This window comes from Corythoichthys intestinalis, chromosome 2 (assembly GCF_030265065.1).
Source record: "Corythoichthys intestinalis isolate RoL2023-P3 chromosome 2, ASM3026506v1, whole genome shotgun sequence".
NCBI lineage: Eukaryota > Metazoa > Chordata > Actinopteri > Syngnathiformes > Syngnathidae > Corythoichthys > Corythoichthys intestinalis.
The window spans coordinates 24,337,069-24,625,426 of NC_080396.1; the positions used below are offsets into that span (position 1 = coordinate 24,337,069).

General features: G+C 39.5%; 4 protein-coding genes across 17 annotated transcripts in view; 3 read left to right on the forward strand and 1 right to left on the reverse strand.

Annotated features, from left to right (window-relative positions):
* Nucleotides 1–19,968: 19,968 nt before the first annotated feature.
* On the forward strand, nt 19,969–21,467 carry LOC130906449 (rhodopsin). The gene has a single exon (XM_057820812.1). It carries the CDS (start codon nt 20,075–20,077, stop codon nt 21,137–21,139), a length of 1,065 nt encoding a protein of 354 aa, XP_057676795.1. The 5' UTR covers nt 19,969–20,074; the 3' UTR covers nt 21,140–21,467.
* Nucleotides 21,468–30,646: 9,179 nt separating this feature from the next.
* Nucleotides 30,647–214,324, reverse strand: LOC130906756 (membrane-associated guanylate kinase, WW and PDZ domain-containing protein 1-like). 12 transcript variants are annotated; one of them, XM_057821444.1, is made up of 24 exons: nt 213,568–214,324; nt 164,219–164,335; nt 103,807–103,926; nt 98,598–98,786; nt 96,175–96,442; nt 94,437–94,519; nt 94,060–94,095; nt 92,808–92,865; nt 92,572–92,681; nt 90,325–90,447; nt 90,042–90,227; nt 88,153–88,764; nt 69,787–69,821; nt 65,173–65,428; nt 59,111–59,202; nt 56,402–56,597; nt 51,935–52,237; nt 47,460–47,663; nt 43,726–43,813; nt 43,593–43,647; nt 43,240–43,383; nt 43,008–43,146; nt 40,079–40,170; nt 34,742–34,943 (listed from the first exon to the last, which is right to left on the reverse strand). In XM_057821444.1, the coding sequence occupies exons 1-24, from the start codon at nt 213,863–213,865 to the stop codon at nt 34,887–34,889; spliced, it is 3,861 nt and encodes a 1,286-aa protein (XP_057677427.1). In that variant the 5' UTR covers nt 213,866–214,324; the 3' UTR covers nt 34,742–34,886. The 12 variants fall into 12 exon arrangements, with proteins under 12 accessions (XP_057677397.1, XP_057677387.1, XP_057677379.1 ...); XM_057821437.1 differs by having other exon boundaries at nt 94,060–94,098; XM_057821414.1 differs by lacking the exon at nt 40,079–40,170 and having other exon boundaries at nt 30,647–34,943; nt 92,590–92,681; nt 96,175–96,397; nt 213,568–214,323.
* Nucleotides 214,325–234,565: 20,241 nt separating this feature from the next.
* Nucleotides 234,566–247,819, forward strand: ren (renin). The gene is made up of 9 exons (XM_057821477.1): nt 234,566–234,642; nt 237,794–237,941; nt 238,136–238,259; nt 238,361–238,479; nt 243,663–243,859; nt 247,034–247,156; nt 247,237–247,378; nt 247,483–247,581; nt 247,658–247,819. The coding sequence occupies exons 1-9, from the start codon at nt 234,566–234,568 to the stop codon at nt 247,817–247,819; spliced, it is 1,191 nt and encodes a 396-aa protein (XP_057677460.1).
* A 34,189-nt stretch (nt 247,820–282,008) lies between these two features.
* The window catches only part of csf1b (colony stimulating factor 1b (macrophage)), a 54,171-nt gene continuing 47,821 nt past the window's right edge, over nt 282,009–288,358 (forward strand). For 2 of the 3 annotated variants that reach the window (XM_057821489.1, XM_057821505.1), the window contains exon 1: nt 282,009–282,218. In XM_057821489.1, the coding sequence (XP_057677472.1) occupies nt 282,177–282,218 (42 nt within the window). In that variant the 5' untranslated portion in view covers nt 282,009–282,176. Of the gene's footprint in view, nt 282,223–288,358 lie in introns of all 3 variants that reach the window. The other variant, XM_057821497.1, reaches the window with a different exon arrangement.

The window sequence follows — 288,358 nt, forward strand, 5'->3', positions numbered from 1 at the left end:
AATTGCAATTCAAACCATCTTTAAAATATGCCATATTTTTCTGTAAATTATTGTTGGAATGGAAAGATAAGACACAAGACAGATATATACATTCAACATACTGTACATAAGTACTGTATTTGTTTATTATAACAATAAATCCACAAGATGGCATTAACATTATTAACATTTTTTTTTAAAAAGGATCCACTGATAGAAAGACTTGCAGTTCTTAAAAGATAAATGTTGGCACAAGTTATAGTAATTTTACATTAAAACCCCTCTTCATGTTTTCGTTTTAATAAAATTTGTAAAATTTTCAAACAAAAAATAAACTAGTAGCTCGCTATTGTTGATGTCGCCGAGCGAGGACGTCACATCGGGCTCCCTGCCGTTCTTTCACAGTGTCTTTAACTACGTAAGGTAGAGATTGAAATACAACACAAGGTGTCATTGGCGACTTTTAAATTACTTAGAAATCAAGCCAATTAGTGTGTTTTGTCCCTTGACTGACGCTGTAGTTTCCTGTTTACTGGTCCATCCACGTCATTTGAGTGCTAGCTTTACAACGTACGAGACCTCTGATAGTTTGTATATTATGACTAAATATTGCCATCCAGTGTATTTGTTGAGCTAAACGAAATGTTTGAATAGAGTTTGACCAAAGTCTGAGGATGTTTTATGTGTATTATGCATAGCTATTTTGATTGGGAATGCCAGTTCTCTTTGACTTGTTGTTTAACTGTGTGAGAATAGGGCCTCATTAATACAGATTGAAGCGCTTTTCTTTTTGTGAAAAATTTTTTTTTTTGAGAGATAGGAATATTATTTTTGTTGTGCTTTCACTAAATGATACTTATGTTTGTTGTGAAGGAGTTACCGAAGCTTATGCCAATAAACGGCGCGGTCCAATGAACGCCTCTATCACTTGCCTTTCTCAGGCTCTTAGCTCTTAATGTGCAAAAAACTGTGTCATTGTAATCTGTTTGAGGCAATGTATGAGCGGGTCATTCCGCGCATGCATTAAATGAGTCAAATATTTTAACGTGATTAATTAAAAAAATTAATTACCGCCCATTAATGTGATAAATTTGACAGCACTAATTTATACTGAATTAAAGGTTAGTAAACACTGTCATGAACGTCTCCTACCAGCTACGAGAGTTAACTCCAGCGTGTTTAGTGTGTCTTGCGGTGGTAAAATGTGGTGTTTTTTTCTCTCTGGCAACTGTCCGTCTTAAGAGAGTGTATATATAACGTAAACATGATACGAGCCATACACACGTGCTTTTTATGGAAAATAATAACGTTATTTTTGTTCTGATTGTAATAATGTTGAGCTGTGGCTGTGTGTTTAGGCTCACCTAAAGGACTGTATTTATTTTAATTTTCTGTAGAATATTATGTTATTTTTTAAAAATTCATTTTAACTTGATATTATACTTATGTTCTAATTTGCTAATATGTTTTGAAAAATAAAAATCCTGTTCAATGGAAGAAAGTTGTTTTTTAAACACATTTTAGAGCTGTAATTGCAATGCCGAGATATTTTAAGGTTATCATACCGTCAGAATATCATACCTGCACATGCCTATTTGTTTGATATCCTTACAGGGCACTCATTTAACTCATTGGCTAACATTGACGGCGCTGGATGTCCAATCCATTTCAACTTGGGGGGGGGGGCGAAGGAATGTTCACATTTTAAAAACCTTTGTCAGTACGTGACTTTCAGTTTGCCTTTCAGCCTTGGTTGTTGTGTTTTGCATTTTGGAGATCATTAAGGATCTGTATCAGCTCCAATTGGAGACATTGGGTCATTTTCAGACCTACCCAGCGGAGTCTGGCTCATCTTCCAAGGTCAGTTTAGTGATAGTGCTGTAATCGGACACATTGGATTCTACCAGCTTATGTGTTCAGTCTTGAGGTTGTAATTCTTATTTAAGGCTTTTTGGTGACGACGTTCCAAAAAGAAGGGTATTGCTAGAACAAAACACAGCACAATGTGGTTACTACCTAAGGTGTTTGTTGTGCATCATGCTCTTGTTTGAAGCCACAAGAGCTGTGTGGCTGTTTACCATATGAATGATGAGATTTGATAAAAGCAGTTCTGAAAAGTGGCTGATGAATATGTGTGAATCTGAAGCGGTTGTTGTGTGATCGTGTGCAGATGAGCGCGTGGGAGGTGTATGTGTGTGTGTGTATGCTGTTGCCGCTTACATTTGTTCGCTGCGCACAAGCAGGTCTCTTTTCTCTGTACCTTAATATTAGAATCCACTGAGTTAAAACAAAAAGCTCAACTCTACGTTTTAGGGGTGTGAGTGTGTGTCAAACTGAGGACATTTTTCTCCATACACTTGACAGGAGTTCAGCCATCTACACATGCACGGTGGCTTTATCACCGTAGCAACCAGTCGACAGAAAGATGTTGAATCATGTCGAAGACTGCTAATTTCTTTGCAGTTGTAGTGAACACAAGGCTGGAGGAGTCAGAAAATAGAGCATAAATTGTAGATAAAGTGTAGGTTCAGAACTTGAAAGACTGAGAACAGGAGAGGCCACCTTATGGCTAATCAATGGCTTGATGAACTGAGAGAAACCAGTGAGGGCCAAGCGTAGACTATTTGTAGGACAGCTCACGATTTTTTTTTTCTTGAAGGTTGACAGTTCAGGTGGAGATGAGAGGTACACCCAATAGAAGTAAAACAGCTCCATGAGTCCTTCACGATAGGTTCTAGCAGTTTCATTATTTTTTTTTTGTGAAGAGAAATTTAATTTTTATAGGTGGAAATCACCAATTTTCCAATAGTACGATGATCTTTGGACAACGACACAATATTTGCTTTTATTACAAAGTGGGCCGTGATTTAATTCAAGGACCTTCGATGGATTTAATACGATGTTATGAACACGTTTAATAGTTACAGTTTACCTAAAGCAATGAAAAATACAAAGTAATTTAGATGTTTTTGAAAATTAAAAGGACAATGTATATTTCAGATCACATGGGAGAGACAGCAAGAACCAAAAGTGGTATTCCATGTCGCATTTTTTTTTTGCCATGTGGCAATTTTTTTTTTGCTATGTGCCATTTTTTTTGCCATATGGCATTTTTTTGCCACATGGCAAAAATAATTTGCCACATGGCAAAAAAATGCCACATGGCAAAAGAATTTTGCCACATGGAAAAAAAATGCCACATAGCAAAAAAACTTTTGCCACATAGCAAAAAAAAATTGCCACATGGAAAAAAAAATGCCTCATAGCAAAAAACTTTTGCCACATGGCAAAAAAAAAAAATGGCACATGTCAAAAAACTTTTGCCACATGGCAAAACAAATGCCACATGGCAAAAAAACATTGCCACATGGGAAAAAAATGCCACATGGCAAAAAAAAATTGCCACATGGCAAAAAAATGTTGCCACATGACAAAAAAATATGCCACATGGCAAAAAAATGTTGCCACATGACAAAAAAATATGCCACATGGCAAAAAAAAAAGCCACATGTCAAATAAATTTTGCCACATGGCAAAACAAAATGCCACATGGCAAAAAAAATTTGCCACATGGGAAAAAAAATGCCACATAGCAAAAAAATGTTGCCGCATGGGGGAAAAAAATGCCACATGGCAAAAAATTTTTGCCACCTTGGAAAAAAAATGCCACATGGCAAAAACATGTTGCCACATGGCAAAAAAAAATGCCAAATGCCAAAAATATTTTGCCACATGGGAAAAAAAAATTGCCACATAGGAAAAAATGCCACATGGCAAAATAATTTTGCCACACGGCAAAACAAAGTGCCACATGGCAAAAAAAAAAGCCACATGGCAAAAAATGTTTGCCTCATGGCAAAAAAAAGCCACATGGCAAAAAACTTTTGCCACATGGCAAAATAAATGCCCCATGTCAAAAAATTTTTTGCCACCTGGCAGAACAAAATGCCACATGGGAAAAAATGCCACATGTCAAAAAAAATTTGCCACACGGCAAAAAAATGTTGCCACATAGCAAAAAAAAAATTTCCACACGGCAAAACAAAGTGCCAAATGGGAAAAAAATGCCACATAGTTAAAAAAATACTACATGGGAAAAAAATGCCACATGGCAAAAAATTTTTTGCCCCACGGCAAAAAAAAAAAAAAAATGGCACATGGCAAAAACGTTTTGCCACATGGCAAAAAAAAAAAAACACTTTTGGTTGTCGGCCCTGCTGGAGGTGCACTTCAGTGAACAAGTTTATTTTCAAATATAAAGCACGCCAGTTTTTAAGGTGGATTACTGGATCAACGTACTCATTTGGTTTTCAACATTAGAATTGTTGTTTTAGTCTTTTTTTTTTTTTTTAATTGGATTGTTCTCGGGTTTGATAAATGTGTTGCGTTGAGCACTTTAATGCAGCATTATAAGATATTTATTCTCCAGCAAAATAGGTTCAAGGTCATTAAGCACAATCAGAATTCATACAAAAATGCCCTGGATTCTTAAGTACAAATTGGCGGGATTGAAGGATTTTAGGTGTGCCTTCTGTAGTCCTAAAATACATTAATATTGCCATTCATGTTAAACCATGCTGTTTTCACAATATCAAACTTTATATATAAATTGTATATTTACAAAATAATATACACGTCCCATCTCACTACGGTTGGCCTCCAAATGGGGGTACCCACTCTTATGTACTTCGGGGTTAAGCTGTGTGCCCTCCGTTTACTACGGTCAATTGTTTCTCATTGGCACGTTGACTGCTGTGGGACACATTTTGACAGTTCACACTAGGCAATATTGGCCTGTCAAATTGTCCACGGCGTCCCCATGTGTTTTCACACGGCCATCCCTGTTTCGTTTACAGGTGCCTGGAACATGATTGCTGTGGCCGCAGGGAATGTAGTGTTAAAAAAGCTGTAGAAAAATACATTTACCTGTTTTTCAGCGTCTGTTTTTGTTTTGTGATTGTAACGAGAAGGATCTAATTTAAGAAATTATCCTCAAATGATCAAAGCAGTCTTGAATGTGTTCATGAAATTTAACATTGGGATATACGTGAATCATATTTTTGTTGACCAGTTTTTACAAACAAGGAAATTAAGATAAAGCTAAAAACTACAACAACAACAAAAAAAAAATGGCAAGACGTGTTAAGCTTGAATCATCCGATTTATTTGTCAAATTCAGCCTATGATGCTTTAACTTTACATGAATTCACCATGTCTGCACTAAGGCAGTTATATGTGAATTCATGACATAAGATGCATTTCATACTGTCCTTATTACCTGATAAGCCGAGAACAAAAAAAGTGACACAGAGCAAATTCTTTGTCGTGCTGCAACATGCCCTCATAGAAGCTGTCTGAAAAACCACTGGCCTTGAAAATAGCTATTTAATCATGCAGATGAACATTAGGATGGTGTAGAATCGATACTAATGCAGCATGAGCATGATTTTATGTCTGGAAACAGCTCCTACTGCTGGTATAGTTGCTACATGCACATGATGCAGTCTTCGACAATTGGAACATTTATACTAGAGAAGGCCTCCAACAGTAGAATGTGTTTTTGCTGGTCTATTTACTGGACTGCCAATGCGTAATGAGGAACGTACAAATAATGATCAATATCTAAATGGAATATGCTGACAACCTCGACATCAGCTGCTGTTATTTTTGCTCTGATGATTTATAACACTGTGGGTGCTGATGGTGTGGAATGTGCCATGTCCTGGTCGCAATGTTCCCTCCTCTCTACCGGTCACTCACTGAGAGAGCATCACACTCTTCCCACTCATTTGTCCTCTACAAACTTCAACCATCTTCATATGCAAATGCAGTATTTAAAAAAAACTCTGAAGATCATGTACTTTTAGTGCGTGCACCTCTCATAAACACAAGAGCAAAAACATTAGGGGTGTGACAAAATATCGAATTGGTGATAGATTGTGATATTTTGTATCACAAAAGGTTATCGATATGCTCCTGCCATGAATTGAGATATAGTTTTAAAAAGGTGTCAATGTCTAAAAAAATAAATAAATAAAAAGGGAAACAACAAGTTGCTACCAAAATCTTCCACCATAATAGTGTCTCAGTTAACTCTAAGGCTGCATTGACGGTGCAAGACGCCCAATCATTTTAGACTGGGGGTTTTCAGGGCATTTACAGGTCACTTGCGGTTCATTTTAGTGCATTTATAGGTGAATTCCTGTTGAGTTTGAGTCACTGCGTATTCATTTGGGTGATTCCCAGGTCACTTCCTGTTCTGTAACTCAAAATCAACGGGAAGTGACTAACTTCCACTAACTTCAACTACAGAACATCCTGTTCTGTAACTCAAAATCAACAGGAAGTGACCCATAAAATACCCCAAAAACAACAGGAAGTAACAGAAGATCAACAGGTAAATGACCTTAAATCAAAGGCGGAGTTTGACTTTTGGGGCAGGGGGGGGCACAACATGTTGATGACCCCGAAACGCAGTGTCAGCAATAAAATTAACTTACAAGAATATTTATGACAATAAGTTGAAAATTAGCGTTTTTGTTTGTTTGTTTGTTTGTTTTGTTTCCCATCATTCTTGAGGGGAATTCTAAATCAGGCTGCTGGCAGGACAGCTATACTTTTCACCAAGATCATCATCCATTGAATATGGTACACCCGCAGGTGTCGTGCCAATGTAGTTACCTCAGTCAAAAATTGTATCCCCAGGGCGGAGCCATATGGAGGTAGATTTGTGTCTTTATGATTCAATCCCATAAAAAGTTGCTTCAATCAAAAATATATATTTTCAATTAAAAAAAGTCACTTCAATCCCAAAAAATGTGTGTGAATGCAAAAACAAATTTGAAAAAAAAAAAATGCATTTGAAAGCTATTTTTATTTATTTATTTATTTATTTTATTGAAGTCAATTTTTTTGATTGAAGCAACTTTTTTGATTGAAGTAGTGTTGTTTTGCGTTTGGGCCACATTTTGGCTAGGACATTTGTGTCATTATTAATCAATCAAAAAATAAGTTGCTTCATACAAAAAAAAAAAAAAAAGCATTTTCAAAAGAAAAATCACTTGAATCAAAAAAAGAACATTTTAATCATAGAGAAAACGTTTTTGAATGCGAAAAAATATTTGAGACTCAAAAATTTTGCATTTGAACACTTAATATTTCATTAAAAAAATTTTCTTTGATTTTTTTCCTTTTTGTGTTTGCGCCATATTATGGCCATATTATGGCGCAAACACAAGGCAGGACAGCTATACTTTTCACCAAGATCATCATCCATTGAATATGGTACACCCGCAGGTGTCGTGCCAATGTAGTTACCTCAGTCAAAAATTGTATCCCCAGGGCGGAGCCATATGGAGGTAGATTTGTGTCTTTATGATTCAATCCCCCCAAAAGTTGCTTCAATCATAAAAAAATATTTTCAATCAAAGAAAAAAATCATTTATAAAAAATAAAATTGCCCTCCCCATTAAAAAAAAAAAACAAAAAAGATATGTAAAGCAAATGATCTTCTAAAGTGCGAGTAACATGATCTGTTCGAAATGAAAATTAGGCCCATTATAAAAATATCTTTTTGTGTTCATTTCATTCATTTTTGTTGTTTGTTTTCTTGCTTTACAATGTTTATATACCGTATTGGTCCGAATATATGTGTTTTTTGCATTGAAATAAGATTGAAAAAGAGGGGGTCGTCTGATATTCGCGGTCTCGACATTATACCCATTCACGACGCTAGAAGATGCCAGATATCATTGAAGCGATGTTCTGTTATGACAGATCTCAGCTACTCTCCCCATTCACCACGCTAGATGGCGCCAGATATGATTGAAGCGATGTTCTGTCATGACAGATCTCAGCTACCAGTTTCACCAGTTTGCATTATTTTATTGCAATATTTTCCTTTTTCAGATTTGTTTCAAGACTACAGTTACACTTAGACTTCACTTTGTTGGTTAATGCATTTATTGCAATTTTGTTGTTTTATCACAATAGATTGGTTTATTTACATTTCAAAAACCAGAAGCCATTCATTTACGAATGTGATTGCACTTTAGTTTACATATTTAAATGTTCAGATATTAAGATTTGAATGAGGCAAAATAACATGCTTTTTCTCTCAGATATATTGTTATAATCATTTGTTCCAGATGTACTGTAATTACTTTCTGTATAAAAATTAATTTGGTGTTCAAAAAGTCTTTTCAAACTTGAGTCTTGAAAAAGAGGGGGTCGTCTTATAATCAGGGCCGTCTTATATTCGGGCCGATACTGTATATATAGGAAAGTCAATCACATGCAATGTCACTTTTCGGCCACCAGGAGGGCCTGCCCCCCCCGCCCCCCCCCAAACTCCGCTTATGCCTTTAAATGGCCCAAAATTACCTCATTGCCTGGCATTGGCTGCCAATGATGGCCATAGACGTTCACTCCATTTGAAATGGAAGGGTGGCCTGGGACTTCAGACGGATTGGACGTCTACTAGTGATAAACTCATTCCAATTCACAGCAGAAGCTTGTTTTTCTGTTTATTAGTTGTTGGTCTGAAAATCATTCTAAGATATTCTACAAAAGTATCGATAATCGTTGTATCGCCATATCGTCAGATCATCGTTATCGCGAGCTTTGTATCGCAAATCGTATCGTATTGTGAGGTACCAAGAGGTTCCCACTCCTAAAAAAACATGACTGCGAACATCTGCTTGAATACACAAAACAACTACCCTTCACACAAAATAGTGAACATTTTCAATGTAAAATTCAGAGAAATGGTTGGACTGAGTTTTAAATAAACGTCTTGATGACATCACAGATATTATAAATTGTAGTAATGGTGCTCTGAGGTTGTTCCTCTGATCTAATGAGCAACGTTTTTCTAATACCTTTTAAGCCATCAAAAGAGAAAAGAAAAGTACAGTACATGACTCAACAGTCGTAACACCATCAGGCTAATTACTCTGGGAAAACCTAAGGTAAGACCTCGCTTCTATTTTTCTCTTGTTCTCAGCCGTAATGGAGTCTTTGACACTGTCACTGAAACCAACACAACACTTGATCAGCAAAGACATATTTTCTGATATTTTTATAATATTGGCTAGCTAAGCTTATTGTTGAGCAGTTAGCATAGCAGCCACCACAGTTCACCAACAAGTTCACCCACTTAGAAAATAGGTAAAGGTCTGAAATTTCAATCATAGATGCATTTCCACTTAAAGAGACATAATCTATATTAAACAAAATGGAACTTACATTGTATGATTTTTCAAAAAAAAAAAAAAAAAAAAAAGTTTAAGCTACATCCAAAGATTTTCTACTGGATTGAGGTCTGGAGACTGGCTAGGCCACTCCAGAACCTTGATATGCTTTTTACGGTCAGCTTGGCTGTGTGCTTCGGATCATTGTTATGTTGGAAGATCCAACCACGACTCATCTTCAAGTCTCTGACTGAGGGAGGGAGGTTGTGGCTCAAAATCTGACGATACATTTCACCATTCATCCTCTGCTTTATACAGTAAAGTCACCCTGTCCCCTTTGCCAGAAAGCAAAAGGTTTCCAACCCCCTACATCACAGAGGGGATGGTGTTCTTGGGATTGTACTCATCCTCCTTTTCCCCCCACACACGACGAGTAAAGTTTGCACCAAAAAGTTCTACTTTGGTCTCATCTGACCACATGACTTTCTCCCATGACCCCTCTGCATCATTCAGATGGTCCCTGGCAAACTTCAGACGGGCCGTCACATGTACTGGCTTCAACAGGGGAACCTTCTAAGTGTCAGGCCGAGATGACGAGGCGGGCTCAGCTGTGGAGTTTCAGGCAAAAACTTTTATTGAGAAAACAGAGGTTCTTAGGCATGGCATGCGGGGATGAGGAAAAATACCAAAAAAAAAGCACTCCAAACGGAGGAATAAGTCAGGACAATCACGATCAAAAGCTCAAACAAAAAGCACTCCAAAAGGAGGAAAATTACAAACATAAAACGCTCCAAATGGAGGGGGAAAAGCCAAGATAACTATGATCAAAAGTTCGAACCAAAAGCACTCCAAATGGAGGATAAAATCTAGACAACTATGATTGCTGTGAAACCAGGCCGACGTGACTAACATGAGTAGTAAGACAATTTGGCACAAGACAAGGGAGATGCAGAATATTTATACACAAGAGGTAATTGGGAACAGGTAAAAAACAATAAGTGATTAGGTGACAAGAGGAAGGGCAAGTGTACAGACACAAGGTGGGTGAAGCTTTCAAAATAAAACAGGAAATGACGTGACACAACTCCCTCATGACGTGACACTAATCGTGCATGATTTTAAACCATTGCACCATAGTGTTCAACTGACAGTCGCCTTTGAAACTGTGCATCTAGCTCTGTTCAGGTAATTGACCAGCTCTTGCAGTGTAGTTCTAGGCTGAGCCCTCACTTTTCTCATCATGAGTGATTCCCCACGAGGAGAATTTTACATGGAGCCCCAGTCTGAGGTACATTATCAGTCATGTTTAGCCTTTTCTATTTTCTTACCATTGGTCCAACTGTTGATTCTCACCAAACTGCTTTCCAATTGTCCCATAGCCTTTTCCAGCTTTGTGGAGCTCAACAATTTTTCTCTCTGGTGTCTTTCGAAAGCTCTATGGTCTTGCCAATGGCAGCAGTTGAATTATGACTGACTATGGGAGCAAAGGGCATATTGAGCTCAAATGGGTGGTGGGTTGGTCGTTGCTCATGGGGTAAAGGTGCACTTTCTTTAAGGTAGACTGACAACTCTTTGAGTGTCATAATTATTGCTGATTCTCTGGGGTACAAACACTTACGAACCACAGTAAAAAAAAAAAAAAAAAAAATCACACAATGTGATTTCTGTATTTTTTTTTTTTTTTAAAGATTATATCTCTATGAGTGGAAATGTATGTACCGTATTTTTCGGACTATAAGTGGCAGTTTTTTTCATCGTTTGGCTGGGGGTGCGACTCTGGAGCGACTTATGTGTGAAATTATTAACACATTATTATATCATTTCACATGTTATTTTGGTGTTTTGGAGTGTTGAAATTCGCCTCCCCAGTCAAGCCGCACGGAAACAGCGACAGCCAAACAAAGTGCCGCTCTGCCGATGCTGCCTCGCGCGCGCCAACCAGGAAGGCGGAATTTCGCTAGTTCATCTCTGATGTTAACCCTTTGTACTGACTCCATATTCCTAAAGTTTGAAAAAGACTCGCCGAAAGCAGGTTGACAATTAATTAGTCGACAATGGTCAAAAACAAGGCAAAAACAGACGACGGAAGGACAATTCTGGATCCAAAACAAGGCTACATGTTTCCGAGCAGCAAAAATCTGTGTTATCTCAGTGTCCAGTGTTTTTAAGTCCGTGATGTAGTGGGCCGGCTGAAGGTGTGTCTGGGCGTTGCTTTGGGATCATCCCTTTCTGGCCGGTTTCAGGCTCTTTAGGTTGGTGCGTGGATGGGATGTGGTTGCCACAGCGACCGACGCTGGTCTTGACGTCCCAAGCGCTTGCTATCAACTTTGTTATCCGGGCTGGCTCTACTTGTTGTCGGACAAAGAGCGCTTTGTCCTTTGCAGAACTGATTTGCAAGTTCTGGTGCGTCAATCTTGCTCGTGACGCACATGTTGGGCTTCTATGATAAGATGGCGTTGTGTATTTATCTACTTATTTTCATTAAACTATGGTGTGCTATCTATTCTACACTAGGTGTGTCAGAGCAGTACAGTCCCACAGTAAATATGAGAAATGATACTATTCCCAGATTAATTGTATTCCGTGTGTTCGAGTAATGCAAACAGTTAGACGGTGCCTACGAGAAACGGTACCATTTTTCCATTTCCCCCTCAGGAGCCCCGATAAGGTGATTAACTTTACTGTGTCAAGGCCACTGAGTGAAGTCTGTCTAAACTATAGTTAAATGAATGTGTTAGACTAATGCAAACAATTATATGGTGTGTGAGAGAAGGGTACCTTTTCCCTTCAGGAGTCACACTGATGGTTTGGTAAACTTGTTAGCATTTTCTTTATGCTATAGTTTTCTGAATAACTCTAATAGCTATGTTACGTTAACCTACCGGCCACGTTCGCATTTCGTTGTTCATGCATCATGTAACGTGATCATACTGTACACTTATTTAGCATGTTTTTCTCTTTTTTTTTTTTTTTTTTTTTTTTTTTTTTTTTTTTTTTAAACCTGTCCTGTTCAGCTGTTTGACACAGAGAATGGAAGTCTAAGTGCCCGGATTCTGAACAGTTTTAATGTTTCACATTGAGAGTCTGACATACTCCCATTGTGATCATTCAAAATACCTTTTCATTATGACAAAGCAGCGAACAGGAAGGGATTATGGGGGGACAGAAGAAAAGAAATACAAGAGAAGAAAGAAAAGAAACACATACACAAACAACAACAAGAAATACATTGAACATCTAAACTAGTTACTAATATGCTGGTGCTATCGTCAGCGAGATGTATTTCCGGTTTACACCATGTGGGGGCCTATTGGCCAGTGAAAGAGGAGAATGGGGGTGGGGGTGTCTATAAGACTATAAGCTAAGTGATTGAAAGGGGTAGAGTGTACACAAATCAGTTCTGTGATCTAGAACCCAGTAATCGTGTGAATCTCTTATGAGTGAAAGCCCGTTGGCGACCAACCCTACGCCGCCGCATCGCCAATCCCGGCACCGGAACCCCCAACCCGAGCATGCCCTACCACATCCAGCAGCACGCAAGCCCCACCGGGCGCGCGACAGCCACGCAGACGGGCGGAGAGACCGCGCGGGCACCAACCCAGGGCCACGGTCCACACCCAGCCAGCCCGGGGAGGGAGGGCGGGCGGGGGGGTGGGGGGTCCTTGCGCAGCCCATCCCTCCTCCAACCGCCCAGCAAAGGAGCCACCGTCCCCCCCCCCCCCGGGACCCAGGGTGGTCCCCCGGGCCACCCGCGCGCCCATCAACCGGCCTTCAGGGATGGCAGGAGGGGACGCATCACCAACCCCACGCCTACACCCACCCCCGCCCGCCCACCCGGGCCACGAGCCACAGCCACAGCCCCCCAACCGGCACGGCACGCCACGGGACCCCCAGCGGCCCACCAAGCCCCAGGCAAGGCAGGGTCCCCCGCCGGTGCAGGCGACACCCCGCTGATACCCCGGCGCCCAGCCAGCGACCCGGGACGGAGCGCAGGGCGGACGCCCAGCCAGAGAAGAGAGGGGAAGGCGGAGGCAGGAGAACGCCCAGGGACTGCCATGGGGCGATGCAAGATCGGAGACCCGACCCCCCAACCCACTCCCGCGGCCGGCAGCCGAGGCAGAGGGGAGGCCACACCCCGGGAGCCTGTTTAGCATGTTTTTCTCTATTGTATTTTTATTTTAAATTGCCTTTCAAGATGACATATCTGTTCTATGTGTTGAATTTTATCAAGTAAATTTCCCCCCAAAATGTGACTTATACTCTGGTGCGACTTATATGTTTTTTCCTCTTCATTGGGCATTTTATGGCTGGTGCGACATATACTCAGGTGCGACTTATAGTCCGAAAAATACGGTATGATTGAAATTTCAAACCTCTACCTATTTTCTAAGTGGGTGAACATGCAAAATTACAAGGGGTGCAAATATATTTGCTCCTAACTGTCTGTAGGTCATTCTAAAAAAAGGAACCTCATAAAAATAATATATCAACTACAACTTGACATAACACACGTTTAGAAGAAAGAAAAAAAGGTCTGTTTTACAACTGAAAAACAGGTTGGTGCCGAAATTGTCCTCCAATTTTGTAATAAGAGACTGTACGTCATCAGAAAACTTAGGAGAACCACTAGAGGTCAGCACAGGCAGGATTTTATTTCAGGCTGTAATGCACTAATTTAAGAATCATGTCTGCGTCATATACAGTCGCCTATAGTAACCCCCCGCCCTTCTATGTGTGATCCGGGCTATGAAGGATGGATTCACTGAAGGCTATATTATTAAGAGCTGTTAGTGTGAATAGTTGACTCTTTGGGTCTCAGTCCAGTGTGTGGGATGCTGAATCAAAAACAGAAAGGCACTCACTGCAGCATAACAGTTTTATACAGCATTTTAAGCTTAAATGTGTACATTGAAATTGAACAGAACTTCAACCCTTTGGTCAGGTCATATTCACGAGAATCATATTCATGAGAAAAACGTTCAGAAAGAAACGCCTCAGGAGGGCAATCATTGGGGGGAAAAAAAAAATGTCCGTGTGTGTGTGTGCATGTGGGGGGTGGGCTGATGGCTCACCTAATCAATGAAACTGCAGTACCAACCAGTTCTTGTTCCTCAGCTGACTGTCAGACTGGACTGTTTGACAGAAATTGAGACACAAATTGTAGCGGTAGATAAAAAATAGAAAGAAAACTTATAATGCACTGATGGAGAGTGACCCTGTACCATATTAAATCCATGACAGGCCGGTGAGAGTAACACATCCATAAGCTCCAAATCTCTTTAATACAACACCCATTAGGAAAGTGCTGAGCTCTTCATCAGCTAAGACGCTTCACCACTCAGCATTCACAGCCTGTGCTCTACATATGATCAACACTTTAGCCTTTATGACTATAAAAGGATATATCTATAGACCACATTGTACTGCATTGGGTTTCTATGCGTCTACACTTTAATAGCCACTCACGCATAAATGTGATATACAGTAACTGTTACTATGGCGTCTTACTTCATAAAAGGCCTAGTTTTTGACAGGGTGTTGCACCAATATTACGTGAGTTTTAATTGCCGAGAAGCCCTGTACGGTTTATTGGCTTGAGTTGTTAATTAAAGCTTCAATTGAGAGATACCTCCTGTCATCTGTTGAATCATTTTTAATAATAATAATAATAATAATAATAATAATAATAATAATACATAGAGCGCTTTTACTGATGCTCAAAGACGCTTTACAGTTGAAACAAAGAAAAGGCTCACACAATGTGTGCAGTACAAAACAATAGAAAAAAGAATTACAGTGGGGCAAATAAATATTTAGTCAACCACTAATTGTGCAAGTTCTCCCACTTGAAATTATTAGAGAGGCCTGTAATTGTCAACATGGGTAAACCTCAACCATGAGAGACAGAATGTGGAGAAAAAAACCCAGAAAATCACATTGTTTGATTTTTAAATAATTTATTTGCAAATCATGGTGGAAAATAAGTATTTGGTCAATGGTAAATGGTGTTATACTTATATAGCGCTTTTCCACCTTTCAAGGCGCTCAAAGCGCTTTACACTATCTCGCCATCCACCTACTGGTGACGCAGCCCCAGGAGCAACGTGGGGTTCAGTATCTTGCCCAAGGACACTTAGGTGAGTTCATCAGGGCAGAGAATCGAACCCACAATACCAAAAAATCATCTCAATTTTTTGTTATGTACCCTTTGTTGGCAATAACGGAGGCCAAACGTTTTCTGTAAATCTTCACAAGCTTTTCACACACTGTTGCTGGTATTTTGGCCCATTCCTCCATGCAGATCTCCTCTAGAGCAGTGATGTTTTGGGGCTGTCGTTTGGCAACAAGGACTTTCCACTCCCTCCACAGATTTTCTATGGGGTTGAGATCTGGAGACTGGCTAGGCCACTCCAGGACCTTGAAATGCTTCTAAGGAAGCCTCTCCTTTGTTGCCCTATCTGTGTGTTTGGGATCATTGTGATGCTTAAAGACCCAGTCACGTCTGATCTTCAATGTGCTTGCTGATGGAAGGAGATTTTCACTCCAAATCTCTCGATACATGGCCCCATTCATTCTTTTCTTTACACAGATCAGTCGTCCTGGTCCCTTTGCAGAAAAACAGCCCCAAAGCATGATGCTTCCAACCCCATGCTTCACAGTGGGTATGGTGTTCTTCAGATGCAATTCAGTATTCTTTCTCCTCCAAACATGAGAACCTGTGTTTCGACCAAAAAGTTCTATTTTAGTTTCATCTGATCATCTGAACACATTCTCCCAGTCCTCTTCTGGATCATCCAAATGCTCTCTAGCGAACCGCAGACGGGCCTGGACGTGAACTTTCTTCAGCAGAGGGACACGTCTGGCAGTGCAGGATTTGAGTCCCTGGCGGTGCATTGTGTTATTGATAGTGACCTTTGTTACTGTGGTCCCAGCTCTCTGTAGGTCATTCACTAGGTCCCCCCGTGTGGTTCTGGGATTTTTGCTCACTGTTCTTGTCATCATTTTGACGCCACGGGGTGAGATCTTGCATGAAGCCCCAGACTGAGGGAGATTATCAGTGGTCTTGTATGTTTTCCATTTCCTAATAATTGCTCCCACCGTTGATTTCTTTACACCAAGCGTTTTACCTATTGCAGATTCAGTCTTCCCAGCCTGGTGCAGGTCTACAATTGTGTCTCTGGTGTCCTTCAACAGCTCTTTGGTTTGGCCATAGTGGAGTTTGGAGTGTGACTGACTGAGCTTGTGGACAGGTGTCTTTTATACCGATAATGAGTTAAAACCGATGCCATTAATACAGGTAACGTGTGGAGCCTCGATAGACCTCATTAGAAGAAGTTAGACCTCTTTGACAGCCAGAAATCTTGTTTGTAGGTGACCAAATACTTATTTTCCACTCTAATTTGGAAACAAATTCTTTAAAAATTAAACAATGTGATTTTCTGTTTTTTTCCCCACATTCTGTCTCTCATGGTTGAGGTTTACCCATGTTGACAATTACAGGCCTCTCTAATCTTTTCAAGTAAGAGAACTTGCACAATTGGTGGTTGACTAAGTACTTATTTGCCCCACTGTGTAAATTAAAAGCTAGTTTAAATAGGTGAGTTTTTAACATTCTTTATCAATGTGTGAAGATCAGAACAGGTGCAGATTAGTTTAGGGAGTGAGTTCCAAAGTGAAGGGGCAGGAACGGAGAAGGCTCTGTACCCCCAAGTACGGGGGTATTTATTAAATAAGACGCAAAGTTCAGAGAGCAAACAATACTAAAAGGTGAGAAACGCAATACCATTCTCAAAAGAACGTGTTGTCATCCGAGTCTCCATCAAGAGTCATGAACAAAGGTAAAATTGTGTATTTAATGATATACAGTGGGGAGAACAAGTATTTGATACACAGTCAATGGGAAAAACCATTGGCAGTGTATCAAATACTTGTTCTCCCCACTGTACATGTAAACTCTAAGAAGTGTTGTGGTTGTAAGTTTAGTTTGGCAAGTTCTAGTATCATTTTTTCATGATTTATATGCAGTCATGGACGAAATTATTGGCATCCCCAGATTTTTTTCCCAGAAAATACAGCATTTCTCAAAGAAATTAATGCGATGTTTTCAGTATGAATGTGTTTATACCGTGGATGTGGATTAGAAAAACACAAAAAGTTGAGGAAAAAAAGCAAAGATTGACAGAATTTTAGACAAAACTCATAAAATAGGCTGGACAAAATTGTTGGCACCCTCAGCTCAATATTTGGTTGCACATCCTTTGGAAGAAATAACAGAAAGCAATCGCTTCCTATAACAATCAACAAGTTTCGTGCACCTTTCAGATGGAATTTTGGACCACTTTTCTTTTGCGAAATGTTCCAGGTCTCTCAGATTTGAAGGTGCCATCTTGCAACACCAATTTTGAAATATATCCATAGGTGTTCAATGAGATTTAAAGCTGGAAGCTTCGATGGCCACCTCAGAATTCTCCAGATCTTTGTCTCCAACCATTTCTTGGTGCTATTTGAAGTATGTTTGGGGTCATTGTCCTGTTGGAACACCCATGACCTCTGACGCCGACCCTGTTTTCTGACACTACAGCCTAATTGCGGCCCAAAACATATTACCGTATTGGCCTGAATATAAGACGGCCCTGATTATAAGACAACCCCTTCTTTTTCAAGACTCAAGTTTGAAAAAAATACTTTTTGAACATCAAATTAATTTTTATACAGAAAATAATTACAGTACATCTGAAACAAATTATTATAACAATATATTTGAGAAAAAAAGCATGTTTTTTTGCCTCATTCAAATCTCAATATCTGAACATTTAAACTAAAGTGCAATCACATTCGTAAATGAATGGCTTCTGGTTTTTGAAATGTAAATAAACCAGTCTATTGTGATAAAACAACAAAATTGCAATAACTGCATTAACCATCAAAGTGAGGTCTAACTGTAACTGTAGTCTTGAAACAAATCTGAATAAGGAAAAACATCGCAATAAAATAATGCAAACTGGTTAAACTTGAGAGTAGCTACTAGCTGAGATCTGTCATGACAGAACATCACTTCAATGATATCTGGCGCCATCAAGCGTCGTGAATGGGTATAATGTCTAGACCGGAATATAAGACGACTCCCACTTTTTCAGTCTTATTTCAATGCAAAAAACACTGTTTTATATTCGGGCCAATACGCTAATAGTCTCCAGATTTTATGACTCCTTGCATACTCTCAAGGCTCCCAGTGCCAGAAAAAAGAATGAGCCCGACAAAGAAAAGTGCACAATGCCTACAGTCAAACATGGTGGAGGTTCAATGTTGTTTTGGGGTTGTTTTGCGGCCTCTGGCACTGGGTGCCTTGACAGCATGCAAGGTGTCTTAAAATCTTGAGACTATTAATATGTTTTGGGGCACAATGTAGGCTGTATTGTCAGAAAACTGGGTCTGCATCAGAGGTCATGGGTGTTCCAACAGAATAATGACCCAAAACATACCTCAGATAGCACCAAGAAATGGTTAGAGACAAGAGCACCTTATTTGGAGAATTCTGATGAGGCCATCGATGAGTCCGGATCTAAATCCCGTTGAAAAGCTATGGAGAGATCTCAAAATTGCGGTTGCCAGGAGGCACCCTTCAAATCTGAGAGAACCAGAACAGTTCGCAAAAGAAGAGTGGTCCAAAATTCCATCTGAGCATTGCACGAAACTTGTTTATGGTTATAGGAAGCGATTGCTTTCTGTTATTTCTTCCATTTTTTGTATTCTGTGTAAAATTGTGTACATTTAGGCTTTTCTTTTCATCTTTTTTTGTGTTTTTCCAATGCAAATAAAAAAAACAAACACATTCATACTGAAAACATTTGTAATTGCATTAATGTCAGGAAGAAATTGTGGATTTTCCGGAAAAATTCCAGGGAATAGTTTCATCCGTGACTGTACATGCTGAAAAGTGGTCACAGAAATGTACTCTGCACCTACTGTGAATCATGGGAAAGGCCTGGTTATGCTGCTGTTTTGTTGCATCTGGCTCTCGGTGTCTTGAATATGAACGGGATACAATAACATCTAAAGACAATCATGGTATTCTGGAGAGAAATGTACTGTCCAGTGTCAGAAATCTTAGTCTCAGGCACAGGTCATGGGTTTTGCAATAGGATAAGGACCCAAAACACACGGCTAAAAACACCCTAGCATGGGGAAAAGCTGAACTTTGGACTATTCTCTTGTGACCTTCAATGAGTCCCGATCTAAATCTACTGAACATCTGAGGATGGAGCTGAAACCCGCTGTCTGGATCTGAAACAACTGAAGCAGTTCGCATATGACAAGCAGGCCAAAATTCCTACTGAGAAGTGTATTGAAAGTTAGAAAAATCCTTTAACTTGAGAGATTGCCTCAAAATGTTGTGCAGTAATTAAATTAAGAATGCCATCAATATTTCAGAGGCCTGTTTTTGAAGATAATTCTGTTGAGCTGAAATTCAAAACCCTCATCTGGTACTGATAGCACCGGTTATATTTCAGTTTAGAATTTGGTCATCTTATCAGCACTTATTTGCAAATGGAAGAGAAAACAAAACGGTGATCGTTTCAAGGTTGTGCATTTCAGGACGAACGTTTGCTGCTGCTGTTGTTTAAAAAAGGTGTTCAATAGCTCTGAGAAGAACGAGCAAGTGTAATACCTTAATATGTTGATGAGTGGTCAGTTCTGTTTGCAGTGATGGCTGGATTAGAAATTAAATGTGGCCTAAATCACTTTGTGCTGACGGCTTTGGGATGTGATAATCCAAGGTGCGTCTTTTAAAAGGCTGAGCGTCGCCACCGGGTTCTAATTGAAGCAAGGTCCCCCACAATCGCGTTTCTGAACAGCCAGAAGAAACACCACAGAAGGGCTGATCGCGACCGCCAACTGCAACCATGAACGGCACAGAGGGACCTTATTTCTACATCCCTATGGTTAACACCACCGGGATTGTCCGGAGTCCTTATGAATACCCTCAGTACTACCTTGTCAACCCAGCAGCCTACGCTGCTCTGGGTGCCTACATGTTTTTCCTCATCCTGTTCGGCTTCCCCATCAACTTCCTCACTCTGTACGTCACCATCGAACACAAGAAGCTGCGGACCCCTCTAAACTACATCCTGTTGAATCTGGCGGTGGCTAACCTCTTCATGGTGTTCGGCGGTTTCACCACTACGATGTACACCTCCATGCACGGCTACTTTGTGCTCGGCCGTCTGGGCTGCAATCTGGAAGGATTCTTTGCGACCCTCGGCGGTGAAATCGCTCTCTGGTCCCTGGTGGTTCTGGCTATTGAAAGATGGGTGGTCGTCTGCAAGCCCATCAGCAACTTCCGTTTCGGAGAGAACCACGCTATTATGGGTTTGGCCTTCACCTGGATAATGGCTTGCGCTTGCGCCGTGCCCCCCCTTGTCGGCTGGTCCCGTTACATCCCCGAGGGCATGCAGTGCTCGTGCGGGGTCGACTACTACACACGGGCCGAGGGTTTCAACAATGAGTCCTTTGTCGTCTACATGTTTGTCTGCCACTTCCTCACTCCGCTGATGATTGTGTTCTTCTGCTACGGCCGTCTGCTCTGCGCCGTCAAGGAAGCCGCCGCCGCCCAGCAGGAGTCCGAGACCACCCAGAGGGCTGAGAGGGAAGTCACCCGCATGGTTATCCTCATGGTCATCGCCTTCCTGATTTGTTGGTTGCCCTATGCCAGTGTAGCCTGGTGGATCTTCACACATCAGGGCGCCGAGTTTGGACCAGTCTTCATGACCATCCCGGCGTTCTTCGCCAAGAGCTCTTCCATCTACAACCCGATGATCTACATCTGCATGAACAAGCAGTTCCGCCACTGCATGATCACCACCTTGTGCTGCGGGAAGAACCCCTTCGAAGAGGAGGAGGGCGCCTCCACCACTGCCTCCAAAACCGAAGCCTCCTCCGTTTCCTCCAGCTCCGTCTCCCCTGCATAAAAGGGCCGCAAACCCACGTAACACGACCTACTACCCAAGAAGAAGAGTTCTCCTCCCCCCAGGACACGACTAAAGGCTCATGTCTACTTATACAACTTCCTTTTTGTATTTTTACAAACATAAAGACAGTTGCGGGAAAGATCAGCCCATTACAGAGTTGTTCCTGTATGTACAGAATATCCAACACATCTATGAGTTTGTTTCCCCTAGATTGAGGGAAAACTATATGTTTATCTGTAACAGTTGGATCCTATATGATACTGGCTTATCTTTGAATGTAGAGGCATGTAATCAAGGCAACGTAAAATAAAACGCACTTTGCAAATGACGTTATGTTTTTTTGTTTTACTTACACTTGGAATGGATATGCACAAATGACAATAGAGTATATTGATCAAAGAAATAAATGTGAACGCTATGATCAGAATGCATTCATGTCTTGAGTCAAGACCTACTTCATGAGAGTGACAATTGCGATTGAATTCATTACATTTGGAGTTGCATATTAACATACTCATTCAGTAGGTCACCTTGGAATTAGAACTTGTTCTAGGTGAAGGATTATGGTATTATTTATTGTTAATCTTAATACAGTGCATGACTCAATACCACTCTTTACATGACGAGTATGGATATTATTAAGGGGGCACAAGAAGATTAAGGATGACTAAATCAATTAGGCTTGTTAGCTCATTCTCGGCCATTGACAGTGACAGACATCAAATCCATTCCAACTGGGATGGCTGGTATTGAGTAATCATGTTTCACTGCCATTGTCGGTGATAGATTTCCAACCCAAATTGTCTGGGGCGATTGAATGATTGCTGCCAGAGCCCCAGTCAAAATGGATTGGACAACTTTCACTATCAATGACAGCCAATGAGTTAATAGAAAGTCCTCCTAAGATAAAATACAAATAAATGTAAAAATTTAACCAGATTAATGAAAAGGCTATAACTAGGTAACAATATGATTTAGATTCAATTTCTTGGTTCAGCAGTGTGCCATACTGAAGCATTATGACCTTCACGTGTTGCTATGGTAACCACTGTAGAAACGAATCTGTCCTGGAATACTGATGTGGCCTGGGAGCTTTATTTTTCTTATTTTAATTGGATACAGAATATCAGAAAATTCCAATTCCAAATACATACAATACTATATATAAAATATGTATACTGTATTTCAAGAATTACAGTATGTCACAGCAGTTTATTGGTTGAAAGTATCAAACGCGTGTGATTTGAACAAAGTGGGTGGCTGACAGGTCTCAAATTTCACACAAATGAACTTTGTGAGTGAATGTGAAACACTTTTAGCAAATGCTAACCTTTCGGGAAAAAGTAATGTAATTTTTGGACTATAAACTGCACCAAACATGAGAAAGGTGTTTGTTCGCATTTAAGCAGAAGTGGATAGAGTAGCCAAAACTTAGTCATGTTACCTCAAAATAATCTTGCTCAAGTAAAAGCTTTCATCCAAAAAATACTCAAATACAGTTGGGAAAATAAGTATTTAGTCAACCACTAATTGTGCAAGTTTTCCCACTTGAAAATATTACATAGGCCTGTAATTGTCAACATGGGTAAACCTCAACCATGAGAGACGGATTGTGGAAAAAAAAAGACAGAAAATCACATTGTTTGATTTTTAAAGAATTTGTTTGCAAATCGTGGTGGAAAATAAGTATTTGGTCACCTACAAAAAAAGTAAGATTTCTGGCTGTCAACTTCTTCTAACGAGGTCTAACGAGGCTCCACTCGTTACCTGTATTAATGGCACCTGTTTTAACTCATTATCGGTATAAAAGACACCTGTCCACAAGCTCAGTCAGTTACACTTCATACTCCACTATGGCCACGACCAAAGAGCTGTCGAAGGACACCAGAGACAAAATTGTAGACCTGCACCAGGCTGGGAAGACTGAATCTGCAATAGGTAAAACGCCTGGTGTAAAGAAATCAACTGTGGGAGCAATTATTAGAAAATGGAAGACATACAAGACCACTGATAAGCTCCCTCGATCTGGGGCTCCATGCAAGATCTCACCCCGTGGCGTCAAAATGATAAGAACAGTGAGCAAAAATCCGAGAACCACACGGGAGGACCTAGTGAATGACCTACAGAGAGTTGGGACCACAGTAACAAAGGCTACTATAAGTAACACAATGCGCGGCCAGGGACTCCAATCCTTCACTGCCAGACGTGTCCCCTTGCTGAAGCCAGTTCACGTCCAGGCCCGTCCGCGGTTCGCTAGAGAGCATTTGGATGATCCAGAAGAGGACTGGGAGAATGTGTTATGGTCAGATGAAACCAAAATATAACTTTTTGGTAGAAACACCGATTCTCGTGTTAGGAGGAGAAAGAATACTGAATTGCATCGGAAGAACACCATACCCACTGTGAAGCATGGGGGTGGAAACATCATGCTTTGGGGCTGTTTTTCTGCAAAGGAACCAGCACGACTGATCTGTGTAAAGGAAAGAATGAATGTGGCCATGTATCAAGAGATTTTGAGACAAATTTCCTTCCATCAGCAAGGGCACTGAAGATGAGACGTGGCTGGGTCTTTCAGCATGACAGTGATCCCAAACACACAGCCAGGGCAACAAAGGAGTGGCTTCTTAAGAAGCATTTCAAGGCCTAGCCAGTCTCCAGATCTCAACCCCATAGAAAATCTGTGGAGGGAGTTGAAAGTCCGTGTTGCCCAATGACAGCCCCAAAACATCACTGCTCTAGAGGAGATCTGCATTGAGGAATTGGCCAAAATACCAGCAACAGTATGTGAAAAGCTTGTGAAGACTTACAGAAAACGTTTGGCCTCCGTTATTGCCAACAAAGGGTACATAACAAATTATTCAGATGAACTTTTGGTATTGACCAAATACTTATTTTCCACCATGATTTGCAAATAAATTCTTTAAAAATCAAACAAAGTGGTTTTCTGTTTTTTCCCCACATTCTGTCTCTCATGGTTGAGGTTTACCCATGTTGACAATTACAGGCCTCGCTAATATTTTCAAGTGGGAGAACTTGCACAATTAGAGGTTGACTAAATACTTGTTTGCCCCACTCTACAAGAATTCAGTGAAAGTTAAGAGTAACGTGAGTAATTGCTTCCAATGTCTGATTAAAAATTTTTTTAAAAAAAACAAAAAGCATGAGTGTTCTCTAGTGCAGAAAACATTTCTTACCACAAAATTAAAACGATTATATCTCCAATTTTCCATGGTCTATTAGTGCCAAATAAAAACTGGGAGAGTGGTTGAAATCCACACTTTTGAGAAATGTTGATTCTATGTCAAATAGTTTAAAGCTACACAAAAGAAGTTACTCTCAGAAAGTGGACTGACATTAAAGAAAGCCTTTGATATACAGTTGTGGTCAAAAGTTTACATACACTTGTGAAGAACATAATGTCATGGCTCTCTTTAGTTTCCAGTTATTTCTACAACTCTGATTTTTCTCTGATAGAGTGATTGGAACAGATACTTCTTTGTCACAAAAACATTCATGAAGTTTGGTTCTTTTATGACTTTATTATGGGTGAACAGAAAAAATATACATACAGTAGCGCTAATATTTGGTAACATGTCCCTTGGCCATTTTCACTTCAATTAGGCGCTTTTGGTAGCGATCCACAAGCTTCTGGCAAGCTTCTGGTTGAATCTTTGACCACTCCTCTTGACAGAATTGGTGCAGTTCAGTTAAATTTGATGGCTTTCTGACATGGACTTGTTTCTTCAGCATTGTCCACAAGTTCTCAATAGGGTTTAAGTCAGGACTTTGGGAAGGCCATTCGAAAACCTTAATTCTAGCTTGATTTAGCCATTCCATTACCACTTTTGATGTGTGTTTGTGGTCATTGTCCTGTTGGAACACCCAACTGCGCCCAAGACCCAATCTTCGGGCTGATGACGTTAGGTTATCTTGAAGAATTTGAAGGTGATCCTCCTTCTTCATCATCCCATTTACTCTCTGTAAAGCACCAGTTCCATTGGCAGCAAAACAGCCCCACAGCATAGTACTACCACCACCACCGTGCTTGACGGTAGGCATGGTGTACTTGGGGTTAAAGGCCTCACCTTTTCTCCTCCAAACATATTGCCGGGCAATGTGGCCAAACAGCTCGATTTTTGTTTCGTCTGACCACAGAACTTTCCTCCAGAAGGTATTATCTTTGTCCATGTGATCAGCAGCAAACTTCAGTCGAGCCTTAAGGTGCCGCTTTTGGAGCAAGGGCTTCCTTCTTGCACGGCAGCCTCTCAGTCCATGGAGATGCAAAACACGCTTGGCTGTGGACACTGACACCTGTGTTCCAGCAGCTTCTAATTCTTGGCAGATCTGCTTTTTGGCGATTCTCGGTTGAATCTTCACCCTCCTGACCAATTTTCTCTCAGCATCAGGTGATAGCTTGCGTTTTCTTCCTGATCGTGGCAGTGACAAAGCAGTGCCATGCACTTTATATTTACAAACAATTGTTTGCACTGTTGCTCTTGGAACCTGCAGCTGCTTTGTAATGGCTCCAAGTGACTTTCCTGACTTGTTCAAGTCAATGATTGTTCAAGTCAATAATCACTCACAAGAAATTGAAAATTCTTGTTGCTGTATGTATATTTTTGAACCAGCAGATTTGATCACTTTTTCTGTTAACCCATAATAAAGTCATAAAAGAACCAAACTTCATGAATGTTTTTTGTGACAAAGAAGTATTTGTTCCAATCACTCTATCGGCGAAAAATCAGAGTTGTAGAAATAACTGGAAACTCAAGAGAGCCATGACATTATGTTGTTCACAAGTGTATGTAAACTTTTGACCACAACTGTAAGTGCGGCTATGGAAAGGGCTTCAAATGAGGCTCAACAACTGAACATGATGAGCAGAATACACGAAGTGGCAAGTACCCAAAGCAATGGTACTGGTCCCCGTTTTAGGTGCGGTAAAAGGGGGACCTTGCCTCCACCTGCTGGTGCAAAGAAATGAACTGTCATAATTGTGGAAAGAAGGGTCATGTTGAGCGTGCCTGTCGGAATAAAACAAGCACAGAAAAAGGAAAGAAAATGGATGACAAGAAGAAAACAAAGAAATATGTCCAAGCAGTAGAGAGTGCCTCTACTTCCGAAGATGACAGAGACGTGTATACTGTGCATGTAATGAGTGTGGACGGAAACTCTGAGTGTTACTGGGTCACACCAAAGTTAGAGGGTCACCCAGTAAAAATGCAAAGAAACACTGGATCAAAAGCATCGCTTGTGTCTTACCAAGTCTATAAACAGTGTGAGACACCTTCCATTAAGACTGTCAGACACTGTGTTCAAAGCGTACACTGGACTCAAAGTGCACATGAAAGGAATGACTGACATTACCGTGCAATGCAATGAGCAAACTGCCAACTTCCAGTGCATGTCAAAAAAGGAAATTTTGCTTCCATCACGCACTCAAAAAAATGGGGTGTTGAACTGACATAAAAAAATTATGGAAAGAATTTGCACCTGATAATATTGCTTTCCTTCAGAATTTAGCAATTGTGTCCTTTTAACATAAAGCACACATGTCTAGCCAACATTGGGCACTCATGTTGCGTGAACATAACGCACTCTTGTTGAGCCAACATAAGGCACTCATGTTCACCCCAAAATACATGTTGAACCGACATTAAAGAAATACATAATTTGCACCTGATTAAATTGCTTTTCTTCAGTATTTAGCAATTGTGTTCTTTTAACATAAAGCACACATGTTGAGCGAACATAAGGCACAACTCGGGCTGTCAAATTTATCGCGTTTACGGGCGATAATTAATTTTTTAAATTGATCACGTTAAAATATTTGACGCATGCACGGAACGACCCACTCACGCATTGCCACAAACAGACTACAATGGCGTCGTTCTACGTTTATACAGAGCTAAGAGGCAGTGACAAGTGAGTGGAGTGGATACAGGCATTCATTTGGACCGTGCTTTTAATTGCCTAAAGCTTTGACATCTCTTCCTAAACAATTATAACTATTGAGGCGAGCAACCTGGGGAAGAATGACAGGAGGTGATCTTTTTCTTAACACCCTGCATTGTACACAACACAGAGAAGATATAGTATTTGCAGCCACCACACACAGTCATGGTTACCCACTTCCCATCATGCATTTGGGCAGAACTGTTTTGTCACTACATTATTATTTACTGAAAGCTCAACAAATACACTAGATGGCAATATTTAGTCACAATATAAACTCACATTTATCCTTTAAGAATCTATCCGTTGATCCCTTTCACAGAAAGAATGTTAATAATGTTAATGCCATCTTGTGGATTTATTATTATAATAAACAAATACAGTACTTATGTACAGTATGTTGAATGTATATATCCGTCTTGTCTTATCTTTCCATTCCAACAATAATTTACAGAAAAAGATGGTATATTTTAGAGATGGTTTGAATTGCGATTAATTACGATGGATTAATTTCTAAGCTGTGATTAACTCGATTAAAAATTTTAATCGTTTGACAGCCCTAATTTTAACGTAAATGGCCGTCAATAGCATCAATTTATATATGCCTCAATGGAATCCAGTACATTGGCATGAATAGTAGCAACATTCATGACAGTCAATGGCATGGACGTACATAGTGGTATCAGTGGTATTGACTTACTTAGGCGCCACGTCAATGTCAATGGGCTGTAATGGTAAGTGGTCAAAAATCACAACCACCCATGTTTTCCTGTCATTGAAAATGAAGGGAAAATGTTTGCCATTAAAAATGAATTCCGGTCATTTTGATATTTAAACGGTGCCGGTCGGTCAAACGGTTTGGAGTCTCCAGTGCGCTGAAAAAATGTGGATAGTAAGATTATGAATGAAAGAAATAAAAATAAAGTTAAGGAATTTTACTGTGCCTTGCAAAGCCCCATCTAATAAAAAAAAAAAAAAAATCACTTTTCACAAACAAAATAATAATTAAATGGTGACGGTTATTGGGCCGGCCGGCTCTACCAATGAGGTGTCACTTATTTTTTCAGGGAGTTGGCAACCCTACTTTTAAATCTCGCGAGAAATGACGAGACTATTGCAATTGGTGGGAAAGGCACGTTAACATTATGTTGCATCAACATGATCTAATATAGCTACTCATTCATTGTTCATGTTTATGTATGCACTGCATGATTTAATCATGCTCACCTTGGAAACATGATGTGTTCTTGCTGAAAATGCACATTGTCTTTTAGCAAACTTTACAACCTACCGAAGTCATTTTTTTGAGTGTGGGACGACTGTGGATTAATGCATTTCGTGTAAATTGGCTAGAAGTTCGGCGGCTGTCAGACGGTTCTTCACAAGTACAAATCATTCTGGACAAGAATGAAGAGGTTTTCCGTGAGGAATTGGGCAGCATGAAGGACATTACAGTGAAATTACACATTAAACCAGAAAGCAAACTTGAGTTTATGAAGGCCAGGACAGCGCCGTATGCAATTCGTGACATAGTCGAGGCTGACCTGGATGTGTTGGTCAAAAGTGGTGTTTTGGAACCAGTCACCACCAACCAATTGTGCCTGTTCCGAAAAAGAATGGCGGAATTTGCACTAATTTTTATGGCACTTTAAAGACGCCACATGATTGAACAGGGTACCGTCATTACAGGACTTCCAACTGCAAGCGTGTGGTCATGTGACTGTATTGTCACGTCTGATTGGTATAATAGTCATGTGGTTATTACTGCGACGTCTCATTGGCAAAACTGGTAGAGCCACTTTGGGCATGTCTGGCAAAAATAAAGTCAAATCTAATATGTAGATTCAAGAGGAAAAATGTAACGACCCAAAGTAATGGAGTACGCTGGGGGCAAATACGTATTTAGTCAACCACTAATTGTGCAAATTCTCCCACTTGAAAATATTAGAGAGGCCTGTAATTGTCAACATGGGTAAACCTCAACCATGAGAGACAGAATGTGGAGAACCCCCCCCCCCCCCCCCCCGAAAATCGCATTGTTTGGTTTTTAAAGAATTCATTTGCAAATCATGGTGGAAAATAAGTATTTGGTCAATACCAAAAAAACATCTCAATACTTTGTTATGTACCCTTTGTTGGCAAGAACGGAGGCCAAACGTTTTCTGTAACTGTTCACAAGCTTTTCACACACTGTTGCTGGTATTTTGGCCCATTCCTCCATGCAAATCTCCTCTAGAGCAGTGATGTTTTGGGGCTGTCGTTGGCCAACACAGACTTTCAACTCCCTCCACAGATTTTCTATGGGGTTGAGATCTGGAGACTGGCTAGGCCACTTAAGGACCTTGAAATGCTTCTTAAGAAGCCACTCCTTTGTTGCCCTGGCTGTGTGTTTGGGATCATTGTCATGCTGAAAGACCCAGCCACGTCTCATCTTCAGTGCCCTTGCTGATGGAAGGAAATTTGTCTCAAAATCTCTCGATACATGGCCACATTCATTCTTTCCTTTACACAGATCAGTCGTCCTGGTCCCTTTGCAGAAAAACAGCCCCAAAGCATGATGTTTCCACCTCCATGCTTCACAGTGTGTATGGTGTTCTTCGGATGCAATTCAGTATTCTTTCTCCTCCAAACACGAGAACCTGTGTTTCTACCAAAAAGTTCTATTTTGGTTTCATCTGACCATAACACATTCTCCCAGTCCTCTTCTGGATCATCCAAATGCTCTCGAGCGAACCACAGACGGGACTGGACGTGTACTGGCTTCAGCAGGGGGACACGTCTGGCAGTACAGGATTTGAGTCCCTGGCGGCGCATTGTGTTACTGATAGTAGCCTTTGTTACTGCGGTCCCAGCTCTCTGTAGGTCATTCACTAGGTCCTCCCATGTGGTTCTGGGATTTTTGCTCACCGTTCTTGTTATCATTTTGACGCCGCGGGGTGAGAGCTTGCATGGAGCCCCAGATCCAGGAAAATTATCTGTGGTCTTGTGTGTCTTCCATTTTCTAATAATTGCTCCCAAAGTTGATTTCTTTACACCAAGCATTTTACCTATTGCAGGTTCAGTCTTCCCAGCCTGGTGCAGGTCTACAATTTTGTCTCTAATGTCCTTCGACAGCTCTTTGGTCTTGGCCATAGTGGAGTTTGGAGTGTGACTGACTGAGTTGTGGACATGTGTCTTTTATACCGATAATGAGTTAAAACAGGTGCCATTAATACAGGTAACAAGTGGAGCCTTAGACCTCGTTAGAAGAAGCTAGACCTCTTTGACAGCCAGAAATCTTGCTTGTTTGTCGGTGACCAAATACATATTTTCCACTCTTATTTGCAAATAAATTCTTTAAAAATCAAGCAATGTGATTTTCTGTTCTTTTTTCCCCACATTCTATCTCTCATGGTTGAGGTTTACCCATTTTGCCAATTACAGGCCTCTCTAATCTTTTCAAGTAGGAGAACTTGCACAATTGGTGGTTGATTAAATACTTATTTGCCCCACTGTATGTAGATTGTACTATAGAGAAATTGTGAAAATTGGCAGAATAAGAGTATAAAAAGATTCCTCTACAAATTTGTATGGAAAACTTTATTTTGATAATAAAAATAGCATTCACAGACTTCTTTTGATAGCTACATATACAGTGTAATCCATTTCAAGGAAAGAAGCTGGATAAGTCCACATCTACTTGTACTTAGACTAATGTTATGTATAGCTTCATGGATCAAATAAAGCTATGAACAATGTAATATTTATATATGCATAGTTTTATAAAAAAAAAAAAAAAAAATCCCATATACATGTACTGCTCTTATCAACACATACACAGTCTGGATCACATTGCAAGAAATAATGCTTGAAGAACACAGACTGCATACAAGTGCTTTATAATACAAAGGCAGGCTAAGATTCAAACAGACAAACAGCTTCTGACCAATTAGTCTTTCATTTGAAAAGGTCTTTACACACCTGATCCAGAGTAAATCAACATAGTTCCCATAAATCGTCAGGTCCATCCAGAGATAAAAACACTATCACATTCCTCACAGCTGAGGTTTATCATAAATTTCTCTTTTGTACATGAAAAAGGCAACATTTTCATTCCTCCACACGTTCCCAATAATCACATAGGAAAAATCTTTACAGGTGAGGGCCAAGAGGTGAACATTATAAACGAATTGTTTTTCTCTGTCTGTAGTACTATGGCGGTCAACGGTGGTCATGAATAAATCATGCTTTATCCAAAAAATAGAATCACATATAAACCAGTTTTGCTAAGATGTAACCAAGGACAACGCAAGACGACATCAGGGGGAGGTGTCGAGTCAATTTCCCTACATGTATTAGCGAAATTGTTGTTGCCAAGGTGGTAAAACAGCGTCACGAGATGACAAGATTTTGTGATGGGCCGATGGGACACGGCTGACTACAGGAAAATCACGCACACGCACCAAGAATAGTAGATATATAATGTCTGATGTAGGACATACATTTTCAGAGTGTTCTTGAGCGGTCCAAGCTAACCAGCGAAACGGACATAGCAAGAGATTGACATATTCACTTTTGCTTACTTGCCATTCATCGACTTTAGCTCTGAGGAGAGCCAACTTGAACTCTTTAAAACCTGTCCTTCTCACGAAGAAAAATATAATACAAATGTGCCTTTCAGTAGCCTATGCATTTGTTGTGAGACAAAAACACACAAAAAACACGCTATGAAGCAGCAGTCCTACTCCAGTGGGGTGACAGTGTGGCTCAGCATGGCAGATTGTTCTTCTGTACTGGGAAAGTCTGTTATCACAAGAATTGTTTTGGATCTCGGTCAGCGTGTCTGGTTTTAGTCGAAAGAAGCTGTCATTTAAAAAAGTGCTTGTGGTTTGCTTTAGGAACGAGTAAAAATGGTATAGCAAATGGTAGTTGTAATTTTAGGTAACTGCATTGCAGCTAGTGCTTACCAAATAACGTAATGAGAATATTATCAATCAGAAACAAAAATAGGTTCTGTCGGGAGCATTACGGGGGGGGGGGGTCAGATGGGGACAGTGCCCACCCACGGACACACTTTGCTCACCCAAAGAAAACTGGATGTAGTACTAACGGCAGTCTGGGTACCACGTATGGTATCCCATTCATATTGTACTGATGTGTTTTAAGTTTTAACCTTTGCGTTGTTACCTAAGGGGCGCTTCACACATTTACGCATATTTTGATATATTAAAAAAAAATTTTTTTTTTTTTTTACATTTTATCAAAGTTTTCACCAGTATTCACCTGGCTGTTGAGTTTGGTGAGTTTTGAAGCATTCTGAGAGGGGTCAAAGTAGGGCTCAAAGCGTCGGCGGAACAAAGAATGACTGCTAGGGGGCGCTTGGTGCTACATACATAGTGTATTTGAAATTTGCCTTTACACAGTATCAAAGATTGCACCTGTCTTGACCTGCCTGCCGATTTTGGTGCATTTTGAAGCATTCTAAGGGGGTCAAATTGAGCTCAAAGGGGCTGCGGAACAAAGAATAACTATAATAATAATAATAATAATAAAAATAATAAAACCGAGGAACCACAATAGGTTACCTAAATAAACATTGTCACCTGCATGTCCATACTGTTAAGTTATGGATGTGTTCTAAGTCAAATAAACTCAAATAATCTTTTATTTGTTTAGACCAAATCACAAGTTATCTCAAGGAGAAAACAAAACATGTTTTAAGGTGCAGGAGCCCTACGCTGGATTTCGACCTACTTGAGCATTGTAGCTTTTTTTTTTTTGCCCCCCCCCAGGTAAGACTAATGCCCACCCATACCTGGCATCCTGTTAACACCACTGGGTTCTGCTCATCCTCTGATGATTTTTTTCAAAATGTTTAATAATGTTGCAGTTTCTCCATCTCTACCAATGAAGCGCAATAAAATCTGAGGAGTTATAAGATGACGGCCAGATGCTGGATGGGAATGTTTGTATTTGTTGATTTCATTCATACAAAAATTTCAGTGGCGAGCACAACTTAAATTCTCCAAGCATGAACATGGATAATAACCTTATGCATTCTTCCTCTGAATTCCATCTACTCATTTTTTATGTTGGCTGAAATCGTGGCTACTTTATTGTTTAGCTCAGTCATTGTTTACGGCATATCGCCAACCTTCCCATTTTTAGTTTGGGAACTAGAGTGATTTCAAGACGCATTTAAAAAAATAAAGGGACACAAAATTTGCCAAGCATGCTTTTTCAACATATACCCTTAGGCTTTAACCAAACGCGTTCGATATGTGCCAAATTGAGTAAAAACAGCAATCAGACGCATGAAAGAAATAAATTATTTATAAAATCAACCCTCTTCTTTAGCTCCAGTTCTGCGAATTTTAACACCTCCCAATGAGATTTCCACAGTTCTTGTAAGCCATTGGGTGAATTGTGCTCTCAATTGTTCATTAAAGTAATCGATGCTTAATAAAATTTATAAGAAAGCACAATTGGAAGCATGTCTCGTACTGTGTGGGAGGGAGCAAACCATTTAGATCCAGCAATGAGGACAAAAAAGCAAAATCACCGATTTCATATGCAGGCACATACAATACTTCTATAATAGTACAATAACCTATTATGAGCAACGTAACAATGACAAAACGACCAGTGTGAGTGGATGGGATTGTACTCCTGCTGTTATAGGACTCTCTAGATGGGATCACAAGAAGTTAAGTCAATCAATAAACCGTTAGGGTCTTCATTAGTCCAATTCCAGTGTATGGTACACACTTTGTATAGGGGAAAGAGTTCACTCCGCTCTAGATGCTGAGGTCTTTGGGGCTTTCTTTGTACAGCTTTCTTTTAGGCTCAGGGAGCTGGTTAGGGCTTTGGCAAACTGTGTTGTTGTTGTGGCCTGTGTTCTTGTATGCAGCATTTTTGTGTGCAGCATTGTTCTTCATCATGCTATAGTAGTCTTTAAGTCTGGGTGCTGCTGCATAGTTCTGCTCGTCCCGGCTGTAGTTGCTGTCAGGGGAAGAGTCCCGCTCCACTCTGTATCGCCTCTCCGGGGTTCCGTTCATCCGATAGCACTCGGGGGAAGAGTCTCGCAACAGATTGCCATTCTTGCTGACCCGATCGTACGTGCGACCCCTAGAAAGAGATGAGGAATCGCCGCCGTTGTTGTTAAAGCGCTCAGGGGTGACTCGCACGCTCAACTGCGAGTCCTTAAGGAGCCGCCTTTCATATAATTTGCGCTCAGGGGTGACGGCGAGGAAGCCTCCGTCGTCATACTCCCTCGGAGGCGTACGATCCCGTTGCGCCCGCTCGGCCCTGCGGTCCATTGACTTGGCCCGCCTACGATCGGGGGAGGAGGTGCGCTTTCGCGTTGGCGAGCGATCTAGGGAACCGTGGCGTTGTGCACGAAACCTCCTCTCCAAAGTCGAGCTACTGTTTGAGAGCCCTTGGCCCCTGAGTTTCTGTGTCGCTGCAGCCTTCTTCCCAGAGTTGTCCTTCCTCAGAGTCTTTAGGAGCTTGGAAATGCCGCTTTCAGACTCAGACTTTTTGACTTTGCGCCCACGGGTTTTCTTGCCACTGCTACCGTTGCTGTTGTCCGGGGACGGCTGTCGGGGAGTACTGTGACTGTGATTGTTATTCCAGGTGTGGTGAAGGTGAGGGTTAAACGGTCGGCCTTGATAGTCCATCTGATCTGACCCAACCCTGTCCCTGGTCCTGTCTCGGCCACGCCCAGCCTCCTCCTGGCGTGATGTTGTGTGAAGGTCTGGTGGATAACTGGACTCCAATGAAGTGTGATATCGGCTGTTGGGTGGCAGCGTTCTCACTTCCGAAGTGTTTTGTGCCCCGAGTGTGGGAGGGTACCCGTCATGGCTGCCGTCTGAAGGAAAGGACAAAAAAAGATGGTTGAAAAGAGTGACAGACCTCCTGTATGGATGTCTGGTAGGCTGCGGTGAAATGGCAGAACCACTGGGTGGGGATTTAAAGCAACTCATGCAAACGTGCTCAGTGGCTTGTAGCATATACAACGCCTGGCAAAAATTATGGAATCCCCAGTCTCGGTGGATGCTCACAAAGTTGTTTTACTGTGTATATTTCTGGCTTCAATAAACAGTAAAAGAAAATGAGAGAAACAATTGTGGTAGTAAGTAACAGTTCCTTTTTTCGGGATAAAAATGATGTGATTAAAAAAAAAACAAAAGACCCAACTAATACTTTGTTGCACCACGTCTCGCTTTCATCACAGCCGAGACATGAAATTAATGAGTGACAAACAGTGCTCTTCATCAGTCTGGTTCCAACTTTCTCTTATTGTTGTTTTCAGATCAGCTTTTCAAGTTGAGCCTTGTCATTGACCATTTTCTTCCATTTCCAACACAGATTTTTGATTGATGAGATATATGTGTGTGTATATATATATATATATATGTGTCTATATGTATATGGCGGAAAATATAGACAAGGCTGAAAAAGCAGTTTCTGCTTTTGCACCCCTCTATTAAATAAACGGCTGTATTTTAAACCAAAAGAACTGTGGTGTTTGATAGAACAATATTTCTATATGCTGCCATAGCAGTTTCATGGTGCATTATGCCCCCGGACTATTTTTAATTTATCCATTTTACCCTGGAGACTTTTGTTTCAACCCAGCCATAAAACGAAGGTAATTAATTATATTTATTATTCAAAATGTCTGTCATTTTTAGCTTAGAATCATTAATTGATGTCTAATATTTAGTTAGTTTATATATATAAAAATTAAAAAAAAAAAAAAAATCTCGCATATTTTAAACTTTCAAACAAATTACGTCACAATGAAAAAAATAGTGTCTGTAAATAGGTCACGGATATCTACCTCATAACGATCGCTTAATTGTATATATTTTTGTTGCTGTTGCATTTTCCCAGATATTTTAGATGATAGTCAATCCAAACAAACAAACAAACAAACAAACAAACAAAAACGTTTGAAAGGCTAAATATTTGAAAAAGAAAATCTTGACCACTCCTTGTTGCCTGTGAATTCTGCAACGCGACCCTTGTTATATTATCTGGTTTCACCAATAAAATCCCCACAAAGTCCGGCTGTGGCCATTCACAGCTGTTTCTTGACACTCGATGATACATGTTACACTAAGTTTTTGGATCGAAACAAGGTAAGTACGCGATAACTTCTCGTTAAAATCATGGTGTCTTTAATGATGCTCACTCATACTCTCACCTTGAGTTACCGGAAAACCACAAAAACGACTAAGCTAGTGCGAGAATTATGGACGCCGCAGGCCAACTGACTAGCATGCTGTTCATTATCTTTTCGACGCTTGTTGCCGTTTGGATTGCTTATTGATGAGATCGATGTATTAGATACATTAGATGCTTAAATCATAAAGCCTAGGTCATAGGCTTCAAGGCTAAATACAATAAATAGTGTTATGTACCGACACTCACATTTATATGTTCCCTTTATGCATATTTAGCCTTTTATTCTCAGTATCTTGCATTCACCTTGTTTAATCATAATTGAAAAAATATTTTAAAAGCTCCCTGCAAAAATTACAATTTTATGGGATTGGAATTTAACCCCCAAAATTCCACTCTAAACGTCTTTTCTTTGCACAGATTAAAATCAACCTGAATCAAAAACTGTATACAGTAAAATTACCATTAACTATACAGCTAACTCCCTGTTTAGCCGTGTTTATTTACAAAAAAACCACAGGGCTAAATTAAATCTACATTTACTCAGACACCAATTTCCTTTATTATTCTACATCCACCCACATTTTTAGTGCATGCATATTGATTATCAAAGCCTTGAGTAGACAAAGGGGGATGATGTTGAAGTGTTCGTTATTTATTATGTACCAGGATGGCTGTCCAAAACCTTTTTTTAAATGAGAAAATTGCATAAGTCTCAAAAATGTATTTTTCACTCACCAGATTAGACCTACTTTTAAGGTGTGAAAAAATGCTTGCCTGGCACGGCCAGACTGTTCTCCCTGTATTTTTCAAACACTGAGAGAAAAGTCTCAAAAATGTCAATTTTTTCCCCCACCTGATTAGAAAAATACCGTTCTGTTAAAAATTTTTATTCCCCCAGAAAATAGAGATTTTAGGCTTTCCAATGATGTATCACACATGCCTATAAGACAGTTTTGAAATTTGGCCAAATTGGGGGTCACAGAGCAGAACTTCAAGTCACCTGAGTGTTTCCCACCATATATATGTGTGTGTGTGTGTGTGTGTATGTTGAAAAATGATTGCATCATCCCTGAATACAGTATTTTCATCTTCTGTTTTCAAAAAATATTGCTTTGTTTTCTGTCCTGACGCTTTGATATATTTGATTTTTGTCTAGTAATCTTAACTTTGCAACCTTCCGATGTAGTTTGTATTTGGTCAGGATTTTAGACACTGAACAACAAACATCTTTTGCAACAATGCATGATGATTTACCTTCTTTATAAAAGTTTGATAATTCTCTACTTCATTTCAAATGATATCCCTTGAGTTGGAGCCATAATTTAGGTCAGTCTACTTAACGTAACCCTTCTCTCCAGGTTGCGAAAACTTTTTAATTGCAAACTAATCCTGATGAAAACAGATGCAATGTTAAATTTTACAGGGTGATTTTATAATGTTTTATCCATAAAATTTAGTGATTCCACATTTTTTCACTCTGCATGGTCTGAAAACGTGATAGTTATTTATATTATATTATTTTTGTATGTGTGTCTTCTAGGGTTCCCTAATGCCAGAAAGTTGCCAAGTGAAATGACTTTAGTTTTGGGTCATGTTAATTAACCCGTTCTGGCGTTTTAAAATTTTATTTTTATTTTTTTTCTGTGTTTAGTCAAAGAAAAAGCATTGGAAAAATTATATTAGGGAGCTAATATTTCCCCAGGATAGTAAAAACATGTAAAGATCAAAATGGCACCATGCTGCAATTTCTAACTTATTGCAAACAGGGTGGGGAGATTCGCACTAAATTCTAGTAATAATGCCATGTTAAGGCTCATTGACTCCCAATATAAATAATAATTTTTGATATGCTGTAAACCTGATGTGTTATAATTAGGGCTGTCAAAATTATCGCGTTAATGCTCGGTAATTAATTTTTTAAATTAATCACGTTAAAATATTTGACGCAATTAACGCACATGACCCGCTCAGAAAGTATTCTGCCTTTTGGTAAGTTTTACAGCAAGACTTTTTGTGCTGTCCAACAGCGAACTCTTGTGGTCGCTTTGCGACATGGTTTATTGTTTTCTTTCCAGTTCATTATGGCTGCACGACGTCTCGGGCTGATAATGTTGTGCTTATATGATCCTTGGACAAGATTTGTCCGTAAGTATGGTTGTTGTAAAGAATGTACATATTATGTTAGTAAGCGAAATGTTATATTTTTTGTATGAGACGCTTTTTGTTTATGTTTAGTGAACCTGTATAGCGTGCTAAGCTAACGTTGTTGCTAATGCAATGCTTGTGTACTTTTTTTTTTGTAGTTTTACAACGCTCTAAAGAGGACAATGGTTTGAGGCCATTTTATTAATAAATCAGATGAAAAAGAAAGAAGTCTAATTATTAAGGCGTCGTTCACTAGTTGTCTAGCTTTGGAAAAAGTAGACGCTTCGGAATGAGGACAGCATTGACAGATTTAAATGACAGTAGAGTGAAATGCCCACTACAGTCCTTTTGTACCATATGTTGAATGTATATATCCATCTTGTTTCTTATCTTTCCATTCCAACAATTTATTTTACAGAATATATATATAATTTACAGAAATATATGGCATATTTTATAGATGGTTTGAATTGCGATTAATTGCGATTAATTACGATTAATTTTTAAGCTGTAATTAACTGGATTAAAAATTTTAATCGTTTGACAGCCCTAGTTATAATGCATTTTCCGTGATTACTGATGCAATCGCTTCTTTGGCGAGTCAAAAACACGGAAATAGAGTAATTTGTGTGTTGAGTCTTAACACCCAAAAGTCACTAGGGGGCGCCGAAGGCCAAAACATGAATTTTTGCTTGCAAAGAAATTCTGTTGTTATGACTTATGGACTTATTTGGGCCTCTAACTATGTCATATGAAATATTCAAATTAGACTTTTATTTCATATAATTATATACAGCATAGTTAGTTTTGCTATTAGAATAATACTGCTATTAATGGCCATAGGGGGCATAAAAATAAATAAATAAATAAATAAATAAATAAAAACTACTAAATATGTGTATGTAGATAGGTCTGATGCCAATGAACATTTTTGAGTGGTTGAAAGCGAAAAAATATTCATAAATGACTTAGTTATCACACTTCAAAGGAAAAGCCATACTTTGGACAAAATCACAAGAATTTAGTCAAAATAAAATCACGCCCACGGGTTTTAATGATATGCTTTTTTTTCTATAAAATCAAACAACTGAGTGGACATCCTCAGAGACAGGTGATGCCTTAATTTTGTCAGGGGTTGTAGTTCCAGCTATGGTTCACACTGATGCATAATAATATTTTTCACAAATATACATGGAGGTTGCACTGAAGTGAGGCCTCGCTTCAATACATTTTGCCTCTGTGGCTGCAGGTGAAACATAAGGTGACTTCAGCAACAAGAGCAGGTGAACATCGGCAAGTGTGGGGCGGGGTTATCAATGACACCGCAGGCACCTGAGAAAGCATTCAAAAGAATATGGTGATGTGTATCATTGGGGCCAACAAACTAAAAGAAAAGAGGGGTTCAGAAAGATTATCCAGGTTGCTATGGCAGCAGCATATGATGAGTGGTGGCATTAAGTTAGTCCTGGTCTTTTCCACATGCGCGTAATTAGATGTGGATGGTTCGATTCAGGCACAACAGGGCAGAAAGCACTTTGTCAAAACATCAATGCAAGTACACACAAAAAGGATGCAGGCCGGGATGAGCTGAAGGAAAGGGGTGGGAAGAATTCAAGAGGTTGATGACATGGTCAGGGAGTGGATCATGACCGACTTCTGGCTACAAACCGTGGTCTGATTTTGGCCCATAAGGTAGAAACAGGGCTCTCCCATCTTGTCATTCCTCATTGTACCAACAGCGAGATGAGGAGCCATCATCGCTGGAGAGGAGGAAGAGCCCAGGTACAAGAGATAGGTCAGAGACAGAGAGGAAGAGGAGAGGAGAAAACAAATAAAACAGACGAGGCAGATTTACAGTTTAGTATAAACAGTATAACTGACTCACTGTATCAAAGGAGGCGAGAAATGCATCCAAATATTAAACCAGAGAAAAATGCCAGAAAAAGTGACAGGAACAATCCATCAAAAGAAGCTACAGGTTTTGGACAGGCTTATTACAGCTATAAATCATTAGTACTCCAGAAGATAAAGGGTATAAATCATTTAACACATTTCTGTGGCCAACATTTCTTTATTAAGGCAAATTTGCTGACAGTCAAGGGTTATTTAACCTGGATTTAAGATTTAGTATCGTTATAAATACAGTGGTACCTCTACATACGAAGTTAATCCGTTCCAGGACCTTGTTTGTAAGTCGAAATGGTCGTATGTCGAGCAGGATTTTCCCATAGGAATACATTATAATTCCATTAATTCGTTCCACAGCCCAAAAACCTGCACTAAATCCTTAAAAAATACTGCTGGTGCTATTACAAATGGCAATTACACGTAGCAAAACAAATAAATTATAAATCAAAATTGGAATAATGTAATAAAAAGAATAATAATAATTCCTGTAATAGTGTAACGAATCGGGTTCTAATAAGGCGGACGTTTTTTTGTGTACCTGAACGCACCGCGGGGCTCACGTGCCAGAGATGGACCGGTGAGCTTGAGTTTCACTTTCACTTTGAATGTTCTCTTGAGAACACCATCAATTGCGGCAGACAGCAGGCGTTTTGTGTTGAATAAGTTGTGAAAGAAATGATGAAAACGTGGCGAAGCTGGCGATTTCTTTGGAGACAATAAGAATTGTCAGCTTAATTTATAAAGACTGGTGAACGATGGTCGGAGGAGGACCGTGGAGATGTATTGTTGAGCCATTTCACGGATGCCCACCCCACGCTCATATTTTTCTGTCATTTGCATCTTCATTTCGAAGGTAAGCATCAACTTTTTCCTTGTTTCACCACCTGTACCAACCTTTTCTGAAACCTGTGTTGATTTGTCACACAAGAAAATCCTCCGTGCATTCGTCTGCGGTGCTGCCATTGTCGTCGTATTTCGAGCATGTTGTCGGATGTAGAAACAAATGGCGAGTCAAATTTTACGTCGGATGTCGAAAAGTTTGTGTGTCGAAGCGATCGTATGTAGAGGTACCACTGTATTTATATCAATTAAAAAAAAAAGACAAAGTCTGAAATAATCATGTGGCGTCAACTTAAAAGCAATACACAACGCCTAGTATAAATGACCATCACGTGAAAAAAGTTCCACAAAGTTTTTAAGAATGTAAATTGCCCTGATAAAGGAAAAAAAAAATGTTTAAACACAAAAAATTGACACCGCGTACAAGCGCAACCATTGTTTGACAAATATAACGTCAGTCACGACACACGTGTACTGCACAAAAAGCGGCTATAGTTAATGTACCTGTGTCATCTGTCTGTGTCTTTCTCCTTTCTCTGTCTAAAACTCAAGCCCACTCACTTCCTGGGTCTTCGGTAAGCTTATTTCCCCAGTAGCTGTGTGTATACTACACTGGGTAGCCAATGCGTACGCAGGACAATGAGATTCTCGCGTTTGCTTAGCTAAAATAGTACTAACATTAAAACTCTGTCAACGGCAATATGGCTACGTCCAGGAAATATTATTGTCTGTTATGCTTTTCTCCACTACATTGGACATATAAAATGCAGTGTCTTTTCACTTCATTGAACAAGATTCTTTCTGCTAGGAAGAGCATGATAAAGGTATTGCTTAGCCCTTTAAAGGGATCCACGGATAGAAAGACTTGTTCGTAAAAGATAAACGTTATTATGAGTTAAAATAATTTGGCATTGAAACCCCTCTTGATGTTTTCGTTTTTAACGCCACTGATGTTGACGAGGGCGGTGACGTCACATGGTTACGCTGCCGAGCTTTCAGAGTATGACTCTTGCGACATAAACATGTCATCTGTTCAACCCTTTCAGTTTGAACCTGAGAGGAACATTAATGAGCATGACAGCACTGTCGATATTTCACAAAATGAGCATCAAAAGCAAAATGAACAGGAAAGACGGGATGAGAGGAGACCCTAGTAGAAAGAGCGGCGAATTTGACTCCCAAAGTACGACAGTGTGCTTTCAGCTTGCTTTGTTTAGACGCATACAGACAGAACTTACTAAAGAAGCCTTAAGAAAATACTTAAATGTAGTAATATCAACTAAGGGTGGCTTGAATATGCTACGTGACTAATGTGGTCAACAGATCAACAATCTGCTTTTAAGCTACAAAAAGAAATCACAATGGTGAAAAGTATGAGAGGGAAACACATGCAAAACGTATTTTGATGCAATGAAAAGGTAATAAAAGACTCAACAAAAACACAAATAGTAGTAAGTATTCGCCGCTTTTAACCGATGAGCGCATGTGTTGGACGTCTCGCCGCGTAGAAGGAATTGCAGTGACCCGGTACTATTCGTCGAGTGACAGTGACAATCTACGTCATCACCCCGAGCGTCCATTGCGTGCTTAAAACATGGCGTCCTCCGTAGGTCAAAACATGTGCTAAATATTATAGATTTTAAAATCAATGGCAATGTTTTATGCGTTTCTAATGACATATTTTAGTAAAAGAGAACAATAGTGGCTTATGAGAGCCTATAAGTCTTTAAGTCTGAGGTTCCTTTTAAAACATGGGTTAAACAACCTGAATACAAAAAGTTCAGTTGGAAATTGTGACCTTGGAACCAAGTTCTCGCTCTGCTATTCATACTGAATCACAAAAACTTACCATACTCAGGTACAGATCCATCCCCACGTTTCAGAACAAGCCGTGCCCACCGCCCTCCATTTTTGATCAGCTCAATGGCACGCGAATGCTTCATGTTCTTTGTGCTCTCGCCATTAATTTCCAGGATTTCATCCCCCACCTAGAAAAGAGCATCATCCTCATTGTGAGCAGTGATACATACAATATATGAAGAGAAAAGTAATGGTAGGTTGACTTTTTAAATGTTTCATACCCTCATCTTGCCATTCCTGACAGCCGCTCCGTCCTCTGCGAGTCTCAACACATAAAGGTCCATATTGTACTCCCGCCCTCCTCTAAGGCTAAAACCAAAACCTTTGCTATCACGCTCGAGGTCCACAGAGTAGAACTCGGTGTCCTGCGAGTGAAAAAGAAAAAAAAACAAGAGTGGAGTGTAAAATCCGCAGTGCACTCCTGTGACCTGGCCTAATCAACCATCATCCCCCTGACTTACAATTGGATCTTAGATAAAGTATATTTTGCAAAAAGCCTGGTATATTATTTTTAATTTATCTTATCATTTTGCTTGAATGAGATTTTTGATTATTTTGATGTATGCATTCTTACCTGTGAAGTTTGTGTTGGTGGAGGAGGAGGAACTCCTTTTGACTTGGAATTATTCCTTCAAAACATGAGAACACAGTGTTCCGTATTTGGAAGAAAAAATAGTTTCTGCTATAAATATTACATGTGCACCTACCGCGACTCTTTGGACTGCTGAGGAGTGTGTGTGGTGGTGATAGTAGCTATCTTCTCAGCATTGGTCAGCAGAGAAGCATTGGAAGACTCTGTAAAAAACACATTTAAGTGATGTAATGAATAAACACGTAATAGGCACGTATATGGCGGCAGAAAACACAGACAAGGCTGAAAAAGCAGTTTCTGGTCTTGCACCCCTCTTTAAAATAAACTGCTGTATTTTAAGCCAAAAGAACTGTTGTGTTTGATAGAACAATATTTCTATATGCTGCTATAGCAGTTTCATGGCGCATTAAGCCCCCGAACTATTTTTCATTTGTCCGTTTTACCCTAGAGACCCCAGTTTACTGACACCGCGCAAGTGCTTCTGTTTCAACCCAGCCATAAAAAGAAGTAATTACCGTATTAGCCTGAATATAAGGCGTTTTTTTTTTTGCATTGAAATAAGACTGAAAAAGTGGGGGTCGTATGATATTCGCGGTCTAGACATTATACCCATTCACGACGCTAGATATCATTGAAGCGATGTTCTGTCATGACAGATCTCAGCTACTCTCAAGTTTAACCAGTTTCCATTATTTTATTGCAATGTTCTTCCTTATTCAGATTTGTTTCAAGACTACAGTTACAGTTAGACTTTACTTTGATGGTTAATGCAGTTATTGCAATTTTGTTGTTTTATCGCAATAGATTGGTTTATTTATATTTCAAAAACCAGAAGCCATTCATTTACGAATGTGATTGCACTTTAGTTTACATACGTATTTAAATGTTCAGATATTAAGATTGGAATGAGGCAAAATAACATGCTTTTTCTCGCAAATATATTGTTATAATCATTTGTTTCAGATGTACTGTAATTATTTTCTGTATAAAAATTAATTTGGTGTTCAAAAAATCTTTTTTCAAACTTGAGTCTTGAAAAAGAGAGGGTCGTGTTAAAACTCAGGGCCGATTTTCTTCGGTTCTTCGATTATCTTCGGGCCAATTCGCTATATTTATTATTCGAAATGTCTGTTATTTCAAAATGTCTGTCATTTTTAGCTCAGAATCATTAATTGATGTCTAATATTTAGTTAAAAAAACAACTTTATAAAAGTATTCACTTGCATATTTTAAACTTTAAAACAAATGAAACCAGAATGGAAAAAGTGGTGTCTTTAAATAGGTCACGGATATCTACCTCATAACTATCGCTTAATTGTATTTTTTTTTTTGTTACCGTTACATTTCAACCGATAATTTAGATGATAAATAATCGGTCCAAACAAAGGAAAATTGAAAAAAAAAAAGTATGGAGGGTAAATATTTGAAAATCCTGGCCACTCCTTGATTTAGGTGATTTTTGCATTGCGACCCTTACTGTGTTTCACCGATAAAATCCCCAAAAAGTCCGGCTGTGGCCATTTACAGCTGTGTCTTGACACTCGGTGAGACGTGATAATTTTGGATCGAAACAAGGTAAGTAGGCGATATTATCTTGTTAAAATCACGGTATCTTTAAATATGCTCTCACATGCTTTCACCTCGAGATAGGGTTTAGGGATTTAAACATTTTTTTTAATGCCCTCCAGTTCAAAAATGTTTTCTCCCAGAAAATTGAGATTTAAAGCTTTCCAATTATATATATCACACATGCATATCGGACAATTTTGAAATTTGGCCAAAATTGGGGTCTCAGAGTGGAACTTCAAGTCACCTGAGTGTTTTTCGCCATATGACGTTTTTTGGCGAATAAAAATAAAAAAAGAGCCTTTTTAAATGTGATACTAAATGTGCTCATGCTACAATTACTGATAGCGTTTCCTTGTTTTCGATACAGAGAAAAGATTAAGAAATTCTGTTTTCCTCTCGTGGTTTTCACTGTGAGAAATTGAGAGCACAGCAAGCAAAAAAATAAAGTTTGAAGTAATTGGATTGGAAAAATTGGTGGAAGAGGCAAGCAAACAAATTACTGGGGTAAGGAAAATAAATTTATCGATCCAATAATTTTGAAGAAGCCAGCAAGAATTTAAAAGCCATGCTTTGTGTATCTGAACCGAGTGCATACAGGTATGTGGCCATCATTGTTGTCATCGTCATCATTGCCGATAACGAACATATTTAATCAGTGAACAATTTTTTTCATGACGATGTCGAGCTAATAACATGGCTTGAGCGACTAGAACATAACAATACGAATGCCAGTTTTCGTCTGATGAGACTACAACGAGACGAAGTTTAGGATGCGTTTCAGATAGGCCTGCACAATATACCGTTTGAATATTGCCATTGCGATGTGCACATGTGCATTAGTCCTATCGAAGGATGTGTGATTATTATTTTTTTAAACACGTTAACTTTTGGTTTGCTTCATAATACCAGAAAGTGTGTCAAGATATGGCTTTCTGTGTCCCTTTTATATACAGCAATCTTCATCATTCACAGATAAACTCCCTTAGCCTTGATTAAACGGTATTATAGGAATACAATCATATCGTGGTTTCGAAATTTTTTGAACTCTCTGTTCTTAAATAAATTAATAAATAAATACAATTACATTGAAGAATATTAAACCCATAATGGTCACATTTTTAGAATGAATATGATAAATCGTTCAAAGAATATAAAATAAAGAAAAAAAATTAAGGATACATAAGGAAAAACAAAGGGAAAACTCAAAAACAATCTAATGAAATACTGAAAGCAATATACTAATGCAGAAACATGGTGACTCAACCAGTCTTCCCAAACAGAAAAAAACAAGATTTGTTTTCTTATCTTGGCAAGAGAGAATATGCAATGTTGCTTTAGCCTTTAAAGGTCTGTGCTAAGTGATCATCTGACACTTAATGTAACTCGTTGCGTAAGAATAGAATTTGCGTTAGTTTTAGCATCAACTTTAGCCTGGCGAGCATCCTTTTAAACGCTCGGACAACTTTTTTTTAACATGCAGTACGTGTCTTCTAGGTGGGTTTAATTGAACATAAAGTACTGCTTTTCCCGCTGAGTGTGTAATATCATTACAAAATTGGCGTTGTCCTAGTAGACGCTACAAATTGTTCTCCTCTATGTTTATTCGCAATTGTGTGAAACCTTTATTATTTTTTGGACTAAAACTTGAATTTTAAAATTTTGAGTAACTGTCGATTAAAGCCAGACTAAATTTGAATGAGACTTCGTCGACTATAACTAGACAAAGACAAACACATTTAAATGACTAAAATATGACTAAGACTAGTTGGTATTTTCGTCCCAAAGACTAAGACAAAAATTAAAAGGGCTGCCAAAAACAACGCTTTCACTGGCTATTCCAAGTTATGTTTAAAACACCCGGAAAGACTAGGACAAATTTCAGTGTGCAGCAATGACCCAGATACAATGAAAGGCAGAGTTGAAAAGGAATTTCAGAGGAGATACAGCATGACTCCTTCTTGTGACTGGCTTCAAGTTACCCCTAAGATCATTCAGAAGCTCCCAAATTGCTATGCTGAATAGATGAAATGTTGCCATAATTTTTGTTGCCATTTCAAAAATGTTTATACAAGTGGAAGTTATCCCTGCTGCCGGCATTATGCTTTAGCACGACAAAACTTTAGAAAATCACCAACTTGGGTTCACACTGGGATGAAAAGTGCTTTTACCAGTTTAGAGTTGCAGTAGTGGCCTTTCCAAACCACCAACCATGAATAAGTTATACTGTATGTGCTGGTGCATTATGACACAGCCACGTGAGGCAGCGAGCCGAAGTCTTACCATCACCGGGGATGATCCTGAGCGAGACAGTGTTTCCAGCTTCCTTGATCAGGTTGACGATGTCCGAGTGGGACTTGTTGGTAATAGAGCAGCTATTGACAGCCAGGATTCGATCGCCAACTTTCAGCTTGCCGCAGCGATCTGCCGGGCTGCCCTCGATGATGCGTCCTATTTTGTGGGGCATGGCCACACATGCATTTCCAGCTTTTATGTTGACATGTTTTTTCGTGTATGAATTGGTTGATTGGGTTTATTTGATTGAGGAGGAAAAATGGACAGAAGGAGACAGGAAAAATGTATTAATCATTCCTAATCATCTTATTCCAATTCGCCCATAGAAAGCAATAAGGTCAGCATATTGAAATCCCTTTACATGCAAATTACTGTAATATAAAGCTAAATTTGTGTCGGACATTGAAGCCTTTTGTGTGTTGTGCCAATCAATGCACCCTCAAAGTAAATGGCACTGGTCCAACCCACCAGAGACTTGACAATGATTATCTATTTCACAGGTGTCAAACACAAGGCCCGAGGATCAGATTCGGCCTGCCACGTCTTTATTTTGAGTGTTCTGTGGAAGTAGATCATGTGAATTGACTTTGTTTCTCGCTAAATTTTACAGCGTTTTCCTTGTTTTAAATAATTATTTAAAAAAAATTCTATATGTTGATTAAAAACTGAAGCGTATTTACCCGTTTTCCTTTTAATTAACAAAAATACAGAATATGGTATATTTTTAAATTTTTTTGTTTTTTTTAATTAAAAATTTAAATAATAGAAAAAGAAAAATAAATACTAAAATATTTGCTGTTGAGAGGCTCAAAAAAGAGGATTTATAAGTCAACAATGCCCTTAAACGATGACTTGACAAGCAAAATATTTGTCGATTCATTTAATAATTGTAAATTAGTCGATTAGGAGACATATTGGCCCTATGGAGTAAACTATAACTCTGATGTGGCCTGCAACAAAGACTTTGAAACCCTGATTGATGGACACAAACACTCATTTTCAATCCAAGGATCAATGATACCACAACCTTTATTGTGGTGAACCAAGGCCAAAATAATTACCGTAATTTTCGGACCATAAGCAGCTACTTTTTTCCCTCATTTTGAATTCTGCGGCTTATAGTCCAGTGTGGCTTATTTGTTGATTTATTTTGGATAAAAGATAACACTTTATTTGACAGAGGCATCAAGAGACTGCCATAAGACCATCATAATTATGACATGACACTATCATGTGCATTAATGAATGCTTATGACAGTTGTCATTTAGAGTCATCCGGAAAATTATGTCACTCAATTTATGTCCAGCTGGGCTCTTTTACATCCATTCAAATGTGAGATAATTTGCCGGATGAGACAAAATGACAATGAGCTTTCAGTAATGCTCATGACAGTGTCATGTCATAGTTATGATGGTCTTATGACAGTCTTATGGTGCCACTGTTAAATTTACCACATACCATAACTAGCAATGAATGAAACAACTAGAACAGTAACTGAAGAAATAATTCGCACAGAACATGAATTTTAAACGGAATTTACATCTGTAGCGCTGCAATGCATGCTAGGAGGCATTTTGGTCGACAACAGTGTTGACAGCAGAGGTTGACTGTCTCCCCCGAGGGAGCAATGATGGCCAAATGAAGCTTTGCAGCCAATTGGTTCAAAGCGTATTGGGGTTCATTTGGTCTTATGATGCCGCTGTCAAATAAAGTGTTACTGGTTGATATCTTTTGGTGTAAATATCCCGTTTTACAGTGACGACAGCTGCGGCTTATAGTCCAGTGCGGCTTATCTATGAACAAATGCCGTTTTCGTGTAAATTTGGTGGGTAAGCGGCCTTTAGTCAGGTGCGCCTTATAGTCCAAAAATTACGGTATTTTTGAGCTAGTGAGATTACCCCAAAATCCAAACACTCCTAGAAATAAGTTAACAGTTTCAATGTAAAGATCTGAAATGAAACCAGTCCTAAGGTCAGAGCACGCAGAAGAAAAATAATGATTTAGAGCCGAGTGACAACCATCAACATGACGCAGAAACAGCAAATCAACCCAGGAGATCGTCTGTCATCCTGACCCACTCAATGTATAAGTTACTCCTTGATTTCTTCCCCTCTTCTCACAATTCTCCATCCAGTTGTTCTTTTTTTTATTACATCTATATTTATTGCATCATTCCACTCTGCAACTCCCCCTCCTCTGCCTTAATTGAAAAATACATCTTGTTTCCTGTCACTCTGTCCAGATAACGTGATACGAGGCCTTAAGGGACGTGACAGGTACACAGGATTTAATACCCATCTGCTAAGCAAAAAACTGAACCCAGTTCACAAGGTGAGTGGGGCAGTGAGGGTGGGCTTTGATAGACCACACCAACAGTTGCATGATATACAAGCGAGTGAAGTACCTAAAACTGAAGAACTCCTGACTCCTGAATTTTTGCAGTTTTTAAAAATGCATCAGATATTTATATCTCAATGTTGATCCCTAGTTGAAATCTGTTGGGAATGTGTGAAGCAGGATTCACAGCAGATCAAAGTCCATTCATCTCATGCTCCCTACAGGTATCAAAGAATTGAGGAGAAAAAGCAAAACCAGATGCCTCAAAGGCTTTGCATACACAAACCAGTCGTTGCCTTGTTGACGAGAACATGCACTGCTGTTACAAAAAGTAATGCGTACATTGCCTTTTGCTCAGTAATATCATCATCCTACTGTATCGGCACCAATTCAAGTGTTTTGCAGATGACACATTAAACTACATCATCTTAATGGCTAACTATACAAGAGACCTTGGCATGACATCGGGGACATAGTTCCATTACTCGGGGGTCAAATCAAATCTGATTTGTTTGAGCAGGACATCTACAATAGCTCATCACCAGCTGAGCAACTTTGATAGCTATAATTTTGCTGTTTACTGCTGTAAGTGAACGCAGCTGCGAGGTCGGAATCAGTGATGATATTGTTTGCGATAATGCCTTAGCCGGCGTGATCCCATCGGAACGAGCGCTGCTCATGAAGTGATTGCTAAATCCCTAAACTCACGATAGCAGGTTTCTGACCTTGGTATGAAGCATACCTAAGCCACCTTATGCTATTCGCAAAAGAAAGCAAACTGGTAGAGAGTATGACTCAGTCGTGCAAAAGTGTTCTTTGCTGCTTTGCAGAATTAAGCAGACGTGCCTCTGGAAAAAAATAGCTTTGAGACCTAAATATTGCAGCTTTGAAGTTGCTGGGGCATGATGATGATTAATCACAGAAAAAATTAATGATTTTCGGAAAGATGCCAAATCTGATAAGGCAAATAGAAGTCAAATTAAATTTGGAAATGAACTTATTCACTGCCAAGCCAGATATGTATATAGCAGGAGAGTCAAACTCATCTTTGTCACAGGCTATATCGTAGTCACGGTTTCCCTCGGAGGGCCAAGACGCCTGCCAGGATGAATCGGCGATTAGTCTTATCAAATGAATCAACAATTATTTTAATAAATCATCAAAATGTCCGAATAATCTTTTTGAACCTCTTAAAAAAAAAAAAAAAAAAAAACTTCTAATTTTTCACTTTTTTAAAAAAAATATTGATATTTTTTATTTAAAAAAATTTAAACAGGAAAAAAAGTGGAAATTTTAATTTTCACATTTTTGTCTTTTAATTAAAAAAAAATCTTTTATTGATTTGCATTATTTAAAAGAGGGGAAAAAGGGAAACCCTCATGAATATCTCCCCTTAAAAAACAAAACAAAACAAAACAAAACAATAGAAAAAACATATATTTACATTATTTTATTCCAAAAAATGTTATTTTTTAAAATTTTTATAAAGGGGGAAAACGAACGTCTATTGAGTACAGAAAATGTATTAAATTATATTTTAGCGAAACACACCAATGCGTATGACTTCGTGGGCCACACAAAATGATACGGTTGGCCAGCTCCACCCCCTGGCCTTGAATTTGAAACCTGTGGTGTATAAATTTAACAGAGTATTTATTTGTTGGTAGTTAGTAGGACAAAATGTATTTTAGAATACCCATTAACTTCAATAGACGTTCAATCCATTTCGCAGCGATCGAATGATTGTTGCTTTCCCTCCTTGGGAAAATGGATGAGATGTCTATTGCAGTCAATGGCAGCCAAAACGTTAAATGCTGCATACACAGTTCCTACAGATTTCATTAAGTGAAATTTTGTACTTTTTAAAGACCTTTTTAAGAACACTTAGAACAGAATTTTATGCCAATTCCGGCACAAAATTTACACCAAACATTGCAAAATTCATCATCTTGTACAAAGTCAGAAAGTTTACATTTACATTTCAGACACAATTTCATGCAATGGATCACAATTTAAGAAAGTTAAGACGTACCAGACAAAATTCAATCCCGTTTATCGAGATTAGTGAATTTAAGACTTTTCAAGATGCAGCACGGACATTGTTTCTAGTCTCCTGTTCACTTACCGAAGGTGGTTCCGGCATCAGGCCTAGAAACAGATGACACAATGACAAAACCGAAGCCTTCGTTTTCTCCACGTTGGATCTCCACGTCATACGGCTGTAGAGAGGCAGGAACCACGGCACTCCCGCTGCCGCCTCCTCCGCCGCTGCCAATGCCGCTGGTAGACCCGCTTCCCGAGCTGACCGTGTTGAGAGAGTTCTGGCTTCCTTGGGGGGTCCTCTTGCCTTCCGTCAGGCTGGGTGCCTGAGTGCTGCTATGGTGGGAGGAAGCGGGTGATGGCGGAACGTCACCTTCCCCTTTAGACACTGGTGATGAGAAACACAGTACGGTCATTCGAGAATTACAGGATTTTTTTAAGTCCCACCCTTCAAATTTTAAACAACTCATATAAAAAATACCATTTAACATTTATTTTGTAAATTTACTTAACCTGATACCAAATCAGTAACTAAAGACAGGAATGCCTGAAAATATATTTAAAAAGCCACATAAGTCTTGGTATACCCCCTTAAATGCTATTTTTCTCTTGTCCTGGACCTTTTCCTTGATCAATGACCAGATGGAATCTCAAAAGAAACATTTAAACCACGATTTAAATTTAATTGGTTTGATGGGTACAATTTGTTTCATTGCAGTCTCTTATAACAGTTTTTTAAAAAAAATTATCATAATACTTTAAATATTAATTATTATTGGTGGAATGTGTGTCGCTCAACATGCACACAATCCTGTTACCATAAACGTTTTAGTGTTGTAGATGAAGCAAGCAGTGAATCACATGATACACTGGAATGTGGGACTGGACAGTACAGACCGCCGCGACAGTCTGGAAAAATGTGGCCCAGATCGGATTTAGACCACATACGAAAGTGACCCAGGTCGGATTTGAAATGGTCCCGTTCTATGCGACTTGTCACGTTCAGACCGTCAAGTTAATGCCTCACTCGAGTCGGAAAAACACGAAAAAATCGGATTCGTGCATGAAGACCTGTTGTATGAACGTAGCCTTAGTTCAGACGCTCAGTTGCCTTGACATTTTTCCGAGTAAGGCCAACGACGTCATGCATCAAGAGAGACAATAGCTAATTAATATGCTCACTCGCCACCCTGTGGTCTGGGGTGTGAATTGCAACCTGTCAAAATGACGGATGGACTTCAGTTTTTTCCGTCACCGTTTTAAACAACCGGTCAACGACGGAAAATATTCGGTTACTACTACTCCTGACTAGCATTGCTACCGATTTGCAGACCTCTTATCTGTAGCTCTTTTATTTTGATTTTGCCAAATATTGTAAATACTAAATATTTAATGTAATAATAATTTTACTATTGAACTGTAAGCTGAACTAACACAACCTTTGATAATTTAGTACCTTATTGATTAATATGTAGCGGAAAAACCAGAATAGTAAAGACGTCTATTTTTTTTATTTTGTAGTATGAGAATGAGTGGTTGATCGTGGTCAGAAAGGCCAATTGTACATATTAGCTGCCTTGCTTCTGTCAAACAGCCCAAAGGCAGTTGCGGGTAAAATAGTAGCTTAACACCATCTCGTGTAAAGTGAAAGAATAATGCAATGTAAAGCGTATTTGAGTGTCCTAAAAAAACGCTATATAAATCCAATGCATTATTATTTTTTTTGTTTTCAAGAATTAGATTGAAAAATGTTCAATTCTAAAATGAGCCTGTACTCATTTATTCCGAATTTACATTTAAAACTAGAGATGTCCCAATCCAATCCCGTGATTGGAAATTGGGTGAATCAGGCTATTTTTTAGAGGATCAGAATCGGGTGAAAAGGATCAGGTTTTAAATTTATGCTATATATGATTTTAAAAAAAAAAAAAAAAAAAAAAAAAAACTATTTGCTCTGGCTAGAGCTGCCATGGTTTGGAGCCGGTTAACATTTTACAGTACGTAACAGCCACCTTGTGGTCATAGTAATTCACTTCACCCACCATGTGACGCAGTTTGGAACACATGCTCATTCACTTTTACAGTACACAGCCTGTCAGTTGCATTGATGCTGATGAGTGCTTTCTGTTACATTTCTGCCTTGGAAACTAAATGTCTTTAAGTCTTTTACATCTATACCAACCTGTTAATATGCAGTATATGTGTGTTTATGGTGAAGAGCTATATAAACAAAATTTGTTAATAAGCCCTGCTGTATGGAAACTAACCTATACTTATTGCTTGTAGCTCAAGTGAAGTGTTGTGTCCACATGTTATTTGTATACTAGCGTGTATTGTGCAGTTGTGTTAAATGCATGCATGTTTCTGTGTTACAGTTTCGCTAACTTAAACAAATTACTTCATATAAAAAAAAGAAAAGACCAAGCCTTGTGTTTTATTGGAGGTCATACAATGTTAGTTGGCTGTCGGGCAGTGCAGATGGAAATGCATTGTTTTGGGCATTATATATATTAGGGGTGTCAAATGATTAAAAATTTTAATCGAGTTAATTACAGCTTAAAAATTAATTAAATGAATGAATAATCGTAATTATCGCAATTAATCGCAATTCAAACCATCTATAAAATATGCTATATTTTTCTGTAAATTATTGTTGGAATGGAAAGATAAGACACAAGATGGATATATCCATTCAACATACGTACATAAGTACTGTATTTCTTTATTATAACAATAAATCAACAAGATGGCATTACCATTATTAACATTCTGTTAAAGCGATCCATGGATAGAAAGACTTGTAGTTCTTAAAAGATAAATGCTAGTACAAGTTATAGAAATTTTATGTTAAAACCCCTCTTCATGTTTTCGTTTTAATAAAATTTGTAAAATTTTCAATCAAAAAATAAACTAGTAGCCCGCCATTGTTGATGTCAATAATTACTTACACAATGCTCATGGGTGCTGAAGCCTATAAAATCAGTCACACCCAAGGGCCAGCAGAGGGCGCCAAAACTCCGAAAAACAGAAGTACACATTTCACTGTGCTGTCATTTTAATCTGTTTGAGCGGGGCATTTCTGCGTTAATTGCGTCAAATATTTTTAAATATTTTAACGTGATTAATTAAAAAAAAAAAAAAAAAAAAAAAAAAATATATATATATATATATTATTTTTTTTTTTTTTAAGAGCTAAAAAGTAACAATCCAGAAATACAATGGCATTGCCAAAAAACAAAACAAAAATATATACATTTGATCCTCCACAACACTGCCGGAAAAAGAGGAGGAGGAAGGACTGTAAACAGCGCAGTGTTTGGAACTTTTGTTCTGTTAAAAAAAACCTAAAAACTTTCATTCGGTATCGGGTCGGGACTCTGTATCGGCAGATTCTCAAAATCAAGTGACTCAGATTCTGACTCGGGTGCAAAAATATGTGGTCAGGACATCCCTATTTAAAATTATAGGCAATTGAAGGGAAATTTACTAGTACTGGCCTGGCTCAGTCTCAATTGTGATTGTACAGTCACTTGCATGCTACACGTTATTGGGAGTGATACTGATTTACAACGACAACAAAAAACAAACTAGCAAAATATGCAACTCATGAAGCACATAGCATGTATTCTTAAATGAAACAAAAGTGAGCTTTGTAATGTAATTTGTGCGACCAAGGAATAGTTGCCTGAAAATTAGTTTTCAAGTTTTCACCTTCAAGGGGCCGTTTACATGGTGACTTTCCGAGAATACGAAAAATTTCAAATTTGCATTTGCGTCTCCATTTGAACAATGTCGCAATTCTGAATGAAGACGATGTAGTGTTCAAGCCAGGCCCTAGGGGGCAGTGCAGATTTACAGAGCCACGGAGAATGATGAACGTTGACCCCACCAAGCGCCCTCAGCCCGGAAAAAAATATGCCAGCCCACTCGAAGCAATGTCATTTTTCTTTTGTTCAAAACAGTAAATTAAAGCCGACATTCCGCCATATTTGGTGTTTTTAATGTTTAGTAGCACCGCTGTGCACGCCCAATGTGACGTGTACGAGTGCTGACTTTAACAGCGCGGTCTCGTGCTGCAGGAGCCTTTGATATGCATACCGAGTAAGCCCCCCTCAACCCCCCGCAATCGGATTCTTCCACTTTGGAGGCAGGATTCAGAATTTTTCGTCTTCGCTGACACCATATGTACGCGAGGCGAGTCCGCTAATCAGTCATTGCATCTTTGTGTCGCAGAGTCCCCATGTAAACTGCTCCCAAGACTTTTTCCATAATTTCTCTGGAGCTGTGAATGTGGATAGCCTGAAGGTCCCTCGTAATTCAGGTAAATACTAGCAAGCCAAGGAAAAATAAAATGTCCAACTGATGGCTTGTATTTTGTAAAACTCAAATTGAGGTACCACTGTGAATACATCCAAAGTGAAAACCAGTGTCCTTTTTAAGTGCATTGTCTTGCTAAGCCCTTTTAATGGGTGTCAACGACTCGCAGATTGTTGCTATTTAAGGCAGGTCTTGGTTGAAAAGTCAGGAACTAACTGTACTTGTAAATGCCCACCTGGGAATCCAGGGGTCTTCCGTCTGACTGTGAGGTTGACGTGGCCCTGCTTGGCTGCCTGCTGCATGAGCTGCACCACCAACTGGTGAGACTTGCCCACCACTGCCGTGCCGTCCACGCAGATTAGCTCATCGCCTGACCGCAGGCGTCCATCCTCATCTGCCGCACCATATTTCACTATGTGACCTATGTAGATCTGCAACAATCGAAAGATACATTGAGTGTAAGATACGTCAAATTAGTGTTGCACCGATACCATTTTTTGCTGCTGATGCAGATTCCGACTCTTGATGTGGTATCAGCCAATGCTAATACTGTACTGATATGTTTTTGTTTTTTTAAAATGCTAAATTATGGTGTTCTTAGTTGATCACAAGTAATAGCTATCACGGCTATGTCAGACACTGATTAACTCATTGGCTACAGCAAATGAATGTTTATTCATTTGCTGGGACATTCATTTGCTGTGAGGGTGAATCTTGGCCAGAGCAAGAATTTTTTTTATTTTTTATCTTAATGGATGCCAATAACAGTGATAGATGTCCAATCCATTTGAAAGTTGGAATGAACTTTCATACGCTGCCGCCTTCACGCTTAAAATAGGGTGACAATATTTTGATTTCCAAAAAAGAGGACACTCGGCCCGGCCTCGAGAAACTTGAATTTATTTGAAGTTCACTCAACGATGCTTATATCACTTTAATATGTTTATAGTGCGCCTCCTCTGTATGGACAGAAAAATTCAGTTTTATTAAAAAAAAATATTGCTATATACCGGTAGTATATATTCAGGGGTGCACATAAGTGGTCCGCATGCGCGCATGCGTACTGGAGGTAGACAAATGCGCTGGGCCTCAACGGTTTCCATACGCTTTTGCGTACCGATGGCTGACCACTGTATTTGCGGCGGACACGAGAAAATCACTTCTCGAAATGTCAAAGAGGCAGGCCCCATGAGTAATTACTTCCGTGTTTCCCCACCCCCGTCAAAAGACAGATGGACGACAGAGACGTCACCGGAGCTACCGGAAAAAAGGACTTTTGCTGAAAAGTGGCGGCAGGAGGTACCATGGCTAGAAGCAAATGCTGCTCGCATGGAAATGTGGTGCAACATTTGCCGTGAGAATCCCAATGTCGTTAATAAGAGCAGCGCATTTTATGTAGGGTCAAAGAATTGTAGCCATCCAAACTTTGAAAAGCACGAAAAAAACAGAGCATGTGGCAATTAAGAAAACTATCGATGTCAAGACAGGACCCCACTCGCCCTATGGACAAGTGGCGGAAAAAAGTCATTGAAGAAAAGCGCCCTGAACTGACAAATGTGTTTTTGCTCGCATTTCACAAAGCTAAACATGCACGTTCAATGAGCTCTTATGAGGAGGACATCCCACTTTTACAAAGGCTTGGAGTTAATGTGGGAGTCGCATATTAATGCCTTTTATTTTGAATTAGTGCTTTTATGTTTATTCCTTTACTTTTCACTTCAAAGTAATGGCAATTTTGTTGTGCCAGTTGTTGTTAATCAAGTGTTAATTGTTTATATAATGAATTAAAGGTAATTGGCTCTAAGTAAAGCTTATCATAATTTTTTCGCATCAGGCGGGTCGGCTCTCAAGCTCAATGAGGACCAAGTCACATCGCCTGGTCCTCCTCTGAGAACCTGGGCAAAAAAAATATGTGCACCCCGTATATATTATATACTATATGGAAATAAGTTTTTACTCAATAGGCATTATTCTTACTAAAACATAATCAAACAATAAAAACGCAAAAAAAAAAAAAAAAAAAAAAAAAAAAAAAAATCGAATGAAATAATGACCAAAAAAAAAAAAATCATGATATCAGACCCGTGGAAATATAGTACAGTCAATACAGACACACAGTAGGCTATGTGCCACATACTGTAAACATTTTTATAAATTACTATCACGACAACTGTCGTTGAGAAATTGTTATTCCCACTCAATTTTTGCTCTCATTCAGTGTTCTAGATTGCACGCAAACAATAACCAAAATAAACTGACAAATAATTCAAGAAGCATGTTTCCAAACGCAGCAGTTCAAAATTATGTTTCCCATAATGCCTAGCGCGGCTTAGCTCACTGATAGCTACCCTATTAGCAAGTACCGGGAGACGAGGCAAAATCAAAGTTTGCTATAAAAGTTTACAATCATCGGCAGCGCAACGATGCGACACCAAACTGGATTTTACAAATCACGCCAGTACAAAGCTGCGACAGAAGTCAACAGTTGCCATTATATATGTTTTTATCGTAAAAAAAACTTAGAATATAATACTAACATTCAATGAAATACACGAAAGCAGAACAATAATACAAGACTAATACAACATACTGCATCTTTTTGAACACGTATAACCCAATACAAAACAAAAGACACATGAGCAACATGTGTACGGAACACTATAAACGTCTCTTAGAACTACTCCTTATCGTAGTTTGTAACTGCCTGTTCAACAAGTGACCAGCGAGCAGTATTTGGAAGCTAGCTCTCAAAAAGTACAATTTTTTTCTTAGTACTCCGCGATACCAATGACGTCATTTTAGTGCCGTATTGGTACCGATACTAGTATCTGGATTGGTGCAACACTACTTCATATACATAGGGGATTAAATCAATTTCATCAACATCTAAAATAGATTGATTACTGCATTGTATTGACTTGACTAGAAAACTAGAGATACTTACAGGCTCCCCAGGCTCATTTCCCCCAAGGATACGGAAACCAAAACCTGTATCCTTTCGCCAAAGGAAAATATCCTGCTCCTGGCAATCTGGCACTGAAATACAAAGAGAGGAAATGTGAAACTGTGCCGAAAAGATGCCTGATACTAGGGGTGCACGATATCCATTTTTTGAAACCGATACCAAAATCGATAACTTCCTGCTCCTGAAGGCCGATACCGATACGATAACCGATAACATATATATAATTTTTCAATGTATATTCACCTGAGTTTTTGAACACCTGTAGGTAAAAAATACTAGTGGCTAGATCTGCCTTTGACCAAACCAGAATTTTCATGATGACATGAACATTATTATAATGAACAAAACAGAGACAAAAACAGTTTTGACTTCAGATAATTCAATTCAATTTCAATTCAATTCAATTTTATTTGTATAGCCCTGGATCACAACAACGTTGTCTCAAAGGGCTTTGCAGAGGCAATATGAGAGACAACAGATAAAGTGCCCATATTAATTTTTTTCAAATAAATATAATTTGAGTCGATCACAGTCAATAAGTCAATATCATTGACGATGTGTTCCCCTGAACTAGGTATGTGCCGGTATGAGATTTTGACGGTACGATAACCGTGAGCAAAAATACCGCGGTTTCACGGTATCAGAGTATTGCAATTATAGCTCCAAAAATTTTTTAGATGTATGGGTTAAAAAAAAACCTTTTTTCCATTGAACAGGATTTTTTTTTTCAGACCACAGTTGCAAATTGGAACATGAATATATTGTTAAAATAAATAAATTTTCAAAATATATATATATATTTATATTAAATAAAATAAATCAAAATAAATTAAATAAAATGAATAAATAAAACATTATAAATAAAATTAAAATAAATATAACTTATAGACTATACTCACAGCCACAGCTCAAGTTGCTCAAGATTAGAGCAAGAACAAAATAATTTCTATAAAAAAGTAAAAACACTTCTGAATAAAATTTTTAAAAATTTATACTGCATGACTTTTTTTTTGAGGGTGGAGGGTGAATTTTCGCCATTTTCAGCCACTGTGTCAACTCTAGTCTACATGATGTCATGCCTCTGTGTTAAAAAGAACATTTCATAAGTTAGTTAAAAATGTATAAGTTAGTTAAAATGTCAATATTGTTGTGGAAAGGTTTCATCTAAAAAAAAAAAAAAAAAAAAAAAAAACATTCGGAGTGAGACCTCTCCTTGATCCAGCGAACGTGGATTTGTGCTTAGGGCAAGATCATCTTCCACAATTAGCGATCTTTGACGCTATCACTTTTTCCCCTTCATTCAAGCGAGTCAAGCTTGTTTTCTCACTTTGCGACTGTAACACTCAACGAAGTTGCTCTCCCAGCTAAGCCTAGGCTAAAATTCATCTTTGTAAGCTTTTAGTTAGTTTGTATATTGAATTTGAAAGGAAAATGTGTGTTTTGTTTTTGGCTAACTTTTTCCATGGTGCTAATCTGTTGAAGCTACTCACATGGAAAAATCTAATTGTACAACATTTTAAATTTATTCATTTTATATATTACACTTACCATGATTTGAGAGCTCAATAAATTGAAGAACAGTACGCCTTATGTTTGGAGTATTTGTTTTTGGGTTAGCTGGCTGTCTAGCCGATAGCGTCACTTTCACACACAGCAACAAACGGGAGGGGGTGAGCGCTGCTGCGCCAAGCCGCTTCTGGCTGCATTTTTGACACAAGAAAAATAGCGAATACCGTACTACGGTCTAACGGAAAATTTTAGTGGTTTTGAAACCGCGCCTTTTTCACACCACAGTAAACCGTGAAACCGGTAACCGGCACATGCCTACTCTGAGCAATGAGCACTGATCTAAAACAAACAAATTCAACAGGTATTGTGCTTTGTCAGCAGATAAAACATTTGGTGCAACAGGAGAGGAGACTTTTGTCGTCTCGGTCCATGAAACAACTTTCTTAACCTGGCAATTAGAGAACAGCAAGCCTATCAATAAACAAAAGGCCTCTCAAGAACTTCTAAACATAACACTGCAAAATGCAAACATTTGCTAAGTGCCATAGTAAGGTTTTTAACTCCGTGAAGGAAAAATACGGCCTCCAGAACAGTAACAAAACTTTGCATACAGGCAAAACAGGAGTGGAAACAACGAACACATCCCAATCCGACACTGTGCCAAAAATATCACTAATACCTAGGACCGATAATGTATATTGTTATCGGATTTATTGGGATGACGTCATAATTCCTATTATGGGACCGATAATTATCGTGCACCTCTACCTGATACATACTCCACTCCCTGATCAGCCTCTACAGTAATCAATGAAAACATTTATGTAACTGCAATTGATAGCGTTTGGCGTCTATTTTGTACATTAAACAGACATTTATGGTTGTTTGTCCAATTATTGATCAACTAAATGTGCCTGCTCCGGATTGTGGGCGGGCAGGATGAACAACTGCTGTTCACCTTGCTGAGCAAGAGTGGCTTCTTGCATGAAGAAAATAAATGAGGCTACACACTTACTGGCTGCAACCTTGTCACATTGGCTGAGCACAATGAAAGACCACTAAAAACAAATTCCTTACATTAATCTGTATCGAGCTGACACTGACCGCATTTGTGTGTCGCCACAAATCAGTAAGGGAAATAAAACACTGGGACTTGGTGTTAGTACAGTATATTCAGTCTACAGGATGAAGATTTCCTGTTGTCTGTATGGCTGCTTCATCATGACTGTAGCTCATTGGCCTGTCCGTTCTCTTAATGTTAATTTAAATGATGTTGGCTGTAATTACCCTTCAGATGACCCTTGCTTCCTCAGTAGCATCAAAGCTCAGTTGATGACATAAAACTAGCTTAAAAAGGCAAAAATACCATTAAGATGAACATGCTACATAAAATTGTACCATTTTCGTTTTTAGCAACTTGTACTGTACATTTACCAAAATTAAATTTTAGAATGATACATTAAGTGTTATTGTACATTAGCACCATATCACAACACGCATGCTACAACTGTAGCAGGCGTGTTTTTTTGTGCCTGAAGCGAGACATGCTTATTCTTTGACTATATCAAAATTATACACTCTATGCCTACATCATTCAGTCGGAACAAAGTGGTATTACATTCTTTATTCTACATTATTTTTCATAAAATTTAAATGCTTCTCTGTCATTGGTAATCGATTAGTGAGTGTGTTGGTGGGCAAGTGTCTACATTAAGACCTCGCGTGACCATTTGTGCATGGATTTGTCGGAAGCACACAGTGAAAGCACTCATTTTTTTTGTATAAGGCGTAAAACACTGACAAGACTGAAAAAGCAGTTTCTGCTCTTGCATCCCTCTAAAAGAAACTGCTGTATTTTAAGTCAAAACAACTGTTGTATTTGATAGAACAATATGCCTATATGCTGCCATAGCAGATTCATGACGCATTAAGCCCCCAAACTATTTTTAATTTGTCCGTTTTACCCTGGAAACCCCCGTTTAAAGACGTCACGCAACCGCTTTTGTTTCAACCCAGCCATAAAACAAAGGTAATTAATTTTATTTATTATTCAAAATGTCAGTTATTTTTAGCTTAGAATCATTAATTGATGTCTAATATTTCGTTTAAAAAAAAAGGACTTTAAAAAATTATTCACTCGCATATTTTAAACTTTTAAACAAATGACGTCACAATGAAAAAAATGGTGTCTGTAAAAAACTCACGGATATCTACCTCATAACTATCGCTTAATTGTATTTTTTTGTTACTGTTGCATTTCCTCCGATATGTTAGATAAGTAATCGATCCAAAGGAAAAAAAAAAAAAAAAAAAAAAAAACATTTAAAAGGGTAAATATATGAAAATGAAAATCTCGACCACTCCTTGATGTCTGCGATTTCTGCATCGCAGCCCTTGTTATATTACCATGTTTCACTCCAAAAATCCCCCCAAAATCCGGCTTTGGTCATTCACAGCTGTGCCTTGACACCCGGTGATACATGCTACATGGAGTTTATGGATCGAAAAGAGGTAAGAACGCGATAATATCTCGTTAAAAATCATGGCGTCTTCAATTCTGCTCTCGCGTGCTGTCAACTCCAGTTAGGGTTTTGCTGTTTATTTATTTATTTTTTTTTAGATGCCCTTCTTTTCAAAAAATTTCTTCCCCCAGAAAATTGAGATTTTAAGCTTTCCAATGATGTATCACACATGCATATAGGACAATTTTGAAATTTGGCCAAATTAGGGGTCTCAGAGGGGAACAGAGTGTTTTCCGCCATAAGAAAGAAAAAAGAATTCCATGCGAGGTCACCTTTAACTTAACTAGATTCCATTCACTTTTACTAGAAAAATTATCACACTAAGCAGGTTATACTTCAGCATGAACCTTGAATACGCAGACAGAATTGGGCCTCTTTGAGAATCTTTGTCTCCTTCTTCTTCCAGTGTGGTTTTTTTCATCCTCCACATATGACTCTAGAGCTCCTCCAGGGGTTATCAAATACATACACTAATCAGCCCCAGCTTAAAGCAGGCCTTTCTGGGCCCAGTTAATATTTAATCAGCAGAAGTCCTAGATTCTACGGGCTGCCATTATTATTAACCACTCCTGCACTACACAACAGAGAGCTCACGTCTATTGGCAATAACATAACACAGCAGATGTGTGATATATGAGGGGCGAAGTGAATAATGCAATCATTTCAAAAGGATGTGGCTTTTATATTGCTAATCAGCGACCTAAAAATGACTGAAAACGGTAGAAGGGGACAAGACACCTTTTATCTGTGGCCCTTTAATCTTAAAATTGACTGGAAGTTTTTATGAGTTGAAGCAATTGGCGGAAGACCTCACAAAAATCTTTTTGAAATGAAATTTACCGTACGGCTGCTTTACATAATTTTTGTGCAGAATTTTGACCATATATTCAATTGGTCATGGCATTTATGTTGCTAAATCATAAGCAGTCTGATGTTGATTTTATTTCATAGGGAAGGGTGGTGCCGCACAAAAAGGCAGCCCCCCAAAATGACTGAAATGTAAAGAATTTATCTGTTTATTTTAGTTGCCACAAACGCAATAGCCATCAAAAGGCTGTTGTTAGCCCACCCGCAGGGAGGGCTCAAAACGTCACTCGATTTCTTCTTCTTGGAGAGAAAAATAACTGAAATAGCTATTTCTCTATTATATGTGGATGTATCAATAACATTTTGTAGGTATATTCAAGGAATGTATCTGCGTTAATCCTCCTAGCCTGATTTTTTGTTTCTTTGTTTTCAGGGTTGAATAGTGTGGTACCTTTTTCATATCCCATTTAGCACAAGACTGTTATTTGGCATGACCATGCCATTTATTTAGCTATTAGAGAAAAATACTTGGATGAAAAGAATATCCTGTAAAAATATTGGAGTAGAGAGACGGAAACAATGAAATTTTGTGGTTCTCTTCGTCGCATTTTCCTCGTTCTGAATAATTCCCCCTCAATGGGCTGCATACTAAATCAGATGAAATCGTTACTCTGCTGACGTCATCCAACTGTTGGGGACGCTAGAGCCCTATAATGGTAGGCGTGGCTAACGGGCAGATTAAAAGACTAATTTCTCGTCATCTGCGCTTTGCTAAATTGTTGTATATAGTCGAATTGTCTCAAAATATGATTCTAATTCACATAATAATGCTATTTAAGACTTTTCTTCCCCTGTCGTACGCACTTTAATTCAGTCACTGCCATTGACGATCTAATCTCATCCAAATCTAAGTTAAAATGGATTGGGAGTCTGTCACTGGCTGTCAACGGCAGGGAATGAGTTAATGTTCTTGTCAAATATATGTCTAATAGTGCATATTCCTCAAGAGTACACAAACGCAAAGCCTACGTCAATGCATTCATGCAGGTGGTCATGTGTTTCAAGGACTCTCCTCACCACTAATGCAACTCTGTCGTGATTCATCCTGCAATAATTTGTCAAGACCACTTAATACACAAATCACACATAGAGCTTTAATACGGCACTTAAGTACCATAAATATTAACAATCGGCGTTACTCACATCTGCTCTCGTACATGCTCCTTGACTGCGCCCAGATCTTAAACGGGTCTGGCTTCTTCTGGAGGGTAAGGGTTCCATCTGCAGGATCGTGGGGGGGCAAGCCTGGCAGCGGCTGGGTGGGGGCAGCGGGAGTGGGTACTACAGCCTCGCTGGGCATAGTAGAGGGCGCGTGGCTAGGTGAGTCCGTGTGGGCGCTGCGATGGCTGCACACGCTGTGTTGGGAGCTGCTCTGGCTGTCCTTTCTTTCTAACTGATGCTGAATGCATAAGAAAAAGAGGGTGTGTGGAGAGGTGTGGGTACAAAAGAGTAGAAGATGGGGGCAGAGGGCAAAGTGATAAGCGCGTCATTTTCAGAGTGAAGATTCAGCAGTGGAGAATGTAGCGACATTCAAGGTTTTCTATTTTGTAGTATCAGCACTAAGTATTTCTCGCTCAGAATTTTCGCAATTGAAAAGATTCAGTTGCCATGGTTGCAAGACAGTTGAAATTGTCAGAAAGTCTTTCTTATGAATCCAACTGTTTTGTTTAGTATAAAAAATCAAGGTTAATCTCAATTGTAAAAGAATGAGTGGAAGAAATCCAAAGAAAAATGCCATTTCTAATGCTTCTTGTGAGGTAAAATGATAACATGGTGATTGAAATCATAAAAATACATCTACATTTTCACTCTGAGCGGGTCTCATTTTAAATGAAGTTCGAAAATATGTTTCTCTTTGGCTGCCATTGACAACAATAGACATCCAATCCATTGTGACTTGTCATAAGAGGTGTTTTTAACTTATTGGCTCCCTTTGAGAGCAATAGACATCATTTGAACTGAGAGGGGTGCCAGCGAATGTTCATTCGTTGCCACCTCTCAAGGTTCAAATGGATTGGACGTCAACTAGTGATAAACTAATATAAATTTACAGCAGATGGATAAAAAGAGCCTCATAATTGGACATGTTTTACTGACTACCAAAGCACATAACCTGAAAAATACGCCTGCGCTGGCAGTGAATGAGGTAATGGCTTGACGGTCATTATCCCATATTGTGAAAGCATTTCTTTATCTTCTGATTCAGCAAAGGCCAACATTTCTCTCGAGGTGAATTCATAATTATCTAGTTGTGTATCCCTAAATGTCACAAACAAACTTTATTAGATTTACCTAACTTATTTTATTCACAATTAATCATATAACCAATCTGTTGTCATATTGACAGGTAACTAAGACAGAGGTCCAATAAAATGAGGCACATCTTTTCCTAAGGGCTTTTCTATATGCTTGATGGGATGAGAAAAATACAACTGGTCTTGCATATGGGAGTTTATACTCATCATCTATTAGATTCCAAACGGTAACGGTTTTGTGCCGACACAATGGCACACATGGCGCGATATTCTTCTGGCATATTACAGGGGGGAGGAGTGGCTTTGTCGCCTTTCCTCTACGGAAAACTAATACAAAGGGACAGACAGACAATGCTAGTGGTGCCCTCTCGTCATCGGTCAATGTTCCACGTGAACATGGTTGATAGCCCGTTGTAAAAATAATCCTAATCCAAATGTTCCAGGAGTAGGTGCTTTTAACTCTAATCTTTTTCTTCCATTAAACTGTGCAAATTGAACCCAGCGCTGACCTTACATGTCCAGAGGAAACACCTTTGCAGTTGCTTTCCTGAGGTTTATTAAAGTGACAATCATTTAAAGCTGCACTGGTATCCCTTCTGGGTCTGTATTGATTTTTTTTAGATTGAAGTGAGTGGTAAAAATGGGGAGTTGTTTGTTTCTCAAAGAGGTCTCATTAAGGTCCTTGTCCAATTCATCCTTCATTACACTTCTTTTCTACCATAACGGTCTCAAGACAATGAGTTTATCACCGATTTCTCTCTCACTCTCAAAGAAAAAAAATTAACTAAACACGTGTCTGTTATTTTTATGTGCTTCTAACCGATGTCAACGGTTGAAAATAGCATAAAACCAAATAGCGAGCTCTTTTTAAGACTTTTAACTATCTGAGAAATGTCTTATAAAAATTTTTCTTGACTCTCCGAGAGACTCGAGTCATAACGGTCATCTCAAAAAGTCTGTATAATTCAGTTTGATTTAAATGGCAACTGATTTTCAAACAATTGACATTTATTTTGATAATCAATTTATCATTTAGATATCTTTTTGATTTGAAATTGAAATGAAATCTTCATCTCCATAAAGCTTTTCAGCAGATGGAAGCATGAAGTGCTCCAAAATCTCCTGATAGCTAGCTGCATTGACCCTGCCCTTGATAAAACACAGTAGACCAACACCAGCAGGTGACATGGCACCCCAGACCATCACTGACTGTGGGTACTTGACACTGGACTTCAGGCATTTTGGCATTTCCTTCTCCCCAGTCTTCCTCCAAACTCTGGCACCTTAATTTCCGAATTACATGCAAAATTTGCTTTCATCTGAAAAAAGTACTTTGGACCACTGAGCAACAGTCCATTGCTGCTTCTCTGTAGCCCAGGTCAGGCGCTTCTGCCATTGCAAGCACACGCCTGTGCACGGTGGCTCTGGATGTTTCTACTCCAGACTCAGTCCGCTGTTTCTGCAGGTCCCCCAAGGTCTGGAATTGGCCCTTCTCCACAATCTTTCTCAGGGTGTGGTTCCCTCTTCTGATTGTGCAGCGTTTCCTGCCACACTTTTTCCTTCCCAAGTACTTCCCACTGAGGTGCCTTGATAAAGCACTATGGGAACAGCCTGTTCGCTCAGAAATTTCTTTCTGTGTCTTAGCCTCTTGCTTGAGGGTGTCAATGATGGCCTTCTGGACAGCAGTCAGGTTGGCAGTCTTGCCCGTGATTGCGGTTTTGAGTAATGAACAAGGCTGGGAGTTTTTAAAAGCCTCAGGAATCTTTTGCAAGGGTTTTGAGTTAATTTGTTGATTCAGATCATTAGGTTAGTAGCTTCTTTAGAGTACCTTTTCATGATATGCAAATTTTTTGAGATAGGGATTTTTGGGTTTTCTTGGCTTTTTTGCCAAAATCATTAATATTAAAACAATAAAAGCTTGAACTACTTCAGTTGTGTGTAATGAATCTAAAATATATGAAATTCTAATGTTTATCAGTACATTACAGAAAATAATAAACTTTATCACAATATGCAATTTTTTTTAGAAGGACTAGTATTTTTGTTTAATAACAATAATAACAAAGAACAAATATTTAAAAACATTTTTGACTTTGTAGAAAACAATGATCACCATGTTTCAGACCAAAACAACTCAATGAGAGCGAATTTGTCAGAATATTTCCTGCACTGCCAATTTCTATGTCCTGTTTAATTAATAAATGATGAAAATAAAAAGATTTCATCTCAGTCGATCCATTGAAAAAAATAATGACATATTAATTCTTTGTTTAAAATAATCATTCAGCGTCCTTCTGCACTGAAGAATTACAGCTTTCTGGGGCTGCAACTGTTATTCAAGAAGGTGGCAAATATGCACGCAGATATTTTTCTGCATTAAACTGTCTAGTCAGTTCTCTCTCTCTTATTATTGCACCACTTTTGGTTCTTAAAATACAGTTTGGAAAGATGACGTATTCACAGTCGTAAGCTTTTGTTAAGTATTATAGCCTTTCTCTTGTCGGTAACTCTGCAATAAAGCAGACTGAATGGACATGACTAAGGAGAAGGAAACTCAAGCAAGTTGTGGTTTTTGAGATGGAAGAATTTCGCCTGACAGCGACCATGTGGCCAAGTCGCACCCTGTCAAAGCAGCAAAGGCACAACCATGAGATGGCCATGCCAAGTGACCTATCACTGTCAATTAAATAACATTAAAGCCATTGCAACAGTAGGAAGGTTATTGATCTGTTTCCTTACATTCAGTGTTATAATTGGTACTATGCCAAAGTTACTGTGTTGTGCCCGATGGATAATGGACTTACACTTGTATAGTGCCTTTCCACCTTCAAGATAAACAAAGCACTTTGACACTATATCTTTCATTTACCTACTGATGATGCAGCATTAGGAGCAACGTGGGTCTCAGTACCTTGCCCAAGGATAGTTAGAGGAGCTCACTAGGGATTGGAATCAAACTCACAACCTCTGGGTTGGGGAATGACTACTCTACCACTGAGCCACGCTGCCCTACAATGTAAAAACAATTTTTAGCCTAATGAGTACTTATGAATTTAGCCTCTATCACTGTCAATGGCAGCAAATGTATTGATGTTGATTATCTTTGTGTGTATTTTTTCAGCAATGCGAGCACATGCTTTGGTATGAGAAATGGAGGATTGTGTAAGGTTTTGACAGAAAGCCTAACATAATCAAATAATTTGAGTGACAAAATGTGCTCTAAATGAGATGTGCCCTGACACCCCCACACTGACAGCTTGGCACTGCTGAACTACCCTCCTAGACTTTGCTTAAACAGTCACAGGACAGACGCACAATTTTAAAAGAGCACAAATGAAGAACAGTGGTGGTGACAGGACAAAGAAAAAATGGAAAGCTGTTGTTGCAGAACTGGCGGGAAGTAGTTTGATGCCATCCCATATTGTTGTCTATTGTTCTTTAAATAGAATGCCTCATTCAGACACATGCACACACACCCCCCCACACACATTGTAATACTCACCACCAGCTTTGGACTCCTCTTGGCTGGCACCACTCCTGCAAAGCAGCGGCAGAGAGATAGAGAAATCATTAATGACCTCTCCACTTGCTCACACTTGATAAGAAACTCCGAGGTCCAAGTGGACAAACCCAACTCCCCGCAGCCCGACAGAGCACGAGCACTTCTCTCCCTCCACTCTGGGCGACTCTGCCCGAGAAACAGCGAGCGCCTGGGTTTCTCGCTGATCTAAGTGATCTCCTCCCCCTGTGCCTATTCCCGCTCTGCTCAGCGCTCTCGGGCTTGCAATTCACTGAGGAGCTTCCTACGTTTGACAGGTTGACTGATGGTGAAGCGGCAGCTCGGGATGGCCATTCTCAGCTACAGGTCTCCACGTGAGCTCAAGCTAGAGACCACCCACTACAAACACCCCCAGGATTGCTCGGTCAGTGATATGGTGAGCTCTCTCACTATATCAAAAGGAAAACTGAGCCGCAGTCAGTATATAGTGAAGCACATTGCTGATGCCGCTTCATGCCTTAGTTTTGCTCGTCGTTTTCTCCCCCCTCCTCATCTACTCTGCCACCACACCCCCTTTCTCATACAGCAGTTAACATAGAAGATCAATCTCATTTGTGCTGATGAAATATTAATAGTATAGGCAGTGTGGGGAATAAGCCACATTCCCACTTCATCGCTTCCTGCTCACACACAATCCACCTCAGCAAACATGCATCATGATTCATCTGCGTGTTATCAATTCCCACTGATTGTTTATCCTCCCCATACCAAGAATATGCTTAGGTTTTTTTTCCCCAAAAACAGTCCTTCTCCCTTGCTGTTGCTGCTACGTATTACAGCAGCGCCCGTATGCGCGTGAGACAAAAATAGAAAAATGAATGCATGAACGGCATCAGGCAGGACTGGGACAAAGAGTAGCGGTTGCCAAGGAAATCAAACAGTAGCATTTTTTTCCACCCCAACACATTCATTCAAGACAGTCTTACAGCTGTATTTCACAGATGCATTATTTTACTCTTTCACTATCATACTCTTTCAGCATTATTTCAAAGATTCATTTTTTAAATTCATGAACGCCACTGAAAGCGATAGGCATCAAATCCATTTCAACTGGGATGGCTGGCATTGAAAGCTTACAGTGCCCTCCATAATTATTGGATTTATAATAATTATGTATGTGTTTTTTAGCTTCTAATATTTTTTTTTTTTTTAAATAATATGGGACCTTAATGGAATAAAAGAGAAAAATCCAACCTTCAATACAAGTTTATTTATTAGATTTGGCCATATGTTTAGGGTCATTGTCTTGCTGAAAGACCCAGTGACGACCCATCGTCAACTTTTGGGCAGAGGGCAACAGATTTTGATTTAAAATGTCCTGGTATTTCAAAGCATTCATGATGCCATGCACCCTAACAAGGTTCCCAGGGCATTTGGAAGCGAAACAGCCCCACAGCATCACTGACCCACCCTCATACTTCACAGTGGGTATGAGGTGCTTTTCAGAATGCGCATCTTTTGTGGCACGCCAGACCCACTTAGAGTTTTTGTTGCCAAAAAGCTCAATCTTGGTCTCATCTGACCAAAGCACACGGTCCCAGTTGAAGCCCCAATACCGCTTGGCGAACTCCAGACGTTTGCGTTTATGATTGTGAGTGAGGAAAGGTTTTCTCCGTGCATGCCTCCCAAACAGCTTGTTGGCATGTAGACAGCACCTCATACTCACTGTGAAGTATGGGGGGTGGGTCAGTGATGCTGTGGGGCTGTTTCGCTTCCAAAGCCCCTGGGAACCTTGTTAGGGTGCATGGCATCATGAATGCTTTGAAATACCAGGACATTTTAAATCAAAATCTGTTGCCCTCTGCCCGAAAGCTGAAGATGGGTCATCACTGGGTTTTTCAGCAAGACAATGACCCTAAACATATGGCCAAATCTACACAGAAATGGTTCACCAGACACAAAATCAAGCTCCTCCCATGGGCATCTCAGTCCCCAGACCTCAACCCCATTGAAAACCTGTGGGGTGAGCTGAAGAGGAGAGTACAGAGGAGAGGACCCAGGTCTCTGGATGATTTAGAGAGATTCTGCAAAGTGGAATGGCTGAAGATCCCTCTTTCTGTCTTTACCCATCTTGTAAAACATTATAGGAGAAGATTAGGTGCTTTTTTGTTGGCAAAAGGGAGTTGTACAAAGTATTAACACCAGGGGTGCTAATAATTGTGACACACATTATTTGATGTCAAATAATTATTTCTTTATGTGGGATTTTTTCCCCACTGAATAAATGCACTCGTATTGAAGGTTGGATTTTTCTCTTTTTTCCATTAAGGTCCCATATTATTTAGAAAAAAAATTATTAGAAGCTAAAAAACACATATTTATTATACATCCAATAATTATGGAGGGCACTGTATGTCTCAATGCTATTGACAACGCAACTTTCAAACCATTTTGACTGGAAGGCGCTGGCAGTGATAATTGTATATTTAGTTTAAAAAAATGTTTTACCCAAAAAAAAAAAAAAAAAAAAAAAAAAAAAGCGGCCCTTCAAATTAATTAACCCTTTCATGCACAAATTAAGATTTTTTCTAAAACTTTTTTTTTTTTAATTAATTACATTCATCTAGGACAGAGGTCTCAAATGTGTAGCCCACGGTACACTACACCACGCCTTCCTGTGTGGAGTTTGCATGTTCTCCCCGTACCTTTGTGGTTTTTCTCCGGGTACTCTGGTTTCCTCCCACATCCTAAAAACATGCATGGTAAGCTGCGTGAACACTCTAAATTGTCACTAGGTATGATTGTGTGCGAGAATGGTTGTTCGTTTCCTTGTGCCCTCTAGATTGAAAGGCAACCAATACAGGATGTACCCCGCCTACTACCCGTGGTTATCTGGAATTGGCTCCAACACCCCCGCGACCCTCGTGAGGATAAGCAGCTCGGAAAATAAATGAATATTATGTAATATTACTGGTGCCCGCACATATTTTGAAATGGGCAATAAAAAATGTATAATACACTGTATATGTATTTTCAATGGCCTATACAATTTAATGGGCTGTGGAAGTGAAGTGGGCCTTATCTAAATCTCAGAATAAAAAAGAAAAAGACAAACATATTACACTGGTACAGAAACCAAAAAGAGTGCATGCCTTTTTTCTTGGCTAATTTTGACCTGTTTCAACTGTATAAGTGTTTATGTGCTGTAGGCTTGTGGCGTGACTAACATCATGTTTGTGTAACAATGGCTATCCTCGCAAGTAGTGTCATTTTTCAGTGTTTAAACATGATTTTCTCCGTTATCATAACTCTATGAAATTTGTGATTTTCACATTTAGATTATTTGTGCAACCGTCTTTCACATGAAAATCATTTACAAATAATAGGTCTTCACTTTTCCTTTAAGAAGGTGACAATAACACCAATGCAAGGCAACAGACATCCAATCCATTTGGACTGGGAGGCCCAAATGGATTGGACATAAAATATATCGGTGTCATTGACAACCAATTAGTTAATTTACAAAAAAAACAAACAAACAAACAAACAAAAAAACATTAAAGCCGCTAGACCAGTATGGTTGCTGTTACATTTCCTTAGTTTGAGTGTTATAAGTGGTAGTATGCCGAAGTTACTGTGTGGTTAATGTAAAAACAATTACAGTGGGGAGAACAAGTATTTGATACACTGCCGATTTTGCTGGTTTTCCAACTTGCAAAGCATGTAGAGGTCTGTAATTTGTATCATAAGTTCTCTTCAACTGTGAGGGACGGAATCTAATACAAAAAAACAGAAAATCACGGTGTATGATTTTTAAATAATAAATTTGCATTTAATTGCATGAAATAAGTATTTGATACATCACAAAAATCGAACTTAATATTTGGTACAGAAAACTTTGTTTGCTATTATAGATACCAAACGTTTCCTGTAGTCCTTGACAAGGTTTGCACACACTGCAGCAGGGATTTTGGCCCACTCCTCCATGCAGATCTTCTCCAGAGCCTTCAGGTTTCGGGGCTGCTGCCGGGCAACACGGACTTTCAGCTCCCTCCATAGATATTCTATCGGGTTCAGATCTTGTGACTGGCTAGGCCACTCCAGGACCTTAAGATGCTTCTTACGGAGCCACTCTTTGGTTGCCTTGGCTGTGTGCTTTGGGTCGTTGTCATGCTCTCACTGAAGGAAGGAGGTTGTCAGCCAAGATCTGGCAATACATAGCCCCATCCATCCTCCCCACAATACGGTGCAGTCATCCTGTACCCTTGGCAGAGAAGCAGCCCCAAAAAATGATGTTTCCTCCTCCATGTTTCACGGTTGGGATGGTGTTCTTGGGGTTGTACTCATCCTTCTTTTTCCTCCAAACACGACGAGCCGAGTTTAGACCAAAAACTTCAATTTTGGTCTCATCCGACCACATGACCTTCTCCCATTGCTCCTCTGGTCTCATCCGACCACATGACCTTCTCCCATTGCTCCTCTGGATCATCCAGATGGTCAGTGGCAAACTTCAGACGTGTCTGGACATGCACTGGCTTCAGCAGCGGGACCTTGCGTGCGCTGTAGGATTTTAATCCATGACGGCGTAATGTGTTTCCGATGGTTTTCTTCAAGACTGTGGTTCCAGCTCTCTTCAGGTCATGTACCAGGTCCTGCCGTGTAGTTCTGGGCTGATCCCTCACCTTCCTCATGATCAGTGATGCCCCACGAGGTGAGATCTTGCATGGAGCCCCAGAACGAGGCAGATTGACCGTCAACTTGAACTTCTTCCATTTTCTAATAATCGCTCGAACAGTTGTTACCTTCTCACCACGCTGCTTGCTTATTTTCCTGTAGCCCATCCCAGCCTTGTGCAGCTCTATTATTTTATCCCTGAAGTCCTTACACAACTCTTTGGTCTTGGCCATTGTGGAGAGGTTGGAGTTTGTTTGTTTGAGCATGTGAACAGGTGTCTTTTATACAGGTAACAAGTTCAAACAGGTGCCGTTACTTCCGGTAATGAGTGGAGAACAGGAGGGGTTCTTAAAAAAGAACTAAGAGCCGAAATATTTACTAGTTGGTAATGAATATATCAAATACTTTTTTCATGCGGTTAAATACACATTTATTATTTAAAAATTATATAGTGTGATTTTCTGGATTTTTGTATTAGATTCCGTCCCTCACAGTTGAAGAGAACTTATGATACAAATTACAGACCTCTACATGGTTTGCAAGTGGGAAAACCAGCAAAATCGGCAGTGTATCAAATACTTGTTCTCCCCACTGTAACTGGTAATTTTTTATCGTAACTCTCATTAATCAATAACCAACAATGACAGCCAATGAGTTAATATGAATTATTTTCATACACACAGAGAAATAGACCAGAAGGTTACAGCAACATGAGCATGTGCAACAACATGCATTCATCCATTTTCAAGCTCTTACTGCTGCACTGGCAAAAAAAAAAAAAAAAAAAAAAATCATTAAATGTTAAAACTGTCTGTTGCTGCAAAGCCCATCGCTCTACATGATTCATAATTCATCTTTGCTTTTCCCCCTCTCAGACTCTCTCCACTTCTAGTTCTCTCTCTCCCTCTCATCGGATTATAGGATGCTCGCGACTGGAGCAGCTGGAAGCACATAGCTGCTGACAAGTGTGCACGCTTGCATCTGTGCGAGTGTGGCTTTCCCTCAAGGGTTACATATTAGACGACAGGTTTCAATAAGTAAGTGTTTCCTTATTCAACCGCAGTTTAAGATTCCCAGGGGTGCCGAATTATATCAGGGAAGGTCAACAGAAAGCTCCGGAAAAGTTCACACTGATGACAAGGTTACCAAAGTTAGCAACACATTATGTATTTAAACATGGAACAATACAGAAAAGAATGAAGACTTCGTGGCCTTACACACGCTAACCTTTTCCAGAATGCAGTTGCTTGCAGAATCACAATACCAGATGCAAATCTTTGAGTGCGCCTGACGTAAATGCGTTATTCAAAGTCAATGAAACATTTATGATAGTTGCATGCTCATGCAACACGCCAAAGTCTGATGAAGCATCTAAATGCATACGTGCAACATTCATTTGCTATAATGTCAGCATGCAGGTTGAGAACCTATAGGGGAAAGATTGGCCTTTCTACTTAATTCGTTCATTTATGTACTGTGTCTTTATGCCAGATATGCACCCTAGATGGAGCAACCATAAAATGTTGGCACCGCCTGTCAAAACTGGACTTGCATGTACAGTATTCTTGTCAACATAAAGAGATAGAAAACACCTTCTTCATATGGAGTGCTGCAACGATTAATCGATTAACTCGAGTATTCGATTAGAAAAAAATTCGAATTAAATTTTGCTGCTTCGAGTATTCGTTTAATTAAAGTGGCGTTTTAATGGTTTGTTTTGAAAGTGTTTGCATTTAGCTTCATTGATTTGGATGGATACACTGCCCTCTAGTCTGCCTCATTTCACATGGCTTAATCCAGCTGCTTCCTGTTAAAGGGGAAATGTGAACTAAGGTTGGCCAACCATGTTTTTGAACAATATCAATGGCTAAACAATTATAAGCATATTTTCATTATTTTTTTTAACGCAACCCTTCCAGATTCTTTGTTTAACCCATAGCAACGCCCTTGACAACGAAAATGCTTTTCTTCGGCAATCTTCGGAAATCTTCGGAAATTACGTCACACCAGGAAGTGCGAGGGAAGTCCGCCATAGAACAGTATTGTTTGTTGCATTGCTTCTCGGTAAGATGCCACGGCGGTGTGTGGCGATGTTTTGTTCTCACTCAAACGAAAAGTTGTATGAGTGGCCAAAGGATAGCAGGGCACGTAAGTGGACATCTTTCATTCGCACGAAGCGAATGAATTTCATGCCATCATCGAGTAGTGTTCTCTGCTGCAAACACTTCGAAGATGCCTGCTTCCTTAACCAGTCTGCTTATGATCAAGGATTTGCCAAAAAGTAAGTGTGATTTTTGGATAGATGATTGATGACTTTGTCAAAGCGGAGCTGCCAATTGTTGAGGAATGAACAGTATAAGCTAGCGACGTTAGCCGAGGCTATCCCCGATCATAGGTGTTGTTGCGTTCGCTAGGTTAAGCGTGTTTAAGTTGTGCGTCATCTACGATCTTGTCCGAAAGGGTTAATCCACTGTCAATCGGGAAAGGGGTGTGGATGTGCACATAAGCGGGTCGGCGTCGCGGTAATTCACGGTCACGTTGCAGTAAGAGACACACACCGCCGGTGAGTTTGTTTATTTATTTTTTATTTATTTGTATTTGTATCATGTATTTCCACCTTCATGCTTCAAGCATTGCATTGCATTTGTACGGTTCGCCGTTTCTTTCACGGTGATCGCTTTGAAGCCTTCTAGTTTGTGTTTCGCCGCTTCGCGAGAGCCGCTGACAGGTGACAAGTGTTGCTTTTAATGTCTGGCAGCGAATCAGCGAGCGCCCAGGCCACGCAGTGAATCATGGGAAATGTAGTCTCGGGACAACACTGAAGTGGTGCTTTGTAATCTGTTCGCTTGTGTGAAAAAACTACATTTCCTCACGCCATTAGACGCCACTTTGTTTTCTTATTGTTGCCACAATAAAGTGGAGAAACAATCGGCGACTGTGATATAGTGGATTTTATTTAGTTGCAATACGGAAGTTCACCAATAGAGTGTACGCATGTCATTTAGATGTGTTATTGTTTGTTCCTTACTCCTTCACTAAAAGAGAGAAAAGTTGTTCAGAGTCACTTGGCAAGACGTTGAGTAAAGTTGTAAAAGCCAATAAAGGTGTCGTGTGGGTCACTCGGTCAAGATATAACAACGACTCATCTCCTTCTTTCCCCCCAACGTTTTTATATTATTATTTTATATGCACGAGAGCTGCCGGATCTGCCAAAATGAACATGAAGTCTGATTATTATTTTTTTTAACAATGTCATCAGATTGACAAAAACATAAAATTATGTGCAAATATCTGCATCTTCAAATCATGAAAATAATAACAGCCTATATCTTACCAATGTTGCAATCTCGATGGGTCTTGTATCCATTCCATGTCAGGAAGTCTAGGCACATTGTTTGCATCCTGATTAGCGTCTGGTTAATAACATGAAATTCCAATCTCCTCTTCTTCCTCCAACTCTTCAAAAACTTGGATCTCCTCCCTTGCGCTTGATCAATCGCTTATATCGCTGTTTGAATCATTGTTTGAAGGGCTTTGTATGGCGGCCGTATGTATGGAGGTGCCATCGCGTTTCCGGTGTGATGTATCACTTCCGGGTTCGTCCCCTTTCAGGTTCGAACTTCGGAAACGCGATTATTTTGTCAAATATACAACATATAAATTGTTTTTTCATGCTTTATTTGTTGGACAATGTTTAATTACTTTACTTGTGACCCTATTTGGCATGTGAAGAAATTACTTCACATTACTGCTTTAAGACAAACATAAGGCAAGTTTTTGTTTGAGCGGGTTTTTTTTCATGCTTTGTAATTTAGTTTATGGGTATAATTAGCCGTTTCTTGTGAGAATATGTGTGTGAACAATTTTTTAAGAGCATTATAAAAAAAAAAAATGAAAAAAGCATTTTACAGCATTTAAGCTAGCGGACTTTTGCTATGTAAATTAGCCAATTGTTCTTTTGTTGTACATGGATCCTCATTTATTTATTTTTTTCATACTGTTTGAGACTCAGCTCAGGTATTTTAATTTTTTGTTTTCCTTATCCGATTACTCGATTATTCAAACTAACTAGTTCATCGATTAATTGACTACTAAAATAATCGATAGCTGCAGCCCTAACCATATGTATCTTAGCGGAAAGAATCCTGTTTAAGAAGGTGAACATTTGTTTTCCCCAATGTGCTGTAATAGAGTAGAACGCAATTAAAAGCCAATATTTTCCAGACATTGGCGAAATAGCCATTCTCAGATATTTTAAAATGCGGGTATCTCAGATTGTCCCACCTACTCATCACTGTGCTATTTGCGACTATTTGAGAAATAAACTTTAATAGACCCAGGAAGTGAAGTGGGTTTTATCTAGACAGATTAAATAGGTACAAAAACTATAAAGAGTGTGTGCCTGTTTTCTTAGCAAGTTTTTTTCTCACAATTGTTGTGATCCTGCCTTTTGTTCCTTGTTGATGCCTTTTGTCCCTGTTTGCAGGCTGCACGGGTGTGAGACGGACCGGTCTCCTCAGGGGTGAGGCTAACTGACAACACCTGTGGCTTATTGGTAGAGTCTTTTTAAGCGCAGGCCAAAAACACACCACTTGCTAGAAGATTCCAGCACAAACGCTAGAAGCCTCACTCCTGAGAAGACCACGCTTCACGAATACTGTTTTTGTAGCGCGTTTTTCCCCCTTTAGTGTGATTTTTGTTTGACCGTTTGCTTTTTGAATAAACACTTCACCACCTCTGCAACTGGGTCCCCAGCATTTCCTGATGGCCTTACAACAACAATGGCTGCGCTTGTAGGTGTTGTGATTTTTTTTCTCCATTTTTTTTAGGTCTAAGAACTGCGGGATTTGCAAAATTAAATACTTTGTGCAGTCGTATTTCACATGAAAGTCATTGAAATTGGGTGTTGTCTATTGCTTTAAGCACTTCATTAACTGTCGTAAGTCAAGGTACAACATAACATTACACTTTTAAGTTTGCATGCACGTACGGAAAGCGATCAAATGTGTTTTAACTGCTGTTATCATCAACTTGACCTCAGCAGTGCTTATGATTTCATTAAAGCCCCTTTAAGTGAAAATGAGACTCTTAGGTAGCACACATCTTTCTTTTGCTTAGGTTGCTGAAATACATTCCATTAACAAAGGGCTTTTAACTGACAGCAGCCCCTCAAAATATCTGCTGTACATGCTATTCTTTGTTGCCCCCTGCTTCTTCCATGACAAGATATCTCACCATTATTATTTAATAGGGACAGTGCACATTGATGAACATCTAAAAGATGTAAATATGCCAGATTGTAGCAAAAATGCTAATTTACATCCGCAGTCCCTAGGCAGGTAACTCAAAGACACAAAAAGACAAAAAAGAACAAAAGATTACAATCAAACAGCACAGTACAATCGGTTACTAAGAACTTATAAGTCAGTGATTGCAGGACTGGTTTACTTTCAACCACTGCTTGAGCCGAGTTTTAAAGGTTCTTTTGTGGGACACTCCCTAATGATGAGTGGTAAATTGTTCCAGATTTTACTGGCCTTTAGAGAGAAAGAATTGTAACCGAAGGCTGTTTATCCAATAATAATTGGGTGTGGTTTCATAAAAATATGAAACAGTGGCGATTCCACTTCAAATGAGCCTTTGGAGTTATATTTATATATTTATTTATTATAAGTAGAGATGTCCCGATCGATCGGGATGTCCGATCACGTCATTTTCAAAGTATCGGAATCGGCAAAAAAATATCGGACATGCCTTTTTTAATATATATATATATATTTTTAAATAAATCGTTTTCTAATTGTATTTAACGTTACAGACATAATATGTTACACTCATCCAGAGTCATTAGTTTAGGCTTAAGGTAGAGTTATCAAATTTATCCCGTTAACGGCGGTAATTAATTAAAAAAAAAAATTTATCACGTTAAAATATTTAACGCAATTAATGCATGCGCTGCACGGCCCACTCACACATTGTCACGTTCAATCTGTAATGGCACCGTTTTATCTATTTATAGAGCTAAAAGGCAGCGTAAAATGAGTAGAGTGAATTTTGGCAACCTTTGGAGCCTTTTTTTTAAATTGGCTAAAGCCTTACAGTCCCTCTCCCTACTATTAGAAACATCGTGAGATGCAATGTGGGGAAGAAAGGTAGTAATTGATCTTTTTCTTAACACCCTATGTTATTTCTCAACGCAGAGAAGATATATCAATTGGTACCACTATGCACAGTCATGGGTGCACTTCCCATCATGCATTTGGGCAGAACAGATGGCAACAGTATCATTTACTGAAAGCTCAACAAATACACTAGATGGCAATATTTTGTCACAATATACAAAGTCACATTTATCCTTAAAGAATTACAAGTCTTTCTATCCGTGGATCCCTCTCACAGAAAGAATGTTAATAATGTAAATGCCATCTTGAGGATTTATTGTCATAATAAACAAATACAGTACTTATGTACTGTATGCTGAATGTATATATTCGTCCGAGTTTTATTCATTTTTTTCTTAATGCATTGCCAAAATGTATATGATCGGGAAAAATTATCGGGAATGATTGGAATTGAATCGGGAGCAAAAAAAAAACGCAATCGGATCGGGAAATATCGGGATCGGCAGATACTCAAACTAATACGATCGGAATCGAATTGGGAGCAAAAAAACATGATCGGAACAACCCTAATTTTAAGTAGAAGTGGTTTGTTGAAGACAACAAGCACAGAGCACCAATTTTTTTAAAAACTACATTCATTTTCAAATTGTGTTATAGATGTCTCTTTGCCAGTCTTCAAAAATATGTCAAGAGGCTACGTTAACACAGCACGATCATGCCCAATTCGGATTGCTTTGTCAAAAACAATTTTTTTGTGTAGCCGTTCATATTGCAAAAACATTAGCGATTAGCTGCATAAATAGAACGTGGAGAGACAGGCATGTACACAGCAACGCGTGTGATGCGTCTCAGTGTTTACAGAAGCAAATCTGGTGCCTTTTGGAGGTCTCCGCCATCACGCTATTGTGGCAATTGTGAGGATTTTACTGTAAATTAAAAGTATAACGTTTTCTTAACCTGATAGCTTCACATGTGGTATCATGTTTTTGTCAAACAGTAATGATGTATTTTGCTTTGAGGACATACAGGTTCATTCATGTAATATGCGTTTGTAGTGCGGTGAGGTTAGATAGATATCTGATGCTTATCTACATACGAATGAGCCCAAGATGGATCAGGAAAAAAACAAAACATCGGAATCGGACTATTCACAGTGTATGAAAAGAAATCTAATACGTCACATATGGGCAAAGAAATCAAAATTTGCCTGCAGTGTGAATGAAGCCTAAGAGAAATCGGTGTGTGGCACAAAAAATGTTGTGGAGCAGATGTTTATCCAGAGTAGTCACCGATCCTGGTTGGCCAATGACATATATTAATTAACGTCAAATTGAGGGAGACAAACATCAAAACTCCCAGCAGTTTTTTCATTGCTTTCAACAGAGGCAACCTCTTACCAGAGAGGTTCCAAATGTGCTCAATACTATTCAAATCAGTGCGGAATACAGTCAATAACTTGAAGGTTAGCACGAGTACCTTCTGTAACTATGCAGTAAATATGAAGAAGCAAAGGAGCAAATATGATCCATATGTATTTCTCCTGCTGCAACCAAACACATATTCTACTTAACTAATGTTTCATCTATGGGCAATAGAAAATGTGGGGTCAAGCTGAAAAAACAAAACAAAACAAAAGCTGTTCAATAAAATATAAAATGTGCTATTTGTGTTCGTGTTGGTCTCCATCATGTTTGATTTAGAAAGAGACTCAAGTGATTTGGCCTCGGTGAGTCAATGTACAGCCTTCATTAGTCATGCTTCCTGGGTTTCTTTACGAATGAAATCTTCCATCATCGCTACATTTTATCATCTTGCCACTCTTCACCAACCATCACCATATCTCTCTCCTCTCCCCCATCGTTTTTCTGCTTCTCTATTTCTTCTAATTTTCTCTCGTTTTTTTCCGCGGGAGTCTCGGGGGACAGGTGCACTGTGCACCATTGTCATGGCAACTGCAGCAGAAAGACAAGATGGAGGACTCATTGGCCTGGCCTCTTTTTTAAGGGGAGGAACTTGTGTGTGAAAACACCAGATGTTGTTTTTGTTTATTACCATTGCTTGAACTTCACAGCATAGCTCAACTTGACTATTTTAATATATTAATATCCATGTTATTTAACTTAACGTTATGTCTATATGCTCTCATCTCTAGACATGATGAAAAAAAAAAAGACCAACTTTTGTTCTTGTCTTTTTCTCGTTCAGGATTTTGAGCAGATTGATAAAAAAGTGATAACCTCTTTAGCTAAAGTCCACGTTGTTCCTCTTTGCATCACATCATCCACATTCCCTTGCAGAGCTTTCAGATATGCTCAAACCAATCTCACACTCTTCTCGCTGCTTCGATGCTCTACTTCCACTTTCACAGTCGAAACATGATCCTCAAGCTTCTTATTTAATCCCCCTCTTATCGGCCTGACCCCACCCCTCTCAACTCCTTTGATTCTTCCTCAGGAACGATAATGCAGTCATGACCATCATCACATTTCTCAGAAATAGAATTACGAATAGCTGCAATATGCTCAATATTCATTTAACTTAAAATGTAATTAGTCAGTATTGCTTTTTATATCAGATGAATTTTTAAAATCTGGCATTTATTTGTGTTTTGATTTTTTTGTTAGAGTCTATGTAGAAAGAAATGCTTGTTATTGGAAAAAAAAATGAACAAACCAAACACATTTTTGTTAAGTGGTGCCTTGAGAAATGAGTTAACTTCATTCAATGACTTCACTCAAAACACTCATTAACATAGTCGACAAATATCAATGTTAGTTTGGAAACTGGTGGTGAAATAATCCATCTAAAAGAAAAAATAGCACCTTAGAATGTGCTTTTATAACAACATATAGAAAAAAACTTACAGAATGGAAATAACTTAGCATTTTATACATCATGGTGAATTACGGTATGTCTTCTTATTCGATTTGGTAGGAGTCAAACAAATACGGCAAGGAACTAAGTTATCATATTATTAGTCGCTCTATGTAGACGATAAAAAAATATGCCTACAAGTATTGTTTTTCTACGTTTTGTGTTGTAATATTTACTGTGTAAATGATATAAATCCACTACAAAGATGTTATATTTTTAGCCTGTTTATTGCAATTTGGAGATAGCATTGACCTGTAAGGCAATGTAGTTATTTTAAATGCATGAGTAATTGCGTTAAGTTTCTACAGCTTGTTGTGAAAGGAGCTGGGTTCACTGTCACCATCCAATGCTGCTTTCACAAATTTCTGCACACAAATCAAGGTTTTGGTCCAACAACTGCTCGTATTTCTCTAAAAGCAAGTTACTGCGCTGGTGTTAACAAAATACAGATATTTTAAGCTGTTCAGAGCAGGCTAGCATCAAACCATCATGCAACAGCCTAATTTATCAACATTTGGAAGATTCAACTCCTCTTTTGTGAACTGCTGTCTCTCATTAGTTAGTCACTCATCTGGAAGCGTGGTAATGACACTGCAGTGTCAGCCTGAAGAAAGATGACATACAGCCAAGACCACTGACAGATTTAGACTTATCTCCCTTATACACTAATTGCTTGAGCCCTACCCTGGATTTCAATGCACCCCCATTGGTGTGGCGGTGAAAACATCAGCAAGAATCACCTCTCACAAGCAGACCCACACACAATCGGACATCGAGGCACCTAATGATGGTGACATTTAACACAATATAGCTCTTTTATTTGGGCTGAGCCGCACAGGGTCAACTCATTTGACGGCATAATTAATGTGGGGTGCTTACACCAAGCCTGCCAGTAATTGGGATCCAGGTCGTGTCGTTTACCCATGGGCACAAATGATGGGCTGCATGTGTTCGTCAGCTACGTTACCACTGGAATGGGAAAACTATGCTGGATTTGAAATGCAATTTGGAAAGACAATTTCTGTGTGGTGGACCGAAGGAAGCGAGTCTTTACTAAAAACAACAAAAAATATAAAGATTATTAACCAAGCAGATTTGTGGGCCAGTAGATAACAGGCATATATTTTTGTATTGATTGCAATTTTTGTATATTTGGGTTGTAATCGAGTTTTCTGGAATATGTCACACTTTTTTCTCTATTGAAAATTTGCCGGCCTGCAATGTATACAGTACTCAGCTGCGACTTATGTTTTTCTTCACGTTAACAGCTGCAAGAAGGGTGCTCTAGGTGTGCCACCTACTTCCACAGTTGACAGAGTTGTTCAGAAATGGCACTGAAGAATGGATTTGATCATGATTTGCCATGAGATCGAGAGCTTGGTAAACAAGTTTTTATGTTGTGTTTAGGGCTGCAGCTATCGATTATTTTAGTCGACGATTAATCGTTGAACTAGTTAGTTCGAATAATCGAGTAATCGGATAAGGAACATGAAAAATGAAAATACCTGAGCTGAGCCTCAAACGGTATAAAAAAATAAATGACTAAGGATTGTGAGATGTGCTTTAATGCTTTTGCACAATAACAGTATTAACAGTATTCACAATAACAGTATTTACAATAATTAAAGCAATTATGTGTGTTTAAAACTAGGTGTTATGATTATGTTTTCTCATGTAACAGTTTATTTGCCTGTGCTTTAGTGTTTACACAATGAAAAGAGTAAGGTTTCTGTTTTCAGTAAACGTTACCATAATGTTTCATTCTGGTTTCTGGTCTCAGTAAAGAATACCTTAGCAGCTAAACGAAACTCACGTGTGTGCAATAAAAGGCTGCGCTCCTCAGGGGGAGGGCAGAGAAGCTTGTTGTGAGCCACCCGCTCCGTATCAACCTTCCTCCTGACGGCCGTCAGCGTAAAAACGTATCTCCGTCTCCTGTCTGATCCTTGTCTTCGTCCTCCTCTAGGTCTTTATTATTTTGCTAGATACAAGTAAGTTTAGACCTAACAGGATCTACTGTATGTACAACAAAAGAACAATGGCTAACTTATATAGAAAAAGTCCGCTAGCTTAAATGCTATAAATTACATTTTATATTTATTATATATATATATACAGTATATATATATACAGTGCCTTGCAAAAGTATTCGGCCCCTGGTTTGGGCCTGCTTTTCTTCAGCAGGGACAGGGAAGATGGTTAAAATTGACGGGAAGATGGATGCAGCCAAATACAGGAAAATTCTGGAAGAAAACCTGTTGGTATCTGCACAAGACCTGAGACTGGGACGGAGATTTATCTTCCAACAGGACAATGATCCAAAACATAAAGCCAAATCTACAACGGAATGGTTCAAAAATAAACGTATCCAGGTGTTAGAATGGCCAAGTCAAAGTCCAGACCTGAATCCAATCGAGAATCTGTGGAAAGAGCTGAAGACTGCTGTTCACAAACACTCTCCATCCAACCTCACTGAGCTCGAGCTGTTTTGCAAGGAAGAATGGTCAAGAATGTCTTTCTCTCGATGTGCAAAACTGATAGAAACATACCCCAAGCGACTTGCATCTGTAATTGGAGCAAAAGGTGGCGCTACAAAGTATTAACGCAAGGGGGCCGAATAATATTGCACGCCCCACTTTTCAGTTTTTTATTTGTTAAAAAAGTTTAAATTATCCAATAAATTTTGTTCCACTTCACGATTGTGTGCCACTTGTTGTTGATTCTTGACAAAAAAATTAAAATTTTATATCTTTATGTTTGAAGCCTGAAATGTGGCGAAAGGTTGCAAGGTTCAAGGGGGCCGAATACTTTTGCAAGGCACTGTATTTATATATATATATATATATATATATATATATATATATATATATATATATATATATATATATATATATATATATTTATAGTTTTTTTTTTTTTACAATGCTCTAAACAAATGGTTCAAACACATATTCCCACACACACACGGAAAAAAAAAAAAAAAACGGCTAAATATACCAATAAACTAAATTACGAATGCATTAAAAAAAAAACATTAGCTCGCACAAAAACTTGGCTTATGTTTGTCTTAACATTGAGTAGCTGGATGCACCCATGTGAAAAGAGGCAGACTAGAGGGCAGTGTATCCACCCAAACTAAATGCACAAACACTTTCAAAATAAACCACGTTAATTAAACGAAATTTAATTTGAACCTTTTTTTTCTAATCGATTACTCGAGTCAATCGAATAATCATTGCAGCAGTAGTTGTGTTGTTTAGGCAATAGTAATCGGAATAACTGTAAACAGGCACCTATTTACCCTGTTACGTTAACAGACACCTATTTACCCTGTTGTTCCCCATTTATTAGTTATTACTACAATGTAATACATTTGTCCTTTAATAAAATAGACCCGGCCTCTCAAGAAAAAAAATGCGACTGACAGTTCCTCTTTCCGCTTCAATGTGCATTTTTTTAAGCTGGTGTGACTTATACTCAGCTGCAATTTATAAGACTGGCAAGCCAGCCTGACTTTTGTCATGTACAAGATACAAGACTAGCAGGTCAGCTTGGTCGTCTGTGGTTTGGCCTGTATTTCAAAATCGATGCTAGTGGTAGGGCTAAAAAGCACAGACTAAATGTGAAAGAACCAATCGCAGAATGCGACTCGGTTGTATACAATTTGTAGTTCTAAAACATTCACAGCATACAATCACTATAACCGCCATTTTTGTGTGAAAAATCTCAGAATACATGCTGTATTGTCGTGTACAGTACTTGTTTTTGCAAAGAAACAAATGCTGAAAGATTTGCGGAGTTAGGTCTGCCTTTGACTTGGTCTAACAGCAAGTCAGAGCGTATGTGCAAAATTTGGTGTTCTGTCACGCTTTGAACGAGACTTTACACTGTACAAGCAATGCCAGGACGTTGTAAAAAGTGCCTTCAAGTTTGCAACAGCAGCCTCTTTGTCAGATGTAAAGGAAAAAACATCTAAAACTCCCAGGAGTGTAAATAAAAATTCGCCATCACTCCCCTTCATGATTTATCACAAAGTCCCGCCTTGTGTGCTGTGATTCGTCATTCGAAATTAGACCGGAGTGGAAATCCAACTGAAATCACACAAGCCAATAATGACTTGCCGTGTATCTTGTACATGGCGAAAGTCAGACTGGCTTGCCGGAAAATCACCGTAGTTAGTTAGCAAGTTAACGAAAAATCTACCTATTTTCAAAAGAACTTGCCTAACTATTTAGAATTGTGTCCCCAAGAAATAAAATGGCAGCAGTCCAATCCTCAGTGAGAGTTTCCTACATATTTACCTAAATACACCAACAACCTCATTTAATCCTAGTAAATAACTATATATTTTTTTTAAATCGTGGCAAAATGAAGCTCTTTTTATAGGTAAAAAACTGTGAACAATAAAGACTTTGGAAACAATGAAATTTACCGCGATTACCACATTACAGTTATAAGCAAGCAAAGCACTCTATGTGATTCTGCGTCACCAGTTACTCTCCCACTTCTTCCCACATTTATCTGTTCATCTAAGCCAATCGCCTCCTCACTACTCCTGCTTTCAACCCATGTACTCACACATTACGACTCACGCTCCTCAGTTTTTTTCCCTTCTACTTTCTCACTTTGCTCTTTCATTTGAGCCACCTTGTTCGCTCGTCATCAGATAAGACATAATGTGATATCACAAGGTCATACGTACCTCTTTGCACCAGCATTGTGACTTCACTTCCTCGGGGGCATTTGCTCAGCAGGTCCACCACCTGGTTGTGGCTCATGTTCTGGACATTTCTTTTGTTAACCTCCATCAGAATGTCTCCCTCCTTGAGGCCCCGGCAGCGTGGGTAGTCCACGATCTGCTTAACCCGCTGCCCACCGCCTGTCAGGCTATCTGCGATGGTGAAGCCAAATCCTTTGTCTCCCTTCTCCATGTGGATGGTGATGAGCTCGGGCTGGGTGGCTATAGATGAGGCCAGAGTGACCACATCGCTGGTGTAGCCGTGCAGGCTATTGGACATAACGTCGGCTGACGGGCTGTGCGCCCGCGGTTCTCTCTGTCCGTTGAGCGGTCCGCTCGGGTTGGAAGGTGAGTCGAAGGTTTCCTGCCCGTTGACGATAATGGGCTCTTTGTCTACGATGGCCACCGATGTGACCAGACTGGTGTTGGGGTCGTCGGGGTCAAATGGCAGCGGGTACCCACGGCATAAGGCCAAGTCCACCATAGAACCGATGGGGATGGATTGGAAGATCTTCACCACTTGAGCGTGTGTGTAACCCAGTACAATGGTGTCGTTCACACTGACGATGACATCACCTGCATTGTAACAAATGCATATTAAAGGAACATAAAGTAATATTCAATTTATAGCGTGATGGGACCAAGCCCTTCCAAAAGTAGCAACAATCTGTGGGTAACTGATAGTGCTAGGCGATATGGAAACAATTTATCACCATATCAGTATGCCACCATTTAGTATAATTTTCATTAGTTGACGAAAAAAAGTTATGAAAAGATGAAAACCTTGATAAATATGTTTTGTGTTTGCCAATAGTAGTGGCTACGTGTCCACTTGGCACTGAAACATGATCATTCACATTCTGCGAATCATCATAAAGACTGTGCTTGTGTTGCTTTTCATTCTATTTCACAACTCATCCCAGTTCAAATGGATTGGAATTCTATCATCATCAATGGCATCCGATGCGTAAACTGATTTATTTATGCACCATATGTTTGTGTTGTGTGTAGATTTATCACATGCCAAGTTTCCTGGTAAAGAGACATCTCGTGGCAGTTACGCATAATAGATTAAAGAAATTGCAATACTGTAGTGTTGACTACAGTGACGATAGTGAAGATAGAATTTATGACAATACATCATTTACTATCGTTTTTGGCATATCGCCCAGCACTAGTAATTGACGCCCAGGATGGCAGCAAAGCACTTAAAACGGAATGAATCTTACAAAAGGATTGTACTGTTTGGCATCTCCATTGTTTGAAATCTCCAAATAAGGGCTGAGCACAAAAGGCTTTACTCAATAGAAGCTATTCTAGCCTAATTGACATGAGCAAATAGATATGCCTACTTGCACTTTACACAAACTGCCTTTTAGCAGGAACAGATAATAATAGTTGGTTGGGAGATACTGGCAAATTGTGACAACAAAGGCCATTCAACGCTACATTAGGGGGGAGGAACAAAAACAAACTTTCACTTTACTCTTGTTCCCAGATAAATGTCATAAAAAATAATGCATGTTATGTCTGTAATATATATGTATATAGAATTATAACAAACTTATCACATCTCTGACTCGTCCTAATCAGAGAACTTGGTTTTGGGTAGCTGTCTTCTCACATGCAAATTACTCCCCCTCGCCCTCACCTTCCCCACCGTTCCATACGAAGATATACATTTTAAATTCAACCATTATGTTAAAAATTCTTCAGCAGAAACCCATCTGGCTCTTTGTTCCCTCTGCAGTCTTACTGGGGGAAAGGCACAACTAATGCTACTGAGTACTTGACAGCAGTTGGACTTGGGAAAGAAAACAGTGCCCTCTACGGATGGTAAACGTGTACTGCACCTGTCTCCATCTTGCCATCCACTGCTGCTGGTCCATCCAAAACCAGACTCTTGATCTGTAGGAACTCATCTGGCTCATCTCCTCCAACCACAGTAAAGCCAAACCCACGACGGCTCTTTTTCAGCTTGGTGTTGATAAAGGTTCCTTTAAGCTCTGCTGGGTTTCTAGTAAAGAATGGCTTCCCCCCTATGGAGTGTCGCAGAAAACAGCAGATTTAAATTGGATATAGTTAAAAACGAAATTTCAAACACTACACTACATGATAGTGAAACTAGGCATTTACGTTTGGCTCCCGTTGGGACCGCTGGTAGACTTGGTGGGACTTGAGGGTCCCTGTATGTCTCAAGGTGGTTGGGAACGTAGTTTACCAATGGTGCTGCCGCTGATGAGTGCTCCTCTATCCACTCTGTTGAGACAAACCCTCAGGTCAGTCCCCAAAGTTGTATTTCCGTAACAAACATGACAAAGACAAAAACCTTTAGTGCGTGCACTCAATTTGATACACAATGCACCTTCTTTTGAGATTCAACGCAATTCTGCTGAATGACCACTTTGGATTAATACAATTAAAAGGTCAATAAATTGAAAGACTGTTGTTTATCATATCTACTTTTCTAGCTCTTTTAGCTCAAAAAGGTGACCACAATTTAAGAAACATTGACTAAAGTACTTTGAACTTAGTGCAAGAGTGAGTGGTTGGTGGTGGTTAGAAGTGCCGATGGCGAAAATTGGCTTCCTGACTTTTGTCAATCTACCTCAGGGTAGCTGTAGCTACAACAGTGGCCAACCTAGTGTGGAGTTAATTATCAATTCGATGTAAAGCATCTTCGAGTGACAGGAAATCCAATGTCCTATATAAATCCAATGCATTCTATTCAATAACAATTCAAAAATAGTTGATAATACAACTCTTCTTCTGGATCTCAATAGTTATACACAGTGTTGGGCACGTTACTTTAAAAAAGTAATTCGTTTAGTTACTCACTACTTCTTCCAAAAAGTAATTGAGTAATTAACTGGATTATTCTATAGTAAAAGTAACTAGTTACCAGGGAAAGTAACTATTTCCGAAGTTGTTGTATATCAAAGAATTTGAAATTTCTGAGCAGTATTCGAGTCAGTTGAATAGAGAAGAACAGACAGTTGTGTTATAGAACCTTGTAATATTTATTGCATCTCACTTGCAACAGATTTATCTTACACTTGAAGTCCAAGAAAAATAAACAGATTTGAATTGCTTACCAGAGATGTCGACAAAATTACACAAATTACACTTTACATGCACGTTCTTTCCTTTAATTTCGACCAACTCGAAATAGTGTTTATATCTCCACCTCGTAAAGGACTAATTTTCCTCTGAATGCTCTGCCATCATATCCCTCTGCATCTGTTTTGTGTGTGTGTGTTTGCTGCACGCGCTGTTCCGGTTTGTGTGTGAAAACACCGGCTCTGAAGTTTGTTTAAAATAACAACAACAACAACAACAAAAAAAACAAAAACCTTTATTAACAACAAATACACGTGCGCTATTAGGCTTGAGCGTTTACGTCACAGAATGGGGGATCACGTGAGATTTGACAACAACACAGCCATATTGGAAGCAGGTCTGGCTCGCGGGACATGAACTTGCCAGTTCGATAATGAGACAAACTCGTTACTAAGGCGAAGAACAGATATGTGATCAAACTTAAGGATGTGAACAATGTTGACCCTTACGAGCAAGCTGAAGACAAATGGAGTAAAGAGCTCGACGGGCTTCCACAATTACGCGAAATGGACATTCTACTATATTTATTGTTTGGTGTATGTTACTAAACTCATCAGCGATTCCGAAATTACAAATTGCCACAAAGCTACGAACAGTTTTGCTGCGGATGGGTACAGGACCTGCACATTATGATCGTATCAAACGGGAACTCCATCGTTCTTTCAAAGGTAGGCTATGTGTGTTCACGATTTTCATTGCCATGAACCTGAACGCACCCCAAGTCTTGGATGACATATAAACAGAGCAGAGTGGACTCGCTACGGCTGGTAGTTTCTTCAATTTATCCAAAGTAAGTAACGCACCGCTTTTGACCGTCAGTAACGGTAACGGCGGAAAAAATAATTAGTTTGATTACCCCATCGTTATTCCCAACACTGGTTATACAGGTGTAAATAATGCTGTGTTATGCCAAAATCTGCATTAATCCAACATTGAGAATTAATACGAACGTGGAGCAAATGTGTGAAATATGCGAATGATTATCAAGATGGTTTAAAGCAAGAATCAACTTTTAATGTGAACGTAAATAGTAAATGTGAGACAAGTGGATTTGAATCACTCAAAACCACAACATGCAACACCAGGGCTTGGGATGGCTCTGTGTGAATAAATACATATGTTCAATAAATGACTCATTTGGCAGAGGGATGTATTGGAGATTTTAGCACCTAAACCCTGGTGAGCTGTGGACAATCAGATGGACGAGACAATCACAGGCATTAAAAAAAAGGAAAGAAAGAAAGAAATGGGCAGGAAACCAACCTCGAATGTACCGCTCACCTTCTGGAGGCTGCGGCTGCTGCTCCTGCAGGATTTTTCGACGCCGCGCCTCCACCACTGGGTTCTCATACTGGGTCTTCCTGTTTATATGACTGACACAGGAAGGAAGAAAGAAAGGTTAATTTGAGCTGACAGCTATCTAGTTCCGATGTGTAATAAACTGTATTTATAACACAAGAAAGCCATGCTGTGACGTGCCAACAAGGTGATTAACTTACTCCACGTAGTAAATTCCGTACACTGGGTCATCTATCCTCTCCCATCCTGGCGGCAGCTCTGAAATAAAGGAGACACTGCATAAAACACTGAACGACAATCAGCCACACTGAACCACTGTCACATCAAATCAGCAGATTGATGGTGAGAGGACATATGGATAATTTGTGTGAACAATTTTGCGTTATAACTCAGGCTGAGATGGCATTTAGTTAAAACCATGGCGCATAGCGTTCAAAAACCTTTGCAAAATAAATATATCATGACCTACTACTGGATACTGTCATAATCTATAAGTGTTGCACTGTAACTATTGCTTCAGGAATGGGTTTTCTTCTCTCTGTGTTTGATTAGTAAATTGTGATGGACTTTTTTCTTCTTTGCACAATGCAATATTTCATTTAGTAAATAAGGCTTTTAGGACAAAAATAACCAGAAAAAGACAGGATAGCTGTTTCAATTAATTTTATACTTGCAGATATACAATTAAAAAGAACAACTTAAGCTTAGAATTACATCTCAGGACAACATACTGCTACTTTGCCGTCCAATAAAAAGCAGGCCGTGTAAAGTATTGTCAGGTTCATCAAGTTGTTTTCTATTTTTAATCCCACCAAAAAAATAAAAATATAAACACTTAGACACCTGTTTTCCTGTCATAGTTCATGTATACAGATAATTTATAAAATGTGGATATAAAGTAGGTTTATTTTAGGATCAAGATGGGAAAAAAAATCGATCTCTGTGAGGGGCTGTGTCATATTTAATAGACTACATGAATACAGTATGTAGAGGTGAACTGACTAGTTCCTCAAAGAGTCCATTATTGTCCAATGAGTCTAAGGAACAACTAGTATGAATGTTTTGATTTAGCAGAATATTAAATGTTTTAAGGTCATCTTAACATTTGGCGATTGCTTATTTTAGGGTATCCTCGAGTAATTTAAGCAATATCCAAGAAAGAAATGAAAGACCAATATAATTGAAATTCGGACTTATGTGAACAATGTCTGCGGTAAAACACGTTTAACTCTTAGAATGTGTGTTTTATACATATTGGGGTGCATTTTGAAAATAGAGTGAAACGAGGACATTTGGCAGCGTGTATGTAAATAATCAGCATTTGAAAAATATTTTAATCCTAAAGTAAAATTTGTCAATTTTTCTCTCAAATAAGCCAAAAGTCTTTGCATAAAATCTTGGGAATGCATCCACTTCTGATTGCCATTATGATACAGAACAGCGATATCCTACCTAAATCACTCTCCAGGTCTTCCGTATGTATCCCCTCTTCTCCAAGGTGAAAGCAGGATGAAAAAGAAAACAGAATGAAGAACAGAAAAGGGATGGGAGTAGAAGAGATGTAGGTGGAAGGAATCCAGATTTTTAAAAAACATGAAAGACAAGAAAAATGGGAAAAGAGAAAACCCCTTAGAAAATCACTGCAATATCCAATCACAAGTGGTCTGCTACTTTCGTCTTTGCCACTTGATGGTGCAATGTCCCAACATAAACGTTATTCATCAGCTTCCTTGCACTTTGCAATTGACAAACTGTTTTCCAAACCAAATACATTAAAATCATTTGAAACTACTAAAAAATAAAGAACACTAGGTTCTATGTTAGCTTACCATCATCATCGCACTCATCCATAGGTCTGCAGGCTTTGTCTCGACACCGGGGATCCAACCAGGACGTGGTCTTTGTGTTGTGGCTAAAAGAACACAAAAAACAGCATCTTAACTAAAACATGTAACGTGTCATTAGCAATTTAAATTTGAACGAACGAAGTTTGTGCATTTGCTACACAAAGTATAAATAACAGAGCAACACTTCAATGTTAGTTTGCACATTTGCTACACAAAGTATAAATAACAGAGCAACACTTCAATGTTCGAAGGAAACAAAGTGATAGGAAAAATAAATGACCAGCTCTTTTAAACTCCATATAAGGCACTCATTGAATTTTTTGGCTGCCATTGACGGCTCTAGACGCCCAACCCATTTTGACTTGATTAGGCTCGCAGCTAATGACTGCCACTTCTACTCAAAATGGATTGGAAATCAAGTGCTGTCAAAGGTACTGAAAAATGAGAAATCACAGCCAGTCCTCCGAGTTTAAATGAATTGGACGTCTATCGTTGTGATTTGTTGGCATCGAGTTATTATTTTTTTTTTTTTTAGGCATCGAGTTAAATACTATGAAAAAAACAGTGTTATTGTGACATACCCAGAGTGTATTCCTGTTTTTATTTTATTTCAGTTTCCACTAACATTTTATTAATATATAATTGTATGTGTTGTGTTTGGGTCGTGTAGGTCACATTTCCATACCAAATGTTAGTATGACCTACATGAACCCAAAATGTGATGTCAATATCCCTTGATACCAGGTTCTCATAGGGTTTTATTTTAATTACAAAAAAAAAAAAAAAGATTTCCACACTTGCGGTGTGGTCTCCTTTTGGAGATCCACAAATGCAAGCATTAAAAGGAAAGTTGGGAGGGATCAGCGTTTCCCCCAGAAAACTTGCAAAGCCTGGTGGTAGGGAATTCCACCATGTTTTTGCAAAAAAGAAAATTATAAATGAAGGTGTTTTTTTTTTTTTTACTCTATTGTGTGATAATATAAGCCATTTATTAACAATACTTAAATAACTTAAAATGCGGTACAGTCTTGAAATAGTTTTAACAAACAAACAAACAAAAATACAATGCAATTCAGTGCAATGGCAGAAAGCTGGTGCAGGTTTGTCCACACCTATATCATAAGATTTGGAAATTGCAGTTGTAAACCTATCAACAGACGCAATTAAAATGCAGTTAAAAAAGGAATACATTTTACACTTTCTTTTACGGCACTGTTTCAGCCTGGCTGGGAGACAAGAAAATTCTGGTTGCCCGTCAGGTTAATAGAGCAGTGGAGCAAATCTTGAGCGACAAAAGTACAGACCCCACCTTTATCATGTGCACCCCATCAGAAAGAATCTTTATATTATTATAAGAATATTGTATGATAATAATAATAATAATGATAATAGTGATAATAATAAAAAGTGCTGGCAGATATTTTATCAATACCTGTACAATTTTAGCCAATCAAATGAGAGTATCCCACTTTGCCCACCCTCTTGACATCAGTAATCAATGCAACTGTACAGAAGATATTCACGGTTTTCATTTTTAGATACTTTGAGAAATCCTCTTTCACAAGAAAGTCATTTATCCTAAGTGTCGTCTGTCCCTTTAACTCCATCAGTGCCAATGGCAAGGAAAGACATTTAAGAAGGAGGACATGCAGACCCAGGAATGACAGGGCAGGATGATCGTACTATAAATGTGTGAGCTCTTTAACGGTGTGCCACATACTCTATGAAGTAAAGTTCTCCATTCTCAGTGTATGCCATCTCCCAGTTTTCCGGCAACGGCCCCAGTGCATCTTCCGGGGAGACCTGCGGCTCAGCCAAGGTCTGCTGTCCGCTGTCTGCTGTGGATATGGCCGCATTGTTCAGACCACAGGAAGGAGCGTTGTCACGTGCGAGGTACGGCCTGAGGATGCCACCACGGCTCTCATCCTGGTCGCTAGGGTTACCTGCGCACAACAAAGGAGAGGGGAAGAGACTACGCACTAAGGAACCTGGGTAACAAAACAAGCACAACAAGGAAAAACAACATAGAAGAAAAAAAAGACAGTTTATGTCTCACTTAAAACAGAAAACAAAAGCTGTATATCAAGCAAAATCACACCCTAATCGAGCCCCTTCTCATTTATATTATACTGAAAGGACCTCAGGAATATGCAAATTTGTTTTCACTAACAGTCTGTCTAAAACTGTTTTTGACCCCAACGCTCTCATTTCTCCACCCTTAAGCCTCATTCTCCATAAGCTAGCTTTCCCAGCCCCTGCCCCCACTCATTTTGCAGCTCTGGTCCAGCAGAGTGCCACCACTTCTTCCGAGTTCCTTTCAGACCTGATCAAATGTGAATCCAACATTTTGGCAGCCTGGAAAGTGGACACAAGGAAAGCACACACACGATATGAAGGGAGGTGGGAAAGACTCATAGAATCACACTACAGCCTAGATTTTTAAAGAAACTGATGGGGACAATAAAATGTGTTTTTCTCTTAGTAGAGTGAAAATTAATTGGTAGATTTAACTAAACATTCTCACAGAAATAGCTCAAGGTGACTCACAACTAAGCTGATTCCATTACTACGACAGTGCATAACTGCCTAATACTATCAGTTGTGCAGCAGTAAAATTGTTACAATTTCAAAAATCATAGTGAAGCTGCGTCAGATTCTCACCTACCCCTTCCCCGTTGAAAAATGTAATTGACACCATTCCTGTCAATGGCAAGGAACGAGTTACATGAGGGTTAAAAATTTTGAAAACCAAGCCTTTTTTCCACTTTCGAGCGCCATGGGTTTGTTTGCTAATGTTAAAGCGCACTGCTGAAAAATGTACCGTATTTTCGGACTAGAAGTCGCAGTTTTTTTGTTGTTGTTTTTGTTTGGATGGGGGTGCGACTTATACCCTGGAGCGACTTATGTGTGAAATTATTAACACCATATTATATCATTTCACATGTTATTTTGGTGTTTTGGAGTGACACTGATGGTTTGGTAAACTTGTTAGCATGTTCTATATGCTATAGTTATCTTAATAACTCTTAATAGCTATGTTATGTTAACATACCGGCCACGTTCGCATTTCGTTCTTCATGCATCATGTAACATTATGATACTTTATAGTTATTCAGCATGTTGTTCTTTATTGTATTTTTATTTTAAATTGCCTTTCAAGATGACATATCTGTTCTTTGTGTTGGATTTTATCAAGTAAATTTCCCCCTAAAATGCGACTTTTACTCAGGTGCGACTTATATGTTTTTTTCCCCCTCTTCATTCGCATTTTGGGGCTGGTGCGACTTATACTCTGGTGCGACTTATAGTCCGACAAATACGGTACTGTATGCTATTTTCTTGAATTTTCTTCTTGCTACATGCCCCTTCTTTTTTGGAGTTGTGAAAATATGTTCTTTGATATTACGAATACGATGGAGATTCCACTAAACAAGAATTGTCTCATTAGCAGAAGGTGTCAAATCCTCGCTTAGAAATTAAAATAATATCAGAGCTGTTCTAAGAAAGACACATTTTTAAGGTGTAGGAATAGCTAGCTAGCTAGGTAACACCACGCTGGATTAGAAATCGATGAGTTAATAATAACTGAGTATCGAAGTAATTAACCGCTAATGTGAACAAAAGCTCTCAAGTTCTTAGAGGTCATTTATGTCAGAAGCCTGAGTGCATCATTTATGCAATTTTAGCCAACACTAAAAATGTTCTTGTTTTTCCATCATAGATAACCTTGGAGTTGTACCGCAATTTCATTGTATATGCAATATATAATAACAAAATATTTCCTATAATCTCTACTCTTGTGTTCTGCACAATAAAGAAAGCTATGCTTATCTTTCCAAAAGTTATCAATATTGTGAAAAATGCGATTGAATGAGATCTCTCCCCTCCTTGCAGGCAGATGGCAGTGTTTGGAAGCTTGTGCATAAAGAAAACAGCCCAACAAAGACATGATGTAACCACCAGACATGGAAGATCACAGGCACACACATCATAGCCCTCCAAGTGTGTCCCCGATCTCAATCATATACTTTTCAAGTTTTCATACGCACACACTCTGATTAAGTACAGAGAAGATGACCCACACTCAGAAGTAGAGGAAAAAAATGTGACAGTGAGGCAGGAAACGCACTGTGATGCTCTCACCTGTGAAAGTGTTGTTCATTTCCGAGGCCTGGTCGTCATCGTCGTCGTCAGCAGGCACTACTCGGACGCTTTGCATGTCATTGTAGGACTTTGTGCGCTTCGGGGTGGACTGCTGGGAGCCAGCATCGCTGAGAATCACTGTCCCAATGATGGGCTGCCTCGGCGGCTTGGGGGTCCCATAATAGTTACCTTGGCAACAAGGAGGACATTAGCATGCTTGAGAGGGAGAAGGAGAAAGTGATCGCAAGCTGGGGCTCACAAACAGACAATAAAAAGCTTCCCGAACATTTCAAAGAGTTTTCCCAGATTTGTATTATACAAGCTACGATGGACTCAACATTTTATCTTTTGTCTTTGCTCTAACTAGGGAAAACGATAAATGATTTCTTTCAGGGTCACAATTATTGATGGTCATCTTATCAGGCATGAAGCTAAGCTAATTAGAGCCAATGAAAACATTGTGATAATGCCAGAACTAAGACGGCAATTAGTATGTTACGTTTGATTATTTTTCTATCTAGGTTATGCATTGGATAATGATTTTCATTTGCCATGCTGACCTGGTAATAGGCAGCAGAGGAAAACGAAGCAAATAAAAGTGCAGCCAACACTGTAGCCTGTATAGTTAGATAATTCATTACATTACATAGCAGTAGTGGTGAGTAAAAGTTTTAAGAGCATGGAATTCTGATCAAGGCTCATGGAAGGCCACTTCAGAAAAGTCCAGTGTTGTGCTCACAGTCACTTTAGAATTCCTTGATAATCTTGAGGTTTCAATGTACACGAACATATTTAACAAACAGAACATACTAACTGTGGCTTCTCTAAGGCTACGTTCATGCTACATGTCTTAATGCACGAATCCGATTTTTTCGTGTTTTTCCGACTCGAGTGAGGCATTAACTTGACGGTCTGAACGTGACAAGTCGCATAGAACGGGACCATTTCAAATCCGATCTGGGTCACTTTCGTATGTGGTCTAAATCCGATCTGGGCCACATTTTTCCAGACTGTCGCGGCGGTCTGTACTGTCCAGTCCCGCAAATCGGATTTCATGCAGCAATTACGTCATCAAATAGTGAGAGAGTCGTTACCGTAGCGATGCACCTGTGCGTTATTAGCGCCTAGCTTGCAGTGAACACGGCTTTTGAGGAAGAGCTGAGCTTGACAACAGTCATAAAAAATAAAAATGGGTTGAGGATAAGCCTGAGAATGCTCAGTTTTCTCTCTGTTCCAAGTGAGCAATATTTCAACATTGCCTCCACGGCCGAGAGTCGGGACAAACTGCCCGTATGTGTGTGTGACGTGCACGGACAGTGCGTCCATGCTATCGATCCATATAAACTTTGAAAATTTGCCTAAACGGGGATTATTTATGTCTGTTATTTGTGTCCACCTTTTGAAAAGCAAAATATGATATCCCTGGAATGACGGATGACGTCTGTCATTTGTTTTGATGGTTCTGCGCATGCGGGTCTTCTTGCTTAGCGGGTGTCGGACTGCGAATTAGTGCGCATGCGTAATACTTGAACGGTCTCAATGGATAAAGGCAGTCTGAACGGGCACGCCAAAAAAACGGATATGACAAAAAATCAGATTCGTGCATTAAGACCTGTAGTATGAACGTAGCCTAAGTTATACAGTGGGGACACTTGTATTGTTACACATCATTTCTGCTTCTGTGAACATAAGAGTGCCTTGCCATAAAGCTCCTGCTTTGATCACTCGTACTATATGGCCTTTCTCTCAGTAACTTCAGCTTGCCAATTTGCACTGAAGATAATTCTAGTCAAGTTTGTTTTTAATAATTTTCTTTCAACAGTGAAGTCCTCATGCTCGTCTCCAGTGATTTGATTTGAACTGATTCTGATTAAAGGCAACAGAATCATTGTCAGACTATGTTTAATTTTCAGTAAGTTTTCCCCGTTTTTCGTGAATTAGCAGTTATTCGTTGGATGAATTCAGTCAGTCAGTGAATAGACCATAAATATAAATTGTTTTGTGCTTTCTATGTGAGACATTTCCATTGAGTTTAGTAAAGTAAAACTGTGTTCACATTTTGTGCTAACTTAACAAGGATAACTGGCAGCAGCGCCAAAAAATTAACATTAGAAAGTAGAAACTAAGGCTGCAACAACTAATCGATGAAGTTGTTTAATAAAATAGTTGCTTACTAATATGCAAATTGATTTTTGGCGGCAGCTATGAGCAGTCCCGTTTGGGTCCATGTTTGTGAGGAATGGCTGCCCACGCGCCGGTGATTAGAGCAAGAGAGAGAGTTCACTGCTGCTGTGTGTTGCTGAATCAATAATATTATGAAGTGTCGAGAGTTAGATTGTCTTTTGTGTTGTTAGCTCCTCTGTGCCTCCTTCAGAGATGAGTAAATGAAGCCAATTGTATTGTTTGTATTCTTTGTTGATGAGACGTTACTACTTAGCTAGGAACGCTAAGCTAGTTAGCGAGTAGGCTAATTAGTGTTTCAAGTGTCCGTTTGTGTTGTGTTTCGGAGAAGCATATTAGCACTTGAGTTATTGTTAAAGTTATCTCACTTTTTTGTAGAGAAATCACACACATAAACCCCTTCTTCAGGTTTCTTTTTTTTTATACGAGAGTGTGCGTTGAACTTAGATTTGGATTGTATTTATGAACAACTGTTTGATTAAAAAAAAAAAAAAAAAAAAAAAAAAAAACTGCTTCATGACATTCTGGTCTGCCTCCTCCTCATTTGATTTTGTTGTTTAGTTTATTTAAAGAAAATAAATGAATCATTGACACAATATCACATTTTGCCCACAAAAAAAAAAAGTCAATCGGTAGCACTTTTTTTTATTTGAATGAACAGCACTTTTGCCTGATTTGTGTACTGAGATTTTAATCTTTTATACTCAGAACCTCAAATTAAATTTAAGACTATAAAGACCTAGTTAAGACATTTTCAACAACAACAAAAAACAATACCTATTTTACAGCCATATCGACAAAGATTAATTTATTTCTCGAAAGTGGAAATGTGGAATGGGTGCAGGATGTAAGAATGTAGTGTATTGAATAGGCTACTCATGCGGCACCACCACAGCGCAGACACAAACCACAGGCCAAGTAGAGGCATTCTCGTTAGCATTAGCATTTAGCGTGGTGTTTTAGCGTCGAGTTTTATCTCGGGCAACCACAACACCTCTGCTTACATGGTTGCTGTGGACCAAAACAATGTGCGTGGATCCACTCTCGCAAATCCACTAGCAATCGTAGCTGGGCTGGGATGCAGGGGGGCTGCAGCACTAGCAGCTCGCTGGCTAGTGTTAGATGCTGTCGCTTCACTTGCATTAGCAGCTTGTTGGCTGGCTTTAGCTTCTGTCTCTTCAGGCTTGTGAGTAACTGGCTGTCTTATACAAGCAGATTGACAAACACCGGCAATGGAGGGAATTTGTTTCTTTTTTCTCATGGAGGTTACCCTTGGACGATTTAGCATGGGACTAGTGCTTTCATGCCCATTGTACCCAACGGAATCTTTGTTTTGCATATGATGATAAAAGCCTCTAACACATTGCTATCCACTGGTTTGAGCCAAAGGCAAAAGGATTGTTTACTCAAACACGCTTTGTTGAATTTACATTTTCCATCTCTCTAATATGAAATGTATGGCGAGGTGTTTAAAAAAAAAAATCTATATTGTGTAGAGCATGACATTTTGTCGGGACTCCCGTCGTGACATGGAATTCACGCGGGAATAAAGCGGGACAAGCTGCCTTGCGTTCTCAATGATTGGCTCCACCGCCCCGTTTTATTTACAATATTTAGGCTACGTTATTTAGTTAAAATGACAAATGACACTTTTGGCACTTTTGTTGAGAAATGAGACATAGAGAAATTACACACATCATAAATTTTAAGACTCATATAAAAATTCAATACTTTTTCAAGACTTTTTAACGTAATATTTCCAAATTCATAAATTAAATGCTTCTAAAACTTTTTAAGACTGCGCGGGAACCCTGCTTTATTAAAAATAACAAGTTTTATGTAATTAAAAAAGTACAATTGTAGACTTTAGTACAGTTTAGCAGGAAACTGTAATAAAATATTATTGAAGGAAATCCATTCATCCATTTTGTCTTCATTGTTACTTATAACATGCCTAAAACAACTTTTAAAATGTGACGGTAATTGCAAAAAAAGTGACATTTATCCAATCAATCGTTTAATTAACCGTCCAATTAATCGATTATTAAAATAATTGGTAGTTGCAGCCCTAGTACAAACATTGCAACTATACCGCTGCTTTATAAACCAATTCAATGTATGCTATTGTTTAAGAATAATATAAATATCATTGTCACTGACAGTGTCAGAGTTACCAAAACAGTAAATTTATTGTGGAATTAATATATTTCTGAAGGCGTCTGTAAAAACTCAGCATCATTATTTGCATAACGAGACAGTTGTTTTCTGTCACAGACTGGGATTATTTAAATTGTTTTTTAAACATTAATGGCAGTGAGTTAACTCTCATTTTCAAGTTAGATGAATCGTATTTCACAGATCTGAGATTGACAAAAGTTCAACAAAAAAATAATGATACTTTATTGGCGACTTAATCCTGTAAACCAGCTACAAAAGGCAGTATTTCTTTTTTGACCTGTGAAAAATATTAAACTCAAGATTTAAAAATGTAAAAATGGGTAGCCCAAACACCACAGTAACGACACTTTTTATATCAGGTATGAATGAAAGCAGTCTTCCTGAGTTTGCTGGTCACAGGCTCCCGTGGACAGGTTTGTGACATTGTCTGTGTGAAAGGGAGAAACGTGCCAACACAGAATTGCGGACTGCTGCCAAGCAGATTAGTGTCGTAACATTCTCTACCAGTCCTACAAACACACTATTACAAAGCCTTCCGCAGAGACAAACACTTACTTGCATATACCCACGCACACATCTCCCCACATGCGCTGCATTTATACATGCACACAGGTTTGTGTAAGTATGAGATTTGGAGCATGCGAAAACACGGTCCTAATCAGAGTGAGATGGGCAGATGTGACATGACCCCAGTTCTGCAATCATGTCTAATCTGAATCAACTGTCCAATTTTACAGCCCACCTGCATGTAAGGAACATTCATTTGGATTATTGTTATGATCATTCTTACTGTGATGAATAAGAACACCTGCCCAAGTCACAGAATGTCAGTCATCATTACTGTGCTCACCCTCATACGTTCCAATTTCAAGCAGTGTGCCACTCTCTTCAAGTTCTAGGAAATCTTCCACTGACAGGAAGTTGTAATCTACGCCTTGCACCTCTCCGTCTCGGGGGGCGCGAGTTGTACCTGAGGACAATGAAAGAAAGTTAGTGAGGGGTTCTGATGATAAAAGTTTAAGAAAAGGGAATATGGCATTTGACTTTTTAATAGGCTCCTATTGCAGGAAATGCAAGTTTGGCTCATAGTATCAAGGGAAATGTCAGCCTGCTGAACCAGCTGATCACATAAAAATTACTTCAAGCAACGAGTACATCATAATCTTGTTTTACAGTAGAGACATTTCCAATGGCGTACCGCACGCAGGCTATTTTTAGACTGTGACGTCGCATCGTAAAGTGGAAGTAAAGCCGAAGTGGGACATTATAGACCCGCCCTCACATACACTCTACGTAATTTGTGCTACTTTTCGCCGGTAATCTTTCAAAAACGAACATGCCGATCGCGCATTGCTTTTTTGGAACTTGTAGAAACGACTCTAGACATTACGACACATAAAGGATGTTTTCTTCTTACGTTTCCGGAAACCAAAAACTCGGGAGGAAAAAATGTGAAGACCGAATCAACTTGCGCGGACTTTAACACCAGCTCGGTGAATCCATTCACATTTCATATGCAGTAAACATGTTGAGTTGGCATGGTCTTTCAGAGGACAAAGAGGTAAGCCATTTTTATGTTTTTAACCTATTCTTTTAGCGTAACGTTGTGCTGTACTGCTTCTGTCTGACAACGATTGACCTGAAAAGAATTACAATGGTATCTGACTGCCACTGTTACCGTTTCTATTATATATACTGTATATATAAACAACTTTAGTAAGGGGGAAGTGCAAATATATTATAGAATTAAGATGTGTTATCAATGAAAAAATTAAAAGTGTTCGTTGGCTGTCACTGAGTAGCATTTGCGATCGCTACACAAAGCTAACTAAATTACCCCCAAGAACGGTAAGAGACGTAGGACAACCAGAGAATATATAAGAAAGACAGGGCTGATGGTAAAGGATAGCTTGTTTAAACAGGAGAATGTCATTGTCAGTCGCGTCGATAAAAAAGCTAAAGCTATGCTTAGGTCGGCTCGTTTTTTTCGTCTTTTTCAGCCTTCGACACTCAAGCCATCTCTTTAACTGAAAATTTTTATGTTCTTCCACATCTTTGCCAGTAAATCATCATTTTCGGAGAGAATTGGTAGGTTTAGCTCTGTAAACATCTCCTTCGTACACGATTTTCATTCATTTCCTATTAGGGACAAACGGTGGCTTGTCCCTACTTAGCAACAGTAGCTAATATCATGAATATTAATGAGCGGAAGTGACGTGTTGCTTGCGGTACGCCATTGGTGAGTCTGGAATTTAAGATTACCCAGCGAGACTGGTGGTTCTGAGTGTAAGCGGATTGTTCATGATATGACTCTGGCACTGTTATGAAGTATAGCATGATAAAAGCTCTTCTGTGTGACCTAACAAAGTCTAAGACACAGGTGTGAAACTCCAGCCTGCCATGGCACTGCCATTTGGTGTGGCCCTCAAAAGTCAATCATGTTGTTTGAATTCAGGTTTCGTCCTAAAATAAAATGTAAATACAATTTATTTTTAGATTACTGTAGCCTTCGATCTTTCATTGGAAACTACAGAAATTGAGAATTTTTACCTTCCCATTAATTAAAAATAGAATTATTAATGCTCAGTAAATATTACGAGAATATTTACATTTTTCCCCTTTGTTGTTTCTTTCTAAAAGAAACTGAAATACACTAAAAGGAAAAAAAAACAAGGAAAAAATATTTCCTGTTTTTTTCCTTTTTTAAATTAAAAAATAACAAAATTGAAATATATATATATTAAATAGAGAATTACTGTTTTGAAATTAAAATATGTAAACTACAGAATTGGTTGCAGCCAATTGCACGGCACAAGAAAACGAACAACCTTTCACACACACACACTCATAGCCAGGAACAATTTGGAGTGTTAAATCAGCCTACAATGCACGTTTGAAACCCACACAGGTATGGGGAGAACATGCAAACGCCACACAGGACGGCCAGAGCCCGGGATTGAACCCTTGATCTTAGAACTATGAGGCGGATGTGCTAATCACTCTTCCACCATGCCGCTTTAAAAGATGAATTGCCGATCAAAATAGTTGTCAATTAGTGGTGACAGCAGAAGCTGGCAGACAAAAATAGTCAAACAAAGGAAACGATAACAATAATGTCGCCTTCGACAAAGATGAGTTTGACATACCCAGACTAAGATATGTGAGGAATCAATTCCGGTAAGATATGTGAGGAATCAATTTGGAAATAAAGTCAGTGTATTGGTGTCTTGAGATTTGAGTAAGTTTGCAACTCAAAACTTTCCTCATTGAAACCAATGGGAAAGCCATTAATGTGTTCTAGCGCCCTCTAAAAAAACAATAGAATCTGCTTTTAGACCACCCGGAGGGAGGGTTCCGGAGCTCACTTACTTTGTTCTTACTTAGTGAAAATACTAACAAAATTGGTATTCCTTCAGTATTCTTGGACAGACCTGAATGAAATTTAGTAGGTATATTCTAGGGATGTATAGGAATCGATCATTGTAGCTGATTTTTAATTTATTGTCTCAGGGCTGATTAATTAATCGTTAACTAAGATCCGAATTAGCCAGTAGATGTTATGCTCACTCATTGGGTGTGCTTAGCATGTCTCTGGGCTGATGGGCTTTACCCTTTCACTCAAGCTCCCAGCCATTTTAACCGGAGCAACCCCCTTCGCTCCCGGCCGTTTTGACTGGATTTTGACTGATTATGCACGGCCCACAGAAAATTGTGTTCTATTGCTATATAAACAAGGAACCCACCAAAAGAAAGATTAGACTCTCTTAGCAGGAAAAAAAAAGTTAGTTCATATCTTTTTCCATTCTTTAGACATCAGCATTAGAAAATAGCTTAGTTTGAGCAATTTTCCTATTTCTGATGAAAAAACAGAGAAATTGAGCTTTTTGTAAAAGCATACATTTCAAACATAAATTTGACTTTAACACAGCTATTTTTTGCTTTTGTGACATCCCAAACATCTGAATAATGTTTTCCTTCTACAAAATAATATAAACCAGGGGTCCCCAACCTTTTTTGCACCACGGACCGGTGTGATTTGGGTCTTGTTTTTCACAGACTGATGTTTTGACAAATTTTGCAACCCATCAAAAACTGCAACTATGTGGTTCTGCGCATGCACGTAACATTAAGAATGGCCGCGGATGCAGTGATTCCAAAGTAAACACTACAAACTTTCTTTAAAGGAAGGAATATTAACTTATGTTTGATCGTGGATGGACAAAAGTTCTCCTCAGACCTATCCTGCCATGTTAGCTGCACACCGCTAGCTCACTGTTAACGCCTTCGCCGTGTCGTTTAGCATTAATTAAGAAGCCCGCTTCACAAAGATACGATGTTGGAAATTATAGCAAGGTTTTCAGTGTTCTGTCAGGGTATTCCGGAATGACTTTGTCTCAAATGTACGTTTAAGGTCGCCGTCATTTGCGATCTCTACAAGCTGATCCTCCTGTTGCACAGACATACTCGAATCACTCAGTTTATTCACAAACGGGTCACGAATCCACTCCTTCGCAGTTCGTGGGTCTTCAAGGTTATAGGCTCATCTTCTGACTCGTCAGGTGCCCTTTTTTCGCCGTAAAAAAATCTCTCCAAAGACGTCTGTTTTCCTGTCATTTTCGCTAGTGTGGGGGAACAAATGTGCTGCGCCCGGGGCTTAGTCATACGTTATTATGAAGGACATGCGCACATAGATATATTATATATACAAAACAAGATGTACTGCTTGCAGTCCAATCAATGGATTTCTATGACGACGTTCTAATCTATACTGTAGTGTTATATCTAGAGTAGACAGGGATATTGATGCGTTAAGCAGAGGCACAGGCCAAAGTTAATTCGGCCAGAATGCGGTCGTTAATAAAATATTATTTCTGTGCGGCCCGGTAGCAAATGCGCCACGGACCTGTACCCGTCCGCAGCCCGGCGGATGGGGACCCCTGATATAAACAACAAGACAAATAGAGCTTATGAAATCTCTTTGAAATGTCTCATCAAGATATATTTTTTGGAATCTTTTGTAGTGACCACTACCTCATAACAGAATTGACCTAGGGAACTTGTGTGGGGCATGTTGTGTTCCTGGGGGGGGGGGGGGGGGGGGGGGGGTTAATTTAGCCGTGCGCGTTTCCGGCTGAGTCACGAGACACTAGACAGTCACAAGAGATACGAACGGCCGAACACGGCAACGCGAACTCTACTCAAAGAGCAACACAGACTCAACAACATCATCCGCTATAGAGCAGGGCGGTAAACCGAAAATTTACCGTTACCGAAATTCTTCACGATGACCGACCTAATTTTGACCATGTCGGTAAATTCGGTAATTTAATAAAAGAAGAAAATATAGTCTTTTCATCCCGCTTTGACTCTGTGTTGTTCGGCTATGTTCATTCCCCTTTAAGAAAGCAGACAGTGTGCTTACGTTGGGAGTCACATGGTTTTCAGGAAGCCAATCAAACAGAAGCCAGGTAGGCTAACGCTAGCTGCTAACGCTAGCGGCTAACGCTACAAGTAAATGGGATGAAGTCGGGCTTAAGTTAGCTTCGCCAAATTTTCACCCGACATTAAGTAAACTCTTGACGGGTTCCAGATAGGGATGGAAAAACCGAGGCTTTCTGAAACAATGAACCACTTTTAAGACAATTGCCCTAAATTGAATCACTGTTTGACACACTGCAAGAGCCCGATCTACTGGATAAATAGTGCACGTTTCTTTTTAAAAGTAAAGTTGACAAATTGCCTCAGCATTACATATCTTCAATAGAATTAAGTGGATGTCGTCTATTTCAACCAGGAGATCATGTCGTCATTAAGTGTGATTTACACAATTAAAGTTGACCTCTTTAAGCCTGTGTCATTGCTTTTGTCTGTGAAGATGTGTTCAAAGCAGTATTTGTAATACACGACAGTACTAGTCTTGTAAGTGGCTCGTCCTAGATGACAGGGAGTAACTATGTATTGTTTTATTTTTTGTAAAAATTACAGTACAGTAAGCACAGTGTTTGGGAACACGTCTTAAAACATTTTATTTTTCGTCAGCTTTTAATGTGCAGTGACAGTTTATGACCTCGTCTTTTATTTATTTTATTTTATGTGTTTGTTTTATCTTTCAAAGTTGACTTATTTTGCTGTGTTTTGCTATGTAAAGCACTTTGGTCTCCTTGGCGGATTTTTAAATGTGCTATACAAATAAAGTTGATTGATTGATTGATTGAGGAATATTATTTATTGCATACTGTAAGGATTTCCAAAATCATAAGATGTAAATAATTGAGCCGAATAAAAGAAAGGAAAGGTTTGTGAAACATTTTATTTTTTAATTAAGTATAATTTCTGGGGGCCGGGTGGATGTGTCGTATTTGTATCTATTCTAAATATCTAAACGTATGCCACTATCTAGTGTATAACAATGCGGAATGAATTTTATGAAATTCAAGTGATGATATTTTTCAAGTCATACAAGCTGTTATAAATGTTCACACAAGAATTCTTATTGTTTACAAGATTTTTTAAATACTTAATGTTTAGACTGCATGTGCAATTGTTAAATTGAAAGCTGGTAAATAAATTTAACGAGAAACTGTTATTAATTTGTATTCCATGCATTGATTCAAATTTTCAAATTATATAAGTTTGCTTGGGCGAATTTATCGTCATTTATCGTTATCGAGGTAAATCTGCTCAATTTATCGTGATACGTACTTAAGGCCATATCGCCCAGCCCTAATCCGCTACGCTGGTGATCCCGATCATTCTGCTCGGTCGTCCAACGCCTGGCAACCCGGACGTCCACCTGATTGTTCTGCTCGGTCGTCCCCCACCTGGCATCCTGGACATCCTCCTGGTCGTCGTACTTGGTCATTCATCACCTGGCATCCCGGACGTCCTCCTGATCGTCTCCTGATCGATTTTCCTTGCCGACATGGAGGGTCTAAGGATGGGGGATGCCCAGGACTTAAACTTTATTTATTCGTCTTTGTTGCTTCATTTGCTGTTTCTGATTGTGTATCATATTGCCTCTGCAAAGCCCTTTGAGACAACCTTGTTGTGATTTAGGGCTGTACAAATAAAACTGAATTGAATTGAATTGAATCGTCCAACTCGGACTTCCCACACCTGGCATCCTGGACATTCTCCTGATCATCCATTTGGTCGTCTTCCACCAGCGCCCTGGCCGTGCAACCCGACCGTTCGTTCCACGGGTTACGCCTCCTCTCCTCACTTCCTTTCATGGTCCAATATGAGTTCTTACCAAATGCGCTACTGCCCTCCAGTGGCCACTTTTATTGCTTTACAATGGATTTTGGGCGTTGTGCTTTGGAGCAAAGTAGCACCTAGAGATGTCTCTTGTGAAAAAAACGTAAAAGACGTATAAATACGTTTTTAGGGCACTGACACAATTAAAAATAGAACGTATTTATACGTTTTTGGGAGCAAATGAGTTAAAGGTATGTGCACACTGTCAGGCTGAGATGACGAGGCGGACTCAGCTGCAGAGTTTCGGCAAAAACTTTTATTCAGGAAACAAAGGTTCTTCCGCTGGCATGCAGGAATGAGAGAAGTTCAAACATAAAATGTTCCAATTGGTGGAAAAAGCCAAGACAATTAAGATAAAAAAATTCAAACACAAAGCACTCCAAATGGAGGATAATACCTAGACAACTGTGACTGCTATGAAAAAAGGCTACCGTGATCAACATGGGTTGTAAAACGTATTGGCACAAGACAAGGGAGACTCAAGCAATATATACACAAGAGGTAATGGGGAACAGGTGGAAACAATAGGCGATTAGGTGACATGAGGAAGGGCAAGTATACAGAAACGAGAAGGGTGAAGCCTTCAAAATAAAACAGGAAAGAGCATGACATGACACACACACACACACTAAATGTAACTCATAGCGTTAGCATGCTTTAGCATGAAGCATGGCGTTCAAGCTGGGTGTAATTAATGGAAAAATATTGTACTCTTTGCCTGCTGAGTGTGTATCATCATTGCAAAGTTGGCATTGTCCTTTTAAACCCTGCAACATGTCTGTCAATGTTAATTTGAAATGGTTGGAAACCTTTATTTTTGACTAAAACTTTTAAAACTAATTTTACAGACGAAAACATTTAGGTAATTGTTGACTAAAACTAGACGAAATTAGTAAATGAAAACTAGACAAAGACAAACACATTTTGAAATGACTAAAATATGACTACGACTAATAAGTATTTTTTTCCCAAAAACTAAGATGGAAATAAAAAGGGCTGACAAAAACACCACTGGTCAGTACCGAAGGATATGCACTAGGCCTGAACGGTATTGGAAAAAAAAAACTATCATTGCGATTTTTGGGGAGTTTGCGATGAATTGCAAACTATTATTATGTGTATATAATTATTATTATTAAAATTTGAATATTTTCACCAGATAACTTGAAAAGCTCTGTTTGGGATAGGCCTGAACGATATTGTTAAAAAAATATATATATATAACATTGTGAAATATATTGCCAAGGCTCCACACTTACTTGTTGCATTGGTTGCACTGGTGCACCAGCACAAAATGTAGGCGCACAAACATTTTTCATTGCATCACTTTTAACCCCATACTTTGAATCCATAACTCTAAAACATTCATATTATTCCTTCATTTATTCATCTTCTGAACCGCATATACTCACGAGAGTCACAGGGGTGTTGGAGCTTATCACAGGTATCTCCAGGCAGAAGGCGGGGTACACACTGAACAGGTTGTCAGCCAGTCGCAGGGCACATATTGGCACATAACCATTCACCCACACACTCACACCTATGGACAATTTGGAGTGTTCAATCAGCCTACCATGCACGTTTTTTGGGGGATGTGGCAGGAACCCGGAGAAAACACACGCAGGCATGGGAAGAACATGCAAACTCCACACTGAAAGCACCCATGATCCCAGAACTGTGAGGTGGACGTGCTAACCACTGTCTGACCGTGCCGCCTTCATAATGTGAATTATTTTTAAACAAGAATAACGTAGAAAAAGGCTCATCTTTATTCAATGCGTCATTGAGTGAGTCCACTCAAATTCACTCACGCTGCAGACAACAGCCTCTCACTTACACAATGAATGAGTTGGCACAGAAACCTTTAGACCAGGCTGCAAGTTTAACAGTGATTAACACATTTGATCCTTTGATTGGAAAGATACCGAGGCTTCTATGGCCAGGTCAAAGCTACAAACCTGTCAATCATCGTTAAGGTTAAGTACCAAACGCCAGCTGCACTGGTGACCAGGACAAACAGTTTGGTCACACTGCTTAGCAGGAGGGAGGGTGAGAGGCTGTACGAGTTTGAAGCAGAAAAACATTTTTTACTTTAAACACCCGATCCTCGTCACCTGATTCCGATCCTCTGAAAAATGGCGCGATCGACCCGATTTGTAATCACATGATCAGATCGGGGACATCCCTGATTAATATAATGCCGTTTAATCCATGCTTGCTGTATATAAAATGAATCCAGGATCTGCACACTTGCAACTTTTGTGAACTACAAACGTTTAAATGGTAAAAAACTAGGGCTGTCAAAATTATCGCGTTAACGGGCAGTAATTAATTTTTAAAATTAATCACGTTAAAATATTTGACGCAATTAACGCACATGCCCCGCTCAAACAGATTAAAATGACAGTACAGTGACATGTGCACTTGTTACTTGTGTTCTTGGCGTTTTGTCGCCCTCTGCTGGCGCTTGGGTGCGACTGATTTTATGGTTTTCAGCACCATGAGAATTGGTGGTGCTGAACAATGGCGAGCTACTAGTTTATTTTTTGTTTGATAATTTTACAAATTTTATTAAAACAAAAACATTGAGGGGTTTTAATATAAAATTTCTTTAACTTGGACTAACATTTATCTTTTAAGAACTACAAGTCTGTCTATCCATGGATCGCTTTAACAGAATGTTAATAATGTTAATGCCATCTTGTTGATTTATTGATATAATAAACAAATGCAGTACTTATGTACAGTATGTTGAATGTATATATCCGTCTTGGATCTTATCTTTCCATTCCAACAATAATTTACAGAAAAATAGGGCATATTTTATAGATGGTCTGAATTGCGATTAATTGCGATTAATTACGATTAATTAATTTTTAAGCTGTGATTAACTCGATTAAAATTTTAATCGTTTGACAGCCCTATAAAAACCACAAAAAAAATTGCACATTGTGCGATGTGACCATTTCGCATGCACACTTTGTGATGGCGATATTCAAACGATATATCGTGCAGGCTTAATATGCACACAAACCGTATGTACACACAACTAATGGCATGTTTAGTCAACAACAGGTCATCTTCACAACTGGAAGACTAGACTTGACTCTGTCCCCACTAGGTTTAACTGAAGGGAAATTTGAACAAACCCAAGTGCAAAGACCTCACCAATCATGTCTCTGACTGTGGCAACTTTAATTTGAAGACATTTAGTAGACAAGACAGCCAGCCACAAAACAAATCCCTTACATAAAATTAAAAAAAAAAACAAAAAACAAAAAAAAAACATGAAAGCTCACCTAACCCCTTTGTATTCACCTCAGTGGCACGAGATGAAAGTGAAGTTGTCTGGGAGTTTGACTAGAAGGACTGGGAGGTCCCATAGTGGGAGATGCTTCACAGGCTCGGCGAGCTCTAATGAAGCCGTCTCCTAATGCGGGAGTGGAGCTGTTATTTCAGGCTATTCCCCAATGTGGAGGGCCCGAATGAGATGAATAATTCTGCTGTGCTTATGTTGTAGAGTATTGACAACTACAAACCACTAGGCTTTCTCATTGTGTTACATCAGAAACTACCATGGAATGGTACTCCATTGGTGTTGAGTATTTTGTTTGTGGAAAACAATATTTTGAAATTATGGACAAAATGGTTCATCTGAAGGCGACTTAAGCTCTAGACATGCGCCGATTACCGGTTTCAAGGTATGACAACGTCAAGGTTTCAAAATCGCAAAAATTTTCTGTCACACCGTCCCTAGGTGTTTTTATGTCCCAAAAATGCAGGGAGAAGTCCCTCGCTTGCAGCTGCATGGCTCAACCCTCCCTCACCGGTTGTTGCACAGTGTCATTGAGTCAGCTGTGTTATACGAAGGCTGGAGGAGGTGAAACTCACCGGCACTAATTAACTTTGAGGAGGGTGGCAGGAACCCTGCCACACAAAAAACTACAAAGGTGATGACTGCGTAAAGGCATACGTCACTTCACCCTTCTCCTTTTGCTATAAAGACAGAAGTCGATGCGAACATTTTGCGCGAATGCTGCAAAGATGCAGAGCAACAAGGGATCAAAATGTTTTGTCTGAGGAGGAAAAATAGGAGAGGCTACCAGGATATACAGAATAATTATTGGCCCGGCTTTCACTTGCTGGCTAACCGAACTCGTCAGCACTGATGAGTTTGGGTGAGGATGTTAGCCACACGGTTGCTAAACATCATATTTATTTTTTAGCCACAGCTGGATTCATTACCTTATTACTATCTGTCCTTCACATAGCCGCTGGAAACAAAAATGTTGGTTAATACATCTGCAGACGACCTGGACATTGATTTTTGATTCATTGATGATTTTACAACACTGTTCAGGTGTACGCTGGTCCTCATGGGAAACACTACTGCTTTTGTCCACCGGCGTCGCTAAAATCGACTAAACTGAAAAGTTGCAAAGTCTTGCTTTAAAGCTCAGTTGATGCATGGCCACAAAACTCACAACTTTTTCTGTATTCTGCCCAAGCAATACTGGGTGACCATGTGACCACAAAGTAAACATTTTCTGAGTATATGATTGTTTAGGTTCCATTTATGTTCCCTAGAAAAAAACATGATACAGCTGAATCATAATTACCTATGCTGTACTAATGTTGATGCGTTTAAAGCGCATGTGACACGAAAAAGCATGTTTCTTTCATAATACACGCGGTATTTTATGCTCCTGAATGATATGGACCACTTGGATGTGTGTGGAAGCGATCGCTATATTTATTTTTTTTTAAATCCCGCTCCATGAAAATAAGTGACTTCCGGCTTCTGTCTTGCATTGAGGAGGAGGGTGCTGTGACGTGTACGGATGAGGGCGTACTCTTCACTATACGGCCGCACTGTTGTGTATGAGGACTAAGGATTCAGCTGATTTTTCGGATTAATACGTTTATTTTTTAGCATCACGCCAGCCAAACGACTGCAGAAAAATTCTGCTGTATGAGGGAGAGGCGTGTGCGCCTTTTTGGAGTTTCAAAAGGTTCCCATTCACCGTGGATATTGGCCAAAACAAGCCCTACAACTGTGGAACCATTGGATTTACGAGGAAGTGAGTAAACATCTTGTTTTGTATTATGGCAAATACGAATACAGTGATTACAATGTAAACACTACAAACTTTCTTTAAATAAAGGATTACTTACGTTTGATCATTGATAGGCATGTAAAAAGCTCTCCTCATGCACATTAGCTGCACTTAAGCTGCACAACAACTGCAGCCGCCCTCCTCCGTGGAGCGAGCTGTAAATGCTCTCCGCCGGGCGGTTTGCCGATCCGCAAAGACAATCGACAACCCAGTCGTCATGTCAAATAATCCGGGCTAGTTATGTGTGATTTTCCGCTTCGAAGACTTTGAAACATCACTCGGTTCGGGTTAGCATGTCGGCTAGCTGTCACGCCTCTTGGTTTGTTTACATTCTCCGAAGCCGGGGAAGGGAAATGACAAATGTCCGATTTAGGTGTCATAAAATATCGTTCGGGAGGTGCGACAGTAAAGGTGAAGTCGACAGTTTTGACCATTATGGAGTAATTTTGCCATGTCGTCCTGAATAAGTGCATTTTTATTATTTCATATTCCATTTAGCACAAGACTGTTATTTGTCATGACCATACCATTTATTTAGCAGTTGGGGAAAAATACTTGGATAAAAAGAATATCCTGTAAAAATATTAAAGTAAAGAGACAGAAACAATGACATTTTGCATATCTCTTCGTCACGTTTTCCTCGTTGTGAATAGTTCCCCCTCAACGGGCTGACTGGTCCTTCTCAAGCCATTTATTTAGCTATTGGGGAAAAATACTTCCATAAAAAGAATATCCTGTAAAAATATTGGAGTAGAGAGACTGAAACAATGACATTTTGCGGCTCTCTTCGTCGCGTTTTCCTTGTTCTGAATAATTCCCCCTCAATGGACTGTATAGTAAAACCGATGAGCCCAGTCTCCCGCTGACGTCATCCACCTGTTGGGGACGCTTGAGCCCTATAACTGTAGGCGTGGCTAACTGCAGATTAAAAGAATAATTTCTCGTCATCTGCGCTTTGCTAAATTTTTGTATATAGTCGAATCGTCTCAAAATATTATTCTAATTCACATAATAATGCTATTTAAGACTTTTTTTTCTCCTGTCATATGCTCTTTAAGCAATACAGCAATTTCTAGCTTCATTCTAACTTAGTTTATGTGCTCTCGTTATGTTGCAAGACACTGAGGCTTGTCTACAAAACACCACTTGTGATCTTTTCTTTAGCCAGATAGAACCGTGACTGAGCCACACTCGTGATTCAGTTCTGATCAACTAACAATGATCGTTATGTTCCTTGTTTTCTGTCTTGGTGTTTCCATGGGGATCAATAAGCATATGTGTGGTAAGTCTTATAGAAAATGGAGAGTGCTCACATAAATGCAAGATATTTGAAATTCCACTATAACAGCTCAGAGTTTATTTTCAAAGAAAGGTTTAGCTCTTTGTTCTGTCCATAGGAAAACTTGACATAATGCTGTTTTACTTGAGAAAGGCTAGTTCCCGAGCAAAGACTATATGAAAATAAATGGTAAGCCTAATGTGACACGACGACATAGACCCTTCCTTTTATGTAGCTGAAGAACTGGATCGCCGCCTTCCTAACTGTAATATCAGATTAAAAATGTAAGGCCAACATGCCAGAAAACACATGCAAGCTTTATGAAGCTAGCAACATGCAGTGTCTTTCCACTCCTTGAATTACAAAGAGCATCTCAAAGACTGCAGAAGTCCACTATGGACGTTGATATAAAAAATGCAACGCATCTTCCAGCTTGGGGCGCCACAAACAACAAATGTAACGCAGTAAATGAAATTTGAAATAGTGAAGCAAAGTCACAATGTAGTGAAAGATCCTATTTGTCATTATTTACTGTCAATTGTGGGCCTGCCTGTGTGAAGTGTGACGCTGCATTATTGCGATGAACTAATTTACTGCCTTTGATGACAATAGACGGCAAATTCATTTTAACTAGGAGGCTAACTATCATTTACTGCACCTCTGTCATTCATGCACATACAGTATAGTGTATTCTGCCTTTGCTCAGCCTTTGTAAATGCCCTCGACCTTCCCTCTGCTTTCACTGCAGATCATAGTTTCATCACGAGCATGGGAATTCCAGTCTAACCTTATCTGTCACACCGAACTTCCTCATGTATCACCCCACTTCTTCTCTAGATACACTATCTCTAGATCTAAGACACAATGCAGCTTTTCTGACCTTCTCGTTACTGTGCTCTTTCTTAGGCATGAAACTCAAAATACTGCCCAAAAATACTCGAGTCTCCCCTCAATATAGCCTCTTTACTAACTTGATTGTGTAGCTTTTCAATGTTATTATTCTACTATAGGGGTCAGTAGGGGTGTAACGGTACACAGAAATCTCGGTTCGGTACGTAACTCGGTTTTGAGGTCACGGTTCGGTTCATTTTCGGTACAGTAAGAAAACAAAATGCAAAATATAAATGTGCTAGTTGTTTATTACACACCTTTCAACAAAAGGGACATTAGCCTATATAAAGCTAGAATTCTGCTCAAAAAGTAGCTGGTATTTAAAGATAATCCAACAACAATTTGCTTTTCAGACCCCGCGTATTGGTCAGCTTTCTTTCTGAAAGAAAGAAGAAAAAAGAAGTCCTGTGCTAAAGAGGAAAGCAATCCCAATGACAAAGACTTTAACATGTATTTTCCAAATTAATGCCTAAATGAATTATTTTTTTCCCCTTATGAATGGTTTTCAAAAGCTCTATTGGTGGATTTTCTCAAGTTAAAGCACCACACAGAAATTAATATTTTTAATTGTGTAAGCAGGATCTTTGTATTATTCTTATTATTTTATTACAGGTGTTTTAGCTCATTTCAATTTATTTTATTTAAATGGGCTATTATTTATTTTATTAGGTGTTTGTATTTTACAAATGTGATGTAGTATTCATTTATATGGTATATTTTATGTTGTATAACTTTAGTTCCTATGTGAATATTAGTTCCTACTTATTTTGTTGTGGTAGGAGGGTTTTGTATTGAACATTGGGCCGTTTTGGTTATTATTATAGAGAATACAGCAGTAAAACAACAAAGACAAGTCAACTGTACCCTGATCTACCACTCAAGAAATCTGATGGACTCAAAAACTGGTTTATGATTGCATATTAGTTTGAAAATCGACCGGATCCACTGTATTTTTACACGAGTGACTTCCGGTCTGCCCGATCCTAGGTACCAGCAGTAGATTTGACGCAGGAGGGCCGCGTCTTGCGTCAAATAATAAACTCTGCCGTTCTTTTCGCGTGCGTCGTGTTGAGCCGCTTCTGGGACGTAACACGCGGCCACAATGCGACTGGTGTGCATTGGCTGATTGACTTTAACGCCCGCGTTTCACTGCGTTCTCGTAGCGGCCACGTTGTCGCGCCGTTGACGTTTCTGGGTTGTACTGTCCTACCGTGTTGGTCCTCATTACAGTAGAGAAGATGGTGTAAATATAATCTACACAATGAAACTGTAACCCGATCGACTCACAGCCTCAAAAAGTAAGGGTTACATTACGTCAGAAACTCGTTCGGTACACCTCCGTTCCGAACCGAGCACCACGTACCGAAACGGTTCAATACAAATACATTTACCGTTACACCCTTCGGGGTACGTGACCCTTATCCCTCAAAGAGCAATTTAAGATACGTCTAGACTAGGACGGATAATGGCCTTAAACATGTAGTTAGTTAGATACGGCATGTCGGCTTCACTAATGCACCTCTACTCTGTATAAACAGTGGTACCTCCACATACAAAGTTAATTCGTTCCAGGACTTTGTTTGTAAGTAAAAATGGTCGTATGTCGAGCAGGATTTTCCCATAAGAATGCATTATAATTCCATTCATTCGTTTCACAGCTTGAAAACCTACACTAAATCCTGAATAAATACTGCTGTTACGATTGCAAATAGCAATTACAAAGAGCAAAACAAATACATTTTGAATAAAAATCGTAATAATAATATAATAATAGTAACAATAATAATACCTGGAATAATGTAACAAATCGGGTTCCAATGTGGCAGTTGTATTTGTGTGGTGTACCTGAACGCACCGTGGGGCTGACGGCAGAATGAGAGAGTGCAGTTGAGATATTCCTTTCACTTTTAAGGTCCTATTGCTGTGGGCAGTTGGCATGTTGTTTTGCGCAAGTTATGAAATAAATGAAAACCTGACGAAGCTGGCAATCTCTTTGGCGATGGTTGTCAACTTTACCTATAAAGACGGAGGTCAGAGGAGTATTGTCAAGAGTATTGTCAAGCAGTTCACGGACGCGCACCCCACACTCATATTTTTCCATTGGTAAGCCTCACCCTTTTTTTTTTTTTTACACCACCTGCTTTAACATTCTTGTAACCCATGTTGATTACTCTCACATGAAAATCCGCTGTGTGTTTTTCTTGCAGGAAAACAATGAAATTGCGATGCTGTCATAAATCGTTGTATTTCGAGCATTTTGTCTGATGTAGTACAAATGGCGAGTCCAATTTTAAGTTGCATGTCGAAACGATCGTGTGTCAAAGCGATCGTATGTCGAGGTACCACTGTACTAGACTGGCCAGCCTGCAGACCAGACCTGTGTCCCATTGAAAATGTATGGTGTATTGTGAAGCGTAAAAGATAAAATCGAAAATTGTTGAACAGCTGAAGCTGTACATCAAACAAGAATGGCACCTACAAAGCTTCAAAATTTTGTGTCCTTGGTATCCAAATGTTTATTGAATGTGCCAAAGCGATCATATGTCGAGGTACCACTGTATTCTTGCACGGGTAGGTAGCCGTGTAATGTTATAAACCACAGACCCGCCGCTTAAAGCAACACTAGGGAACTTTTCAACCTCTATAAAATGCTTTCATAACATTTGTAATGATATGTCGACCGACAACTACTTTTATGACACCTCTGTTATGGCCTGAGGGGGTCCGTATTGCTTTCACCGGCACTAATTAACTTTGAGGAGGGTGGCAGGACTCTGCCACATAAAAAAACTACAAATGTGCCAACTGCTTTACGGCATATGTCTCTTTCCCCTTTCCCCATTAGTTATAAAGACTGAAGTCGATGCCAACACTTTTGCCCGAGGAGACAAAAAACAAAAAGAAAAAGGGAGGCTACTAGGATAAAAAACAAAACCATACAATACAGTACAAAATCAAACGTTTCTTATTTCCAACATCGTCATTTGATATTGTTTAGCCACAACTGGATTTATTACCTCATCACTATCCATCTTTCACAAACCCAATATTAGGGTTGGGCATCAAGTATCGATAGGATCCGGGACTGACACTCCATGCTCCCGGAACCGTCGAATTTTTAAATTTCGATTCCATGTTTCAATGCTCTGACCGCCGATAGGAAAAAAGTAGCTGCCGAACACCACGAAGAAGAAGCCATATGAAGCGTGTGTTTGTGCATTGCAACGGGATTTCAACCATGGACACAGTGCGGCGGCGCTCAAAAGTTTGGCTTAACTTCACAAAGACAAATGACTAGAGCTGGGAATCTTTGGGCACCTAACGATTCGATTATGATTACGATTCATAGGCTCCGATTCGATTATAAAACGATTATTGATGCACCCCCCCCTCCTTTTTTTTTTTTTTTTTAATAAATGTTTTGTACATTAGTTCCAAAATTGTTCAAAAATCCTCTCAGGCTAAACCAAACTACTATTTCAGTATCAAGTTAACATATAACAGTAAACACATATACAAAAATAACAGTAAATAAAAAACTCCAGTCCCCATTCTGTATGAGTCGCTTTAAACTACATTCAATTAATTTAATGTTGTGAATTGTTGTACAGTTGTTAAAATTGCTCCCGTTATTCCACAATTTCTCTTCTGTCTACTTTTGTCAAAGTTTTAAAACTTTTTCATCATTTAAAGATAGATTCAAGACCAGATTCTGCTGATTTAGGAGTATTTTAGATAAAAAGTTAATTAGGTTCGCTACAACAGCGCCTTCTAGAGAGGTCTACTGCTTTAAGATGGCGGCTGTTTACTTACACCTGAAAGTCTGTCATTTCGTAACTCTGTTCAATAATACATGTTCTAACATCGACGTCGTCTGTCATTTTGCATATAGTTCTACATATATATGATATCTACTGTAGCCGTACGTTTGTAGCAACTAGCAACTGGGCGTTGTTTGTAGCGGATGTCAGCCGCAATCAGGTATAATGGTTTTTTTATCTAGCGGCATGAGTTGAACATGAGATTTACTGTCGGTCCGTTCCTCATTGCGTCCCAAAAACCGCACTGACTGTGTTTGTTGAGGTAATTATCGAGGTTTGATTGATTAAATATTTGCTTGATTGATTGATTGAATATTTGCTTGTGCTCAAATGTATCATAAATAATACATATTGCCATATTGTTCTTATTAATATAACCAGTAAATGATTATTGCTTGCTATACCAGGTTGTAGTATAATGCTTAAGTGTTACAAAGAGTAAAAGAGGGTCGGAATGACAACTGCCTTGCTTCATGGCCGCATCATTGCGTAACTAGACCTTCCGAGGCATCTTCAGCACCTGGCGTCTGGATTTTCGTCTAGACCTTCGAGGACAATTTTCCATCCGAGGACATCTTCCATGGCCGCAGCGTTGCATAACTGAAGTGTCTGGGTCATTTTGACTGTTTACATGATTGTTTTGACTGTTTACATGATTGTTTACATGGGTCCTTGCTTACACACGTGTATTTACTTAGCTCCACCTACATGCACACACATATCCAATCGAAAACCACATGGGTGTCTCCAGCTTGCTCCCTCCCCCCTTAGGGCAGCATTCATTTTTTTCAGGACAAACCCCTGAATAAAATACCAAGGAGGGTTTTTTTCTTTAGATCAATTTTGGTGACTGGAACGAGTCACTCTTTTGCTCTCCTTGGCCAAGAAAACTGAGTGTCTTCTCTCCTTATTTTTGGGTAATTTTACAATGTCTACCTAAGGATCTATTTTTGAACTTGACAATGTTTTACTTCCGCTTTACCTGGTGTAATTCAATAATCGGAATTTGGATATTTATGAATCATTCTCGAATCTTCCACGGCCGAATCGCGAATAATCTAAGAATCTGAAACTTCGCACGCCTCTACAAATGACCAGTCAGCTCAGTGCAACATTTGCAACACAGCTATATCATGCAACGGTGGCTGCACGACCAATATGATTAAACACTTCCGGCTTCATGGAATACAAGTGCCGAGTGCCAAGTGCATAGCTGATTGCCGCGTATTTGACATGCTGTGCCGTTCCTCAAACAATTCAGAACCAGGTAAGTAAAACAATAAATTACTCCTGTTTTCTGCTGCCCCCGCGACCCAACCCCAGATTAGGCGGTAGATGATGGACAAATGGATGGATGGAATAGTACGAGACTAAATCACATTATTACATCTGGCTAATATAGCTATATTAGTAGCTACGAACTTTACGTAGCACATTGCCGCCGCTGTTAAAATCAACAGTATTTAAAGCATCTTTTGTTATAGCATCTGTTGTGTTGCTTGTTTAGAAAGGAGTAGCCATATGAAGCATTCGATTACTTTTTTAATGAACTCATAGCAGTGAGCACATGCAGACATCACATAGCAGATTCCCAGCCAGACTCTCTCATCTGTTCTTCTACACATTATACGTACACACTCACTCGTACAGCGTCACTCACTGTCATAACTGGTATTGTCAAAACTAAACATCGCATGTGTCTGTAAACACAACAGAATCAGTTTTACAAATAAGGTAACCTTATTATTTTGCGTCATCTACATCAAATTATAATCAACAGAGTAATTTATACTAATGCTTCGTCGTAGCTTCCAGCTAAGGTACATGTATGTAAAGTGCGTAGAGGCGCACAGCTACCTTACCCCTATGGGACTTTTTCTCGCTTTTTCATATTTATGCATTCAAGCTTCATCTACACCCAGTGAACGTAACGTTTGTTCTCCACTGCAGGAGACACTATCTGTCCAGAATGCTCACACTTACTGCCTGAGAAGGCAGATATCATTTTCCTCAACAAAAACTGTTTCTGATTTTATACTGTACCCGCTGCTAATCTGGACTGGGTTTTACAAGTTGTTTTTTGTTTTGTTTATTTGTTTCATTCATTCATTCTGCATTAGGTTAGTCCATTAGTGGGAGCTCAATAACATGTAAAAATGCCTGCAGCACTCTAAAACATAGGAAAAATAATATGTGTAAATGTTTTCTCTGTGAGCATTTGAAAAATAAACATCTTCGTGAAAGTGCACTCCTGTGGAAAGAAACTTCATCATATTCAAGTTCAACGACTTATATAGTTAAGAAATTAATATAAACTGCGATTTTTTTTTTTCTTTCACCCAGCCTATTAAAACAATTGGAATCGACAATCGTTTGGAACTGGAATCGAAACGTGCTATCGGAATCGGAACCGTTCAAATTCAAACAATGCCGAACCCTACCCAATAGAAACAGAAATCTAACTGCAGGCCGACCGTGAGATCAGGATTTTATGATACTGTGCGCTGGTCCTCATGGGAAATGCAGTCTTCCTTAAGGCAAAACACTACCGCTTTTGTGCACTTGCGCTGCAAAAATCAACCATAACTGAAAGTTCTCTAGTATTGCTTTAATGAAAACTTGTGCCGCTGTATAATAGTCTGATACAAAGGAAGTGACGTCATGGAACATGCCATCGCCATTTTTAGTGTAGCATTTTATGGAATTGTAAACGATGGAGGCGAACGATCAAGATGTGGCATTCCTGCTCCTCTTTTCTTTTCCACAGCCATTGTTCAGAGTTTGTACTCTAGTTTCTAGAAAAGGGGTCAGGAACCTATGTCTTTCAAGCCATATCTGGCTCTTTTAATGAGTGCATCTGGCTCTCCGCCAACCCGGAATTTTAATAAATGTGTGAAACCGGCCGGCTCGCTTGACATGAACTAGCTATTAGAGGTGGGAATCTTTGGGCACCTAACGATTCGATTACGATTACGATTCAGAGGCTACGATTCGATTATAAATCGATTATTGATGCCCTCCGCCCCCCCACCCCTGCTATTAGCTGCTTTTAATGTTTTGTACATTAGTTACAAAAACTGTGAAAAAAAAAAAGCCTCGCAGGCTTAAATAAACGACTATTTCAGTATCAAGTTAACATTTTAAAACAGTAAATAAAATACTCAAGTCCTCATTCTGTATCAGCAGCTTTAAACTACATTGAATTCATTTAATTTTGCGAATCAACCGTTAAAGTTGTGAAAATTGCGCCCGTTATTCCATAATTTCCCTTTTGGCTACTTTCGACATGTGAAAGTTAAAACTATTTTAAAGATAGATTCACGTCAATATTTTACCGATTTAGGAGTATTTTAGATAAAAAGTTAATTAGGTTCGCTTGGAAGGTTCGCTACAACAGCCTTGCAGGGAAGTCTACTGCTTTAAGATGGCGGCCGTTTACTAACGCCCGCATGCTGCTATTGCCACCGAGTCTATAATGCATCTAGTCCTATATAAATATGATATCTACCGTAACATTATGTGGACGTACTTTGTAGCAGCTGTCGGCAGCAGTCAGGTATGTTGTTGTTTTTTTTTATTTCGCGGCATGAGCTCAGCTAGAGCCGTGAGTTGAGCATTGGCATTACTTGAGGGGCCGGGTAATGACAAGCATGACGTTTAGCTACTCTCGCTCCGTTCCTCATTGCGTCCCGAAGACCACGCGGCGCGCTGAGTGTGTTTTACTTCCGCTTTACTTGACATATTTCAATAATCGGATTTTGGATATTTGTGAATCGTTCTCGAATCTTCCAAGGCCGAATCGCGAATAATCTAAGAATCGGAAATTTTGCACACCTCTACTAGCTATGATGAGCTGATGGCGCACTCATACATGTTCTTTGGACCTTCAAACGTACGTTGTAATAATAATAATAATAATAGAATTGCTTCAATTCTGTGTCCATTGGTGATCCTCCCATTGCGGATTGCACAGAGATGGACATTATTACAGAGGTCATCTTGCGAGCTAAGGCTCAATGCCGAGCGAACTGGAGTATATAAAAATGCATAGTGGAAAATTTAAACCACGAAAGTAAACACCAAGTAACAGAGGCGTGCAGGCAGTTTCACTTTCATGACTGTCAAAATTGTCACCACTCCCAGGAGAGCAATACTCACGAAATGGCTGCCCTGAAAGACTCCACTTGTCTTGGCCACTGTTATAGACAGACCTTCCTGGTTGTGGTTTCCGCATCCAGGAAATATACGCAGCGCCATATCAGGTTTCTATTTGTTATTTCCCAAGTAAGTGTTGGGTTTTTTTCGACAGATTTCAATCACAACTTGACGACTGCTTGTAAAAGCCGAGCGTGCCTTCAAACCTGTCACTCTTGCTCCCGCGTGATGTGTTCAAATGCATTCACGAAAAAAAAAAACAGTGCTCACAAATTAATCCCGACTCCTGGTCTAAAGGTGTAGTAATTCAAAATTTCCCGCTGGCAAGTAATGAGTTTTTAGTTCAAATAATAGCGATCTAGCAGATGATATTGTCACTCATGAGGCTGCTCCTTTTTGCGCATGCGTAGTCTGCGCGAATGCAGGCGTACCTTAACATCAGTATTAATTGCCAGCACCAGTCTGTTACCACAGAGAAAACAAGTTCTGCCAAATGTGAGAAAAAAAATCAGGAAGGGATAAAGACAGAGTTGGCAATGGTGAAGGCATGTGGCACACAACAACAAAAACAAAACAAGAATACAATCATGTAATGGGCATAAGAAATCCTAAAACAAACAGTGTATTCTTTCTCCCTCATTCTCAATTCTGACTGGCAAACAGCCTCTACATCGACACCAAAGCAAACACCAACAGCACCTCGTGCTTGTCATGCGGTACACACCCTTCTTGAACATCTTCTCTCTTATCTCCTCTGTACATCGTGTAACTGATTGAGCAGCATGTCCTGGACTCGGCCATGCAGGTCTTTGCGTACGTGGGAGAGGGACGTGTATTGATCTGAAAGCTGCTAAAAGGATCAGAGTCAAGCAGGCACTGCCATCCCTCCGGTCACGTCATCGTCACTACAAGACCTCCAGCGGCTCCGCAAAACCGCTTTGTTAACACAAGTTAGATTTGGGAAATAGCGAAGGAATCAAACAATTAGCATGCAAAACTTCTGAGATCAAGGGTTCAATCCTGAGCTCCAGCCTTCCTTTGGGGAGTTTGCATGTTCTCCCCATGCCTGCGTGTGTTTTTTTTTTCCGGGTACTCCGGTCTTCCCCCACATCCGAAAACATGCATGGTAGGCTGATCGGACACTCTATATTGTCCCTAGTTATGAGTGTGTGCGCGAATCCTTTTTCGTCTCCTTGTGCCCTGCGATTGGCTGCCAACTGATTCAGGGTGTATCCTGCCTGCTGCCCATAGTTAGCTGGGATTTGCTCCAGCACCCACGTGACCCTCGTGAGATAAGGATAATGTATGAATGAAAAAAAAAGAGCCCCCGCAAAAACATATTTTCAAACGTGATAAAACAACGTAAAATAGCCATCTATGTGAGTGGATAAACACACACCATAATGGCATTGTTAAATATTTTAAAGTTTTGCCACCATTTTTGCTATACTTGCAGTGTGTATTGTGGTATTCCTTCTACAGTAGAGTGCAGTATAAGACTGATACACGGACATTCAGAGACTCCTCACTAGGCTACAGAAATAATTTAGTTGTTCTTCCAAGAGCACAAATAATATTTTGTACTTTGTCAATGAGTATAGTTACATACTGGACTGTCTCAGGAAATTAGAATACACAATATTCTAATTTTTTGAGACAGTCCTGTGTATATATACAGGACTGTCTCAGGAAATTAGAATACACAATATTCTAATTTCCTGACTGTCTCAGGAAATTAGAATATTGTGTATTCTAATTTCAATTTCAATTTCATTCATTATTCTTTTTTAAAAAAGGGTTTAACATTACATTTCTAATGCTACTCCCAGTTGCAGTACTCTAAACCTTGTGTATTCTAATTTCCTGAGACAGTCAGGAAATTAGAATATTGTGTATTCTAATTTCCTGAGACAGTCAGGAAATTAGAATATTGTGTATTCTAATTTCCTGAGACAGTCCTGTATATATACACAGGACTGTCTCAAAAAATTTGAATATTGCGTATTCTAATTTCCTGAGACAGTCCAGTATATTATGATTCCATGTCTTCAAATAACCTTTGATGGAAAGGTCATAACATTTTGATACCAAAGCATGTGGATTTTAATGTAATGGTATTTGGGTTGGTTACATACCCATTGTGCAATTGTGTTTGTTTTGTTTAGGTTTAGAGTACTGCAACTGGGAGTAGCATTAGAAATGTAATGTTAAACCCTTTTTTAAAAAAGAATAATTCACTCTCTGACAAGCGTTTTGCTATTAAATGAGTTATCATTAGTCGAAATGAAGAATCTGCTGAAGAAAGGCTTGCATCTCAAAAAACTCAAACATTGGGTCACACGCATGTCAAAACATCCAAAGTATGTGGATTGGGCTATTCATGGTTTCACCATTTTATGCAAGTCAGTTGGTTAATAACCATACAAATTAGAGATGTCCCGATCCGATATTTGGATCGGATCGGACGCCGATATGGGCAAAAAAAATGTGCAACGGTATCGGATCGGCCAACACGGAAAAATTCCGATCCAGACTTCCGATCCAGTTTTTTTTGAAAATCCGATCCGTGTTTTCCAGCGCACCGATATACATAATCCATTCCAGTTTCTGCATCGGTTTCCCCAAAATCCGGTCCGCATTTTATGGCACTCCTTCAACACACTACATTACCGTAACCCAATTTACCGAGACTTTATTGGTAAAAATGTCAGCTGTGTGGGATCATTTCACCTTAAAGAACGACAAAAACGAAGAGGCAGAGTTCAAGATATGCCACAATAAAGTCAAGCGTGGTGGTAAAGCTGTAAGAAGTTTTAATACAAACAACCTAATCAAGCATTTAGCGACAAAAAATATAAGAAGTATGTTAAGAAAACCGAAGACAAAAAGAAAGGTCCCACGCAACTAACACTGGCAGAAACTTTTGCTATGCGTAACAAACTGGCACTAGACAGTTCCAAAGCCCAGGGAATAACAAGAGTCACTGCCGAAGAATTCATTCTGGATGAGGAGCCATTATCTCTCGTGAGTAAAGACGTACCATCCAACACTTTTATGCTGTGTTCCAGAGAAGCGGGAATTTGGATTTATCCCAATCGGATGGTACCAGTTCCGACCTCAAAGCGTTCCAAGCAAATGTAAACAACAAAGATGGCTGATCGCGACGAGGTGTTTTTTATTTTGGCCATCCAGCCAGACATTTTGACCTCCAGCGAACTTACCTTCCAATAAGCGATCAAATAGTAGAGGAAAAACGACGGCTGCATTATTACCCACACTGTAAACTGCCTTTTTTTTAGTTACATCCTTTGCTGATCGTCAATATAAAAACATAGCACAACAAAGATAATTCACTGTATGAGAAAAAAATACATGGTGTCTCAAATAAACTTGATTCACTTCATTATTGTGTTATCATTCAATACGTTTTCTTGAGCGCCATTTTGTCCAGTGACGTCAGATTGAAACAACTTGGAAGTCCGGGTAGTTATTTTTTCTCCGACTTCGCGACTTGGACCTACCAGTTCGAGTGGCGTTCTAATGATATTTTCCGAGTCGGAGGCTGGAAAAGTCCGACATCATCTTTGTTGTGCTATGTTTTTATATTGACGATCAGCAAAGGATGTAACTAAAAAAAGGCAGTTTACAGTGTGGGCTATAACGCAGCCGTCGTTTTTCCTCTAATTTTTGATCTAGGGCTGTCCCAAACGACTAATTTTCTCCCGATTAGTCAGCCGACTATTTTTACGATTAGTCGACTAATCTAATAATTAAAAAAAAAATGTTTGTTTACTAATTTAGCAATGGCATTTTTGTTGACGCTTATCAAATAGCAAACACGTAAATAACAATAATAAATCACAAATAATAAAAACAATGAGTTCAAATGCTGATAGAATTAACTAGTGTAGCATCCCGATTGAAAAGATGGTCTCTTAAACTGATGGTTTACAACTTTTATTCCATCCTTGATGTAATCACACGTAAGAGCTACAGTGCACACAAATACAACAACACAATTAGAAATTGACAAAAAATTTTCACCTTTTTCCTTTTATACCTTTTTTATATATCAATGAATTGCCTATATGAATTGTCTTTAACTTACTTTATTACCTTATCATTGACAATCTCTCCCTTGAGTGCAATCACTGTATATACTGTATATATTTATGACCTTTTAACCTTATATAAATTTTCTATACCATAAAATAAACCATAACATGAAATAAACCTTTCAGTTAGCATTAAGAACAATACTAATAGCACTTATAGGCCCATTGTTAATGAAACATTATTATTTAGTAAGGCGACAGTACCCTCTGGTGTACAAAAAATGAAAAAACAAAAAAAAATTTTTTACAAACAGGGTGACGGCGCTTTAGGTGTTTATTCACGGCCAACGTGCAGCCAAGCTTGGCAATGAAGAGACAGGACAGAAGAGTGTACCCTCCTTTGTTTCTTTGAAATAAGTCAGTGTTTTGGACACTCTGGTGCGCTTTTTTTTGGCTTTGTGCCGCTTTCCCCGCTTGCATACAGAGCATCCGAAATTCTGAACTTTCCACGCATATATTTTTTTAACCCTTCATTAACCGTCGACGGGATGTTGTGCTCGTCGATGGATTTACGTCATCGATGACGTCGACTAGGTCGACTAGTCGGGACAGCTCTAATTTGATCGCTTATAGGAAGGCAGGTTCGCTGGAGGTCAAAATGTCTTTGGATGGCCAAAATGAAAAAAAGACCTCGTCGCGATCAGCAATCATTGTTGTTTACATTTGCTTGGAACGCTCTGAGGTCGGAACTGGTACCATCCAAGTGGGATAAATCCGACTTCCCACTTCTCTGGAATGCAGCATAAACATAATGCTTGTCTAATAGATATCATATGTATATAGAACTAGATGCAATATGACAGACTCGACGCCGTTAGCAACACCTGCATTGAAAACTACGTGCGTTAGTAAACAGCCGCCATCTTAAAGCAGAAGACTTCCCTTGTAGGCTGTTGTAGTGAACCTTCCAAGCGAACCTAATTAACTTTTTATCTAAAATACTCCTAAATCGGCAAAATCTTGACTTGAATCTATCTTCAAAACGGTTTTAAAACTTTCACATGTCAAAAGTAGACAGAAGGGAAATGATGGAATAACGGGAGCAATTTTATCAACTTTAACAGTTGATTCGCAAAATTAAACGAATTGAATGTAGTTTAAAGCTGCTGATACAGAATGGGGACTTAAGTATTTTATTTACTGTTTTAAAATGTTAACTTGATACTGAAATAGTCGTTTATTTAAACCTGAGAAGCTTTTTATACAATTTTTGTAACTGATGCACGAAACATTAAAAGCATCTAATAGCTTGGGAAGTTTGTGGGATTTTCCACTGACAGTTTACAATATTATTTGCACGTTTTACTGACTGACTATGCCATTTCTGTTTGTTATTTAGAATGTTTTGTGTTTGTCAATGAATAAACAGGTCAGTTTCTTGTTACCAACCATTGTGTGTTATTCAAACTCACGTAATTCAGCTTGCTAGTTGTTATCAAGAGTACTAAAACCCTTTTCAACATGAGTCTGACAACTAAGTAAGGAGGCTAAATAACTTTAAACTTTAATACATGCTCAGATAGGCCGGTATCGGTATCGGCCAATATCGGATCGGAAGTGCAAAACAATATCGGTATTGGATCGGAAGTGCAAAAACCTGGATCGGGACATCCCTAATACATATAGATTACAGTACGTGACAAAACAATCATGCCAAGTTTTAAACTTACATGATTGATTCCGGCCAGTCGGAAATGAAGTGGCCACTATTGGCAATGTCTGATGGTCTGCTACAGACATAGCCCACGTGTGCTCAAAGGGCCAGCTGGTAAACAATGGCAGACTCTGAAGGATTAGTGAGGATGTTGCCATAGCAATGGTTTATCTGCACTCAAGTACTTGACAGTGGTGGGAACAAACCAACTAATAAAATGTCATTACTTACTTTTGTATATTTATATAGAATCTATACTTGACTGTTGTATGATTGAGTATTTTGCACGTACTAGTAACACAAATTTTCATCCAGCTTACGGTCTACCCTCTAACACTTATGATCAGGTACACAGGTAAGCATGCAGGAGCCTTATTAAATAAAATAAATTCACAACCAAATGGGTATTATCAAAACCTCATAATACTGTAGCTAATGCTTTATTTAGATCAGGGGTGTCCAAACCTTTTGCAAAGGGGGCCGGATTTGGTGTGGTTAAAATGTGGGGGGGCCGACCTTGGCTGACGTCCTTTACGTAGAACAATATTTTTAAGCAAATTTTAGCAAGGCCTTCTTTGTGTCACATTTGCTTTATTATTTTTTTAATTAATAATTTCAACAATCTCGCAACTAGCTTTTGTGGCGTTCTTTTGAAATGGTAAATGGAGAGTACTTATATAGCGCTTTATCTACATTGTTACAATGCCCAAAGCGCTTTACATTAGTACACATTTACCCATTCTCACACACACATTCACACACCAATGGTGCTGCTGCCATGCAAGACGCTGCCAACCCATTGGGGGCAAGTTAGGGTTCAGTGCCTTGCCCAAGGGCACTTCGACAGTGGGCAATCATAGCCGGGAATCGAACCGCTGACGCTTCGGTCCCAGGACAATTCAAGCTACCAACTGCGCCACGGCCGCCCTTGACTGTCGGGCTCTTGCGAAATAGTGCTGCTGTGAAATTAAACTAGCTTCAAGTTGCTTTAATTTCTCGCTGCGTATCTTCCCTGTAATGTTGTCGTACATCTCACCGTGTCTTGTTTAGTAATATTGCCTTACATTGAACTCTTTAAAAACAGCAACTGTCTCTTTCCAAATGAGGCAGACACAGTTGTTGCGTATTTTAGTGAAGAAATAGTCCAATTTCCACCTATCCTTGAAGCGTCGGCTGTCGCATCAACTTTCTTTTTTTTGTTTTTTTTTTGTTGATTGTCGCCATTTTAGAAAATTGGGACTGAAGGGTCACACGGGGGAACGTTGCTTGGAGTGCTGCTGGCTTTTAGTGGGTAAATGAGGAGCAGCATTAAGTGTGTAAGCTACTTCATATGCTAGTAACAGTACTGCTGACCAATTTATTAAGTCTGTGTACGGGCCAGACGTTACTGATTTTATGACAGAGGCTGGGGGCCGGATGAAATTTGACCATGGGCCGGACTTTGGACATGTCTGATTTAGATAGTTACACTCAAATTCTTAAATGATGCCTATCGGTTTAATTTTGCAAAATGTACAAACCATCAATAATAATGCAGTGTAATTTAAATTGTCCCCTAATAATTTTCCATGAAGGTTCAATCATTTTGAGTGCAAACAAAACATAATGGGCTCCTCCTAGGGCCACCTTGCCATAAAGTTTTGTGTTAAACAATTTAAGTACTTTCGGCATATTCTTTATAACAAACAACTCTATTAACCAGAATTTATAGCACACCCCCTGACAGTTTTTATTTATTTGTCTTTTTACACAGCCATTACTCAAAAGGACTAAGATAGGCAGGCTTTGAGAAGTCTTGGAGATCTACATTTAAAAAACACACGGAAGAAATTATGACCATTCAAAGTGAAACCCAGTTAGTGGGATGAAGGAAAGAAGCGTGCAAACATGTTTATAGTTTATTTAGTGGGCAGACTATAAATACTTGACAGTTGCTGTCCTCACTGGCAGTACGTAAAAAGTTGCGACTCATGGGACATGTGCCCCTTTGAAGAGACCTCTTAAACAGTATGCATCATAAACAGCAGGGCAGTTTTTGATGATAGTCCTTGAGATAGGAAATGATGTATGAGATGATTGTTTGAATCATTGTGATTGGGCAATCAATGGCATTTTTGATGAGTAAAATTTTAACTTGGGCCTGCAGTAAACAATGAGAAGGTAACAAAGTGTTGTCAAGTTTTTTGGTTTTCAGATTCATTCTGACATTCAGTTATGCTTTGAGATACGAGATACTATGACTGCTCGAGTAACTTAAACCTTCCTCTCACGTAATCTTTCTCTATTGCAATTAATTAAAATGCTACTAATATTTTAGACTGCTCAAAACAAACTTTTTGTGGTGTTTTTGTTATTTTTTCATGAGGAAAAAACTATTTCTATAATACAGCACTCTATAAAGTCGTGTTTTGTGGACCAACATAGAACAGATTGAGGCGGAGACTTATTGGATGAAGCCGACGTCAGTCTCAGTGCGAATGAGTAGGCCTGTGTTGTCCAATAAGTCACCGACCCCTATGACCTGTTATTCAACCTGTGGCTCTCACTAAGCCTGTCGCGATATGCAATAAGTCAAATTATCACACGGTAAATAAAAATGAGGGCGGTAATTTTCCCGGCTGCGATTTATCGCTGCGTGCGTGCATACATTTGTGCGTGCGTGTGCTGCGTGCACTCAGCACACGTGCTTGTTGATTTACATGTGAGACTCCAGTAGCTTTCACAGATGTTTATTGGCTATCAACATGGCATAGAATTAAATTTCAGACATGCGAAATAAGGAAACACTTCTATATTAAACATTGTAAAACGTTAGCATTGCTACGTTGAGGCTAATGAAAAAAAAGACAATTACTAACCACTTTAGCCTGCTATAAAACATTGGCAGTCTTCACCACAACGCAAAATTGCGGTTAAAAGCTGACACTTCAAACATAAAAACTCACAAGATTAAAGAATTTGCAAGTGATGCAAACAAAAGAACAAAATCTATTACTGACACCACATGCTTGACGAAAGCGAAGTGCACTTTTCTTTTTTACTGAGTGTAAAGCCTACAGTGATTGGCTTAGCAAACGGACTTCCGGTGAACATTTCAAAATAAAAGCTCGTCATGATCAGATTTCTGGAAGCAATCACATATACTTCAGATTCTACACTAAGAATAAATTTCAAATGATACCCATTATGAAAATTCTGGTTGGCAATGATAATATGATGGAATAAATGATAATAATTACTTTGCAGGACAAGATGACAGTCATTTTGGATCAAATTAACACTTTTAATGGGCTCTAATTGCAGACAACAAAAATGACATCGGGTTTCTCACCTATTTCATATTCTGCACTTAACTAGCTTTAAAATGACTCATTATGCATTGTGTTTTTTAATATTTAATAAACTTTTATGTATTTTGTGTTTTCTTTAAAAATAACAATTTATTGCATTTGAATAGGGGATTTATCAGAATGTATTGTCACTATTTGTGGTTGAATAGGTTAAAAAACAGGCAATAATATTGCATATCAACAATAATTTATGAGACATATATCGCCTACCAAAATGTGTTATTGCGACAGGCCTAGCTCTCACTTATGTTACATATGTTGGTACAACAATATATTAAAGTGACTGGCCTTTATATATAATTTAAGTCCTCTGATTGGTTTGTCAGAACAAGCAAAACAGCAATATGTATAAATGATTAACAATCTGTTGACAATTATATATTTATTAATCAGGATTTTTGTTGCACTTTATTGAATGACTTATTTTTCCCATGTATTTGTCATGTTATTAGACTGATTATGAACTACTAAAGACGATGTCCATAGCACAGTGGCATGCTATTATATTGTGTTGTTGTATGGTAATATTGTTTCGTATAATTGTGATGTGGTAGTTAGTGATGGTACCAAGAGATGGATTAAAATGGGACGGTCCCCATTGATGACCAAGGTTCGCCAATGATTATTCTGCACTTTGCAATCATTCACGTTACATCAAAAACAAAGCGTATCCATTTTAAAGTTCCTTTTATTGACATGTTATTAAGGTTGATCGTGAAGAAGGAACACATTTTTCAGTATATTTACACTGTTAACAGAATGAGTGACACATTTAGAGGCAAATGTATCTGGCTTCAGAGTAAAGACCATCTGGCTATTTAATCTTTTACAATGCACAGCTCAAGTTGAGTGTTTTGGCAGCTATGAATATTCTTCCTTGTGAGTCTCTATATCAAATGACATCAGAGCAATCAAAACAAACACTGCTCACATAAATCGATATTTGTAGCTGATATTAAATGGGAATGTATTGCTAAAATGCTTGTATCATTGTTTATGGTACCATAGCAAAACAAATATTGTGGTACCTAACCCATTTAATTGATAAAAAATAGTTTGACACCAAAGAAAACATTTTAGGTGAATAAAGAGTTGTATAGGCATTAGCAATTGGACATTATTGTAGTTAACATCAGGATTTAAAAAAATAAAATCAATTGTTGCAACAAATCTAGAAGTGGGATAGGGGAGACATTTAAAAGCTTAAGCACTTCCTAAAATTACTTAAGTGGAAAAGGCAATCATACTATTCATTCATTCATCTTCCATGACTGTTATCATCATGAGGGTCGTGGGGCTGCTGGAGTCTATCCCAGCTAACTATAGGCATTTAGCAGAGCATACCCTGAATTACATGAAGTAGGCCACAAGGAGACTAACAACCATTCACGCACAATCCCATACCCAGGGACAATTTGGAGTATTCAATCAGCTAACCATGCATGTTTTGGGGATTTGGGAGAAAACGAGTGTACCTGGAGAAAATCCACCCAGGCATGCCGAGATGATGGAAACTCCACACAGGAAGGCCGGAGTTCTCGATTGAACCAGTGAACCAGTCCGCTGTGCAGCGGACATGATAAGTGCTGTTCCACCGTGCCGCAATTGAAAATAATTCAATCACTTCAATGATTTTAGGAACCAAGGAAGCGCTGAAAAAGCCTTGTTTTGTTTAATTCGTCTGTGGCATTTGAGGTATGTGCCTCTGCTGTGTAAAATTGCGTTTGAGAAAAGGAAACCAGCAAAATTTCCAGCACCAATTGTCACAGCACACTGACTTGACCCAGATTACAAAAATATTAGTTGAAAGGAGTTTTGCCATAGGCGATCAGGCATGACTTCTTCTTGTGACTGTCAAATAAATTAGATTTTAGGTTAAGAAACTCAAATACATGTGTATGGTTTTAGTAAATCAGACGAATGGGACTCTTTAAATCTTTATACCATGTGATACACGTCATTGTTCACGGTGTTGCCTCTCAGCTACTCATGTTTCAATGTGTGAACAAAGCTTGAAAAATTATAATATATAATAATAATATTACGTAATATCATACTGCAATCACTTATGCAGTTCACATCTTTTTTGTACTGCACAGATCGTTCATCATCAGTGTTGTTCGTTTCTTTTGAAGTTACAGTTCTGAAAAAGTAACTAATTACTAGTTATTCAAACATGAAAGTAACTACTTTGTTACTTTAATTAAAAATATAAATATATAGAATACAATTTAAAAAATGATTTTCTTGTGCTGTCGTACAGTAAGAGAAAGGACAAGTCTGTACTAACACTATGAAAAGTATGGGAACAATAAAAGGCACCGAATTTTTGACAAGCATGTTTATTTTTATGAATTTGCCTTTAAAACAAAAGCTGCTGTGAAATATGAAATAAATAAAATAATAATATACTGATGAAATCATCAACAAGACCCGCCCTACTCTGTCAGACTGTCTCTGATTGGCTTACCATGACATTGCCCTATGTTAGCCAATCAACAACCTATTCTGGCATGTGCTGTGTTCCCGTTAGAATGAGAAGAGCCATGTGGACTCAGAGGCTAGTACAAGAGCACAAAGCTGTAAACAGAGAACATCACAGATATAGAGAGCAGCAGAGACGTCTGTAAAATGACGACATGGCACTGCAGGGGAAACTTTTCACTTGGATCATGCAACTTAATGTGGGCAACGCTCGTACAATAACTACAGAGATGCTATAGAATGAGAAAATGTAATGAAATACATTAGAAGCAAAAAAATATGTTTCGTTATCCAACGTGACGAATGTAAGAAAATTTGTTCCAACACTGTTCATCATCTTCTTCTCTCTGATTCCACATAAAGTATTCACTAGTGAATACAACTATGGTACTTAAAATGGGGTACAGTATAGAATGTACTACTGTGTATGCATGTGTTTGTTTGGAGAATATGTTTCCAAAACGTGGGAGGTAAGTTGAAACTTAAATATAAAAAAAAGAAAAACCCAACATTTTTGCGTGCTGTCTGTCCTACTGTATTTTTGAAGGGATATTGGAAAATTTAAGAGCAAGTACAAAACAAGGACTGCTCAAAGTTTTATTAATTCGTAAGTTTATACTCTGAATTGCAGATTTGAAGAAGACTTACTACTTCAAGAAGTTTCAAATATATAAACAAAATATATTGATACCATTAAAAAAATCTTCATCGATATTTTTGGGTGGGGAAATACAACAGAGTAGAATTAGTATTACATATTGCTTTAGTTGTGCAAATATGTCAGTTGCTGTATTGTGTATTTTCTACATTGCTTTTTATCATTTTCCTCCTTCAACCCAACTAGGGACGTACGATGCAGAAGTTTTCACTTCTGATCGCACTGACGTTCCGATCCAAATTTTTCATGAAATATTTTGCCGATACCGATCTGATTCCGTTCCAATACCTGTATTTTTAGACTATTAAAAATAATGCAACCAGTATTATGTATCCTCTTTGTTTCGGTTTACAAAATTACCTGTATTGGAACCAAGTCTAAGATTGGAACAAACGTTCTCAGTCAACCAGGTTAAACAATCTATTCATTAAATGAAAATACCTAAATCCCAAATCTTTCAAACTTAAAAGCTGGAACGCTACACAGTTTTACAAAAAAAGGAGTCAACAAATCTAGAAAAAAATGCTTCAAAATGCTGGTGCTAACTTTATTGGATGACTCTTCTGTAAACTGTAAATGACAAATCATATTTTAAGTGACACTTGCTGGTACCGCCTCAAAAAGTGCTCTTATTTACAAATATTACACGATGTTCTATTATACTATCATAGGTTTCTAAAGAGAAATGGTCCCATACAGCTGACATGTTTGGCGAGTGGTTTGATTTATAGACCCTACTCACCAACGTCACAGAATGACGTGTCGCTGTATCCGGCCGCCATATTGTCCGTCTCTGTTTAGCCCTATTCTCAATGGTTTCAATTAGTCGTTCAGTTTATAGAGCAATTCATGGAAGCCCCGGTGCTTTCAGACGCTGTAAACTCATTGGATGCGTTGCATAAAAGGCGTTATGTGGAAAAGCTTCAGTCTATCCATTCGCCAGATCCATATTTGATGCCTAAATCGATATTTTTCGACCCGCCCTCTCTGCCTGACATCTGCTACCCTGATATCTACAACTATCTTGTCTACACAAAATCAGCCTATTCTCACGAAAGTTTGAAAAACATTAAGAGCAGCACTAAGCAACATTACCATGTGTGACCCTTTACTTCCAATTTTCTAAAATGGTGACAATCAATAAAAAAAAAAAGCGATGGCCGACGCTTCAAGGATAGGTGGATATTGGACTATTTCTTCAATAAAACACACAACAACTGTGTCTGCCTCATTTGCAAAGAGACAGTCGCTGTTTTTAAAGAGTTCGATGTGACGCGATAATATTACCGAACAAGACATGCTGACATGTACGACAACATTACAGGGAAGATACGCAGCGAGAAATTATAGCAACTTGAAGCTAGTTTAATTTCACAGCAGCAGTATTTCGCAAGAGCCCGAGTGTCGAAAGAGAATGCCACAAAGGCGAGATTGTTGAAATTATGAATTAATGAAAAAAAAAAAAAAAGTAAATGTGACACACAGAAGGGCTTGCTGAAATTTGTTTAAATATATTGTTCTATGTGAATCAGCCAAGGTAGCTCCCCGCATTTTTACCACACCAAATCTGGCCCCCTTTGCAAAAGGTTTGGACACACCTGTTTAACTGATGATCCGTAGAGGAGGCCAGCTTCTTTCACTTGGTACCAGCTAAATATTATTCAAAATGTAACGATGATGGAAGAAATAAGCATCTTGAATTTGAAACTATCTTTTCGGCGATTAGCCTCGCAATGATCTTAATTGTGGTTGTCAGCCCAAAACCCTCTAAATATATATTAAATGCATCTTACCAGGTATAAAATGACTACTACATAATCTGTGGTAATCGTTTGGAGCCCAGTTTTCTCGTCGAATTGCAGCAGTCCATCTCGCTCTCCTCTCCGGGTCTCTCGGAATACGGTAGAACTTCAAGTCTCTCCGTCTATCTTCTTTGTTACTGCAACCAACTGCCACACACGCCTTCACCATTATGATTATTAATGTTAACGAACTGAAAAACACGCCATAATAGGAGGAATTTACGAAGCGGTAATGCGTTAACATGACGAGTAGACGGACAACATGGCGTGGAGGCGTGGTTGTGACATCATGTGAGTAGGGTCTATAGCAGCTGAAAAGCGCGACAATGCTGAAAATATGCGTGGATACTTGATCGGATTTAATGTTCAAACTTATAAACTTTACAGTTTTAATCAAATAATGTAACTTAAAATTTTATGGACGAGCTGGGACAGGGTCGTGGTAACCACTGTACAGCTTCAGCTGTTCAACAGTTTTCGATTTCGTCTTTTATGCTTCACAATACACCATACATTTTCAATGATAAACAGGTCTGGTCTGCAGGCTGGCCAGTCTAGTACAGTGGTACCTCGACATACGATTGCTTCGACACACGATCTTTTCGACATCAGACGTAAATTTTGACTCGCAATTTGTTTCTACATCCGATGACATGCTCAAAATACAACGATTTATGACAGCGCCTCAATTTCTTAGTTTTCCCACAAGATGGACGCACGGCGGATTTTCTTGTGAGAAAATTAACATAAGTTCCAAGAATGTTAGTGCAAGTGGAGAAAAAAGGAAAAAGGTGACGCTTACCATTGAAATGAAGATGGAAACGAAAAATATGAGCGTAGAGAATGCGTCCGTGAACTCACTCGACAATACGGCGGTAGAATGTCTACGATCTCGACAGTCCTCTTCCGACCTCCGTTCGCCAGTCTTCATAAGTTCAGGTGACAATCATTATTGTAGTAATATTGCCAAAAAGTAGCAAGCTTAATCAGGTTTTTAATCATTAATTTCAGAACTTGTGCAACACACATGCCTACTGTCTGTTGGAGCTGCACAAAGTGAAATTAAAAAGTCCTCCCTCACTCTGTAAAGTCAGCCACGCGGGGCGCTCAGGTACAACACATCCTCCACATCAGAACCCGATTGGTTACATAATTACAGGTATTATTATTATTATAATTACTATTAATATATTATTATTCCAATTTTTAGTCATAATTAATTTGTTTTGCTCCGTGTAATTGCTATTTGCAATAGTACCAGCAGCATTTTTTAAGAATTTAGTGTAGGTTTTAGGCTGTGGAACAAATTATTGGAATTATAATGCATTCTTATGGGAAAATCTTGCTTGACATATGACCATTTCAACATACAAATAAGGTCTTGGAACGATCCAAGAGAAGGGTGCTGAGATATTAACTTGCTGGGCGCCATTCGACACCTTGTACTGTTCATGTGCATTTGCTAGCTTGTTCGTCTGCCGCCCTTGTTTTGAAATCCCCGACGTTTTGCTGGTATTTGAGTGTGTTTGTTTTGTTGTCTCATCGGTTCGCTGCCTACCGCTCAGGTTAGTATTATCGCTCCCCGTCGACCAACTGACCCATTGTGTTATTCCCCCTTTTCCGCGATCGCGTGTATTTTTGTTTGTTTTTAAAAAACAACAAACGGAGCACTTCCCTGTTTTCTGCTTTGAGGTACAACCTTCGATTCCTGTTCTGAATGATTCTCGATTCCGATTCTTTTAAGCGGCAGGGTCCAAAAAAAGAAAAAAAAAGGCAGTGTAAAAAAATCTATACTTTAAAAATGTATTAGTTTATATTAATGTCTTAACTTCTCGATTTTAAAAAAATTATATGAATTTAAAATTGATCATTATTAATATTATTATTATTATTATTTATTATTATTGCAATCAATATGAAATTTTTCAATTATATGAACTTCTCACTGGGTTATTTTTAACCTGCATATGAATTTCAGTCTTTGAACTCGAATGTGATGAAGTTTCTTCCCACAGGCGTGCACGTTCACAAAGATTTATTATTTATTTTTCAAAAGGTAACGGAGAAAATATGTACTTCTTGTAAGTATGTATGTATTCTTTTGCCATACATGTACCTTAGCTGGGAGCTACAACAAAGCATTAGTATAAATTCTTCTATTGATTATAATTTGAGGTAGATGAGGCAAAATAATAAGGTTTCCTTATTTGTAAAACTGATTCTGTTGTGTTTACAGACACATGCAATGTAGTGACAATACCAGCTAGGCCATTGAGTGGCGCTGTAGGAGTGTGTAGGAGTGTGTATGTGTAATGCGGAGAAGAAGAGATGAGAGCGTCTGGCTAGGATGCTTTGTGATGTGATGCTATGTTTTCACTGCTACGAGTTCATTAAAAAAGTAATCGAATCTTTGATATGGCTGTTTCTTTCTAAATAAGCAACACAACAGATTCCAAAACAAAAATCCTTTTAATATTGTTGATTTTAACGGAGGCGTCTACTGCTTTAAGATATATATTAGGGCTGTCAAACGATTACAATTTTTAATCAAGTTAATTACAGCTTAAAAATTAATTAATCGTAATTAATCACAATTCAAACCATCTATAAAATATGCCATATTTTTCTGTAAATTATTGTTGGAATGGAAAGATAAGACACAAGACGGATACATGGATTCAACATACGGTACATAAGTACTGTACTTGTTTATTATAACAACAAATCAACAAGATGGCATTAACATTATTAACATTCTCTTAAAGCGATCCATGAATAGAAAGACTTGTAGATCTTAAAAAAGATAAATGTTAGTACAAGTTATAGAAATTTTATATTAAAACCCCTCTTAATGTTTTCGTTTTATTAAAATTTGTAAAATTTTCAATCAAAAAATAAACTAGTAGCTCGCCATTGTTGATGTTAATAATTACACCATGCTCACTCATTGTGCTGAACGCATAAAATCATTTGGGCCCAAGCGCCAGCAGAGGGCGCCAAACACCAAAAAAAGAGTAACAAGCGGACATTACACTGCTGTCATTTTAATCTGTTTGAGCGGGGCATGTGCGTTAATTGCGTCAAATATTTTAACGTGATTGATTAAAAATAATTAATTACAGCCCGTTAACGCGATAATTTTGACAGCCCTAATATCTATAGATATATGTTCTACCGCCGCTGAGTGATTTTGCATCTTGTTCGATATACATGATATCGACTATAGCCCGACGTAACAATACGACTTATTCTTGAATTATTTTCCATCCATCTATCATCTACTGCTTAATCGGCTTGCGGGAACAGCAGAAGACGGACGTAATGCATTGTTTTACTTACCAGGTTCTGACGGCGCAGCTTGTCAACTACGTAGCACTCGGCTAGCTTTACGGAATATAGCCTTAGGCTATATTCCATGAAGCCGGTCGTGCATAATTGCTCGTGCAGCCACCTTTGCATGATATAGTTGTGTTGCAAATGTTGCACTGAGCTGACTGGTCATTTTTTTCTTATAAAGATAAGCCAAACTTTTGAACGCCGCCGCATCGTGTCCACGATTGTAATGAAGTTGCAATGGACAAGCACGCGCTTCTTGTGGCTTCTTCTACATTATTAATACATAATATTAAATATAGGCTGCACACGACTTGCAAATCCATGCATTCTGCTTTTTATTCATGTTAAACCCAACGTAATAAAATAAATACTTCTCTGATGAAATATGCCAATTCAAACAAAGCATTACTATTTTAACTAGAGCAGAACAGCTCTTGAATTGCATCCCATCAGATTGTGCAGGTGCTGTACCGAAAGCTGTGACTGGTAAGCATATCTGTCTCTTATTTCTTTGCATATGATTTGATTCACTTTGGGTCACGATGACATGAGAACTAGAATACATCCACATTCATGTTCTATACTCCTCGTATGAGTATTGGAAATTCTGTGACTATTTCTCCAGAAACAATGGCGTGACACGCACACACCCTCCTGCCACACTCCTACAAAAACACAAATTCAGGTGGAAAATGGCACCCTTGTGATAACAATGGGTGGAGGGAGTAACAGCTCTCTAATGACATCTGATACCTTCAGTTGTCTTCCCGCTGTTTATGGTGCTGGGAGCTTCCAGTCATTGTCTAACACAGGCGTACACACTTGTAGATGCACACACCCTTGCAGCCGAACATCTGCTGTCTTTAACCCCTGCTGTCTCCAAGAGTGAGAGGGGCAGAAGGAACAATGCATAAGAACTTCCTAACTGACCAGAGAGTGAGATAAACCCGTTGGATAGATTGTAAACAACAAAGACGCCGTTAGCTTTGACATGTATAATAACCACAGAATGTGTGACACAAACAAGCATGTAAGAATTGTCAAATAGGGAATGTTCACTGAACAAAATCATCTCAAGGCACATGTTTGACTCAACGGTGTTGCATTCACCCATTGTTTCTAGGGTAAACACATGCACACTCTGCGCGGCGGCGAAGTGTGTTTTGAAAACAGCGGCTCAGCAGAGGTGACGTGAGGAGAAATGACGTCGACAGCTCAGAGTGGCCTCGGCAGAGGAGGGGCCGAAAATGCAAACAGTCGCAAAGGGAGTTTACCGGGAACTCTCCTGGGCATTTAAGCCAATTAGTGGAGCAGCATTGATTGAGGCAGCATTTTAAGGTTTCATCTACAGAAGTATGAATCATTGATACACATTTCCGATGACAGAAGAATGTTAATCACACAGTAGTTCACAGTATACATATTCAGCAGTTAAAAATACTACTACAGTTACAATTTACCAAAACACTGAGGTGTGGCACAGATCCAGATTATTGTGAAATCAAGGCTTTATCTTCTTGTTGTTATACAGTCAGCCAGTTTGGAAAGTGTTTTGCTGACAATGCCACTTCTTTCACACTGTATTGAAGCACCTGCTACACTAGGAACAACACATATTGTGCAATAACATAGTAGATAAGGAATAATTTCACATAATGTTTACAAAATGCGTTACCATTTTGAGTATGATTAAATATGGACCACTCCATTTTGTTAAGATACAAATACTGTAGATGGACAGATGCAGGAGGACATGTTTTTATCAGGATGGCTATTCAAACTGAAGGTTAGTGTTACTTATATTTAAGGTGACATTACAGTATACAAGACTCAGGCTTTGAATGACCTATGAGAAAACGGATGCTTGGGCCTTGTCATTTCTTGACCACATTTTTCATCTATGGTCAGCGGTCAACAAGCCGCTCCCGATGCCTCCCGACCTTGTCAAAAGCTCCCCATGTTTTGATGGGGATTGCAGTTATAGTGTATTTCCCAGATATGTTTAATTTATCCTTTGACATACTGTAACGACTCGGGTTGAATGTGTTCTGCGGCTTACTGGGCTGAATATATTTTTTAAACAATTTATTTTCCATGTTGTTCCTAAACATATCAGGTGGCACACAACTGCAGATAGAGATGGTGTTGTAGCTTGTTCGCTTGTTTTGGCGTATTCTATGCTGTGTTACAAAAAAACCTCAAGAAAACCACAGCAGACGTTTAGCATCGTTGTTTTGGCCGCTAAAAATGAACTGAAAATGTGGCGTTCTGCTCTCATGGTATTATTATTTATTGTCATATGTTGTGTCCCGTGAAGTCGGGATAGATTCTTGTAATGTGTGAAACCTCAAATATTCTAAATCAGGGGTGCCCATGTCCTGTCCTTGACATCTCCTATCCAGCTCGTTTTTGATGTCTCACTCCTTTAACACACCTGAATCAAGTGATCAGCTCATCAGCAAGCTCTGCAGGAGCCTGATAACGATCCTTATTATTTGATTCAGGTGCGTTGGAGGAGGGAGACATGGAAAATAGGCTGGATAGGTGATCTCGAGGACCGGACTTCGGCACCCCTGTTCTAAATCCTGTAGTACAATGGTCTCCAACCCCGTCCACAAAGGCTCGCTGAGGATGCAGGATTTCATTCCAACCAGACAAATGACAAGACAACACTCTTTCAGCAATCTGGTGTTTTACACATGCAATCAGTTGATTGCAGTCAGGTGCTGCGTGTTTCAGCAGAAACCTCATTGGTTCAACTATCTGTGCTGGATCGGCAGGACCAAAAACCACAAACCACAGCAGGCCTTTGAGGGCCGGGTTGAAGACAACTGCTGCAGTAGAAGCATGTCTAAATATCTAGCACGTGAATCAGGGATGATTCTTCTGTAGTCTGACAAGCACAATTCAGAAGTTAGAACTCAAGGCCCTGAAAATCGTGTTGTGTAAGGCCACCCTTAGTGTGACTACGTTCAACAAATCTCAAACTAAAAGGATTGCTGGCCCAGAAAAAATAACGAGGAAGAAGATAAACGGGTACACTTAACCAATGAGCTTCAGTTGATGTACTAAGGCACAGGTGTCAAACCGATTCCAGAAAGGGCCTAGTGGGTGCTGGATTTTGTTCCAACCGATAACGCGCAGAGAGTTTAACCAATGAAATTCCTGCTGAAACAAGCAGCACCTGACAAAGTTTAACCGATTACACATGTAAAAGATCTAACTGGTAAAAAGGTGTCCTCTTCACTAGTTGGAAAGCAAACCTGCACTCACTAGGCCCTTTCTGGAATCGGTTTGACACGTGTGTTCTAAGGGGCCTTCACAATATTGAACTCCAAAAGCGGCCTGGTACCTTCATAAATGTGATTTTGGAGCTAGTGTGGCTGTTAAAATCATGTCGGAAAGCTTACTACATATTTCAAATCAAAAAATCCCCAGTTTTCTTGGATCACCAAGGTACCTCACACTAGTACGCCATAGCTTTCCTTAGCTTATTTAAATTTGGTCTCTAATTGTTTCTCTTTTCTAATGTTCTATAGAGCAAAGATGAATTACAATTCATTCGCAAACAGTTGTTTGGTTTTAAAAGGTAGAGCCGGGGATTTTTAGAAGAAAGGAATGATGGAGTTGCCCATTAAAGTTAACAGGAGGATGAGGAGAGAGAAAGGCTAGACACACAATACTGCTGCTGCCCAACACAACAGGCCATTCTTTCAGCTCGCGCCATAACACTCCTCGCAGCTGAGTCCTGGCTGCTATTCTCCTGCTGTTCCCCCCGACCCAATCCCTCCCTGACTCTCCCCTTTCAGTATGGGGGAGAGGAATGAGTGAGGGGGCTGAAATTGAATAGTGGGCAAGCACAAGTAGTCGAAAGCCCCGTTTACTGGAAATCTCATGAAACTACAAAAGATCTTAAGATTTTTGTTTCCATTCACCTCAATGAATCAAAATTCGACTTTGCTCTCAGCGAAAAGTTGAGGAGGTTATAAAGATGGAGAGTGAAAATGAAAGGCATGTAAAAAAAAAAGAAGCGATGGAGCATGAGGCAGGGATGATGAATCATTCTCTCCAAGAAGCAATTGTGTCAACAGATCAGTGTTTAAAGCACATGTCAGAGTCATACACTTGCATATGTGCAGTATGATATACGTTGTTCTGCTATAAATAAACAATATCATTGATCATCTCAATCATTCAACACATGCATGTACCTGACCCTCTTTTTTATGTCTATTCCCTGCCCAGTGCCAACCTCCACACCTTCCAATCATCTTCCTAGCAGCCTGGATATCTCTCAGAAGTAAAGTAAATGTAAAACAACTACCTTGGCACTTTCGCGTCTGTTGAGTCCCTCTCTGCACAATATTCCACAGATATAATCAACGGGATAAATCCAAGTGTGACTGTGCTCTCCTTGTTCCATCCGAGCCCTCTGTCGCTCATGTGGTTAACTGTGAGCAAGTGCTAGATCTTCCAGTTTACTCGGCCAGCCGGGTGGCAGGCAGCTGCCGTGTTTTTTCCTCAAACAGAGCAAATTAGAAGTCCGGCCCAGCTTAGAGGCTAAGCCAATGTGAGCTATTCACACTCCAGCTCCTTTTTGTGGCCAATAGCTGAAGCCCCACACACCCTCTATCTTGCATACACCCGCCCACAGCCTCCCTCTTCCTTCACTTGTCGCTCCTCTTCTCTGCCTCACTCTTCTTCCCTTTCCCTTCTCCCGCTATCTTAGTCATAAATATAGACTCTTGACATTACCTAACACATGGGCTGTCCTGATAAACAGCCTGTTCGTGTGAGAAAACCTCTCCGGGGTGAAAGGCGGGCTAAAGAGGAGTGTGGAGGGCAGCAGGACAAGGATTAGGTATAGGATTGGCTATTCTGCATAGGAGGGGAGGGTACAGTGACATTATGCAGATTGGAAATTAGCCAATTATCAACATGCTAGTAGGGAGAAACAAAGCAAAGGCAAAAATCACTACGATGTCCAGTCGTTGCTATCTTGGGAGCGAATAGTCCTATGACTTGCTTCGAGGACAGGCAGTTCGAGGACAGGCAGTGAAAAAACTGAGTTTTAGACGACAAGAAATATTGGAGTAGTACATGTCTATACGTATAGAGTTGAATCGCTTCCCTGGCAACATGACCTCAAAAACCAAGTGATGCCCTTAGGGAATAAAGATGGCATCTTTCTAATTTGCATGGTCTCACCACTCTCAGACTAACCTGACCAAAAGTAAGTAAAAACCACTAGACGTTAAAACTAAAGATGCACTGAAGATTCGGTGGTGGAAAATTTTTAGCCGAAATGTGTATAAAATTTTCGGTTTCAGTCTAAAATGCTTTTTTTACTGAAATTACAGTACCAAAACTGGGAATTGTGTTGACGCAAGCAAATAGCTCGGTAGCGTGCACTTCACTTTGCTATGTCCGATTAATAAGTTGTGTTGGCTTAGCGCAGAAGCACATGTTACATACCCGCAACAGCACGTGTTACATACCCCCAATATTATTCATTCCATGGACACACTTTTGGACAAAATGCTTTCTGGAAGGTAACTTATACCATGACTTGAGTTTCATTATCATGTTCCAAATGCTTCCACTTTCAACTAAGCTATATGGTCCTAAGTCCTTTGAAATTAACCGAGCGATAGATGCCCTTTATTGCCTGAATTATGGCTGAATTGTGTTTGGAAAAACTGTATTTTGTCCTACCAATCTTGCTTTGCAGGTTATGCTCGCCACGTTTGCCTCCTGGACAAGTGCATCTGTCCCACCATTCAATCTCGCTAGGTGATTGTTAAGTTTCATCACACTTACACTGTATTAGATGGTCACTGTGCAAACTTTCAAAAGGTCAGGCTTTTGTATAGCATTCCATGCCTTTAAGAAACCCAAATGATTTCCAAACTGTCGATTTTAGGTAAGGAACGGTGTAGCTCGCTCATGCTCTCCAGCCACACAGGTGAAGTCACTACTCTTACAGATAAAAAAGGTCAACACCGAAGTCTCATGAGACTTCACATGCCAAGTGGCACAACTGTGGCAGGTATAAGCCACCGGGTCAGGAAAATAATAAGTAGGATCTCACACATGATAGTCCGATAACTGATTCAAATCGGTTTATTTTAACACCTCTATTGTCTACAGTACCAATCTTAATAATTACGGATGTGAGTGATTTCCAGTGTCTTGCAGAAATTGCGTTATTCATTTTCTGTACTGCTAATCTTCAGTCACTCTGTATTTTTAACTTGTCTAAGCTCTGGTCATTGAATCGATTTTAAGTGGATCTTTCAAATAAAAAAATTTTCTCTTGAGTTTGAGTATTTGCCAATATAGAGTCCCGATCTGATACCCAAGCAATACATTAAGAACTGCATAGCTAAAGGCTCAGTTGTCCAAAAGCAGACTAGCATCAGACAGCTTTAAGATCCTGCTTGGTCAATTGGTGCTCAATTTATATAAAGAGTAGAGCTACAGAAACATCTGAGCTAATTATAGTCCTTCTTTATCAACAGTTCCAACCCAGTTGGTCATCTACATAATTTGATACCAATACATGCCAATGCAAGTTTGGGGCATTTTTCATTACTATATATATGAATGAATAATTGTTATTGTTTTGCAAAGGCCGCTTGAAGTTTAGCTAATTTGCACACTAATAAATTAATTGAATTGTTAAACAAACAAAAAAAAAGAATGACATCACTTAACATCATGGTAAATATTACTGATGCACTGATACCGATAGCAGTATCAGTAGGGGGTGCCGATCCGGCCCGAAATGGTGGTATCGGCAAGTACCAACAAACAGGGAGCCGATACCATTTACCGCCTTTTTGCAGCCTTTTTTCTCCTGACATTTTCTCCCCACTACATTGCATGCCAACCAACTATCGCTATTGACCTGCTCCAGACCAATGAGAGCAGGCCAATATTTGCTCTTAACCAATGCCGGGGCAGCTTTTTCATATGGATAAAAAACAAACTAGGAGTAGGAGGAGAAAATGTCGGCGGTTTCGGAATATTTCAGCGCAAAGTACAATGGCTAGTGATGTCCACAGCAACAACTCTGGGCAGTGGGACAGAAAGTGAAGCAGCAAGACAGAAATGTCTGAAAAAAATCACCAAAATGACTGTTGTCTGTAACCTGCCCCTTGCCTTCTTTGAAAGCATGGGAATCCTGCTTTTTATGGCTGACGTAGTACTTAAGTATAAGATCCCAAGTCGCAAATGAATTAAGGAGACGACTATCCTACACTAGAAAATAAAGTAACAAAACATGTTTTAGAAAAGCTGGAGAAGGCAAGGGCCATAAGATTTTCAACCGACGTCTGGAACAGTCAAGTCTCCCAACTTTCCTTGCTTAGCTTGACAGCCGACTGGAAAGCGTAGTACTTCATGTGAATGAATTCAAGGGATGACACACACCGGCCAAGCTATTGCTGCTAAACTGGAGCATCCCGAAGTCAAAGGTACTTTACTTTGTCTTTTACTGAAAGAAATGACACAGTAATTTCAGACCTGTTTCAAATGTGCTGTAGAAGTAAGCAAAGTAAGCTAAGCTAAGTGGCTAAGCTGTGTGTGTGTGTGTGTACTGTTTGCATTTGTGCATTGCTATAGAGTTGAGTTATTTGCTGCTGGTGCACAAAGAGGTAGGCTAATAGACAGGATGCTGTGGTCAATTATTATTATCATTATCCCCTTCTAATTTCATGAAAGTTGCACTGTTTGGCCTTTATGGGGTTTAAAAAGGTTTCTTATGTTCATGTTCAGTTTATTATTAGCAATGCATTTTTGCTTTCTTACCGTTGGGCTAGTATTATACAGGTTTTAATTTCACAAATTTAGCACTATTTTGGCCTTTGAGAGCCAAAGGTTTATTCAACTATTGTCACCCATACCAGGTATGCAATAAAAAGTTGTACTGGATTCACTTTGTATTAGTCTTTTTCCTGTTTCGCAAAGGTAAGCAGTAGCCTGACAAAGCCATGATAGCAATGATTTCACATCCAAGTATGTAGATCTTTGACAAAAAAAATACACGTGTATATATATAAACGGAATGGTATCGGTATCGGCCGATACTGCACAGCCAGGTATCGGTATCAGGGCCAAAAAAATGGCATTGGTGCAATACTAGTAAATATACTGTAGGTCCCTATTAAAATATATTTTCATTAATTCACTAGTGCAAGTAAAAAAAGCTTCGAGTAGCACACACATGAAGGTTAAAACTAGGCTGCATATTCTAAGAAAAAAAATTCCCACATGATTTTCAACAACGAAAAAGGTCTGAAGTAACTGTGTTCACTATGTAAACATGTGACAGAAAACATTGTTGGGATCATCACACAGTTTCAACACAAACTGATTAGACACAGTAGCTAAAGCGGTCCATGTAAATACCATGGAATTCCTTGTGGGCAACTTTATACAGGATAAATAAATAAATAAAAAGGTTTTCCGAATCCTTTGACAAAAATGCATTAGTCAATCAGTGTTCTTTACACTCCCTTGTACTTGGAAAAACATTGTGAATGTGTTGTACTGAGTTTGGATCCAAACCAGTATTGGCTCATCCATCTGTAATGGATCACTGTAAACTGACTTAATTGACCTGCCACATTGACTGGTGATTGACCATATTCCTACAATCTGAGTTTGCAGTAGGGGTTGACTAATGTATTTTTCGGAAATACTAAAAAACTAAAATTGACAGTGACCCTTACAGTTGTGATCAAAAGTTTACATACACTTGTGAAGAACATAATGTCATGGCTCTCTTGAGTTTCCAGTTATTTCTACAACTCTGATTTTTCTCTGATAGAGTGATTGGAACAGATACTTCTTTGTCACAAAAAAACATTCAAGAAGTTTGGTTCTTATATGACTTTATTATGGGTGAACAGAAAAAAGTAATCAAATCTGCTGGGTCAAAAATATACAGCAGCGCTAATATTTGGTAAGATGTCCCTTGGCCATTTTCACTTCAATTAGGCGCTTTTGGTAGCCATCCACAAGCTTCTGGCAAGCTTCTGGTTGGATCTTTGACCACTCCTCTTGACAGAATTGGTGCAGTTCAGTTAAATTTGATGGCTTTCTGACATGGACTTGTTTCTTCAGCATTGTCCACAAGTTCTCAATGGGGTTTAAGTCAGGACTTTGGGAAGGCCATTCGAAAACCTTAATTCTAGCCTGATTTAGCCATTCCATTACCACTTTTGATGTGTGTTTGGGGTCATTGTCCTGTTGGAACACCGAACTGCGCCCAAAACCCAATCTTCGGGCTGATGACGTTAGGTTATCTTGAAGAATTTGAAGGTAATCCTCCTTCTTCATTATCCCATTTACTCTCTGTAAAGCACCAGCTCCATTGGCAGCAAAACAGCCCCACAGCATAATACTACCACCACCGTGCTTGACGGTAGGCATGGTGTACTTGTGGTTAAAGGCCTCGCCTTTTCTCCTCCAAACATATTGCTGGGCATTGTGGCCAAACAGCTCGATTTTTGTTTCGTCTGACCACAGAACTTTCCTCCAGAAGGTCTTATTTTTGTCCATGTGATCAGCAGCAAACTTCAGTCGAGCCTTAAGGTGCCGCTTTTGGAGCAAGGGCTTCCTTCTTGCACGGCAGCCTCTCAGTCCATGGAGATGCAAAACACGCTTGACTGTGGACACTGACACCTGTGTTCCAGCAGCTTCTAATTCTTAGTTGAATCTTCACCCTCCTGACCAATTTTCTCTCAGCAGCAGGTGATAGATTGCGTTTTCTTCATGATCGTGGCAGTGACAAAACAGTGCCATGCACTTTATACTTACAAACAATTGTTTGCACTGTTGCTTTTGGGACCTGCAGCTGATTTGAAATGGCTCCAAGTGACTTTCCTGACTTGTTCAAGTCAATGATTGTTCAAGTCAATAATCACTCACAAGAAATTGCTAATTCGTGTTGCTGTATGTATATTTTTGACCCAGCAGATTTGATCACTTTTTCTGTTAACCCATAATAAAGTCATAAAAGAACCAAACTTCATGAATGTTTTTTGTGACAAAGAAGTATCTGTTCCAATCACTCTATCAGAGAAAAATCAGAGTTGTAGAAATAACTGGAAACTCAAGAGAGCCATGACATTATGTTCTTCACAAGTGTATGTAAACGTTTGACCACAACTGTATGTATGAATTCTGGTTTCTGGTTGTGCTTAATGACCTTTAACCCATTTTGTTGGAGCCAAACTGTATCATACTGCTCCAGTACAGTACTCAGGACACTTTCATCGAACCCATAAATAAAACAAATAATGAGTAAAAAATATTTACAATGATCAAATATAAAGAACTCCAGCAACATACTAATTTGGCCAATAACCAGGTGTGCCTATGTATGAAAATAAAAATGTATTCATTCATGCTATCCTTATAATCTACTGTGCCTTATAGTCAGCAAAGTACGATACACTAAAATGAGAGCTGCTTCTAAACGTTGTTACATCAAATAAAATACACTTGCTCATCCATCCATCCATCTTTTGTACTTTCACTCCGTTCCTCCCCCTCTTGGAAACAAGACCCCATGATACGTGAACTCCATCACATGGGAAAGTGTTTTCATCTCTTGCCTGGCGAAAGCATTCCATCTTTTCTGACTGAGGACAATGGTCTCAGTTTTGGAGGTGGTGATTCTAATTCCAACTGCCTCACACTCAGCTGCGAGTTGAAGATCACGGCTTGATGAAACATATAGAACCATATCATCTGCAGGGGAGATTCTGAAGCTGCCAAATGACACTTCCTCAAAGCCTTGGCTATGCTTAGACATTTTGTCCATAAAGGTTATGAACAGAATTGGTGACAAAGGGCAGCCTTTGCAGCTTCCAGTGATGGGTTGGCGGAAATGCGTACCAAACTCTAACACCAGTCATCCAGTTACAGATACACCATATTTGGGGGTCTGGTATCCCTTACTTCTAGGGCACCACCCTCAGGGTTCCCCATGGGACACAGTTGAATGCCTTCACCAAGTCCACAAAACACATGTAGAATGGTTTGGCGAACTCACTTGCACCCTCAAGGACGCCAGCATGGGTTTAGAGCTGGTCCACAGCCGGGACGAAAACAACAGTTCTCCTCCTAAATCTGAGATTTCACTTCCCGACACTCCTTTCCAGTACCCCTGAATAAACCTTACCAGGAAGGCTGGGTCTTGTCTTTATCTTAGTTGGTACACATCCTCCTGTCCCCCCTTCCTTAAAAGGTAGATCACCACCCCGGTCTGCCAAATCAAATTCAGTTTCTGTTATTTCCAGGCAATTTTGCGGAGATGTATCAAACAATAAAATCTTGCAACAGCCAAAGCTTTTAGAAACACTGGGAAGATCTCATCAAACCCTGGGGCCCTGCCACTTAATTGACTTCACACCCAGTGATAGGGAAGCCCGCCTCAGAGTCCCCAGACCCTGCTTCCTCATGGGAAAGGAGTGAAGGAAGTCTTCGAAGTATTCAGTAAACTAACTCACAATCCTGAGTCAAGGTCAGCAATGCCCCATCTCAATTACAGTGGGGCAAATAAGTATTTAGTCAACCACTAATTGTGCAAGTTCTCCCACATGAAAATATTAGCGAGGCCTGTGATTGTCAACATGGGTAAACCTCAACCATGAGAGACAGAATGTGAAAAAAAAAAAAAAAAAGAAAATCACATTGTTTGATTTTTAAAGAATTCATTTGCAAATCATGGTGGAAAATAAGTATTTGGTCAATACCAAAAGTTCATCTCAATATTTTGTTACGTACCCTTTGTTGGCAATAACGGAGGCCAAACATTTTCTGTAACTCTTCACAAGCTTTTCGCACACTGTTGCGGGTATTTTGGCCCATTCCTCCATGCAGATCTCCTCTAGAGCAGTGATGTTTGGGGGCTGTCGTTGGGCAACACGGACTTTCAACTCCCTCCACAGATTTTCTATGGGGTTGAGATCTGGAGACTGGCTAGGCCACTCCAGGACCTTGAAATGCTTCTTACGAAGCCACTCCTCTGTTGCCCTGGCTATGTGTTTGGGATCATTGCCATGCTGAAAGACCCAGCCACTACTCATCTTCAATGCAACTGCTGATAGAAGGAGATTTTTACTCAAAATCTCTCGATACATTGCCCCATTCATGCTTTCCTTTACACAGATCAGTCGTCCTGGTCCCTTTGCAGAAAAACCGCCGCAAAGCATGATGTTTCCACCCCCATGCTTCACAGTGGGTATGGTGTTCTTCGGATGCAATTCAGTATTCTTTCTCCTCCAAACACGAGAACCGGTGTTTCTACCAAAAAGTTCTATTTTAGTTTCATCTGACCATGACACATTCTCCCAGTCCTCTTCTGGATCATCCAAATGCTCTCTAGCGAACTGCAGACGGGCCTGGACGTGTACTTTCTTCAGCAGGGGGACACGTCTGGCAGTGCAGGATTTGAGTCCCTGGTGGCGCATTGTGTTACTGATAGTAACCTTTGTTACTGTGGTCCCAGCTCTCTGTAGGTCATCCACTAGGTCCCCCCGTGTGGTTCTGGGAGTTTTGCTCACCGTTCTTGTTATCATTTTGATGCCACGAGGTGAGATCTTGCATGGAGCCCCAGCTCGAGGGAGATTATCAGTGGTCTTGTATGTCTTCCATTTTCTAATAATTGCTCCCACAGTTGATTTCTTTACACCAAGTGTTTTACCTATTGCAGATTCAGTCTTCCCAGCCTGGTGCAGGTCTACAATTTTGTCTCTGGTGTCCTTCAACAGCTCTTTGTTCTTGGCCATAGTGGAGTTTGGAGTGTGACTGACTGAGATTGTGGACAGGTGTCTTTTATACCGATAATGAGTTAAAACAGGGTCCATTAATACAGGTGATGAGTGGAGCCTTGTTAGACCTCGTTAGAAGAAGTTAGACCTCTTTGACAGCCAGAAATCTTGCTTGTTCATAGGTGACCAAATACTTATTTTCCACTCTAATTAGGAAATTGTTTTTTTTTTTTTTTTTTAAATCAAACAATGAGATTTTCTGTTTTTTTCCCCCACATTCTGTCTCTCATGGTTGAGGTTTACCCATATTGACAATTACAGGCCTCTCTAATCTTTTCAAGTAGGAGAACTTGCACAATTGGTGTTTGACCAGTGTTGGGCACGTTACTTTAAAAAAGTAATTAGTTACATTACTCACTGCTTCTTCCAAAAAGTAACTGAGTTAGTAACTGAATTACTCTATAGTAAAAGTAACTAGTTACCAGGGAAAGTAACTATTTCCGTTACTTTAAAAAGAACTTGTTGTATGTCAAAGAATTTGAAATTTTCTGAGCAGTATTCGAGTCAGTGGAATAGAGAAGAACAGACAGGTAGTTAACTTGTTAGGCGCTTCAGCAGATTTGAATTGCTTACCACAGATGTCGACAAAAGCTTTGCCCCGGGACATAAATTACACATTACATGCAGGTTCTTTCCTTTAATTTCGACAAACTTGAAATAGTGTCTATATCTCCACCTCTTAAAGGACAATTTTTCTTCCGAATGCTCTGCCATCCCGACCCTGTGCATCTGTTTTGCGTGTGTGTGTTTGCCGCACGCGCTGTTCCGGTTTACTTGTGAAATCACCGGCTCTGACTGGCTTAGCACGACACATGACTCTAACCCTCAGCCAATCACAATCACTTCCATCGCATCTCTCGAGGGGGTGCATTCAGGTAGGCTCGTTTCCTGACAATTCACGTCACCTTCAAAGCGTCTGCCGTCTTCAAGATGGAAGCAGAATTATTGCTGGCTGACTGTGGGAGATGGGAACGAGGCTACCATCAGGTGTACCAAACACAGAAACGTTACCAAACTTTGGAAAGCATTGTCTAATTGAATGAGCAGGGACAAACAGCTTGGAGTCAGAAGTACGTGCGCTATTCTCGAACCTGAACGCACCTCAAGTCTTGGATGACAAATTAACAGAGCAGAGAGTCGACTCGACACGGCTGGTAGTTTCTTCAATTTATTCAGAGTAAGTAACGCACCGCTTTTGATCGTCAGTAACGGTAACGGCGTTGTAACGGCAGAAAAATTAGTTAGATTACCCCGTTACTGAAAAAATAACGCCGTTACGTAAAGGCGTTATTTATAACGGCGTTACTCCCAACACTGTGTTTGACTAAATACTTATTTGCCCCACTGTTTGTACAGTTTTGATGAGGCACTGCTTTCTTCTCTTGAGATGCCGGATGGTAGACCAGAATTTATTCAAAGCCTACTGGAAGCAGTCTCACCAAACATTTCCTATGCTCAAATTAAGCACTGTTTTACTTGGTGAGCCGGTACCATCAGCTGCCTCTTAGGTCGCACAGGGCAAAAAGGCCTAATAGCACTCCTTATGGCTGACACTTGCTCATACCGCCAATATTAATTTCACCTTTTGATGTTACCGTGCAACTTAATACCTCTAAGTAAAAAACACAATAACCATCATGGTAAATGAATAAGATGGGATGTCGATTAAGTCATTGTTAAAAGCATAACATATTGCTTTAAAGTTTGGGGAAAAGAGCCGTTAAATGCCATAGATTTTCTCCTTGGGGAGCTCAGCGTCCGCATCATCCAGTGCACCTTTTGCATAATCTCAACCAATAATTATAACAATAACAACCAAAAGGTACATCCTCAGATTTTTGGGTATGTGTACGTTGCTAGCCATTGCGTCAACAAAATGCTATAATTTCGGCACTCAATACCCTTACACACAGTCAATGTAAATACACAGTCGGCACCTGTCCCTGTACAACATCATCACTATGCAAAAACAGATTTTTTTTTCCCATGGAGCGTTGAACTTTTATTTTATGTGACGTACGCATTTTTACTCTGATGAAGAAAATATCAAGCCTGTCTACGTAAAAAAGGAGACAAACAGAAGCTGGGGCCACTCATCCGTTGCGAGAATGAATGGCCATCATTAGCATGAGGCTCCCCGGCAGCACCCTGCAATGCAGCGACACACACAATGGCGAGTGCCACGCTTCCCCCTGCTGTTCCCCCAGAGAAGCCCTTTTGTTTGGACAGCATCTGGACCTGACCTCCCCACATATGAATTTGCTGTACCCCCCTCCACATTCACGCACACATACTCAATTCTCCCTCAGCTAGCTCTTCTTCTCTTTCCTCTCCTCTTGTATTCCTAACCTCTCAAAAACCTGCCTCGATGGCACCCCCCCACTCTCCACTACCACGTCCGTTCTTCACACACAGCTTCCTGAAAAGGCGCTCTGTGTACTTGTGGGCCTCTTACAAAGCCTGCAGGGTAAATTTGAAAACCAAAGAGGAAAATGCACCAGGGCTACTGGCCATCTGTCCCCCATGGTTGGACGTGCTTATTCCGAGTGGGGCTGCCCCCCTTCCCCTCACATGATTCCTACCCCACCTTCCCTGATTCCCTTAGCCTATATTCACAGCATCCATCACAAACGAACACAGTCTCTGCCAAGCATACATCGCAGACTTAGGCATATGGATGGCGGATGGCGAGCGTAGTGAAGAAGAGAGGTAGGAGCTGCCACTTGCCTGCATACAGAGAGGATGCAACTCAAGATGTAATCCGTTTCTTTGAAGGGACGGCAAACAGAAAAAAATTGGCTCCGGCATTCATTTCCCTGAGATCGGCGGTGGAGTGGAAAACAAGGAAGCGAGGGATTGAAGGACAGCGAGTAGGGGAGGGATATACAGATAGAGCGAGCAAGACAGGAAGAAAGAGAGGTGGAGGTGGCAGCTCGAGTGTGACAGAAGAAGGCAGTAGCCACCACCGAGCCACAGAAACGCTGGCACTCAGGATGACTTAAGTCAAAAAAGACGACTGACAGAGAGAGAAAATGAGAAAGAGAGAGAGGAGGGAGCGATCAGATGGGGGGAGGGAGGAATGGTTGGCTCCGTATAGGCTGAAGCGGTGGGATAAACGCTGAGATAACCCTAGTCCCCAAGCGGCAGCTGTAGACGTGAGCGAGAAATGAATCCCACGAGAGAGTGACTTCGCTATCAATTGTGACATTTGCAGCATGCTAACAATGGCCATCTGCTGTAGTAGAGGGATCGTTGGGAAATGGTCGGAGATGTGCCACCTCACGTGCCCCCAATATAAACACAAATTCACAGGCATGCCACAAAATATTGTAACAAAAGAAGGGGAAAAAAAGACCCCAGCTCGGCCAGTGTTGGAGGGAAGGGCACCTGTTCGAGTCAAACATTGGGAAGGCAGTCGCGTGGGGAGGGGCAGCACATGTGCTCAGTAGAAGGGGCGCAGAAAAGGGAAATGTGGAAATAAAGGAAAGTGAGGGCTTGAGAAGTGTGGCCTTTATTTCATTGCCTTTGTTATTCCGCCTTGTCATGCCCAGGACATATTTGCATGTGTGAGAAAGTCAGAGAGACAATCAACAGGAGGTGGCTGAGATAGCGGGTCATCAAGAGAGCGGGCGAGAGGGAGGGACAGGAAGAAAGAATGGGCGGTGGCATTATAAACAGCATAAATAATACAGTGGAACCTCCAAAATCAAACACACCGGAGGCCATATACTCCAGGAAACGGCCCCAATTTTGTGGATATATAAAGCCTCTAAAGTTGACTTGGAAGCTGTTTACATACACAGAGACTCAGGCAGGATTTTGAAAGAATTGATGAGCAAATTGGCCTCTTGTTTAAACGGTGGTTGTGTTTTAGAAGGAATATTGGTTACAAAAGTGGAAAGACACAGAATTTTAATTTTTTCGATGTCTAATTACTTTTTTTTTTTTTGTAGATAAAGGACAATATTTTCTGTCAATAGGGAAAATAGCTGTTGTCACACATTTTAAAATGCCAGTACTATATTAGCCAATCAAATGCGAGTATCTCAGAATCTCCCATCAACTTGTCATGCATTGGCTACCCACTGTAATATGCACAGCTATTGGAGAAACAAGTTTAAAATGGGGCCAGGATGTGAAGCGGGTTTCCTCAGAGTCTCAGACTGAGAAATAAGAAAGACATACTGAACAGGTACAGGTATTTTCCTAGCTACTTTTTATCTGTTTTCAGGGTATCAGTGCGCAGTATGCACAGGGTGTGACTGATGTCACGTTCGTCACACAATGGCTGCTTTTGTAAGGTATGTCATATTTTGTGTTTAAACATTTTCTCCATTAACAGAGGTCTAAGAAATGCGCAATTCATTCATTCATTCATTTTCCAATTTGGATACTTAAATACTTCCTGCAACCGTTTTTCACATGGCGATTTATACTTCATTTTTACTTTTTTTCCTCATTTATACTAAGTATTGTCGATTACTTTAAAGTGCCTGTGACATGAAAAGCATAATACACGCGGAATTGTATGCTCCTGAATGAAATGGACCACTTGGATGTGTGAAAAAGCGATCGATATATTTATTCAATTTTTTGAATCCCGCACAACGAAAATGACAGACTTCCGGCTTCGGTCTTGCTTTGAGGAAGAGGGCGCTGTGACGTGTACGGGAGAAGGAGTCCTCTTCACTATACAGCCGTACTGTTGTATGAGAAGGACTAAGGATTCAGCTGATTTTGCGGATTAATTCGTTTATTTTTTGCATCAAGCCAGCCAAACGACTGCAGAATTTTTTTTCTGCACCAGGGAGAGGCGTGTTAGCCTTTTTGGGGTTTCAAAAGGTTCCCATTCACCGGTGGATATTGGTCAAAACAAGCCCTACTACTGTGGGACCATGGGACTTACGAGGAAGTGAGTAAACATCGTGTTTTGTATTATGTCAAATACTGGGATCATTTTAATATGTAGGTGGCTTGCATTTTGTGGCTGACATGCTCCTTGTCCCCTCAGCCAACGACCGGCGGCTTGTCGCACATCCCGCCGCCGGGAGAGCACTATACTCGGCCTATTGCTCTCTTCATGTGCCCGGTGTTCTGTCCAATTTTCCAACCGATCAGAAATTGCAACTTGTGTTAAAAATAGCCGCGAATACAGCGATTACGAAGTAAACACTAAAAACTTTCGCTAAATAATAGACTGCTTAGGTTTGATCATGGATGGGCATGTAAAAGCTCTCCTCATACACATATTGTCATGTTAGCTGCATTACAACTGCAGCCGCCCTCCTCCACTGAGTCTCTCGCTGTTTATGACTTCGCCGTGTAGTAAAGCATTATTTTGTCATATTCGTGTTAACCATTTGGCAGCTACACGCTCCTCCAACGTCGACCGGTGGTCATTGTCCAGCTGCTTCCCCGCAAACGAGACCTCTGCCCTCAGCAGGGGAACGATGATCTCTAACTTGTTCGCCGCCGGATGGGTTGCCGATCGGCGAAGACAATCGACAACCCAGTCGTCATGTGAAATGATTTGGGCTTGTTATGTGTGATTTTCCGCTTCGAAGACTTTGGAACATCACTCGGTTCGGGTTAGCATGTCAGCTAGCTGTCACGCCTCTTGGTTTGTTTACATTCTCCGAAGCCGGGGAAGGGAAATGACATAAGCCCGACTTAGGTGGCATAAAATATCGTTCGGGAGGTGTGACAGTAAAGGTGAAGTCGACAGTTTTGACCATTATGAAATAATTTTGCCATCGTCCTGAATAAATGCATTTTTTTAATTTCATATTCCATTTAGCAAAAGACTGTTATTTGCCATGACCATGCCATTTATTTAGCTAGTGGGGAGAAATACTTGGATAAAAAGAATATCCTGTAAAAAATATTGGTGTAGAGAGACTGAAACAATGACATTTTGCGGCTCTCGTTGTCGCGTTTTCCTCGTTCTGAATAATTTCCCCTCAATGGGCTGCATACTAAATCAGATGAAATCTTTACTCTGCTGACGTCATCCACCCGTTGGTGATGCTAGAGCCCTATAATAGCAGGCGTGGCTAACCGGCAGATTAAAAGACTAATTTGTCATCATCTGCGCTTTGCTAAATTGTTGTATATAGTCGAATCGTCTCAAAATATGATTCTAATTCACATAATAATGCTATTTAAGACTTTTTTCTCCTGTTGTACGCACTTTAAGGCACATGTAATTATCACTCTAACTCTTTATAGCTTTCCATGATCGTGATTGGTTGACATCACCATCAAGGAGCTATATCACTTCCACAAGGAATGCATCAGATGTATTTGTTAACCCTCATTAGAAAAGCTTGAAAGCACCATTTGGAACCATAACCCTTCTTACGACCCTAATGTTTTCGCCTGACCCATAAAGGGAGTCTTCGCTTTTCAATTTCTTGTGAAAGTGCACAGCCAATCAGCTCACGGGATGAAGCCACTCTTATTGGCAGTCTCATCGGCAGGAGAGGCTGCAGTGGTGCTCATTGGTGCTCCAATGTGTCAATCTGAGTCCCCGTGGGTATGTATAAAGCCCCTGAGTCATGTCTGCATTACTGCGAAACAATGTCTCTTGAGCCTCAAAATGAAACAATTTTATGTATGTATATATATATATAAAATATATTTTTTCTTCTGTTTTTTTTTTCATGAATAATTTTTAAAACCCTGCAATGCAGTGAATCCATGAAATGTGAACTGCAAAGTCTTGAGGGACCACTGTATATATGAAGTTTTTACATTATTTTGACTTGAAGGTAGCGTATGAACGGAACTCGATCGTAACTGGAGGATTACTGTACAAATGACCCTCATTTGAAACTCTAAGCCTCCAATTTAACATCCAAAGCATCAAAACTCAATGTATTTCAGTGCCTGCCAAATGTTGGCTAAGAGTAGGATTGAACCATGATCACAATCTGAGTTTAATAAACCCAAAGAAAAATTATTGCTCTATCATTCATGACATTGCTATTACAGCTCTAAAATTATTTTTTTTAAATGTTTAGGTATTTTTTGTTTAATTTTTAAACAAAATACCTAGTACCTTAGTAAATAAAGAAAGAAAATGGGCATTATAAGTTTCAAAATAAAATTGCAGGATACTGTACCGTGTACCTAATGTTGTAGATTAATGTTCGAGTCGAAATGAGCTGATGCCAGCCATGTTCATTATCAATTCAGTTAAGTGAAATTAATTTACTCTCTTTTAATTAAACAAACTAATATTTTTTTAATAACCTGTTAATTTACAGGGAATAAAAAGTCAAGTACCTAATATGAACTATATCTGTCAAACGCCGTGAACGTGTCAACTTAATGCGCTGACAACGAATACGTTAATCAAGTACTTTCATATGTACGATGTGATCAAATGCCAAGTGTAGGCACATGGCACAAGCAGAATGATGTGTGTCAATTAAGGCTGCAACAACTAATCGATTAAATTGATTGAAAAAAAGAAAACGATACAATCTGCCAATAATGCTTTAACTTTTGGAGGACATGTTCATTTAACGAAATACAAAAACAGAGAAGAGCAGTTTAGACACCAGTAAGAATCACATTTATTAGGCGATCCTTATAGTGCTGTTTGCCTTTTCGGTTCAATTTGAATGTCACTGTCTATCCTTTGTGTGGCACAAAGGCCTTTTCATCATCCTTGATCTTTGTAAAGGGCCAGTATGTTCACCACATAATAATCAGGCAGAAATCTATTTTCAATAAATCAGAACATCATAATCCCCAGCAGGGCAAAAGAGGCGGATTTACCGGTCACATGGCAGTGCAAGAGAAAGAGCGAGTGAAAAAGAAAGAATTAGAGGGCCAGAAAAAATTGAGAACAAGCAAACATCAGCCTAAATTTACTTGGGAAAATTCTAACATATTAAAAAAAACATATCTAATCCCAAATCTGAACACTGAAACAAGTGGATGTTGTGTCAAGATGATACATTGCTGATTTTGTCATGCCGAAGAAAAAAACACTTACACCCAGAAGTCACACAATATTATCGATTGTTCCACTGTGCTTCGCCATTGACAGACTTTAAGCATGGAGCCTTGTGGCCGTCTCAAATTAAGAATAGATGCTGCAACATAAACAGCGTGATCGGAAAACATGTCGAGCCAAATTTCATTCCAAGCTTGATGTACAATTGAAGCCTAGGAGAGTGCAGGGTGTTTGCTAGCTTTAGGATAGTACAAAGTATATGATGAAGAATTTATGGTGAATCATTGTTTATTCATGTTAATAATTTTCCTTTCATTCATTATTAGCAGAGATGACAACATTAAACCATCCATAAAAAGAGTTTTTCTCGACAAAATGAAACCACATGAGCTTGAAAATGGATTAAAAAAAAAACAAATACGAAGAAAAAAAGAAAAAAAAAGTAGGTCAATGTGTAAAGACTGCTTTAGAGATACAAATTATTGTGCAGATGTTCAGTTTAAGAAGCCAGAATTACACCAAATTTACTCACAAGGCACAGCATGGCGGTACAGATTGGCTCTGATGGTCTTCTGCAGCTCATGGTCAGGGGAAGCCTTTTGGAACCTCAGACTCAAGTAGTGCTTCAGGTCTTTGTTGAGCTTATTACCTTGATAAAGCAGACACAGTCAAAGTGAGTAAAGCACATTTGCACACACTACATGTTAATCAAAAAGTGAGTTTGAAAATATTCCATTCAATGAAATTGCAAAAAGAGAACATTGGAAATTGGGATGCTTTTATTCCATTAAGTAATAGAAATGGCACAAGAGCTGTCGAGAAACAAACTGTACAAACAGTGATTTTCTAACAAAATAGCCAATACAGGAAATACAAAGAGGATCATGAGTAGTAATTGATCAAAAAAATCTCTGATTGGGTAGTACTATATAATAGCCTCCCATTGGCTGAAATGATCAGGCCTTCGCCTCATCTATCCAATGACAGGTGACCAATAATGCTTGCTGCCTGTGTCTGAACACGGCACGGCCACTCACAATGGAGCCAGATGGTCAGGGCTCGCTCTCACGCCAGGGTCTCATTTAGGGCCATTTAATGATCTCCAAATTTATCATCCAAGTCTGGGGGAGCTGGCAAGCCTCTCTTAGGGGAGGTGCTGTCCTCATTTTGGCCTTTCATTAAAGAGGGAGAGTTTCTTCTGACTCTGTACTTCTTGACAGCAAGTAGTACAAATAGCACATAATATACTGTAGCCAAACACTGAGCCAAAAACTTTAGATAATAATATGTTATGTAATATATAGAGAACTAACACAACCTTACAAAGTCTTTAAACCAAATAGATATGAATGGCAGTATGTCATACTTGACACTTCTTTGAGTAGAGAATAAAGATTTTACGGGTGATATAATCGATGATGCGATTGGCCCACACAAACTGGCATCTGTTATTATAATGGAAAGTTGTAGCAGATGGATTTGTCAGAATTTAATCTTGCATGACTATAAATAGAAATTAATTGATTAGACAATGCTATTATACAAATTTAAGTCAGGGAGAAAATCATATTGGATTCAGAGGTGATGAAACGATAAAAACCAACCAACAAATAAAAAACAAAGCTTAACCTAATGGGAAAACAAAGCATCATTCGGTCCTAGACTTTGCTGTATTTTTCCGTTCTTGCTGCACAAACACACACATACACACACACACGCACAACTGTGTAGCACACTGCAAGTAAAGCACAGTCAGGTAATTGTTACCTAGCAACCAGCCAGTGCTGACGAGCACCATTATGGTCCCTGCTTGGCAAGCAGCAGTCAGATTGTACAGAAACACACACACACATTACGTAGTGTTTGAAAAAAAATATGTGTATATATAAACAGTATGTTTATACAAATATATATTTACAAAAAAATTAATTTACGTATTTTCGTTGGGCATAACATCAATATTGCTGGCTCACACAAGCTCCCTGCCACAAGGACCACTGTCAGGAACAACCACTTCCTGTAGCGATGCACAGCGAGTGTCAGGCTCCATCAGTGAGAAAGTCATCAAATATTTAATATTTATGAGTATTAACACCACGTGGATCACAGATAACACAGGCACTAACGTGCTTTTCCAGTGTTGGGTGGGCTTGTGCGCTGTTTGGACCCCACTTGGGTCTCTTTGGATGAAAAAGTACACATTTTGTAAAGAAGCAGGCAGCTCAGAAGTATAAGTCATTGGGTCCTACTAAAGGTAGATAGACTAGTTATTCATATGTAGTGGGAGGGCTAGCAATGATCATTCACTGCCACTGAATTAAGACTCAATATGGTACAGTGGATATAAAAAATCTACACTTTAAAGGCTAGGTTGTGAAATACGAAAAAAGACACAGCCAGAGTGCATCTAAAACAGGTGTTAGGGGGTGTAGAATCAGTGATTTACAATTCATACATGACCTTATTTTTCAGACGATATTGTACCTAAGTATGAGTCACCAGCCAAAAAAATGAAGAATGACGAGGAAAATATACCGCATATATATGCCCTAGAGGAGGGGTTGGGAACCTATGGATCGCGAGCCAGATCTAGCTCTGTTGACCGCTGCATCTGGCTCGCAGACAAATCTATAATTATTACAAATTGCACGAAACGGCGAAGGTCACCGGTCATATGCTGGTGTTGTGCAGTAATGAGCAGACGTGACTTCTGCGGCGTATGTTAACTTTTTTAATGCTCCAACAACCCTCGCGCAATTCGGACTAGATATCATCAAATAGCAACCTAAATGTGCTACGTTAGATCCCCCAAAGTCCCATGCCATTGGCTGCGAGAGCCAAGGGTGATCAAGGGACACGTAGTCCATATACTACAACCGGCCGGTTCGCAGCAATTTTAGTGGGAAAGTGACAAAGATACATGTTGTTGTGTCTATCTATTTATCTATCTATCAATCGCTTAGGCAACGCAGATGAGGCAGAGACACTGTTCAAGTGGGGTTGCTGTATTTTGCTGTCGAAAATAGCGGCCGAGGTGGGTGTACTAAACTTCCCTCGTTTTTAGTTTTGTTTCCCGCGTTGTAAGCTAACTTTAGAAACCATTTTGAGAAGATGGCTAAAAGAAAAAAAAGACGAGGAGTATCGTACTTTTCAGCAGGAATGGACAGAGGAATTTACCTTTGTGGAGAGTTTTTGACGACTTTTCGGATCATGACAAGATAATTAAACGGATAAAAGACATGCCTCTGTCGGCAAGAACTGTTATAGATCGTACAATCATGATGTCAAATCAAATTGAAGAACGCAAGTGAAGGACATAAATGCGGCACTGTTTTTTTTCTTCGCTTTGGATAAGTCCACAGACGTAAGCAATTTATCACAGTTCAGCGTGATTGCAAGGTTTTGAGTATGAAAGGGACAACAAGTAGGGAGGATTTATTCACTCATTTGCTCCCAAAAACGTATAAATACGTTCTATTTTTAATTGTTTCAGTGCCCCAAAGACGTATTTATACGTCTTTTACATTTCTGACATCTCTAGGCTCCGGGATCCAGGGTGGTCCCCCGGGCCACCCGCGCACCCATCAACCGGCCTTCAGGGATGGCAGGAGGGGATGCACCATCAACCCCACGTCTACCCCCGCCCGCACACCCGGGCCACGTGCCGCAGCCCCCCAACCGGCACGGCACGCCACGGGACCCCCAGCGGCCCACCAAGCCCAAGGCAGGGCAGGGTCCCCGGCCGGTGCAGGCAACACCCCGCTGATACACTGGCGCCCAGCCAGCGACCCGCGACGGAGCGCAGGGCGGATGTCCAGCCAGAGAAGAGAGGCGAAGCCGAAGGCAGAAGAACGCCAAGGAACTGCCACGGGGCGATGCAAGATCGGAGCCCCAACCCACCCACCCCACTCCCGCGGCCGGCAGCCCAGGCAGAGGGGAGGCCACACCCCAGGAGCCACGCCATAAGGAAAAAGTGTGGGACCCTACCACCCTAATACTGTGGCTGCCAGGTTCCCAGCTGGCAGCCATCACTCAGCACCGTGATGGGATTGTGAGGGGAGGGTAGTGCAATGTATGCATTAAAATAGGAGAGTTTGGCTTGGGGCAGTGGGACCGCAGCATGGAGTTTCTGCCCAGCCGCCCGTCCTACCGCCCTTTGCCGGAGCTCTCCTGTGGAGTATGATGTGTGTAGTGCGTTTAAAAAAGGTGCAGGGATGGCGGGGCCTGTGGTGAGGAGGCAACCGTGAGGTACCCCCCCCCCCCCTAAATGCTGTCACAAAAGCAAAAAATAGCTGTTTTACAAAAAGCTCAATTTCTCTTCTTTTTTATCAGAAATTGGAAAACTGTTCAAGCTATTTTCTAATGCTGATTTCTAAAGAATGGAAAAAGATATGAAGTTAACTAACTTTTTTTTCCTGCTGAAAGAAGAAGGTCTTTCTTTTGGTGGGGTTCCATGTTTATATAGCAATAGAACAATAGAACAGAATTTTCTGTGGGCCTTGCAAAATCAGTCAAATTCCAGTAAAACGGCCGGGAGCGAAGGGAGTTGCACTGGTGAAAATGGCTGGGAGTGAATGAGTTAAAGTCCTTTACTGAGTTATAAACTGGTTTAGCTGTGCACTGATGGTGCTCCGTGCGTGGTGGGGAAAAATGGGATTCGTGGCGCTTCCTGAACTTGGAGACGCATCCTAAGTTTCTCAACGCCTGTATGAAGCTTAACCAAACCAAGTATCAACCAGACTACAAAGCCATCAGCAAAACCATACAGCACCAGAAGTCGCATTAATAGTAAGACTTACTCATAATTGATTAGCAACAGCATAACAATTTTATTGAAAAAAGAATTCAGACACTTATTGCACTTTAAAAGTGTTTAAATTACATAAAATGCACACATTACTTGTATTTTTAGTTTTAAACATATTGTATGGCTCACACGGAATCACATTTTAAAAAATGTGGTGTTCATGGCTTTCTCGGCCAAAAAGGTTCCCGACCCTTGCACTAGAGTATACGTCACATTATTTTTGGTGGAATTTTAGTAGAGACAAAGAACAAACATGATTAGGCCTGTCGCGATAACAAATTTTAGTGTGTTTTAAATTTATCGCATAAATTATTGCGATATGCGATATTATTGCGCCCCCCCCATCTTTTTTTAAACGAATTTACAATAACACAGTGAGAATACAGTATATATTAATAGATCCAGTACACTCATTTAATGATATTTACTCTTAAATTCAAAATACTTTTTAAGAAATCACAAATAAAAACAATAGACCATGCCTCTTAAGTAAAAGACAACAATATTAATACCGCACAGAAACACAGAATAAATAAAATGTGTTTTTCAAGGAAAAAAAATAAAATTGCACTTAATAACTTAAGCATTTAGGCAAATGAAAACTTTTCCCCTCAAAGCTTCTGCTATGGTGTTCCATAGGGATGCAACGATACAGCTAAGTCACGGTTTGGTACGATTTTCGATACGGGGGACACAATTTTCGAACCGATTCAATACATTTAATGCTTTGGAAAAAAAAAAAAACAATTGTATATTTTGTTTCCGGGGTTTTTTGTGCTAGCGAGCAAAAATTAAATTGCCATCATATAAACATGCATTTTAGTGCATAATATTTATGTGCTTACTTCTTACTGATCTGAAGAAATTTTGTATAAAAGTGCTGAGAACAATCTTTACTGTTTGTAAAGTGAGGGGGGGCACACTGTTGATTGCTACAGCTCTTAGCAGCTAGGTTTACTAATTGAGCAAGACATCCTATTTGTGGTCTGAATCCATCTGCAGCATTATCTATTGTCACTGGTATGGATTTATTTGGCCTTCTTAACTTCCATTCAGTCATGGCGGTTTATAATTCATCAATGTAGTATATGGACTACGTGTCCCATAATCACTTTGGGCTCATTTGGCCAATGGCATGGGACGTAGCACATCTAGTTTGCCATTTCACGATATCTAGTGTGTGCGTGCATTAAAAAAGTTAGCAAACGCCACAGTCTTCACGTCTGCTCATTACTGCACAACACCAGCATATGACAATCGACTTTCATAAACAGGACGAGTTTGAAGCACAGCGCTCTTAATTTGCCACTCAATGTCCATTCAGCTGTCCGTTGTCAAAGCGAGGTTGTTCGTAGCATCCAAGTCGGTACAATGTTTTGGCGGACTTCGCTGTAAATATCCGGTGCTTTGCCGAAAAATAGCGTAAAATGTCACCCCTGACGGGAGCGCCCACACGTCAACAACACCGGCACGCCGGAGATGGTCCGCAGTCAATCCGAAGCACTGACGAAGCCGGTATACATTGAACAATAGGATATAATGGGAACGATTGGCTCTGGCGCTATTTTTTGCCGAACCTGGAACGAAGATGCATTTTGCATAGTTGGTAACAAGGAATCCGAGCTTTTAATAGCACGTCTGCCGCACGCGCGCACACACGCACGTGCACGCGAGGCGATAAATCGCAGTGGAAAAATTGCCGCCTTCATTTTTATTTATTGAGCGATAAATGGAATCATTGCATATTGCGACAGGTTTAATACCTGATACATAATTGCAATAGCAATAAAATGGAGAAAAGTTAAAAAGGGGCTGTTAATAAAAACATATTGAGATAACTCAGGCCTTACAACACAACATAACTTGTTTATCAAACTCTTGATATCACTCCTAATCAATGCTAAGTGGTTAAAAACAAACTATGATAAATACATTGTTCAACAATGCAAGAATGTATAAAAATAGGTAAAAATAACAGTTTATTTATAAAAAGAACAGCCTTCCGTAAGTTGCATGTGTGAGCAACATGGCCACTGTGAAGCAGCACTTCGCAGAGAAATGGCTGCATACGCTAGTGGGAGTAGAACTTTCTTGCTATCTTAATTTTTTTTTTTACAGTCGATGGTTGTCGATGGTAACTTCTTTTTGGCTGTCTACAAAAAGCATGTCTCTGAGTGTTGTTATACTTCTTGTCAATGACAAGAATCTGGTAGTCAGTCGAGCCAGCCTTTTACCACACATGGCATGTTAGACTGGTCTTCTGTCATTTGGGCTGGATTTCAAAATTGAATGATGATGATGTTTACTAGAGGTGGAGCTAACAAGCACAGTCTGAATCTAAAAGAAGCAATCAAAGAAGCACGGATGTGACGTAAAAGCAACACAACTCACCCTGCCGGTTATAGTGCATTTGTAGTTCACAAACATTCATGGATGCGGTTGAATAATATGCGCATCAGTGAACAATAACTGCCATTTTTGTGAGTGTGTTGGCGTGTACAGTACTTGTTTTTGAAAAGAGAACAAACCCTAAAAGTCCGTTCAAAAGATTTGCGGGGTTTAGTCTGTCTTTGACTGTGTCTGATAGCCAGTCATAGCGTATGTGCAAAGTTTGTTTCAGTGTTTTCTCATGCGTCGAACAAGACAAGTACTGGCAGAATGCTGAAAAAAAGTCACGCTTCTCTTGAGTGTTTAATGTTGCTGTTTCTCTCAACTGGAGTGTAATAAAAATATAGTTTACAGGCAGTCCCCGGGTTACGAACGAGTTCCGTTCCAAAGCTGGCGACGTAACCTGAATGTCTGCGTCAATCGGAATCAACCCTTTAATTACCCCTAAATCTCAAAGTAAATATCCATAACATGTACGCCATTAATGAAATAAAGTAAAACAACATACTTTACTTACCATTAATGCTGAGAGGTGTTACTGTTACGCGACTAAAAAAAAAACCAAAACTGGAGACAAAAGCCCCTTTCAGACTTACATCCCGCTAAATTCCTTTGTAATGTGATTTACCTGTGTCATGCTCTCAGACATGGGGAGATGTACCAGGAGTTTCCCGGGTTGGACACTTTCAAAATTGTCCTGTGTTGGCGACTCAGCGCTCTCTGTGCAGGGAGGGCGGGGGACGGGATTTGATAACCCAGACATTACATGATTTTTCTGTCGGCATCGGCAAAAAATAAACCGCTCATTTCCAAAGATGGACGATGGACTGCCTCTTCCTCGACTCTAAGATCCGGTAGTAATTTAATTTCATTATGTTTTCAATTTAATTTTGGTATCTTTGCAGTTTGCCATGTAGGTAATTGCGATGCAGTGTTTCACCAAGTATTTTTTGAAGCTGTGGTGGTGGGCTGCATCGGAGTCAGACAGCCTCATCACGTCGTGCCACGGCGAATTTTATTTCTTTTCCATGATTTTTTTCCCCCAAGAAGAGCCATGTCAAAGATATATTTGAAATATTTCATTAGCTAGGCTAATGTCATAGCTCTCAGCTACGGTACATGTATGCAAAATGCGTAGCTGATTACAGCAACGTTACCCTGCGTAATAATACGACTTTTTTTCTCGTAGCAATAGTACAACTCACATCTCGTAGTGACTCAGGGTTGGCAAAATCCAAATGTTGAAAGAGCCATATTTGACCCGCCCAAAAAAACAAAAAAACTGATACAGTATGTCTGGAGCCGCAAAAAATTAAAAGCCTTGTATAAGCCTTATAATGATAGCAACATTGGCTGTATGTATCGATACTAGCTATATTAGCCTACTATTGAAATGACGAAGTTGGCTAGAAATACACAATTAGCCTTCATGATTAAATGTTTATTTTCCCTGCAGTGGATCCTATAGAGAATGACGTACCACGTGACTACTCTGTTGTACGATGCCACCGCAAGTTTAACTTTATTACAATATTAATGAATTCAAAGAATGTTTGAGTCATGTTTGTCCTCCTAGAAATCCTATTTAAAAAATATTTATATTTCCCTCCTCCATCTTTTTCCATTTGAAAAAAAAAAAAAAATGAAGCTCCAGAGCAGTGCTAGAGAGCCGCAGGTTACAGGCTGCCGTCGTAGTCCTTTTCTTTTTATTTGACTCTTATAAGTACTACATTACCACAACAATAACAGTCCTTCTGTCAACGGACCCATTTCAAGGACTAGGGGGGAATTCTAATAGCCGTGTAAAGAGTTTTCTCGATTCGGTGAGAAGGTGAATAGTTTTTTTTCATTGTTCATCAACTAAATTTCCACACAAACGTACATCGAGGTACCATTAACTTAGCAAGGAGAGGTATGAGTCGTTTTTCGAGTGTCCCAGAGCTCGCGAAATTTGAAAAAAAGCGCATTTATCTAAGTTTCGTCAGCCGTAATTGCGTATATCCGTCAGCCGAAAGTCTGATAGCAAACATAAAGTACACTTGCCCCTCCTTGTCGAAGTTGGCGCGCCGGTGTTGTGCCGAAAAATAACCACTCCGCGTGTAATGTACCCCCTGACGGGAGCGCCCACACGACATGTCACTCGTAACAAACAGCTTTTTCTTACCAATCGATGGGCACGGAAATGACTTTCTTGTACCGTTAATATGTATCATTTTACTCTGCTTGAACTAATAAATCTTGTACTGTGACCGGTGCTCTGAAAATAGAGCAAGGCCTTATTTTGGGCCCTGCCTCTCCGCGCAAATTCAGTCAAACTTTGCTTTCCGTCCAAGACAGTCCAGCGCTCACTTTTGCCGAAAAGTCCGATCCAAACTATTGTAATGCCCCCGATATGGGGAAGAAGGAGAGAAGTCTGTATTGGCTTACCCACTTTAACGTGGTAACAATAATAAAGAAAAACAGTAACAAAATAACAGCGGGATGCCACGACATGAGACCGCTATCTCTCACTATCTCACTCGTTCTCTCATTCTTCCTACTTGTTCCCCTTGCGTCACAGCTCCCCAGTACGATTGTCTCTAAAGGGGGCCCCACATAGTTACGAACATTACAATACACACTGAATAGGTTTCCGCTGAACTCCTCCCACTCGGCTGCCGCTAGTTTGAAACGGCCTTTAAAAAATAATTACAAAGATAAATAAAATACATCTCATTTGCAAGGGGTGGCGGATTTTATTTTGGTGTGGCGGTGCGCCACAATCTGTTCAATGTAGGGGAATCCCTGTTATGTTTACCGCTTTTCGTCTTACAGCAAAAAAGGAGGAAATGACGATCGGTCCACCATGATATTTATGTCATTAGTCTTCGCACTATGACCCAGGAATTAACCGGGTGCTTACATAAATGCCGTGTCCCAGTTAAGTCCCGGACATTATACAAGGACGCAACCCAGTTAATGTCCGTGTCGTCTCCGTGTCAGTCTTTTATTATTATTTTTTTAAGGGCTAAAAAGTAACAAAATAATCCAGAAATACAATAGCATTGCCAAAACAAACAAAAATATATAAGTTTTATACTCCGCAATGCAGAAGAGGAAGTACTGTGAACAGTACAGTACTGTAACATGTTTGGAACCTATGATTAAAAAAAATATATATAAAAAGTATTTACAGATTCTTAAAATCAGGTGACTCGGAGTAGGATGCAAAAAATATGCTATCGGGGCATCCCTACTTTGAAGACTTATTTTTCACTTAAATGTTGTAACTTAAATGTTAAACATCTGAGTTGCTAATGCAAATTATCAGAATTACTAAGGTGTCTAGTAGGACATTCACAATGATGTGCATCGTTTATGAGCTTGGATAAACAATGATAACAATGAAAGAACTCCCATCGGGACAGACTGAAACTCCCTTGAGTCCAAAGAGACGCAGAGCTCTTTCCCTTGGAACCGAGACGTTTACGGAACTGGCGGCTAAAAGACTGTGTGACAGAGATTGTTGCTCCTCAACTCGAACGATGTGAGGCCGCTGTCCCCTCACAAAGAGTGAATGGGAGAGATGGGTTTAACCCAAATAAGAGTGGATTATACCATCCTCCATGCCTGCAGTCAGCATTACATAACCTTAAATCTAGTTATGCATCCCTGTCTCATTTTGGGACAGAAGGATGGAGTGTACCCGTTCAAATATCCCATGAGAGGGTGATTGCCACTTTCGCCTGTGCATCCCTGTGGAGACATCATACAAGGATTTCTGAGACATTTCGCTGCATGTGATTAGACTTGTAAAATAGCATGATAGCTGAAACAAACAAGATAGCAGCTGCTTGACACACATAGCTTGTAGTACCACACCACATCTGCCATCATCATCAATCACTGCAACACACCTATGAATCATGTTGCTGGATATTAATAGGATAGTAATTTTCCTATTCTGCATTGAAAGGGGGATGTTGTTTGATCATCCCGCAAATTCAAGAAACAACATGTAAAGGATGAGTTACGCACTGGTCCGTGTCAGTGTGCTTGTTGTGTGTAGTGTAGCTAAGCTCAGCTGCTCATTGGCATTCAGCAGCCGTCATCCAACTCAACACTGCCCTCTCTTTCTCGCAGCAGCACCACTCACAGTCAGCTTCCTGCAGAGCCCGTTACCACAGCAACCATGAGCAAACCAGCACAGGAGAGGAGCCAAGTGCACTTATTATGGGCTCCTGCCCCCCAGTGGCCAGTCGCCATTGACAAAATAGTTTTTAAAATGTGACTTCAGTAAATCTTTTTGCTCCTCCCATGATGGTGCAGCGCAATCAACTGGACTAAAACTCCAAATAATCACCAAATTATGTTATTTCCTATAGTGGACAAAATATTTTATTTCCCGTTGGGTGACTGAGACAAGGAAGTGGAAATGGTGTCTGCTTAAACAGTAAATTCAATTGTTTCAGTAGCTTCCTGTAGGTCTCAGGACATCCTGCCAGTCTCCGGTTACTAAAGCAAGTGTTTAACTCAATACTATCCAACAGGACAGGGTTGAATTGTCTGAAAGGGGTGAACGTCCACAGGGATCCAATTGACAACTAGTAATCCAATCCTCACTCTGTATGATGTACGAAGATGTTTTATAGAGTGGATGCTCAAGAGGTTTTAGTCATTGGCATTTCCTGGTCTATCCTGCCTGTCAGAGATATTTATCTGGTCTTTGCCTTTTTGGCAAAGCCAGATAATACAGAAAAAATGTTCATCCAACATAAAGCGAACATTCTCTTGTCATAATTCAACTCCTTGTCACGTCTCCACTGTTATAGGCAAAATGATGCAAATTATCAAGCTTCTTCCCATTTTAAAATTAAATTTGCCAGGTTGCTTCTGCTATCCGTATGATGGCAGTGATGAGGGATTGGAGAGGAAAAAATAACAATCACAGAGAGTTGAAAGCCAGCTTCTCTCTATTTCTCTAATTATAAACAACTGCGCTCAGAGCTGCTTTCATCTGGTTCTGATCCAAATCCTGGATCAGTGGGCTTGCAGCATCATGTACAGAAAATTCCCAAATGACACAAAAAGACAAATGTTTTCCCTACTCACTTTATACAGTATTTTATTCTCAGTTCCACAAATGTGTCCTAATAATGTTGCACTATTATCCCAACTCCCTAATTTAATTTAAAAAAAAGAAAAGAAAAAAAAAGAAAGAAAGAAAATCAAAAACAACAACAACTAAAAAAAAATGCAGTTTACAGAATCAGTTCAAGGCATACTCAAAGGCATATTCTTTATCCTCAGCAAACCTCAATTAATATTACAGGAGCTTACTTAGTTATTTCCAGATGTTATTCAATTTTGTATCATTCCTGGCCTTCATTAATGTATTATACTGCCTCCTGGTGGCTCACACACACTAGAAGTTGATTTCTTTACATTCAATTAGGGCTGCAGCTATCGAATATTTTAGTAATCGAGTAATCGACTGAAAATTATATCGATTAATCGAGTAATCGGATAAAACAAATATATTTTTAGGTGAAGAGCAATTATAAATATAAATGAGAAAACAAGACATTTCATCTAATCTTGAACCATTTTAAGTCAATCAATGTCTTTATTTTCGATGTATATTGTTGAAAACAGCCAACAATTGCATCTCAGATGTAACTAGAATTTTTTAAAAAAAGACAAATTCACTGCTTTCACTCAAAAAACCTTTAGATCTTATTAAAAATATATATATTTATACCTAAAAATGCCATTACGCTTGATAACACACATCACTTAAAAGTTAGGATTTTTCCCCACGTGTTTCAATTGAATTTCTATTCGTGTCAAGCCATTTTTAGTTCTAGTTAAGTTTTACTCTACTCTAAACTGTAAGTCCTGATAGGATTTTGTGTTTTTGCAGTGTTCAAAATAAATGTATGATACAGGCTGTATTGGAGCACATTGGGACCAGTGCTACTTGGTGTTTTATCCAGCAATGACTACAAAGCTAAAATTGATAGTTAGCATTATTGAGTTTTTATTTTTTATACCCTTATCACTCCACAAAGCTATGTTATGTTAAAGCCTGTATGTAAGACACGTTAGCCACGCATCGAAAGTGGTCATAATTAATAGAAACCTAGCCCTCCGCAGGGCTAACGTTACGTGAGCTAGTGAATCAGACAGTAACGTTAATCTTATTTATTAGCGCTTAGCGCTCTTTATTAGCGCTTAGCGCTCTACTGCCCTAAGATGGCCGCTGTTTATTAACGCTGCCCAGACGCGGCCGAGTCTATCATATTGCATCTAGTTCAACATTCATGTGATCTCTATGAGACTCATCAGATGCTACCTGCTACCAACTTAACATCATGCGGGCTAGTTTTTAGCAACGTCAGCGTAGTTTGGAGCGGCTGTCGGCTGCGGAAATGTTTTCATATTTTTTTATTGCTTCTTCCTCTACGCACGTGACGTCAGCGCGGTGTCCCGCATTAAAAGTAGTACGAGCGAAACGTGATGCTTAGAGCTGTCAAAATAAACGATTACTCGGGTGAATAAAATTACTCGGATCAGTTTTTAAACTCGAGTTACTCGAGTTGCTCGAGTATTCGTTTCAGCTCTACATTCAATGTTAATGTATACCCCCCCAAAAAAAATGTTCCAAGAAAAAAAAAAGATTTTTTGTGCCCGTCTCATGAGACCATAGGAAATGGTTCTAGTAATCTATGTGCTTTGTTGAAATGTCATTAGCAAACTATTTGCAGGATTTCTTGTGTACCATCTTCAGAAGAGGCTTTCTCCTGGGGTGACAGCCATGTACCAATTTGACGTAGAGTGCGGCGTATGGTCTGAGCACTAACAAGCTGACCCCCCACCTCTTCAATCTCTGCAGCAATGCTGACAGCACTCCTGTAATGAGTCACATGACATTTTGGAGGAAAAATGACAAGCAGTACTCAATTTGGACAATTAGGGATGTAGGTACTTTCTAAGGGGTGTAGTAATCCCTTTTGTTGCCAGGGGTTTAGATATTAATGGCTATATTTTGAGTTATTTTGAGGGGAAAATAAATTAACCCTACTATATAACCTGCACACAGACTACTTTTCATTGTGTCAAAGTGTCATTTCGTTAGTGTTTTCCCATGAAACGATATACTTAAATATCTGCAAAAATGTGAGGGGTGTACTCGCTTTTGTAATACACTGTAGATTCTCATTAGTTTTCCTTTCTCAGCCTCATTTGCCCTGCCTACTAGACAATCTCCAAACAGAAGACAATGTCACCAGCAGAATGATCTGTAGATTCTTGAAGTCTGCTAGCACATGGGTCCCCAACCTTTTTTGCACCACGGACCGGTGTGATTTGGGTCTTTTTTTCACCGACCGGTGTTCTGTCAAATTTTGCACCCTTATAAAATGTTGCTCCCTAAGCTTTTGTGGCGGTGAAAAAAGCCATCTTATATTCAATTGGACTCTGAATGTTATCCAACGGTGCTAAAAAACTATTTACATCATAAACATACATGTGCAACACGAAAATGGCGTAAATTAATGCTTAACGACACGGCAAACTCGTTAAGTATGGGAGCTGCGTGCAGTTGTTGTGTGCAGCTAACATGGCAAACGTACAGTAAGTTAATATTCCTTTCTTTAAGGAAAGTTTGTAGTGTGTACTTTGGAATCACTGCATTCGCGGTCATTTTTAACGTTATGCGCATGCCAAATTTGTCAGAACACCGGCAATGTGCGGCAGAAAAATACAGCAAATAAAAAATAACATTTGTTTTTAGCACCATCGTGTTAAGTGCAGGGAAAATACTAAATGATAAATAAAATAATAAAACTCACCCGCTGAATCAGTGGGAGGCCTGAGCTTGTTTCGTTCGTTTCAGTGCTCTCATAGCGATGTCAGCATATTCTGAAATGACTTTAATCCAGAACCTCGGTAGAGTTGTTGTCTCAAATGTATGGTTAAGGTCGCCGTGATTTGCGATCTGTACAAGCTGATATTCCTGTTGCACAGACATGCTCGAATCACTCGGTTTATTCACATACGGGTCACAAATCCACTCCTTCGCAGTTCGTGGGTCTTTAGTGATTGGGAAGTAGCATAGATTTCGTTTTCTTCGAGGTTGTAGCCTCATCAGATTCCCTTTTCCCTGTACAAAAAATCTGTCCAAAGACGTTTGTTTTTCAGCCATTCTAGTGTGCGGGCTAATTATTTCCGGGAACAAATGTTATGCGCCTGCCCTACGTCATACATCATTGTTGAGGATAAGCGCACATAAGATATACAAAACAAGATGTACTGCTAGCAGTCCCATCAATGGATTTCTATGATGACATTATTTCTATGATGACATTATTATTTTAGTATTATATCTAGAGTAAACAGGGACATTGGTGTGTTCAGGGGAACATGCCAAAGTTAATTTGGCCAGAATGCAGTCGTTAATAAATTATTATTTCCATGCGGCCCGGTAGCAAATGCGCCACGGACCGGAACCGGTCCATGGCGCGGCAATAGGGGACCCCTGTGCTAGCATGTCACCCATAGACTTTCTATTTTGTTGTTGGCGTGTGACCGTTATATCATTCTGTCAACATGTACTAGCGCGGCACGAGAAATCTAGGCATGATCATCAATTACGGTTAGGATATTACACCAAGAATTGCTGGGACAAAAGTGGGCTTTCCCCGATATATTGTTTTGGACAGAATAATTATGAAATGGTAAAATACAGGTTGTTAGGGCCTCTGCCCCTCTCTCTTGAGACTTGTCACACCTTGGGCAGGGGACAGGGTGCATGTTTTCATCTAATTGCAGGTTGAATGTACGACGGGCAGAGTGGCCAGAGGTGCCGGCAATCACCATCAGCTACCTTTAAAAGCCAGTGGACGCCCCATCTTGTCACCCGATCAACTTGGCTGGTTTTAAAGTCGGTTGCTTTGAGTAATCCTTGTGTATTTGCTGTCCTGCTCCCAGGCTCACATTAAATTAACTCAAATTACAAGCTCCCGTCGAACTCTGGACCTGGTGCTTTCACTGAGTGTCGTCCGCCTCGCGCCTGACCAGCCTTCATTCAACTAATTTGAATAAATGCCTTAAATGAGTGCCAAATTCTTTTTCTACTTGTAAAATTATATTCATGTGGTCATTTTCATTTTTTTTCCTCACATGGTCACTATTTCTTAGGACTTTTTAAAATATGAATGAGTTAAAAGCAGGGTCACTGAATTAAGCAATTTAGCATTTCATTATTTAGCATTGTATACAGTGCCTTGCAAAAGTATTCGGCCCCCTTGAATCTTGCAACCTTTCGCCACATTTCAGGCTTCAAACATAAAGATATGAGATTTAATTTTTTTGTCAAGAATCAACAACAAGTGGGACACAATCGTGAAGTGGAACAACATTTATTGGATAATTTAAACTTTTTTAACAAATAAAAAACTGAAAAGTGGGGCGTGCAATATTATTCGGCACCTTTACTTTCAGTGCAGCAAACTCACTCCAGAAGTTCAGTGAGGATCTCTGAATGATCCAATGTTGTCCTAAATGACCGATGATGATAAATAGAATCCACCTGTGTGTAATCAAGTCTCCGTATAAATGCACCTGCTCTGTGATAGTCTCAGGGTTCTGTTTAAAGTGCAGAGAGCATTATGAAAACCAAAGAACACACCAGGCAGGTCCGAGATACTTTTGTGGAGAAGTTTAAAGCCGGATTTGGATACAAAAAGATTTCCCAAGCTTTATACATCTCAAGGAGCACTGTGCAAGCCATCATATTGAAATGGAAGGAGCATCAGACCACTGCAAATCTACCAAGACCCGGCCGTCCTTCCAAACTTTCTTCTCAAACAAGGAGAAAACTGATCAGAGATGCAGCCAAGAGGCCCATGATCACTCTGGATGAACTGCAGAGATCTACAGCTGAGGTGGGAGAGTCTGTCCATAGGACAACAATCAGTCGTACACTGCACAAATCTGGCCTTTATGGAAGAGTGGCAAGAAGAAAGCCATTTCTCAAAGATATCCATAAAAAGTCTCGTTTAAAGTTTGCCACAAGCCACCTGGGAGACACACCAAACATGTGGAAGAAGGTGCTCTGGTCAGATGAAACCAAAATTGAACTTCTTGGCCATAATGCAAAACGATATGTTTGGCGTAAAAGCAACACAGCTCATCACCCTGAACACACCATCCCCACTGTCAAACATGGCGGTGGCAGCATCATGGTTTGGGCCTGCTTTTCTTCAGCAGGGACAGGGAAGATCAAATTGACGGGAAGATGGATGCAGCCAAAAACAGGAACATTCTGGAAGAAAACCTGTTGGTATCTGCACAAGACCTGAGACTGGGACGGAGATTTATCTTCCAACAGGACAATGATCCAAAACATAAAGCCAAATCTACAATGGGATGGTTAAAAAATAAACGTATCCAGATGTTAGAATGGCCAAGTCAAAGTCCAGACCTGAATCCAATCGAGAATCTGTGGAAAGCGCTGATGACTGCTGTTCACAAACACTCTCCATCCAACCTCACTGAGCTCGAGCTGTTTTGCAAGGAAGAATGGGCAAGAATGTCAGTCTCTCAATGTGCAAAACTGATAGAAACATACCGCAAGCGACTTGCAGCTGTAATTGGAGCAAAATGTGGCGCTACAAAGTATTAACGCAAGGGGGCCGAATAATATTGCACGCCCCACTTTTCAGTTTTTTATTTGTTAAAAAAGTTTAAATTATCCAATAAATTTTGTTCCACTTCACGATTGTGTCCCACTTGTTGTTGATTCTTGACAAAAAATTAAAATTTTATATCTTTATGTTTGAAGCCTGAAATGTGGCGAAAGGTTGCAAGGTTCAAGGGGGCCGAATACTTTTGCAAGGCACTGTATGTACTTGACATGCTGTATGCATATAAAGCTGGGAAAATGAAGGCTCTCAAAAGAATAAAATCAGACAGTGATGCTAAGTTCAGATCAGTTGATTTTTTTTTTTTTTTTTTTTTTTTTTTATAGTATTTTTTGTTTTTGATGGTATATTTCACCATTTTTTCAGTTAATGTTATTGTAAAAGACATTTTAATGAAAACACAACACCCCCAGGTTTGCGTGCAATGATATTGTACGTGAAACTGTACATAGTGTTACAAAACTTCTGAAATGTTGTATACTTTTAGGAATAAAACATGTCTTTTTGATGAAGACTGGTGATGATATTTGTTGCGCATCCTACTTTTTTGAGAGAGTATTTTACAAGTTCTTTTGTTTTTTCACAATCTAGACCAGTTACTGGCCACTTTCAACCCATTTCCTCACCGCTGGACTGCTGACTCAGAAGCGGCAGTGCATAATGGGAACACTGGTATGACGAAATTGTCAGAAAGACACCCACACTCACTCATGCATGCAGGCATACAAGAAGAGCAGAGGCGGCACGTTCCGCTCCAGCGCGCTGCATCTGTTCATTTCTAAATATAACCAGAAGAACCCGTGCTGAACGCTCCCTCCGCTCTGTGTTATTATTTGAGCAGGCCGAAAGATGGGGGACAAGGGAAAAAGGCAGTCACATCAGAAATGAAGAGGTCAACATGTTTAGTCACTTAAATAGGGAAAAAGGCATTGGAGGCTACCTTGAGAGGCTGTGACTGTTCCCTGCTTATATAAGAATTTATCATTGTACAATAAAAATATATGAACCATATGGAAATCACTCTCCCATGTTATTACATGATTAATTATTTAAGAAGCAAACTCATGATTTATGTGTGGTATTAAAAATCTTCACAGTAAATCACACAATTTAAGAGTGTTCATTGCATTTTCATTGGGCCATCTTGTGAAGGATCGAAAGCAGCAGTTGTTGTCTGAGGATGCCATCAGTTCTATCTGGCTGCTTCACTTAAATGTCATCGGCTGCCTGGATGTCACAAAAACTCTCCCCAAGTCATCTCAAGGGTCACAGGCAAAGAGCAGGACCTTATACTGTATCCTCACAATAAAATGAATGCAACTAACACCACTACAGTGATCCCTCATTTTTCGCAGTTATGGGGACTAGAACCCACAGTGATAAGTGAATAACCGCGAAGTAGAGCACCACCCCAAATTTTGTGTGTGTGTGTGTGTGTGCAATGTATAGCATTTGAAAGAGATACAAAAAAGACATTTTTTTCACATTTTTCCCTAAAGCTTAATTAAAAAAAAAAAAGGTGTATATATTTACATATACATATACATATATATATATATGAATATGTATTATGTACATACAGTGGGGAGAACAAGTATTTGATACACAGTCAATGGGAAAACCCATTGGCAGTGTATCAAATACTTGTTCTCCCCACTGTATACAGTGTATGTATAAATACATTTTTATGTATTTATCTATTCTTATTAAATGGTTTTTAAGCACTTCAAATGTACTAATTATGATACGGGAGGAGATGTGACATATTTATGTCACACTGCTGTTGCCATAGTGTGCACTTCCTGTGGGCGTGGTATTACAGTTATGTCTCTGACATATAGGCTGAGAAGCACACTGAATAAAGAAGTGTTGTTCCATTCAAGTCTCAGCCTTACATGTACTTAGATTAAGGAAGTACATAACAAAAGAAAATCTTTGTCAAGAAAGAAGAGGTCACCCTGGAGAAATGCCATACTAGCTATAAAACAAAAGCAAGTTTGTAGACGAGCAGAACGCAGATGGCGAAAAAACAAACTCCTAGTTTTTTATGATATCTACAAAGACAGTCTTCGCAAATACAACCAGGAACTGAAAAATGCTAGACAGTCATATTTTTCAGAGATCATTAGTAGAAACACTAACAATACCCGCACACTATTTTCTGTTGTTGACAAACTGACAAACCCACAAGCATCAATACCTCAGGAATTGGCATCTGAGGTGTCCTGTAATAATTTCGCAGCATTCTTTACACACAAAGTACTAAAGATTAGACAGACTGTGTGCAACTCCAGATTAACAAATGTTACACTAAATGCCTCCCAAAATGTCCCCCACGTCAATCTTAGACAGTTTAGCCTCTTGGACTATGCCACTTTAACAGAAATTGTGTCGAAATTAAAGCCCACAACATGCTGCCTTGACATCCTTCCTTCAAACTTTTTCAAAACTGTTTTTCATTGCATAGCCCCAGACATGCTTCAGATTATAAATACTTCTCTCCAAACAGGAGAGTTTCCTCAGACTTTAACAACTGCAGTAATAAAACCTCTCCTAAAAAAACCTAATCTGGATGCCTCAACCATTAGTAATTACAGGCCAATATCAAATCTGACATTCCAGGGGAAAATTATCGAAAGGGTTGTGTTCGAACAGATCCAGAATTATATGATGCAAAACAATCTTTTTAACTCATTTCAGTCTGGATTTCGACCACAACACAGCACCGAGACTGTGCTTATCAAAGTCCTAAATGATATTCGTCGGAATACCGATGCAGGTAAATCATCTGTTCTGCTACTATTGGATCTCAGCGCCGCATTTGACACGGTTGATCACAACATACTACTCAGCAGATTGGAACAGTGGGTAGGGCTTACTGGCACTATTCTTCAGTGGTTCACATCCTATTTACATGATAGGGATTTCTTTGTGTCAATCGGAAACCATCAGTCAGAACGAACCAAATTCACGTGTGGAGTCCCTCAAGGGTCAGTTCTTGGACCACTCTTATTTAATATCTATATGCTTCCGTTAGCTCAGATAATGGAACAGTATGACATCTCCTATCACGCCTATGCAGATGACACACAACTGTACATTTCTGTGTCCCCATATGATTATAGTCCCTTAGTCACCCTGAGCAAATGCATTCATCAAATCAATGAATGGATGTGCCAGAATTTTCTCCAGTTAAATGTGCAGAAGACAGAGGTGATCATTTTTGGGCCAAAAAAGGAAAGGTCAAAGATAAGCAGCCAACTTAGCACAATGTCACTTACAGCTACAAATCAAGTCAGAAACCTTGCCGTAATAATTGACTCAGACCTAAAATTTGATAGCCATTTAAAGTCCGTCACTAAATCCGCTTATTACCACCTAAAAAATATAACCAGAATTAAGGGGCTTCTGACTCAACAAGACATGGAAAAACTTATGCATGCATTCATTTTCAGCAGATTGGACTATTGCAACGGTATATTTACAGGTCTTGATAAAAAATCAGTCAGGAAGTTCCAGCTGGTACAGAATGCTGCAGCCAGAGTCCTCACAAATACAAGGAAGCTGGACCACATTACACCAGTTTTGAAATCGCTACACTGGCTTCCAGTAAGTCAAAGGATAGACTATAAAATACTACTGCTCGTCTTACAAAACACTTAATGGCCTTGGACCAAAATACATGCTTGACTTGTTAGAGTCCTATGAGACATCTAGACCCCTAAGGTCGTCTGGAACCGGTCTTCTGCATGTTCCAAGAACAAGAACCATGCAGGGTGAGGCAGCATTTAGTTATTATGCTCCTCACCTCTGGAACAAGTTACCCGAACGTCTGAAGTATGCTCAAACTGTTAGCTCTTTTAAATCAGCGCTAAAAACGCTTTTGTTTAGCACTGCATATCTATAACTGTCTATATATTTCAATCTACCTGCTTTCTATTCCTCTTGTTTTTATCTCCATTGCTGATTTCAATTATTATTATTAGTAGTAGTTTTTGTTTTATTTTTATTTTATTTATTTATTTTTATTCTGTGATTCAATGCGATCTTTTGTCTTCGTTTCTACGTTGTGTTGATTTAAATGTGATTTTTATGATCTTCATGTGATGTAAAGCACTTTGAATTGCCTTGTGTTGAATTGTGCTATATAAATAAATTTGCCTTGCCTTTATTAAATGTTTCTGTTACCTCCCTTGGCTGTGACTCTTGGAGTGACATGTGGAAATTACAAACTGCTCTGGATCACTTTTAACATGTGGCGTTTATTGCCGCGAGCACAACACATACGGCTGCCTCGAACGTCGCCAAACAACCACATTCATTCCAGCGCGCGTTTCCTTATCCCCCCGCCCGCGCGGTACGCACAGAGAGCCTTTCAGTTCCAAGACAGCACTTCATTGACTGAGTCTATTCAAATCCTCTCACTTAAACACAATGAGTTGCCACAGCAACTGTTCAACAAGTTAAACGATGATGGACTGATGAAACACCGGCAACAGATCGTGTGGGAAACACCGAATGGTTTGTTTTGCATTTCTTTTTGTGAAGCTGATACACCGTGACCGCAAAATAATGTATAGAATGATTATCATTTATTGTGCTATCATAGGTTTTCGCTCTGCCAACAGACACAAATATGAATGGGATTAGAGCAGGGGTGTCCAAACTTTTTGCAAAGGGGGCCAGATTTGGTGTGGTAAAAATGTGGGGGGCCAACCTTGGCTAACGTTCTTTACGTAGAACAATATATTTAGGCAAAGTTTAGCAAGCCATTCTGTGAGTCACATTTGCTTTATTTTTTTTTTTAATTAATAATTTCAACAATCTCGCCACTAGCCTTTGTGGCGTTCTCTTTTGACTGTCGGGCTCTTGTGAAATACTGCTGCTGTAAAATTAAACTAGCTTCATGTTGCTTCAATTTCTCGCTACGTATCTTTCCTCTAATCTTGTCGTACATGTCAGCGTGTCTTGTTTGGTAATATCGCCTCACAATGAACTCTTTAAAAACACCGACTGTCTCTTTGCAAATGAGGCAGACACAACTATTGCGTATTTTAGTGAAGAAATAGTCCAATTTCCACATATCCTTGAAGTGTCGGCCGTCGAAATCAACTTTCTTTTTTTTTTTGTTGATTGTTGCTATCTTAGAATATTGGGAGTAAAGGGTCACACGGGGTAATGTTGCTTAGAGTGCTGCCGCCTTTTAGTGGGTAAATGAGGAGCAGCATTTAGTGTGTAAGCTGGTAGCAGTACTGCTGACCAATTTATTAAGTCTGTGTGCGGGCCAGACATTATTGATCTTATGACAGAGGCTGGGGGCCGGATGAAATTTGACCACGGGCCGCATTTGGCGCCCGGGCCAGACTTTGGACATGTCTGCTTTAAATGCAGCAGACTAGTCTTTACAAGAGTGTCTCTACCGGGGGAGACCTTTACAATCAAAATTTTCTCAAGAAAATTATTTCCCTGACCGAGAGGTCAAAGCATGCAAAGTATATTAATAGTACAGTGGTACCTCCACATACGAATTTAATTAGTTCCAGGACCTGGTTCGTAAGTCGAAATCATCGTACGTTGAGCGAATTTTCCCATAGGAATACGTTATAATTCTATTAGTTCGTTCAACAGCCCAAAAACCTACGCTAAATCCTGAATAAATATTGCAGGTACAATAACAAAAAGCAATTTACACATAGCAAAACAAATAAACTATAAATACAAATCGGGATGTAATAATATTAATAATAACAATAATAATGTCACGAATCAGGTTGTAATGTGACGGTTGTGTGTTGCATGCTGTTCCTGATTGCACCATGTGACTGACGAGAGAGAGGTGAGGAAGAGTGTGAAGTTTTTACTTTTTTTAATGTTGCTGTTGGCGTCGGCTAAGGCGGACAGTAGCTGTGTTGAGTCGTTCGAACTTCTGAAATAAATTATTAAAACTTAACGAAGTTGGTGACTTTCTTGCCGATGTTACAATAATAATAAAACACCTTTTAATTTCTGATTCATTGTCACCCAGAGACTGGCGAACGGAAATGAAGGGACATAGCTGGGCGATTAGAGGGGGATACAGTACATCTGCTTGAGGATCGTCGAGGTCGTAGACATATTTCAGCCATATTGTCCAGCCACTTCACACACACACCACTTTCATATTTTTCTATCATTTCCATCTTACTTTCAATGGTAAGCGTCACCTTTTTTCTTTCTTTCCCCCACCTGCACTAACCTTCCTGAGATCCATGTTGAAGAAAACAACACAGGAAAATAATAAAATATGTCTTATGTCGAGACAAATGACAAGTCAAATTTTACATCGGATGTCGAAAGGACTGTATGTCGATGCAATCGTATACCGAGGTATCAATGTATATATGGACGTGCAAGCAGATCAGAGGTTATGTTATGTAACCGTTATTTTTTTTTCGCCTTTTCACTGGCTAAGAAAATTTTTATAATATTGAAGCATATTATACAAGCAAAATATAATAGCAAGGACACACAGGGTGTATTTTTAATTAATTTTTTTTAAAAATAACATTATAATATTACGCTTTTATTTTTGAGAAAGACATTTCACATATTTTAATATATACAGTATATATTGCACATTATTTATACATTATAATCGAAGTACAGTGAATGTAACTTCCCTGAATTTTGAATCTACCATTAAGAAATAAGGACCTGAACAAGCACCTAAAACCCACTAATAAAGCAGCTAATGAATTAAAGTTTTGTATGTGAAAATCAATCAGATTCTGGCCTGCCAAAAGATCACGAGGTCCCACAAGGATAATAATGCAATTACTGTGTCATGGGAATTTTTGCAATCTTTCCAATTTAAGTTTCAGCAGAGAGGTTGCAATAGACAAACTAGCAAATGTATTTATTAGTTCCTGGAAGGGTGGTAGGAAGGCACAGATTTCTCATCTCGAGTAAGGTTCATGAATTCATCCATAAAGATGCACACAGCACATACAGTGTTACAATAATTCCCAACGCTGTTTTTTTCATAAGCTATCTCCATAAAAAACATATAGTCTTTAAGAAGCATTCAAGAAAAGTTGATAAACATCAAGTGGCATCAACTTACAATTGGCAAACTGGGGCCAGTATAGACAGGTTTCCGAGGCGCTTCCACTTTACTTCCTATGTCTGCTAGCAACTTCTGTTTTAGAATTTCTCCATCCAACACTACATTGGAGCTTGAGTAACATTACTCATCAAAATCCCTTAATAAAGACAATTTGGAAATACCACATCCATCTGCCATCATCACGCCACAGCAGGACAACATATTCATGAAGGCAGATGTGGAACCAAGCCTGTGCCACCACAAAGACAGGGTGTTTTGGTAACCATGTTGTCGCTGTATTATGTAAGGTATGTTCTTCCTATCCCTACATTTTCATGTGTCCGGTGTTCATAAAATACTAAAGCTAAAATCTTGAGCATGAAACGACTTGTTGCCAATGATAGTTATTACGACGATTATTGCCATTATGATGATCTTTAATATTATTTACTACAACTACTGTATTTGCTGCTAGCCTGTTGCTAATCAGTACGTGTAAAAGGCACAATTATGTCAACACATATAAATGCAAGCATTACAAGTTTTTTGTTCGCTTGTTTACAGGTGGAAAACGCTGTTAGGCAAGGGAAAATAAGTGGATGTGCCTTACAGCCACACTTACTGTACGTTGATGGACATAAATCGAGACATCAGTCTACCCGGGGGCGGGTGAGAGGCTGGGGCTGGAGGCGCTGGCTCGCCTTGCGGAGGACCGTCAACTGGATCCCGAGAACCAACAACAAACTTTTTAACTGGAGCAACTTTAAGATACGCTATGGGAGATGGAATTACTGAGGAGAGCGGGAGAAAGCCCGTCTGGGGACCGTAATGTTGGGTGAGATACTAAAGGTTAGGTTAGCAGCATCCAAGGACTCACAGAGCAATCATTCTCATTTTAAAATAACTTCAATTACTAGTACCAGTATACATTAATAACTATTTATTAATGCACTAATGTATATGTGAATTAATGATAAGTAATGTATTATACGGTATATATTATATATTATGACCAAACTTTAAGTATGGTATTATTTCACATGAACGTACCTCATAAGTATTACTTAACCTTAATTAACCATTACTGAATGATTTTTGGACCCTTATTGCAAAGTGTAGCACATGTGTCCCTTAACTAAGAAATTATAAATGCTTAAGTCCCCCCCCCCAACCTTTATTAACCATTACTAAATGCTTTTTGGACCCTTATTGTAAAGTGTACCACATGTGTCCCTTAACTAAGAAATTATAAATGCTTGAGTTAACAAACCCTAACCCCATATAGGCCTTTTTTTTTTTTTTTTTTTTTTTTTTTTAATTTTACCAATTTATTAGTTACTGTCTGGTTATGCATTAACTAATGCAATAACTAATGTTAATTAATATATTACTAAATGTTAAATAATGGATTATATGAATTATTGTAATGTTACTTAAACATTAGTTATTGTCTTAAATGCATTAACTAATGCATTAACTTAATGCATTAACTCATGTTATTTAATGTATATATATAAATGTTGGATAAGGGATTAAATAAATTTTTGTCATGTTACTTAAAAATGAGTTATTGTCTAAAAATGCATAAACTAATGTTAATTAAGGGATCCTTATTGTAAAGTGTTACCAGTCCATTTATATCCATTTATTCCTGAAACCTCATCCAACACTCAAGTAAAAAAAAAAAAAAAATGTTGTTTTATGTTTGAACAACAAATGGTGTACATTATAACATTTTCTCTTTTTTAGTGTAGAGACATTCACAAATCTCTACTCGGATTAGTCTAATGTTGTTGTTAGTTCAGCAGACTGCAAGGCAATGCTGCAGCGCACTGCCAACTACTGGACGAGAGTAGAAATGCAGCCACTGAATTGTTTATTTCCACCCAAAACGCACATATAAGGATTGATACACACGGATTTTTAATCAATAGCAAGAATTGTGTGACGTAATATCGAGATATATAACACCCCTAGTAGAGCAGGGCGGTAAACCGAAAATTTACCGTCACCGAAATTCTTAACGATGACCGACGTAATTTTGACCATGTCGGTAAATTCGGTAAATTAATAAAACAAGAAAATAGTCTTTTCATCCCGCTTTGATTCTTTGTTGTTCGTCTATGTTCATTCCCCTTTAAGAAAGCAGTGAATGTGCTTACGTAGGGAGTCACGTGATCATCAGGAAGCCAATCAAACAAAAGCCCGGTAAGCTAACGCTAGCAGCTAACGCTACAAGCAAAACGTGATGGAGTGTGGCTTAAGGGAGGTTCACCAAACTTTCAACCGACATTTAGTAGACTCTTGGTGGCATCCAGACGGGCTTTCACCCGCTGTCCTCCTTTGTTCTCACAATTTCCGGAGATGGTGCTTTCAGTGCTTTCGACTGGTAGCCAGGCTAACGCTAGCTAGCGGCTAACGCTACAAATGAACGTTATGGAGTCGGATAACGGCTCTAACCTTGTCGAAACGGCTGAACTTAATGAATGGATTGGGCACGGACTGCATCTAGCAATTACTATGTGGCGTTATTTTGTATCTGTCTGTGTGTGATTCCTCTGATAGCTTTTGTGATGGTAAAGCATTCAGCATAAAGTACAATCCAACGGCAAAACTTATAATGACCGAGAAATGGCCCCAGCTATTTTTATTGTGCGTGCATTTATTAAAAAATGCACTGGGGGGGGGGGGGGGGGGGGGACCCTTAAACCATAAAGTAAACACTTGTATTTAATAATTATGTCACAGCAGCCATTAACAATAAGTTGTCTTTTTGAAGTGTACTGTTCAAGCTGCAAGTCATTTGTGTTACAATTACATGTTTGCACAGGCATATTGATTTTGACAATGTACATTGTTCAAGTCATACACGCTGTTATAAATGTTCATACTTGAATTCTTATTGCTTACAATACATTTTTATAAACTTAATGTTTAGACTGCATGTACAATTGTTGAATACAGTATATCAAATTGAATGCTGGTAAATAAATCAACAAGAAATAGTTAATCTGTATTTCATGCATTGATTCAGATTTTCAAATTATATAACAGTCCGCTTGGGCGAATTTATCGTCATTTATCGTTATCGAGATAAATCTGCTCAATTTATCGTGATACATGTTTAAGGCCATATCGCCCAGCCCTAACCCCTAGTAGGGAATATCGGCTGGACAGGCAACCATAGTATCTTATGAACTAACAGTGATATGGGTTTTGCCTAGAAGATCCAGTAAAAATATCACATGATAATATTGGTCCTGCGACTGAAGCGTTAAGGAAAAGCACCGTCAGATCAAACACTTTCATCATTTGACAGCTTTAAAAATACACTCCTGTTTCCTTTTATTTTCTGCTATGTGATGGTCTCATTATGCCATTTGCAGTGATGGTTTATTGCTAAAACCCCCTAAGCAGCAATACATAAACTAACTGAGGCTCTAAAATGAGAGCAGACAGCCATAAACTAATGAAACACTGTTTTCTCCTGCTAGAGTTTAATAAGATTTGATTCCTGTAATGGTTTAAGAAAATAGGTCAAAGCATTTTTTGATGACCATAGTCCATACTCTTTCATAACAGTCTATATTGACCGCTGTAGACCAATTGATAGTCTACATTTACTGCAGTACAGCTTGACAACGCACATCCACTGATCTTATAAGGACAGGCATGTGTCAAATTGTGGTGCATTTGTGTGTAAGTGTGTACTTTTGTGCTTGCACAGGCCTAAGGAAATATATTGGCTCGGCAGACTCACGCTCATGTCAAATGTCTCCAAGCATCGATGCTTTCATGTTGGAAATGTAAGGGGGGGGGCGAAGAAAGGTCTAGAAATCATCAGTTCTTATCGTGGTTGACCTAAACAAATAAGTGTGGCAACAAATAGAAGCTATTACCAGCACAAATGCACAAATGTCTTATGGGTATTATGCAAACCCATTTCAGCTGCACACAGCTTGTAGAAGCCTAAATAACGTTCGGTTAATTATGCATGTTAGTTGAGAATAATTTATTTTGGTTCTATAAGACAGGCTTGTTATTTGTTTGTTTGGTTTCGTGGGACTGGCTTGTGACGTCACATCATACGATATAAATGCGAAGGAGGAGCCGTGTGGGTGAGTCAGTTGGCGTTAAGGCAGGAAGTAGGAAGCATAGAGCCCAAACTGTTTTTTTACCTTTACCTTTCTGGATTAATCTCTCTCGCTCTCGCTCTTCCTATTTGAATTAACATCTCTCTATCTCTCAGTTGCTCCTTTGTTTATATTTTTGGATGACAAGCGTTTGGATTAATTTTTGTTGGATTAAACGAATGAACTGAGAACGAGCATGTGAGACTTTTTCTTGCCCGCTGTCCAGCGGTGCATGAGGGGGATCGTCGGGCCGAGGGTTTTTTGCGTTTTGGAATCTACACAGCTGTTTATATGAAGCACATCTATCCCCCTTGAATAGGCCTATAGACTCTGCTAATCCTTCTACAAAACTGCCTTCAATAGCCAGATTTACATGCAGACCTTTTTTAAATTTTGATAAAAATCATCGTCATCATCATGTACAAGTGATTCTGATCTAGTGTTTACATGCGCCACAACATTTAATCGAAACAGCTGTTTTACACGGATGTATGGATGTACACTCGTAATGGTAAGAACATAGGAAACAATGACGAAAAGATATAGACATACAATTTGTCGGTATGAGCAAGTCATGTTAGTTTAGTGATACGTCCGTACGAGCAGACATCAGTAAGCCTGTCGCAATATGCAATAATTCCATTTATCGCGCGATATATAAAAATGAAGGCGGTAATTTTTCCGCTGCGATTTATCGCCTCACGTGCACGTGTGTGTGCGCGTGCGGCAGACGTGCTGTTAAAAGTTCGTTACCAACTGCGCAAAATGCATCTTCGTTCCAGGTCCGGCAAAAACTAGCGCCAGAGCCAATCGTTCCCATTATATCCTATTGGTCAACGTATACCGGCCGCGTCAGTGCTCCGGAGTGACTGTGTGACCATCTATGGCGCGCCGGTGTTGTTGACGTGTGGGCGCTCCCAACAGGAGTGACATTTCACGCGGGGCGGCTATTTTTCGGCACAACGCTGGATATTTACAACAAAGTCCGCCAAAACATTGTTACCGACTTGGCTGCTACGAATAACCTCACTTTGACAACGAACAGCTGAATGAAATTAAGAGCGCTGTGCTTCAAACTCGTCCTGTTTATGAAAGCCGTCATATGCTTGCGCGCACACACTAGATATCATGAAATGGCAAACTAGATGTGCTACGGTCCATGCCATTGGCTACGTGAGCCCAGAGTGATTATGGGACATGTAGTCCACATACTAGAATTCTAAACAGTCATCAGTCATTTGTCACATGAGGTTAAGAAGTCCAAATCAATCCATACCAGTGACTATAGATAATGTTGCAAATATTGTTAATTCAGTACGTGACACAGATGGATTCGGACCATAAATAGGATGTCTTGCTCATGTAGTAAACCTAGCTGCTAAGAGAGCTGTAGAACTCAACGGTGTGCCCTGCCTCACTTTACAAACAGTAAAGATTGTTCTCAGCACTTTTATACAATTTTTTTTCATATCAGTAAGAAGTAAGCACATAAATATTATGCACTAAAATGCATGTTTATATGATGGCAATTAAAAAAAAAAAAAAAAATACAATTGTTTTTTTTTTTTGTTTTTTTTTTTTACAGAGCATTAAATGTATTGAAACGGCTCAAAATTCGTGTCCCCCATATCAAAATTCGTACCGAACCATGACTTAACTGTATCGTTGCATTCCTATGGAACACCATTGCAGAAGCTATGACTGGAAATGTTTTCATTTTCCTAAATGCTTAAGTTATTAAGTGCAATTTTTTTTAATTAAACACATTTTATTTATTCTGTGTTTCTGTGCGGTATCAATATTGTTGTTTTTTACTTAAGAGGCAGGGTCTATTGTTTTTAGTTGTGATTTCTTAAAAAGTATATTTGAATTTAAGAGTAAATATTAATCGTGTTTAAATGGGTGTACTTGATCTATTAATATATACTGTATTCGCACTGTGTTATTGTAAATTGGTTAAAAAAAATTGGGGGGGGGGCGCAATAATATCGCATATCGCAATAATTTATGAGAATAATTATCGCACACTAAAATTTGTTATCGCGACAGGCCTAGACACCAGTACGACAAATTGTATGTCTGGGATATCTTAACAAGACATAAATATCAGCATAGCTAGCCTTTAGAGGTGGGTAGTTATACATTACATTTACTCAGTTACATTTACTTGAGTAACGTTTTAAGATAAAAGTACTTCTGAGAGTATTTTTACTCTGGCATATTTTTAACTTTTTCTTGAGTAGATTTGTCAAGAAGAAACACTAATTTTATTTTACTACTTTGGGCTAGACTTGAGTTGTTACATTTTTCATCTTAATTCTACATATGGTAATAGATTTTACTTTATTTTTGCCAGAGAGGCCGACAGTGGCGCTACAAGTTTCACCAATGAGCCATCGCAATAATAATCACTTGACTCCATTATTCCAATAAGACATAACAATACAGTCACATTACCACACACAAGCTTACAGTCGGAAGACCTATGATTATGCTGGCCAGTTCAATCAAGTGGCTTATTTAAAACACCGTAAAAATTCAACTACAGTGGTACCTCAACATACAATTGCATCGACATACGATCCTTTTGACATCCGACTTAAAATTTGACTCGTCATTTGTCTCGACAGATGACGGCATGCTCGAAATACGATTTATGACAGCGTCACAATTTCATTGTTTTCCTAAAAGACAGAAGCATGGTGGATTTTCTTGTGAAAGAAATCAACATGGGTCCTAAGAAAGTTGGTGTGGGTGGTGAAAAAGGGAAAAAGTGATGCTCACTATTGAAATTAAGATGGAAATGATAGAAAAATACGTGAACTGGCTCAGAGTATGTCTTCGATCTTACGGTCCTCCTGCGACCTCTGCTCGCCTGTCTTAATAAGTTAAGGCAGTGCTTCTCAGTTATTTTCTGTTACGCCCCCCCCAAGGAAGACGTAAATGTTTTGCGTCCCCCCAAACTCTCTGCCACCAATAGTATCATTAGTCTATAATATTACTATAAGTACGCCTCTGCCAAACATTGTGTCCTTTTTCTATTAAAGAAAAAAAGTAATATAGATCCTTATAATAAAGTATAACTTTATTAACATTTTTTTGTTTGTAACAGACTTAACACGCATCAATTTGCCTGAATTTAAAAAAAAAAAAAAAAATTTTTAAGTCACATCCAAACTGTAAAAATACACTCAAGGTACATTTTTGACCATTTGATACTGAAAGATAAAATGTAATAAAATCAGTAAATAATAACAAATTCAAATTGATTACAAACATTAACTCATGAGGACAATATGCCAAAATATTTGACTGAAAAAACAAAACTAAATAGAAGGGGGGGAAAAAAGAGTGCTTTGGACAGAAGGACAGTTTTTATTTTCACTGTTCACAGTTTCACTTCCTTTGCAATGGTGTGGGGTTATTTTCACCGAGCATGCTAACAGTGCTCACTGGTTTACTGATATAACACTGACAAAGCGGGACTATTGTTGGCAATATTCGGCACGTTTTCGCTGAAAAACAATCAAGCGGCTTATCAATGAGATTGAGGTCTTATTTGGCTTCCGGCTGTCCGCTGTAATCATTTTTAGACACAGTAAACAGTGATCTTCCACTGTATTAAAAGTGAAAACCAAAAGGCAAACAGCCCGAAAAAAAGCGCTTTCTCGGCGGCCAAGGGAGAACCGTAGGCGAGGGCGGTCATCTTGACGATCCCAAGCCGAAAATGGCAATTCTCGGGCGGACAAGTGAGAACCGGAGAAAACAGTGGGTTGCTGCGTGAGCCCGGACGTAAAACGGCTTTCGAAAACGGCGCACAGCTATTCATATCTGTTTTCTGTGTGGTCTTGCTTAAGTAAAAAAAATACTGCACGCACTCTGAAAATGAGAGCGCCACTGCCACCCACTGAGAGGATGTGCAAGTACACTTTATTCTATAGTAATACGGCAAAAAAAAAAAAAGGCATGTTCCCCGAGGTCACATCTGCCACCCCTGGCAGCGCCCCACTATTTGAGAAGTACTGAGTTAAGGTGACAATTATAATTGTAACATGGGCATTGAAGACGCCAGCTTCGTCAGGTTTTAATCATTTATTTCAGAATGGGGGCAACACAACACGGCTACTGTCCGCCGTAGCCAACGCCAAAAACAACAAAAAATGAATAGAGAAAGTAAAAGCTTCCCACTCTAACGCACCTTTCTTACTTTCTCGTCAGTCACACGGTGCGTTCAGGAACAGCATGCAAAACACAACCGCCACTTTAGAACATGATTCGTTACATTGTTATTATTATTATTATCATTACGATTTTTATGTATAATTTATCTGTTTTTGCTATTTGTAATTGCTATTTGTAATTGTAACTGCATTATTTATGAAGGATTTAGCATTGGTTTTTGGGCTGCGGAACAAATTAATTGAATTATAATGTATTCTTATTGGAAAATCCCACTCAACATACGACCATTCTGACTTACGAACCAGATCCTGCAATGAATTAAATTCGTGTGTAGAGGTACCACTGCATTTGACATTAGGGCTGCAGCTATCGATTATTTTAGTAGTCGATTAATCGATGAACCATTAGTTCGAGTAATCGAGTAATCGTATAAGGAACATGAAAAATTAAATCACCTGAAATGAACCTCAAACAGTATAATAAACAAATAAATGAGGATCTATGTACAACAAAAGAACAATTGGCTAACTTACATAGCATAAGTCCGCTAGTTTAAATGCTGTAAATTCTTCTTTTTTTTTTTACAGTGCTCGTAACAAATGGTTCAGACACATATTCCCACAAAAAAAGCTAAATATAACTATAAACTAAATTAAGAATGCATTAAGAAAACATGAGCACAAACAAAAACCTGTCTTAAGTTGGTCTTAACAGGGAGCGCTGGATTCAGCCCTGTGAAATGAGGCAGACTAGAAGGCAGTGTATCCACCCAAATCAATAAAACTAAATGCAGTAACTTTCAAAATAAACCATTACAACGCAGCTTAAATTAAACAAATTCTCGAAGCAGCAATTTAATTCGAATCTTTTATTCTAATTGAATACTCGAGTTCATCGATTAATTGTTGCAGCACTATTTGACACACAGTCATCATTACTCGAAACGAGAGATTTGAACCGCTCTCCCAATTTTTATTTGGCACCGATAGACCACAGAAAACCGGAAATAGATCATTTTAATTTTATGACAGAAGTTTTTTTTTCCCCTTGAGGGCCTTCATGCTTTTTGGACAGGTGATGTTTCATGTTTTGCCTTCCTCTCCGCCTTTGCTTTTATGTCCATTTTGATTGTCTTTTTTATAAAGTGATCTCCATATATCTCAATAATAGTCTTCAAGTGTAGTGTAGAATCATGATTAATTGGGATCGAATCTCGACCTGTGAATCATGCTCCAAATTGTATCGTCAGATATGAGCCATTACACCCCTAATTAGTAGTACAGCAGGGTCTCTGCAGGGTTCTACAAGCCAAATATAAGACGTTTTAAGACTTTTTTTAATACCATAATGAATAAAATTTGAGACCCATTTCACATCGATACCGGCAAAAAAGGTATAAATGATTCAAAGGAAAATGGGAGGCCTAGAATTAATGCAAAGTATATGAATTTATTCCCAGCTCTTTCACGTTATGATAGAAAATACTTAACCTAACCAAAAACACTGGAACTTTCTCTTTTGTGAACCAACATGTGAACCACAAACGGTGTTTGCTGCTAGCATTTTATGACCGCCTTGTGCTTTTCAGATATACAATGGGATTCCAATGCTTTGATACCCAATGTTCCCAGTTTTAAAATGTTCTTGCACAAAGTGCAATGTCCTTCATATGAGTTTCCCTCAGCAGCTTCAGCCATGCACTGAATTGTACATCCTCAAGCCACAAATCATTAAGTTTGCACTTACCCATGTATGTAACTACTTCAAATCGGTTCTGCTGAGTTTTCTCCGCTATGACTAAACGAAGTAAGATGACAACACGCAACTGCACGCGTACAGCAAAACCTGCTTGTGTTTGATCAATTCTGATCGGGCAGCACCGGTAGTTCCGCATCGTAATTACGTTATAGCGTCCTCAAAAATCGAAACATTTAAAAGCGAGACTGAAATTTATAAATGTTCTAAATAACAGTAACGTCAATAGATTTTTAAGACCTTACAACATTGTATTCAAGACCTTTTATGATATTTGGGGTGAATTGTAGACAATTTAAGGCCTTAAATTCAAATGATTGGATTTAAGACTTTTTTTTTTTTTTTTTACTTTTTCAGACCCCACTGATGCAAAGTGTTTTGGCCAGTTTTGGTGTCGCAACTGTAATTATGCATTCTGTTCTTCTTTCAGTTCAATTACAGCTGAACGGATTTATCGGCCCAATATATGGACCTTTTTTCAACATCATCTATAGGCCAATTAACAACAAAAAAATAAGCCCATAAAAAAGGATTTTGATCATCTGTGTGGGAAACTGGCTGCCACTGACTGACAGTAGGACCCTGGAAGGAACCTGCAGCAGCTTGAAAGCAGGCTGCTACAGGAAGCTTCAGGCTTGCCTTTGCCTTTGTAAATATTGTAAGATTTTTTTTTAATCTTGCATGAGAATATGAAATTTGTCTTTAGCCTTTCAATGTGTTTGCGTTAGCATTAGATTTAGCATGGCGAGCGTCCTCTTAAACTCTCACTTGTTTAGGTCTCGTCATGACGTCATGGTGGGTTTACTTGTTTGAAAATAATGTACTGTTCTCACTGAGTATGTATAATCATAAAAAGAAGTGCTGCGTAACTTGGTTTGGTATGACTAGATCTAATCAGTCACAGGTCATCACTGCATCACAGATTTTTTTTTAAATGCCTTTCATAATCTATGTGCTTCAAAAAAAAAGTATATCGCCCTCAAATTTCGGTTTACACAACCATCTTTGGATATCGGCAATCAGATGAATGTTTTTTTTTTTCGATATCGGCATCGGCATTTGAAAATCCCATATCCGTCGACCTCTAATTTAAAGTATTAGTATATATCTTTGTGTGTTTTCTGAACGTTAGCCCAGTTAGCGTTCTCTACGTTTCTGTCAATGTTTCCCATCATTTGATTCTTTTCATCCTTTAGTAAGAATGATACATGACAGGATTGTGTTTATTCATCGCCATGGACGGGGGGATTAATGACTTTAGCGGAGAGGCTCTACACCGTGTAATGCAAAATAGTTTAGTGCCCCACCATTACCTCATCAGTTCCGAGCATGTAACTCCAAGACATACTGTACATGTAATTTTAAACATGAAAATGCAGTTATCTTTGAAGTCATTATATTCATATTTTATGAGTACAGTATTTTGCTGAAGTCAGTTGTTTCACCGAAAGGTTGTGCTCTGTAACATTACTAGATACTTCACTCATACAAGAAGCATTCTTTCCAGATTAGAGGGAGTGAGGACATTAGCACAAGGATGTCAGACGATAGTATATAAAGCCTTTTATACACTCGTAAAGCGGGACTGGATCAGGTCATCCTCGCGAGGGCTTATGAGCAACCTGAATCTCTATAGATTGACACAGTATGAGAAGTGGATGGGAGAGAGATCAACTCAGAAATCCTCTAAGTATCATCTGCTAACCTTTCTACTCAATATTCACGTGCAGAATTACTTCTTTAACCGACAGTATACTTAAATACTTTTTAGAAAAACATATTGTCAATTTTAAAAGTCTAGCACTGTCCTAACTCGGCCTTGCTGCGTGAACTTGCAAAGTTTGCTAAACGACTTCTCAGTAACCACAACAGTCCAGTTGTGATCGATTAAATGACCCCATAAAAAAAATTGGAGGAATGAGAATGTACCAAGCTCTGAAATCTAGGGTCTGCTGAAAAATTTGAGAGTTAAACGATATTTTCATCTTAAGGAAGGTGTAATTAGTGCCAAAATACATCACACAACTCAAAAAATAGACTTGAAATAGAACTGATTCATGTGAAAGAAACGTGTAATGGTGCGTAATCCTTTCCAGATGTGTGAAACTAGGAGGAGCGCAGCTTATACATCCATTTATCCCTGCTATGCAGAACACTCTTATGCTGTGTGTGCTTGATTGGTGGTGTGACTTAGAAGCGTGTATTCGTGTGGGGGTGTGCGTGCATGTGTGCGTGTGTGCGTGCGTGCGTAGGTCACTGCACATTCAGAAGGAGATAGATAGAAGTGATGGTGCTTGACTGGACGGTTCTTTCCATTTTTTGTTCATTGAGATGAACTAAATTAACTCACTAAAGTGTCAGATTACTCATTTTACTTTGAAATTTTCAAGACACATACTGTAGTATCAAGCAAGATGCCAAGTTAAGATGTTCTTTAATGATGGGCAACACATGGCATCAAATGACAACAAATATCCATCTAATAAATCACCAAATGTGCTTTGTAAACATATAAGGCCATCCAGTGTAAAATTGTGCCAAAGTCATCAAACAAATCATGAGAGTGACTGAAGTGTGGTGATCCCCAACAGAGAAAAACCAAAAGTCACTTGTACAGTAAATTACAGTGGAGGCAATCTTTAAGGACCATGTGTAGGAAACTATTCCCTTATATTACAAGGAAGTTCAATCCTGTGATCTCTACCAGCCAAAAGAAGGCTACTGCTAATAGGAAACACAGACACACACACACACACGCAAAACATTTCAAATTAAACCATGGCTATCTAGCTGGGCAGCACAGCTGACAAGTGGTTAGTACATCTTCACTTCGGAGGTTCAAGGTTCAGATCTGGGCTCGGGTTTGAATGTTGTCCCTGTATTTGTATTGTGCTTCCTCCCACATTCCAAAGTCCTACACATTTTTGTTCAGTTAAAACACAAAAGTTTCCCTTGAAATGTTTAAATATGCATGAGAATGTAACTGTGATTGGTTGGCGGTAAGTCCAGGATATCTAACAAAGTCAGCTACAGACAGAAGTTTATATACATTCATACATATATTATATATACACATATATGGCGGAAAACACAGACAAGGCTGAAAAAGCAGTTTCTGCTCTTGCACCCCTCTTTAAAATAAACTGCTGTATTTTAAGCCAAAAGAACTGTTGTGTTCGATAGAACAATATGTCTATATGTTGCCATAGCAGATTCATGGCGCATTAAGCCCCCGAACTATTTTGAATTGGTCCGTTTTACCCTGAAAACCCCCGTTTACAGACGTCACGCAACCGCTTATGTTTCAACCTAGCCATAAAAAGAAGGTAATTTTATAATTCGAAATGTCTGTCATTTTAAGCTTAGAATCATTAATTAATGTCTAATATTTAGTTTAAAAGAAACACTTTAAAAAATTATTCACTGACATATTTTAAACTTTAAAACAACAAACAAACAAACAAACAACCAATCTGAAGATGGTACACAAGAAAGCCCGCAAACAGTTTGCTGAAGACATGTCAACAAAGCACATGGATTACTGGAACCATGTCCTATGGTCCGATGAGACGGGTCTGAAGACATGTCAACAAAGCACATGGATTACTGGAACCATGTCCTATGGTCCGATGAGACGGGCGGGCTTTCTTGTGTACCGTCTTCAGAAGAGGCTTCCTCCTGGGGTGACAGCCATGCACACCAATTTGATGTAGAGTGCGGCGTATGGTCTGAGCACTAACAGGCTGACCTCCCACCTCTTCAATCTCTGCAGCAATGCTGACAGCACTCCTGTAACGAGTCACATGACATTTTGGAGGTAAAATGACAAGCAGTACTCAATTTGGACATTTAGGGATGTACGTAGTTTCTATGGGGTGTACTCACTTTTGTTGCCGGGGGTTTCGATATTAATGGCTATATTTTGAGTTATTTTGAGGGGAAAATAAATTAACTCAATTATATAAGCTGCACACAGACTACTTTTCATTGTGTCAAAGTGTCATTTTGTCAGTGCTGTCCCATGAAAAGTTATACTTAAATATCTGCAGAAATGTGAGGGGTGTACTTACTTTTGTGATACACACTGTATATATATATGTCATGTAAAAGACGGAGGAACCAGTTGCGTATCGCAGACATAGGATTTTATTGATGTTGACAGGCAAAGAAAACAATCCGGTCAAGTGGTAATGGCTAGTTGGCATGCAGACATAAGCTGAATCGCTGACGACCTGACACTGAATGCTAGGTGTTTGTGCCTTATAATTGTTCTCAGTTGTTCTTTGTGACATATGAAAGAGTACACAGTCTTTGTGATGGAAGCTTTGTGATGCATGAGTGTGATGCAATATGCTGGTACATTGGTACATGACAGAACCCCCCTCTCAAGGGACGGCTCCAGAAGTCCCAAGAATTGAGCCCACTAAGGGCTACAAATCCACCGACCCGTCAGAGTCCATGGCCTCATCCACTGGGCATCGGCTCAATCTCCTTCTCACCAGTGGAGGAATCAACTACCGATGGCACAGGGTCGGGTTCAGAGTAGCAGTGCAACGGTTTGCGGTTCAAAGCCGAACCGTACGGTTCGCCCTGTACGCCTTTATGAACCGCGCCTTTTCGGTTTTGCAATTAATTTATTCCGAACGCTTGTGGAATGAATTGGGTGAGTTCTGTGTGCCTGTGTGTGACGTGAAGCACAGCTGTGGAGAAATTCCCGCCCCGCAAGTAAATGTCCGATCGCTGTCAAGCACCTCTGTAATAGAAGCAGAGAAATGCCCTCTCTCACTTACGAGCGAAGTGAAAGTGAAACAAGACAGAAAACAAAACGCTATGGCGAGGGGAGGAGTGGAGAGACCGAATTTTGAGGAAGCATCGGCCTCTTTCAAATCTGTGGTCTGGCAACATCTCGGTTTCCCCGTGGACTACAATGCGGAGGGAGAGAAAATATTGGAAAAAAAAAAATAAAACAATTTTCAAGCATTGCTCAGCGCTTGTTCCCTATGCTAATGGCAACACTTATAACATGACTCCGGCACCTCAGCCGGTGTTCTTACAAATTTTGCACAGAGCAGGACTACCCTGAAGAGGACACCAGTGAAAACACACGGCGGGCTTCGTTAATTTATTTGCAACGCTTGACTCGCGTTACATTGTTCCCTCGCGGACATATTTCTCCAATAACGTAATCCCCGACATTTATGAAATGGCACGCAAAGCCATCGAAGATGATTTCGCTAAAGCACATAGTTTCGCCCTGACCACTGATAGTAGGACATCCCGTGCTACAGAGTGCTACTAACCTAACTGTGACGGTCCACTATGATTCATACCTATCAAGTTGTACGGCCTTGGCATAATTTGTTCAAGTGAGCACTGATTTTTAAATGTGTGCGTTTTTCGTGCATTACTTTTTTTTCCCCCTCCATTCGGATTTTGTCGGCAACTTTTCGGCAACGAGACAATGTGCGTTACTACGTTGGTTGAATGACGCCAGAAAAGTCAAAGACACGGAGAGGGAAGAGTGTTTGTTGTGACGCTGTAGCAAACGCGATGCTAGGCTAGGTGGTGCCAATATTTCCTGACTGTAGCCGACAGCCTACAATCTACGCCTCGATATCTCATACATATAGAACTACATACGAAATGACAGACTCGGTAGCGTTAGTAAACAGCCGCCATTTTAGAGCAGTAAACTTCTCAGAAAGGCTCTGTTGTAGTAAACCTCCTTAGCGAACCTAAGTAACTTTTATCTAAAATACTTCTAAATCGGCAAAATCTTGACTAGAGTCTATCTTTAAAGGATGAAACAGTTTTAAAATTTTCACATGACGAAAGTAGACAGAAGGGAACTAATGCAAAAACGGGAGCAATTTTATCTACTTTAACGGTTGATTCACAACATTAAATGACCTCCAAACATAGTAAAGGTTACTTTGTTTTTGTTTTTGGGTTGTTTTTTTTTGAAAAAACGGGAAAAAAACATGAAAGGTAACACCAGTTACTTAGCCAAGTAACTTTTTTACTACTGTGTGTGTATTTCAGTAGTTAGTCACTACACTAGCCAAAGAGCTAAGAGGCATTTTAATAGTCGAAAATGTTTACATTTGAAGTGTTTATTTCAATTTCTTAAAAGCAAAATGAAGGCAATTTAAAAAAAGAAGAAAAAAAAGAAAAGAAAAACGCAAACCGAAACCAAACCGAAACCGTGATCCCAAAACAGAGGTTCAAACTGAACCGTGGGCTAACTGAACCGTTGCACCCCTAGTTCAGAGTCAGAGTCAGATGCAGGCATGGACTGAGAGGAAGCCGCTCTAGATCGACCCCGCCGGACGGACGGTCGGTCCGGATGGAGGCGGTGGAAGTCCGATATGAGGGTCAGATCTACAATCCGCCCAGCTGGGACCCACATCCTCTCCTGAGACCACATTAAGCTTTCTTACTTTAAGCATTTAAGACAGAAAAGTTAGTGCTTTTCGTGACATACTGTACTTTTCACACTATAAGGCTTAGAAATTTCTTTATTTTTCCCCGAAATTTACATTGCGCCTTCATGTATGAATTTTGGTTGGGCTTTGACTTGGAACCTACTTTGTTGGAACATTACTGCTCCAGTAAAATGCTCAAGACAAACATTCATCATTCAAGTAACCCACAAATAAAACAAACAACAAATTAATTATTAAATAAAACAATATTTGCCATCTTAAAAGACAAAACGCAAAGGAAAATGATGTGGTAATATGCCCTATAATAAGGAGCGCCTCATATATGAAAATAAACTCATCCATTGATTAGGGCGCCTTACAATCCGGTGTGCCTTAATTGTCAGAAAAATACGGTACGTTACGGCCATTTAGGAACTGTTTTTGTTGTCAATGAACTGAGATCAGTGGCTATCATCTCACGTCATCTTCGGAAGATGGTGGAAAATGATTAGCAGGTATCAACATACAGTACACGTATTTGCGAGCACACATGCGCACACTGCACACGCGACACACAAATATATTTGTAACATTGTGACATTACGTAACATATTGAAAGGAAAGTTGTCAGGAGCCTTAGGTCCCTGTAAAAATCTCCACAATGTTGTAGATGTCCTTAATTCTGCTTGTGCAGTACTTATGTATTATACCGGACATTCTCGTAGTTTGTGATATTTCTTTGAATAAAAGGAAACAAAAAGAGTTATACTCAATAATTAACAGTATGTTATAGTATATAGAAGACTTGAAGGCTGCATTACTGTTTGTGTGCAAGTTCTAGTTTTCACAGCAGTACATTTCACATTTATGGCAGATCAGGGAAATATTAATTTGAAAAATAAAGTCAGTGGGTGGAAAGGTGCCATTAATGTTGTATAATTTTTCATCAAATTATTAAAAATGTATTAAATTGTGGCAAATCGATATCAAATTGCTCATTTCCTGATAGATTTTTTTTTTTTCCAATATCGCACAATGAAATGACCTTTTCCCCCCTTTTGTAGCAGAGATTGTAGGACAAATACCTACATTTGACTAATACAGTTAAATTTAATTGAATATTTATCTCATGCACTTCATATGAAGACCTAAGTACAGGTCACATTACATTTATTGAACCAAAGGGGGTTTGAACCTACATATAAAACATCAAACCACATTATGATCTTTTAGATTGACACTGCAAAAGTATTTGGTTATGTTTGATGAACAACCCGAGTGGCAGGTAATTAGCTCAAATATTGCTTAAGTCTTTGAAGTCAAGTTGTGTACACTGTTGTGATGAAGTTGTACCTAAGCCCGTCGACATGTTGTCCCGGGACTCAGGACCATAGGGGCCCCTGAATGACCCGTAATTTATTTTATTTTACATTCATATATTTCTTTTTCATTTATATCATTGTTTGATTAAATATTATTCTCTACTTGATATATACTTTAAAACTTTAACGTATTAAATATTTCAAATATATAATTTTTCCTTTTTTTGCACAATCCCCCCCCTCCGTCTTACCAGAGAATGGTTTGACCCCACTCTGGCGCACTCAAGGCTAAATTACGTACGTCCCCTGAAGTTTCGCCCCCTGACCACTGATAGTTGGACGTCCCGTGCTACAGAGTGCTACTAACCTAACTGTGACGGTCCACTATAATCCATACCTGTCAAGTTGTACGGTCTTGGCGTAATTTGTACAAGTGAGCACTGATTTTTAAATGTGTACGTTTTTCGTGCATGACTTTTTTTTTTCCTCCATTCGGATTTTGTCACCCTTTTCGGCAACGAGACAATGTGCGTTACTACGTTGGTTGAATGACGCCAGAAAAGTCAAAGACACGGAGAGGGAAGAGTGTTTGTTGTGACGCTGTAGCAAACGCGATGCTAGGCTAGGTGGTGCCAATATTTCCTGACTGTAGCCGACAGCCTACAATCTACGCCTTGATATCTCATGCATATAGAACTACATACGAAATGACTCGGTAGCGTTAGTAAACAGCCGCCATTTTAGAGCAGTAAACTTCTCAGAAAGGCTCTGTTGTAGTGAACCTTCCTAGCGAACCTAAGTAACTTTTTATCTAAAATACTTCTAAATCGGCTTTAACGTATTAAATATTTCAAATATATAATTTTTCCTTTTTTTGCACAACCCCCCCGTCTTACCAGAGAATGGTTTGACCCCACTCTGGCGCACTCAAGGTTAAATTACGTATGTCCCCTGAAGTGGGAAATTCAAATCTGTCATTGTTAAAAACTGTAAACATGACGAGTCGTCATAAATCGGGTGCGCAGAAAAGAGAAAAAAAAAAAAAAAAAAAAGAGATGAAGATCATAGAGGTGAACGAGAAAAAATGATGAAGTTTTTAAAAGGGGGACAAGAAGCCAGAGGATTAGGGCTAGAGTTGGCTGTGGACGGTGATGTCGATAAGTGAACAATAGCCGCTAACACTGAACGTTTACATTCGCGATCACCGTGACCAAAGCCCGATTCGAGTCTGTCACTGGCCGCTTGTAGCCTATATCAAGACATGCTGCTCGCATTTAGCCGAGGAGAGAGAAGGTGATGTGAGATCAAGGATATATGTTAGTCTGTGGGGGGCAGATGCGTGAGGCTGAACAGACTTGGGTCCGGCGGCTGGATTTATCTTGGGCTTACAACCCACTGTGTATTATAGCAAATGCTAATACGAATCCATCACTGATACAGCACAAACGAGCAGCAGTGGAAAAGCAGAGGTGCTTGATAACCTTCGGGATGTGGAAGGGGCAGGCACAGGATGTTTAGTTACACTGTTTTGTTGCTTAGCAAGCAGGCATAGCTCTCTCAGTTGTATTGTACTGTAGCCTACATGGGACAATAGGTGGAAATTGTTTGTTTATATCGTGTCACATCACATTACGGTCTGTTAAATTTAACTGTGCATCTCAAATAATTTGGAAATTTACACCGTCATTGCTTGCAAAGCATTAAAAGTAATGCGTATGTTGCCGTGACAAGCCGGTGGCAGGGGTGGGGTGGGGGCTCTATAATGGCTTCTTGTCCCCGGGCCACTGCAAGTCTGTTGACAGTCCTGCTTGTACCGTCAAAATGACTTTATAGTTTGGGTGGCAAACGTCCAGTCACATGACATTTTGGAAGACATTGCTCTGAAATCAAAGAATTATTTAGTTAAACTTTATGTTGGGTTCAAACTCAAACTCAATTATTCTGTTTTTTTCCAGTAGAAAGATTCATAATTGCAAGATTGGATGAGTTTAGTGTGGATAAAAATGAGTGGGGCCGACTAAAGTATGTTGCACCTGCTGTATTGTTTTCCTATCTCACTACAATTGAGTGTACTGTAATTTAGTGCTGCAATGATTAATGGATTAAATCAAGTAATTCCATAAGAAAAAAGCTTCGAATCAAAATTTGCTGCTTCGAGGATTCGTTTAATTAGAGTGGCGTTGAAAGGGTTTGTTTTGAAAGTGTTGCATTTAGTTTGATTGATTTGGGAAGATTCACTGCCCTCTAGTGGCCACAGTGAAAATGACAACTTATCTTACATGGCTGAATCCAACTGCTCCCTGTTAAGTTCAACAAAAGGTTGTAAGTTTTTGTTTGAGCTTATATGTCTGTGCATTTGTAAATTACTTTTGAGGTATATTTATCTGTTTTCTGAGTAAATATGTGTTTGAATGATTCGTTAAGAGCATTGTTAAAAAAAAAAAAAGCATTTTATAGCATTTAATCTAGCAGACTTTTGCTATGCAAGTTAGCCAATTGTTCTTTTGTTGTACTTAGATCCTCATTTTCATTTTTTAAAATACCATTTGAGGCTAAACTCAGGTGTTTTAACTTAGTTTTAAACACATTTATTGCTTTTGTGAAATGAAAGTGCAATCCAGCATATTTTGATTGAACTCTCTGGAATTTTATTTTGTATTCACATTTAATGCTCTTTTAACAGCAATATTAGCATGCCAAAATAAATGTTACTTCATTCATAAATAACTGTTTCTTTTGTTTTACATCTCCTAAAATTTATTCTGCAATGCATTAAATGTTTTTAATTCGATTACTCGATTGGTCGAACTAAATAATCAAGAGAATAATCGATTACTTAAATAATCAATTGCTGCAGCCCCTTCTGTATTTACAAGTATCTTTCCAACTTTTGACAGACAATTCCAATGCTGGAACATTCCTTTTAAAGGGCAACACCAGTGTTATCTGGTACAAGCCTAAAATATAAAATAAACCCTTGAACTCTTCAACTGATGATAAAAAGAGCTAAGCAAGTGGGGCAAAGTCTAAACATTGCTGAAAGTATAACAAAACCATAAACCTATCCAATATTCACTTGCGCACGTGTAAACAGTACACATGACACACAATATGATCAAAAGGTAAATTCCAAAAAAAGCCAGAAAAAAATGTTGTCATTCTCCTGCAACAATAAATGTTTGCCATCTCATTGATTCCCTCCTAACGTCAAGTGTTGTTGACAGAGAGATAAGTCAAGTCCAGAGTAGAGACTAAAGAGGGTGTAATATTCCAGCCTATCCCATGGAATGCTCCAAGACTTCATTCATGTCCTTTTCTTCCTGCATTCCTCTGTTGGAGCACACCTGCAGGGCACCCTCCCTTTAAGCACAGTTAGCACACCAACATTTTGTTTCACATTGGCAAGGATGATGAAGCTCATGTAACACGACCCACAGTCCTGTACAGTGATAAAGGGACGGAAATCTCTGACAACCCCTCATTAGGTCTAATCACAGTTATGGAACACAAAAGGTCTCCAACGCACATTTGGGCACAATGGTTGAGTTGTAAGGCTGTAAATGAGAGAAAAGTTGAGGAAGACATTGCTTCTCTAATTAGAGACTAGAACGAACTGCTGATTCATGCAGGATGCTAATTACAAAGCCGCAAGGAGGGATCAGGATATGCTTCAAGTCTGCAGCGTCAGGAATCATTTGTTAGGACAGCAAAATTGTTGAAATCCACCCCTTCATACTTCTTAGTAGGGGTGTGACAAAATATCGAAATGGTGATGTATGTTGATACTTTGTTTCCCAAAAGGTTATCGATATGCTCCAGCCAAGAATCAAGATATCGTTTTAAAAAGGTGTCAATGTCTAAAAAAAAAAATTAAAAGGAACCAACAAGTTGCTACCAAAATCTTCCATCATAATAGTGTCTCAGTTAACTCTAAGGCTACATTGACGGCGCTCGACACCCAATCCATTTAGACTGCGAACGTTCGTTCATTCGAAACCAGAGCATTCACAGTCATTCTGTACGATTTTCAGGGCATCTACAGGTTACTTGCTGTTCATTTTAGGGCATTTCCTGTTGAGTTTGAGTCACTGCCTATTCATTTGGGTATTTTATGGGTCACTTTCTGTTTATTTTGATTTACAGAACAGTTTTTACAGAACTGTTTATTTTGTTTGTTTATTTTGAGTTACAGAACACAAAATCAACAGGAAGTAACTGAAAATCAACAGGTAAATGACCTTAAATGGCCCAAAATTACCTCATTGCCTGGCGTTGGCTGCCACTGACGGCCATAGACGTTCAATCCGTTTGAAGTAGGAGGGATGCATTCGCTGCCACCCTCCCAGTTCAAATGGATTGGACGTCTACTAGTGATAAACTCATTCCAATTCCTTGTTTTTCTGTATATTAGGGGTGTAACGGTACACAAAAATCTCGGTTCGGTACGTACCTCGCTTTTGAGGTCACGGTTCAGTTCATTTTCGGTTCAGAAAGAAAACAAAATGCAAAATATAAATGTGCTAGTTGTTTATTACACACCTTTGTGCTTTAAACAATAGGAACATTAGCCTATATAAAGCTAGAATTCTGCTAAAAAAGTAGCGGGTATTTAAAGATAATCCAACAACAATTTGCCTTTCAGACCCCGCGTATTGGTCAGCTTTCTTTCTGAAAGAAAGAAGAAAAAGAAGTCCTGTGCTAAAGAGAAAAGCAATCCCAAAGACAAAGATTTTAACATGTATTTTACAAATGAAATGCTTCAATGAATCATTTTTTTCCTTATGAACGGTTTTCAAAAGCTTTACTGGTGGATTTTCTCAAGTTAAAGCGCCACACAGAAATTAATAAATTTAATTGTGTAAGCAGGATCTGTGTATTATTCTTATTATTTAATTACAGGTGTTTTAGCTCATTTCAATTTATTTTATTTGAATGGGCTATTATTTATTTTATTATGTGTTTATATTTTACAAATGTGATGTAGTATTCATTTATATTGAATATTTTATGTTGTATAACTTTAGTTCCTATGTGAATATAAGTTCCTACTTGTTTTGTTGTGGTAGGAGGGTTTTGTATTGAAAACGGGGCCGTGTTGGTTATTATTATAGCAGAGAAGACAGCAGTAAATCGACAAAGACAAGTCAACTGTGCCCCGATCTACCACTCAAGAGATCTGATGGACTCAAAAAGTGGGTTACAATTGCATATTAGTTTGAAAATCGACCGGATCCACCGTATTTTTACACGAGTGACTTCCGGTGTGACCGATCCTAGCTACCGGTAGTAGTATTGACGCAGGAAGGTCGCATCTCACGTCAATTAAGAAACTCTGCCGTTCTTTTCGCTTGCGTCGTGTTGAGCCGCGTCCAACACGCTGCCGCACTGCGACTGAAGTGCATTGGCTGATTGACTTTAACGCCCGCGTTTCACTGCATTCTTGCAGCGGCCACGTTGTCGCGCCGTTGATGTTTCTGGGTTATACTGTCCTACCTTGGTTGGTCCTCATTATAGTAGAGAAGACAGAGTAAATATAATCTACATGATGAAACTGTAACCCGATCGACTCACAGCCTCGAAAAGTAAAGGGTTACATTACTTCAGAAACTCGTTTGGTACGCCTCCGTTCCGAACCGAGCCCCACGTACCAAAACGGTTCAATACAAATACATGTACCGTTACACCCTTATTAAATGGCCCAAAATGACCTCATTGCCTGGCGTTGGCTGCCACTGACGGCCATAGACGTTCAATCCGTTTGAAGTGGGAGGGATGGCAGCGAATGAACGGATGTTCACCCATAAAACACCCCAAAATCAACAGGAAGTAACTGAAAATTAACAGCTAACTGACCTTAAATGGCCCAAAATTACCTCATTGCCTGGCATTGGGTGCCACTGACAGCAATAGACGTTCAATACGTTTAAAGTGGGAGGGATGGCAGCGAATGAAAATTTGTTTATTCGCTGCCACCCTCCCAGTTCAAATGGATTGGACGTCTACTAGTGATAAACGCATTCCAATTCCTTGTTTTTCTGTTTATTAGTTGTTTGTAGAATATCCTAGAATGATTTCCTGAGCAATGTATCAATAATCGTTGTATCGCCATATCGTCAGATCATCGTTATTGTAAGCTTTGTATCGCAAATCGTATCGTGAGGTACCAAGAGCTTCCTACTCCTACTTCTAAGTTTAACTGTCAAATAAAGGGCAGAGATTACAGTCGAAACTAACCTGAAAGTCTTATGTAACCTTGTTAATGATTTCCCCAAAGAGACCGCAAGCTTTATTAGATGTTGCGCTGACATGTTGACTGTGGGGTATTGGGTGGGAACCAGAATGACAGGCTGGCGACACACGCACAAATGCCTCATTTTCAAATTTTGCTAACCACTGAGGCATCATGGAACATCCCTTTTTTTGCTTGAGCTGTAACCAAAAGGCACAACTGGCAAGAGATGGAGGAAACAAGCAGATGAAGTTAGCATGTGCACTGCTGTCTCTTTGACAGATGTGGACCCAGCAGACCGTGGGCGATGGGTCATCCGGCACGCAAATATGATTCTGCCCACAGGAGGGGCCTGGCTCTCACAAACAATACAGCCTTCACTTCCCATAAACCGCAATAGACAGAACAAAGAACAGCAACATCCTGTGCTGCCGAATGAAGACAAAAATAACGCTATTGTTACAAGTACTGTATTTGGATGACTCCTACTGCGTTTTGGGAGGAGCACTCTGGCTCTCAAGATGCTGTGCCCTTTTGGCCTTATGAGTGACCCTGCATGTGTTTGACAAACAAGAGAGAGGATGTCAGTATCACTTCTTGTCAAGCTTGAGTGACTTCATAAGTGCAGTGGAGTTAAATTTTCTCCTCAAATCCCTACTAGAAAACCCACACATCCCTGTTCAAATGGCTTGCTTTCTAGTAGAGGCTTTAAAGTTTTATGCTAATACTGACTGCTAACGCTAGCATGATTCATTATTGCTAGCTATAGTATTAGAGCCAAAAATTTCTGTTGGATTTATGATTTAAAAAGAAAATAAGTTTCACCTCTGTTTCACTTTTGGAGCAATTCTTGCTGAGTTGTTGCTCTTACCTTGACGCACAGTCCTCAAAGTGACGGGACCATGGTTGCATGTCATCACGGCCAAAATGTCATAAAGTGGTAATCCAGACACAGGGAAGCCATCGACCTCCAGTATGAGCTCCCCCTCGTTAGGTTTACTGCCCTGGTAAAGGACAGCATCCTCCTGAACGTGGCCAATGTAGGCAAACTGTCCATGTTCAGCCCCACCTCGCAGCTCCACGTTCAGCTCGCCGCACGCGTCTCGCACAATTACGCACTCGTTCACTTTGGTGATCCAGTGGTTCTTCTTTTGGATGACTTTGGACATGGTGACTCGGATTCACGTTTAAATCCGTAATGCCGCCGAGAGAGGAAGGACAAGCGAGTTGATGCATAGCCCAGTGGTACTTCCACCACTTACAAAAAGTTCACAATGTTTGGGTCTCATTCCAAGTTGGTCCATTTTGAGGCGCGTCCCGAGCCACGACACGCGGCTCCCATCGCATGCTGACATCCCGACGCTTGAAGCCCATTTGTTGGTTCCTTTGTTGTCATTTACGGTTTTTGAGCAACAAACACGCTCTGATTAACCAAAGTGTCATCTAATCCGCTCTCTGATTTGTCTCTGCTCATCTTAACTCTTCGACTTTGACTCTTTCTCCATCCATTGCCGACTCGTTCGCTAAAAGTAAAACAAAAATTGTCGGACAGCTAGTAGAAACTCTTGGCGCCTTTAAGCAGGTAGTTCATCCCATCTACTCGTGCGCCAAACTTGAGGACGAGTGGACAGGGAGGACGCATGCGTCCGCCTCCTTGCCTGTCAACGCTCCTCCCATCCTATTAGAAAGGGATTACTGACATGAACCTGACTAAGAGCCTTTACTTTTTATTCATAAATAATGGAGATGTGGGCTAGTGCTGGGGCGGAGATCCGTTTTCAAAGTTGTGCGTGTGTGTGTGCGTGTGTGTGTGTTTGCAGAGTCGTCGCGTCCCGTTAGGCAAACCAGGCAATTGCCTAAGGCCCCCAGCCAGCAGGGGCCAACAGATTTAGCACACGCAGCTTTACTGCACTGCCGCAGTGACAAGTGTAGGGAGTGTTTCAATACCATGGAATAATTTGGCAGATTGTCTAACAATTCTGGTATTAATCCCAATCAGCACCAACCAAATCACGTAGATTATACATGTTCAAGAAAGTCCAACCAGCTATTAATACCACAATGATTTTTAAAGAGTGACTCAACAAGTACTCTCTGGAAAGTCTTTGCCGAGTTATTGTACGTTGATTTGCACAGGCCACCTCATTATTCATGTGACTACTTAAAGAAATGGTGATTTTTCTCGAAAAAAGTCTATTAATGGGTCTATCGTATTCCTCGTCGAATACTCTATAAGAAAAATATAACATATATGCATCTAAAATGATCCTAAATGATTTTATTAGCAATTTTAATACTCCTTTTAGCAAGGCTCCTTGGGTATGCGTACGTTCCCATAGCAACCAGTCCTGTTATTGTCCTACGTCACAAGCGCTGCACGTTCTGGGAGCGAGAATAGGCGTAAGGTGTGCATTTCGAGCAGAGGATAGCCACCTGTTAAAATATGTGCATCCATGAACGAATGTAAGTACATCCATGTGCGTCAGTGTAAAGTGCTTAGTTTTTGCCACTTTTATGGCCAAGACGGCCGCACGCAGCGCGCACTCGCACCCCCCCATCTTTGTGTTCATTATACTGCGCGAGTATGTATGTGTGTCACGTGACTCAGAGTAAATAAAGTAAAGTAAATTAAAAAATATTTGGCCGGGAATTTAGTTAGATAATAGCTTGCTAGCTGAGCTATATCAGTTTTAAATTTGAAAAGAAAATGCTTTATTATTGAATTCTGAAGGGTTTGGTGACTATAAATGTAAAACTCACTGGATTAGATAGCTTTAGCAAGTTTAATAACCACTGACCTAATATAATAAATCCTTCCAGGAAATAAATCTAAAATGGCATTAAAATCAGAACTACAGTGGGGCAAATTAGTATTTAGTCAACCACCAATTGTGCAAGTTCTCCTACTTGAAAAGATTAGAGAGGCCTGTAATTGCCAACATGGGTAAACCTCAACCATGAGAGACAGAATGTGGAAAGAAAAAACAGAAAATCACATTGTTTGATTTTTAAAGAATTTATTTCCAAATTGGAGTGGAAAATAAGTATTTGGTCACCTACAAAAAAGCAAGATTTCTGGTTGTCAAAGAGGTCTAACTTCTTCTAACAAGGTCTAACGAGGTCTAACGATGCTCCGCTCGTTCCCTGTATTAATGGCACCTGTTTTAACTCATTATCGGTATAAAAGACACCTGTCCATACCTCAGTCAGTCACACTCCAAACTCCACTATGGCCAACACCAAAGAGCGGTCGAAGGACACCAGAGACAAAATTGTAGACCTGCGCCAGGCTGGTAAGACTGAATCTGCAATAGGTCAAACGCTTGGTGTAAAGAAATCAACTGTGGGAGCAATTACTGTATTAGAAAATGGAAGACATACAAGACCACTGATAATCTCCCTCGATCTGGGGCTCCATGCAAGATCTCACCCCGTGGCGTCAAAATGATAACAAGAACGGTGAGTAAAACTCCCAGAACCACACAGGGGGGTCCTAGTGAATGACCTACAGAGAGCTGGGACCACAGTAACAAAGGCTACGATCAATGATCGATGGTGATGATCAATGCGCTGCCAGAGACTCAAATCCTGCACTGCCATGTGTCACCCTGCTGAAGCCAGTACACGTCCAGGCCCGTCTGCGGTTCGCTAGAGAGCATTTGGATGATCCAGAAGAGGACTGGGAGAATGTGTAATGGTCAGATGAAACCAAAATAGAACTTTTTGGTAGAAACACAGGTTCTTGTGTTTGGAGGAGAAAGAATACTGAATTGCACCCGAAGAACACCATACCCACTGTGAAGCATGGGGGTGGAAACATCATGCTTTGGGGCTGCTTTTCTGCAAAGGGACCAGGACGACTGATCTGTGTAAAGGAAAGAATGAATGGGGCCATGTATCGAGAGATTTTGAGAGAAAATCTCCTTCCATCAGCAAGGGCATTGAAGATGAGACGTGGCTGAGTCTTTAAGCATGACAATTATCCCAAACACACAGCCAGGGCAACAAAGGAGTGGCTTCGTAAGAAGCATTTCAAGGTCCTGGAGTGGCCTTGCCATCTGTGGAGGGAGTTGAAAGTCAGTGTTGCCCCACGACAGCCCCAAAACATCACTGCTCTAGAGGAGATCTGCATGGAGGAATGGGCCAAAATACCAGCAACAGTGTGTGAAAAGCTTGTGAAGAGTTACAGAAAACGTTTGGCCTCTGTTATTGCCAACAAAGGGTACGTAACAAAGTATTGACATGAACTTTTGGTATTGACCAAATACTTATTTTCCACCATGATTTGCAAATAAATTCTTTAAAAATCAAACAATGTGATTTTCTGTTTTTTTTTTCCACATTCTGTCTGAGGTTTACCCATGTTGACAATTACAGGCCTCTCTAATATTTTCAAGTGGGAGAACTTGCTCAATTAGTGGTTGACTAAATACTTATTTGCCCCACTGTATTTTTTATATCAATGTCCAGACAGTTAGCTTTTTAGAGTAACAGAAATAATTACAGGCAGCTCCTCTCTTCTCTCCTCTCTGTCTGTGACTATCACCTTAAGCTTAGCTATTATTAGCTTTTAACTTAGTTTAGCAGCAATCAATAATAGGGAGTAGACCGTTGACCAATGCAGGAGAAATAATGAAGATAGTCTGAACCTCGATATTTGAGTTCATAGGATGTTTTTGAACTTGCGTGACTGTCTGTGTTTGTGAGTGGATGTCTCACCCAATCCTGCAGTGGTTCGCTATAGGCACTTATGCAGAGGGCAGAGGGTACGGAGTTCAGCCTATTCTGTGTGGAGGGGACAAGATCATTTTCAGGGAAGGGAGGCGTGAGAGAAAGATTGTAATGTTTAAAAATCACATTATTGTGTGACTAAAATGAGAATAGAAATAGATTTTACTTTGAATTAAGTTTACAGCTCCAAAATTACTTATTTGTGTACCAAATTATTGAGGACGGCAGCTTAGTTGAGGAGGGGGACGTGTCCCACCCGTCCCCCTGGGATGTCAGCCCTGGTGCTAGTTTATAGAATGATGGAGAGCCAATACATGGATCTTCTTTGGTCAAACTTTTCATCTGTCACAATGGATGGGCTCATAACTCTTACCTATTGAATGGTGGGAATTAAGTCTTTGACTGCCACTGGTACTGATAGATGTCCAATCCATTTAAACTCAGAGGGTTGGCAGCGATAATTCGCGACCAGCCGCTCCCAGTTCAAATGGATTGGACATCTATTGCCGTCAATGGCAGAGAGACATGATCCTTTCCTGCCAGCCCACCCAATTCATATGTTTGACACATCCACTGGTGTCAATGGCACTGAAATATTATCATTCCTTGTCAGCCCTTCCAGGTCCATTGGACTGGACGCCAACCATGGTCGAGATGTCTGCTTGACATTTTGGGAATAATAAAGTAAGATTAACAGTGGTGACGCAAAAGATACAGAGAGAAAAATATTTCCATGTAGAAGGAACAAGATGGATTCTGTGTCCCAAGATGAATGTTCCTAGCTTTCAAATGTCATATTAAACCAAGAGTAACAGTAACCAGTACTACACGTTTTAAAACAAGAAGCCCAAAATGTTGATCCAATCGACTGAATAGATCTCAAAGATAGTGTGAGTCGATCAGGTCCTCGCTTTAAAAAATTAAATTTAACATTGCTTTAAAAAATTAAACATTAAAAGAAAGATGGGAGTCTGTCTATCCTGCCTTGCTATTGGATGTATCTTTTGATTGACATACAGATAAACAACTCCAAATTTAGCAGAGCAACCATTGTCAGAGCCCCTTTAGCCTTTTAGCCACATTCCATGGCATCTGAGCAAGAAAGTGATACACTGATACTACTCACTTGGATTTAACTTTTGAGTTCAATGAATTTGCTTTTATCTTAAATAATTGCTTGTTTACTGTAAACTTGTATATGCAATACATTTTAATGAAAATATTATTTCAAGTACAGTTTTATTTCCCCATGCACCGTGTTCAATTTATGCTCAAACTAGATATTGTTATAGTGGTTTAAAATAATATTATTAAAATTACTTTTTGAGAGAAAACAAGTGTGTGCATATTGTCTGCCTTTTTCCTTATTATTTATTTATTTATTTATTTATTTATCTATTTATTAATTTATTTATTTATTTTATAATTATTTTTTTTAAAACATACTCAATTCCAGCATTCCAGTCCAGCATTTATGCAGATAATGATGGTTGTACATAGACAGCTAAATAGTTTTTAGGTTGTACTTTGATATTTGATATTTTGAGAACTCATAAAGACTAGTAAAATTAAAGTGCAAAGACTACTAGTAAATAGTGATTTCACACCATCAATGTTACACTTCAACTGAGTAAACATTTAAGGCTATAGATATTTATTTTTACCAATTAAAATCACAAAATGACTACATTCAATAGGCTATGTGTGTGTGCATAAATGGAGAATAATCACAGACATGTACATAATGACAATTACCAGTACAAGCTTGTGCATGTTAATTCCATTTACTAATAAAGTGTTGCCTTGTGTGACCGATGGTGATATGAAGGTACCTTTGTAGATGAATGAAGGCTATGGGGGTCAGGTGAGGAACACATGTCACTGCAGGGAAAACAAAGAGTCTCTCAGTGTTTCAACTCCAGTAGAGAAACTGGGGCTCTGCCACTGTTATGAGGGCAGTGGCCTGAATAGGCATGTATGAAAGGCAGCTTTCCATCCCATTTCATCACAATGTTAAGTGCGAGGAGAGTTCATGGCTCATTCCTCATGAGCTGTGCCACTTTTACCTTTCCTATTTGTCATCTGAATTTTCACCATGTTTATCCATGTCTATATAGTGGCCCCAAGATGCATAATGATGTGATCTCCCTTCTTGTTGGCTCTTCTTCACCAGTCACATGTCCTTTTGATTTCGCAGAAGGGTAACAGCCAGTTTTCTTGATCTTGCCTACTGACCCGAATAATTTGAAAACGTGCTATACATGCTGTTAATGTACAAACTATACACACTAACAACTAAGTTATGAGTTATTATTATGTGTTTGACATGCAGTATCTTCCAGACCGGTCACTAATTATTACTATTAAGTCAGACATTAACTAAGACATGGTTTGTGTACACCAGGGGTCGCGTTAACCGAATATTTTCCGTCGTTGACCGATTTTTTTAAACGGTGACGGAAAAAACTGAAGTCCATCCGTCATTTTGACCGGTTGCAATTCACACCCCAGACCACAGGGTGGCGAGTGAGCATATTAATTAGCTATTGTCTCTCTTGATGCGTGACGTCGTTGGCCTTACTCTGAAAAATGTCAAGGCAACTGAGTGTCCGAAGTTTCTTCAAAAAGCCCCAAAACGACGATGGTGTTGATAAAAGAGGTGAAAAAACAGAGACTGCCCCAAAACGACGATGGTGTTGATAAAAGAGGTGAAAAAACAGGGACTGCACAAGCGGGCACGCAATTCAAGTCCATGCGCACCAGGAGGAAAGTGTGAGACTACGTTCAGGCCACAGCAGGTGAACTGTTAATTTCATTGTTCCATATGCTACATATGGTAGGCTACCTAACTACTGGGGCCACAGTCAGCTGTTTTTGTCACTGCGGAGAAAAAGTTACATATTCATCTGCTTGATGTGTGATGGCACGGTGTGGATTCTCTGTTAAGCTTGTTCGAACAGAATATTAATTTAAAATGAATGAAAACTAAAGGCTATTGAATATGTTGAAGCGGTATGCAATGTTAAGAGTCTTGTTAGCTGTAGGCGCACTATCCTAGACCCCTCACCATCCACTCGCGGGGGCCTGCGCTTGTCAGTGACGTTCCTTATTCTCGCTATATGATTATACAACTTTAACATTTGTTAATAACACGCTCTGTGTGTAGTATCATCCATCGCTTTTTCTTTTTAAATGGGCACTTATAAGCGAACGCAAGAAGTAACAACGGGAACATTTTTAAACAGGCATTTCACGGGAGAGCATTTCGACTCTTCGGCCAATCATATAGCGAGAGTGAGTGGATAGTGAGGGGACCGCGCGCAGCTCTTAAGTGTCTCTGTCACGTGACTGTCGTAGCCGGTAACGCGCTCGGCCAGATGGACACACAAGTACGGAAGGTGAATTATGCCAAACAAAGGGTCACCACAATGTCATTATCATCATTTTAAAAATTTAAGTGATGGGTAAAAATAGATTATGACCGGATTTTTATGACCCTGTCAGTCAAAATGACAGACAACGAAAAAGTCTAGCGCAACCTCTGGTGTACACTCATTTATAAATTATTAAACTGTGTGATTAAAAGGAATGGGAATCAAGAACTACTTCTTTGAGAGAACCGGTTCCGTGTGTTCCAATTCCATTGAATCGTTTGGCAATTGAACTAACAATTTTCTTATCAATTCCAACCAGCACGACTTATGTTTTGAAATTTTCATGTTACACACGTTTCAATCAGAAAGCACGGCTATATGATTATTCATGAAGAGACCTCTCACTTAGTGCTATTTGGAGAGAGTCGCAGCGAAGTGAATTTTCATAGATTTTCACTGGCCAGGTCATTATTCATGAGACTACTTAAAGAAATGGTGATTTAAAAAAAAAAAAAAAAAAAAAAAAAAAAAGTCTATTAATGGGTCTATCGTATTCCTCGTCGAATACTCTATAAGAAAAATATAACATATGTGCATCTAAAATAATCCTAAGCGATTTTATTAGCAATTTTAATACTCCTGTTAGAAAGATTCCATGTGTATGCGTTTGTTCCCATAGCAACCAGTCAGCTGCGTATTCTGGGACCGGGAATAGGCGTAAGGTGCGCATTTCGAGCAGAGGACGGCCACCTGTTAGAGGAAGTAATCTGTGTGCGTCCATGAACGAATGTAAGTATTTCCTCTTCATGCCATAAAGTTCTTATGATAAGTTAGAGCCGTTATCAGCGCGACCATTTCGTGTTTTTACTGTTACGTCGGCTGGTGGCTCCCGCTAGTTCTCACTGCTTCGAGGAGAGCGTTGTTTACATTATATTCGCGTTGCACATTTGTGTTAAGCGGGAATGTGTTAGTTTAGCATCTTAAGATGATGTTGTACATCTATATGAGTGTAAAGAGCTTAGTTTTCACCACTTTTATGGCCAAGATGACCGCACGTGCACGCAGCATGTTTCCGGGTTGTGAGCACGCGCTTGTGACCTCCACCTTTGTGTCATTATAATATGCGAGTCATGTTTGTGAGTTATTGACTGCTTTACAGTCAATTTGCATTGTTTATTGCATCACCACTAATATGATGTAATTTTCTTTCCTTTCAGAAACATACATTCCAGTCTTCTTCCACACACATACAAATACATGAACATCTTTCCACGCATGCTCTCATCTGCTCACTGAGTGATAATCATATCAAGTGCCATTGCCTGTATATAGTTGTGCCTGTTGCCAAGTTGGATTGAAAGTGCCAAAGACCAACTCCACTCTCCTTATGTTCTAACCGACACCCCGAGGCGAATGAACCATAAAACATATTGAACCCAGAACCTCATACAGTCCATTAGTCCAAATTAGAATCGAAAAGGGAATCGATAAAGAATCGAATCGTTAAGCAATATCGATAACGGAATCGGAATCGTAAAAAATCTTATCAATTCCCATCCCTAGTGATTAATAAATCTCTAATGAATCGCAGAAAAGACTGCTCTAGTTAAGAAAATGGCTTCATAAAATGTGACATTTATTCAACTTAGTCTAATTAGGTGCCATTAGATACAGTGGTATGAAAATGGGCACCTCTGATAATTTTCAAGATTTCCCTTTACAAATAGAAGGTATGTAGGTATGTATGTATGTGCGTATGTAAGTATGTGTGTACGTATGTATGTACTGTATATGTGTACGTATGTATGTATGTGTGTACCTACGTACGTATGTACGTATGTATGTATGTACGTATGTATGTACGTACCAATGTACGTATGTATGTATGTACATATGTATGTGTGTGTGTGTGTGTGTGTGTGTGTGTGTGTGTGTGTGTGGAGGGGGTGTATGTATGTATGTATGTATGTATGTACGTATGTATGTATGTTTGTACGTATGTATGTACGTATGTATGTACGTGTACGTACAAAATAGCAGAAAAACGGTGATACCAACACCAACCAACCAACTTGAGAGGTGAAATTAGTTTATATGGGTTATGGAAAGTGTCCAATAATTATTTAAACAAAATAAGTCAGGAGTAAAAAATGTGGGCACCCTTGATGTTTCTTGATTTGAATACCTTTAGCACTAGCTATTGGAAGATAAATTTTGTTTGTCCGATGGTGCGTGACCGACATACAAAGGAAAAGCCAATAATAAGAAAGTGTATTTATGGTTGCCATTTGCTAGTGTTTCTATTCTTCACGTCTTCTATAAAGACTGGCATCACAGGAGCCTCAAAACAACTCTCAAATGACCTAATAACAAAGATTGCTCAACATCATGACTAATGGGAAAGACACAAAGCACAAACTCAGATATGTCAGCGGTCAGTTTTCACATTAAAGGGATCCTCTATTTTTAAGACAAGTAATTCTTAAAACATAAATGTTAGTATGAGTTATAATAATTTGAGATTAAAACCCCTCTTAATGTTTTTGTTTTAACAAAGTTTTTAAAATTATTTTAAGTGATAGGTCGCCATTCTTGTTACGTCGCAGTGCGTGACGTCACTGGCCCCGAATGCCGAAATTCCAGCGTGTCACTCGTTAGCTTTCCCAACATGTCGTCAGTTCTACCCTTCCTATTTGAACCAGATCTGAAAAGTGAAGAGCAGGACAGCACTGTCGGTCGTTCACAAGACGAGCTTCAGGGAAAAATGCGTGCTGCAAATAGCTGATAAGACAAAAGTTGGGCAAAACTGGTGATGCGAGAGAGTCTTGTTGGGAACTCCGGTTGGGAGCGAGAGTGCATGCTGTTGGGATTCGGAAACTCCGGTTTTATTAGCAGATATTCAAGGTAAGCATATTGCATTTTCAAACGTTTTCCCAATATAATTATGTAGATTGTTAGCATCCAGAGCTGTCGTGTGCTTTACATACAGTACAGGCCAAAGAGCACACCTTGTGTAATCCAGGTCTTGTACATTGTAATGCGTGGTAGCTAGGATACGTGTATAAAAGTACCAGAAAGGGGAGAAGCTTCCACATATGCACATTTATATATAATATTTCCACCTTGACCACTCTTCACTCGGGAGCTCAGCAGTACGCAAACACGCATTCCCTGACGAACTCCAACATTGTTGTAAGGTCCACATCAGAGTCACTGTCGTCACTGTAGCGTGCCATAGTGCTTTAATTATTTAGTATGATTTGGGGAAAACTCCCACAAAGAATAGTCAACAAAAAAGGTACTAATCCAATACTAATCCAAATCCGCATTTTTTACTCACTCGAAGATCCAGGAATTAGACGGATCCCATGGCAATATCGCAGCCGCGATTAGGCCGTCGATTCCACAAGATAGACGGATCCAAAAAGCCGCTGTGGGACCGACGAATAAAAATAAATGGACAGATCCAAAACCATTATTGCAGACGCGATGGGACTCTTACTTGACTGAGGATCCAGGAAAAATGTTCGGGTGCCAGTTGTAACGCGTGGTGGGTAGGATACGTGCATACAGGGACCAAAAAGGGGGAGAAGCTTCCGCTTATGCACATTTATTCACTAAAAATAATAATTCCACCTTGACCACTCACTTCACTCCCCTTTTTTCCATTTGACTGGAAATTGCATCCAAAAGCAGCACATCGTTGCATTTTACTTCGCGAGTTTAGGGAGCAATAAGCAATTGTTGAACACGCTACACATTCGGAAAGATACCAATTACGTCATCACTGCGAGCCCGCAAACCATGGCGCCAACTAATGGTCAAAATATGGACTAAATATTTTAAAATATTGCCATTGATTTAACATTTTATGTGTTTCTAACAACATATTTTAGTACAAGAGAACAATTGTGGTTTATTAGAGCCTACATGTATTTAAATCAGAGGATCACTTTAAGGAACATAATGTGGAAATGGCAGTCTTACTTAAGGCCCAGAGTGGGAGGCCAAGAAAAATCTCAGTAAAACAGAGGCAAAGGATGGTGTGAACAGCCAAAACCACTGACCAGCTCCCAAGACCTAAAACATAAGTTTGTGCAGATGCTGTCATTGTGCTGTTCAACTATTCAACAAACTTTGTACAAGAAGAGAGTAGGAGTGCTGAAGTACATTTGGACAACCAAGCTTCATTTTGGAATAACATAGCAAGGGGTAGTATGCATTAAGGATGAAGAACATAGCATTCCAAGATGCTGCAAACAATAAAATTTGGTGCTGTTCCATTATGCTGTGGAGCAGTGTGGCCATTGCAGATAATGGTAATCTTGTTAAATTTGAAGGGAAAAAAATGAACAAATTATATTTAAATTTTAAAAAATTCTATTAGCCAACAAATTTTAAAAAGAACAGACCAGGAATAAAGTATGTTACATCTCTCAGTCCAGAAAGGGTTAAAGCTTTAGAATTCCATTAAACCACAGTTAGAGCCATTATCTACAAATGGAGAAAAACATGGAACACTGAATGGTAAATGGGCTTTCACTTAATGATGATGGTTTTCTACCTTCCATTTACTCAAAGCACTTCAACGTTGTCTCCTCATTCGCCTACTGTTGACGCAGCATTAGGAGCATCCAGAGGCTCAAGATGGTGACAAGAGCAAAGAAATGAACTTTTGATGCACTTCAGATAGCGTTAATCAATGTACGTTTTTAAACTTTAGTCCAGTTTTAGTATAGTTTAATTTGCCCTTGTTAGTTTTAATTTCATTTAGTCAACCTCATTCTCTTTTCATTTATTCAAGTTTCAATCGATTAAATGTCAAACATTTTAGTCTTTATCTTAGTCAAAGACAATATTATTTTAGTAGTTTAGTCAACAAAAACTCTTGACATTTTAGTCTAGTTTTAGTCAGGACAACTGTTTTAACCTTTCACTTTTTTGTCCATCAAAATTACTTTAAATAGTATTTTCTCTCATGCTTCTAATAAAGACACAATTTTATAGATTCTATTTTCATCTTCATTTTGAAACCAAAGGAAATCAAATTAACAAGAGCTGGAATGTAAATAAATACAATACGTACTGATTTATCAATCTGGAACTGAAGCAATGTTAGGACAGATGCACGGGATGGCACAGGAAATTTCAGGTATTTCAGTAAAGCTTATCATTTTAACAGTTTACTATAGTCATAGCGATGACAAAAATAATAGGAATGTACTAATAATTTTAGAAATTGTGACCACGTCATCTACAGGTTTGCAGTCATATACAACGGTGCAATACATATTTTGTGCATATTAAATGGTAACAAATAAATTTGCTTCTTACTTGTCTGTTTAACGAACATGTTTCATATACTGTTTGTCCACGGAATTATTGGTTCCTTTGTATATTTTGTAAAAGGCAACAATTTTGTGACCAGATCAAGAGTCCACAATCACAGCAGAAAATTCAAAATGTTAAGTAGCAAGTTAAACACTATCGATTTTTTCCCCCAATGGTGGGGAGAGAATACAAAAGGAAAGATGGGACATTAATGAAAAAAAAGAAAAAAAAAGAAAACAAAAACAAAAACATACTTTTTTTTAATGTTGTTTTATTCGTCATCAATTTCCTTTACATAATATGAAATTAAATGGTCACTTTAAACTTAACTGAAAAGGTAACCATAATAATGTTACATTGAGGTATACTTATTGAATTTTGACGCAGTCTTGAGATTCTGTAAATTATTGTTGGAATGGAAAAATAAGACACAAGACAGATATATACATTCAACATACTGTACAAGTACTGTATTTGCTTATTAGAACAATAAATCAACAAGATGGGATTAACATTATTAACATTCTGTTAAAGCGATCCATGGTTAGAAAGACTTAAAAGATAAATGTTAGTACAAGTTATAGAATCAAAACTTCCTGTTTATGTGTGTGTGTATATATATATATATATATATATATATATATATATATATATATATATATATATATATATATATATATATATATATATATATATATATATATATATATATATATATATATATACACATAGTAAACTGTGGGGACAGTTTAGTAAATTGTGGGTACAGATTATCTATGAAAAATATTAGTAATATTTGCTCTGTAATATACATACACTTTCATTAAAAAGTCTAGGGTCACCCAGAAAATGTTGTGTTTTCCTTCAATTTTTTTAATTTTCATTTTTCAAATGAAAATTAATAGAAAATGTATTCACGACATTGACAAGGTTAGAAATAAGGATTTTTATTTGAAATAATAAATTTCCCATTTAAATTGTAAATTGTCATCCAAGAGAGAGCACTTAAACTGGATTTGGATTGTATTTATGAAAAACTGTTAAAGAAAACTGATTCATTACAGTCTACCTCCTCCTTATTCAATTTTGTTATTTAGTTTGTTTAAAGAAAATAAATAAATCATTGACACAATTTATATCAGCACTTTGAGCACCTTGAAAGGTGGAAAAGTGCGATACAAGTATAACACCATTTACCATTTGCCCAAAAAATAAAAAATGTCAACTCAGCAACACTTTTTTATTGGAATGAACAGGACGTTTGTCTTATTTGTGTACTGAGAAATTCTCTGTATGTTTTATACTCAGAACCTTTATTAAAAACTTTAACAAGTTTTGTAGTACAAGTAAATCAGGAAGGTGTAATAAAATATTATTTTTGAAGGAAATAGTCATCCATTTTGTCTTCGTTGTTCCTTCCAAAATGCCTAAAACAACTTCAAGTTAAATTGTGAAAGTAATTGCAAAAAGTGACATTTATCAGATTAATTGATTTAACCGTTTAATCAAACGTCCGATTAATCGATTATAATTTTTTTTTTTTTTTTTTAATCGATAGTTGCAGCCCTACTTGGCAATTTCGCTAAAGGAATAGCCTTCATTTCTAAGCACATGAATAGATTGTCGAGTTTCACATGAAGGTTCTCCTTTACTGGCCATTTAGAGAGTTTAATCGAACCCACAATGGTGATGCTCCAGATACCCAACTAGCTCTAAGGAAGGTCAGTTTTATAGCTTCTCTCACCATCTAAACGGTTTTAGCTGTGCCAGGATAATTGCACAAGGGTTTTCTAATCATTTGTTATCCTTCTAACACAACTAGCAAACACAATGTACCATTAGAACACATTTATGTAGATATTGCATGTAAAAACGGACATTTGCAGCTAGAATTGTCACTTACCACATTAATAATATATAGAGTGTATTTCTCTTTAGTTTGATGTTATTTTCATTGAAAAAACACTTGATTTTTTTTTTATTTTTATTTTTTTCCAAAAATGAGGACATTTTAAGTGAGCCCAAACTTTTGAACGGTACTGCGTATCATATGAAATATTATTTGAAAATTAACAATAATAATTAACGTTAAATTGTTACCTTTCCATTGGATCTCAGAAGGATTGTGCTGGACCACATGGTGTGTGATTGGTTAATTGCACTCTGTATTCTACCTACAATTGGTACGAGTTCCACATGTCTTTTACTTGAAATCAAAGGTTGATATAAGAGTCATCTTCTATCCTATTACTCCCCCGTGCGGTTATATTGCAGAATGCAATAAATTGGGTTATATTTTATGGTGTGTTATGTTTGTCTCATATTTGTTCACAAAAGACAAGACATAATGCTATATAAAGAATGTGCAATACTGTCTGGCTACCCGTCTATACTGCAACACTGGCTTGAACTTTTCCCCCCTCCAATTTACTATACATTTATAATCATTGAGAAATTTTGATTTCAAACTTTTAAATTGCTATATTTTTGTGATTTTAACTTTTCTGAGCAACACATTTCATTAGGTCGGCATACATTTATTTATTTATTTATTTATTTATTTATTTATTTATTTATTTATTTATTTATTTATTTATTTTATTTATTAAAAATGTTTTTATTTTCTCTAAGCACAATGTTGATGTTGCAACAATTAGGGAAATACTGTCCTAAAAAATAACACGTAATGTACTGGTAAACATTAGACTTTCATATATTTTAGATTCATTACACACAACTGAAGTAGTTCAAGCCTTTTATTGTTTTAATATTGATGATTTTGGGGAAAAAAGTCAAGAAAAAAAATCCCTATTACAAAAAATTAGCATATTTCATCCGACCAGTACAAAAAAAGTGTTTTTTTAATACAAAAAAAGTCAACCTTCAATTAATTATATCAGTTCTGCACTCAATACTTGGTCGGGAATCCTTTTGCAGAAATGACTGCTTCAATGCTACGTGGCATGGATTATGGAGGCCTAGGATGCTTCGATAGCGGCCTCAAACTCATCCACAGTGTTGGGTCTGGTGTCTCTCAACTTCCTCTTCACAATATCCCACAGATTCTTTATGGGGTTCAGGTCAGGAGAGTTGGCAGGTCAATTAAGCACAGTAATGCCAAGGTCAGTAAACCAATTACCAGTGGTTTTGGCACTGTGAGCAGGTGCCAGGTCGTGCTGAAAAATGAAATCTTCATCTTCATAAAGCTTTTCAGCAGATAGAAGCATGAAGTGTTCCAAAATCTCCTGATAGCTAGCTGCATTGACCCTGCCCTTGATAAAACACAGTAGACCATCACTGACTGTGGGTACTTGACACTGGACTTAAAGCATTTTGGCATTTCCTTCTCCCCAGTCCTTCTCCAAACTCTGGCACCTTGATTTCTGAATAACATGCAAAATTTGCTTTCATCTCATAAAAGTACTTTGGACCACTGAGGAACAGTCCAGTGCTGCTTCTCTTTAGCCCAGGTCAGGTGCTTCTGCCGCTGTTTCAGGTTCCAAAGTGGCTTGACCTGGGGAATGCGGCACCTTTAGCCCATTTCCAGCACACGCCTGTGCACAGTGGCTCTGGATGTTTGTACTCCAGACTCAGTCCACTGTTTCTGCAGGTCCCCCAAAGTCTGGAATCGGCCCTTCTCCACAATCTTTCTAAGGGTGTGGTCACCTCTTCTTGTTGTGCAGCGTTTCCTGCCACACTTTTTCCTTCCCACAGACTTCCCACTGAGGTGCCTTGATACAGCCCATTCGCTCAGAAATTTCTTTCTGTGTCTTAGCCTCTTGCTTGAGGGCGTCAATGATGGCCTTATGGACAGCAGTCAGGTCGGCAGTCTTGCCCATGATTGCGGTTTGGAGTAATAAACCAGGCTGGGAGTTTTTAAAAACCTCAGGAATCTTTCGTAGGGGTTTTGAGTTAATTCGTTGATTCAGATGATTAGATTACTAGCTTCTTTTAGAGTACCTTTTCATGATATGCTAATTTTTTTGAAATAGGGATTTTTGTTTTTTCTTGACTTTTTTGCCAAAATCATCACTATTAAAACAATAAAAGGCTTGAACTACTTCAGATGTGTGTAATTAATCTAAAATATATGAAAGTCTAATGTTTATCAGTACATTACAGAAAATAATGAACTTTATCACATTATGCTAATTTTTTGAGAAGAACCAGTACAATATTTGGTATACATTTCATGGGAAATAAACTTCGCGTTGATGAAACTAGAGCCTAATGCGTTACTGAAGCTTTGGAGACTGTATTAGAAGGCAGCTATATTTACAATATGTGGTGCATTTAAAACACAACATCCATCTTCGTAGTTTGTGAGGTCATGAAGATGATTTTTGTAATGGGTTCAGGCAAGGGTGTAGGTTTGCGTAGGGATGTCACATAATACTACCAACTTTTCAGGATGCTCAAAATGTCCCGACCAACTTTTAAGCAACCTGATTTGCATTATATAATGACTTCAATTATATAGGTCATTTATACTGTCGTCCCATATGTTGTAAGGATAGAAATGACCCTACCATTATTAAGTGAAATTTTTTCATCATGTTCAGACTTACATTTACCGCTTTTCACTTGCTGAATGTGCCGGTCCATTTTTCCCCTCAAACGGGTTTGCATTTATTTAAAATACCATATTTTTCGGACTATGAGTCGCAGTTTTTTTCATAGTTTGGCTGTGGGTGCGACTTATACTCTGAAGCGACTTATGTGTGAAATTATTAACACATTATTATATCATTTCACGTGTTATTTTGGTGTTTTAGAGTGAGATTGATGGTTTGGTAAACTTGTTAGCATGTTATATATGCTATAGTTATCTGATTAACTCACAATAGCTATGTTACGTTAACACACCGTCCCCGTTCACATTTGGTTGTTCATGCATCATGTAACATTATCATACAGCACACTTATTCAGCATGTTGTTCTCTATTGTATTTTTATTTTAAATTGCCTTTCAAGATGACATATCTGTTCTATGTGTTGGATTTTATCAAGTAAATTTCGCCCAAATATGCGACTTATACTGCGGTGCGACTTATATATGTTTTTTCCTCTTCATTGTGCATTTTTGGGCTGGTGCGACCTATACTCAGGTGCGACCTATAGTCCGAAAAATACGGTATATGAATTTTCTACATTAGTAATTTAAAGATATTTTTATTTGCATCCTGTGCAGACATTTTATCAGATAATCATACATTAAACATAATCGAGGTAAAAAGTTTTAATTTTATGTTGAGTTTGGTTGTGCCTATGGATAAAAGCAATAGTTTTTTTACCTGAAGGAAGGTTCCATTTTTATTCATTTTTGTTGTACTCTAAGAGGTTTTTTCAGTTTATTTTAATTTATTGATTTAGAGAGACAATGTTGAGTGGTCTTAAGACAAATGTTTATTATTTCAATTCCTGGACAGTTAAGAGATTATTAACAAGTTTGTATTTATGTATGTATTTATGATATGTTCAAATATTGCAATTTAAATTTGCTAATAAAATGCAGACATTTATTCTGGAAGTTTTCTAAATGTTTCTTTCATAGTTTTTACAAGGGTTTGATTCGAACAGTGACATGTGAAAGTTAATATAAGTCAATCCAGATTTATTTTACCATCATAATTTAGCCAACCAATTAATTATGTCACTAGAAAGTGGAGTCGGTGTACAGGCTGCAACTGCTCCTTACGCCATACAGAAATTGCACTTTTTGGGATCTTTGATAGGGAAAAAGATTTGGTGGGTCTATGAATATGGTTACTTGTTTCTGAAGGATAATGCCTATCAAGTCCTATTTTCCTGAAACAGTTTTGCTTGAATTCACTCTTATCACGATGGATAGCTTAAAAAAAAAAACAAGTGCCGTTACGCATATTCGGTGTTTGACGGGGATCACTTGGCAAGTACCTGTTTGCTCTTAGGTCTGTTACATGTATTTCGACAACCTTACAGCATACATTTCAACACCTTAGCCCACGTCGGTGTTTATGCAGTACTTAGAGTTAAAACTGATATCAATCTCCCGAGTTAATAAAGTGTAAAGAACTAGGCTCCTGCTGATTGAATTTTTACTTGACACAAACAGTTGCAAGTGAAAATCTGTTGCTCTTAAAAAACGCATGAATCAAACAATTTATCTTTCTGAATTTGTACTTTTTCCCATGGCCACCAGTAAAATTGCCTCAAAAGGGGCATGAGGTCAGACAGGAGTGACGTTAAGGTCTCCCTCAGCGATGTGGGAAAATGGCTAGTTGGTATCTATTTAGTTAGCTGGTCAAAGGTCAGATGTCAAATGTGAGATTGTCCCCAATTGCATCATAGATAGGAATGGCTCATATTCCAGCAAAATTAGCCAAGTTTTCTATGGTGCTAGATGAAACAACTTTAAACAAACCTCTTGAGAGCTTGTTTCCCCTCAAAACATAATTTAGTTCCAGTACTGCATAGAGCTGTTTTTCCAGCTGTTTATACTTCTCTGAACTTTAAAGGTAGCATAGTGAACAACAATTAGCTTTTAGCAGATCATAAGCACATGTACTCCCCATAGACCTGCTGGAGTGAGGAACTGTAGTCCGCAAAAATATTTAGTTTGTACTGATTGGGCTTTTTAATTCTGCTGGTGTGAGTTTACAGAGACACGAAAAAGAACAACAAAAATGTGGTTACACAATGTTCATTGGCGTTTACTTTGGAATCAATAGTAGTGGTGGAAGTTGTTTTAAAAAGGAATCAAACAAATTGTTTGTTTTTAGAGATCTTATGTTAAGTAAGTAGAATGCAACTTTTGTCTAAATAAACAATGTTTTTCGGTTCAATTCGATTTGAATTGACAAACAAATTGTTCCCATACATACAGAAGTGTTTAGCATAGTGCATTAATTCTAGGGCAAGAATTTGATGCAGATTGTTTAACTGACTCCAACATACTAGTACATAAACAGTAGGCTTGATTTGTTAAAGCTTTTATAAAACTTTGTCTTGAAAACAATTTTCTTTTGTTTGTTTTATATTCTACAACATTTTTAAAATAGAATGGAACAAGTGAAACAACAAATCTACTTTAGCTCCTGTACTTGGTCAAAAGTAAATAAACTTGCAGTTAAATATGAAGTGGCATTTCTTCCTTCAAAAAGTTTTTTTTTTTTTTTTTTTTAAATGTTTAAAAACATTGACACAACAATCTTACTTAAATATTTAATGATGTTTTTCTATCACGGTTCCCTCTGTTTTTTCTTTCTTCCTTTTTCTGCATTCTCTGAAAAAACACAACAATATAAACAACTACAATTGGAGTACACTAAATTCCCTTGTGGCTCATTTAAAAAGTTTAGGCCTTTAAAGAGGCTCAGATATACCAGTCGCTGCATCTTAGAAGCTGAACAGAACAAGTTAAAAAAAAAAAAAAAAAAAAGTTCAAATGTGATAAGACACTTTTTTTTCAATGTGTTATGTATAATATAATACTTAATCATCATCAATTACAAGAAATTATATTCAAAACAGCAAATAAACATCTAGATTTTAGTCACAAGATCCTTTTAGTATGTGAGTTATTAGTAAATCTTAGCTCCCCTGTCTTGTGCGTCATGAAGCCATGCTATCTCCTCCAGCAAGGTCTGCCCACAGTGACCTTATTTTCTTTGAGGCTCACCTCTGACCTCTGCCACAGCTGATGGAAACCCTCCCATATCGCCTTACTTAACTGGGTGGTCAGTACAGTACCAGCACATGACCGCAGCCTGACAGGTCAGATACTGTGGGAATCCTCCTAGGGGTAAAATCCACAGAGAAGGAGCCTGGAATGAAAAGGTGTTAGCCGTGTTGGGTCTGCGCATCCCAGCAAGAAACGCAATCCCGACAAGTACAACATTGCCAAAATCATCACAGTACACTCACCATGAGCTAAGCTCACTTGCCAACAATCTCAGTCCAAACCTTGCAGGGAATTTACAGATGTCCACTTTTCATCCTTGTCTGTCCATAAAAAAATCACACTAATTGCAAAAATGCAATTAATTGGCTTCGAAAGCTAGAAATCTGCACTGCTGTGAAAATCAGCTACATGTGAACTCCCTACGTTGTCGTAAATGGGGTCTGAGAGGTCAAAGTGCAGACCTGTCATTGGGACATATTTATCACAGTAGAGGTTGTGTGACCAATGGGAAAGTGCCAGGGGTGGAGGGGGGATAGCGGGGCCAGAGTAGCACAACTCTTTTTCAAGTGGTCACCTCAAGGAAGGCTCCCATCAAGGACCATTGCTGTTAGGGGTGAAGAGGACAGCGGCAATGGTATAAAAAACTCAGGGGCACCTGATCAGTCAGCCACAGCCTAAGCAAAACTGAGACTCGACATTAATAAAAGAAGAGGACCTGGTTTGCTTCATCCAACTTCCATCACTGGCCTTCTACAGTTTTCCCTTCTAAAATGGCAGTTTTGCTGACTTTTTGGGCATGTTTGCTTGCCGGGTCATTGACAATAAGCTCAGGCCAATCATTAAGGAGGTAAGAGGCTTCTTTTTGACAACAACTTTTGAAATGACAGCAACAAAAATAGTATACTAACAATCTTTGTTTGTTTTCACACAATGAGCTGTGAGTTAGATGTGCCGTATATTCCAATTGAAGGTTACAAAACTGCGCTCCTGGTACTTTACAGGACGCTTGGGTCTTTATAACACAATTGTACACCACATCAGTATGTGTTAAATAGTAGGGTTCTGCTTTATGTTACACACAAAGAACTCACCAAGACAAGACCAGGACTTTTGGGATTGAAATCCAATCACACAGTTGATAGGTCTGAGCATTCTAACTTTTAAGTGCTTTGAATTTGTCAAACACATAATGTCTGAAGTTTTCAGAGCCATGCTTTTTAACAGAAAATGGCAGATCTTTATTTTTTTATGAAGTGCTTCCCTATTCTATCATTTTACTTAAGTTGAAGATGAATAGCACATCAGTTCTGGTCACAGCAGAGAATCCTGAGCCAAGACCTTAACACATTTGGCTACATGTCCCTTTGACATATTAAGTTATGTACTTGTTGATGTTAATATTGCTTTCAGTTGGCCTGGAGAAAACAAAACATCAGGTGTGAGACTAAGGGCGCAGGTTTGGTCTCAACATTGGTAGGGACAATATAACAGCATAACCTGCATGCATATTTTTTGCTATGGATGGGACATTGATAAGATCAAACAGAATGGGTGAATGGGGGTGAGGGCTACATTTCTCACGAATATGAACCCAATTAATTGATATGCTAAATCAGGGGTGTTCATTACGTTGATTAAGATCGACCAGTCAATCGCAACTCTAGTGTGGGTAGCTCGCGGCATCCCAATTTTTTTTTTCATGTACATGGTTAAAAATGATTGTGTTTTGTGCATGTTGTGTTGTGTGAGCAACATATGAGGTTATGCAGCTCCCGCCTCTTTTTGTTTTTCTGGTTCTATAGTTTCCAGCAGAGTTCACTCCATTTCTCACACTTTAATAAATGGCAACAGTAGAAAACACAGAGGGACATTTCCTTCCTAGCTACCTACTCGAGTTTTGCAGGTTAGCAAATTCACACAGTTTAATGTTATGCTAACTCTGATGCAGGTCGTACTTGCAATAGCAAAATTTGTAGTGTGTTCCCAACCTCCACTACATTGGTGTCTTTTTACTAGGGCTGTCAAAATTATCGCGTTAACAGGGGGTAATTAATTTTTTAAATTAATCATGTTAAAATATTTGACGCAATTAACGCACATGCCCTGCTCAGATTAAAATGACAGCAGTGTAATGTCCGCTTGTGACTTGTTACCTGTTTTTTGTTGTTTGGCGCCCTCTGCTGGCGCTTGGGTCCAAATGATTTTATGGATTTGGGGAGTGAGCATGGTGTAATGACATCAACAATGGCGAGCTACTAGTTTATTTTTTGATTGAAAATTTTACAAATTTTAATAAAACGAAAACATTAAGAGGGGTTTTAATATAACATTTCTATAACGTGTACTAACATTTATCTTTTAAGAACTACTAGTTTTTCTATCCATGGATCGTTTTAAGAGAATGTTAATAATGTTAATGGCATCTTGTTGATTTATTGTTATAATAAACAAATACAGTACTTATGTGCCGTATGTTGAATGTATATATCCGTCTTGTGTCTAATCTTTTCATTCCAACAATAATTTACAGAAAAATATGGCATATTTTATAGATGGTTTGAATTGCGATTAATTACGATTAATTATTTTTTAAGCTGTAATTAACTCGATTAAAAATTTTAATCGTTTGACAGCCCTACTTTTTACATTACTTCCAGTGGCTGCTGCTGGCCGGAAAAAAAAAAACCAACAACTTATAATCTCCCTCCTCTTTGAAGGGGGCGGCATGTTGTCGACATGTATTTCTGTCAGAGTGTGCCTGCGTGTGTGTGTCGGAGGTGGGTAAAGTCATCAACTAATCAAATGTGCGTCTGAGGGGGGGAAAGGGACCGGCGCATTCAGCAAGTCAAAAGGGGTGAATGTAAGTTTGAACATATCTAAATTACTAATTCACTAAAAAATGGTAGGGTCGATTCTATCCTTAAAACATATGGGAAGACTAAGTTATCCGTATAACTGAACTCATTCACACACAATCACAATCAATCACAGCGTGATTAAAAAAGAATGTCCTGAAACTAATGCGGTATATTAAAAAAAAATATATATATAGTAATAATAACTAGCTGGACACCAGTATTGTATGTAACTTCAAGTTTTTATTTCATGTTTTACAAGTGCGCAATGTCCACCACCAACGGCACGGACAACATCAAGCTGATATACGACTTTTAATTTGTTAAAATTACTTACTTGTTAAAAAGACTTTTAATTCTTATTAAATTAGTAATTAATTTTAATTAATTAATTTAATTAATTAATCAATTAATTAAATAATAATACAGTCTATTTTCAATGATTTTAAAATGAATACAGGCGTGATGATTTTGGCACATTCGTTTTGAATCACCCTGTATAATGCATATAAGGTTGATTAAAAGTTGGTGGGGACAATTTGAGCATCCTGAAAAGTTGGTGGTGTTATGTCCCTACCGTCCCTATGCAAACCTACGGCCTTGTGTGAGACCTTATACCTCCATCCAGCATATCACCGTTCAGCAATTACACATGTGCTGTGATATTACATTCAAAGGAACAATATTGGTGGTCTCACCCTTGAAATTCATTTTAAAAAAAATTTAAAAAAAAAACTTTCAAAGAAGGAAAAAACATTGCATTTTTTGCCACCCCAGTGAAGAAACCAACATAGCTTAATAATTTCTTCTCTGGAGAAAACACATAAAGTAAAGCAGTGACGACAGACCGCTTAATAAACAGTATTAGACCTAAAAGAAGTACTATAATTTAGTTTACTTGTATTGTTTCCAGCTTTTAGTCTTTTTTTTTTCTGGATATAATCCAAAAGTTAAGAAGTCTGCATTTTATTAGTGGTATGAAGATGGAATGACCGGCAGTAATATAGTATACCACTGTATACAGCATCAACCGTATCATTGGTTTATATTCTTTCATGAAAAATGTGCTCTAGGCTGTTTGCTGTTTATTTTTCTAAAGCCCCACTAGGATGAATTTTCCCACTTGTCTACTCTAATTTCCAGAATAAGCCTGAAAAAGATGTCCTCTATCAGGGAGACACTGCAGGATATGGGTGTTTCAGTGGAGCAGGTGTTGACGGAGCTAGCACAGATGAGCTCACAAGACCTCAGCAATGGAACTGTTCCCACTCCTCTGACCAACTATTTGGACGTGAGACAATTTGATTCACAAAGCGCTAAGGAATTTATATCATATGCTCTCTCAGTCAAACATTAAAATGTCAGGATTACCATCCGTCTCGGTTACTTAAAAAAAATTGTTGTCTGCGTCAAACTGTCAGTGTTGAATTTTATTGTCCTAATGGGAATTTGTTGCACAAATATCTTTTTTTGCTCTTCTCACAGACTCAGTACTACGGAGAAATCAGTATTGGCTCTCCGGGTCAGCTCTTTAACGTAGTATTTGACACAGGCTCAGCCAACTTGTGGGTTCCCTCGCAGAGCTGCTCCCCTTTCTCCACAGCCTGCTGTAAGTGTCACACAAGTACAGCAGGAGAACTGTTTGCTTTGAGTGTACGTGTGCAGGGTTCCCACAATTCCATCCGACTCAAATGAACTGTGACCTTTTAGTTACACACAACAGGTATGACGCCTCCATGTCTCACACTTACATGGAAAATGGAACAGGATTTTCCATCCAGTACGCCTCGGGGAACGTCAGGGGATTCCTTAGTGAGGATGTGGTTGTGGTGAGTTAACAATCCATAACCTATTCTATGAATAAGTGATTTCCCTACATAGTCAGTGGATACGTATGGAAGCGCCAAAGCACATAAAAGCCTTCAATATTCTCAAAAGAAGACAGTGCGCCTTAGAATCCAATGCGCTTTATACTCGTATTTGGGTTAATATTGGCTAATCGTGGCATGACATTCACTTTGGCGCAACTCCATCTAGTGGCTGCATTACGCAGCCCCAACCACTACTACTACCACTACTGTGCCTTATACGCCTTATTATGTGAAAAATATGGTAATTGGTGTAATTTGCTCTGATCTTAACTCTTTCAGGCACATTGGTCACTATAATGGACAGCTATTCAAAAGTTGACAATTGAGACTTTTAACCCTTGAAAGAGCAATAATAATAAATAATACCGTATTGGCCCGAATATAAGACGGCCCTGTTTATAAGACAACCCCCTCTTTTTCATGACTCAAGTTTGAAAAATGGCTTTTTGAACACCAAATTAATTTTTATACAGAAAATAATTACAGTTCATCTGAAACAAATGATTATAACAATGTATTTGAGAGAAAAAGCATGTTATTTTGCCTCATTCAAATCTTAATATCTGAACATTTAAATATGTAAACTAAAGTGCATTCACATTCGTAAATTAATGGCTTCTGGTTTTTTAAATGTAAATAAACCAATATGTTGTGATAAAACAACAAAATTGCAATCACTGCATTAACCATCAAAGTGAGGTCTAACTGTAACTGTACTCTTGAAACAAATCTGAATATAGAAAAACATTGCAATATAATAATGCAAACTGGTTAAACTTGAGAGTAGCTGAGATCTGTCATGACAGAACATTACTCCTCAAGTTCAGTATTCACTTCAATGATATCTGGCGCCATCTAGCGTTGTGAATGGGTATAATGTCTAGACCCCGAATATAAGACGACCCCTGCTTTTTCAGTCTTATTTCAATGCAAAAAATACCGTCTTATATTCAGGCCAATACTGTATTACAGATTATTTTTGATCAATTAAACCTTAAATAAGAGCAATACTTTCTTTATATGATTTTAAAAAATATATATGAATCAATATTGTATATTTTATAATGATAAATAAATTTATAAGCGAATACAATGTTAATAAAAGCTAAATAAAGGAAATCAATATACAGATAAATAAACAGAACTACATGCTAATTCTGGCCTCAAGTGGCATGCTAACATTTTTGGACACTATTTAACTCATTGCATGCCATTGACGGCGATTTATGTCCAATTCATTTAAACTAGGAGTACTGGATTTTTATGCTCATCTTTCAGAACGTTTGTTCATTTGCCCCTCGCAGTCAAAATGGATTGGACATTTTGCGCCAGTATTTGCACTAAGCCACTGAGTTAAATGTGCGCCCTGTCATTGTTAAAAAAGAAATCATAATTATATTTCATGCATGAAAGGTTTAAAGAGGAAGTTTGCTATTACCGTATTTTTCGGACTACAAGTCGCAGTTTTTTTCATAGTTTGGCAGAGGATGCGTCTTATACTCTGGAGCGACTTATGTGTGATTATTTACGGTCGGGTTGGCCGAGTTCTCTCTCGCTAACTTTTTTAAAAATAAATATATATTCATTTATTTATACTAAAATTATGTATGGATGTTAAATAAAATAAATAATTTGGATAAAACGGAAGGCGCTGTGCATGCCTGCGCACGTGAACGCAGTGGCCCCGCTCTCTTTTCTTCCCCTCCCGCGCCCTGGCGCCCTCTGCGGGCATCCTGTTGGAGCAGCTATAGAAGTGAAAAACAAACCAAAGACGGGAATTGGAAAGCAAACAACTGCGGTAGGAGTGGGATATGTAAAGGATTCATATTGATTGCTGAAGATGCTATACGGAAACCTGCGTCGGCTTCGCTGAATGTAAACGAATGTGGTGCTTTGGTCTCATACGAGAAATATATTTGACAAGCTTTTCCATTGTTATTTTGTTGTGTATATGCATTTATAATGATCATAAAAATATGTAGACTATTTAAACATTGAGAAAAGGTTTTTTTTTCTGACAACTCGAGGAGAATAAAATAAATGTCAAATCCACTATCTGCCTGTTAGAACAGACACGCAAATATAAAAGATATAAATGTTTATTGAATATCCATCTTATAGTCTTGTTTAACTGGGAGAATTAGTTTCAAAAGATACGCTTTAATTTGTTATCATTATGCGTATATGCACCAACATCGTCACAAATGTGATCACACAAATCGTAAGGACGCATCGCCTCCCCGTATTTCCTCCTTCTCTTGAGTACTCACAAATAAAACATAAAATTTAGTTTTTTTTTCTGGCTCGTGCCTACAAATAAAACATATAATTTCGGGGGGTTTCGGGCTCGGACAAGCAAATCAAGTTAATTGATCGGGCTCGGGCCGCGTCGGGCTGGATATTTTAGGCCCGATCTAACTTCTAGCGTCATGTAACGTTAGCATACCGTACACCTATTCAGCCTGTTGTTCTCTATTGTATTTTAAATTGCCTTTCAAGATGACATGTCTGTTCTTGGTGCTGGATTCTATCAAATAAATTTCCCCCCAAAAATGCGACTTATATATGTTTTTTTCGTTTTCATTGCACATTTTTTGGCTGGTGCTACTTGTACTCAGGTGCAACGTATAGTCCGAAAAATACGGTTATAAAAATATTTTTTGTCAAAGCTGTAAAAAACTGCATTTTAACTTGACACTATATGTTAACGCCGATCTGCTGTCTCTGCTGTGACTAGATAAATAAGAAATCACTGAAAAAGCTGTTCTAAAATGAATTAAAAATGACTTCATTTTAAATGATGTTCAGACACTTGTATGTGTTTACCTCAGCACAAACAATTCTTGATAATTGTTTGTGAATTAGACAAACTCTTGCACAAGTTTAAAATAGACTTAAAGTTGAAATGTCCTTTATCATTTTAAGTACAGGGGTGTCATAAGGTTGGCCTAGCTATAGAGTTTGTATACTTTATCATTAAATTTTATTTAGTATTCCTTGTTAATTACTTTTAATATTAAATAACAAATAAATCATTATGAATATATAGATAATAAAATGTATAATAAATAAATACTTGACAGACAATATAACAATACTACAAGCATATATTCTTTATCCTCTGTTAAATAATGCTAATATTACTGCAGCTATCTGAGTCGCAGCTATCTTACGGCAACAGGGGTGAAAACACAAAACCTTTCCACAGAGCCCTGTTGTTTACACGGCGACAGCATTTGGGGGGGGGGGGCTGAAAATGCCTTCCAGAGTGGAAATCGCTCCTCCTTGTCGTCGCCGTCTAAACAGTTGACAATGCCAAAGTGAGTTTTGGGTGACAATTGACTTCTGTACTCCAGAACAGTAGGTGGCGATAAAGCTCCAATATATTTGTCAGTAAAATGGGTGAAGTTACTGATGACGTCAGTGCAAGCGGACAGTCCTACAGTGTATGAAAACATGTCTTCAAGTAGCAGCCTAGAACACGGCCCAACTGCATTCAACATGATTCAAGAATCTAGTCAACTATTCACTACTCTAATTACTAAGGGTGTAACGGTACATGTATTTGTATTGAACCGTTTCGGTACTGGGTGCTCGGTTCAGAACGGATGCGTACCGAACGAGTTTCTGACGTAATGTAACCCTTACTTTTCGAGGCTGTGAGTCAATCGGGTTACAGTTTCTCTGTGTAGATTATATTTACTTCGTCTTCTCTACTATAATGAGGACCAACACGGTAGGACAGTATAACCCAGAAACGTCAATGGCGCGACAACATGGCCGCCGCGAGAGCGCAGTGAAACGCGGGTGTTAAAGTCAATCAGCCAATGCACACCAGTCGCAGCGCGGCTGCGTGTTAGATGCGTCCCAGAAGCGGCTCAACGCGACGCACGCGAAAACAACGGCAGAATTATTTACGCGAGACCCGGCCCTCCTGCGTCAATACTACCAGGTAGTATCGGGCAGAACGGAATTCACTCGTGTAAAAATACAGTGGATCCGGTCGATTTTCAAACTAATATGCAATGGTAACGCACTTTTTGAGTTCATCAGATCTCTTGAGTGGTAGATCGGGGCACAGTTGACTTGTCTTTGTTGATTTACTGCTGTCTTCTCTGCTATAATAATAACCAATATGGCCCCGTGTTCAATACAAAACCCTCCTACCACAACAAAACAAGTAGGAACTAATATTCACATAGGAGCTAAAGTTATACAACATAAAATATACAATATAAATGAATACTACATCACATTTGTAAAATATAAACACAAAATAAATAATAGCTCATTTAAATAAAATAAATTGAAATAAGCTGAAACACCTGTAATTAAATAATAAGAATAATACACTGATCCTGCTTACACAATTAAATTGATTAATTTCTGTGTGGCACTTTTACTTGAGAAAATCCACCAATAAAGCTTTTGAAAACTGTTCATAAGAAGAAAAAAAAAAGATTCATTGAGGCATTTCATTTGTAAAATACATGTTAAAATCTTTGTCATTGGGATTGCTTTTCTCTTTAGCACAGGACTTCTTTTCTCTTCTTTCTTTCAGAAAGAAAGCTTACCAATACGCGGGGTCTGAAAGGCAAATTGTTGTTGGATTATTATCTTTAAATACCCACTACTTTTTAAACCAGAATTCTAGCTTTGTATAGACTAATGTTCGTATTGTTGAAAGCACAAAAGTGTGTAATAAACAACTAGCACATTTATATTTTGCATTTTGTTTCCTTACTGTACCGAAAATGAACCGAACCGTCACCGCAAAACCGAGGTACGTACCGAACCGAGATTTTTGTGTACCGTTACACCCCTACTAATTACAGAAACTCTGATCTCTGATCTGATTTTTTCTAATTGATGAACACCCATAACAAAAACTTTGTGGTGTGTTTTGTGTCGTTGTGTTTTATGAGGAAAGGCTGCAAAAAATTTACCGCAACCAAATTCATTTCAACTGGGAAAGATTATCTGACCAATGACTAATTTACTTTACATGCTTGCTAGCAGAAGGAATTAACATGTACCTCAAGGCACCACTCTACTGTTTGGGAATACCATTTGTGACTTATGAATGTTTTTAAGAATGTATGTCTGTCAGAAAGTCATCGACTTCCTTTCCTGCCTTCAAGGTGGGCGGAATCCCTGTGGTCCAGGTGTTTGCTGAAGCGACCACCCTGTCTGCAATGCCGTTTATCTTTGCAAAGTTTGACGGCGTCCTGGGGATGGGCTACCCTAATGTGGCTATTGATGGCATCACTCCAGTGTTTGACCGCATCATGTCCCAGCATGTTCTAGAGGAGGAGGTATTCTCTGTTTACTACAGCAGGTATGTCAAGGCTCTCGCTCTCACTTTCACTGGAAGAGTAGGTGCTCTTTGTAAAAACAGAAAATGCGCTCATGATATATTTACTTATTGCTGACAGCCCCTCCCAGTCAAAATAGATTGGACGTCTATTGCTATCAGTGACAGCCAATAAGTTAAGGCTTAGTAATGAATGAAAAAGCTTCTAGAGAGCTTTAAAAAATCACAAGAGTCAGGTTATGTGTTGCAAGTGTATTTGGCATGTACTAGTATCTTTACAGTGTGTGTTTGACTAAAGCACATTTGCTGTCGTAACAACAAAATATGGAGTACTAGTCTAAATTATGTTGTTGTTTGGACAACCAGGACTAGTAAAAGCCTCACAATAATCTAGCCTAAACCTAAGATCTTTGTCTTTGAAAAATTAGTTTGCCTCGTGGTTAGAAGGAAACAACTTGGTGCTCATAAGACCATCTGATCAAAAGATTGTGTCTCAAACACTTTAGTTTTATAAGAGACTCAGACTACATAATTGGTTCTCACAGTGTGGTCTTTGGAGCTACAAAAACAACTGATTGAATAAATGTTCAAACAACATACAGTGGGGCAAATAAGTATTTAGTCAACCACTAATTGTGCAAGTTCTCCCACTTGACAATATTACAGAGGCCTGTAATTGTCAACATGGGTAAACCTCAACCATGAGGGACAGAATGTGGAAAAAAAAACAGAAAATCACATTGTTTGATTTTTTAAAAAATTATTTGCAAATCATGGTGGAAAATAAGTATTTGGTCGATACCAAAAGTTCATCTCAATACTTTGTTATGTACCCTTTGTTGGCAATAACGGAGGCCAAACGTTTTCTGTAACTCTTCACAAGCTTTTCACACACTGCTGCTGGTATTTTGGCCCATTCCTCCATGCAGATCTCCTCAACAGCAGTGATGTTTTGGGGCTGTCATTGGGCAACATGGACTTTCAACTCCCTCCACAGATTTTCTATGGGGTTGAGATCTGGAAACTGTCTAGGCCACTCCAGGACCTTGAAATGCTTTTTACGAAGCCAATCCTTTGTTGCCCTGGCTGTGTGTTTGGGATCATTGTCATGCTGAAAGACCCAGCTACGTCTCATCTTCAATGCCCTTGCTGATAGAAGGAGATTTTCACTCAAAATCTCTCGATACGTGGCCCCTATTAATTTTTTCCTTTACACAGATCAGCCGTCCTGGTCCCTTTGCAGAAAAACAGCCCCATAGCATGATGTTTCCACCCCCATGCTTCACAGTGGGTATGGTGTTCTTTGGATGCAATTCAGTATTCTTTCTCCACAAAACACGAGAACCTGTGTTTCTACCAAAAAGTTCTATTTTGATTTCATCTGACCATAACACATTCTCCCAGTCCTCTTCAACATGAGAACCTGTGTTTCTACCAAAAAGTTCTATTTTGGTTTCATCTGACCATAACACATTCTCCCAGTCCTCTTCTGGATCATCCAAATGCTCTCTAGCGAACCGCAGACGGGCCTGGACGTGTACTGGATTCAGCAGGGGGACACGTCTGTCAGTGCAGGATTTGAGTTCCTGGCGGCACATTGTGTTACTGATAGCAGCCTTTGTTACTGTGGTCCCAGCTCTCTGTAGGTCATTCACTAGGTCTCACCGTGTGGTTCTGGGATTTTTGCTCACCGTTCTTGATATCATTTTGACACCACGGGGTGAGATCTTGCATGGAGCCCCAGATCGAGGGAGATTATCGGTGGTCTTGTATGTCTTCCATTTTTTAATAATTGCTCCCACAGTTGATTTCTTTGCACCAAGCGTTTTACCTATTGCAGATTCAGTCTTACCAGCCTGGTGCAGGTCTACAATGTTGTCTCTGGTGTCCTTCGACAGCTCTTTGGTCTTGGCCATAGTGGAGTTTGGAGTGTGACTGACTGAGGTTGTAAACAGGTGTCTTTTATACCGATAATGAGTTAAAACAGGTGCCATTAATACAGGTAACAAGTGGAGCCTCGTTAGAAGAAGTTAGACCTTTTTTGACAGCCAGGAATCTTGCTTGCTTGTAGGTGAACAAATACTTATTTTCCACTCCAATTTGGAAATAAATTCTTTAAAAATCAAACAATGTGATTTTCTGTTTTTTTTTTCCCACATTCTGTCTCTCATGGTTGAGGTTTACCCATGTTGACAATTACAGTCCTCTCTAATCTTTTCAAGTAGAACTTGCACAATTGGTGGTTGACTAAATACTTATTTGCCTCACTGTATTTTAATCCACAACAGTGCATTACTCAACACAGTTCAGTTGTATTCAACGTAAACTTCAAAATATTTTCGTTTAATGTTTAAGAACTGTTTATTTTTAACTGTTTTGTAAATTCGTGCACCGGTTTAAGCCTGTGCTTTGGAAAGAGGATGGGATGTACTAAAAATGATTGTAAAAACCTAATCCACGGGCTTTATTCAATTTCCTTTTGACTGCTAATCTTCTGACACAACGAGAAACTACTTTGCTCAGTGGAAGATTGAGTCACACTTGCAAGTACAGCAGACCAAATTCCAAAATGTGCGCTGGCACAAAAACACCATGAAAAACAGGCGAGCAGCGTGTGATGCAAGGGTCCAAGGATAGAACAAAAATGATAGGCATAAAACTACATTAAATGAACAGACCTTGTTACAAAAACGATATTAAGGTAACGTTTTCTAAATTGAAAAGCAACACAAAACATTTTCATTTATGTTTAGCACTACTGTATTCTTTTCTTGTGAAATTTTTGTTACGTCTCTCCCCCTTGTCGCAAAAAATGATTTTGTGTACAGATTTTGTGTCAGAAATTTGTACACTAATAAAACATGTATAAATGTAGAAAACATGAATATACAAGTTTAAGAACCACTAAACTAAAACCTTTGCGTTTTTGTCTGAATATTTGGGTCTTCTTCACTAATATAGTTTTATTATATTATTTTATTATTCAACTGGGAGAGTTGGCAAGTGTATCGAATTCTCATGTTTCAGAGCGAGAGAATCATTCACTGTCAGCCTCTCACGGTCAAAAAAGATTAGACGTCTAGCGCCGTCAATGGCAGCCAAAGAGCTAGTGTTAGCCCGGATTGTGGTACATGTGGTGTCAAACATTTTTTGAAGTGGTAAAAAAAAAAATCCTGAAAAAGAATGTGCTGCTTTCAGAGATCCCCAACATTCCCCTGGTGGAGAGCTGGTCCTAGGTGGCACAGATCCAAACTACTACACTGGAACCTTTAATTATATGGAGACGAAGGAGATGGGCAAGTGGGAGGTTGTGATGAAAGGGTATGTTTTCATAACCTAACACAAAACTAGTTCACACGTGACATCTGTTTTACTGTCCATTTGTTCATTGACTCTTTTAGTGTTTCCGTGGGAACAGAAATGATATTTTGTGCAGAAGGTTGCACAGCTGTGATCGACACAGGCTCCTCCTACATCACAGGCCCGGCTTCCTCTGTTTCTGCTCTGATGAAAAGCATTGGGGCACAGCTTGATGAAAGTGGTGTAAGTTTTATTTTTTTACTCTTCCAAAATGGTTTCATGCTAGAAGATATTTGCCCTCTAGAATGCCCTGCCATCTTTGCACCATAACTGATATTTTCAATCAGTACAAAGTCAACTGCGACACTGTGGAGACACTCCCGAGTATTGCTTTTCACCTTGGTGGCCTGGCGTACTCCCTCACATATGAGGATTATATTCTATGGGTGAGTAGGATAGCAAATAATGAGTTATTAAAATTGATGCTAGTTCTCAGTCATGGAGATTTATTTGTGGTTTCAGCAATCCCAGATCGAGGGCGAGGTCTGCATTGTTACCTTCAGGGGCTTGGATGTGCCACCACCGACAGGTCCCATTTGGATTCTGGGAGCCAACTTTATTGCCCGCTACTACACAGAATTTGATCGACGCAGTAACCGCATTGGCTTTGCTGTAGCAGTCTGAAAATGCTCGAAACAAGCACGGTTTTCTACTTCCGGCTATTATCACTACACCAGTGGTTCTCAAGTATTTTACAGGAAGTTCCACCGCAAGGAACATTTGGCTCTCCGAGTACCACCATCAGGGTCAACATTAATTCATCGGCTTCCATTGACAGCACTACACGTCCAATCCTTTTTGGCTAGGAGAGGCTAGCAGGGAATGATCGCTGCCGACCCTTCCAGTCAAAACGGATTGGTCATTTATCGCCATCAATCGCAGTGAGTAAGATTACCTTAGTGTAGTGGGCCAAAATGTTTGGTAAAATAAGGCAAATGTTTTAGTTATTTTCACAAGCAACAGTTTGAGCATTCACCCTGCACTTAGTTTTTGAACAAATGAAATGGTAGTCTACTTAAGAATTGAGATAAATTGTATTACACCTAGAAGTCGATGCCAACTATTTAAAAAAGTAACAGTTGTCAAACATTAAATGTGATTCTTTTATAGTTTAAATTGAATACAACCAAAGGCGCCCCTCAGGGACACCCACCCCCAACCATCCACCCTCTACCACAATAAACTTACTGGGCACCTCATTGGCTAGTATAATGTACAATTTAACAACTGGACTGTTATTACTCTGTGCATATTAGATAATTAGGTATTATTAAATATACCGTATTGGCCTGAATATAAGATGGCCCTGATTATAAGACAACCCCCTCTTTTTCAAGACTGAAGTTTGAAAAAAGACTTTATGAACACCAAATTAATTTTTATACAGAAAATAATTACAGTACATCTGAAACAAATGATTATAACAATATATTTGAGAAAAAAAGCATGTTATTTTGCCTCATTCAAATCTTAATATCTGAACATTTAAAAATGTAAAGTGCAATCACATTCGTAAATGAATGGCTTCTGGTTTTTGAAATGTAAATAAACCAATCTATTGTGATAAAACAACAAAATTGCAATAACTGCATCAACCATCAAAGTGAAGTCTAACTGTAACTTTAGTCTTGAAACAAATCTGAATAAGGAAAAACATTGCAATAAAATAATGCAAATTGGTTAAACTAGTAGCTGAGTTCTGTCATGACAGAACATCGCTTCAATGATATCTGGCGCCACCTAGCGTCGTGAATGGGGAGAGTAGCAGAGATCTGTCATGACAGAACATCGCTTCAGTGATATCTGGCATCATCTAGCGTCGTGAATGGGTATAATGTCTAGACCGGGAATATAAAACGACCCCCTCTTTTTCAATCTTATTTAAATGTATAAACCCCGTCTTATATTCGGGCCAATACGGTAATAAAATTAAACAGTAGGAATTTCCTTAAAAGGACAGACAACACCTAATATACACAATTTTTGTGTGAAACACGGTTGCTCAAAGTATTCAGATATGCAAATGGGGAATTATTTAGACCTCTGATAATGGGAAAAATGATATTCAACACAAAAAAATGGCAGCATTTACAAGCACACACATTTTCTGATGAGTATTAATGACGTCACGAGGAACAGCGGGCTATCTGGAATCCTCAAATTTAATTGGCTAAAATATTACCAGAAAAGGTAAAATGGCTGCCATCACTTACAATGGTCAGTACCTGGAAATACTGGCTTTTATGTCTTTCTCCACTGTTAGACATTATAGAAACACAAAATACGCAATATTCTTTGACTGGGATGCACATGACAAAGGTCTTGTCTGTCCTTTTAAGTCTTTCTGATCAATTTTCCTGGCCAGTTTACTAAAACAGTATGAAGATATCCTTAAATTATGGCTTTTAGTTTTGGTTTGCCACCCCAAAATTCTAGGTATCCCCATCTAGCGACTCCAGTAAAACATTTCCACTGAAATGTGCTTGATAAATGCACTTCAGTGGATTAAAACAAATTTATTTTATTAATTTTTTTCAGAGACAGAGAGAGAGTTTGAACATTTAATTCCGTCATACCACTAGAAAGAGCCCTCAAACCACTTGTAGTACTCCTACCACACTTTGAGAACCACTGCTCTAGGCTTTTCATTTCTGTCAGCCTATTAAGGATTCCTATTTCTTTGAATTCCCTACATCTTATCCTGCCAAATTAAATTGCACTGAACACCTTCTTTTCTCTATTTATAAACTTTGCGAATTGCATTTGTCTCGCTTGCCTGTTGGTGTGAAATTGAAATCAAACTGGGATTCTCGTGTGATGCACAGCTTTGTTGACTTTATTTAGTCATGTGTGGTTTATGTGGTTTATTTAAGCCAGCACCTAATCAGTCTCAAATAACTTGACTGCTTTATACAGCTGTGTAGATGATTAACAAGCAATCAACTACCATGTGTATCAGTACTGCAGAGTGAAATGTCCACATTAAACAAAATTGTAAAAAAATATGTATTCAATGTATAAACATTCCAAAATGCTGTGCAGGTTTCAATTTGGGGGGGAACTGTATGGGTAACGTTTTTAAATACAGGCATGAAAATCTCTCACCTTTCGGCGAAATTCGCCGTTTTGAAGTCAAAAAGGATGACCTAATGAATCGTGTAGATCCGAGGAGAAAAATTTTTAAGGGGGGGGGGTCGTTTGTAGGCATGTGCCAGTTACCTTCACGGATTACCATGCTATGAAAACGTCGCGGTTACAAAACCACTCAAATTTTCCGTCATACAGTAGTACGTATTCGTTATTTTTCATGTGTCGAAAATGCAGCCAGAATTAGCTTGGCACGGCAGCGCTTACCCCTTCCCCTGTTTGATGCTGCGTGTGTCAGTGACGCTATTCCAGCAAACCCAAAAACAAGCACTCCAAACGCAAGGCGTAAATTCTTCAATTTATTGATCTCTCAAATCGTGGTAACTGAAATATACCAAATGAATACATTTAAAACGTTGTACACTCGTATTTTTCCACATGTGAGTAGCTTCAACAGTTTAGCTTCATGAAAAAGTTCGTCAAAAACAAAACACATTTTCCTTTCAAATTCAATACACAAAGTTACTAAAAACTTACAAAGACGAATGATAGGCAAGGCTTAGCTATGACAGCAACTTCATTGAGGTTAATCTCAGCCGCTGAGAGAGAAACAAGTTTGTATGCGGGGAGGAAAAAAAAAAAAAAAAAAAAAAAGAGCGTCAAAGATCGGTAATTGCGAGAGATGATCTTGTACTAAGCACAAATTCACATTCGCTGGAGGAGGTAAAGTATCACTCCCAATTGTTTTTAGATGAATGCATTTGCCAGCATATTGAATTTAGTTAGTAATGGTTTTCGTTTTCATATTTTGTGGTATGACAAAGTTACTGCCGTTCGTTGCAGCTTGCGTTGAACACTGCCGGAGCGTCCGGTGAAAAAATAGCTCCCGTTAAGGTAGCGTCAAGCTTGTGTATTTAACGGTAATATAAAAGCAGTGTTGTCAATAACGCGGTATCGTAATGCGTAACTAATCTGATTACTTTCTTTCAGTAAAGAACAATCTAACGCGTTCATTTTTCTAAATCAGTAATCTGAGTAAAATTACTTTCCTTGATGCCTGTGCGTTACTATTTTGTTATTGCCCCATAATGTGTGTAGAATGAAGAATACTGTAGTCATGGGAGTGACATCACATGTCACATTTTTTAATCGGGGATGGAACAAAAAGGGTCTCGTGTATTACCATGATGCGTGAGCGCTGGGAGTTTGCGGCCAAAACAACATAGCCTTGCTACCTCACCAGGATGCAATGAAATAGGCAGGAGATATACTACAAACGGCTGCATTTGCACACTGGAAACACAGCCATTACTTCACATTTTTGTCCAGTAAAGATAACAAAAATATCCCCGTGCGCTGCAAACTTTGCGCTGGCTCAAAAAGACTGTCCACCGCTATAAGCATCCAATTCAAGCACCACTTGGAATTACAGCACAACAGGTAACACGACAGCCAGGACTTTTTGATACTGCTCGTGCTCAATCCTCGGTTCAAGCTCAGTTGTTGTTGAGGGTTTTGAAAGCTTAGGTTTAAAGAAATTCTAAATATCCATCTTGCCTCCTCAGCTGTAGTTTTGGCTAAGCAATGCAAACGGCTGTCTCTAAGGTTCTTTAGTCACATGATCTGTTCGAAAAATAATTTGGACCCATTATGAAATACTTTGAAGGATTCCTGTTCATTTTATTCATTTGTTTTGTTTGTTTTATTGCTCTAAAACTTTTATAGACAACATTTTAAGGGCCATATTCAATGGTCTTTATTTTAAAGGGGAAGTTCAGAATGTTTTACATTAGGCTTAATCTTTGAGTTAGCTGGGGTTTAATTAGTCATTGGAAATGATTTGAACAAATTCTGTGGAGTTTGACAGTTATTTGTTAGTTTCAGGGCTCCGGAGTGGCTAAGCTAGCGCGAGTCAACGGTGGTTGAAATCAACTCCTTCAACTAATTAAACCCCCGTTAACTCGAATATTAAGCCTTATGTGAAAAATTAAAATGGTCAAATTCACCACATGTAGGACGTTTTGCCGACGGCGGACATTTTGTGCAGAACGCCGGAACATATTTCCTCCACACCTTTCTCACCTTTTTAACCCCTGACCCATTTTCATGCCTGTTAAATACACTTCTTGCTTATCTAACAAGCAAAAATAAAAGCGATACAGTGGGGCAAATAAGTATTTAGTCAACCACCAAGTGTGCAAGTTCTCATACATGAAAAATTAAAGAGGCCTGTAATTGTGAACATGGGTAAACCTCAACCATGAGAGACAGAATGTGAAAAAAAACAAAAAAACAGAAAATCACATTGTTTGATTTTTAAAGAATTTATTTCCAATTAGAGTGGGAAAAAGTATTTGTTCACATACAAACAAGCAAAATTTCTGGCTGTCAAAGAGGTCTAACTTCTTCTAACGAGACTCCACTCGTTACCTGTATTAATGGCACCCGTTTTAACTCATTATCTGTATAAAAGACACCTGTCCACAACCTCAGTCAGTCACACTCCAAACTCCACTATGGCCAAGACCAAAGAGCTGTCGAAGGACACCAGAGACAAAATTGTAGACCTGCACCAGGCTGGGAAGACAGAATCTGCAATAAGTAAAACGCTTGGTGTCAAGAAATCAATTGTGGGAGCAATTATTAGAAATTGGAAGACATACAAGACCACTGATAATTTCCCTCGATCTGGGGCTCCATGCAAGATCTCAACCCGTGGCATCAAAATGATAACAAGAACAGTGAGCAAAAATCCCAGAACCACACAGGGGGACCTAGTGAATGACCTACAGAGAGCTGGGACCACAGTAACAAAGGCTGCTATCAGTAACACAATGCGCCGCCAGGAACTCAAATAATGCACTGCCAGACGTGTCCCCCTGCTGAAGAAAGTAGACGTCCAGGCCCGTTTGCGGTTCACTAGAGAGCATTTGGATGATCCAGAAGAGGACTGGGAGAATGTGTTATGGTCAGATGAAACCAAAATAGAACTTTTTGGTAGAAACACAGGTTCTCATGTTTGGAGGAGAAAGAATACTGAATTGCATCCGAAGAGCACCATACCCACTGTGAAGCATGGGGGTGGAAACATCATGTTTGGGGCTGTTTTTCTGCAAAGGGACCAGGACAACTGATCTGTGTAAAGGGGAGAATGAATGAGGCCATGTATCGAGAGATTTTGAGTGAAAATCTCCTTCCATCAGCAAGGGCATTGAAGATGAGACGTGGCTGGGTCTTTCAGCATGACAATGATCCCAAACACACAGCCAGGGCGACAAAGGAGTGGCTTCGTAAGAAGCATTTCAAGGTCCTGGAGTGGCCCAGCCAGTCTCCAGATCTCAACCCCATAGAGTATCTGTGGAGGGAGTAGAAAGTCCGTGTTTCCCAACGACATCCCCAAAACATCACTGCTCTAGAGGAGATCTACATGGAGGAATGGGCCAAAATACCAGCAACAGTGTGTGAAAAGCTTGTGAAGAGTTACAGAAAACATTTGGCCTCCGTTATTGCCAACAAAGGGTACATAACAAAGTATTGAGAGGAACTTTTGGTATTGACCAAATACTTATTTTCCATTATGATTTGCAAATAAATTCATTAAACCACCTGTGGGAGGGGCCAAAGGGGTCGGGTGCGCAGAGAGTTGGGCAGCAGCCAAAGGCGGGGGCCTTGGCGGTCCAACCCCCAGCTGCAGAAGCTAACTCTTGGGACATGGAATGTCACCTCTCTGGCAGGGAGGGAGCCTGAGCTGGTGTGTGAGGCAGAGAAGTTCCGACTAGATATAGTCGGACTCTCCTCTACACACAGCTTGGGTTCTGGTACCAATCCTCTCGAGAGGGGTTGGACTCTCTTCCACCCTGGAGTTGCCCACGGTGAGAGGCGCCGAGCAGGTGTGGGCATACTTATTGCCCCCCGGCTTGGTGCCTGTACTTTGGGGTTTACCCCGATAGACGAGAGGGTAGTCTCCCTCCGCCTTCGGGTGGGGGGACGGGTTCTGACTGTTGTTTGCGCTTATGCACCAAACAGCAGCTCAGAATACCCACCCTTTTTGGAGTCCTTGGAGGGTGTGCTGGAAAGCGCCCCCTCTGGGGACTCCCTCGTTCTACTGGGGGACTTCAATGCTCACGTGGGCAATGACAGTGAGACCTGGAGGGGCGTGATTGGGAGGAACGGCCCCCCCGATCGGAACCCGAGTGGTGTTCTGTTATTGGACTTCTGTGCTCGTCACGGTTTGTCCATAACGAACACCATGTTCAAACATAGGGATGTCCATATGTGCACTTGGCACCAGGACACCCTAGGCCGCAGTTCAATGATCGACTTTGTAATCGTGTCATCGGACTTGCGGCCACATGTTTTGGACACTCGGGTGAAGAGAGGGGCGGAGCTGTCAACTGATCACCACCTGGTGGTGTGTTGGCTCCGATGGCGGGGGAGGTTGCTGGCCAGACCTGACAGGCCCAAACGTATTGTGAGGGTCTGCTGGGAACGTCTGGCAGAATCCCCTGTCAGAAAGAGTTTCAACACCCACCTCCGGCAGAACTTCTCCCTTGTCCCGGGGGAGGTGGGGGACATTGAGTCCGAGTGGGCCATGTTCCGCACCTCCATTGTTGAGGAGGCAGATCGGAGCTGTGGCTGTAAGGTGGTTGGTGCCTGTCGTGGCGGCAATCCCCGAACCCGCTGGTGGACACCAGCGGTAAGGGATGCTGTCAAGCTGAAGAAGGAGGCCTATCGGGCCTTTTTGGCCTGTGGGACTCCGGAGGCAGCTGACAGGTACCGGCTGGCCAAGCGGACTGCGGCTTTGTCGGTCGCCGAGGCAAAAACTTGGACATGGGAGGAGTTCGGTGAGGCCATGGAAAACGACTTCCGGACGGCTTCGAGGAAATTCTGGTCCACCATCTGGCGTCTGAGGAGAGGAAAGCAGTGCACTATTAACACTGTGTATAGTGAAGATGGTGTACTGCTGACCTCGACTCGGGACGTTGTGAGTCGGTGGAGAGAATACTTCGAAGCCCTCCTCAATTCCACCGACACGTCTTCCTTTGAGGAAGCAGAGTCTGGGGACTCTGAGGTGGGCTCTTCGATCTCTGGGGTTGAAGTCACTGAGGCGGTTGGTAAGCTCCTCGGTGGCAAGGCCCCGGGGGTAGATGAGATCCGCCCGGAGTTCCTAAAGGCTCTGGATGTGGTAGGGCTGTCATGGCTGACACGCCTCTACAACATCGCGTGGACATCGGGGACAGTGCCTCTGGATAGGCAGAGACCGGGGTGGTGGTACCCCTTTTTAAAAAGAGGGACCGGAGGGTGTGTTCCAATTATAGGGGAATCACACTCCTCAGCCTCCCCGGTAAAGTCTATGCAGGGGTGCTGGAGAGGAGGGTCCGTCGGGAAGTCGAATCTCGGATTCAGGAGGAGCAGTGTGGTTTTCGTCCCACCGTGGAACAGTGGACCAGCTCTACACCCTCAGCAGGGTCCTCGAGGGTGCATGGGAGTTCGCCCAACCAGTCTACATGTGTTTTGTGGATTTGGAGAAGGCATTCGACCGTGTGCCTAGGGGAATCCTGTGGAGGGTGCTCCGGGAGTACGGGGTACCGAGCCCCTTGTTAAGGCTGTTCGGTCCCTGTACGACCGGTGTCAGAGTCTGGTCCGCATTGCCGGCAGTAAGTCGAATTCGTTCCCAGTGAGGATTGGACTCCGCCAAGGCTGCCCTTTGTCAGTGATTCTGTTCATAATTTTTATGGACAGAATTTCTAGGCGCAGCCGAAGCGTTGAGGGTTTCCGGTTTGGTGGCCTCAGCATTGCATCTTTGCTTTTTGCAGATGATGTGGTGCTGTTGGCTTCATCAAGCCATGACCTCCAACTCTCACTGGGGCGGTTCGCAGCCGAGTGTGAAGCGGTTGGGATAAAGATCAGCACCTCCAAATCCGAGACCATGGTCCTCAGCCAGAAAAGGGTGGCATGCCCTCTCCGGGTCGGGGATGAGATCCTGCTCCAAGTGGAGGAGTTCAAGTATCTTGGGGTCTTGTTCACGAGTGAGGGTAGGAGGGAGCGGAAGATTGACAGGCGGATCGGTGCAGCGTCTGCAGTGATGCGGACTCTGCACCGGTCCGTTGTGGTGAAGAAGGAGCTGAGCCAAAAGGCGAAGCTCTCGATTTACCAGTCGATCTACGTTCCTACCCTTACCTATGGTCACGAGCTGTGGGTCGTGACCGAAAGAACAAGATCCCGGATACAAGCGGCCGAAATGAGTTTCCTCCGCAGGGTGTCCGGGCTCTCCCTTAGAGATAGGGTGAGAAGCTTGGTCATCCGGGAGGGGCTTGGTGTCGCTGGCTCCTCCGCGTTGAGAGGAGCCAGTTGAGGTGGCTCGGGCATCTGGTTCGGATGCCTCCTGGACGCCTCCCTGGAGAGGTGTTCCGGGCATGTCCCACCGGCAGGAGGCCCCGGGGTCGACCCAGGACACGCTGGAGACACTATGTCACTCGGCTAGCCTGGGAACGCCTTGGAATCCCCCCCGGAGGAGCTGGCTGAAGTGGCTGGGGAGAGGGAAGTCTGGGCTTCCCTGCTAAAGCTGCTGCCCCCGCGACCCGACCCCGGACTAAGCGGAAGATAATGGATGGATGGATGGATGGATGGATGGATGGATGGATGGATGGATGGATGGATGGATGGATGGATGGATGGATGGATGGATGGAATTCATTAAAAATCAAACAATGTGATTTTCTGTTTTTTTTTTCCCCCCATTGTCTCTCATGGTTGAGGTTTACCCATGTTGACAATTACAGGCCTCGCTAATAGTTTGAAGTGGGAGAACTTTCACAATTAGTGGTTGACTAAATACTTATTTGCCCCACTGTAATTGAAGTCCTTTGATTCATCAGATGCTCTTATCATATATTTTGTCTTCCAAATAGTGTAATTTAATTTGGTGAATTGGAGAAATACTGTCATATCCAGGAATGTTTGTCATGGGTTCTGTTGGCCACAGGCTAACAGATGACAGAAATTGATGACATCCTATGGTCTAAGCTGCCATTCAAACATTGAAAAATTTGAAGAAAACATTTGTGGCGAGGAAGAAACTTTGAAAAGCAATCACAGATGGCAGGATTTCCGAGTAAAGACAAATTTATTCATATAGCCCTTTTCACAATAATGTCTCAAAGGACTTCACAGGCCCACAGTTGACAATTGCTTCCCCATGCTGCAATGAAAACTGATTGGCTAGAATCCATCATAATATGCTATTCAGTGTTGGTTTAAACAGCATGACAGCCAATTTAATAAAATGGACCACAGCGGGTAGTCAACGGTTGGGGAAGTGGATCTCCTCAGCACCTATCCAATGCTTGTGTAATGGCGTGGCCGAAGCTGGCAATCCTGCAAAAATGTATGGTAGGTAAAAAAACAAAAAACAAACAAGAAGCATGGGCATCCTGGGATTGTCAGATTGGAACAATATTCAAAAACACTCGTGTTTAGCCCAAAAAGAACACCAAGATTGTGATTGTTCCCACGACATTTTGTAAGTATTGTTTCTGGACAACGCTGCCTTACAATCTTTGGCCCATGTTTTTTTTTTTTTTTTTTCATCTTGAACAACTTCCCCTATATGATTTTCAACACCTTATACTTAACTGAAGACAATGTGGTTTGGGTATTTTTGTTTCCGGGTTATACTTTCTGTTAGAAAGCTTGTTTTTCCTTGCCACAGTCACAAAGTACTCACTCATGTACAGTGATGCCTCATTTTTCACCGTTAATTGGGACCAGAACCCGCCGCGATGAGTGAAAAACCATCACACCGCACAGCCCCCCCCCCAAAAAAAGGTGTGTGTTCAATGTATTTATTCAAATTTAGCATCGGAAAGAGATACATACAAGATATGTTTTTTACCTTTTTTTCCCAAAGTATAATAAAAAGTACAGTGGTACCTCTACATACGATTGCTTCGACACATGATCTTTTTCGGCATCCGACGTAAAATTGGACTCGCCATTTGTTTGTACATCCGACGACATGCTCGAAACACGACAATTTTTGACAGCGCTGCAGTTTCTTTGCTTTGCCGCAAGACGGACGCACGGCTGATTTTCTAGTGAGAGAAATCACCACTGGATCCAAAAAGGTTAGTGCAGGTGGAGAAAAAAAGAAAAGGTGACGCTTAACATTGAAATGAAGATGTAAATGATAGCAAAATACTGTACAAGCATGGTGTGTGCATCCATGAACTGGGTCAACAATAGGGCCGTAGAATGTTGATCTCGGCCAGCGGTCCTCCTCCGTTCGCCATAAGTTAAGGTGGCAATTCTTATTGTGGTAAAATCGCCAAAGAAATCGCCAGCTTCGTCAGGTTTCTAATAATTTATTCCATCAACTCGTGCAACACTAACGCCAGCATCAAAACAGGAAGTAAAATAGAACCGCGCTCTCTTGCTCAGCGTCACGTCAGCCCCGCGGTGCGTTCAGGTACAGCAAAAAAAGTCAGCCACATTAGAATCCGATTCGTTACATTCTTACTGGTATTATTATAATTATTACTATTCTTATAGTATTATTATTCTGATTTTTACTCATAATTTATTTGTTTTGCTCTTTGTAATTGCTATTTGCAATTGTAACAGGAGTATTTATTAAGGATTTAGTGTAGATTTTTGGGCTGTGGAACGAATTAATGGAAATATAATGTATTCTTATGGGAAAATCCTGCTCGACATACCAGTTCGACTTACAAACAAGGTTCTGGAACAAATAAACTTCGTACAGCGGGGCAAGTAAGAATTTAGTCAACCACCAATTGTGCAAGTTCTCCTACTTGAAAAGATTAGAGAGGCCTGTAATTGTCAACATGGGTAAACCTCAACCATGAGAGACAGAATGTGGGAAAAAAAAGGAAATCACATTGTTTGATTTTCAAAGAATTTATTTCCAAATTAGAGTGGAAAATAAGTATTTGGTCACCTACAAACAAGCAAGATTTCTGGCTGCCAAAAAGGTCTAACTTCTTCTAACAAGGTCTAACGAGGCTCCACTCGCTACCTGTATTAATGGCACCTGTTTTAACTCATTATCGGTATAAAAGACACCTGTTTACAACCTCAGTCAGTCACACTCCAAACTCCACTATGGCCAAGACCAAAGAGCTGTCGAAGGACACCAGAGACAAAATTGTAGACCTGCACCAGGCTGGGAAGACAGAATCTGCAAGAGGTAAAACGCTTGGTGTCAAGAAATCAATTGTGGGAGCAATTATTAGAAATTGGAAGACATACAAGACTACTGATAATCTCCCTCAATCTAGGGCTCCATGCAAGAAAGAACGAATGTATCGAGAGATTTTGAGTGAAAATCTCCTTCCATCAGCAAGGGCATTGAAGATGAGAAGTGGCTGAGTCTTTCAGCATGACAATGATCCCAAACACACAGCCAGGGCAACAAAGGAGTGGCTTCGTAAGAAGCATTTCAAGGTCCGGGAAGCCCGGGATTGAACCCTTGATCTCAGAACTGTGAGGCAGACGTGCTAACCACTCAGCCACCGTGCCGCCCCAAACATAAAGATATAAAATTTTAATTTTTTGTCAAGAATCAACAACAAGTGGGACACAATCGTGAAGTGGAACAAAATTTATTGGATAATTTAAACTTTTTTAACAAATAAAAAACTGAAAAGTGGGGCGTGCAATATTATTCGGCCCCCTTGCGTTAATACTTTGTAGCGCCACCTTTTGCTCCAATTACAGCTGCAAGTCGCTTGGGGTATGTTTCTATCAGTTTTGCACATCGAGAGACTTACATTCTTGCCCATTCTTCCTTGCAAAACAGCTCGAGCTCAGTGAGGTTGGATGGAGAGTGTTTGTGAACAGCAGTCTTCAGCTTTTTCAACAGATTCTCGATTGGATTCAGGTCTGGACTTTGACTTGGCCATTCTAACACCTGGATATGTTTATTTTTGAACCATTCCATTGTAGATTTGGCTTTATGTTTTGGATCATTGTCCTGTTGGAAGATAAATCTCCGTCCCAGTCTCAGGTCTTGTGCAGATACCAACAGGTTTTCTTCCAGAATGTTCCTGTATTTGGCTGCATCCGTCTTCCCGTCAATTTTAACCATCTTCCCTTTCCCTGCTAAAGAAAAGCAGGCCCAAACCATGATGCTGCCACCACCATGTTTGACAGTGGGGATGGTGTGTTCAGGGTGATGAGCTGTGTTGCTTTTATGCCAAACATATCGTTTTGCATTGTGGCCAAAAAGTTCAATTTTGGTTTCATCTGACCAGAGCACCTTCTTCCACATGTTTGGTGTGTCTCCCAGGTGGCTTGTGGCAAACTTTAAACGAGACTTTTTATGGATATCTTTGAGAAATGGCTTTCTTCTTGCCACTCTTCCATAAAGGCCAGATTTGTGCAGTGTACGACTGATTGTTGTCCTATGGACAGACTCTCCCACCTCAGCTGTAGATCTCTGCAGTTCATCCAGAGTGATCATGGGCCTCTTGGCTGCATCTCTGATCAGTTTTCTCCTTGTTTGAGAAGAAAGTTTGGAAGGACGGCCGGGTCTTGGTAGATTTGCAGTGGTCTGATGCTCCTTCCATTTCAATATGATGGCTTGCACAGTGCTCCTTGAGATGTATAAAGCTTGGGAAAATTTTTTTATCCAAATCCGGCTTTAAACTTCTCCACAACAGTATCTCGGACCTGCCTGGTGTGTTCCTTGGTTTTCATAATGCTCTCTGCACTTTAAACAGAACCCTGAGACTATCACAGAGCAGGTGCATTTATACGGAGACTTGATTACACACAGGTGGATTCTATTTATCATCATCGGTCATTTAGGACAACATTGGATCATTCAGAGATCCTCACTGAACTTCTGGAGTGAGTTTGCTGCACTGAAAGTAAAGGGGCCGAATAATATTGCACGCCCGACTTTTCAGTTTTTTATTTGTTAAAAAGTTTAAATTATCCAATAAATGTTGTTCCACTTCACGATTGTGTCCCACTTGTTGTTGATTCTTGACAAAAAAATTAAATTTCATATCTTTATGTTTGAAGCCTGAAATGTGGCGAAAGGTTGCAAGACTCAAGGGGGCCAAATACTTTTGCAAGGCACTTTTAATGAATGATTTTAAGCACTTAAAATGTTATAATTATGATATGTTTTAAACATGTTACTGTCCCACCGAATTATTTTAAAACAAGAATAAAGTAGTAGAAAAATGCTTGCGTCCACTCAAATCCACTCCAGCTGCTCACTTACACACGATCAGTTGCCAAAGCAGCTGTTTAACAAGTTAAACAATGATTGACACATGCGGCACTTAGAAGCTTTGACTTACAAACATCTGTTGCAAGATCAAACATCAACATCGTTAACTTAAAAAAAGCAACTACAGTGAGGGATCACTATATTTCAATGTTTAATTTCATGTATCAGTATAGTGAGCCGCTGAGAGCTGTTTTCTCATGTTACCTTACTTTACTTATTGATATGGTCATGACTTAGTCTACAAATGTTTCACACAGTGCATATTTCATAGATGCAGCTGGGGAACTTCTCAACTTTCGGTTGCAATGACTTTATCAACCTTCATTACTTTTTATTTTTTCCCTATCTTGTGAAAAAGATGATTGACGGTATTTAAAAAACTGTGGCAATGCTAAAGCTCATGTGTTATGATGCACATCAGGAGTTTCATTCCTGACAGCGCAGATCGTGCATGATGAAAACTATGAAATGGAACGATTAGACGACAGGAAATCTTTTAGCTGTGAAAAATTAAAGGCCTCATGTCTCATCATCTCATCATGCTTTTTCAAATTGATAAACTAAGTTACCCAAACACTACACCTGTTGAATCTATCAGATAGAAAGCCAAAAGAGTAACAGCCTGACTGAAGTATTTCTTTTCTGTCAACATAACATTAACAGTAAGTGGGCTCACCTCTCAACACTTTTCTTCCAGCCAAGACTCTTGTCTACTCAGCCTATAGCCAAACAGAGCGCAGTAAGTCAGTGTTGCTACATTTGGTTTTAATATGCTGAAAAGAAATCTGAAATGTTTCATTCCAGTTGGTCATGCACAGTGTTGTCATGTTACTAAGTAACTATGTTACTAACTATGTTACTATGTTACTAAGTAACACGTTACTAGGTATTGCGTTACTGTAATCTGATTACTTTCTTTCAGTAACGAGCAATCTAACGCGTTCATTTTTCCAAGCCAGTAATCCAATTAAAGTTAGTTTCCTTAGTGCCTGTGCGTTACTATTTTGTTTTTGCCTCATAATGTATGTAGAATGAAGAATACTGTAGTCATGTATGAAGCGCATTTGAATAGAAAATATTGCTTTTGAGTTTGGGAGTGACATCACATCTCATGTTTTCTTATCGGGAAAAAAAATAAACGGGTCATGTGTATTACCATGCTGTTTGAGCGCTGTCTGCCACGGCGGTCAACAACATAGCCTCGCTGCATCGTCAGAACGCTACCAGTGAAAGGCAGGATATATACTGCAAATGGCTGCCGTTGCTCACTGGAAATACAGTCATTACTTCACATTTCTGTCCAGTAAAGATAACAAAAATATCTCAGTGCGTTGCAAACTTTGCGCTGGCTGAAAAAGACTGTCGGCCGGTAAAAACTCTACATCCAATTTAACAAGGAAGCACTTGGAATTACAGCACAACGTGACAAAACTCGAAACAAAGCCTACAGGTGCAAGACAGTCGGCACTTCTACAGTTTGTAACCAGTCTTTATGCACATTTTTTTTAAAAGTAACTTAGTTACTTTGATCATAATCAGTAAAGTAACTAGATTACTTTTTTGAGGTGTAATCAGAAATTAAATTACTTTTTTAAGGGATCTGTGACAACACTGACTCATGCATTACGAAAAAAATACATGACTGTTTATTTAACATTTAATAAATAATTAAAATAGCCTTTTCAGTACCGGTAATTCATATTTGCATCAAGTTTGAGAATACAATAGGGGTGTGACGAAATATTAAAGGTGATATTTCGTGATACTTTGCATCCCAAAAGGTTATTGATATGCTCATGCCAAGAATCGAGATATCGTTTTAAAAAGGTGTCCCAACAAGTTGCTAGCAAAATCTTCCACCATAATAGTGTCTCAGATAACACTCGACACCCAATCCGTTAAGACCAGGAGGCGAGTGAACATTTGTTCGTTCGCAGTCACGCTTTCCGACCTTTAGGGCATTTACAGGTCACTTTCTGTTCATTTTAGGGTATTTACAGGTCGCTTCTTGTTGAGTTTGAGTCACTGCCTATTCATTCCTGGTCACTTCCTGTTCTGTAACCCAAAATCAAGAGGAAGTGACCCATAAAATGCCGCAAAATAGACAGGAAATTACCTTGAAATGCCCCAAAATCAACAAAAAGTGACTGGAAAACAACACCTGAAATGGCCCAAAATTACCTTGTTGCCTGGCATTGGCTGCCACTGACCACCATAGTAGCGGGAGGGGGCCGTTAAAAGTGGTAGGGGTTCATTTGCTGCAACCCTCCCAGCTCAAGTGGATTGGACGTCTACAAGTGCTAAACTTACAGCAGAAGGATGAAGATAGCTTGTTTTTCTGTTTACTAATTGTTTTGTGGAATGATTTCCTGACCAATGTATCGATAATCGTTGTATCGCCATATCGTGAGATCATCCTTATCGTGAGCTTATGGAAGTGTTGTAATCAACTAGGTCTTGAAATTCAATCCAAATTGTTTAAATTTCAAGACCTAGTCGATTACAACACTTCCATAATTCTGTATAAAGCTTTAAATAGTACATTACCGGCAAATTTACAAACACATTTCGCCATTCGTGAAAGAGCTCACAATTTAAGAGCTTACGGGGAGTTCGTACTTCCTAGATTTAGAACTACGCATAAGAGCTTTTGTGTGTCTGTACGCGGGGTTAAATTATGGAACAATATGAGTTCATCACTTAGAGAGTGTAAAAATATTCACATATTTAAGTTGCGCTATAAACAATTCATTTGGTCAAAATATATTCAGGGATGGTCTTAAATGGATATATATATATATATGTTTGTGGAAGTCTTCTTACCATATTGGTATGGATATACGCAATATAAGTGTGTGTGTATATGTATATAATTATATTGTTATATTAATTATATATATAAATATATATAATATATAGATACATATTAGGGCTGTCAAAATTATCGCGTTAACGCGCGGTAATTAATTTTTTAAATTAATCACGTTAAAATATTTGACGCAATTAACGCACATGTCCCGCTCAGACAGTATTCTGCCTTTTGGTAAGTTTTACAGCAAGGCTTTTTGTGCTGTCTAACAGCAAACTCTTGTGGTCGCTTTGCGGCATGGTTTATTTTTTTCTTGCCAGTTCAATATGGCTGCACGACGTCTCGGGCTGACGCCTACGTTGTAATGTTGTGCTTATATGATCCTTGGACAAGATTTGTCCGTAAGTATGGTTGTTGTAAAGAATGTTCATATTACGTTAGTAAGCGAAATGTTCTATTTTTTGTATGAGACGCTTTTTGTTTATCTTTAGTGAACCTGTATAGCGTGCTAAGCTAACGTTGTTGCTAATGCAATGCTTGTGTACTTTTTTTTGTAGTTTCACTACGGTCGAAAGAGGACAGTGGTTTGAGGCCATTTTATTAATAAATCAGATGAAAAAGGAAGAAGTTTGATTATTAAGGCGTCGTTCACTAGCTGTCTAGCTTTGGAAAAAGTAGATGCTTCGGAGTGAGGACAGCATAGACAGATTTAAATGACAGTAGAGTGAAATGCCCACTACAGTCCTTATGTACCGTATGTTGAATGTATATATCCATCTTGTGTCTTATCTTTCCATTCCAACTAATTATTTTACAGGATATATATATAATTTACAAAAAAATATGGCATATTTTATAGATGGTTTGAATTGCGATTAATTGCGATTAATTACGATTAATTAATTTTTAAGCTGTAATTAACTCGATTAAAAATTTTAATCGTTTGACAGCCCTAATATATATATATATATATATATATAGATAGATATACATATTTTTGTCTTGTTCTTCTTTGTTTTCTCTATTGCTGACAGAGGGAATCGACATTGAGGGTTCTGCCCTCCCGTTACATGTGTCGGGGAAGGATGTATACTATGTAACAAAAAATTAAAAAAAAATAAAAAAACAGGTTGAAGGAAAATAGTTGATTTATTTTGATGATAATTGAGAACTCGGGGTGGGATTTAATGTTTTCTTCGTCCCACTCCCTTTAGGCATTTTTTTGTTTTGTTTTGGTTTTGTTTTTTTTTCTCTGTTTCTTGAAAGCAAAGAACTGAATTCGTGAAGATGAATGTAACTGCCTGAAATGAAAAAAAAAAAAAAAAAGCTTTGTATCGCAAATTGTATCGTATTGTAAGGTACCAAGAGATTCCCGCCCCTAGAATATAAACTGCCTGAGTTGAAGTCACACGAGTAAAGGGAAATTCCATAATTGAAAGACAATTTCGGCTTCAAAATTCCTGAAAAATGTGTTTTTACTTGTTTTTTTTTTTGCTACATATTCATTAATAAGAGAAAAGCTTGATCAGCCCAACTGATAGATCCATGATCAAATTTGTATTCCGTGTTTTATTTGATATTTACAATATTTAGCATAACTATACTAATGGTTGCAGGTACCAGGGTTCCAAATTTGTACAAATAATGTTAGCTTTTCCCCATGAGTATAAGCTATCTGTTTAGCTAGATGATTCTGCTGATCAAGAGGACAAACTTACTTATGTGAATTAGGAAAAATTAAAAAGGTTATTGTCTTATTCTGATCATCTGCAGAACAGGGTTGGATGACGTTGAGTGAGACATTCCATCAAGGCTATTTTATAAAAATATGAAAAATGGAAGCAATCACATGAATTTGCTCAACCCATTAACAGGGGTGGATGGCGTAGAGTGAGACATTCCATCAAGGCTATTTTATAAAAATATGAAAAATGGAAGCAATCACATGAATTTGCTCAACCCATTCTTTTGGCATACTTTCTGATGGAGTCACGTTTCGCGTATTATGCATCACTGCTTGCTTCTCCTACCATCATAAAAATGTCATGGTAACAACGTGCAGAAGATCAATGAATAAAAATTAATGTTGGAAAATTGTAGTTTAAAACAAATGTTTCCATCATTAGAAGAGATGAAACAAAAATGAAAAGAATGTGAAGCGAAAGGGTGTCATTTTCTTCCATCGGCAATGTTGAATCAGAAGTGTGTTCAGTTCTGTATGTTTATGGTATATTTTGAAGGTATTAAATGTCTACAAAATAATAGCAACTGTGGAATCTGATCCAATGCATAAACAAAAAAAGGGGGGAGCGGGGATCTGGTAAAATATTACAAAAATTGCTCTTATGAAATAGCAGGCATGTGTGCTCCGCCTACTTCAATAAATTCAGCTGTCTAGCACAATAGGATGTGAATAATAAAGAAAAAAGCTCTGAAATCATCGAGCCGCATTCAACACCGCCTGACTCCTGCAGTGTCTGCAGACGCCCACTGAGCGTTCCATCCGTTCTGTTGTTATTTCTTGCTTTCATTTCAGTGTGCCCAAACATCTTGATGACCTTTAAACAAAACTCTTAGTCTGGGAGTTCAAATGTGGTTGCTTTTGAGAAATAAGTTTCAAAAACAGATATTTTACTTCTCTTGTTCTCTGTTCAGATCAAAGTGGTTCTGCCCTGACTAACCCTAACCCTAACTCTGTCCTAACCCTTAACCCTAGGGGAACTCCCTGACATAAAGGTCACCACGGACACTTTTTTATTTTTTTATTTTTTTGGGGGGGGGGCTAAGTGTTAGCAGAGGTGGTTAGAGTAGCCCAAAATTTTATTGAAGTAAGAGAAGGGTTAATTCAAAATATTACTCAAGTAAAAGAAGCCATCCAAAAATAGTAAAAAAAAAAAAAAAAAAAGTAAAAAAGTATCCAGTGAAAAGAATACACAGATAATGAATGTAACGAATGTAATGAATGTTTAATGTAACATTGTAAGTAACATTGTTTTGTTCTTTTAAACAATGGTATTAATTAATGATGCACAAAAAATAGAGATGTCTAATTACAGTATTTCATTATGGAGTAGGCTTAGCCCCATCTGGAAACTTGCGATCTCCACTAGGGGTCCCGATCGATCGGGTCCGATCACGTCATCTTCAAAGTATCGGAATCGGCAAAAAAATATCGGCCATGCTTTTTTTAAATATATACATATTTTTTAATTAAATTGTTTTCTAATTGTATTTAACGTTACAGACATAATATATTACACTCATCCAGAGTCTTTAGTTTAGGCTCAAGGTAGGGTTATCAAATTTATCCCGATAACGGCGTTAATTAATTTTTAAAAAAATGTATCACGTTCAAATACTTAACGCAATTAATGCATGCGCCTCACAACCCACTCACGCATTGTCGCGTTCAATCTGTAATGGCGCAGTTTGACCTATATAGAGAGATAAAAGGCAGCGTAAAATGAGTAGAGTGAATTTTGGCAGCCTTTGGAGCCCTTTTTTAATTGGCTAAAGTCTTACAGTCCCTCTCCCTACGATTAGTAATATCATGGGAAGCAATGTGGGGAAGCAAGGTAGCAATTGATCTTTTTCTTAACACATTATGTTATTTCCCAACGGAGAGAAGATATATCAATTGGTAGCACTGTGCACAGTCATGGTTCCACTTCCCATCATGCATTTGGGTTGAATGGCTGCAATATCATTTACCGAAAGCTCAACAAATACACTATATGGCAATATTTAGTCACAATATACAAAGTCACAAGTCTTTCTATCCGTGGATCCCTCTCACAGAAAGAATGTTGATAATGTAAATGCCATCTTGAGGATTTATTGTCATAATAAACAAATACAGTACGTATGTACTGTATGTTTAATGTATATATTCATCCGAGTTTTATTCATTTTTTTCTTAATGCTTTGCTAAAATGTATATGATCGGGAAAAATTATCGGGAATGACTGGAATTGAATCGGGAGCAAAAAAAAGCAATCGGATCGGGAAATATCTGGATCGGCAGATACTCAAACTAAAACGATCGGGAGCAAAAAAACATGATCGGAACAACCCTATGCCTCTCCTGTTTTGCCTTCTTTTCTTTCCTCTTTTGATAATACGATTTTTGTTTTGAAAACATTTCTGCAGTACCACGCACTCCGAGTCATTGACTGGTGTAAATGCGCACCGCTGCTCCCGGTCTGATCGAAGGAAGGGCGGACCAAATCATTTAATGAAAATACGGGCGTTGCTGGCAATACATATGCTCTCTGGGTGTTAACATTTTGCCAAAAACAAAACAAGAAAAAGAAACCCTTTGTTTTATTCCAATAAAAATTATAATGATTAATATTTAAATTTGCAAACGATTACCTAATCTTCTAATTTTCTTTGTGGGCCCCATCAGGGCATGGGCCCTCAGAAATCTTATCACATTTCACTGTTTGATTGATCACTCTTTTTAAATATCTACTTTGCTTAGTGTGTGTGACGCTACATTGATAGTTCGCTGTTGTCAGAGCCACGTGAGAAATCACCTACAGTAGTAGTAGCGTTGAACAATAGCATGGGCAATGTAAAAAAGTTAACTTACAAATGGGGCGATGTCCATACTGCAATCTTGGTACTCTCCTAACTCCATTTTCACTTTGTGTGAGTGTTGATGTTTGTTGATTTACGTTAATGCTCTGCCAATGCTCTGCCAAAACCGGTGCTGAACTTCCTGCTTTGACAGTGGGCGCCTTCTTCCATTCACGCAATTTCACAATGTATGTGTGTAATTCCGCTGACAGCCACTGGGCTGTGCTATTAGACAGTGTTGCCTTCATTTGCCTGTATTTCCCATTACCTGAACACGGACTACATTATAAAAGGTAGATGAATTGATGAAACAAAATACATGTAAGTAAATAATTAGCGCTGTCAAAATTATCGTGTTAACGGGCGGTAATTAATTTTTTAAATTAATCACGTTAAAATATTTGACGCATTTAATGCACATGCCCCGCTCAAACAGATTAAAATTACAGCACAGTGTCATGTCCACTTGTTACTTGTGTTTTTTGGTGTTTTGTCGCCCTCTGCTGGCGCTTGGGTGCGACTGATTTTATGGGTTTCAGCACCATGAGCATTATGTAATTATTGACATCAACATTGGCGAGCTACTAGTTTATTTTTTGATTGGAAATTTTACAAATTTTATTAAAACGAAAACATTAAGAGGGGTTTCAATATACAATTTCTATAACTTGTACTGACATTTATCTTTTAAGAACTACAAGTCTTTCTATCCATGGATCGCTTTAACAGAATGTTAATAATGCTAATGCCATCTTGTTGATTTATTGTTATAATAAACAAATATAGTACTTATGTACAGTATGTTTAATGTAGATATCCGTCTTATCTTTCCATTCCAACAATAATTTACAGAAAAATATGGCATATTTTATAGATGGTTTGAATTGCGATTAATTACGATTAATTAATTTTTAAGCTGTGATTAACTCGATTAAAGATTTTAATCATTTGACAGCCCTATAAATAATATACTGTATAACACGACCAAACATATTTATATATAATTAACATAAGAAATAATAGTTACTGGTGACGATAGTAATAAATAATTCTGAAGTCAATGTATTGTAGTAGTAAAATCATTCTATCTTGTAGTTGATATTATTGTTATTATTGTAAGAATAAGTGAAGTTGTGCTTATTTGTTGCTTTTTATTTAATTTTTACATTATGTATCGATACATTTTGTTTATTATATTCATGTTTTACTTTAGGGTATTACCCGCTGTGTGCTGCTGTCCCCAATAAAGTACGAAAAGTGTGCATAGCGAGTAATCCATTTTATGCTGAGTTATGAACCCTATTCAGAGGGCCGTGGAAAACGGAATTAATTGAACATGGGGGGTCTTGTCAAACCTACTAAAACACTGAAATGCAAAGAAAATTGCATTCGGCACAGTTGAACCTTTAACATACAATAAAACACAACACGTCCATTAGGCTACTGCATTACACATTCTGTGCAACAAGGCAAGCACACGACAATGATGCACAAAATTCCAGTTAACAAACCCAACCTCCATCAAATGATAAATATCAGTGGAAATGGATTATGCCATGGACCTCAACAGAAATGGATGCCCCAAGTGATACTGTAGGTAAAATGGAAGGACATACCAACAGGTGGCTGGGTGCAGCATTTGTGTTGATGCAGGCATGTAACGTACAGGTCTCAATTTACAGATCACCTTATGTTCCTACCCTCATCTGTGGCCAAAAGCTGTGGGTCGTGACAGAAACAAGATCGCCCCCACTGAGTACCCCACATGGTGTCCAGAACACACTGAATATAACTGTTTTTAATCATGTCAGCACTGATGTTTTTCTGCTTTGGGACTGTTGACAATAACAAAAGGATCCTTTGAGATTTAAGTAAAACTTCCAGTGGAAACGGAATAAAAATCAACACCTCAAGAAACACATGATAGTGTCATGAGACGTACTGGTGGCAAAAAACAGTTGCAAACAAATGTTGTCTATCAAGTCAAATGCTGAAATGATAATCTGTTTATTATAACTTACAGTTAACAAAAAAAAAAAAAAAAAAAAAAAAAAAAAAAACAGTACTTGAACGGTACTTGGTATTTGCCTATGCAAAGTCATGTGACAGTGAGCCCTTATTGCACCTGCAGTAACTGCTGTTTTGGTTCCACACTAGCACAATATTGGATTCAGAACCAGTTTAGAGCACAAATGCAAGTTTGACCATCAGTACTTTAGTGTGGACCTAAACAAGTTTAACACTTTATAGGCAAGTGACTAATTTGGTTTTTCAAAAAAATAAAACTTAACCAAATAAAAACCTGGTGACTCACATAGCATTGTGTGTTATGCTGGCCACACAATTATCATTTGCTATATACAAGCCTGACCTTGGTGATATACTCGTCCTTCTCAAAAAATTAGCATATTGTGATAAAGTTCATTATTTTCTGGAATGTACTGATAAACATTAGACTTTCATATATTTTAGATTCATTACACACAACTGAAGTAGTTCATGCCTTTTATTGTTTTAATATTGATGATTTTGGCAAAGAAGTCAAGAAAAACCAAAAATCCCTATCTCAAAAAAATTGCATATTTCATCCGACCAACACAAAAAGTGTTTTATAATACAAAAAAAGTCATTCAATTAAGTATATCAGCTATGCACTCAATACTTGGTCGAGAATCCGCTTGCAGAAATGACTGCTACAATGCGGCGTTGCATGGAGGCAATCAGCCTGTGGCACTGCTGAGGTGTTATGGAGGCCCAGGATGCTTCGATAGCGGCCTTAAGCTCATCCACAGTGTTGGGTCTGGTGTCTTTCAACTTCCTCTTCACAATATCCTACAGCTTCTCTATGGGGTTCAGGTCAGGAGAGTAGGCAGGCCAATTGAGCACAGTAATGCCATGGTCAATAAACCATTTACCAGTGGTTTTGGCACTGTGAGCAAGTGCCAGGTCGTGCTGAAAAAATGAAATCTTCATCTCCATAAAGCATGAAGTGCTCCAAAATCTCCTCATAGCTAGCTGTATTGACCCTGCCCTTGATAAAACACAGTAGACCAACACAAGCAGCTGACATGGCACCCCAGACCATCACTGACTGTGGGTACTTGACACTGGACTTCAGGCATGTTGGCATTTCCTTCTCCCCAGTCTTCCTTCAAACTCTGGCACCTTGATTGACATGACATGCAAAATTTGCTTTCATCTGAAAAAAGTGCTTTGGACCACTGAGCAACAGTCCAGTGCTGCTTCTCTGTAGCCCAGGTCAGGCGCTTCTGCCATTTCCAGCACACGCCTGTGCACGGTGGCTCCGGATGTTTCTACTCCAGACTCAGTCCACTGTTTCTGCAGGTCCCCCAAGGTCTGGAATCGGCCCTTCTCCACAATCTTTCTCAGGGTGCGGTCACCTCTTGTGGTTGTGCAGCGTTTTCTGCCACACTTTTTCCTTCCCACAGACTTCCCACTGAGGTGCCTTGATACAGCACTCTGGGAACAGCCTATTCGCTTGGAAATTTCTTTCTGTGTCTTAGCCTCTTGCTTGAGGGTGTCAATGATGGCCTTCTGGACAGCAGTCAGGTCAGCAGTCTTGCCCATGTTTGCGGTTTTGAGTAATGAACCAGGCTGGGAGTTTTTAAAAGCCTCAGGAATCTTTCCCAGTGGTTTTGAGTTAATTCGTTGATTCAGATGACTAGGTTAGTAGCTTCTTTAGAGTACCTTTTCATGATATGCTAATTTTTTTAGATAGGGATTTTTGGTTTTTCTTGACTTTTTTGCCAAAATCATCAATATTAAAACAGTAAAAGGCTTGAACTACTTCAGTTGTGTGTAATGAATCTAAAATATATGAAAGTCTAATGTTTATCAGTACATTACAGAAAATAATGAACTTTATCACAATATGCTAATTTTTTGAGAAGGACTAGTATACCGTGTATTCATATGTACTATTAAACTTATGATTACCGTATTTTTCAGACTATAAGTCGCAGTTTTTTTCATAGTTTGGCTGGGGGTGCGACTTATACTCTGGAGTGACTTATGTGTGAAATTATTAACACATTGTTGTTAGGGCTGTCAAAATTATCGCGTTAACGGGCGGTAATTAATTTTTTAAATTAATCACGTTAAAATATTTGACGGAATTAACGCACATGCCCCGCTCAAACAGATTAAAATGACAGCACAGTGCAATGTCCACTTGTTACTTGTGATTTTTGGAGTTTTGTCGCACTCTGCTGGTGCTTGGGTGCGACTGATTTTATAGGTTTCAGCACCCATGAGCAGTGTGTAATTATTGACATCAACAATGGCTGGCTACTAGTTTATTTTTTGATTGAAAATTTTACAAATTTTATTAAAACGAAAACATTAAGAGGGGTTTTAATATAAAATTTCTATAAATTGTACTAACATTTATCCTTAAAGAACTACAAGTCTTTCTATCTATGGATCGCTTTAACAGAATGTTAATAATGATAATGGCATCTTGTCGATTTATTGTTATAATAAACAAATACAGTACTTATGTACCGTATGTTGAATGTATATATCCATCTTGTGTCTTATCTTTCCATTCCAACAATAATTTACAGAAAAATTGTCATGCCATGTCATTTCCTGTTTTATTTTGAAGGCTTCACCCTCCTGCGTACTTGCTCTTCCTCTGGTCACCTAATCACCTATTGTTTCCACCTGCTCCCCATTAACCCCTGTGTATATATTGCCTTAGTTTCCCTTGTCTTGTGCAGAAGTGTCTTTCGTCCAAGGTCAGTCACGTCAGCCTCTCGTCATAGCCTATCGTCATAGCCTATCATAGTTTTACTGAATATTATCCTCCATTGGAGCGCTTTGTGTTTGAACTAGTCCTCCATTAGGAGCGTTTTGTGTTTTTGCCTTCCCTCCCTTTTGGAGTGCATTTTTGTTTGAACCCTGATTGTGGTTACTCTGACTTATTCCTCCATTGGAGAGCTTTTGGTTTGTACTTTTTTCTCATTCCCGCATGTCAGCGGAAGAACCTGTGTTCAAAATAAAGTTTTTGCCTGAACCTCCGCAGCTGAGTCCGCCTCGTCATCTCGGTCTGACAGAACACTTCTGCCAGAAATGGACCCAGCGGAGGCCCCCGAATTGTTTGCCACGCTCCGAGAGCAATCTGCTCGTCTCACCCGCCAGGAGGACTTCCAAGCCACGATGGCTGCACAGCTGGTCCAAATGAACAATCAGCTGATGGAGCTCACAGCCCGGCTACTCCCAGCACAACCAGCTTCCGTTTCCAATAACCCTGACTGCCCCCCTCCGGTTTCTTCCTCTCTGGTCCCTGTAAGAGGACCAAGATTGGCGCCGCCAGAGCGATTCTGCGGGGACCCAGGTACTAGCCAAGCTTTCATCACGGAATGCACTATGCACTTTGACTGTTCCCCCCACGAGTTCACCACTGACCGCTCTCGCATTGCCTTCATGGTGTCCCACATGTCGGGACGGGCTCGGGCCTGGGCCATGGCGGAGTAGGAGCGCGATTCACTATCATGCCATGTCTTGTCCTCATTTAAAGACGCCCTAAAGAAGACGTTTGACCCCGTTTGTTCTGAGAGAGACCGAGCCCGAGAACTCAGCAGCTTCCATCAAGGTAAAGCCTCAGTCAACGACTATGCTATTCAGTTCCGTACCCTGGCCACGGGTTGTGACTGGTGTCACACTGCCCTGTATGACACTTTTTTCAAAGGACTCTCTCCCACTATCCGGGATCGACTCGTACCGCTCGACCTTCCGGAGGGGTTGGACGACCTCATCGCCCTAGCCATACGCACTGACCACCGTCTTGAGGAGCTTAGCAAAGGCCGACCTATCCACGCTGTGAGACCGCCTCCCGATTCGCTGGAGCGGTCCGAACCTCGCCGCGCTCACACCCCGCCGTTCGCACCTCATAGGGACCATAACTATACCGTACCCATACAACTCAGACCCACATGTACATCCCCAGAGGAGCGCAGATGCTGACACCAGGAGAGACTGTGTTTCTACTGTGGGAGCTCGGGACACCTGGTGGCATTTTGTGCCGCCCGCAGAGCTAAGCCCAGCCACAACAATCAACCTGTGTGTGCCACTCCTCGACCACCATTCAAGTAAAACACGGGTCCTCCTCACATACACTCCCCGCTCTCACTGACTCCGGCGCTGATGACCGTCTGATGCCATGGAGGGTTTGCAACCTTCTGGGTCTACAGGCTGTCCCACTCGACCGACACCTGGTGGCCAGATCCCTCAATGGAGAGAAACTGTTTACCATCACCCATTCCTGCGAACCAGTAGAAATCACAGTCCAAGGACACACTGAGACCATGTCATTCCATTTGTTTCCTGCCCAACCTCAGTCATTGGTTTTGGGACTCTCATGGCTTCGCAGACACCAACCCCACATTGAGTGGAACTCCGGGTCCATACTGGGGTGGGGACTGCTGGGGACGTTGTCTGGCTATTGAGAACGCTGGGGTTGGCGATCCTGGTGTTGGTGAGACTGTGATTAATAAGTTTTCTCTTTCTGTCACTCCAGAGCTAGAGATCGACTTGAGCATCGTCCCCGAGTGTTATCACCACCTACGCCAGGTTTTTAGTAAGACCCGAGCCCAGTCTCTGCCACCCCACCGTCCCTATGACTGTGCTATTGACCTTATCCCGGGCTCCACTATCACCAGGAGGCGCCTTTATCGTATCTCCGGTCCTGAAAAAGCCACCATGCGTGAGTACATTCAAGCTTCCTTGAAAGCAGGGCCCATCCGTCCTTCCTCGTCCGCAGCTGGGGCGGGCTTCTTTTTTGTCGGCAAGAAAGATGGGTCACTCCGTCCCACCATAGACTACCGTCAGCTCAACGACATCACCATCAAGAATCGCTATCCACTCCCCCTCATGTCTTCAGTATTCGACCAATTGCAGCAGGCCAAAGTCTTCACTAAATTAGATCTACGCAACACCTACCACTTAGTCCGCATTAGAGAGGGAGACGAGTGGAAAACGGCCTTTAACACCCCAGATGGCCACTATGAGTATCTGGTTATGCCCTTCAGCCTCACCAACGCACCTACATTCTTCCAAGCATTAATCAATGACGTCCTCCGTGATTTTCTTGACCATTTTGTATTTGTCTATCTGGATGACATCCTTATTTACTCCCCGGATCTAGCCACCCACAAGCAGCATGTGGAATCAGTTTTGAAACGCCTTCTCACCAACGACCTTTATGTTAAAGCCGAGAAAAGCGAATTTCATGTTTACTATATCTCCTTCCTGGGTTTTATTATAACCCCTTGGGGGATCCAGATGGATCCAGCCAAAGTAAACACAGTAGTTAACTGGCCGACACCGGGCAGTCGTAAGAAGCTTCAGCAATTTCTTGGGTTCGCCAACTTTTACAGGCGGTTTATCCGTGGTTTTAGTACTATTGCAGGCCCTCTCCACGCTCTTACGTCCACCAAGGTGCATTTCGAATGGACCCCTGCGGCGGAGGCAGCGTTCCAGGCCTTGAAGAACCGCTTCCCCACAGCCCCCATCCTGATCATGCCTGATCCTCGTCGTCAGTTTGTGATGGAGGTCGACGCCTCCTGTGAGGGCATTGGGGCTATACTGTCCCAGCGAGCGGAGCATGATGGGAAGATGCATCCCTGTGCCTTCCTTTCCCGCCGCCTATCTCCAGCTGAGCGGAACTACAACGTGGGCGACCGTGAACTATTCGCCATCAAGACCGCTCTGGAGGAGTGGCGGCATTGGCTCGAGGGGGCGGAGCAACCCTTCATAGTTTGGACAGATCATCGAAATCTAAAGTATCTAAAGACAGCTAAGCGACTCAGTTCTCGCCAGGCGGGCGCTCTTTTTTGACAGATTTTCCTTCTCTCTCTTACAGGCCGGGGTCCCAGAACATCAAAGCAGACGCCCTCTCACGCCTCTACAACCCCGAGCCTGTAGCCAAGGAACCTGAAACCATCCTGCCACTGAATTGTGTGGTAGGGGCGGTAACTTGGCAAATAGAAACGTAGGTTAAGCAGGCATTAGGGGAAGTCCGGACACCTCGGGGGTGCCCTGAGAACCGACTATTCGTCCCGGCTGACCTACGCCCCCAGGTGATCCAATGGGCCCACTCCACGCCGCTTTCCTGTCATCCGGGAGTCAGGCGCACCATGCACGCCATCTCCCGGAGGTTCTGGTGGCCAGGCATGGAGCCGGAGGTCCTGGAGTACGTCGAGGCTTGCTCGGTCTGCGCCCAAAACAAGACGTCCACCAGACCACGCATGGGCCTTCTTCAACCCCTCCCGATTCCCTCCAGACCATGGGCTGAAATTTCCTAAGACTTTGTCACGGGGCTTCCTGTATCCCAAGGAAACACAGCAATCCTGACCGTAGTTGACCGCTTCTCCAAGATGGCCCTACTTCATAGCCCTGCCTGCCTTGCCCTCTGCCAAAGACACTCAAGGATCATGATGCGGGAGGTATTCCGCATTCATGGCTTCCCCCGGGGACATTGTCTCAGACCAGGGGCCACAGTTCGTGTCACACTTTTGGAGGGAATTCTGCTGCCTCATCGGGGTTAAGGCCAGTCTCACGTTAGGATACCATCCGGAGTCCAACGGCCAGACCGAGCGCCTCAACCAACAGTTGGAGACCGGCCTCCGGTGTTTGGTATCCCAGAACCCATCCACATGGAGCAACCACCTGGTCTGGGTCGAATATGCCCACAACACACTTCCCACCTCCGCCACAGGTATGTCACCCTTTAAATGCGTCCATGGCTACGATCCGCCTTTGTTTGCTCCACAGGAGCGAGAGGTCTGTCCCATCTGCCCATGCCTTGGTCCGCCGTAGCAGACGCATATGGGAAGCAGTTCGCCAAGTCCTCGTCCGCCAAGGGGATCGAGTGAAAAGGTCCGCAGACTGCCACCGACGCCCAGCACCCCCCTACCAGGCGGGACAGCGAGTGTGGCTAAGCGCACGAAACCTGCCCCTCCGGGCCGCCTGCCGGAAGTTGGCCCCCCGCTTTGTGGGTCCATTTCCTGTATCGAAGGTTGTAGGCCCAGCAGCGGTACATCTACGTCTTCCACGCTCCCTGAGAGTCAACCCCACCTTCCACATCAGCCAAGTCAAGCCTGTGGTGGAGAGCTCCATGGTGCCTATGCCACGCCCGCCACCTCCTCTTGACATCGACGGCGGCCTTGCCTATCAGGTCAAGAGGTTGCTGGCAGTGCGACCCCGAGGTCAGGGCCGCCAATACCTGGTGGACTGGGAGGGCTACGGCCCGGAAGAGAGACAATGGGTTCGTTCCCTCGCGGTTCATCCTGGACCCCTCGTTGATCAGAGACTTCCACAGGGATCACCCCGACCAACCTGGACCGTCTGGTAGCCGGTCCTAGAGGGGGGGTTTCTGTCATGCCATGTCATTTCCTGTTTTATTTTGAAGGCTTCACCCTCCTTGTGTCTGCGTACTTGCCCTTCCTCAGGTCATCTAATCACCTATTGTTTCCACCTGCTCCCCATTAACCCCTGTGTATATATTGCCTTAGTTTCCCTTGTCTTGTGCAGAAGTGTCTTTCGTCCAAGGTCAGTCACGTCAGCCTCTTGTCATAGCCTATCGTCATAGCCTATCATAGTTTTACTGAATATTATCCTCCATTTGGAGCGTTTTGTGTTTTTGCCTTCCCTCCCTTTTGGAGTGCATTTTTGTTTGAACCCTGATTGTGGTTACTCTGACTTATTCCTCCATTGGAGAGCTTTTGGTTTGTACTTTTTTCTCATTCCCGCATGTCAGCGGAAGAACCTGTGTTCAAAATAAAGTTTTTGCCTGAACCTCCGCAGCTGAGTCCGCCTCGTCATCTCGGTCTGACAAAAATATTTTAAAAATGGTTTGAATTGCTATTAATTACGATTAATTAATTTTTAAGCTGTAATTAACTCGATTAAAACTTTTAATCGTTTGACAGCCCTGATTATTAAATCATTTCACATGTTATTTTGATGTTTTGGAGTGACACTGATAGTTTGGTAAACTTGTTAGCATGTTCTTTATGCTATAGTTATCTGAATAACTCTTCATAGCTATGTTATGTTAACATACTGGCCATGTTCGCATTTCGTTGTTCATGCATCGTGTAACATTATCATTAGGGTTGTTCCGATCATGTTTTTTTTGCTCCCGATCCGATCCCGGTCGTTTTAGTTTGAGTATCTGCCGAGCCCAATATTTCCCGATCCGATAGCTTTTTTTGCTCCCGATTTAATTCCAATCATTCTCGATAATTTTTCCCGATCATATACATTTTGGCAATGCATTAAGAAAAAAATGAATAAAACTCGGACGAATATATACATTCAACATACAGTACATAAGTACCAGGGGTCGCGTTAACCAAATATTTTCCGTCGTTGACCGATTTTTTAAAACGGTGACGGAAAAAACTGAAGTCCATCTGTCATTTTGACAGGTTGCAATTCACACCCCAGACCACAGGGTGGCGAGTGAGCATATTAATTAGCTATTGTCTCTCTTGATGCATGACGTCATTGGCCTTACTCTGAAAAAAGTCAAGGCAATTGAGTGTCCGAAGTTTCTTCAAAAAGCCCCAAAACGATGATGGTGTTGATAAAAGAGGTGAAAAAACAGGGACTGCACAAGCGGGCACGCAATTCAAGTCCATGCGCACCAGGAGGAAGGTGGAAGACTCCGTTCAGGCCACAGCAGGTGAACTGTGAACTGTTTTTGTCACTGCGGAGAAATAGTTACATATTCATCTGCTTGATATGTGATGGCACGGTGTGGATTCTCTGTTAAGCTTGTTCGGACAGAATATTAATTTAAAATGAATGAAAACTAAATACTATTGAGTATGTTGAAGCGGTATGCAATGTTAAGAGTCTTGTTAGCTCGAATTGCTGTGTCCAGAAGCTGTAGCTCTGCTGCCCTCTGTGAACTCTCTATTCAAGCCGGTGTTGTGCCGAAAAATAGCCGCCCCGCGTGAAATGTCCCCCCCTGTCGGGAACGCTTATTTATAACGCTTTATTGAGGTGAAAACATCAAATGTTTTCATGGACGCATTACAGTAATGGATTTACGACTGTACAATCAGTTTTAAATAAATAAATTAAACAAAATACTAGTACTGTATTTTAGTAACAAATCTTGGACTGGGCCACATAACCATCTTTGAACAGAGATGTATTAATCTACAGGTTTTCACGACCATATCCCAATGACAATCACACAGGTATGACATTTATTAGTTCAAGCAGAGTAAAATAAAAGATTCACGGTACAAGAAAATCGTTTCCATGGCCATCGATTGGTAAGAAAAAGCTGTACGAGTGACGTGTGGGCGCGCAATAATAAAATAAATAAACACATAAATAAAATAAAATAAAATAAACCCTCAATAAAGCGTTACAAATAAGCGTTCCCGTCAGGGGGGACATTTCACGTGGGCGGCTATTTTTCGGCACAACACCGGAACGCGCGCGGCTCTTAAGTGTCTCTGTCACGTGACTTTCGTAGCCTGTAACGCGCCCGGCCAAATGGACACAAAAGTACGGAAGGTGAATTATGCCAAAGAAAGGGTCACCACAATGTCATTATCATCATTTTAAAAATTTAAGTGACGGGTAAAAATAGATTATGACCGGATTTTTATGACCCTGTCAGTCAAAATGACAGACAACGAAAAAGTCTTGCGCAACCTCTGATAAGTACTGTATTTGTTTACTATGACAATAAATCCTCAAGATGGCATTTACATTATTAACATTCTTTGTGTGAGAGGGATCCACGGATAGAAAGACTTGTGACTTTGTATATTGTGACTAAACATTGCCATCTAGTGTATTTGTTGAGCTTTCAGTAAATGATACTGTAGCCATGGCCAAATGCATGATGGGAAGTGGAACCATGACTGTGCTTAGTGCTACCAATTGATATATCTTCTCTGCGTTGGGAAATAAAATAAGATGTTAAGAAAAAGATCAATTGCTACATTGCTTCCCCACATTGCTTCCCATGATATTTCTAATCGTAGGGAGAGGGATTGTAAGGTTTTAGCCAATTAAAAATTGGCTCCAAAGGCTGCCAAAATTCACTCTACTCGTTTTACGCTGCCTTAATCTCTCTATATAGGTAAAGCGGCGCCATTATAGATTGAGCGCGATAATGCGTGAGTGGGTCGTGCAGCGCATGCATTAATTGCGTTAAATATTTTAACGTGATACATTTATAAAAACATTTATTACCGCCGTAATCGGGATAAATTTGATAACCTTAAGCCTAAAAACTAAAAACTCTGGATGAGTGTAACATATTATGTCTGTAACATTAAATACAATTAGTAAACGATTTAATTAAAAAATATATATATTAAAAAAAAGGCATGGCCGTTATTTTTTTGCCGATTCCGATACTTTGAAAATGACGTGATCGGACCCGATCGATCGGCATCCCATCTCGAATTATCATACTGTACACTTATTCAGCATGTTGTTCTGTATTGTATTTTTATTTTAATTTGCGTTTCAAGATGACATCTGTTCTATGTGTTGGATTTTAACAAGTAAATTTCCCCCAAAAATGCGACATATACTCCAGTGCGACTTATATGTTTTTTTTCTTCTTCCTTGGCCATTTTATGGCTGGTGCGACTTATACTCAGGTGCGACTTATAGTCCGAAAAATACGGTAATCCTTATCGTATTTTTAATATGGGTTTTGCAGATATTTTTCATGAATGAAAAAACATTTTAATAAATACTAATTATTAATGAATAAAACAAAATTAAAATGGATTAAAAAAAACAAAAAACAACTGAAATACACTCTGGTTGTGGCCCTCAATAACACTCCAAAGTTCTTGTTTTTGTTGTTGTTGTTGTTTTTTTTTTTTTTTTAATTATTTCATAGTATTTAAATGAGGTTCCCATATAGAGTTTAAGTCCGCGTACAAGCAAAAATGATCATAAAACATGCAATGGCTCAGATGGATCCTGTCTGTGAGATGAGAGGTGGGAGGTCTGTATAAGAGCTGTCTGTCTGCTGTAGCTGTTAGTCTGGGTTTAGACTCTGAGAAGAGAGCACATCAGCCAGTGTATTTCAAGCTAAATTACACATGAAGGACAACACTGAGCCAGTAGGAGAGTCTTTTCTTTGCAGTGAAACTGAATATATGAGAAGAATTGCTTTGCTTCAATGTGTGTGATAGAGGATTTGTTTTCCATTGTCAAACACATACCAGATGACCATCCTTGCACCAACCCTGATTCAGAGCAAGGCTAAGGTAGGTGAGAACTTCTCCCATCTTTTGTTTAAATGCATTCTCCTCGCACGTTATTTGATTAATCATGCCCTTCTTCCAGACATGAGAATGTACATCTTAAAACATATCATGTGATTGATTAAATTGATGTCACGCGTTCTCGTACTTGCTGCAAACAAGCCAAGACTTTTTATTCGATTGAATTAATCATGTTAGCATTATTTTAAGTTTTTGGGGGTTTCACTTAATTGCAGGCACATAAAACTTCCAGATTCCTGATTAGTTGTGACATAACTCGTAAAGTAAGTGTGAAAAGAACATTTTAGACTTGCGAGACCAAAGAGACAAGACACAACCCGGAAAAAATATGTGTGCTTAACGATAAACAAAGAACTGAGGAAAAAAAAGAAAATATAAAAATGATTGTTCTCAGCCCAAGCTGGCTTTTTAAATCTTGTCTTTTATGTCCTAATCAATCTCAGATGTCGGCCTGGCTTAAAATAAATCAAAATAAAGTTTTGTTCTTTCAGTTCTTTGCTTGTCTGCCACCAGTTTGTATCTTATTTGGATTGCGGTTGCTGTTGTTGTTTCAAAAGTTCCATCAAATCTTTATGGTCATATCCATTGCAGGTATAATTAACATTTGAGGATATAATGTGTGTGAGGCCCATGTGCTTATCGCCATGTTTTAATCATAAAGTTGAGTGAAATGAAGGCCATCTGGCACCTATTTCACAGTTACACTTGCCAAACTGCATTTAGTAGAAGGCATCATTGAGAACAAGGAGATGTGATACTTTGCTTTCCTAACAGAGGGCATTGTTTTACCGCAAAACAGCCGCTTTCTCATTTTGAGGTCACGCACCAGCAAACATCACTCAGTGGCTGACCTCGAGGCAGGGGCGCTGTCCATTTTGTGTCCACTTAACCACAATGCTTTCTTATTATCCAACATACCTCATGCATGTGAAAATATACTGTACATTAAAAGTTTCTGTGATAACAAATTTGACAAGCATGCATAAGGTTTACTTTTGTTGCAATGTAGCACTTAACTCATTCACTGACATGTTGAATTGTGGTATACAAATAAACAGGGATTGATGTCAAATCTACTTGATCTAGGATGGTCAGCATCCAATGAACATCTTTTAACATCATTGACGGCGCTAGACGTGCAATTCATTTTGACTGGGAGAGGATGACAAACATGTATTATTGACGTTTGATAATTAATAGACATTTGGTTAATTATTGATTATTTAAAATACTGAGCGCCTTTTTGTTTTTTTGTCTTTTTACTCTTTGAGCATTTTTCGTCTAATACGACTTATACCCGGGTGTGACATATAGTCCAAAAATGTGATAGTTTAGAAACATTTAACTTAGTAAAACACAATTTGGAGACTTAATTCTGGCGCTTGAGGTTCAAATAGTTTTACAATTTTTTATTTTCCTGATTTTTTTTTAGAAGGCGAGGGAAGACGGGCTCAGCTAAAACCGCCCAGTGACAAATCTAGGTATCAAATATTTTATGTGATATACTGTATGCTAGGACCAGTAGCACTGTATGCCACATTGTGGCTATATATACATCCATACTCTGCTTTCATCGATTCATCTTAAAAATTTATAAAATAAAATCATTTTTCAAAATAAATGAATTAACTAAATTTAAAAAAAACCAACAACAGTGGTTTGAAACTTTTGCCAAAAAGACCTATCGTTATAACTAACTGATGCTTATCGTCAAATCGGCAATGCGTCCACCACTATGTGTCCGTCACTGCTGACCTTTTTTTTTTTTTTTTTCAGTTTAGATTACAAAAATATACATTGTACATGGGTTTGTATATTTCACATTGTTGTATAAGGGAAACATCATATCTTCATATCAATAGGAGTTTGTAATTTTGGTGTTTTTTTTTTTTTTCTATTGAATTGCATGGGTTTTATGGTGTGAGACTGCCTGTCCGATGTGGCAACCCTGGTTACAACAGTAGGAAGGCTGTTGATGTGTCACATGGGCCACACGGGTAGAGGAGGCACCTTGAAAGAGGCAGGGGTTTTTCCTGAAAAGCAAACTTGTGGCATGGTGATTTCGGTTAAAATAATATGTGGTATTCTTCCTAAAGCCTCCTTGGCTACTTTAAAAGGCATCGTAAATCTCTCTTTTTGTTATTAATGCATAGGTTCAGCGGTCTCCCTTTTAGAGTGTTTGCTTTGATAACAATGAGTTGGCTTATGTGAGACGCACATGTGGATCATTTATGGATGGAATTGCAAGAATGTGGCATCTCAATACTTTTCAAAGGACGAAAGGAGTGTTTTTGTATACTCACGTTCTTCAGTCTATTTTTTGTGTCATCTCATCCTGCTTAAAAGTGTTTGTAGTAACTCTATATGATAAACTCATTCACTGCCACTTGCAGCGATAGACATCAAATCCATTTTGACTGGGATGGCATTGAATGATCATGTTCAAAGCCATTGACCCTTCCAGTCAAAATGGATTGGACGTCAATGGATTGGACGTCTGTCGCCGTCAATCTGAGACTATAAGTGAATTTATGAAACAGCATTAAATCTGTAAGAGTAGAAAGGTTGTTGATGTGTTTCTTTAGTTTGAGTGTTGTAAGTGCTAATATACCAATCTTACTGTGTGGTTAATGTAACATGTTTATGTAAAGAAGAGTTGTTCCATTCAAGTCTCAGCCTGACATGTACTTAGATTAAGGAAGTACATAACAGTTAATGTAAAAACAGTTATTTTTTTAGACCAACTCTGGTTTGTCCATCACCATGAATGGCAGCCATGGTCACATGTTTACTATACCAAATTTTATTTCCAAATAACTTGCTGCACAATATGTTTAATATTGTGGAAGTAGTTTTGACCTCGTAAATTACCGTAATTTTCTAACTATAAGCCGCTACTTTTTTCCTTCATTTTGAAATCCTGCGGCTTATAGACATGTGTGGCTTATTTGTGGATTTATTTGGGTTAAGAGGTAACACTTTATTTGACAGTGGCGTCATTAAACCATCATAATTTTGACATGACACTATCACGGGCATTACTGAATGCTTATGACAGATATCATTACGTGTCATCCGGCAAATTATGTCACTAACTCCTTTTATGTCCAGCTTGGATCTTTTACATCCATTCAAAACTGAGATAATTTGCCAGATAACACAAAATGATATCTGTTATAAACATTCAGTAATGCTCATGACAGTGTCATGTCATAATTATGATTGTCTAATGAGAGTCTATAGCGCCTTTGTCAAATAAAGTGTTACCAAATACCATAACTAGCAATTACTCAAACAAATAGGACAGTAACTGAAGAAATAATTAGCACAGAACATGCATTTTGATTGTTATTTACATCTGTACCGATGCAATGCATGCTAGGAGTCATGTTGGACAACAACAACAGTGTTGACAGCAGGGGGCAGCAGAGGCTGACTGTCTCCCTCAAGGGAGCAGTGATGACCAAATGAAGCTTCTTGAAGCAGTGACTCTTTGCAGCCAATTGGTTCAAAGCTTCATGGTGGTTCATTTGGTCTTATGACAGTCGTATGATGCTACTGTCAAGTAAAGTGTTACCGGTTTATATCTTTTAGTATAAATATCATACAGCTGTGGCTTATAGTTCAGTGTGGCTTATCTACGAACAAATGCTGTTTTTGTCTCAAATGTGGTGGGTGGCGGCTTATGGTCAGGTGGGCCTTATAGTGCGAAAATTATGGCATTTGTTGTTGTTATTGGGTTTTTTTTCTGCAAATAGTCAGTGTGTTCCATTGCAGCTTTCATTACATTTGCAATATTGCGATATATTAGCGATTAGATAGCAAAGCAGGACGTCAACTCATTAACTCATTCACTCCCAGCCATTTTCACCAGAGTAAGGTCCTTCTCTCCCGGCCGTTTTACTGGATTTTGACTGATTTTGCAAGGCCCACAGAAAATTCTGTTCTATTGCTATATAACCATGGAACCCACCAAAAGATTAGATTTGACTCTCTTCTTTCAGCAGGGAAAAAAAAGTTCGTTCATATCTTTTTCCATTCTGTAGAAATCAGCAAGAGAAAATAGCTTAGTTTTAGTAATTTTCCAATTTCTGATGAAAAAACAGAGAAATTGAGCTTTTTGTGAAAGCATACATTTCAAACATAACTTTGAGTTAAACAGAGCTATTTTTTTGTTTTTGTTTGTTTGTTTGTTTTTTGCTTTAGTTACATCCCAAACATCTGAATAATTTTTCCTTTCACAAAATATCTTAAAGAACAAGACAAATTGTTGCGTCCGCTGGGTTAAACGTGTTTAAATTGTGCCTCACCTGCTATCTTGTCCGGGAAAGGGTTAATTCACTGTCAATCGGAAAGGGGTGTGGATTCGCATTTAAGGGGAAGCTGGGTCGGCGTGGCTGTCATTCACATTCACGTTGCCGAAAGAGACGCGCACCACCGGTGAGTTTGCCGCTCATTTGCTTGTATTTGTATTATGTATTTGCACCTACTGCATTGCTTTAGATGGCTTAGCGTTTCTTTCACGGCGATCACTCAATGGCCTTCCAGTTTGTGTGTTACGAGATCCGCTGAGAGCTGACAGTTGGCGACGAGCGCGTTGGTTTAGCGTAGCCACTGAGTCAATCTCGCAGCGAATCAGCGAGCGGTGCAGGGCACGCGGTGAACCATGGGTAATGTAGTCTCGGGACCCGCTGTATTGGTGCTTATAATCTGAATGCTTGCGGGAAAAAACTACATTTCCTCATGCTGTTAGCCGCCACCCTTTCAAAGCATTGGACGGCGTTCGTGACTTGAAGTGTCTAAATCAGGGGTTCCCAACCTATTCCACTAAGGCACACTGTGGGTGCAGGATTTCATTCTTACCAAACAAGATGACAACACTTTTTCCCCAATCTGGTGTTTTACAAGTGCAATCAGTTGATTGCAGTCAGGTGTGGCTTGTTTTAGCAGAAGCCTCATTGGTTCAACTGTCTCTGCTGGATCGGCTGGAACAAAAACCAGGACCCACAGTGTGCCTTGAGGACTGGGTTGAAAACCCCTGGTCTAAATGATGCAACTATTGCCTAAAGAATAACGATTAAACGGTTAAAAATGTAAAATTTGATTTTAAAATAATGCATAATAGTTGGTTATTGCAATCTGAGCAATTTAATTGTGAATGAATTATATATATTATGCACAGTGTATTATTTATTCATTTATATATAAAGAAGCTTTGTGTATATTTGTGTTTAGCATTATCATAATTTGTATATTTATACACATATATACATTCTTTGCTTGCATTTATAGGTTTATAACCTGCTTGGTGTTTGCTATTTACTACTCCAAAACAAATCAACAATAAAAAACCAACAATATACTGTGAGCACAAGCCGAGTTATCCAGTGTGTTCTCTTTCGGATCCCTTTCGGCGGGGAAAACGCCACAAAAAAGCGTAAACGGCCGAACAGTTATAAACCGCAGCACTGATCTGGGCTAGTGCAGCATCAGCTTGGTAACCAGGAGGCAAAACCAATCCAACCCTGGTCAACTTAACACTCCAGTAATTTATTGGAGCTGACAGGGACCTAAACCTGGACAAACAATTGTGCCATCCTGGGAAGCGTTCTGTAGCCGGATATTGGACGGCACCTGAAGCTAATCACGTCAAATCACCTGCTTGAATTCCTGTTGAGCTCGGGCAAAGGAGCCAGTCACCAACAAAGTGGAGAAAGGTCCCCAGCACGGACCCCATTGGTTGAATAGTCGGCTCTCCGGCCAACAAAAAAAAGGGAATTGAGATGGACGACTTGAAAAAACTTAAAAGTGCTCGTTCAAAAGCGCAGGCGTCATTCACAAGAAAAGGAAATGCACTTACTACTTATTTGGCGGCTGGACTTCTGGATCCAAGTGAGGTTCCAAAAGAATGGAGGAGTCTCAAACTGGACTTCTCTAAAGTTGTTGATACAGGGCTTGAGTACGCCCACGCCTTGAGAGAGTCAGATGATGAAAGGGTTAAAGAGTCCGCTTTGGACGTTGACAGGCTGACTGCTGAGTGCGAGGCAAAGTTCCTAGAGGTGAAACGAGCCACCCAAGAAGCCTTTTGGAATGGCTATGCCGAGGAAATGTTTTCCGCCCAG

Coding starts and splice junctions, on each gene's coding strand:
- LOC130906449 (XM_057820812.1), top strand. CDS start 20,075: ATGAACGGCACAGAGGGACCTTATTTCTACATCCCTATGGTTAACACC.
- LOC130906756 (XM_057821361.1), bottom strand. CDS start 213,865: ATGTCCAAAGTCATCCAAAAGAAGAACCACTGGATCACCAAAGTGAAC. Junction 90,448..92,571: donor AGGTGAGCGGTACATTCGAG/GTTGGTTTCCTG, acceptor TTGTCTCAACAG/AGTGGATAGAGGAGCACTCA. Junction 69,822..88,152: donor CACAATGCTGGTGCAAAGAG/GTACGTATGACC, acceptor GCTGCTTTGCAG/GAGTGGTGCCAGCCAAGAGG.
- ren (XM_057821477.1), top strand. CDS start 234,566: ATGGCAGTTTTGCTGACTTTTTGGGCATGTTTGCTTGCCGGGTCATTG. Junction 237,942..238,135: donor CTCTGACCAACTATTTGGAC/GTGAGACAATTT, acceptor CTCTTCTCACAG/ACTCAGTACTACGGAGAAAT. Junction 247,157..247,236: donor TGGGAGGTTGTGATGAAAGG/GTATGTTTTCAT, acceptor TGACTCTTTTAG/TGTTTCCGTGGGAACAGAAA.